This window comes from Talpa occidentalis, unplaced genomic scaffold, assembly GCF_014898055.3.
Source record: "Talpa occidentalis isolate TD23 unplaced genomic scaffold, MPIMG_talOcc4v2.1 talOcc4.7, whole genome shotgun sequence".
Lineage (NCBI taxonomy): Eukaryota > Metazoa > Chordata > Mammalia > Eulipotyphla > Talpidae > Talpa > Talpa occidentalis.
The window spans coordinates 122,082,525-122,351,116 of NW_023605083.1; the positions used below are offsets into that span (position 1 = coordinate 122,082,525).

Genomic DNA, 268,592 nt, shown 5'->3' on the forward strand with positions numbered 1-268,592 from the left:
GCAATGCCGAGAAGAAGCCAGGGCCCTCGCTCTTCTCCCTGAGGGCCTCTAGCCCCTGTGGCCCCAGGACAGCCAGTGGCCGGCCTCTCTCCCTTCCCCTTCCGGGCCATGAGCCCAGGTCTCCCCACTCCCTCCTGCCTTTGTGCCACGTGAAGACCTGCCTCTCCCTCCCAGACCCCTTCCCCTGGCAGCCCACAGACAGGCCAGCAGAGCTCTGGGCAACACAGCCCCCCTCACCTGGGGAAGGATGGCCCCCAGGATCTGAGCATTCTGAGTGTGCAGCCCCTGACCTTGCCCCCCAGCCAGCTGACCAGCTCCCCAGCTGCCCCGCAGCTCCTGGCCAGCTGTCAGCCCACCTGCCCTCAGCTGCTGGCCCGCAGACCCCAGGGGTACCTGGGGAGCGCCAGTCTACCTCTCTCCCCGACCTTGTGCCCGCCAGCGGGGAGACAGCTGCTCCCAGTGGTTCTGGGCCCCCCAGCCTCTCCCAGGGCCCTGCATTCCTGTCTCCTCACCCCAGCCCAGTGTGAACAGAGAACTGCTCTTGTGAGTCTCCCAGGGCCCACAGCTCTTCACAGGCCAGACAGTTCCAGGTGTTCAGGTACAGGTTCTACCTATGCATTGTGCTGCACACCCCAGCAGAGTGCCCGACACTGGAGATGCGGCACCCATGGCTTCCCCAAGAGCCGAGCAGGAGCCCCAGGCCCAGCCTTTCAAGTCGAGTGAATGGCTGTTGAGGCAGCTCCATAGAGCTGGGGTCCGCAGAGGCAGTGCTCCCACCCACTGGGTCTTTGGGTGGGACCCAGACTCTCTCCTATGCTGGCCTCCAGCCATGTCCCTTACCCAGCCGCACTCTAGGATGGCTGGAGCTGGGGCCAGCTGCCCCTAGCCAGGAGGCAGAGGGAGGAACCACAAAGAAGCCAGAGCAGCAAGAGCCTTGGCCTGGCTTCCAGGCTTCTGCAGGCACTTGCCTTTGCAGAGCCCAGAGGGTGCGCTGCCGCTGTTCCCCTTCCGAGCAAGCATGTGGCTCTCCTGCTTTCCTGAACGCCTGTGTCCCCTCCCCCAGCCCCCCACGCTGGTGCACACAGATCCTCAGGAACATATGAAGCAGAGGAGGGGCTTGGGCTGCAGCACTTAGAGCTCCCTCCCCACCGCACTTGCTGGGGCCCCAGCACTGACCTCTCCCCTGAGCCTAGGACGTGGCCACAGCCCCGTCTGAGGACACCCCCCCCGCCCCCCCTGCTCTTCTCTGCCTCCTCAGCCCTGGTGCTCACCTGGAGTTCTGTTCAGGGTCATGGCTCACCTGCCAACCTGTGCCTCTCCCTCCCTGAGCACCTCTCCCCCTGTCTCAGCCGCCATTGATCTGGAGACAGATGGGTTTGCTATCGATTCTTTGGCCACTTTTTTCTTTATTGTTACTACCTTCCATGCTGTGGTTCTCGTCCTGCTCGCCTGTGTGTTTGTCTCTTTAAATGCTGAAGCCACCAGAAGCCTGGTGCGATTCTCTGTCTCCTTTTGGAGGAAGAAAGGGGGGCCTGGCTGCGGGTGAGGACCTGAGTTGTCAGTTTGGAAATAGAGCAACTGTGTGTACAACCCTCGCAGAGGTCATATTTGGCCCTTTTATGCCATTCCTGTTAACTTTCACAGTCTTGGTTTAGGAAATGGAAATAAATTTCATAGCAAGGCAAAGAGAGGAGCTGGAGTGCAGCTCGTGGGGCCTGACCCACCCCCGCGTGACCCGAGGGCCCAGCAGAGGAAATAGGATGAGGGGAGCAGGAGCCACCCGCCCATCCAGCCCAGCTCTTCCAGTCGCTCTTGGGGCTCTGCTGCCCCCCCCCACCCCGGGGCTCAGGAAGCGCCTTTGCCCTAAGGGGCATTCTTCCTTCCTGCTCTGCCTTCCCCGGGTCTGGGGCTTCCCAGTGGGCCCTGCCCCTGCATCGCTCTGGCCGAAGCCTGGTCCTCTCCGCCTTTCCTGTGAGCCGCCCCTCTGGATGAGCAGTTTGCCTGCCACTTCTTTCTCAGGCCTCCCTGTACACCCTCATGTGCCGCTCACCCAAGGCCCGCTTCTGACACCCTCATTGCCAGCTGTCCAGGACCCATTCTCCCACCTCTCAGCCCACTGTGGCCTTCCCCTCCCGCCTCAGCCACTGTGACCTTGGGCACATCTCAGCCAGGCCTGGCCCCAAGGCTGCAGCACCGGACATTTTCCAGCTCCCAGCATGTAGATTTAGGGGGATCTCAGGGCCTTCCTGGTAGCCTAGCGGGTTAAGTCTCAGCACTATCATGCTTTCATCACTGTGGCCTGAGTTTGATCCCCGGCCAGGGAGCTACCCACATGGTGCAGCAGACCTCTCCTGTCTCCCCCGCTGCTCCCCTCAGCAGTGTATTTCAGTGGATCCTCCTGTTCTGCTCCCCATTCCCTCTGGTGAATCCTCTCACCCCCAACACCTCTGACCTACACCCCAGTTTTATGCATGACACCTGAGACACTCAGGACAGATGGGTGCAGCTTGACACTGACCTCACAGACCCCTCAAGCAGGCCCCTCAGTGAAGACTTCAAGCCTTCCATTCTCTCCCTCTTAGCTAATGACCTTGACAGCCGCAGCAGGCACTGCCACTTCCTGTTCTCAGTTCCCCTTCAACATCTATTTATCCCTCTTTCCAAGTTCCTTTTTCTCCCCAGCCTCTGTCCTTGAGATTTCCAGCCCACCCGGGTCCAGCCTGGGCAGTTTCCTCCTCTCGGCTTCACCATCTCTCCCCTCTGCCCAAAATCCATGGGACTCCATCCTGGAAAACACTTGCATTGATTCAGCAGCTTGAAGAAAGCTTCCTCCTGTTCTCTGGCAATTTCCTGCGGTCTAGAGCCGCTGCCTCCGTGTCTGCACCTCCTTCTTCCAAACCTCCGCGGTGCCCAGCCTGAAGCGCTCCGCTGGACTTGTCCATCCCAAGGTCACCAGCTAACCTGCCAATGACCAAAGTCAGGTTCCTTTTCTCCTTTTCCATCTTCTTGAAGCCTGGCTCCTCATCCCCAGTGACCCCACACAGCCAGCCCCTGCCCTCCCCAGACTCCCCTGCACATCCACTCACCCTCAGGCTTCAGGTGTGCACCCTGAGCACTGCGCCTCACTAGCCTTCCGGCCTCCTGCCTCCCCAACCTGGGACCTCTGTGCAAGGGGTGACTCCATCCAAACATTAACCATCACCTGTGCTGGGTGGGAAGGCAAGAGATCTAGCTGCACCCCAACTCACACTGGGGCTTCGGGAAAGTCCCTTAACCCCACTGGGCCTCCGTTTCCTCTATGGTATTTCTGAGACAGCATCACCTCCAACACAGCTCTTGAGTTCCTCTGTGCTGCCCGCACTTCCGACCCATGATCTAGAAACTCACCTCTCCAGCTAAGCCTGCCCCCCACCCCGCTTTGTCTTTGTGACTCTGGCATCCTCTCGCTCCTGCCCCTCAGCCAGCCAAGCAGTCTCCCTGCATCCTCCTGCCCCCTGAAGACCTCCCCCCTCAGCCCTGCCCTGCTTTCCTCCCCTGCCACCTCCTTCCTCCCAAGCTGGTGTGGTGGGCTGGACGGATGCACTTGGCTCTGACCACGAAATACATCCAACCCCTGATCTGGAATGTTCTTTGGCGACAAGTACACCCCCTTCTTCAAGGCACAGGATCCATATTCTCCACGAAGCCCATAGTGTGAGCCTTCCGGCCACACAGGCCTGAGTTCAAATCCAGGTCCTGCCACTTAACTCTGTGACCTTTGCCAAACTCCTGAATGTGTTTTCTTAATCTGAAAAATGGAGGTAGCAGTAGGAAGTCACAAGTATCCCGCCAGGTATGTCTGTGAGGCACTTAGCACGTTGTAATTCAGCAACTAACTTAACATACGTGCATGCGCCTGTGAAGCCTCCCTCCCTCTCAGACACTCGCAGAGTTTACTGTGATGACTCTGAGCGGCATCCCCATCTCCAGTGTAAATTGTGGATGAAGCTGCTAAGGGGTGCAGTGAAATAGCCCATCTCTGCTCCCCCTCCTTTTAAGGGTCAACTCTCCAGATGTCCAGGAGGATCTTTTGTGTGGGAGAAGAGGGCGGTGGATTGGGGGCATGACTACATTTGTGCACTAAAAATTTCAAGGATGGGTATCCCTGGGATTCTGGCACCTCAGCTCCCCCACCTCTTCCCTGAGGGAGGCCTCAGAGCTTTGGAGATTAATGGAGGGGGGTCACTCGACTTTGACAGCCCAAAGGAAGGGCATGTGGCTTCCTCAAGGGGCTATTTGGTGAGAGTGGACGTTTCCTGTTGAAAGGATAGGGGGCTGGGCTGGGCTGTGGCGGGAGAAGCAGGATGAACTTTCTGTCCCTCTGCTCCCCACCCCTCAGCATCGTATCACCAGGCAGAGTCTGGATAGAGTGTCCCAAGGCCCCCAAGTCATAAAAAAGCCCCTGGGGCTGGAAGCCCCAAGTTTTCTCCTTGGCATCCCAGGCGCATGGGCCTGGTAGTGCGGGCCTGGCGGGGAGTGCTCCAAGCACTGGGCCTTGTATTCACAGACCCGCGGCCAGCTACACTGAAGGAGGGCTTTTCCAACCCCCACTTCACAGATGAGGAAACCCAGGCTCAGGGAGGCGAGGGGACTTGCTCAAGGTCACACAGCTCTAAATTGGGATGGGGGCCCCTGCATCCTGCACTTTCCCCTGCGCCACCCTGCCCCCTCTCCTGGTGTGGTCTCTGCCGCAGGCCTGGCAGGCTAGGCTCAGTGCCTGATGGCATCTCTTGGCCGAAATTATCGCTCATCGTGCTGGCCCAAGGGGGCGTGAAGGAGACCAACACCCCTCCCTTACCTGCAGCTGCCTTGGCCCCACATCAGCCCAACTCGGCCCCCATGCAGGAGAATTTGAGGGAAGAATTGGCTGAAGGGAGAAGGAACTTCAGGGGGAAGGAGGCCCTAGATATCCTGAGTTGCAAGGGCTCCCCAGGGAGGCATTAAGACAGTGGCCACCAGCCCTTGATTTCCAGAGTGCCCAGGCTGCCTCCTGGGGAAAGCAAATGATGGGCAGAAGAGACCAAAGGAATCTGCTGTAGCAGATGGGTTGGGGGAGGATTCCTGAGAGACCCCCCACTCCTGCTTGAGGGAAAGACACAGGCCCTGCCCTCAGGAGCCCCAATTTAAGGAGAAAGCTATCCCTCTATCAGGATCCAGGTCTGAAGGAGGCCACGATCCCTGCCCACGTGAAGCCCCAGGCTGATGGGAGCCTCACTGCTGACAACCTCAGGGAGCTCAGCCTTTGAGGACAGCCCCCAAGCTCAGGAGGGTAGGTGGGCGAGGGCGTTGAAGCAAGCATCGTGTTCGTGCACAAGCAAACGCATGGGTAGCAGAGCCAACCTGGAGGACAAGCGGGTGGAGGGCTGGGGGAAAGCCTGGGGCTGTAGACCTGGGTGTGGCCAGAGGCGATTTGACTGGGCTTGCTCTGACTGACGGCCCCGGGAGATGGGGAGAAAGGAAGTCCTTGGAGCTAAGGGACCAGACAATTGAACCCCCACTGGAGTTGGCCCAGAATGCCATCAGAAAGGAGTCACGGTGGGGGGGTGGAGACAGGAAGAACCCCCAATAGGAAAGCCCAGGAACCAGGACCACAGAAGTGGTGGAAATGTGCCTCAGCTAGGAGGCCTGGGCCACAGGCTTGCTGTGTGGTCTTGGGCATGTTGGAGAAGGGGATCCAGGCTCGCCCAGGGCCCCCCTACCTGTCCTTTAAGAAGGCATACCTGCTCAGGGCTCACTCATGTGGCCCTAAAACATGGCACTGATGGGGCAAGAGGGACTCACCTTGCTGTGGGGCTGGGGGAGAAATGGACTAGAGGTATCTGACCTTGATATAAGTCGCCGATAGAAGGTGGAGGAGGGGACAGGGGTGCCCACCTAGAGTGTAAGATGCACCTCTCACTGACCCACAGCATGACTTGGAAAGATCACTGAGCCTCAGTTTCCCCACCTGAAAAATGAGCAGTCTCCCTCCGGGGTAATTGTGGGTTTCAGGGAATATCACATGTTAGGTCCTCATTCCCAGGTACCCCCCCACACGCACCTTTACCCCCTTTTCCAGATGTCTCTAGAATGAAGGAACAATTGGCTCAGCCTTGCTGAGCATCTGGGTCTGGAGTGGCAGGTGGTTGGAGGGGGAGGGGAGTCACCCCGTTCCCAGCATTGATGTCAGCGCCTCCCGGGAAATCGCCTTCTCACCTCTCCTGGGCCTAAAATAGAGCTGGGGGGGCCTGTCACGAGCCAGAGGCAGCTTCCCCATCCCTGGCAGAGGCCCTGGGTCCCCAGGGAGGCAGAACACCCAGGAAGGGGTTCCCTGCCTCCACTCCTGTTCCTCAGTGGCCTGCGGGCTCCGGGCATGGGTGTGAGGATGCTCTGGTCTTGGGGAAAGGTTAGGGTGGGGTCCTACTGCACCTCCCCCTTCTTGGGTCTCTGCCCGGTGGGCTCCTGGGCAGAGGTCAGAAATCCCAGCCCTCGGTGTGGAAATCCTTCTTGGCAGAAACCGAGGAGCGAGGCTGGGGGGCACAGCGGCGGAGCTAGGTCAGGAGGTTTGCATCCTAGGGAGAAGCTGGGGGCCTTCTGCGCCTCAAAGATCGGGGCTGTGAAGCAAGGGGCAGAAAGGCGTTACAACGTCTAACTTGCCTAGTTTAGGGTATCTGGGGGGAGAACGGGTGCCCTGCAGGAGGCCCTCAGCCCAGAAGCCCAGGCAGCCCCTCCTGGGGGCCCCGGTGACAGCCCTCCCTGCGGCCCTCCCGGGGCAGAGGCGTCCTTGGCGGGGAGAGGAGCCGGCAGGACGCCGCCGCGGGTGGGCGGGCTCGGAGGGGACCCGTCCCGCCGCAGGTGGGCGAGGGGTCCGGAGGCCGAGCGGGCGATGCGCCCAACAAGCCTCCGCGCCCCTCCCCAGCCGGGGGCTCAGGGCTGGGGCCGGCGGGCGCTGTCCTAGGTCCCCGCCCGAGGGGCGAACCCCGGAGGGCGGCCACGCCCCCGCACCTGGTCGCGCGGGTCCCCCGCCCAGCAGCCGCCAGGTCAGAGCCCGGGGGACACTCCGTCCCCGGCCGGCCTCCCCCTACACGTCGGAGCTCCCCAAGCCAGGGGTGCACCCGCAGGGCGCAGCGAGGGGCCGGGGCGCGCGCAGCCCGCACCTGCCGAGGGGCCGAGGCGGTGCCGGAAGGCCGGCCCCGGGGCGGCGCCTCTTTTGTCCTCCCGTCGCGGCGGCCCCGGCCCCGCCGGGTTGGGGGGGCCTGCGGGGGGCGGGGGCGGGCCCGGCGCTCACGTGCTCGCCGCTCGGCTCTTAACCCGGCCCGCGCCCCGCCGGGATGGCCGCGGCCGGAGCGCGCTGAGCCGGGCGCCCCCCCCCGCCGCGCCCCCAGCCCCGGCCCGCGCCCCCGCCCGCGCCCCCGCCCGCGCGCCCATCCCGGCGGCGCCTCCCCGCCCGCCCCGCCGCCCGCCGCCCGCCGCCCGCGCCGCCCGCAGCCGCAGCCCCGGACCCAGGATTATGAGCGAGCCATGAGGCGGCTGCGGCGCTGGGCGTTCGCGGCGCTGCTGCTGCTGCCGCTGCTGGCCCCGCCGGGTGAGTGACCCCGGCCCGGCGCCCCCTCCCTGCCCCCGCCCCGGCTTTGCGGCGGTTTTTGCTGCAGCCACATTTCCCTGCAGCGCTGGGGTGCCAGCCGGTCCGGGGCGCGGGAGGCGGGGGCCGCGGGAGGAGGAGGGAGGGTGCGCGCACCCACCTGTCCCCCGCCGGCCCGCCCCGCCGCGGCCACCCCCTGCCGCCGGCCGGCGCTGCGGGGCTCTGCGGGCTGGGGGGGCGGTCGTGACGGCCGGGCCGGCGTGAAGCCCGGGGCCCCCTCCCCACCGGCTTCTTCCCGCTGCAGGCAGCGCATCCTCCCACCCAGGTCGAGGGCTCAGGGGTCACACCGGAGCGGGGTGCGGTGCCTGCCCCATCCCCAAGTCTCCTGTCTCGCCGTGGGCATCTGCCTGCAGCTGTGGCCTTGTCTTCCCAGGTCTTGGGACCCGGGGTCCTGTCGGAGCTCTGCGCTGGGGGGTCTCACCCCAGTTAGGGGGCCAGGAAGCCCTTGAGGTCACAGAGCCCAGCCGTCTGGTGGGGGAGAGCTCCGGGGGAGAGGTTCGAAAGCAACAGCTGGACACCAGGGTCCGCCAGGAGCCGCCCCGGGGCCCGGTGAGTGGGACCAGCGGGCTGGAGCAGGCCTGAGAGCCCAAGGGTGGCCCTGGGCATTGGGTTTGGGCACCTCCCCAGGAGCTGGCTCCAGCAGCTCCCCCTTCTGCACAGTGGGTGTCAGGCCGGTGCTGGAGCCCGCTAGTAGGAGCACCCACCTGCTCTGCTTCAGGCCCCTTCCCGTCATCATGGGGATCCCTTGCCCTTGGTGGACCAAGGGGTGCCCAGGGCTCAGTCCAGCCTTGCTCACCCTTTCACCATCCCCACTTCCCTCCTGCCAAAGCAAGAGGTTTGCTCCAAATGGGGCTTGGCTAGGACTGGAGGGGGCAGGGAGAAGCGCTGAGCGCCGGGGCAGAGATGGGGACCCAGGTTTTCACCACAGCCACTGTCCCTGGGCTTTCTTAGAACAGTTTAGTGCTTGCTCTGCCTCAGTTTCCCCCCTGCACAGATAGGCTTAATGTTTTCCTTTCTGCCCTCACTGAGGGTGGGGACTTGGGAAAAAGATGGAGGCCCCAAGCTCACCCACAAATGGCAGCTCCACCCGCTCCCTGTCCCTTTTAGCTGCCAGGCCCCTCCTGCCTCCCAGAGGAAGGTTAGGAATGAAGGAGATTAATTGCAATTAATAATTAATTAATATCATGTGAATAATAATCACCCAGATGGAATATTCATTCAGCACGCCTTGGCTCTCCAGGAGCTGGAAGCTGAAAGTTAGCCAGGCCAGCGGGGGCGGGGAGGGCGGGTGGCGAGGCCTGGCAGAAACGGGAGGAGTAGAGGAGACTGAGGAGCGGACCACCGAGGCCTGGGAAGGTTTGGCAGCTGGAAATGGTGGGAGGTAAATTGGGCTGGGCCGAGGGAAGGAAGGAGGGAAACAGAGGCTAACATTACGGACATCTGTCAGACTGGCATCTGGCCTGCCTAATGTACTTGGTTAAAAGCCCTTAGGGGGGGTGGGGTGCAGGGGGGATACTCGGGAAATGGAATGGAGCAGGAAGGCAGCATGCATAATAGATGGGCCATCACTCAGGCGGTGCAGAGTGGGGAGAGGGGTGGTTAATGGTCTTGAGCTGGCGGCAGGGATGGGGGTGTGAGGGAGGGAAGGGGTGGAAGCTGCTTCAGGTCCTGCCCAGACTCCCTGGAAGGTGGTAGATAGAAGGTAGAATGGTCCCAGGGCCAGACATGGGGATGTCCTCGCTGGTTCACCCCTTAGTCTGGCTTTCTTCACTCATGTCCCTCCACCTGTGCACTCTGCACCCCAAGACTGTGGGAGTTGAGTGTCTGACCTGACTGTTGGACCTCCTGACTAGTGCTTCAGGGGGTGTCCAGATGGAGGATGGGGTGATGCCGAGGCAGGCCAGAGGACAGAGATAAGGGACAATATGGGACCAGTTTGAGAGAAAAATGTGGTGCTTCTTCAGCCCCCAGTCCTCCCTGGAGCGAGGTCATGGGGGGTTCCGGGTATGATGGTGCTGTGACTGTGTGTCCTTGAATGTTCTGCTGGTGAGTGGATGGCACGTGTGAGGTATGGGAGGGACCCAGCCTGAATGTGCCCCAGGGCACATCTGAGGGGGTGGGGAGGGGCAGGGGGTTCTGTGGATCTGGGGCAGCAGTCCCCTCCAGTGGGGTCTCTCTGGGGTAGAGCCTTCCCCGGGACCTCCTGCAGCCTCCCTAGGGGATTTACTCATAACTCTGCCTGAACTGTACCCCAGTGTCCCCTGAGGTCAGATTCCCACAACTCAGTAACATTTGTCTGTCCACTTTGCAGGGGACCAACCTGGGGCTCAGAGAGACTAAGTAACTGGCCCAAAGCCAGTCATCTTGTCATCTTAGGCAGCGATGCCATTTTCTCCAAGACCAGAGCACTCCCCACTGCACCATCCTGCCTCCAGGGTCTTGCACTTAGGCACAGGGGCACTGACCCCCCACCTCCCCCCCTGCACAAGGTGAAGGGAAACAAGGACACGGCCCCCTGACAGAGTGAACTTGTGGCCTCTACCTCCCACCCGCCTGCTTTCCTCCCGCAGCACTTCTGCCCTCCACACCCCAGGGCTGATGGTGGAGCCAGGTCCATGCTGAGCCCAGCAGCCCCACAGGAAGGCCCAGCAGCACTCTTGGGCTCCGTCCAGAGCTACTGCACAAGTTTGGGACCTTAGTTTGAGCAAGATGTTGGGTCAGCAGCAAGAGTTCCATCTGCTGTGGGTCAGGTGGGCGTTTGGGGGCCCAAGCCGGCCGACAGGGCCGAATATGGGCCCGGGGTGCTAACTTGGCCTGGCCTTGGACTAGTCATGTCGCCTTTCTGAGCCCTGCCTTCCCGACTCCAAAAATCTGGATAATGGTAACATTAATCCCGCCAGGAAGTGGTGAGGGGAAAGGATTCTGTGCTCTGAGGACTTCTGGCTTTTGCAAGGGGCAGGGAAGGTGGCCAGGAAGGAACTCTGAGCTAGAGAAATGACGATTTTCTGGGCCCTTCCTGGGGCAGGCACTCTTCTGCTTTTAAAGGTAAAACTGGATGCTCATTACAACCCCAGGAAGTGCGGCTGTGATCATGCCCATTGCACAGATGGAGAAACAGGCACAGAGAGGCGAAGTAGCTGCCCCAGGGCACACAGCGCTAAGCAGCAGAGGAAGTTGATGCTCAGAGTGGTTTTCAACTGGCCTGCGGCTGGCCTCTGGCTCAGGGTGTAGCGAAGAGCGGCCCGGGGGCTGTTTGCCTTCTTTCCATTGCTCTCACTATCTCACTCTGTCTAGTTTGGAAGCAGACTGGGCCGGAGGCCCCGCAGGTGCGGGAGGCTTCTGGAAGTGTGGAAAGCTGTGGCCACAGGGAGCCTGCGGCTGAGGGGTGAGGCCGGAGGACAGTACAATTAGGCTGTTTGTTCGCTTCCACAGAGCACGTGGGCAAGCGGGCTGAAGCGGTTGGTGGGCTCAGGAGGTCTCTGAGGAGACCCCTTTCTCTAAGCCACACAAAGCTGTTCTGTGGGCGGCGCCTGCCTCCCCCCAGCCCAGACCCCTTGGGAACCAAGGAAAGGGCGGCTGTGGGGAAGTGAGCGGGCAGCTGGGTAGGGCATGGAGGACCCGGGCCAGGAGACCTACCCTCTGAGCCAGCCAGGGAGGGGGCCTCAGTCACTGGACTCCCTGAGAGCCGCCCGGACTGGCATTTACAGGAAGTGCCACCCAGAAGCCCCAGCCAAGGGCATGGGCGGCACTCCTGTGTCTTTCTGCTGCAGAGGGCTGGGGGACAGCTGAGCCAGGCACGGTCCCAGCCCTTGCAAGGTGGAAGGCATAAGCAGGGGACCTCGGTCTGGGCAGCCAGAGCCGCAGCTCTGTCCTGGGAGCAGAGGCAGGAAGCCTGGGCCGGGAGCAGGCGGCCCAGCTGGCTTGAAAGGCTGCATTGTGTGGTGGCGGGTGGGGGGTAGAGGGGACAGCCACATTTCTCTCCACTGCTTCCAACAGAGTGACCTGGGCAAACCGCTGCACCCCATCTTCCTTATCCATAAAATGGGGCTTCTTGCCTTCTGCACTTTACCACAGCCGCTGTGAGGATTAGAGATGATGGACGGCAGGTGTCCTGCCTGCGATCTGACAAGAGCAGATGTTCAACATCTGTGAGCCTGTCCTCCCTCCTGAGTGTCGAGGCCGCTGTGCAGCTGGTCCCGGCCTGAGAGCTGGGTGTCAGAAACTGGGGCCAGGGCATGTGGGGGTTACCTATCAGTCTCTGGACAGTGTTGTAGTGGGCAGGTTCTTGGGTCCTTCCTGGCCACACACCAGGTCTGTGGGCCTGGCCTCACCTAAGCTCTGCTGCCCAAACCCCAGCTGCCCCGAGTCTGTCCCCACAGGGACTTATGACCCTGTAGGGAATAACTGTCTTTTTTTTTTTTTTTTAAAGATTTATTTATTTATTTATATAAGCACTGGGTACAGTCAGAAGCGCGGGAGGGTGAGAGAATTCACCAGAGCCAGAGCGGGTTGCAGAGCAGGCAGAAGGACCGAAGCACATTGCTGAGGGGAGCAGCGGGTGGCAGGAGAGGTCTGCGCGCCATGTGGGACCTTTCTCCGGTGGCCGGGGAGCAGCCGGGGATCGAACCGGCGCTGCAGAGGCTGCGGGCAGCTTCACAACCCAGTGCTCAACCGCTGCACCACCGGGGAGGCCCAACTGTCTTCTTTTTTTAAAAGATTTATTTTTATTTATTTATGCATACAAGTACTGGGGTATAGGCCAGAGATGGGGGTGAAAGGATTCACCAGAGACAGAGTAGGGAGCAGAACAGGTGGATCTACTGAAATACACTGCTGAGGGGAGCAGCGGGCGAGACAGAGGAGGTCTTTTGCGCCATGTGGGTAGCTCCTTGGCCAGAAATAGCTTGATCGCACTGAGACTTTAACCCCTGAGCCACCAGGAAGGCCTGTCCTCAAGTTTTGAGGTTCAATCCCGTTATTGTAAATTCAACCATGTTTCCTCCCACTAGAGCCTTGGCGCATCTTGGGGACCGATGGAGTACTTCAGGGAGCGATTTCCTCCTGGGTGGAGCCACTGCCTCTCTTCCTCCCTATCTGCATCCCCCAGGCCCCCCACTGCCCAGCCCATGCAGTTTTTTCAGTTCTTCAAAGCCCTGTTCAGCTGCAGCATTTATACTTCTTCTTTCTAATATTAGTAATTTTAACTTATTCTTGTGATAATGATTAAAAGGGCTTTTATTTTATCCTTACCATCACCCCATTTTACCAAGGGGGAAACTGAGTCTCAGAGAGGCTAAGCAGCTCCCTCAGGCCTCCTGGTGCCTGTCCATTCAGCCTGAATTGAGCCCCTGGGCAGGGGAAAAAGGTGGGTGTAGCCTGTGCTCTCGGGACTACAGGTTCCCCTGCCCTGGGGAGGATTGAGGCAGCTGTCAGGAACTCCTGGGCCAGAGCTGTGTACTTAAAGGCCCAGCAGGAGCCAGGGGCCAAGCCCTGTGGGTGGTGGGTGCAGGCTTGCTGGTGCGTTGGGGAGAGAAGGTGGAGGGCAGGGATGGAGGTTGAGGAGGAGGGAGGAGAGGTAACTGTGAGAGGCAGAGCCTGTACCTCTGGAATTTCTGGGGCTGTTGGAAAGCCCGAGACCTTTATCTTCCCCCTTCCCAAGACTGCTTCTTAGGTGGGGTTCAGCCTGGCATCAGTGCTTGCAACTCTGGGGCTTGGGCATCACCTTCCCCTGTACCCTGTACTTGGAGGGCCTGATGGGTGCAGAGAGGCTGGGGGAGGCCCAGTCTCTGAAGCAGGTGCCTGGGAAAGAGGTGGAGACAGGGAGGACCTGGGGAGGTGTGGTCACCCCAGCCAGGAGACCCCAGCTGCTCTGGTCAATATGGACTCCAGCTCCAGGGAGAGGCCTGACCCTGGACCGGTCCTCATGGCCCCGGGCCAGTCACCTCCAAGTGTCTCTTTCTGAGCCTCAGCCTGACGTTTGTAAAATGAGCACCAGACGGCGGGGCGGGATAAATGAGCAAATGAGCCGAGCATGTGAGACCGGATGGCCAGGAGCAAGAGGCTGGGGTCAAGGCCGGGCTGGTTGGGGTCACCAGCACCACTGAGCGGTGCCGGGGGAGGAGGGGGCCAGGCACCGGACGGAAGGGGCTCCCTTGGGAGGGGCCCAGGGATGATGGGGGAGGCCAGGGATAGGCCTGACACCTGAGGCAGTCAGCTGGGGAGCAGTCTGAGTGGGGTGTCTTAGGACTCCAGTGCCAGCAGGAGACTCCCCAAGTGCCTGGGGGCTGAGGTGGGTGTGCCTGCTCTTTCTCCTCCTTCAGATGGGCCATTCCCTGAGTCCCCCACATCCAGCCAGCACTCGAGTTCCTTCCCTCTTTCTCTACTGCCTTTTGGTGGCTTCCCAACCCTTCCCAGGCCTGCCTCTAGGGGGCCCAGACCCTGCCCTGAGGTTGCCAGGGCTTAATCTGGCCTGAATCCCATGTCCTGCTGGGGAGGGGGGCTGCCCACCTGCAGATAGGCCTCACCTATTGGGAAAGAGGATGAAGCCTCTGCAGGCTGTGAGAAGTGGGGGGACAGAGGACCTGTCTACTGCCCCATCAGTCCAGGATTTCCCTAGAATGGGGGTCAGTTTGGTCTGCAGAGATGGGGGAGGCCAGATGGGTTAGCCTGCTGACTTCCCAAGTGGGAGAGATACTGCATGTGCCAATGCTGACTCCCAGCCCAGGGCGAACGCTACCACACATGCCAATCTTACAGCCTTGAACCTGGATTTGGATACCATTCTCAGTAGGGACATCTGGGGCTCAGAGAGGTTGCTGGATCAGCTCTGAGGCTGCACAGGCTTAGAGAGTGGAGTCAGGACAATGGGTCTGGGAGGCCAGGACAGGGTCTTGTTAATGCGGGGGTGGGAGTGGGGAACAAGAACATTCGTGAGGACAGAGAAGGGCAGAGATGGTCCTGGCAGGGATGGGTGGGAAAGATAGACCAAGCTCAAGAGACAAGAGTAAGGACAGGGATGTCCAGGCTTTCGAGGTGAGGGAAGCAGTGACTCCTCTTCCTTGACTTTCTATTTTGAGTTTGATCAATGATTTAGGGCCTCAGGAAGAGCTTGGAGTCTTGGATAGGGTGAGTCTGTCCTTGGGGTTCAGAAGGCTGCCTAGCCAGGCTTTGACATTTTGCCCCACCTTATCCCCTCTCTCCCGGCCGCTAGTGGACCCATCTTGCCTCATCCTTGGGTCCCTGGAAACTGACTCCCTAGGCTGCAATTAGCTCCACCACTTCTTAGCTGCATGACCTTGGTTAGCCACTCTGTGCCTCAGTTTCTCCACCTGTCAGATCTATCCCATTGGGTTGTTGTGGAGATCAAATATGATAATGCAGGGCCTCCCTGGTGGTGCAAGGGGTTAAGCACCACACTATGAAGCAATCTGCAGCCTCTGCAGCACAAGTTCGATCCCCAGCTGGCCAGGGAGCAACCCACATGGCACAGCCGACCTCTCCAGTCTCACCCACTGCTCCCCTCAGCAGTGTATTTCAGTCAGTCTGCCTGTTCTGTTCCCCACTCTGTCTCTGGTGAACCCTCTCACCCCTCTCATCTCTGGCCTGTACCCCAGCTCTTGTACGCATAAATAAATCTTTATAAAAAAAACAAATATGATAATACAGTAAAATGTTTAAAACAGTACCTGGCATAAGTGCATAGAAAGATTAGAAATAACTGGGTAATTGAAAAGGAAGCCTAGGAGGTAGCAAGCTGTGCATTTGACAGTAGGCACCTCTCTACCCTGCACCTTGCTCCCATCAAAAGAAAGACAGCAAACAAATTTCTCACATACACATGGCCCAGGTGTGGGACCCTCCTCTGAGGTCTGGAATGCAGTCTTCTGGAATGGAAGAAGACTCCAGCCACTGGAGCCCCTTCAGGCCACTCCTGTGCTTCCAGATCTTTTGTAAGCACCTGAGGCTTGGGGTAGGGGTCCTGAGCCTCCAGGCATGTTGTCAGGGTTTTCAGGAGTCACAACCTCAAAAGGCTGACTCCACCCCAGCCCAGACTCCTGCTCCTCCTTCTCTTGGGGTCACTTTCCTTCCAGGCACACTTGCTTTGGGTCTGGAGTCCCCACCCCCACTGTAAGTAGGCAGGCACCCAGGCCTGGGAGGGCAGCCATCTTGCTCAGGCCTGGTACGTTGCCATGACAACCTGGAGCCTCCCAGCCCCACTGCAGAGGCCCCTCTGAAAAATTTATCAGGAAAACTTCCGTGTTTAAAAATTAACCATAGGATTGAAATATTAAAGATGAGTTGCTTTGGACAAGGTGGAGGGCAATAGACTTGGGGGAGAGAAGTCAAGTTCTTTCCTGCTGACCTGCTATTGCCCTGGCTTTCGGGGATCCTGTGATCAATTCTACCCCACTCCACCCCTGTAGAGTTTGAGGGGGACAGGAAGGGAAGCACCTGCGATGTGAGGGAACAGAACTTAGAGGAAGATGAACTTGTGGAAAGCACCTGCCCCCAAATCAGTGGTCCCCTCAACTGATGGGCTGGACCACCCTCCCCCTAGGGCAACTTTCTATTCTGGGTTTCCCCCATTCCCCAATTCCTACCTTCAGCCTCCACAGGTTGACTCCCCCTCTGCTCTCCCCTCCCCCCAGCCTGTCCACCTGGCCCAGGTGAGCTTTGTCATCCCAGCCTTCAACTCAAACTTCACTCTGGACCTGGAGCTAAACCAGTGAGTGTGGCCTGGCGCCTGGGAGGAAGGGCAAGGCAAGGCCTGGATTGGACTTGGCCGGTTATTGGGGAGTGGGGTGCTGGAGGGGTGGGGTCTGGGCTGCAGCAGGGAACCTGGCCCCGCAGTGACACCCTCCCTCTCTGGCCTGCTCCGTTCGTTCCAGCCACCTCCTCTCCTCTCAATACGTGGAGCGCCACTTCAGCCGGGAGGGGACCACCCAGCACAGTGCTGTGAGTGTTCTGGGGAGCGGTCAGGGGAGGTGGAATGTGGGGACGGGCGGCCGGTGGAAGTGGGGTCCAGGATATCCTGTACACTTGGGATGGGCCTGGCCCCTTGGGATCCTCCATCTCTCCCCACGTTGGAGGATCGGGGTCCTGGCATCTCCCCTCTCTGGGCTCGGGAGGTCCGAGTCGCAGCTTCTCTGCCTGGCTTGGGGGCACTTGAGGCCCCTCTCAGGCCCAGACTCAGCTGGGAGGGGTGGCTGGGGAAAGGCCCCTCTCCATCTGCACCAGGACCTGGGAGCTCCTGACCGCCTGGAGCACCAGGGTCCGGGCCCCAAGGCCCAGGGCCCCGGCTAAGATGAATGAGTGTCGCTAAATAGCTCCCCCGCCCCCAGCCTGCCGGTCACTGGAGCTCGAGTAAGTCTTCAGGAAGCCCAGGGGGTGGTGCTGGTCCCCTCCGCCCCACGTGCTCCCAGCCCCCAGCCCAGACCCCGGGCCCAGGGGCGGCCGCAGGGCCAGCGGGCCAGGCTTGTGTGTGGAATGGCGTGGGCTTTGCTGGCCGTGCGTGGCGTCCGGGTGGGCTCGTCTGCGGTGCCTGCTGGGACAGCGCCCGCGCTTAGTCGGTGCTCTGCGAAGGTTCGCCGCTCTCAGAGGAGTCTGCGATCCCCTCGGCCCCAGCCCGGGCTTAAGAACCGCTTCCTCGCTTCGGAGGCGCGGCGCCGGCCCAGAGGGCCAGGAACTTGCCCGGCCCGCACGGAGCCAGGCTGCAGACCCCAGGCGGACCCAGGGGCGGCACAGGGGCGGCTTCTACACTCCCGCCTGTCCTTCCTTTGGGGGGGGGCAAGGGCTGGGCCGCTCACAATTTTGCTGTTTCCCCAGGGGCCCCGAGACCACTGCTACTACCAGGGGAAGCTGCGGGGGAACCCGCAGTCCTTTGCCGCCCTCTCCACCTGCCAGGGGCTGCAGTGAGTACAGGGGGGAGGCGCCCTGGGGGGCTGGGAAAGGCCACCCGCTGGCCCTGGGAACTGTGGGGAGCTGCCCCTCTCTCTGCAGTGGGGTCTTCTCTGACGGAAACTTCACCTACATCGTGGAGCCGCGAGAGATGGCGGGGCCTCCAGAAGCCACCCAGGTAAGCCCCCCACGGTCCCCTCCAGCTCATTCTTCCCTGTGACTATCACCGCGCCGCCTCCTCCTCCCACGGTAACCTCAGCCTCACTGCCCTCCTCAGTGACCCCAGATCGGGTTCCCTCCTCCTGTGCCCCCAGCTCCAATGTCCCCTGTGCCCCCCAAGTAACCTCCCACCAGGCTCTAGTGTCCTTTGCCCCTATCTCTCAGAGCACCCCCAGGTCTTGACCCCGGAATCTGAGCATCTGGGAGATCAGATCCGACATGGGAGCTCTGGCCAGTTCTGGGTCACCCTAGGTGGGGGTGGGGGCAAGGCTGGGGCTGCTCCCCCAACTGGGCTCAGCAGACTTGCTCAGCCTGCCAAAAATGAATTCCCCCTCATTGCAGGGACCCCTTCCCCACCTCATTTACCGGACCCCTCTCCTCCCAGACCCCCTCAGATGCAGGGAACCAGGTAAGGGAGGGAAAGTGGGGGTGGGGAGGGGGTGGATGTGCCCCCCTCACCTGTCCCCTCCCCCAGGCTGCCTGTTTGCTGCCCCTGTTCATCTCGCTCCTCCAAACCGGTCGAGGCTGAGAAGGAAAAGGCAGGTACGGGGGCCCGCGCAGACCTCGGGCTGCAGAGACCTGGCGCTGCAGTCTGGAGCAGGACGCCACCCCATCCGTGGCAGGGGGCTCGGGCGCCGTCTCTGGAGGAAGCCTCCCACCCCATTTCCTCACCCCACTATTGACACACATCCCCGCCGTGGCCAACCAAGGCTGCCTGCCCTCCTGTCGAGGCTGAGGGTGATCGGAGCCCCACCAGTGGGGAGCTGCCATGGTCCCTGGCTAGAGTGCAGCCTCCCCATCAGTCCTTGGTGTGGCCAGGACATCAGGCATGGAGGGGACTGATTCCAAGTGCCCACCCACCCCCTAGGTCCGCCGGGGTCACCCTACAGTGCACAGCGAGACCAAGTACGTGGAGCTGATTGTGATCAACGACCATCAGCTGGTAAGTTCCCTGGAGGACTCCAGGAGAGGGGCGGGAGGAGCCTCGCCCTCTGCCTACTCTTCGCTCTCCTAGTTTGAGCAGATGCGACAGTCTGTGGTCCTTACCAGCAACTTTGCCAAGTCCGTGGTGAACCTGGCAGATGTGGTGAGCAGCACGCCCTCCCTTCCCTCGCCCTTTATGCCCCCCCATCCATCCTTGGGGTGAGTTCTGGAGGACACTATGAATCTCTGAGTCCGGTGTCCTGGAGGATAGACTAAGACCTTCCCGCCACCCTGTCCCCCCACTTTCCCCCGTCTAGCCCCCTCCTCATCTTCTCCCCTCCGGGCACAGATGTACAAGGAGCAGCTCAATACCCGCATTGTGCTGGTCGCCATGGAAACGTGGGCAGATGGGGACAAGATCCAGGTGCAGGATGACCTCCTGGAGACCCTGGCCCGGCTCATGGTCTACCGGCGGGAAGGCCTGCCTGAGCCCAGCGATGCCACCCACCTCTTCTCGTGAGTCCCCACGCCCTCCACCCTGCCAGCCTCCGCTGTCTGCTGCAGGGTGCAGGGCTACTGACAGCTGCCCTGGGCCAGGTGCTTGGCAGGATCTGGGTCCTGGGCTCACCTCCGCCTGCCCCCCGGCCACAAGCAACAGACTGGGCATCAATCCCCTCATCTTAAACACATGCCCCTCCCTGGCCCCTGGTGATCTGTCCCTCCCCACCCTCTTCATCCGTCTTTCCCTTCCAGACTGTCCCAACTCCCCTTCCTCAGGGACTCAGTGCCCTGGTGGGGGAAAAAAAAAGATGAAAAGATCTTATGATTTGACATGATTAATGGGAACCTCTCATTATTGGCTTATGGGCCTCCCCCAAAGAGGGCAAGGGGCTTGACAGGCTGAAGCGAGGGCAATGTTTACCCCCAGGGAGGGGCTGTGGTGAGGGAGATGCCCCATCACCCCTGGCAGCCCAGGGGAGCCACCACGGATGGGCAGGAGTCCTGACGACCCTCTCCTTTCCAGGGGCAGGACTTTCCAGAGCACCAGTAGCGGGGCTGCCTACGTGGGGGGAATCTGCTCACTGTCCAGGGGTGGGGGTGTGAACGAGGTGAGCCACGTGGGGGTATGGCCAGGCGGAGGGTTGGAGGGAGGGGACGGGCTTTGAAGGGCATGGGTGCTGTGCCTTTTGGAGAAATATGGACGTCTTTGTGCTGTTTCTTCATCCCAAGTATGACAACATGGGGGCCATGGCAGTGACCCTGGCTCAGACACTGGGACAGAACCTGGGCATGATGTGGAATAAGCACCGGAGTTCAGCAGGTATCAATAACAACCCCATGTGGCCCCACAACGAGCGCAGACCCACCCAGCAGCTCTAGAAGTGACGAGGGTGCCATGGGAGGGGTCCTCCACCACCCCTTATATCCACCTGGCTCACCTCCCAGGGGACTGCAAATGTCCGGACAACTGGCTGGGCTGCATCATGGAGGACACTGGGTGAGTTCTTGGGGACAAACTGGGGGAGGGCCTTGGGTCTGGGCCGGCCCCAGAGCAAGAACTGCGTGGCAGTCTGGACCCGGTGGCCTCCAGAGACCTAGCTTTCCCGACCAGGATTCCAAGAAGCCTAGTATTCTGCAGACTTTGCACAGGAGACCCAGATTTCCCTGCCGGACACCCAAACCAGACAGCCTGTAGTGCGCCCCGTCGCCACCGGGCGCCGCCAGTGCCTCGCTTGGCGTCTCCTTTGGCCTCCAACCTCCGAGCCCTGAGCGTCAGGGAAGGGGCAGGCGGACATTCCCCCCCCCCCGCCACTCGCGCTTGGTGTGTGGGGGGCGCTTCTTGCGCCGGGCACAGAGACCCTCAGCCTCCTCGAGGGGTGGCCGAGGCGCACGGGTCACCCCCTCCCTAATCTTGAGATGGGATGAGAAAGGGACAGGAGGGGAAGGCGCGGGCCGGGCCCCAGCAGCCCTGTCCCCTCGCCCCGGCCAGCTTCTACCTGCCCCGCAAGTTCTCGCGCTGCAGCATAGACGAGTACAGCCAGTTCCTGCAGGAGGGGGGCGGGAGCTGCCTCTTCAACAAGCCCCTCAAGGTACCAGCCCAGGGCGGGGAGCGGGGGAGCGGGGCTCGGGCAGGGGGGCGGCCGGACTCCGACACCCCTTCCCCTGCCGGCCCAGCTCCTGGACCCGCCCGAGTGCGGCAACGGCTTCGTGGAGGCGGGCGAGGAGTGCGACTGCGGCTCGGTGCAGGTGCGTGACCCGCCGGCGGGGCCGGGCGACGCGGGGGCGGGTCGAGCGGGGGTTCGGGTGGGGGGGTCGGGTCTCGTCCTCCCCCGCCTTCTCCCCGCGTCCTCAGGAGTGCAGCCGCGCGGGCGGGAACTGCTGCAAGAAATGCACCCTGACTCACGACGCCATGTGCAGCGACGGGCTCTGCTGTCGCCGCTGCAAGGTGAGCTGGACCGGCCGCCGGGGCGGGGATAAGCTGGGAGGGGCGGGGCTTAGAGGAGCCGCAGGAGGTCGGGCAAGCCTGGTGGGCGGGGCTTCACAAGAAAGCGCCAATGGGGAGGGAGAGGAGGGGCGTGGCCTGTTGTGCAGTGGTCGGGCGGGTAGGGCGGGGCTGGCTGGCTGGGGCGGGGCCAGATCTAGGGGCGGAGTCCGGGGCGGGGCCGGCGAGCTCTGGGTTCGCCGGGCGGCCTGAGCCCCCGGAACGCGTCCCTTCCCTAGTATGAGCCGCGAGGCGTGTCCTGTCGAGAGGCCGTGAACGAGTGCGACATCGCGGAGACCTGCACCGGGGACTCAAGCCAGGTCCGACCGGCCCGGCCGCCTGCGGAGCCCCTGGCCAGACAGCCCCTGGCCCTGCTGCTTTGGCTCTGGGGCTCGACTGCTTCCCACGCCCTCCTCCGCGCTGCTGCCCGCGTCCCCGCGGCGGAGCAGCCTCAGCTTCCTCACCCCCAGCATGAAGTGGTTCTTCATGGCCCCTGGTTTTGTCCCCTCAATGGTTGATGGTATTTATAGCCTGACTGGTGCTCTCAGCACCTGACGCAGTGTCTGGTGTGTGCTCGAGATCAGAGTGGATAATATGAGGCTTCCAATAAGTCCGTATTACATGCAGGCACTTCTCCCAGCCCTGTGAAGCAGGGAAGCTATGGGGAACCCTGTGGGCTGAGTTCTGAGCAAGATGGAGGAGTCCTGTCATGTCAATTCTCATGGGGGTGGGGGCTGTGCATGCCTGGAGTGTCCTCAGCGGCTCTGCTCAGTCCCAGCTGCTCTGCTCAGTCCAGCCCCTCTCTCCACAGTGTCCCCCTAATCTGCACAAGCTGGACGGGTACTACTGTGATCATGAACAGGTATGATAGGGTGGGGGCTGTTCTCCCTCAGTGCAGTACAGTGTCGTCTCTATTCGGACACTCAACATTTTTGTCCCTTGTCACCTATTTATCATTCCTCAGGGCCGCTGCTACGGGGGTCGCTGCAAAACCCGGGACCGGCAGTGCCAAGCCCTTTGGGGCCATGGTGAGCTCTTTGGTAGGGATAGGGGACCCTACCAAAAGACCCAGAATCGAGAGACTAGAGAGGGGCCAGATACCAGCTGAATATGCCTGCTACCAAATGTGTGACTCCCCAGGACCTCAGGGACCCCGCCACGCTGAAAGTCTTGGGTGGGTTCTGGAGAGGGTGGGGTGACAACTGGCATCATCTCCGTGTAGCGGCTGCTGATCGCTTCTGCTATGAGAAGTTGAACGTGGAGGGGACGGAGCGTGGGAACTGTGGGCGCAAGGGGTCAGGCTGGGTCCAGTGCAATAAACAGTGAGTAACCCATGCTCTTGGCTGGGCCTCTCCAGCTCTGGGATCGGGGAGGGTTTTTCCAGAGTTGGGGCAGCAGGTTTTCCTAGGACAAACCTGAGTCCTGATGGGATAGCCTGTGAAAAGTTGGGGTGGGGAAGAGGGCAGATTCAAATTGCGGTCAGACCTGGGGCTCACTGTCTCCACACTGCCCCAACAGGGACGTGCTCTGTGGCTTCCTCCTCTGTGTGAACATCTCTGGAGCTCCTCGGCTGGGAGACCTAGGGGGAGACATCAGCAGCGTCACCTTCTACCATCAGGGCAAGGAACTAGACTGCAGGTGTTGGCTGGGATCTCAGCTGGGAAAGGGAGGGTGTGGCTGTGATTGGGGGGTGGGAGGAGCAAGCACCTAGGCTGGCTGTGCTGCCTCCCCAGGGGTGGCCATGTGCAGCTGGCCGATGGCTCTGACCTGAGCTACGTGGAGGATGGCACAGCCTGTGGCCCCAACATGCTGTGCCTGGATCACCGTTGCCTGCCAGCCTCTGCCTTCAACTTCAGCAGCTGCCCTGGCAGCGGGGACCGCCGGATCTGCTCCCACCACGGGGTGGGTGCCTGGAGGCCAGGGGTGAATAGCGTGGCTTACAAGAGCGGGGACAGAGCCTGCTCAGCCATGCTGGCCCTCCCCCGTCTCCAGGTCTGCAGCAATGAAGGGAAGTGCATCTGTCAGCCGGACTGGACGGGCAAAGACTGCAGCATCCACAACCCCCTCCCCACGTCTCCGCCCACGGGGGAGACAGAGAGATATAAGGGTGAGGCTGCCGCCGGCCGGGGTGGGGGTTCCGCCTTGCCCTTTCTCCACGCCTGTCCTGCCAACCGAGCCCCGCCCTCCTCCCAGGTCCCAGCGGCACCAACATCATCATCGGCTCCATCGCCGGGGCTGTCCTCGTCGCAGCTATCGTCCTGGGCGGCACGGGCTGGGGATTTAAGTAAGACACACACGTCCCGACCCCTCCTGGCACCCCCTGGGTGATCAGAACCCCAGACTGCTGGAACTGAGGGGGCCCCCCTGAGAAGTTAGCTAGACCAGAGTTCATACTTTATGGTCCAAGCCAGCCACGGGATCGCAGTTCTTTTGAAAGCTGTGTTGCCCACATTTAAAAGCCAGGAGATTCTAGGCTAACTATCCTGATCTCCAACCTCTCTGCTGGAAAATAGGCAGCGCCCGACTGTACCTCAGTGCACCTCAGCGAGGCCTCAGAGGAGCTGAGCCGGGGCTGCCCCAGACAGGTCCGCATCCCCAGGCTCCGCCCAGCCTGCCGTGGCCCGTCGGTGGCTGCGCCTGTGGCCCTTGGGCTGGTCTCACCCACCCACCATGCAGGGAAGGGACCCGAGGCCCCAGGGTCAAGGGGGTGGGTGCAGAGTCAGGATTCAAACCCAGGACCCGACTCTGGCCGGTCTCCTCAGCACCTCCCTGGGCCCGTCATTAGCGTCCGGGCCCCAGGGACTGGCCGTCTCTGGAGCAGAGTCTCCCGAGGGCTGGGGCAAGTCACCACGTTTCTCTTCCCCTCCCTGCGCCTGTCCCCTCCGCGGCTCCCGAAGAAACATCCGCCGAGGAAGGTACGACCCGACCCAGCAGGGGGCAGTGTGACGCCGGCCACGTCATCCCTCCCGCTGTCCCTGTCTCCTCCATCTCATTCGTCACCTTGCCTTCTGTTGACGGGGAGCTGGGGGCCGCCCCGCCCCCGCTGTCACCGCAGGGGTGGGAGCACCCCCTCCAGGAAGACAGTCCTCAGCTTGCCCTGCCCTCCCACCCCGCCCATCGACTCCTGCCCTGCCTCTGTCCAGACCTCCCCGGCCAGGCGGATCCTGGGGCTCTGCCTCCCACCAGCCTGTGCCCTGGAAAGGGAGCCTACCTCTGCGTCCCATCTGTTTTGTCTTCCATGTCACCGCTGTCTGACCTCCCGCCAGACCCCTCCCTGGCCAGCCTGTGACTTGCTGCCTCCAGGGCCTGGCACTGCCCTCCCAGGGCCTGGCTCAGGGGCTCTCCCTCTGGGGCCTGCCTCATATCCTCCCTTCATGCCCCCTCTCCATTCCAGGTCTGGAGGGGCCTAAGTGCCACCCCCCTCCCTCCGAGGCTGGCACCCACCGTCTCCACCCTGAACTTCGAGGAGGCTGCCCCTGCCCAGCCACGGAGGGAGGCACCATGCAGATGTCTTCCGGGCCCAAGCCCTTCAACGCCCGGCCCCAGGGGTCTGGGTGGGAGGCTGTGACCCTGCCCTTCACACCACCAGGGTGGACCAGGCTGGGGGGCAGTTCCCTCGTGGTCCCCCACCGCACCCCATGTGGCTTTGGCCTTGCACACCAACTCTCCCTGTGTGAATGTAGCTTCCATCATCACGGATTGCCGCAGCTCAAGTCGTGAGGGAGGGGGGCCTGGGGGGAACCCCGGGGGGCAGGCAGCCACCAGGGGACATGGCCTGGGATGGCCCCTCCTCAAAACCAGGCAGCTGGGACCAGGTTTTTAGCTTTCTGGGACTTCGGGGGAGGGGGCCAATACCTACATTTTTAAAAACTGAAATCTCAACTGATGAATGTAACCTTGGGGGTGCTGGGGACAGGGCAGCTATGGAAATGCTTTGATGTTCTTGGGAGGGACCAGAGGGCCCGAGCCATGGCCGTCCCCCGGGATGATCACACTTGGAATCCTCTCACCGGACGCAGAACCCCGAGCCAGGCAGGGGCCGGGCCTCTCCGCTCGCCCCCTCCGCCCAGCCTGCTGAGCTTGGAGAGGGTATGAGTGCTGATTCAAACCAAAGCTGCCTGCTCTGTGCCCACGGCCTAGGTTATGGGTACGGAGACTACATGTCCCAGATTGTCTTCAATTCCAAAATAACTGTCCTGCTGCCCCTGCCAGGACACATGTATTTGGGGGTCTAGAAAAATACAGTCCCTGAAATAAAATGGCACCTTCCCCCCTTTCAAGAAAGGTGATTCTGGGGCTGACTCAGGGTTTAGGTGCCCCCTGGTATGGCCCAGGCTGGGCCATCTTCCCAGGGAAGACTCTCCTAAGTAGGGGTGGCCAAGGGTGGCCCAGTGCCTGGAGGGTTAGGAGCTCTGCCTGTGACGTGCAGGAGGAAGCAGGAAAAGGCAGGTCTCATGTATGATCCTCAGCTTCTAGAAAAATCCTCAAGGCCCTGTTAAACCCATTCCACTCCTTACCCCCACTCCAGGGCCAGTAGTAAGTTTACAGTTGTTCTCCCCATTATGTCCTCTGATCCCCGCTGCAGCCGAACCTGGGAAACAGGCTGAGGCCAGGCAGAATCCCTGTCAGTCTTCCTACAAACCACAGTTCCACCCATGGCCTTCCCTCGTGACCCTCACTTGGGACAGAGGAGCTCTGGCTCCTCAGCTGCTAAAAAACAGCGGGCAGGGGTAAGGCAAGGGTCAAACTACCTTATGGATGAAAGCCACAAGTGATTGGAGCCCCTCTCCCCAGGGATCCCCACCCAGACTCACAGGGGTTTCTGAACACCCCAGGGCCTTTGAACTGCTTGTTTCAGTCCCTGTTTCTGGGGCATCTTTGAGGAGGAATCATGGAGGAAGTGGCTCCCTGTTATCTGCACCACCCCTCAGGGGCAAACTGGGGACTGAGGCCCATTGACCCCCTTTTGGGTGGCTGGATGGGGTCCTCAACACTGAGCTCCAGCTGGCACTGCCCAAGCGAGTGGGGTGGGTGGGGTACCCCTCTGGCCAGTCCTGCTCCACCAGCCCCGCAGGCAGGTGCTGCAGGTTAAGGGCTGGGATTTGCACAACTGCTGTGGTGCCCACAGGCATCCCCTGGAAGCACACACGGGCACACAGGTGGCGGTGCAGCCGGCACAAGCATTCGGATCCACATCTCTGCATTAGTGTGAATGCCTCTGCACGCACTGGCATGTGTGTGTATATGTGTGTGCACGTGCACGCGAGGGTGGGCGTGGGGGCGTGGAGAATGAAGACTTCCTATGACCAGTCCACCTGGCTCCCAGCTGTCTGCATCCCCCTGGCCCGCCCTGAGCTCAGGGAGGAGTGGAGGCGGCTGGGCCTGGGCCTGGAACTGGCTCCATACAGCATCCTGTAAATATGTCATCTGGGGCTCAGGGGGTGGGGAGGCAGGGACAGGAACATCAATTAAAGATTATGTCCTGGGGCTTCCATGGACTCACACCAACCCGTGTCTCTCCTTTCTGTGGCCCGGGACCCTCCCCTGTCCTCAAGGGGTCGTAGTGACCAGGGCACTCAGGGGGGACGTGAGCACCCAGAACCAGCTGCAGGAAAGGGCCCTTAGTTTTCCATTCATAGCCCGGAAATAGGCACTGACTGGGTGGAGGGCCTTGCCCTTCCGCTTCCTTCCTCCGTCTCCCAACAAAGAAAACTGCTCCTCCTCTGGCCTCAGCCAAGCAGCAGGTGACTAGGAAAGCATTTTACTAAAAGGCAGGAAGCCCAGCTTTCCTTTTTTGGCTAGTCAGAGAAGTCTCTCCTTTCTCCCAAGAGATTCTAGAAAGCTGGATTGCCGCGGACCAGCACAGCAGTAGACGATGAGGCCACCTCGGGGTTGAGAGAAGCGTGCAGGTGGTCAGGGCGTCGGTGAAAGAAATGACAAACAGACACACTTCAAGAGTGAAATTCTGAGTGTAATTTTCTTTGAGTTTGTGACCAGTATATATATGTTTTCCAAAAGCACAGGGACAATGAATATCAATGAAATCAGCTTGCTCATGGGCTCAGCCTATCACCAACAGGGCGGTGATCTACATAACAAGCAATGACTTTTATAGAAGAAGGAAGTTTAGAAAGACAAATAAGGGATTAAAGTTTGTAGTTCTAGAAAGACGGGATAAGGTTTTTTAGCATTCTTGTAGTGGTTCCTGGTGGTCGTTATCTTTTGATAAGCTTCTGTCTTTTCAGGGAACTTCCGCTGTACTTCCTCTGCTTCTTCCTCTGCTTCAGGGTGTTTTGCTGTTTCTGCCCCCCCCCCCCCCCCCCCCCCCCCCGCGCGCGCGCTGGTTGCCCAGCCGGACCTAGGGACCGTGGCGAAAGCCATTCCTAAAGGTCACTGCAGGGGGAGGTGCAGCAGGTATGTCTTTAGGGGGTTTTGCTGTTCTCCCCCTGCGCGCTGGTCGCCCAGCCGGACCTAGGGAATGTTAACCCTAAAGGTCACTGCAGGGGGAGGTGCAGCAGGTCCCCCTTTGTTTTTAGAAGGGAGCTGGAAGGTGTACATATCTCGAAGACGATGGATGGACCTGTGAAGTAAGCGGGCACAGAGGGGAAGGAGTAAACAAAGGAGCAGGACGAGTAGGGAAAGAACAATAAAGGAGAGAACGCGGTGATACCAGTGCGTAGGAGTCAAAGATTGGAGAGTGGAAGCTAGAGAATGAGCAAAGGAGGAGAGTGAAGTGTGCAGATGAGACTTGCTGACAGCAGAAATTTCAGCTTGGAGAGACGAAAGGTCATGAGAAAGGTCATTGTCTTGCCAGATGCCCAGTAGGTGATGTTTGGTGAGATTCCAATGTAAGGAAGAGTTATAATGGAAAGGCGTAACACAAATGAAACGAAACTGAACATGGCAACGAGTAGACAGTTGTTGTTTGAGAAGTTGAACCAGCACTGGATGGCGCTGCTGGTGGGTCTGGTCCCAGGGGCACTGTGCCCTTAGGCCACAGAGAATTTGCTCTTTCCCACCTCTGCTCCCTGCTACCCTGGGGCAGCAGGGGACTGAACAAGGCCTAGGTAGAGAGCACCTCCCCTGCTGGAGACCCTGGTTGATCCAGGAGCCTTTTAAATGTCCGTCTTTCCCTGCAGAGAGCTTTGGGCCTGGAGGTATCTGGCTCCGGAAGTCCTGCTCCTCCGGGGAAAGATAAGATGAAAGAGGTGGGGGCAGGGAATGAAGGAAGAGAAGGATAGAGAGGAGATAATGGGGAAGAGAAAGAGCTGCCAGGCCCCAGGCGAGCAGAGCTAGGAGCGCCAAGGTCACAGCTCCAGCCCCAAATGGGCAGGACCCCCAGGATTCCTGGGTTCATGTGCGGAGAGTGGGGCAGCCCCAGCCTAGATTCCTGGTCCCCACTGTTACCGCACCTTCATCTACCCAGGACACCTGTAACATCGGCCTGGTCTCTCTGGTGGCTCATGGCCGGCTGCTGGGTTTACTGGACGGGCAGCCCGGCTAGAATCACCGTCAAGCCTGAGGCCCCCTGAAGCCAAGGCTTGCCTGGTCTTCTCTGCTCTGGGCTGGAGAGCCCCATCTTAAACCTTTTTTCTCTTCCCGCCTTAACTTTGTTATTTTGCCTCCGGACTCTTCCATGCCATGCTTACCTCTTCTGTTTCTGGTCTGTCAGACCTTCAACCCTGGTCTGACATGGCACACAGCTGACCTTCAGTGGCAATGTTATAGGACAGCCCCGATATTGAACGGGTTGCCTGGCTGTGGGTCCTCACCCGCGCGCTTACAAGGGACTTATGAATACTCCACTACAGGCACACACAAAAGGTTAGTAAAAGGTTTATTTACAAGGGAAAAGGAAACAAGGAAAATGTACAACTCAGGGAGAAAATGGGGAAATAAAGTCTTTAATGCGTCCTACCCGATCCGACGACCTGGAAACCCAAAGGCACTCTCCGAGCTGGCTGGACGCTGCGAGCTGGCGGAGAGCCAAAATGGGGGACCCCCCCCCAAAGCCCCTATGTCTGCCTTTATACCAACCTGGCTGCTTAACCCCACCCTCAGGTCCCAGCCACCTTCCCTTTGGTGGTGAGGGGATTTGAAGTTCCCAGTGTCTGGCTTTGGCCTGGGGTGGGGGTGGAGTCCACAAAGCCTGTATGGAATTAGCTTTAGGACAGCCTTTTCCCCCTAACAGCAAGAAGTGTGGTTTCCAGCAGACAAGCAGGAGAGGCATAGGGGAATTCGGCACCGTGGATTTAGAGGTCAGCCTCAGGCCCAGCCCGCAGCTCTACATGTTCCCTGTGTGGGCTGCAGAACAGAGCAGGTGCAAGTTGGCAGAGAATGTGTGGAGGTCTCCCAGGCCTCTGCCCACTGGGCTGCCCTCCAACCAGCAGGCGGGAATGGAAGATCAGATCCCACCCAAACAGAAAACCTGAAAAGCACTTTAGCTTCAGAACATGTTACAGGCAGCTCTGGCAGAGCGGTTCCTAGACAGCGAGTGCAGCACGGAGCAGGAATGTGAACTACGCAGTGAAGGCCGCCTACCGCAGGGAAGTGCCAGGTGTATATTTCCAAAAGTAGAAAATTCTTTGATAAAAGTATTACCCCAGGCTGTTTCTGAGCCTCTCTCTAAACCAGCGCTCACCTGTTGAGGAGTTTTGGTGGGATCATGGGAGCGGATTTCAATTCCGAGCTGTACTTGTTCAGGCTACTGTGTGCCCCGGGTGTCTCAGGAGTTGGGGGTGGAGAGCTGATCGCTAAGCCCTCTCTGCAAGTTGCAGGTCTGAGTCTACTTGTGGAGTTGGAGAGACGATGTCCAGTGTCTAGCACAGCACTGTCCCAGAGACTGGGATGTGGGCAGCTCTCCCGCCCCCCCAGGTCTAATAAGATGTAATAATAATAATAAAAAAGAATGTGTTGGGGCCTCCCTGCTGTTGCAAGGGGTTAAGATGCAGCACTGTGAAGCTGTCCGCAACCACTGCAGCGTGAGTTCCATGCCCGGCCAGGGAGCTACCCACATGGCGCAGCAGACCTCTCCTGACTCGCCCACTGCTCCCCTCGGCAGTGTATTTCAGTCATTCTGCCTGTTCTGTTCCCCACTCTGTCTCTGGTGAATCCTCTCACCCCCATACCTCTGGCCTGTACCCCAGTTCTTGTATGCATAAATCTTAGAAATGTGCGCCCCCCCTTCCCCGGGCCTCCCCGGTGGTGGCATAGCGGTTGAGCGATGGGTTGCGAAGCCGCCCGCAGCCTCTGCAGCAACGGTTCGATCCCCGGCCACTGGCAAGGGTCCCACATGGCGCGCAGACCTCTCCTGCCGCCCGCTGCTCCCCTCAGCAGTGTACTTCGGTCCTTCTGCCTGCTCTGCTCCCCGCTCTGGCTCTGGTGAATTCTCTCACCCTCCCGCGCTTCTGACTGTACCCAGTGCTTGCATAAATAAAATAAATCTTTAAAAAAAAAAGTTAAAAAAAAATGTGCCCCCCCCATGTATTAAATTTTCTAGCAGTCCCATTAAATTGTCAATATTGATAGATTTTATGAAGTCCAATATGCCCCAAATATTCTTTTTAACATGCAATCAGCACAAAAGAATCACTGAGATGTCACCTTTGTTGGGGGTTGTTTTTTTGTACCAAGTCTTTGAAATCAGGGGTGCATTTTGCACCTGCAGTTCAGCTTGAACTGGCCACATTTCAAGTGCTCAATAGCGCGCATGGCCTGTGGCGACTGTGTGGGGCAGCGCAGGTCCAGACCTAACGGATGCCATTCAGTAGCACTATCTAAAGCCCGAAACCTTGGCCTGAGGCCAGGACAGCAGAGAGGAAACAAACCCCAGCAGGAAAGCCTGGGGTCAGCCACAGCGAACTGGCCCTCATCAGAGGTCAGTGGGAACCTATGTTTACCTTTCCAGGAGGCAAGAGAGGGGCCAGGAGGACTTGGGCAGGGTCAGGGACTTTAACTTGACCCAGCTGTGAGGGCCCTCCTGGAGATCCAGATGAGGTCTCCTGTCCTGAAAGGGGCTCTGGTCCCCCAGAACCCGCTGTAGGTACAGTAAGATTTCTACCACTCTTGGGAAAGCAGGCAGGAGAGAGAAGCAGCTCTGGCCTGCGGGTTGGAGCTGAGGAAACCTCTTGTGCCACCATCCCAGGCCAGGCAGGTTCCTTGTTGATTATCACAAATGAAAAGAGGATTCTGGAGCCTTCGGTAGCATTTTACAGGCCTTTAGTGCTGAATCAGGGGACAGACCAGCAGGCAGGGAGGCAGCAACTGAGCCCACCAGCCTCAGAGTGACGCAGCCACTGGACAGCAGCGCTGAGGAGTCCCTTCACTCTCTGCTCCTTGGGCAGGTGTCCACATTGACACGTGTGCACGCCCTGTGCTCTGGGCCCACGTGTCCATAATCACAGGCGTGTGCCCCATGCCCGCCCCCCAGCCCCGGGCGTCCATACATCGGCGGGCAGGACCGCAGGTGCCAGGAAAAAGCCTGCTTTAATAGTGTTTCTCTTCACCTCCTGCTGAAAAGACTTCCTGAGCAAGAATGGTCAACTAGGTCCAAATTTTGGCCTTTGAAGATGGAGATCCAGTTTCATTTTTGGAGGAGCCACACTGTCAGGAGTAAGGGGTGCACACCCCCTGTGGAGGCCCCAAGAGCCTCGTGCCCACCTGCGCTCAGCCCAGCCCCCAATGGGGGCACAGTCAGGCCTTGTGCTGTTGAAAGCAAAGGTGGGAAAGAAAGCGCTGACTGGGCCAGGACCCAGGCTACTGCTACTGGGCCCTTTTGGTGACCTGGATATTATAGCCGGGACCCCGTTCCTGGGGCAGATGAGACATGCACTGGCAGCCCCCCACCCCCACCCTCCCGCAATGGAGCGCAGGTCTCAAGGAGGACCTGTTGTCATCTGGACTGCAGACACAGCTCCCCGCTTCCTGAGGTTGGTGAGGCCGAGCAGCCCTGGGGGATGCCTTCCATGCTGAGCACTGGCCAGAGTCTACCACTTGGCTGCACACCGAATTTCAGGGGCCCTCTGAGGGGGCAAAGCGCACCCCCAGATGCTGACAATTCTAATCCTGGGCTGCCCTTCACGGTAGCACAGAGCTATTCACATGTCCCCTCGGCCCACGAATCTAGACCAAGCCTGACGTGCCCCCGGGGGAAGGGCAACAGCGTGTTGTGCACTTGCTGGCTCTGTGCGCCCGGGGCTCAGCCCTTACCCCACACCTTCTCGGGCAGCAGTTCACCTGCTCCACCGTGGGAACTGCTGCTCCCCTCACCCATTCTTCCCACCCCACCCCTCGTACACAGCCCGGGCCCTCAGCCACCTGCACCCCTGCCCACTTGGCAGCCCACAGGCCTCCTCACAAGTGTCTAACCAGCTGCCCGTCTCTTCTCCCTGAGAGCCATCTATTTCTCCCTGGCAGCTGTGGTGCCCACTTGGGTTTAAAAATAAACCCTCGGGCCTCCCTGGTGGCACAAGGGGTTAAGCACTGCACTATGAAGCAATCCGCAGCCTCTGCAGCACGAGTTTTATCCCCAGCCGACATGGCGCAGCAGACCTCTCCTGTCTAGCCCGCTGCTCCCCTCAGCAGTGTGTTTCAGTCAGTCTGCCTGTTCTGTTTCCCACTCTGTCTCTGGTGAATCCTCTCACCCCCCCACATCTCTGGCCTGTACCCCAGTTCTTGTATGCATAAGTGAATAAATCTTTAAAAATAAAAAAGAAAAAATAAAAATAAGCCCTGTCTGCCTTTCTCCAGCCTGCCCTCAGGAACTTCTTCCAGGTTGAGCCTGATCCCAGCTGCCTTTGAAAACAAGGTGCCACCGTGTAGGGTAAGGGAAAATGTCAGGCTTTTCTGCCCTCCCGCCATCAGGATAGACAATGGATCCTTGAGGTGCTGAATGCATGCCTGATGGCGGGCACCTGGAGCAGGGTGTGGGCATAGGTAGATGGGATTCACCTGGGCTGAGACTGGGCTTTTAAGGGCGGCGTCACTGGGACTCCAGAAGAAGCCAAGAAGAAGCAAAGAACGAAAGGAAGCTGAGAGAAGAAGCAGAGAGAACGCCAGAAAGCCCAGATAGAGTGAGGATTTGCTGGGGGCTGGGAGGCCTGCCAGCCTCCGGGCCCCTCAGCACCCCTGCCTGCCATATGCCTGGTAAATCTAAATAAAAGACCTGCAAAGCCACTGAGGGCTCCAGGACTCTTTCCTCCTTTACCCCATCTGCTGGATCATGGCAAAGCTGCCCTGTGTCCTTCCTGCCCCTGCACACCAACATCCCAGAGGCCATGTGGGAAATATGTTTGTGTCCCCGCCTGAGGACAAGCCACATTCAGTTCACCCCAGGAAACTCCGCTTTGTACTGGGCAACTGTCACTTCTCTAGTCCAAGGTCCTCCTGACCTGAAGATTTAAGCACAGGGGTGGAGTGCTGGGGGCAGGGCTGATCCTGGGGAGAGCGATCCCCGATCCCCGGCCTGCTCAGGCTGACAGCGCTACAAATCAGCCTCAACCTCAGCCGAGCGCTCCCAGCCACACACAGGCTCGCCGCGTCCACCTGGCGCTGCTCCTCTCCCCACCTTGAATGTTACCTCCTTTGCCCTGGACAACACTCACGCTATCGACCCTTCTCAGCCCCGTAACCTCGCCCCTCCTCCACCACAATCTGAAACCCCACTGCCAAGGCTGTTAGTGCCCCGCTTGCACTTACCGGTTTTCATGGGTCCCTCCCGCCAAGGGTTAACCCGTCCCCCTTAATAAGCCGCAACCCCCCCACCTGCTCAGTGCTTCATCCTCCATTTACCAACCCTCAACCCTGATCTCTTTCTCCTTCCATAAGCCAAGGCCTCTTTCACCCTCAGAAATGAAAACAAAAACCACATCCCACTCCCCGGCCACAGTCCCGACTCCTCTCATCCCTTCACAGAATTGTCGCCTGCCCCCAGTGTCATTTCTTCACCATTCACCCTGTCTCCGGAGCAAACACCGGATGGGGCTGACCCCAAGCCCAGCTCCCCCTTGGCATCACCTGGATGCTGGCAGCTCCACCCCCGCCGCCCCTCCCCGCTTGCCCTCGCAGGTTGTGCTCCACAGCCCTGGCCACCCTGAAGCTCTGGCGTGTCTGTCCCCACCTGCCTCTCAGCTCATTTCAGACCTACCATCCCCCCTGGGCTCAGCCTTGGGGCGTCTTCTTAGGTGCTTGCCCTTAGAACTTGTTTTGCAACCATCCCAGGCTGGGGAGGTTTACCCTGTTTTAGCAATTTGAAAGAGAATTTTGGGGCCTCCCTGGTGGCCTAGGAGTTAAGTCTCAGCGTTATCACCCCTACTGCCTGAGTTGGATCCCCGGCCAGGGAGCTGACCCCCATGGCGCAGCAGACCTCTCCTGTCTCACCCGCTGCTCCCCTCAGCAGTGTATTTCAGTAGATCTCCCTGTTCTGCTCCCCACTCTGTCTCTAGTGAATCCTCTCACCCCCCACACCTCTGGCCTGTACCCCAGTTCTTCTACACAAAGAATTTTGAAGCCTTTGCATTATTTTCAGTTTCAACGGTGAGCAAGAGAAACAAGCCAGCTGAGAGACAGCAACCCGAGCCCCTCCCTGAGGGTCACGCTGCCCTTTTATCCCCTCCCTGCTAGGCACAGGTGTGCACCCTTGCACATGCGCACACACACCCATGCACAGGCGTCCATAGTCAGGCACCTGCGCCTCACACCCACGTGCCTTCTATGTTAACAACATCAAGGCTGCAGGTGATAGCCACAGAGGCTAATGGTGGAAAAAGCCTGATCAACTTCACTTACCCTACAGACCTTCCCATTCCTGAATTCATCTAATTTCTACTTGCCTTTTATTTTTTAAAATTTTTATTTATGCATATAAGAACTGGGGTGCAGGCCAAAGATACCTAAGTGAGAGGATTCACCAAAGACAGAGTGGGGAGCAGAACAGGCAGATCTACTGAAATACACTGCTGAGGGGAGCAGCGGGGGTGACCGGAGAGGTCTGCCGCGCCTTGGGGGTCAGCTCCGTGGCCGGCCTGGGGATCAAACTCAGGCGGCAGTGGTTTAGCCTGATAATGCTGAGACTTAACCCCTGTGCCACCTTTTATATGAGAAACATCATGTTTCATACTCATGTCACTTGCTACAGAAAACCAGCACGGGTTGTGTCTCCACATGCTCCCGGAGCACCCCTACTCTGACACCCTGGATCTGAGCACCCTGCACGCTGCCTCACGGTGGCCCATGTGCCCACAGAGCCTGTGCGCGGTGACGGCTGGGGCTGGGTCTGCCTGTGAGGGCCATAGTCCCTTATTCTGGTGCCCGCACATGGATGCTGCTTGAAAAATGTTTGACGAAAGAAAAGCGCCAAGGACTATGTAAAGCAAACTGAAAGGCTGTGCTTTGGGCTCAGAGGAAAAAGGCGAACATGATGGGGACGTGAAAATCCAAACTGGCTCACAGTTCTGTTTAATTGGAGTTGAGTGTGGAATTTGAGTGATCTCTGTGATGTGCAATCAAACCAGTTTCATTTCAGACATACCGCCTGGCACATGCTCACTGTGGAAATTCATTTACCAATACACAAGAAATAGCAGAGGGTGCAGTAAAGAAAGAATTGGGGGCCTCCCTGGTGGCATAGGGGCTAAAGTCTCAGCACGATCAGGCTATCACCAGCCACTGTGGCATGAATTCGATCCCCGGCCAGGGAGCAGCCCACATGGCGCAGCAGACCTCTCCTGTCTCGCCCGCTGCTCCCCTCAGCAGTGTGTTTCAGTCAGTCTGCCTGTTCTGCTCCCCGCTCTGTCTCTGGTGGATCTTCTCACCTCCTGCCCTTCTGGCCTACAGTTCTTGTATGGATAAATAAATAAAATAAATCTTAAAAAAAAAAAGATTTGGGATTATGTCTCCAGTCCCACACCTGCCCCTCAGCTAGCTTCCCTGTTAGCCTCTCTAGATGGATCAGTGGAAGCCTCACTCTTGCTGGCGTCAGGTACACGCCGCACCTGTGAAGGCTTGGCGCTCAAGCCCTGGCCACGGTGGGCTTAGCTTGGGCTCTCGCCCTCACCCCCACCCCCACCCCCATGGTGGGGCCGTTACCGCACCCACCAGGCTCACAGGTAGGGAGACCCAGGCTCCGAGGGTGTCCCCTCTGGAGCTCGCCTTTCCTTCACATAGAAGTCCTGTTTTCTGCAACTCTGTAAAGGGAGCTTCATTTTGTGTCTTTGCACCTTTCTCCGCCTTCCATAGGACCGCCTGCTCCCTCCACCCCCCACCCCCCACCGCCTGCTGCTGACTGTTGGCGGCACCTGTGCTTTCCAGGGCCCGGAGCCCAGACAGCGAGCTCTGCGGAAGGCTGGGCCTGCTGCTCAGACACCAGACCAACCTCCTCCTTCTAGGGACTTTTATGGGTTCTTCCTTTGTTTGAGTATTTCCTAAATGACCAGCTATTGTACTTCCCAAAATACTTGCTAAAAGAATTTTACTTTCTAAAATACCTGCCTAGCATCTGCAGACACTTCAGGGGAAAGAATAAAAGAGGTCAAGGAAATATCCTGATCACCGGCGCTGAAAAGGGAAAGACTAAAATCCTGGTCGTTCAGAAAGAGTTGCAGTTCTGAAGCTGAGCTCCTGAGAACACGAGCAAGGGCGAGCTCGGTGTTGCTCGCGGCCGGGAGAGCGGGCCCGAAACCACCCCAGTGGTGCCATCCGCGGAGGGTCATTCCACAATCAGGGAGGCCTCCAGGCAGGACGAAGGCACCCCCAGGTGTCCTAGGGGAGGAAGACCAGACTAGAGAGTCTCCAGAGTGACGCTGTATCTACAGGTGGCTGCGTGCTCGGGAACAAGGGTGGTGGGGGTCACAGAAAGTTGTAATTGGGAGGGAGAGAAACCAGTGGAAAAGGAATTGGTATTTTTTACCTATTTAACGCATGAAAGATTTTTTTTAAAAGGTTTATTTTTTTGTTGAAGAACTGGGGGTGTAGGGGTGAGGGGATTCACTGGAGACAGAGGCGTCAATCCGCCTGCTCTGCTCCCCACTCTGTCTTTGGTGAATCCTCTCACCTTCCCGCCTTCAATCTCCAGTGGCCTGAACTGCACCCTGAGAAAGGGCACATTTACTGTCTATAAATTGTGCCCCCATAAAGTTAATTTTTACAGGAGAGGTCTGCTGTGCCATGTGGGTAGCTCCCTGGTGGGCTGTGGATCGAACTCGTGCTGTAGAGGTTGCAGACAGCTTCAAAGTGCCATGCTTCACCCCTTGAGCCACCAGGGAGGCCCTACCTTTAATTTTAAACTATATTACAGTACATAAGTTATATTTATGGAAAGTTAAATTCATATACATTAGCAGATGTGTCTTTTAAAGTTCTAAGCACTCAAGGTTGTTCAATGTAATTAATTAAACTTGAGTAAGTTCTCTCATTTTCGTGCCAACAATTTTGGACTTGGGGTCTGGTGTAGTCTGCTATTCCTAAAGACAGCAATGATAATTCTGATGAATTATCATTCAAAAAACACATATGCTTGTATGTCTGGAAAGAAATGTTAAATGGACTTCCGCTGAGGAATGGGAATAGGAAAGAAAATGGAGACTTTCGCTTTTTTCAATATATCCTTTCGGAGCTATCAAAATTCTTTTGTCATTTCTAAGTTTCTTCTTTTTCATTTTTATTTTTTTTTTCTTCTTTTTCATTTTTAATGTGGTAAAAAAAACATGTCCTCTTCATGGTTTTCAAGTGTACAGCTGTGTATTTACATTGCTGGGTAACAGAGCTCTAGAACTTTTTCATCTTGCAAAGCTGAAACTATTTCTGACAACTCATTTCCCTGGCCCCTGGCAATCACTACCCTCCGCTCTGTTTCCACGATGCTGATTACTTTAAATGTACAAGTGGAATCACATGATATTAGTCCCACTGTGGCTGACTATATTTTATTTAGCATAAAGCCCTCAAACCTCATCCATGTGACAGGAATTTCCTCTTTTTTTTAAAAAAAAGATTTATTTATACAAGAACTAGGGTACAGGCCAGATGCGCGGGAGGGTGAGAGGATTCACCAGAGACAGAGCGGGGAGCAGAACAGGCAGACTGACCAAAGACACTGCTGAGAGGAGCAGCGGGAGAGACAGGAGAGCTCTGCCATGCCATGTGGGTTGCTCCCTGGCCAGCCGAGAATCGAACCGGCACTGCAGAGGCTGCAGGACAGCTTCACAGCGCGGCGCTCAACCTGCTGCACCACCAGTGAGGCCCAGGAATTTTCTTTTTTCAAGGCATCCCTGTGACAAGAACTTTCCTCTTTTTGATACCTGCCCAGAAGTGGGATTGGTGCTTTTTTTTCTAATAGCTGAAAAAAGCCTTTTCCATCCTTGCTCTTTCAATCCAGGCTCAGAACATATGTCTGAGTTAAATCAAAGGAGAGTTGCAAGTTTAGACAGTAAAAATATAGGATATTCACACATGCAATTTGCAGCAACATGGATGGCGCTGGAAGGGATCATGCTCAGTGAAATTAGCCAAAAAGAAAAAGAAAAATACCGGATGGTCTCACTCATAGCAGGAATCTAGAAAACTTAAATAAGGGACCAGGAAAATGAATATAAGAAAGTGAAAATCAAAATCAACAAAAAACTATGAACCAGAGACACTTTTTGGGGGGTGGGGGGCGGGAGGGGAGGGATTGGGGTCAGAATGGGGGGTTTGCAATTGTATGGGGGAATATAAAAATAAAATTTATTATTTAAAATAAAAAAAAATATAGGATAGTCAATTAAATCTGAACATTGGACAAATCATTTTTTAAGTTGAAGTATGCATGCAGTGCATTTAATTATTCACTGTCGATCTGAAATTCAAAGTGAACCAGGTAGCCCATATTTTACCTGATACCCCTAAATCAGGGGTGATGGGCTCCTGCTCAGGACACCTCATCACAACCTCTCCTGGCAGGATCTAGCTGCATTTTGGCATTTCAGGTGCCTCCTTGCTCGCAAGAACATTCCTCTCCTGCCCACCTCCCACGCCCCTTAGCATGTATCCATGCTGAATGCTCCACCTTCCTTCTCCCAGATCTCCCAGGAACACAAGGACAACTCAGAAGAGCTGGCTGGAGTGGCTGCTCGCTCACTCTCTAAGGACAAAGAATTAAATAAAAGGAAAAGGAGGGCCTCCCTGGTGGCCTGGGGGTTAATCCCGGCCAGGGAGCTACCCACATGGCGCAGCAGACCTCTCCTGTCTCGCCTGCTGCTCTCCTCAGCAGTGTATTTCAGTCCCTGCTGTGCTCCCCACTGTCTCTGGTGAATCCTCTCACCTCTGGGCTACACTCCAGTTCTTTTATACATAAATAGATCTTTAAATAAATAAAAATAAAAGGAAAAGCAGCCCCACCCTATACTGTCTCCTCTGAGGTCAACAAGCCCTCAAGGCAGACCATGAAAATAAACAGCATGGCTAGAAGCAGGTTTATAATCACAAGTGGTGCAAAGGCTGCAGACCCTTGTCCGCAAACACGTCCCCATCTGGATGTGGAGTGAACAGCCCTCTGACCACCTGCACTTACTTTTCCCAGGGCTTTGGCTGTTAAAAGCGTCTTAAGAAGCCCAGATCCTCGGGCCTCCCCGGTGGTGCAGCGGTTGAGCGCTGGGTTGCGAAGCAGCCCGCGGCCTCTGCAGCGCCGGTTCGATCCCCGGCTGCTCCGGCCACCGGAGGAGGGTCCCACATGGCGCGCAGACCTCTCCTGCCGCCCGCTGCTCCCCTCAGCAGTGTACTTCGGTCCTTCTGCCTGCTCTGCTCCCCACTCTGGCTCTGGTGAATTCTCTCGCCCTCCCACTCTTCTAACTGTACCCAGTGCTTGTATAAATAAATAAAGAAAAATTAAAAAAAAAAAAAAAAAGCCCAGATCCTCCTGCAGACTCCTCTGCAGTCGCGGCTCCCCGCTGCACCTGGTATAGCATCCAGCACCAGCATCTGCCCAGAGCCACAGCGACAATGTGCTGCCAGGAAAATGGGCCAGGCCAGAGATCCCTGTCAGTTTTTCAGTGTTCCCGGTGCAAAGATACAATTTCACTTTCATAGGACTGCACAGCCTAAAAATAAAATTGAAGAAAGCGATCTCGTTCTGGATCCCTCTTCCCCACGGCCAGGCCCCATTCAGGTCACTGGCTGCGCTCCGCCATCGGCTGTGAGCAGTTGCCTGGCTCTGCCTCGCCTGGAGTTGAAGGCTGCCAGCCAGCGTGCCCCGCGCGGCGCCCTGAGAGCACAGCAGACAAGGGCACTTGGCTGAGGGTGGACGGAATCTTGGTCAGCGTTTCCTCGAGGCACTCACAGCCGGCGCCCTCCGGTTTTCTTTCACAACCCCCAAATCTAGCTTCCAGTAGGCAGAGTGTCAAGGACAGGGCGAGGCGCGCCGTGCCATTTGCTCAGGAGCGGGCAGGAAAGCCGACAGTGAACGCTTGTCACCATGTCGTCTCTTTTCCCTTGTTTCCCAACCCTGAGTCACATCCCATTTCTAATTTCCTCAAAGATGCCATTAAACGCTGGGCGGGGAATTTCTAAGTAATGACACCGACTCTCACTTAACATAGTGGGCCGGTGGTTTTCACAGAGGCTCCTCAGTCATAAACCCGAGGGCTGAAACCACGCTGGGTGATGTTTTGAAAGCTTATGCCTAAACATCTGCTCATGGATGGCTCTTCCCAGCACCCTCGCCCCATCACTTACGGATTCAGCCCACCCCAGAAGTGAGTCCTGAGAGCCTCCATCCAGGCAGCCATCAGTCCCACTGAGCTGGCAGATGAGCTGACACCTGCCGCCGCCTCAGGTCTAAACCCCTTGAAACAGAGACCTTTCAAAGCAGCCCCTTGCTCCCTTTTATTCTGGCTGACACTTTTCCTCCAAAGATAAGTGGTTCTCAAAATCTTTTGCTTCTTCTAACCCTCTGATCACTTTGTTGGTCTGTTTCAGTTCTCAAAATCTTAATCTAAGAATACCCAGAGTTTTGGGCGGCGCAGCTCTTCTGTAACTTTGTGATTACTCGGCTATACGCACTTGTAACTATACAGTAAGATAGATGAATTTGATGGCATATAAATTATACATCAATAAAAGAATTTTTAAACCCCCCTCGGGAACTTACGCAGGCCTGAGATGGGTCCAAAGAATTTCCGTTTTAACAGGCATCCCCTCTTCAGACACAGGTGAGCCAATGGGCACATTTGAAAAAAACACTGTAGATACAGCAAGGCCCACCCAGTAGTGACCCAGTCCCCGTCTCCACTAGCTGCTGGGCCTGAGCCTACAGGAAGAGCAAAGGATACTGGATGGAGCCACTAAGCAGTCGGTGGGCAGGCCTGGACTCCATCTCCACATTCCTCATGCCCTCCCTGTGTGACCTGCATCCGATTTGAGATAACTGGAGGCAAACCCTAAAAAGCATCGTGTATTAACATATAACCTTAAAAACTTAGAAATATTGTTGAAAACTCTACATCGCATAGCAGACTGATTTTAACTTTGATGCCAATACCTCATCCAGGTATTAGTCTGTTTTGATGGCAATCTGCCCAAGAATCCACTTTTAAAACTAACAGAGTGACTTAACAGCTCCAACAGTTTTTAAACAGCTCACAAATTTATTACCAAATATGGCTGGCTGACCAGGCTGCAGCCTGTGCTGCTGACAGTGGGCTCTGCCAGTCAGCTATTCTGAGTCTGTGAGGGCAGAGGGCATCGCTATAATAACTGCTGCCCTCCCCTGGTCTCTGCCGTGCCCTTCCCTTCTCAGAAGGCACACCTCTCGGAGGCGAGGCCTGGAGAAGCAAAGGGGGCTAGAGACGGGTGCTGTTTGTGTTTAGACCTCAGCCTCCCCTTCCTCCTGCACAAGGCCACCCGTCTTTCCCAGATGATGATGCCAGAAATATGCCGATGCAGTTCGATACAGCAATCCTAGGAGTTCAACCCAGCTATGAAAAAGGTATTTTTTGAACCCAAATCTTCACCTGGTAATTTTCCGGCTTGTGCATTCCCACCGAGATCAGCTTACAGGTGAATGCATGAGAAAGGATTTTTGTATTAGGTTCTCAGTGCAAACCGTGAAGCTCTTGGTACTGTTTTGTACAAAGAATGGGGTAAAATCCTCAGCTTGACATTTCCTGGTAGCTGGCTTTTCAAGTTTTAGGAAAAGATGCACAGACCACAAATGAATCTTCTAAACTGTATTTGAAGCTGACAAAATCTTCCCAGAGACAAGGCCCCGGGCACAGAGTCTGTCCCCACCATAGTTTTACATTAATCGTACAGAACAAAATCAGCGACAAGTGATCTTTGGCACTAGAATGGGTAATCCCTTAGCTGTTGATACAATATCCAAACTGCACACCACATGACATTAGATTGCTGGTTAGGAGTCCTACCTAGCCATACCTAACACTTAGTGCCTGAGGTAGAGACTTTTTTTTTTTTAAAGAAAACATAATTGAATGCAATAAAAAAAATTTCCCCCCATTTTGGAAGCATGTAACTAAATGTCTTCTGCTGATTCAACAAGCCAACCCTCCAGTACAGAACTCTTCTGTTATTGCTGAAGAGATTTTGCACAGGAGGAAGACTTTCCTTTATTTGGACTCCTGGGGTTTGGAATACTATGGATTGCTTCTTTTAAAATGTTTATTAATGTGGAATGTGCATAAACCAAACTCACTTAACATCATTATTAAAAATGCAGCTACAGCAGAGACAACCAACCTTTTAAATTCTCCATGCTGTGTGGCCAGAATGAAAGCCAAGCATGCAATTCAACCCAATGATTCTAACATTTGATGGTGACTGTGAATTATTACAGATTATGACATTTAGATGAGTTAAAACTTTAATTCCAAACTCTGTACTGTGTAGGTGCAGGGGCTTTATCTTCAGGTGGTGAGACTGTCCATGAAATTACATGATTTTATAAAGATAATCTAATACCTGAAATCTTCCAATCAAAATGACCAGTCATTGTGTATTTTTTTGAGTTCAGGTACTTCTCTTCATAGCCAGAAAAAGACTTTTCATTAATAAAAAGGCATTTACTTTCTTTTTCCTTCATTTTTCTCTCTTTAAAAAGGCAATTCTTAATGCAGGTGCAAGTACACACACTTGCCTTTTACCAAAAGTTGACTAGCCAAAAATTTATCATAAACTATAGATGTTATTTTTAGAAGCGAACTGTCTCTTAAATGAGACAGAAAGCATAGAATACAGACATTTAGAAGCTCAACGGGTAAAGCATAGGTATGACTAATAGGAGTAACATTTAAGTCCATTCTTGGTATAACTGCTTAGGGCAAGCGTTTTAAACAATCACTGATTCCCATGATAAAACGCTGAGGGAGATTCTACTATCATTGCATGGTTCTTTCAATCATATTTTTAAGCTGAGATCTCAGATAAATAACCAAAAATAAGAGTTGGTGTCTTAATACTGTTTGCCAGAGACTCTAACTACCTCATGGTATTTCTAAGCAGTATAAGCCCCTAAAACTAAGAAATATAAAACAATCTGCCAACTTTATACCACGAAGAAATGACAGGGCAGGTTTCTGGAGGCTTCTGTTCTCTGCAAAGATATATCTAGAGCTTCTAAAAGACACTGGTATGAGGGAGTCCTGACCTACGAGAAGCACCTTACATGGCAAAGCTTATTGTCTCGAAAGTAATTCTACAGAGATTAGTCAAGGAAAATCACCAGGAAAAAAAAAAAAAAAAGCCACAAAATGAACAATTAACATTTCTTTAGGGAAAATGTTACCCGATTCTTCCCTTAAATATGAACTAAGGAGAAGGCCTGTTCATTTTACAAACCTAAATAATAGATTTTAACAAAGATGAGTAAGGGACATATCATATCGGTGTCAAGTATGCGAGAGACAACGCACTCAACTCCTGTTTAGAGAAGAGCATGTCTTATATGGCAAGTCAAAGGATTATGAACTTAACAGAAAAAAAAAAAAAAAACAAAAAACCTTGGTGACATGCTTTTTATACAAATAGCTTACAAGTTCCAGAGACGATCAGAATAAAATTTTTGTAGATTTAAAGTTGACCCAGATAATGGGTTACTAAGCTAGACATGGATGGTCCCATTTCCTTCATGCAGGTCCCTAACATGTCACTAGGGGAAATGGCTTTGGCATTTGAACTCATGCTCAAAGGCTGAAAGAAATGTACCAAGAAAGCAGTCAGTTGGGAAATTCATGTCGTTATGAAAATTTAGTGAGAACAAAAATAGATTTTTTAAAAAGCATGTGCACATGGGAAGTGACTGAGAATATCTGTCCATATACTTTAAGAAGTTGAAGAAATTCAGACACAAAAGACAACACTGTCATGAGAACAAGTCGAGTAAACACCAGGGGCACTGTATGGAGAAACTAAGTGATGCCTCCTGGTGCCAGACGCCTTATCCTGGCCCGTCTCTGGACTCCTTTCCATCACTCTCAATCCAACCTGCCCGCGGGCGGAGCCGCTCTGCTCTCCTCCAGGTTTTGACTAGACAGACATGAGCAGGCATGTATTTTCTGTCCTTCAGCTAAATATGCTGGAAGCTCCAATGACATAAGAATTAATCGATGGTTCTTTATGCTGGCTAAGCTGAGGTTTTCAAAATCTTGCCTATTTCTTAAGACTAATTGCACGACTTTTCTTAATGAACATTTGGCTTGGAGGAAAATGTGGATGTCTATGAGCTTTCCAGGACACGCACACACGTGCGTACCATTTCTGGAATTTCCTCTCAGTTTCACCTGAGTTTACTTTTTTGCTTAAGATGTTCAGAGATCCTGAGAAGCTTCTCTAGGCTGAACTTTATAGATTAAAAACAAGCAAAGTAAAGGTAAATGCATGGCTTGAGGATAAGCTTATATTTTCTACTGAGTTTCTTTTTTTGGTGGGGAAGAGGGAGAAATGCAGTGACAAAAAACGAGAAGAAAAACAGAAGAGAAAAACCTCACAAAGGCTGTTGTTAAGACGTCTCCTAAATAACGAAGAACCAGCATTTTAAAATTAAGACATAAAAAAACAGTATCTTTAGAATTTCAAAGTGAGAGGTGGCTTCTAACAGCTTTTAGAAAAGAGTGAGACATTCAAAAGGAAACACTCCCTAGCGGGTAAAAGGAACCTTCTTTAAATCTTTACCAAGCTCTTACTCAGAAGCTCACACACTAGAAGACAAACACCGTGAACATGGCAGGAGAGGAAAGTGCTCCAATGTAAGGTTGAAGATGGCAATAAAATACTGTAAGTTACGAGTGTGAAGTCAACACTGATGCTTGTCATTGATAAATAGATATGCCTTTAGGGAATAAATACGGATATCCTCTCCAGGTCTATTTACAGACAGAATCCCAGGTCTGACTGGCCTTCCAGGAAGAAACCTACATTGGCAGAAATAGGAAAATTATATAAGTTCCAGGTAAATTATTAAAAATAAGGAATTTGTATTTAAGTCTTCTGCCATATGCAGTACAAGCAGCTGTGAGTATTCTTAGCCACAAGGGAATATTTGTATTTTTAATGTTAACATGTAAAGAAAATATCTACCACTGGCTTCTTAAGAAACCAGAGAGAGGCAGGTTTCTGGATAGAGATTTAAGGCAAATCAAACGGGTGTACAACTAAGCACTCTATTAGGGCTCCTTTTCCAGGCGTGGCTTTGGGATGGGATGGAGGAACTTTAGTATCAGCTCCTCAGGGTCTCCACACCACCACCAGGTTGGGGACACCTTTTGTGAATCAATCTTTTTCTTGAAAGAACTTAAATTATATGCACACCATCATCAGAGCATCTACTGACAACGCTTGCTATTAAAGGAATTCTGCATTGAGTCGTTTATCTCCTTTGAGAATATAAATAGGTTTTCAAAGACTGAATACAAGTCTTGGCACATGAATGAGATTCAAAGATTTCTCAAGTAGAGAAGATCTCAACCTCCTTCTGATGTGGACTTTCTTTCCAAGACTGAAAAGCGATTCCTCCTTTGTCTTCTTACGTATCTGAAATCTTCCCTGCAACATGAGAGGCACTTCTGTTAAGTGTAGCATCTAAAAAACTTTAAACCCAGGCTGGAATTTGCTGAACACAGTAATAACACTAGCCTAATAGGCAATCCCTATAAGGATTTTTTCCCCCTTTAATATAAAAGTATAACTACAGTGGTCCAATGTACAAATACAAAAAAAAAAGTCTCATACTAAAAAAAAAAGTACCATAATACTGTACATACAAAAACTATTCAACAAGAATGATTTAAATATATCTGCTCTTTGCCAGATGTGGAAGGTACAGATGTAAAGTTCTGTGACTGCATTATTGCTGGAACGTGTGCCCAGGGACACTGTGTTTTCCTCTCTTCCCTGTCCCGGGCCCGCCTGCATAGTCCCCTGAGCTTGGGTCATGAGCCAACAGCATCCCTGAAGATAACCAGAGCCAAATGTTTACTCAATGGAAGTCATTACTCAGTGAGCTGCTGCTTACCATGAACTATGAAAAGCACAAGTTTTAAGCCCAGCCAAGATTAAATCCAGACGGAGGTCTTCCCGTCCCCTGATTTGCTACTAGCACTGCTTTTGTTGGACCCAGCTTTGGACCCCACTTTGGCTTTTTTTTCCCGGGGACCGTGGGGGTTGTTTTGGTGACTGTAGGCCTGGATTGCTAAATCCAAGCGTTCCTGAGCCATTCTGATCTCCCGCTGCAGAGTCTCCAGGTCGGCTGGGAGGGTCTCCTCATGGCTGCCGTACTGCTGCTCCTGGGCTATGTTGGCCTTGTTTTGTTTGTAGGCGATCTTAGCGTTGGACAGTTCAGTGTACTGGATTTGATCTGGTTTTACGGCGATGTTATAGCCAGGGGGAGCAGATGGTGTATTCCAAGTGAAAGGATAATTATAAGCACCCGGATCTTCAAGTTCCCTCCTTTTACTGTTTAGTGAGTCTCGAATGGTTCCAAATCCCAAATGAAGCATCTCCCAAATGTTAAGCAATAGGCAAAGACACGTAACACCATACATTATCAGAAGGAAAATGGTCTTTTCAGTGGGTCTAGAAATAAAGCAGTCTATCTTATGAGGGCAGGGAAGTCTGCTGCACACATAAAATGGGTGGACTTGGAAGCCATACAGAAAATACTGCCCTATCAGGAAACCCACCTCAAACACGGTCCTTGCCAGCAACTGCAGCACATAGATTTTCATGAGCCCATCTTCCCGAATCCGCTGTCGGCCATCATGCTTGGGTTTAGGGTGGCTCTGCTCTTTATTTTCCTTCTCACTTTCTAATTCCATTTCTGGATACATCATGGGATCTTCCTCATGGTCCTCTTCCGTTTCTTCTAGAGCCCGGTGCTGCTTCCAACGCATCGCATACGGCTTGCTCCGAGCTGCCTTCTTGTCTGTTTCACCATGCTCCATTTTGGCGATCTTATGAATGGCGTAGCCCAAGTACATCACTGAGGGGGTTGCCACCAGGATGATCTGGAACACCCAGAAGCGCACATGGGAGAGAGGTGCAAAGGCATCATAGCAGACATTCTCGCAGCCTGGCTGCTCTGTGTTGCACACGAATTTGCTCTGCTCGTCGTAATAGATGGACTCTCCTCCTACAGCTGTGAGGACAATCCGGAAGACAATCAGCACAGTAAGCCAGATCTTTCCCACAAATGTGGAGTGGTTGTGGATCTCTTCTAGCAGGCGAGTCAGGAAACTCCAACTCATGGTGACTGAACTGGTTTGTCCTAATAAAAACAGAAAAATGCCAAAGGAAAATCAAATACTAACGTCTGAATAATTTTTTATTAACAATATCTTTAGGAACTGCTTCTCTGGATAACTGAAATCTAACTTCAAGGCTCATACTAAAATGAGCACTCAAGCAAGAAGCATCTGACTTTCTACTACACTCAAGGAGTCTGAGCACTTGGTTGGGCCTACAAGGTCCTAGAAGTCTGTTTTGCTTTCATGTCTTCCCTAGTTTAAAAGATAATATTGTAGCTAGCACCTAGATACATTTCTCAGACACAGTATACTAGATTCTTTAAATATACTGCTAGCTCAGGACACAAGAATTTTGTGAGACAAAAGAAAGCAGCGGCCGTTTGGTCCACTGAAAGCCACATGACCACTGAACACACCAGGAGTGCTGAGGCTGAAGGAGGCAGCTCATCAGGACACTCAGACTTTGGATTCAGTGACAGAGTGTTAAAAAGAATGAAGGAAATGGTACAGCTGCAAATAACTGACAATAAAGAACTAAAACAAGACACCAAAGGAACTAGTGTTGCAACAGGAACTTTGCTGCTGCTTTGTGGCAGGAACTGATGAGGGTGAGGGACAAAGCAGTCGTGGAACAGGTTTGCAAGACAGGACTCTGCTGCTTGAGCAGAAGTTCTTGTGTCATTTATTGAAATCATACAGGATAGTAAAAGCGGATCATGTGACAAAGGCATGAGGAATAAAGTCTGGATGGAGGGTCGGATAAGAATGGGGGACAAAGTTTTACAAGGGAGAGGGAAGGGGACATCGTGACCATGCGTCGAGATATTTGCATCAGCAAAGTATGATGTTATCACAGAGAGAGTTATCCTGACACCGCCATGGAGATAGTCACATAACCAGGTCAACCGCGGCCTAGGTGTCCCTGGGCCTGCCTTGCCATACGAGCTCTACTCCGTAGGTAAGCAAGGACTGCTCTGCTGTGATCTGTAGATAGCATAGGTCACAGTTACCCATGAGTGGCCACTTCATAGGAACCCACAAACTAGGAAGACACACCCTAACTAGGCTGCAAAGCATAGCAGAATCCTCTAGGGTTCTGTGTTATGTTCCCATATTTTGTTTATGGTCGATGTTAATTAAATTGAGTTGTGATCACATTAACTTAATAGGCAAATCCATTTTAAAAAGCATTTTGAAGGATAGCTTTATTCTGAGTTGCTTAGAATCTATGTTCAGAATCCTGGTAAATACCAAAATGAGATAATACATGTAAAAAATCACTAATATACACACAACTCCTAAGCGCCCTGGCAGAAAGCACACTATCTTTCCTCCTCCTCCTCTTCTACCACTTTACTCCCGCAGATGATAGGTGATTATTAGCACCATCAAGGAAGTTCAATTAAATATATTTTACCTGTTATCCAGAACTTCTGTTATCCAAAATTTTCTTAGTGAATGTATGTTTTGCTTGTGACTTTTCCAGATTCCCTCTAGAAGGGATAAGAAAAGAGAAGGTCATTAAGTTTCCTCCCACAGAAAACAAAAATCACTAACATGCTATTTTCAGGAAGGAAGAGTTTTCTATGTGCTACAGAATTTAATTAGTAGATGGAAAAAGGCCTGAGTTTCAGAACCACTGCTCTCTCCTAATACAAGTGCTAGGATAAACTAGGTAACAGTGACCCAAAGATTCTGAAGTCATTGTAGTCTAAGACACTATGACAGGAAGACAAGCCATTTGTGAAAATCCAATGAAGATGAACTCTGGTACCTATAGGAAAAAGTCAAAGCAAAAAAAATCTCAGCAAATTTAAACCAGTCACCACAGGCCTAGTGAAGATCTTCACCCCGTGTGCTCTGTTCCCTGGAGCAGCCAATACCTCTCACTGAGACTTGAGCAGCCAACTTGGAGCAAGCTGTTCAGTGAAAACACCTAACAGCTGGCTCTCAGTCACTGGGACACCCGTATCCACAGGAGGTGATTTAGAGATTCAACTGCTCACAGAAAGGAAACACCTGTAACATCTTCATTGTGACTAAAAAAACCAAAAAAATCCAGGACAAATGATTGCTTATTATCAATTTCTGTCAACTGAGTAGCTACAGCAGAGTCATTCATGAGGTGTCAATTTTGTTCATTTATCTACATTTAATAAATAAAACAACCCTTGAGCGTTATGGGTTCAGAGTAAAAAGTTGGGTTAAGGCTTAGGAAAAAAAAAAAAAAAAAAAAAACCACTAAGGCATCTACATAACAAGCAAGTATCAAGATTTACACACAATATCTGACCACACCAAGATCTCACCATTGGGTTTCAAGTACAACCCCTGCTTCAGCCCTTAAGCCCAAAACAGCTCATACCACTGAACCCCCAAAGCTACAAAACCACAAAGCAAGTAAATAACACACAATCTTTGAACGGTGAATTAAGCCAGGTTTCCAACGTAGAACTCCATGATTCACATCCACAAGTTCAGACTCAGAATTTTGTCAAATGCCACATCGAAAACATTTCCTCTCCAAATTAGATTTGTTCCAATAAGCCAAAATCGTGAAAGTTCAATTATTAGTTAGAAAACTCGTTCTCCTCACCTCTATCCACAACCAAAGACAAATGGTATCTTTTTAACAGTTACTGCTATAAAATAATTTCTCAACAGTTCAGTACTTCATACAACAATCCAACTTTTTTTTTTTTTTGGGGGGGGAAAGAATTGGTGACAAGTCTGTCAAAATTTATGTCCAAGTTTTACAGCAGCAATTTAACACACGTTGTGTGCTGGTTAAGCGCTGGGCCTACAAAATGCTGAACCCTTACAGCCTGGTTTCCCAAGGGCATTTGTAAGAGTCTAGCACCCTAAACCCACACCTTTAGTATAAATGTGTTTAGAAACAACTCCAGCTGCCCATAAAATATTTTTACTGGAGAGTTGAGTAGGTGTTTTGTTTTGTTTTGTTTTTTTTAAAGATTTATTTATTTATGCATACAAGAGCTGGGGTACAGGCCAGAGATGCAGGGGGCGGGGAGGTGAGAGGATTCACCAGAGACAGAGTGAGGGAACAGGCAGAATGACTGAAATACACTGCTGAGGGGAGCAGTGGACGAGATAGGAGAGGTCTGCTGTGCACGCCATATGGGTTTCTCTCTGGCAGGCCGGGGATTGAACTTGTACTGCAGAGGCTGCAGATTGCTTTATAGTGTGGTGCCCAACCCCCTGTGCCACCAGGGAGGCCCCTCAAGTAGGTTTTTTGATATGCTTCTGTTTCTAAACCCTTTCCTTCCCTTCCAAGAAATAAGAAAATGACTTAGGAGGCCTCTGTCTCACTGTATTTCAGTCAGTCTGCCTGTTCTGTTCCCCACTCTGTCTCTGGTGAATCCCCTCACACCCCCGCCCCTCACATCTCTGGACTGTACCCTAGCTCTTGTATGCATAAATAAATATTAAAAAAAAAAAACAATAATGTATAATGAAACCAGGTCCTCAAATAACATTGTCTCATTCTTGGTCAGGATTCTTTTTTGTTTACCAGATGTTGTAAGGAAATGATACTGAATGAAGTGAACATATTCAAGGGCCTGCTGTATAAAAAAGAAGTCATTTAGTATTACTTGAATACAGGCTGTGGTAAGTTAAAGACAGATATAAGCCCTAAATCAACCACTAAAATAACAAAGCAATGTTATAGCTAATAAGTCAATAAACAATAAGAGGTAATATAGAATCATAAAAAAAGATAAGACAGAGAAAATAGAAAGATGATAGATTTAAACTCAACCATATCAATGACTGCATTAAATATAGAATCCAAACATTCTAATAGGCAGAGACTGTCCCATTTTGAGTAAAGTGACATTTAAAGTATAAAACCACAACTTATTTTTTTTTTTAAAAGATTTTGTTTATTTATTTATACAAGCACTGGGTACAGTCAGAAGCATGGGAGGGTGAGAGAATTCACCAGAGCCAGAGCGGGGAGCAGAACAGGCAGAAGGACCGAAGTACACTGCTGAGGGGAGCAGCGGGCGCAGGAGAGGTCTGCGCACCATGTGGGATCCTCGCCCAGCGGCCAGGGATTGAACCGGCGCTGCAGAGGCTGCGGGCAGCTTTGCAACCCAGCGCTCAACCGCTGCGCCACCAGGGGCGGCCCCACAACCTAATTTTTTTCACAGACACAGATAACATTTACAGAGATAGGCCATATTCTAGGTCATAATAAAAATTTCAATACATTTAAAATGATTCAAGTCAAAATATGTGCTTTGATCCCAATGGAATTTAGTAAGAAATCACTACAACTTGGGTGTCTTCCCCTTATTTTCTCTTATCATAAGTCAGACACACAAAAAGTCACATATTATATGATTCCACATGTGTAAGACATCCAAAACAGGCAAATCCACAGAGATAGAGATGAGTGGTTGGCATGGGCGGTGGGAAATGATACCTGACTATTAATGGGTGTGGGGTTTCTTTTTGGGATGATGAAAAAGCTCTGGGATTAGACCAGGGTGATGGCTACACTACCTTGTATATATACTAAAAACCACTGAACTGTATATATATATATTTTTTAATTTATACAAGAACCGGGGTACAGGCCAGATGCACAGGAGGGTGAGAGGATTCACCAGAGACAGAATGGGGAACAGAACAGGCAGACTGACTGCAATACACTGCTGAGGGGAGCAGCGGGTGAGACCAGAGAGGTCTGCCGTACCATGTGGTTATCTCTCCAGCCAGCTGGGATCGAGATGGCGCTGCAGAGGCTGCAGAAAGCATCACTGCACTGCACTCAATTGCCTGGGCCATCAGGGAGACCCTGTATTGTATACTTTTAAGGGTGAGTATTAAAGCATGTGAATTATCTGTCAATAATAAAACAACTAATTTGAGATACTATTCTTGTCTTATCACACTGGCAAAAATCCAAAAGTAGGGGAAGTTGGAGAAATTCTCACATGCTGTTGAAGGGAGTGGTGTAACCTCTGACAGCAATTTGGCAATATCTAACAAAATTACAAATGCAGCTACCCTTTGGCCCAATAATCTCACTTTTGGAAATAATCACTAGAAGCACTGTTTCTATAAACAATTCAAATGTCCACTGTCATGAGGCAGCTGGTTAAATGCACTCTGGTCTCTATATGACAGGACATTATGTGACGGTAAAAAGCAATGAAGGGGCCTCCCTGGTGGCACAATGGCTTAAGCACAGCACTATGAAGCTATCCACAGCCACTGCAGCAAGAGCTCGATCCCCAGCCAGGGAGGTGACCCACATGGCACAGCAGACCTCTCCCGTCTTGCCCACTGGCTCCCCTCAGCAGTGTATTTCAGTCAGTCTGCCTGTTCTGTTCCCCATTCTGTCTCTGGTGAATCCTCTCACATCCACCCCCCCACCCCAGTTCTTGTATGCATAAATAAATAAATCTTTTTTTAAAAAAAGGCAATGAAGATTACTCTCCTAATATAAAAAGACAGTCAAGATATTTAATAACTGAAAAAAGTAAGTATATGGTTATATAAGTAAGGTAGGTATTGCATATGCCTTTTATTTTTTTTATTTATTTTTAAAGATTTATTTTTATTTATTTATACAAGCACTGGGTACAGTCAGAAGCACAGGAGGGTGAGAGAATCCACCAGAGCCAGAGCAGGGAGCAGAACAGGCAGACTGATGAAATACACTGCTGAGGGGAGCAGCAGGCGGCAGGAGAGGTCTGCACGCCATGCGGGACCCTCCTCCAGTGGCCAGGGAGCAGCCGGGGTTTGAAGCGGTGCTGCAGAGGCTGCGGCAGCCTCGCAACCCAGCGCTCAACCGCTGCGCCACCGGGGAGGCCCGCATATGCCTTTTAAATAAGAGGAAATAATATACCTTTTTAACTTATATTTATATAAAGAAACACAGGCACATCAAAAAATAATATAAGGGCCTCCCTGGTGGCGCAGTGGTTGAGCGCTGGGTTGCGAGGCTGCCCGCAGCCTCTGCAGCGCCGGTTCCATCCCCGGCTGCTCCCTGGCCACCGGAGGAGGGTCCCACATGGCACCTGCTGCTCCCCTCAGCAGTGTACCTTGGTCCTTCTGCCTGCTCTGCTCCCCACTCTGGCTCTGGTGAATTCTCTCACCCTCCCGCGCTTCTGACTGTACCCAGTGCTTGTATAAATAAATAAATAAACCTCTAATAAATAAATAAATAAATAAATAAATAAATCTTTAAAAAAAAAAAATATGTTAGAGAGGAGACTAAGAAGGATGGGGTAGGATCCAGACTTTTGATTATGTATATTTTATATTGTTTTGTTCTTCAAACTAAATGAATATTTGCATTTTTAAAGAGAACACTGAAAAGGTACTCAAAGTCCTATAGATTAAAGTTGAAGAATAAAAATAATTTTTCAATAAATTTCAAAGGTGACAAAACTTATTTTTTAAAAATTGTTTCATAAAAAGTATTCATCTTGTTTTACTTAAAACTTAAGAACATATTTACATTTGACATCAATTTACACCATACATTTTCACATATGCATTTGTTTCCTCCATTGAACCCACTTTCTCTGGACACTAGCATGGTTTGCTGCCTCCCTTCTCTTGTGTTTCTTTTCAGATGTGGCCTTCCCAAGCTTCTATAACATCTCTCCTCTCTATAGCTAACCCTAACTTTTTCTTTCAAGCATTTAACACGACCTGACAGATCTTCAATTTGTTAATTTGTTCACTGTGAGAGAATTTAAGCACGGATTCTGAACTTGTCTCCCTGGCATGTAGAATGAGCACTCTCAGTAGGTGCTCAGCGACTATTCAATGAGTGATTTAACAAATTTTAATCTTCGCTCATTTTTCTTCCTTCACTTGAAGATGTCCTTTCACAATTTCCTGTTTTTTTATCCTTTTAAGTTCTAGATCAAAGGTCATTTCAATTCTTTTCAAGTAATCTCCCTCCACCCCCGCCCCAGAAAGCCCATAATTATTTCTTATTCCACTAATATCAGAACTTACTCTATTAAATCAAGATTAGGTACTGGTTTCTTTTGCTGGAATATGAATTCCTTAAGGGTAAAGTCCATGTTTTAAAAAATTCTCTGAGCTCCTAGTACCAAGTATGATGCCCAGGGCATAAAAGCACTCAATGAATGTGTCTGTACTAAAACAAAGATCTGAATGAATTTGTAGGAAGTAGAAACATAAAAGCCGTTTAGTAATACAACCATATTTTAAGACAAAAATATAATGAATGGTATAAAATAAAAATATTCAGAGAAGGGAAAGCATAAGCTGTCAATTATATCTCAATAAAGCTGGGGGGGGGGAAGCATAAGCTTACTGCAGAAGGCAAGTGGGTCTCTGAAGGGTGGGTATGGTTTCACCAGGCAGAGCTGGGGTGAGAAGCAGAGGCAAGGCAGATGGAGAAAATGATGTGAGTGAAAAGTTTCACAAGAAGGTTCTTAGACTGGAACATGGTAGAGGATGTTTGGGAAGTAGTTGTAGAGAAGGCTGAACAGACAAGTCAAAGACCAGTTTGCAGAGGGCTTTAGCACACCATGGAACCTGAAATTAAAGCACGTAAGTAATAATGAGTAAATGTTTCTCAAATGTGGTCCATAAACTACCTTCACAATTATCCACCGTGTACACTGATAGTGCCGATCTCCAATTTCTACTTACCCAACCCCAGGCGTACTCAATCTAGCCAATCTTTTTTTTTTTAAAAAATAGAGGCATGTTTTTATTTATTTATTTGTTTGTTTTGTTTATACAAGCACTGGGTACAGTCAGAAGCGCGGGAGAACCAGAGCCAGAGCGGGGAGCAGAGCAGGCAGAAGGACCGAAGTACACTGCTGAGGGGAGCAGCGGGCGGCAGGAGAGGTCTGCGCGCCATGCGGGACCCTCCTCTGGTGGCTGGGGAGCAGCTGGGGATTGAACCAGCGCTGCAGAGGCCGCGGGCAGCTTCGCAACCCAGCGCTCAACCGCTGCGCCACCGGGGAGGCCCTAGCCAACCTTTTATGGTTAGACATTTAAGTTGTTTCTAAAGGTTTGTCTTAACACTTGTAACTTTGTGCACATCTCTGATTACAAATTTGGGGTAAGTGTCTAAAAGAATTGCTGAGTCAACAGTTGTGTGGGCAGCTCTGGTCCCCAGGCTGCCTCCATCTACGCAGATGTCTCTTTTAACAAACCTTTCTCTTTTGAAGCAGCAGCAGCAGCAGCAGCTCTGCCCACCTGTGTCTATGAAGGTGCCTCTGTTTTCCTTTCCCTTTTCCCCAATAAACCCATTCTTTTAAAATGAAAAAACAACAATACTTTTGTGAAGTGTGTGTGTGTGGTGTGTGTGTTTGTGTTAGTTAATAAGATAAGATCTACTTTTTGTTCCACATTCCTCCAAAACTTCTCAAACTTTTGATATGTATTAAAAATTCACTCCTTAAAAGAGCTGGAATCTATTTTTATTTCCACTATCAGTGTATGAGAAAGCCCACCAATTATTTTATTTTATTTATTTTTTTTTTTTAGAGGCATGTTTTATTTATTTATTTGTTTGCTTGTTTGTTTATACATGCACTGGGTACAGTCAGAAGCACGGGAGGGTGAGAGAATTCACCAGAGTCAGAGCGGGGAGCAGAGCAGGCAGAAGGACCGAAGTACACTGCTGAGGGGAGCAGCGGGCGGCAGGAGAGGTCTGCGCGCCATGTGGGACCCTCCTCCAGTGGCCGGGGAGCAGCCGGGGATCGAACCGGCGCTGCAGAGGCTGCGGGCAGCTTCGCAACCCAGCGCTCAACTGCTGCGCCACCGGGGAGGCCCTCCACCAATTATTTTAACATACTTTAGAGAGACAAGAATTGCATCAGAGTTCAAACTATATGAACTTCTACACTATGACTAAAAACCACAATGAGATACCACTCCACACCCATCTAGATAACTATTATTAAAAAAGAAACTGTATACTGCTGACGAGAATATAAAATGTAGTCAGTACAGACAACAGTATGGTTATAAACTCCTCAAAATGTTAAATAACAGAATTACCACGTTACCCAGCAATTCTATGTCTGGACATATATCTAAGAAATGAAAGCAAGGCCATACCTACATTCATCACAGCATCATTCACAGCAGCCAAAGGTGAAAGCAACCCAAGTACCCACTGACAGATGAATAAACTAAATATGGTGAACGCACGTCTTATTCAGCCTTAAAAGGAAGGGAATTCTGACACTGTAACAACATGGATGTACCTTGACAGCATCAAGCTAAGTGAGAGCTGTCAGTCACAAAAGGACAAATATGACTGCACCGATGTGAGTCAAATTCACAGAGACAGAAAGTGGTACGGTGACTGCAGGAATTGGGGAAAATGGAGTTTGAGTGTTAAATGGGTGTGTTGGTGTTTAATAGTTTTAACTGGGAAAATAAAGTAATGGAGATGGATGGTGACAGATGGTTGCAAAATATGTAAATGTACTTACTGGCGCAGAATGTGTACACTTAAAAATGGTTAAAATGTAAGTTTTGTTATGTATATTTTATTGCAATAATAAAGTAAAAAAAAATTAGGTTAAAATTCTTTCATGCAATTAGTATCCACCTACCATGAAGAAGCTTGCAATCTAAGTTTACACAAAATTCATGAACACTTTTAAAAAACTTATTCAAGAGGTATTTAACATAATTATCTACATTATGCAGCAGAGGACTAGAGGAAGATAAACTGGAATCATCTGTTAAAGTTTAAACATATTTATAGTATAGTGACTCTACAGGGAAATGTTTTACTTAACAGTTTATGATTCATTTTTTCCATGACAATCTCTTTACTATTATGTTGGCCACAAAACACTATTAATCCAAAAATATTGCTTTTATATATAACTGTGGAAAAGTTTCCCTAATAGACTTTTATAAAAAAGTCCCCAAGAGTTTCAGATCAACAACTGAAAAAAAAACACTGTAACTTGTCCCTTGTCAAATTTTAATGCTTACTAAACTGTAAAAACCAGGAAATTAAATATTTTAAAAATAAGCAGTGCTGCTCTAAATGCTCTGCAAACGTAACAACCAAGTCCAAATGGATCAGAGCCAATTTTTAATCTCCTAATTAAAAAAAACAAAACCCACAAATAGATCATATTTTAAAATCCTTATTTCTTTTCTAAACAAAAACAAATTAATATGCTAGAAAAAGGATTCATAATCTTGAATTCTGTGAAATGGAAACAGCAAGTACTAAACTAGAACCAAGAGATTCTAAAAGGCACTTCAGGAACAAGTATTTCTATTTTTTTATTTGTAAAATAAGTGGAAAACATCAGATTAGATTCTAAAGTCTCTCTTATTAACATTTAACGAAAATCACCTCAGGCAGAGTAATAGTCATAAAACGAAGAAATTATGTACAACCTAGGGACAGGAAAGAGCAAAGTAACGGTAGTGAAATTAAACAATCACAAGACGCCAAGTTTTTGAACAGGCATTTCCCAAGCGGTCATCCCAGAAATTTTGTGGTTGGACTAACTTAAAATATTTCAACACTGACTCACCATAATTTTCTTAACTATCTAGGCATCTCAGCTCATGAGCTAAGAAATCCACTAAGAATCGTGCTAGTGACTCACACTTCTGAATAAGAGTGCTTTATGCACAGAGACAAGGAATCAATTAAAGCGTTTACAATGAAGTTTTGTTTAACTGGAACGTTTTAAGTGGAAGTTTATTCTGCATGAGTGATAATAGATGTTTAATAACTAGCTAGTGACAATTCCTAAGCAAGAGCATTATGGCAGCTAACTAGCAAACAGTAATCTATGTATTACCGACATGAAAACAACTTGTATTTCAAAAGAGCTCTTGGCTATGGAAAATATTTAAGAAACATAAAATATAATTTGTTGTGAATCAAATTATAAAACCTTATGGAGAGACCATAGCTTGAAATCTTGGCTCTAGCAAACCAACAAGAAAACAAAACACACCATTGTGGGTTGAAGTGTCAATCTGTGCTGGCAAAAAGCCATTCAATCTGAATGTAAGAACCTTCAGGAACCAGCTGGAGAAGTGCAGGGAACCTGGGATAATACATTCATTCACAGTGCATTCTAAGTGCTACTGTCTTCATGTAAAGACAGACAGTCTTGGCATACTTGTCCAAGCTTAAGTCTAATCAAGAGCCTGAAGAACAGTCAATCTAGAAAAATTAACATGTCTAAGATAAAATAAAAATAAAAGTGTGATATTTCCAAAATGACTAGTTTCACAACACAAAACACTCATACACTATAGCGAGGTTGGTATGGAAGGCATTATTTATCAGGAACTTTATAATGTCTATGTCCTTTGTCAGTAATTCCACATCTTTGTAATTTATCCTACTGTATATAAATGCCCAATGAAAGAATTTTACATCTTTTATGCTAGTACCTCTGTGATGAGACATTGTACAACTATAACAAACCTTATTTTATTATTATTTTTTTTAATTTTCTAGAGGCATGTCTTATTTATTTATCTGTTTGTTTGTTTGGTTGTTTGGTTTATACATGCACTGGGTACAGTCAGAAGCCGGGAGGGTGAGAGAATTCACCAGAGCCAGAGCAGGGCAGGCAGAAGGACCGAAGTACACTGCTGAGGGGAGCAGCGGGCAGCAGGAGAGGTCTGCGCGCCATGTGGGACCCTCCTTCGGTGGCCGGGGAGCAGCCGGGGATCGAACCGGCGCCGCAGAGGCCGCGGGCAGCTTCGCAACCCAGCGCTCAACCGCTGCGCCACCTGGGAGGCCCAACAAACCTTATTTTAGAGTAGACATACACAATTCAAACACTTAGAATTATATAGACAAAAAGTAGACCAGTGCTTACCTAGGTCTGAGAGAAGGGGGCAGGGGAACAGACAGTGACGGGGGATAGAGTGATTGCTCTTAGGTGTGGGGTTTCTTTTGGGGGAAATGAAAACATTCTAAAATCAGACTGTGGTGATAGTTACACAAGCCTGTGAATACAGAAATTAACTGTATACTTTAAATAGGTGGATTGTATGGTATATGAATTATCTCAAAGTTGTTTAAGATAGTCTTTAAATGTATAGATACCAGTGAAGTGATGCAAGTAACTGACAGAGGCCTGAAAGGGGAGAGGGACACGGAAGGCTAATTATTAGCTACAGCTGTGGGAGTTACCAAACTGTCTTATCTTTCAAAAGAATGCTTAAACTTGGATTTTTATGTGAGATCTGATTTTTTTCCTTGTAAAATTTTTATTGAAGTACAAAACTATTTATTGAAAGACAGAAAGGGACAAATAAGTACATAGCTCAATTTTCACAAACCGAACACATCCATATAACGAACACCAGAGTCAAGAACAAAACCAGGGGCCGCGCTGGTAGCCTAGGGGGTCGAGTCTCAGCGTTATCACTGCCTGGACCTGAGTTCAATCCCCAGCCAGGGAGCCAACCTACATGGCAAGCAGACCTCTCCTGTCTCACCTGCTTCTCCCCTTAGCAGTGTATTTCAGTAGTTCCTTTCCCCACTATGTCTCGGTAAATCCTCTCACCCCCCACCATATCTCTGGTATGCACCCCAGTTCTACACAAAATTAAAACAAAACAAAACAAACAAAAAAAAACAAAAAAACAGTACCCAGAGCCAAATCATGCCCCTTCTTACTCAAGAGAAGCAGCCATCCTCACCTCTAACCCAGGCCCAGCGTGAGCACTACTAATACTCGGAAAGATTCTTTGTCGGGAGAGACTGTCCTGTGCATTGTGGCAGTATGATTTGAAGCATATTGGCCTCTTCCAGTCGTGACAACCAAAGATGTCTTCAAACATTGCCAAATGCTTCTTAGGGAACAATGCTATACTCCATTGAGGACCTGTCCATGAATTTTACATAAATGGAATCATACAGAACAGACTCTCTTGCATGGAAATCATAAGAATATGCTTATTTGTGTCTGACTTCTTTCGTCCAGCATCTGTTGGGAGTCACCAATCTTGTTGTATTCAGCCCTCGTCTGCTCAGATTCTTTATTTACTATATTGCCATTGTGTGAATATATCACAATTTATCCGTTCTACTGTTGATGGGCATTTGAGCAGATTCCAATTTGGAGCCATTATGAATAATGCTGCTATGACCATTCTACAAATGTCTTATTTCTGCTGAACATCTAGACGCAAAATAGGTAGTCAGAGGGTATGTATGTATCAGCTTTAGAGATTAGAGAACTTTTCCAAAGAGGATTTTACAATTAATACGCCTATCTCCTTTTTTTTAATGTTGGGAATTAACAGAAAAAACATTTAAATATTGACTGAATGAAGTATGCCAATTTTGTGACTGTTTAAAAGAACATTATGCGGGAAAATGCTCATAAGTAGTAAAGAGACAAAAACAAACAAATAACGAAAAACCTCCAACAACATAATATGCCTGAGTGGAAACAGAGTAACAGTGGCCTATGGGAGGATTTCTCTTCTATTTGCTTTCCAGTATTTTTACAATAAACATGTAATAATGGAGCTGGCAAAGCTTTACTATGAAACAAAAGTTAAATTTAAAAAGTAGGTTGGGCACCAATTTCAAAATACTTACAAACCACTCATAAAGACCTAATAAAGCAATGGATATGTTACAGAAAAGCATCACTGTCTCATAGAACCCTTGGTATAGTTGCTACCCTCTTCGCATAAAAGGCCCAAGGCAGTACTTATGTAAAATTTCACTCCAGAGTAAAATAGTATAGGATGGTGGGTCTAGAGGATAATTTTTAATTTCTAAGGTTATACCAAAATATAGTAGTACTCTGACATAATGTCTTATATAGCAGTTTAATATAATGTTGCTCTTCCCATTCCTTTAGAGACTCACTATAAAATGGTCCAGAACAACACAGAAAATTACCACACCAATACACTCTTGAAATACATAGTTATTGTCGTTGCGATCTGCTGCTTATTTCTAACATTGAGTATTTGGAAGGAATTACCTTTGATTGGGAAGTTGATTATTAAAAACTTACCAGTTTTACCATCAAAAACTTACCAGTCTCCACTGAGTGAGTTCTATTAAATATTTACTTGATATGTGAAATGTTACAAAACTCATTTCCTGTACTAATCACTCTACTTCATTTTCTCTCCTTCATATCAAGGATTCTTCTATTGGAATAAGACTATGTCCATGAGGGCCTCCCCTGGTGGCACAGGCGGTTGAGCGCCACGCCGTGAAGCTGTCCGCAGCCTTTGCAGCATTGGTTTGATCCCCCGGCCGGCCAGCGAGGGTCCCACATGGCGCGGCAGACCTCTCCTGTCTGGCATGTTCCTCCCCTCAGCAGTGTTTCGTCAGTCTGCCTGTTCTGTTCCCCGCTCTGTCTCTGGTGAATCCTCTCGCCCTCCCGCGAATCTGGCTTGTATAAATAAATAAATAAATAAATAAAATCTTTAAAAAAAAAAAGACTATGTCCATGAGATTCAGTATACACCAAAGAGTTGTATCTACTTAGAGAAATACTAAATGTTAACATATTTTTAAACCAAAATAATGTTACTCCAAGGTTTTGAAGATCAGTTAATCAGGGAATCTAAAAAATATTATTCTGAGGCACTGATCTCACCTCAAGTAACTATGCTAAGCATTCTACCTGGGGTTCAAAATATTAAGGTTGCTTTAAATTTCTTACTGAATTGGTAACCATTTTTCTACCTGGATTTCTATCTCAAATCATAAACGTGTCTTTCAATCCTCTCCCTTTTTCAAGTTTAAACATAATAAGATACAAATAGCTTCAGATATAAAATTCAATAAAAGAATTGAGGCATTCCAGTTTCTATCAATAATAATTTTTTCGAACCTAGAAGACTTTCTTTTCCAAATGAATCAGGGTATACACATCTGCTTTAACTGTTCAACCTATAGTAAACACAAAGATTTCACTATGAATTAAATGAACACCCACTTCTGAATTGTAATGTGAGGTCAAAGTAAGCTATCTGAACTAGACAAATTTCATTTTAGAAAGTACCATATGGCCTCTCTCTCTTTAAAAATACTTTCGGGCCTCCCCGGTGGCGCAGCGGCTGAGCGCTGGGTTGCGAGGCTGCCCGCAGCCTCTGCAGCGCCGGTTCGATCCCCGGCTGCTCCCCGGCCACCAGAGGAGGGTCCCACATGGTGTGCAGACCTCTCCTGCCGCCCGCTGCTCCCCTCAGCAGTGTACTTCGGTCCTTCTGCCTGCTCTGCTCCCCGCTCTGGCTCTGGTGAATTCTCTCGCCCTCCCGTGCTTCTGACTGTGCCCAGTGCATGTATAAACAAAAAAAAAAAAAAACTTTCTAAATAGGCTGATCAATCAGGTCTTTTAAAAACAGATCCCAAGGGGCCTCCCCAGTGGCGCAGCGGTTGAGTGCTGGGCTGCAAAGCTGCCTGCAGCTTCTGCAGCGCTGGTTCGATCCCCGGCTGCTGGGCGAGGGTCCCACATGGCGCGCAGACCTCTCCTGCCGCCCGCTGCTCCCCTCAGCAGTGTACCTCAGCCCTTCTGCCTGTTCTGCTCCCTGCTCTGGCTCTGGTGAATTCTCTCACCCTCCCGCGCTTCTGACTGTATCCACTGCTTGTATAAATAAAAAAATAAATCTTAAAAAACAAACAAACAAACAAAAAGATCCCAAGAACTAACATATCTGACAATGTAAGCTTAAAAATTATCTTAAGAGAAAAATCCAAATACTTTTATTGCCCAAATCTTCCAATACACATTTCCAAACTTAGAGATTCACACACTCAATGGTAAAAGAAATGCAGGCAGATAAAAGAAACTACTCAATAGTTACACTAATAATACCCAACTTTTTGGGTCTGAGGACTTTTATGTAATTGCAAAAGATTTCCCAGAGCCCTATATAATAGTGCCTATACACTTTTTATGTGTCTTTGGAGAAAATACATAAAGATAAAAACCATATGATAAACTGGCAGTTTTTAAATAAATCTGTATTTTGGGCCTCCCCGGTGGCGCAGCGGTTGAGCGCTGGGTTGCAAAGCTGCCCGAAGCCTCCGCGGCACCAGTTCAATCCCCGGCTGCTCCCTGGCCACTGGAGGAGGGTCCCACATGGCGCGCAGTCCTCTCCTGCCGCCCGCTGCTCCCCTCAGCAGTGTACTTCGGTCCTTCTGCCTGCTCTGCTCCCCGCTCTGGCTCTGGTGAATTCTCTCACCCTCCTGCGCTTCTGACTGTACCCAGTGCTTGTATAAATAAATAAATAAATAAATAAATAAATAAATCCTTAAAAAAAAAAAAATCTGTATTTTACCTACCATAGTAACATCAATATACATGAAAAGTTCATATGTAATTGTTAAGACATTACTTATAGAGCTCGGAGACAGTACTTGCAAGGACTGTGAGGTTATTTTTCCATTACTCTGAGTGGTCCCTTTGACAAGACAGTGAGAGACTAATATCCTTAATTTTACTGACGAGGACACTAAAAATTATTATGACTTACTTAACATCACACAACTGATTAGTTGTAAAGCCCAAAATTCACAACTCAGGTTCTAATGATCTTTTTCACTACGCTATGTGGGTTTAGTGTTTAATTTTATCTTAATACCAAGCAGGAAGTCACTGAAAAGGCTGACAGTGATATAAACACAATATAAGTACAACTGCAAAAAAATCCTATTTAAAACAGATCAAGCAGTCCCGTGCTGTTCACCCATTCCTGCCTCAGCCTCCTGCACCAGATCCAGACCCGGGTCCACCTGCCCAAGTGCCACAAAGAAGTGTACTCTGCCCAGCAGTGACCTCCACCTTCCTGGAGAAGAACTGGCAGGCCCTATTTCACATGCAAGAAATGTGGCAAGAGGCTGACCTCCGGGGGCCAAGCCGAGCACGAAGGCAAGCCCACTGCATACCTCAGCTATGCTGTCATGTTCGGGCCTAAAGGATTTGGGGGGGTGGCGCTGAGAGTCACACTTTCAAGACCCCAGGTGTCCAAGAGCATGGTCCTGTGGGCTAATTCCAGGTCTGATCCCAGGCCCTCAGAGTCCCCATGCCCTCAGTAAACCCGTACTGGGGAAAAAAAACACAAACAGATCAAATACTTAGGAAGAAGCCTAAAAAGAAATATATAGGACTTTAAAGAACTCTTAAAAATACTACCAAGGGGGTCTCCCTGGTGGCACAGGCAGCCGAGTGCCGCACTGTGAAGCTGTCTGCAGCCTCTGCAGCACGGGTTCGATCCTGGCTGGCCAGCAAGGGTCCCACATGGCGTCACAGACCTCTCACGTAGCGCCCGCTGCTCCCCTCAGCGGTGTATTTCGTCAGTCTGCCTGTTCTGTTCCCGCTCTGTCTCTGGTGAATCCTCTCACCCTCCTGCACATCTGGCCTGTACCCTGGTTCTTGTATAAAAAATAAATCTATCTTTAAAAAAAAACCAAAACAAAAGAACAAAAATACTACCAAGGAACATAAGACTTAAACACTTAAAATGCTATAAGGACTTAAAGCATTCGATGTTCTTAGATACAAGTCATCATAAGGTATTAGTTCTCTCTAAATTAATCTAATGTGTAGCGTAATCCTGACTTGTAAAAATGTCCACAGGATTTCTCTGACTCCACAATTAATGTGAAAGAATAAATAGTTAAAGTGGTTTGGGAATTTCTGAAGGAGTGAGGAGAACAGCTCCTCTAGTTATTTATTATAAATAATAAATATTATAAATAATAAATATAATAAATAACAGCTCCTCTAGTTATTTATTTTTTTTAAGAGGCATGTTTATTTATTTGTTTGTTTGTTTGTTTTGTTTATACATGCACTGGGTACAGTCAGAAGTGCGGGAGGGTGAGAGAATTCACCAGAGCCAGAGCGGGGAGCAGAGCAGGCAGAAGGACGGAAGTACACTGCTGAGGGGAGCAGCGGGCGGCAGGAGAGGTCTGCGCGCCAAGTGGGACCCTCCTCTGGTGGCCGGGGAGCAGCCGGGGATCGAACCGGCGCCACAGAGGCCGCGGGCAGCTTCGCAACCCAGCGCTCAACGGCTGCGCCACCGGGGAGGCCCTCCTCTAGTTATTTATTATAAAGCTACGATCATTTTAAATGGTGGGATGGCAAAAAGATTAACAGATCAATGGAATGGTATAGAATACAAAGATCCAAATACATGTCGGAATTTAATATATGGTAAAGGTGGCATTTGAAGTCAATGAAGAAAAAAAAGATGGAATAGTCAATAAATGATCTTGAATTACCATGGGTAGCTTTCTGGAAAAAAAAATTAAAGTTGCATCTTCAAATTTCAGCTAGAACAAAAATTAAAGACAAACCTTTAAAAAACATGGACATGGACATATTTTTCCTTATAATCTGAGTAGAGAAAACTTCTAAAATCACACAAAAACTCTTTATTTTTAAAATACTTTATTTTTGTGTAGAACTTGGATGTAGGCCAGAGGTGTGTGTGTGGGGGGGGGGGGGTTGTTTGTGTGTGAAAGGATTCAACTGAGACAGAATGGGGGAGCATTTACTGAAAGGCACTGCTAAGGGGAGCAGTGGGAGAGAGAGGAGAGGTCTACTGTGCCATATGTGGGTCAGCTCCCTGGCTGGGGATCAAACTCAGGCTGGTGAAGCACTGAGCCTTAACCCCTAGGCCACCATGGAGGCCCTACACACAAAAACTCTTTAGAGGTCAAATGGAATGACAAATCGAATTACACAAAATATAAATTAAAAAAACCAAAGAGGGGCCTCCCCCATGGCGCAGCGGTTTAGTACTGGGCTGCGAAGCTGCCCACAGCCTCTGTAGCGCCGGTTCGATCCCCAGCCACCAGGCGAGGGTCCCCATGGCGTGCAGACCTTTCTTGCCGCCCGCTGCTCCCCTCAGCAGTGTATTTCATCAGTCTACCTGTTCTGCTCTCCACTCTGTCTCTGGTGAATTCTCTCACCATCTCGCGCTTCTGACTGTACCCAATGCTTGTGTAAATAAATAAATCTTTAAAAAAAAAATTAGATGACTCAAAGGATATCCTGAACACTTAAAATTGCTTGCAATTCTCAGAACTGAAAGGTTAATTTTTCTTATAGAGTGCTGCCAACAGATGAATAATAAAAAGACCACTCAATACAAAAATGTGCAAAGGATGAGAAAAAATAAATATAAACAAATATATCACTTATAATTAAAGATTTACAAATCAAAACACCAATACAGTACAATTCATTTATCCTATTAGAAAAAACTAGAAAATGAATAACATTGCTGTCAAAGAAGGGTGTATACACTATAAGGCGCTCTGTGAGGTAGTGGTGGTGGCAGGGTAAACTGGCACAGTTTATACATAAGACAACTGGGAAATATGCATCAAAACTGAAAATAGGTATTAACTTTTGAACCATAATTTTTTAAAAAAGATTTATTTATGCATACAGGCCAGAGGTGTGTGTGGGGGGGAGGTGTGTGTGTGAAAGGATTCACCAGAGACAGGTGGGGAACAGAACAGGCAGATTCACTGAAATACACTGCTCAGGGGAGCAGCGGGCGAGACAGGAGAGGTCTGCTGTGCCATGTGGGTCACCTCCTTGGCTGGGGAGGGAACTAGTGCTGCAGTAGCTGCAAACTGCTTCTTAATGTTGACACTTAACCCCTTGCACCACCAGGGAGGCCCTGAACCATAAATTTCAACTCTCAATATTTATCTAACAAATATGCTCACAGACATATCGAGTAATGTATAAGAACATCCACTGCAGCAGGTGGGGATGGGTTAGCACAATTTAAAAGTTTATAAGTAAGGGGCAGGGTAAACAAATTATGGCACATATAGTAGTCAAAAAGAATGAGATGGTTTTATTTGTAATGAGATGAAACAAACTAAGATGTATTAGTGAAAACTGCAGGTTTGGGGCCTTCCTGGTGGCGCAAGGGGTTAAGCAATCTGCAACCTTTGCAGCACGAGTTCAATCCCAAGCTGGCCAGGGAGCAATCCACATGGTGAAGCAGCGCTCTCCTGCCTGGCCTGCTGCTCGGTCTGCCTGCTCTGTTCCCCACTCTCTCTCTGGTGAGTCCTCTCACCCCTGCCCCCATCTCTGGCTTGTACCCCAGCTCTTGTATGCATAAATAAATCTTAAAAAAACCCCGGAGGTTTGAATTTTCAGGGAATAGAAAGAAATAAAAAAAAGATCAGCATGGCCAGACCACACAAAACAATACAAAGACATGATACTGGAGAACAGGCAAGGCCTGCTCACACCTTGTTAAATGAAGTTTGAAGGCTTTAAAGGCAAAACAGAAGTTTTCAGGTAAATGACTTGACTGTTATACAGATAATTCTGGTTGTTGGGAGAAAAGTAGATGAGGGTATAGTGCTTAGGTACGTACATATATGTAGCAGAAACATAAAGAAATGCAAGGGAATAATAAATGCAAGTTGGTGATCACCTCTGGTAAGGTAACCCACGTGGAGGTCGAGAGAAGGACACAATCAGGTCGGGAAACACAGAGGATGTAACAGTGCTCATGGTTTTATTTCTTATGTCAGTATTTGTTGTAGAATTACTTTATAAACATTTTCTGCCTTAAATATCTTATATTCATTTTTATTTTTTAAACAAGAGGGAACAAGGAAAGGCCATTTAGAGTATGTCTTAGGAAAGGATGGCCCAGATTAGGATGGGATGAGCGGTGAAGAAAAAGCTTGAATGAGTATAGCCTTAATATGTTGTAGACAGTCATTAAACAGGGTACAGGGCCTCCCTGGTGGCGCAGGGGTTAAAGTCTCAGCATTATCTAACTATAGCCAGCCACTGCTGCATGAGTTCAATCCACCACCAGGAAGCTAACCCACATGGCCCAGCAGACCTCTCCTGTCTTGCTGCCTGCTGCTCCCCACTCTGTCTGGTGAATCCTCTCATGCCCAGCAGCTGTGGCCTACACCCCACCTCTTATATGCAGAAAATAAATATAAATCTTAAAAAAAAAAAAGAAAAAAAGGAAGAGGGCCTCCCTGGTGGCACAAGGGGTTAAGCATCAGCACTATGAAGCTATCCACAGCCACTACAGCAAGAGTTCAATCACCAGCCAGGGAGCTGACCCACATGGCGCAGCAGACCTCTTCTGTCTTGCCCGCTGCTCCCCTCAGCAGCGTATTTTACTTAGTCTACCTGTTCTGCTCCCCACTCTCTCTGGCGAATCCTCTCACCCCCCACACCTCTGGCCTGTACCTCAGTTCTTGAATGAATAATTTTTTTTTTTTTTTTAAAAAGGATAGGTTAAAAAAAAAAGTACAGGTATAGGTTTGGAGTAAAGATTAAGAGCACAATCTGGGTAACTCAATTCAAAGTACCTCTAAGTATCTAACTGAAGACAGTGAACAGACAGCTAGGATCAGAAGAGGGGTCTGAGCAACAGAATAAAAACGGGGGAGCACTCAATATAGATGTGCATATCTCTCATTCTCTGAGCTTATCCACTCTGTGGCTTTCTAAAAAGCCACAGAGTGGATAAGCTCAGAGAGAGAAGGGGGTAATATTAAGGACCATGACTTGAGAAAGATGATCAATTAACGGTAGAAGGAAAGGGGTGGAGGGAGGGGAGCCTGAAGGAATAGCCAGAGCAAGAAGGAAAAATGAGAACCCAAAAGACAGGGTATTACGGGAAGGAAACGTCTGAATCCAAAGAAAAACACCCCGGATGGACAATTATAAATCCGAGATACGAGAATGAGTCAAAGGGAATTTACTAAAACCAGACAGAATCCAGATCCACTTTACTCTGAACATTCCCAAAAGGAATTCTATAACTCAGTCAAGGTAAATTATTTCCAATGAAAATAATCTTTATACCATTTGAGACCTGAATACAGTTTACAGAGATTAGAAAAATAGGGACATTTGAAATTTCCATTCCAATAGAGAAAAAAAAAATTACTATGAAATCCTATACATTTATTTTGTTTCTATGATTTTAAATAATTTTCAAATTGCTGAATCTTTTTAGTATGTTAAACTGTAAGCATTTTAAGAGCAAAACTCACATAGTATTCATCTTTGAATCTTCAGCATCTAGCTCAGTGTCCAACTTAAGTACTTCACCAAAAAAAATTCACTGCGTGACTGAGCACCAGAACTTTTGTCCTAATTGTGCTGGTGCTTCAGCAATGTAGCATCAAAGTAAAAGCTTTAACTGAGGGTTCTGCTTATTCCACTGAACATTTCTTTCAAAACAAAATGCTATCTACAGAGAAATGTCATCCTTGTCTAAGGAAAAAACACTTTAGGCAACACATTCCACAGGTCTGAGTGATAAAACCCAATTACTGTCAGACAAAGCAGTGTTTGCAAAATTCAAGACTGTACTACTTATGACAGTAGGTACTGCTGTCTGACCACTCATTCTTGAGAGCTGTGAAAAACAGCATTGCTCAGACTTAGAATAAGATACACAAAACATTTGAATGGGTCCTTACTTGCACACAAACTTAGTTGCACTTAGCTGATATTAACAGTTTGGAATCTTTTTCTATGTCTAAATTACAGGTTAATGATATTGGGTAAAATCTATCTTGTCATACCTATTCTCAAAGGAATGTTCTACAAAAGAGTAATCCCATCATTTCTTTGCCTAAATTTGGATAGAAGCCACACATTTCTATGCTACAAGAAAAGCATGCATTCAGAAACAAGTAATTTCAGTCCCAGTTGCATTTAACTATCCAGATTAACTTAATTAAAAAACAACAACAAAAGAACACAGCTCATTTATTCTGAAATGTGAACGAAATTCAAATTTTAAAAAACCCAGCTTTTTGGAACTTGTCACTTTGCACTGAATTGGGCTTGAAACTAGCACTAAACGCACACACTGTGTATGTTAAGAGAAGGATGCTCTGAATTTTAATTGCATCTTTGTATTCTAGTATTCCAATTATTGAACTGCTAGGTGAATCTGGAGTTGGAAGGAATCTTTGACTGAATTACATAAATACAAAGTAAAAATCAGTAATTGGGTAACATTACTGATAAGATTGTTATGTTGAAGATACTTTACTTAAATTCTTTGGATTAAAAGTTAAAATTCAATTCTACCTTCATGAACCGAATAGAAAGTTACTGAGTCCTTTTGCTCTTTGTTAGGAAAATTGTGGTGGCTACCTACACCACCAATGACAGCCACACCACCTAAAGGAAGCTTAAAGCACTGATTGTTGAAAAGCATGTTTAAAATGCTCTGGAAAAGTGCACAACGGTTTAAGACAGGGAGTGAATAATATTAAGTCAAATATTAAATATTAAAACATACAAATCAGGACAAATATTAACAGGGGGACTTCCATATAATTTCTATGGATTCTCTTCAAAACGTTCCTTGCCTTTAACACTCTTTTCACAAAGATCTGGCAAAAACTACGAACACAGATTTGTTTACCAGGGCTTTTTACCTTTTACCCATAAAGCTATTTTCATGTTCCTTTAATTCTGCCATTAAGCACTTGAGAAATCCAAAGCAACCCTATGCCGAACTCCAAAAATTATACAAACAACAACAAAAACCCAATCAGCAAACATAACCACGATTCACAGTATTTTTAGTTACGCATTCTCCAACTAAGTTTATTTCCCTGCATTCTTATTCTGAATAACACCTAAATGCTCCTTCCGAGGGAAAAGGATTATGATCCCTAAATTATTACTTCCTTTTCCTACACATACTATTTCCTACACATACTTTTTACTATTTAAAATCTCATTCGCTCCTACAGCTCGGCTTTACAGCACTTCCACATACACTCGCCGGGACGGACTCGGAACACGAACATAATCATTGCAGGTGCCCCAGAACAGACCACAACGAGGGGGCAGAACTTACTCTAACTTGATTTAAGTCGCTTCCACCGAGAACAGGCTCGAGGCCGCTAAAATAAAGCGCGGGCACGAGGAGCTCTGCACCCCGGCCGGCGCTCAGCGGACCAAAACGCCTTTAGAGGATAAAACCAAGATAAAACTCTCGCCTTTCGCCAAGAAAAAGTCCTCCTCGGCTCAGACACCACCGCGGAACAGCGCGGGGGGCCCGGTCTACACCTCACATTTAGGGTCAACCTTCCCATCCGAAGCCCCAAAGCCGCCCCCGCACCGCCGCCGCCCGCAGCGCCCGCTCCGAAGTCTGAGCCTGGAGACTGAGCGCGAAGGGGGGCGGGGGGAGAACCCACAAAACACCAGTCGCCCGAAGTTTCAAGAAGCGGGAAAAAAATGAGTTTAAACAAACAGGACGTCTCGCTGCAGCCGCGGCGGCCCCTCCCCCGCCCGCCTCCCTCAGCCGGGACCCCGCTCTCCCGCCACCCATTCCCGGGGCGGGGGCGTCGGCCGCGGGGCGTCGGGGGGCCCGGCCAACCGCCCGCGCGGGGGACGGCAGGGCCGGCGCGGAGACAAAGCCCAGCCCGCCGGGCGCCCCGGCGCCGGGGCCCGCCCTGCGCCCCTAACCGCCCGGGGGGGCGAGCACGGCCGGGGCGCCCCCGAAGTGCGCGCCCGGGCGCCGCGGGGCTCCCCGCTCGTCCGCTGAGGCCCGGGCCCCGCCGGCCGCTTCCCTCCCAATTCGGGACCCGCGCGCCCGAGGACAAAGCGGAGGGCGCGCCGAGGGCAGCGGCGGGTCGCGACGGCCCCGGGCGGGGCGGGAACCCCCGCGGCCCCCCGCCCGGGCCCCCGGCCCCCCGCGGGTTCCCGCCTCCCCGCGGGCCCCGCCCCCGCCCGCGGCGCCCCGCCGGCCCCTCGGCCGCCCCTCACCGGGCGGCGGGTTCCCCCGGAGCCGCCTCCGCCGCCGGGCCTCGGCCCGCCCCGCCGGCCGCCGCCTCATGGGCCCCGCGTCGCCATCCCGCCGCCGCGCCCTCGCCGCGCCGCCTCCCGCGCCGCCGCCGCCGCCGTCCCCGGCCGAGGCCGAAGCCGCTCCCGCCGCAGCCTCCCGCGCCCGCCGCCCGGCCCGGGAGGCGCCTGCGCACTGCGCGCCGCGTGGGGCGGGGGCGGCCCGGCCGGCCCCGGGGCGAGGGGGGCGGGGGGGGCGGGCGGCGGCACGTGGCGGGCGGGGGCGCCCGGGCGCGCGGGCGGGGGCGCGAGTGCCGGGCTCCCCGCGGTCGGTCCCGGGCGCTCGGGGCGCGGCGCGGTGGGGCTCACCCGCGCGGATCCGGCCGCGGGACGGGCGCCTCCAGCCCGAGTCTCGTCGCGGGGGGCGGCGCGGCGGGACCCGCCCTGCCTGGGTGTCCGGGGTCCCCCGAGAGCTGGGCGCGTCTCCGGCGCTCGGCCGCGGCCGTGGTCCGGCGGGAGCGCGACGCCGACGCGGGCCCAACTCCGGGGCTACCCGCCCGCGAGGAGCCGCGCGGCGCGAGCCATCCCGCCGCCCCCTGAATCCGGCCTTTTAGTCACGTTCTAGATACTTTTGAGGTCCCGGGCTGCTGGGATTAGCAAGACCCTAATTGGCCGTTTCCTCTTAACCCCTGACATCCCGTCAGGCTCCCTTTCAGAGGAACCGCCTAAAAAATGTGTGTGCAGAGGAGTCTCTCCTCTTAAACTGCCTTGTAGAAATCTGAGCACTCTGCAGGCGCTCGAAGTGGGAAGGCATGCCAAGGAAAGGGAGAAGACTTTATTTTGTGCTCCTGAATTGTCTCATTTAACCATCGCAGCACAAAAGGATAAACTTTTACTTTACCCTTTCGACCAGAGTGCACTTGAAGCTCTAACAAGTTAGGTGGCTTGCAGCAGATCAAACTCTCCCCACCCAGACAGCCCGGCCCCCAAAAGCTGCAAACTTGGAACTGGGCAGCAGGCCCACTGATAGTTATGTGTGGTCGGTATGCTGTGTTCCAAAAATATGAATTGTCCATTTAAAAAAAAAAAAAAAACCACTTCGATTTCTGACTTCTCTCTAAAAAATGAAAACAAACAAACAAACAAAAAAAAAAAAAAAACAAAAAACACCACCCAGCTCCTTTTAATCCTCTTATTTTCACCTGGAAGCTACTTCCCAGTAACTTTTGTTTATCCTGGGGAGGCACTTCTCCCCACTCAGCTGCTTAAATCATTTACATTACCTGCTTGACCTGTATTTAAGTTCCCCTTCAGTATCTGCTCCTCCAATCTTCCTTTCCTCCATTATCATGCTCCCTCTCTACAAATGCATTTAAAATGAGAAAGCTATAAAATGTGAAAGCTATAAATATATGAAAATCTGAAGAACATGTTAGCTAACATATATATACATGAGACAGCGTTGTAATGCCAATTAAATATGAAAGCCCACATATCCTGCTAGTGCAGGTCTAAATTGGTACAAACCACTTTGGAAAACTGGCAATACCTACTAAGGCTAATCCTATGAATACACTGTGACTCTATAGAATGGAAATGTGTGCAGATGTTTGCCAGAATACTTGTGGTAGAATATTTCTAGCAGCTGTATTCGTAAGTCAAAAAATTGGAAACTCCCCAAAGGCTCATCAACCTTGAGTGACTAGGATGAAAAGGTAAGTTTTGTTATATTCTCATAGCGGTGTACTATGCAACTATACATAACTGTTGTAGAGCAACCCCATCATTTCCGCCTAACATAACCACTAGATGAATGTCACAAAATTTTCCACTTATGTAAAGTTCAAAATCTGGCCAAATTTTGCTGATGATGTAAAGCTAGTGGTTACCGGCTGCAGAGGGGAGGAAAGTTACTAGAAGGAAGCATGAAGGGGATTCTGAGTGAGTCCTATTTTGTTCTTGAGCTGGATGGTGATAAAGAGCTGTTCTCTACTGGCGCATCTGGGCAGTACCCTTGCTAGTGTACTTTTCTGTGGCCTATTAAACTTCAATAGAAACCTTGAAAATGGTGTTGTCATTTGATTATGCATGTATCATGTATATATAAGTAAAAGCAAATATGTACTATATATAATCAAGTGTTTTATATATATAATAAAGTGATTATGTATAATATATATAAAATCAAGTGTTATATTGTTGTAGAGCAACCCCGATACAAAACGGGGTGCCTGACTGTGGGTCCTCACCCGCGTGCTTAAAAGGACTTATCAATGTTCTACTGCAGGCACACGTGAAAGGTTAATAAAAGGTTTATTTACAAGGGAAGAGGAAATGAGGAAATGTACAGCTCAGGGAGAACAGTGGGAGACAAAGTTTTAAATGAGTCCTACCCGATCCGCCGATCTGGAATCCCAAATGGCGCTCTGAGAGCTGGCTGCAAGCCGGGAGCCGTGAAGCCAGGAGGCGAGTGACAGCGAGCCCCCCAAGGCCCACGTGTTTGGTTTTTATATCCAACCTGGCTGCCCAACTCCACCCTCAGGTCCCAGCCACCCTCCCTTGGTGGTGATGGGATTTGTCTTTCCCAATGTCTTGATGGCTTTAGTCTGGAGTGGGGGTGGGGTCCACAAAGCCTGCATGGGATTAGCTCAGGACATCCTTTCCCCCTAACAAAATCACTTGATCATATATATAACTTATATTGTTATCCCATGCAACCTTTTATTAACCTTTCGCGTGTGCCTGCAGTAGAACATTGATAAGTCCTTTTAAGCGCGTGGGTGAGGACCCACAGTCAGGCACCCCGTTTTGTATCGGGGTTGCTCTACAATAATTTTATATATACATATATATATATAATCAAGTATTCATTTGGCATGATTTCCCTGCAATTCTCTCCTGCTTCGCCCGCTGATCCCCTCAGCAGTGTACTTCAGTCAGTCTACCTGTTCTGTCTCTGGTGAATCCTCTCATCCCCCACACCCCTGGCTTGTACCCCAGTTCTTGAATGCATATATATTTCTTAAAAGAATAAACCATTTGTCAAGTATCCCAGATAAATTTGAGGAAAAAAATGAGTTTTCTTGCAGGTACATTGCTCTATAAATGTCATTTAGTTCAAGTTTGTCAATCATGTTGCTCAGATCTTCTCTATCTTTTCTTTTTGCCTGATTGTTCTATCCAGAATGAGAAGGCATGTTAAAATCTCCCATTTATGTAGATTCCTCTATTTCTATGTTGAGTTGTATCAAATTTTATTCATTTACAGTAATGTCATATAAATTTTGAATTGTTACAACAAAAAAAAGAATAAACCAAAGTGTCCATTAGAATGTGAGCTCCCTGAAGGCAGGATCACTGCATTCCAGCTCCTGGAGCAGAGTCCAGCATAGTGGGTGTTCAGTGAGTCTCAGCAAAGTGAATGGGTGAGTGAAGGCTCACCCTTTCTAGCATGAAAAGACTACTGGAGGGAGGAAAAGTAGTCCAAACTTCAAATGGGGAAATGGGTCTGGGGAAATGGTCCTAGCCTCTGGCAGGAGCGGCAGAGCTAGGCGCTGTGAGAACCACATTACTTCTTATTCACAAGGGGCCAGGCAGGAAAGGATCAAAACCTAGTTTGAGAACTTGAGAGTCACCCTGGGGCTCTGTGGTTTGGGAACTGTAGGGTCAACTGAAGACTGCAATGTGTCACTATTTCCATTACACATTTTCCAGGGTCTCCACTTGGCTGGTAAACTCAGAGCAAATTCTTCTGCCCTGGAGGATGGGAGCAGAGGCCTGGAGATAGGTAGGATTTGAGAAAGTTCCCTGTCGGCCCGGGGAAGCCCTGCCTACTCCAGACTGACTGGATAATAAGGAAGAATTAAAGTTCTTGATTACTTCTGCTAATGGGAGGGGTGTATTAGTAGCGCCCCCTCTCCCCGACACCTCCCAGCAGTTTTAGTCATCTGTGGGACACAACCACTTCTCCCTGTCACAGGAATTGACTGAAGCAGATTCTTGTGTTGTCAACAGCTTTTTCTGAATAGCTAATGCAACAGTAAGATCCCCCCCGCCCCAACAGTTTTTCCCAAAGCCCTGTTAGTTTCTTTATATTAATGCTGGATTTTAAGTTAAGGTCAGTTTACTTACAAATGAGAAATGTGCAGGAGTTGGTGGGGGGAAAAGGGTATGGGAGCTGAAGACCTGCTGAGGGACCACCCATCAGGCAAGGACTTCTGCACACAGCCAGGACTGCCCTGCCTTGGGTGAGAAGGGGTGGGGTAGGTGCACATCCTTGAATGTCTGGAGCCCTGGGGTCAGAGGTCAGGTCAGGACTGCTCAGCTGTTTGCCCTCTTGTAATTTCTAAGATGGTGTGAGAATGAGATGATGTGATGAGATGTATAAGAAATCACATTATTGTTACATAACATTGTTGTTAATTTTTTCCCCCTTCTCCTTCAGGCCCAGAAGTTAAGAATGTTATATGTTTTCATTGTTAAGTGGTTCCTGGTGGTTGGATCATTACTTGCTGTGTGAGCTGAGTTCGTTACTTAACCTCCTGGCTTCCCATTCTGTAACATGGGATGAGATCTACCTGTTGCAGGCTGTCATGAGGATTAAATGAAATGTGTGCAAATGCCTAAATCTTAGCAAGACCCTAATTGGCGGTTTCCTCTTAACCCCTTAAATCCCATCAGGCTCCTTTTCAAAGACCTCCTAAAAAATGTGTGTGCAGAGGAATCTCTCCTCTTAAACTGCCTTGTAGAAATTTGAGCACTCTGCAGGCGCCCTAAGTGGTGGGAAGGCATGCTAAGGAAAGGGAGAATACTTTATTTTGTGCTCCTGAATTGTCTCATTTAACCATTGCAGTACAGGCTTTCAAGATATTAGTCCCTTCCCATAGTGTGCTTTAGACAAGCTGGGTAAGAAGCCCTCATTCAACACAAGGACCTTAGCTAGACATTTCAAATCTCTGAGACAGGGTTCCTAAGGTCTCTGTGGCAGCTCAGGATTTTTCCTTTTCACGATATGATTCCAGGTCGGCATCGATATACCTTGATTCACCATTGTCCACACTTTTAGAATCATTTAAATGTGAGCAGTATTCCCAGGAAGATTAGTGGGTACCACAAGAACTTTCCTGGGCCTGTGGCTTTTGGTGCTGTCCTTGGTCAAATGCTGCAAGGTCCTTGGAACCCAATGCCTACTTTCAGAAGGAGAGGGGGTTTCACACCCTCCCTACTCCAGGCACCTTCTAGAGGCTGCCTCAGTTTAGCCACATCATCTGGAAACTTCCACTGCCCCTGCCTGTTCTTGTAACCTAATTCTTTGCCCAAGTCTCTCCCCTGTGATTCACAAACCCTTCAGCCTGGGTCCTTCCCCTTCCAAGCCCAACTCAGAGCATCCTCTGTTCCTTGTCAAGTTCATTCCCTCACTCACAGCTCTCCTCAGCTCCAGGCAAAAGCTGCCCTACGTCCCTCCCTTCCTCCGTCTGGTCCCTCAGCTCCCTTGCGCTATATATAGCACAGCTGTGCCTTAGATTGTGCAGAGCTTCAAGTCTTTCTTTCTCCCCTACTCCAACACAATAGCTGAAGCGTCCAGTTGGGGCAGGGAAGCCCAACAAGCCAGGGTTTGGAGAGGGACAAAAAAGGCTGTGTTGAATTTAGGACCACCCAGAATAGGGTAACCTTCCATCTGTCCTCAGGGACTTCCCACTTGTCCCGTTCAGGAGGAATCATCTTATTTAACCCTTGCAGTGATCCTGTGGGCAGCTGCTGTCTCACTCGTAGAGGATGACATAGACTCAAAACCGCTGAAGGTTTTGGTGCACAGGGAAAAGACCCCCATCCCTCTGGGGTCGGATGAAAGAAACTAACATCTGACTGATTAGGAAAAAAGCCAAAATTTAGCTCTCCTGTTCACCTGTGATGATACAGGTGTTTTTCACAAAACTCTTCCTTTGGCAAACAGGAGCAGCAGCTTTCCTGCCCACCTGTGACTATGCAGGTGCCTCTTCCTGCTTTTTCCTAATAAATCTATCCTTTAAAAAAAAAAAAAAGCCAAAATTTAAAAACATACATATGGAGATTTAGTACATGTTATTTTTTTTTTTCTTATCAGTTTGTCTAATGTTTATTTGCCAGCCTAGAATGCGGAAGGGCATGGGAAGGTTCTCCTGCACCCTGACAGTGGCATCAGACCACGTGTATAGAGTGGTCGGTCAGTTAACTGACCCCACACGACTCCTTCCTACACTCAGGATCTACTAAATCTGTTTGCATCATCACTAGAATCAAAGAATTCTAATTCTCTAAATTAGAATTTCTATTAGCATTACCTGATCCAGAAGAAAGTAAGGTTTACTAAGCAAATTACTAATGTAGAAATGCTTAAATTGAAACTGCTATTAAAAACTTGGCATATTAACAAAAATGATGCTATCATTATTTTATCTTATGTTTACTTAAGCAGGACTCCACAGAAATCTGTTCCTTGAAGTTTTAGTTACTGTATGTTCTCAAAAGTTTTTGCAGTAAAACACAATTTATTTCTTCTTAGACTTTCCTTCTACTTTACATCCAGTCTCTCAAGTTAGCCCAGAGCAGTGAGATTTGATTTTATGAATGCTTAGAAATCTGGTCCTATTTTTTCTCTCACATACTGTGACCTTGGGCAAAACATGTAACTTAAGCCTCAGCTTTCATCTGTGAAATGGGAAGCATAACAGTGCCATTGTCAGGACTGAATAATCTACTTATAGCAGTTAGCAAACTTCTTGACCCATAGGCATGCAGTAATTCACAGCAGCTATTATTTTTTTCAGTTTTAGGCTGAGATGCTGTGAGAGCATGTACATAATCTTAGTAGGAGAAGTTGAACTTCCCTCTGATTTGGCCCGTCCTCCAAAGAAGGTGACCCTTTCTTGTCCTGTGTCATCCAGGCATTTCCATCCCTTTGCTTTTGGCCTTTATCATCCCTCTCTTGAGAATTTAGGCTGCTGCTGGGACAAGGAGCAGCAGCATGGGACAGTGTGTGTGAATGACTGGGAGGAGAGTTCCCATGGACGCTGGGGATATGTGAAGGCCCTGGGGAGCTGTTGTAACCTTGGGTCTCTTCTGAGCAGTGAGTGCTGGGGAGAGAGCCATCAGCTGCTGGACAAGCCAACTTAGGACAGACACGTGGGCTGAGAGTCATCTATGGCAGAAGCAAAGGCCTGGGGTGGAGTGGGACTCTCCAGAGCACCCCCAATCTCTCATTTGCTCAGCAAGAAGGTACTTTTTCTTCTCCTAATCTAGGGTAATACAGATTAATTAGCATCCCTAAGCCTCAGTATCAATCGCAGACCCCTGGGGAGTACACTAGGTGTACAAACTGAAGCGAGCCAGACCTGGGCACAGGTTATGAGAATGTCTAGGGGTGTGCCCTCACATGATTCACTTAGCCCCTCAGACGTTCATTTCCCTTGTCGATGAACAAAATACTACTTACCATTCAGAAGAGTTGTGTCCAAATGCCTTGGATAGATAGGTCACTGACTCAGGTCACGCATGTCTGTGTGACATGAGTGAGCATCGCCCCCAAGTATAAAGAGCTCTGAAGAATGCTCCAGTTGTTGCGAACTTCTGGACAAATCTCTTCAGTTCAGAAAGCATCCCTGAAGTGATCAAATTCAGAGAGCCTGCCTCCCACAGGCGGGGCATTTTCTACATTGTACATTGTTCATAACAGTATTTGAGACAGGGCCTCTCTGGTGGTGCAAGGGGTTAAGTCTCAGCACTATGAAGCTACCCGCAGCCACCGCAGTTCAATCCCCGGCCAGCCAGAGAGGTGACACACATGGCGCAGCAGACCTCTCCTGTCTTGCCCGCTGCTCCTCTCAGCAGTGTATTTCAGTAGATCTGCCTGTTCTGTCTCCACTCTGTCTCTGGTAAATCCTCTCACCCCTCTCATCGCCCACCTCTGGCCTATACCCCAGCTCTTGTATGCATAAATAAGATAAATCTTAAAAAAAAAAAAAAAAAGAGTATTTGAGCCAGTATAACTTAAAGGGGAACCCAGGATCTCGACCCATTCTTGCCTCTATATTCCCATCTCAGTTCTCCATATCCAGTCATCTCCGAGCCAGCCACTTGTCCTTGGGAAGCAAATGACTGAATGGAGTTACAGATTCTCCTCTGTCTGGTGTTACTTTCCAGGGCCTGGAGCTCTGGCCTGGAACTCAGCAGATGGGGGGTTAAGACTGATGCCCTACCCTATCTCCTCCCCTCTGTTCCTGACTTCAAAGCTTTCATAAAGCCTGTCACTGCTTCCCTGACCCTATAGTGGCAGCTCCACCATCAAATCTTGGCCAGTTCCTGGCTGGCTGCTGGTGCTCCACTGTGTAGCTGTCTCCTAGGGTAAGCAACGGCGTGGGCAGTGCCTGCTCCCCCAGGAGAGGAGCAGCAACTAAGAGTATAAGTTGCTGCAAATAGGGAGTTAGTCTCATGGTTGGATTTAGAAGGCACCCCACAGGGAGAACGCATGGTCTGAGGACTGACTTTGGGTCGCTGTCTAGTTGGTGATTAGGCCAGACATTTGCAGGTGTTTACAAGTAATAGGGGTCACCAGCCCAGGGGTGCAGGTAAGGGGTTGGTAATTGCAGAGAACTGGAGAGAGACGGACATGGAAACAGGAGCAGCTCAGGAACAAGACTTGTTACGTGAGTATTCATGTCCGAAACTTATGCTCAGTCACACAAGTCAATGTCCAAATATTTAAGCCTCTGGCGATTTGGTAATGAGTGTAATGCTGTCTGGGAAGGCTCTGGCTCCCTGGGGCCACATCCTGCTCTGTTGCTCCCCCAGGAGCAACCGTGACAGACTCAAGGCCAGTGGGGGCTTCAGAGCTCAAGGCCTCTTCCTCCCACCCTCATCTGTGGATTTTTCCAGCTGCTTTTCTTGGCCGAAGGATCACACCCATTGGGATGCAGATGGGGCAGGGGAAAGGAGAGAAAACTGAAGTCAGGAGGAGCTGGGGAGGAGACAGATGTTAGGAAGGAGATGGAGAAATGGCGTAGAGGTCCAGGCATCTGACAGTACAGGACACCTTTTCAAGTAGAGGCTGTGCTGAGCATGGTAAGAGGGCCGAAAGGCAACTCCTTCCTTCTGCCTGACTGAGGAAAACCGGAGTTCTTATTGTGCAGTGCCTTCTTCTAGGACTGGGCTGGAGCCTAGGAACCCCGCCTGTCAACACCTGGGACCAAGAGCATGTCTGCTAATAAAGGCTGGTGGGTGCCACCCGAGGGCGAAGACAGTGTGTCTGAGAAGTTCCTGAGGAAAACCAGGGAGTCTCCACTGGTGCCGATAGGTGAGTGGGAGAAGGGGAGGGGAGGGGCTTCGCCCTAGGCGTGAGCCAACACTGGAGGTGCCCAGGGACAGAGGGGGTCTTCCTTCCAACAAAACCAGAGTCTGGGTAGGTGGAGGAGGCAGTTCATAGAGTGCAAGGAATGTGGGGAATCTGGGGGCACCAATACCACCATCAGATGGGGAGGAGCAGTTTGGGGTCACCCAGGGCTGCCTTCCTCCAGGCCCTGGGAAAGGAGGAACATGGTAGTACCAAGATGCAGGAGCCATCGGTGCTTGGAGAAGGGCCCAGAGCAAAGCTACGGGGGCCAGGAGAGCCAGGATGGGTGCTGTGCCTGTGCGGGAGGGGTGTCACTGGAGGGAGGCCACCACTTTGACAATGCCATTGAGAGGACGAAAGTAAATATTCTAAGAGCACCCCTCCCCATTCCCAGTGAAGCAGCAGTTTATCCACACACCCAGCCAGTCTAGGGAGGCCTCTCAGGATAGTTGTGCCTGGTGGCTGAGCCTAGAGCACCTGTTCTCTGACGGCAGGTATAGGAGGTTGCCTGCTGGTGGCTGCCTACAGGATTTACCGGCTGAAGGCGCGGGGCTCCACCAAGATGTCCATACACCTGATTCACACCCGGGTGGCAGCGCAGGCTTGTGCCGTGGGTGCCATCATGTTAGGTGAGTAGCTAGGTGGGGTCACAGCAGACTGCAGGCAAAGCTGGCTGTGAGCCCAGGCAGTCCCTGTTCCCTACATGGGGTCTGCATCATGTCTTTGGTGAAGCCCCCATACTGAGACAGTCTCAGGGTTCCCTGTCTAACATCCTGTCCCAGCCCTGTGGGGAAGTGCGATCTGTTTCCTGAATTTGTCCTAGAGGTAAGGAAAAGCACATGATGGAACACACATTGGATCTCTCTGGATCAAAGGGCAGACAATTGCTTCCTGTGTATGGGTGGGCAGATTCCTTGCTCTGGGCCTCAGTGTCATGTGGTGATGACCACCTGATATGCTTACTGCACAGGGCGCTATGAAATTTCCCAGACAGGTAACATGTGACATTCCTCTGTGAACGCAAAGTTTTGTCACCCTAAGTTGTGGTCAGGTGCTTGCGGCAACTGTTGAGACCAGTGGGGAGAGGTGAGTGGGGAAGTTGGACTCTCAAAGGAACGGCAAGAGTTGGAACCGGGGCGCCACACCTGCACACCTGGGAGAGCTAGCACGTGCGCTCAGGCATCAGTGCCAAGGGGCATTCTTCCCTCTCCCAGGTGCTGTGTACACGATGTACAGAGACTACATCAAGAAAGCAGCGGAGGATGCCGGGGAGAAGTAGCACCCCCCAGGGTCTGCAGCAGTCAGATCCTCTTAAATTTACCCCTGCGATACTCCTAATAAAGTAGTTTTGAGGAAAGTCTACAGACTCTTCTTCCTATGGGGGAGAGCAGAGGATGGGGCTGGTAGTGGCTGATGGGAGGGTTAGAAATCAGAATTCTGGCTCCCAACTCCAGGGCTAGGGAGACTCTTAAGGGGTAGAGGAGGAGGAAGAATAGACTCTGAGCCCAGAATCCCAACAACTCCCAGGCCATCTCCGGTCCCACCTAGAAGCAGTGTGGTAGAGAGGCCTGAATGTGGAGTGGGAGCAGGAGGGTGGGCAGTGAAGAGGCCTCAGTGCTCATGGGAACACTGAATTATGAGGCAGGTGTTCCTCCCGCCACAGGCAGCTTCCCTGGGGACCCAGCAGGAAAAGGCTGCAGCTGGGAGCACAGACAGTGAAGCCTCACGGGAGACAACATATATCCAGAACCCAAGTGCCAGGACACAAGTATGCTGGAGGGAAGGGAGAGGAGGGACAGGGATGAAAGGAACAGATCAAGGCAGAGGTCAGAACATTCTGTTCACTTATAAATCATGTCTAAATTCAAACTTGTTGAAAAAAAAATTCCACGTAAATCCTGAAGACAAGGCCCCTTGGGGTTTAACCCCTTGGGGTTAAACACTTTGATCCCCTGGTCCTTCCCTGAGCCCAAGTTCCACTCTGTTCCCTGGGAATGGAGCCAGGCAGAGGCCACAGAAAGAACCAGGAGGTGAAATGCTCCTCCCTCTGCGGGGCTCTGGGCTGGAGGTTCCCCGGCGTTAAAGATGGCCCCGTCGGTTCCCAGATGATCTCTGACAACATGAAGTCCAAGCCACACCAGGTCCCCCTGCAAGTCCAAGCTGCAGCCCCTGCAGGGAGCAGGCGCTGCCTGCAGTCCTGGCACTCACATGGGGTAATTGAGCACGACGTCCTGCTTGGCAAGCTCCAGCAACATAGGATCGTCGAAGAACTTGCTGATGCTCACATCTTCACTCAGGCCCTGCAGGACGTGACACAAAGCCAAGAATGAGGCCAACGTGGCACTGACTGAGCTGGGGGTGTGTGGCAGACCTGAGTTTGAGTGGGAGGCTGGTCGGGGTGCAATGTCGGCCAGGCCTTTTCAGGAACCAGGCCTTCGGGGTATCATCGTGGGGAGGAGGCCTTCCTGCCGCCGGTCCCATCTGGTTGGCCTGTACACATGGGATCTTTCTACACTCCACAGTCATTCACTCTCAGTCTTTGGGAAAAGGGTCCAAAAGGAAGAAAAGAGAGATCGAACTCTTGCTGAGACCCCTGGGGCGGGCAATGGGCCTGAGGAATGCCTACCTTCCTACGACGGGTTTTGATCATGAATTCCCGGGCCAGGTGGGGAGCTGGCTGTGGCTCGAGGGGGCGGATGACAATGCTCTTGTCCAGAGGGTCACCAGGCACAATCTGAAAGGCAAAGGGATTTCAGATGGTCCAGGCAGACCTCCCAGAGCACAGAGGCATAGAAGAGGACTCTTCTCTAGGATGTTAGAAATCTGTTGAGAGAGGATTAGCCTTGTAGAGGCAGAAGGTCAAACTGGCCAGTCTGCACCATTTTCTCACCTGCCAATGGTGGAAGACAGACAGGGAAAAGGCCTGCCCCTGAGTGTGAGTCCGCAGATCAGTCTCAAAGCCAAAAGAGTCGATGGCTGGGATGAAAGCTTTGATGGTGTAGAGAGGGGAGCCTGGAATTGGTGCATCCTGAGTCACGTGCCCCCTAAGAGAGAGAAACAAAGGCTGAGCCCCCGGTTCTACAGAAGCCAAAAGCCAAGAAGCAATCTGCCCCCAAATGTACCCCAACTTTGAGCTGCCACCAGAAACAGAATAGCCACAAATACAAACAGAAGACAGGTAAGGCTGGGGCTCAACATAATTCCATATGGAAGTGAACTGGGCAGTGACTTCTGGGCAAAAGTGGGGACACTGACAGGACTAGGTCACAGACATTGCCACTGTTGACACGCTTCAGTGCTTTCCCCAGGAGTTCTCTGAGGAGAAGGAATCTCAAATTTGTGGTTAAGCTGGCCACTGCCTCAGTCTGGTTCCTACTTCCTTCTGGAAAATCAGTTCAGTAGGTTTCAGGAATGGAGAGGGGCAGGTGGGGAGGCTAATCTCCTTCCCCAAGGTAGGCAAGTTCCTTCTGCTCTGTTCTTGCTCTCCACATTCTTCCTGAGAGGCCTGGGCTGCTCACCTGCGTCTGGCCAGGACAGTATAAACAGCAGAGACGCAATCAGCAGGGGCCTGCACCTCTACAAAGTAGTAAGGCTCCATCAAACGAGGAGTAGCCTGTAACAGAGCAAGAAGAAAAGGCTCCTCAAGTTGGGGAAGGCTGGGGAACTGGGCCCCAGCTTGAGCCCTAGGCAGGACAGCCACACTCACTCACCATGAGGAAGGCTGAATAGACCACTCTCCTGGCTGTGGGGATGATCTGGCCTCCGCCCCGGTGCAGGGGTTCCTGGGCAACCACTGCATCCAGGATCTTAAACTTGACATTTCGAATCACTGAAAAGGAGAGAGGGGAGCTGACTTGGGAAGGTTATGGGACACATCAAGAGCCCATGGACAGAGCAGCAAGGAGTCTCTTGCTGCACTGAAGCCACCTTGCAGCCACAAAAGGTGGCAGAAAATCACCCTGCCGAGTAGGCATTATAACAATACACAGGCCTGTGACAAAGAGGTCCAGAGTTAAGTCTGCGTCCTCAGTGTTTGTTTTAGGCACTCAACATCCTAGAGCTCCCCTAGAAGCTTGTATGTTTATTTGGCAGGTGTTTATTTTTAGATGCACAAGTTCTAAGAATTGTACATCTGTTCCCACTAAGTCCGATTTTGGTCTGCAAATCACTCTGATCCCATCTTCCTCTTGATGCCCATTCCTTCTCTGGAATGAAGTACTAATGTCAGTCTACAATGACTTCATTTCCAGGCTGTACCAAGTGACAGCACCAGGATAGGAAGGGAGAATGAAGGAAGTTGGCTCAGGACATGCAATGGCCCTGTGGGCCCCAAGCTACTGCTGCCAGATCCCGCAGGTGCGTCGCTCCACCTCACAGACCCAGGTGCAAGGCCCCAGGTGGAGGGGCTCGCAGACTTACATTCATCACAGAGAGGCCCCTCTCTGGTGCCCCACTGGAAACCTTGAACAATGCTGTCCTTCACTGAGCCAAGGAGGGCCTTGTCCACCTGCATGGAACATGAGGGAGGACCCCTTAGCAGACATGCTGGAAACAGCCGAGAGTTCACAGGGAGAAGGGAGGCCCGCGGGTAAAGGGTTACTCTCCTTCACCAGCAGACAGAGAACATTTTCAGGAGAACACTTCCCCTCAAGAGCTCAGAGACTGCCACACTGGTAGCCAGCAGGCTGAGTACCTCAGAGGGGAGGGTATCATCCACCAGGATGTTGGGGCCAGTGGCATCAGGGCCAAAAGCCCAGATGGAACGGGCAGCCAGCAGATCCCAATCATACTTGGTCTGGAAGAACTCTCCCAGCTTCTTCCTGGGGAAGGAAGAGAAAAAGGAACACTCTGACAGCTCTGTGATTGCTGGCTGCTGGGGCCACAGAGCCTGCCTTTCTGTAGGTACCCACACAACGCCCAGACAATAGCAAAGGGGGAGACCAAATAAATCGCTCCCCACAAGGACATGTGGTACAAGACCCGGCAGGTGAGCTGGGAGCCTGTTTCCCTCCTGCCTGGGAATCAGAGCCATTGCCCCACCTGTTCCACGTGATCTGGACCACCTCGTTCTCTATGTCCTCTGCGAGGCCCTTCTCAAGAGGCTCAGCAATCATAGTGATCTTGTTCCTAGTCAGAAAGGACATGGGAAATGAGGGTTATGAGGACTAGGGGGACAGGAATTCCCAAGAAAAGGGTGACGAAGAGAACAGCCAAGACGGTGACATCAGCAAGAGTCACAGGGGCTGAGCAGAACAACAAGAGCTCATCTCTGCCTTTCTTCATTTGAACCTACTGTTTTTTAAACAAGGAAGGTTTGAGGCAGGTGTTTAAGATGGTCATATAATAGAGGAGATGCAGCCGTTAGGAAATTCCTGGTCATACCAAAGGCAGAGAATTCCATAGCAGTAAGTCCAAGGCATAAGGGATGAGAGGGCTGGGGTGAAACTCAAGTATCCCAGGCATCTCCATCCTGAGACTTAGGGGGTCTCTACTTCCCCAGCACCTGTAGCTGTGGGGAGACGGGACAAACACAGTGACACCTGCCCCCTCCCCAGCTTACTTCTTATTGGGTGTTTCAGCGAAGCATTTGAGGGAGGATGTCTCCACCACTGTCTCACAAAATGTGACAACAGGATCAGCCACCTGGGAAGCAAAATTAACCATCAAGCAAGGTCTAACTGTGTTGGAAGAACAACCTTTTACCAAAAGAATTTCTGAAATCCCCGACACTACCTTTGCAGGGAACCCTCTGTTTTACTTAGTGTAAGTGGCAAGTACAACAGCAGGTTAAGTCTGTACCATCACTTAAAAGTCTGAGAACACTTAGCGTAATGCAGAAATTATGCTCCTGAGCCATGAGTAAGTGGGGAATGCAATGAGAGCCTAAATTATAGCTCTTCGGGGTATCTATCAATACCCACTCAGCCATACCACTGCCACTCAATGAACAGCACCAGGAGATCTGCTGGAGTTGGCACTAGTGACTGACTGCTGAGGGCCTGGTCCATGCTCAGCATCTAATGTCTGGGTACCACAGCCCCTTCCTGATGCACACACATAGCTTATGCCCCAGAAGCCCAGTGTCTTCTCAGCACTAATCCTAGTGCATCATAGGAGAGTCAAAGAGAGGTATTTCAGAGGGCTCATTCCCACCCCTGGGAGACTGAGGTCATGTGATGGGCAGCTGAAGTAAGGGGCACTTGACAGTGAATCAGGGAGAGCCAGGCCCCACTTTCTCCTTGAAACCATCCCCCCGAGTCCCATTTGCACCACAGACCTTGTACATTTGTGAGCATCACATTGTACAATTATTTTCTTACAAAAGACCAAGAATAACTTTGGTTTGGGAACCTTAGCTTTAAGAGGATGACACTGAGAATGAATCCACAGAAAAGGGCAAAGCAGATCTCAAATACCTTCCTGTGTAGGAAGCAACTGCTCATGCGTTCCCCGAACACATCTCCCCTGTGTACCTCCCTTCCCTTGTTGAAAGCCAAGCACGTAGCCAGGCAGGCAGTAAAGAGAGGGGCTGCTGCTTTACCTTGATGTCTATCTCCGAGTACATCTTCCGCAAATCATGCATCACACAGTCCAGGTAGAGCTCCCCAGTACCCAGAATCACGTGCTCGCCAGACTCTTCCACCTGAAACACAGGTGGTCACAGCCTGGCTGCTTGGGCCAGCAACAGCAGATAGGAACGGAATCAAGGCCAGAACCCAGGGGGAGATACCCAAACCCATGATCCGAAAGTCACAGCTCAGTGCTGGTTCCCTCCTCTTCAAGAAGGACCAGTGGGAAGCACTGACCTAGGACTCAGTTCTCAAGACTTCTGGACCACTCAGCACAGTGCTGCTGGGTGTGAGGTCACTAATTTAATGCCGCATAGGGCAAACCCAGCCGCCTGTCTGTGGATGTAAGTCAACTCGTTAGCCCTGGCCAACCACTACTCAGCAAGTTATGACGGCAGGCTCATGTGTAGAAAGAGCGAGGAAGTCATTTCCCCTCTATTTTGTGAAAAATCAATTCAAAGTGTACTTTCCAAGGAACAGCTCCTTCATCTGTAAAGACACTCGCGGGATGGTGACTTGCACATGTGTGCGTACATCCGCCCCCACACTAACATGGTCTCTGTCTGCAAATGACAGCAGAGACAGGGACTTCTCCTGAGACAGGCTGCTGGAAGCAGAATGGAGAGGCCCGAGGGCTGGAGGCAGTGGCAGCACAGGCCACGTGGCGGGGCCGGCAGGGGCCGGCTGCAGCACCATACCTTGGTGGTGAGGGACGGGTAGCTCTTGTTGACCTTGCGCAGGCCGTCCAGCATCTTGGGCAGCTCTGAGGGGTTGACTGGCTCCACTGCGATCTTGATCACAGATGTGGTGTTGAACTTCAAGGGCCGGAAAATCTGAGCCTGAGATTCAAATTGCAGAGGAATGAGGCCACCTGGCCTGAGCAGGTACAGAAGGTACAGAGGTAAGAGAGGAGCTGATCCTCCTTTTCTAACTCAGAGCCATGCGCTGCGTGGAGGCAACCTGAGGGCCACTTATTCCCATGTGTGTGCAAAACAAAGGGAGGAGGAAAGACTACAAGGAACTCCTCCTGATTACCAGCACCAAATACAGGGAGACTCCACACGGCCAGATACAGAGGGCTGAGCCTGTGCCGAGGCCTGGAACCAGGAAATGGCAGGGACTCTGGGTTAGTCCCTGTGAGTTCTGCTGTGGTTCCTTCAGCTTAAGTCCATCAGCAGCTTAAGTCCATTCAGCTGTCTTTCAGAAACTCTACCTCTTCATTGCCTCGGGGTTCTGTTATGGTTGCTGTCTTCACAATTGGCTGATCAACGCCTTCGATCAGGACCCAGTTACCAGCAGGAACACGATTCACTTCAATGTGGTACCTGGAGAAACAGCCAACAAGCCTCAATGGAATTTGGGCAGAGTATCTGCCTACTGAGCACCTGCTACATGCCAGCCACAGAACCAAATGGATACATTCTAGCAGGAACACACCAGCCATCAGTCACATAGACACACAGAAATGGTTACAAATCAACATGGCTACAAACTGCTGCTATGAGAGAAAAATGCAGGCCGTGCAAGAGGACAAGAGGTAAACCTAACTCTAGGTGGATGCTGATGGTAAAGGAGCTGCTGCCCAGGGGGCAGAATGTAAGATATGCCAAAGCACCACAGAATAGATGACGACTCTCCTAGCTCTTCCATTTTCTCCTGCCTTCTAGAAGATGGGATGGGTATGGAGAAAGAATAGGGCTGTTGGTAAGACATAGCAGCAACCTCAGAATAGCACTGCCTCAGTGTTTCTCCCTGGCTGAGATGCCGGACTTAACACTTGTCAGCAAGCAGCCCAGAGGCACAAGCTAAGTTTGATATGTAGACTGAATGGATACAAGGGATCCAGAAATGACTTCTATCTTGGTCAAGTAGAATTTAGGAAACAATTTCTCTTGGGAAGACTCTCGAAGATAACGATTTAAGGAAGGCAGAAGAGAGGATTATGATAGGTGAACACAGAAATCCCGCAGTGAAAGTTTGCACAAGCCATTCAAAATGTAAAGGCAAAGCTCTCGGCATCATCCTAGGAGTAGCTGCCATTTGGCCCTAGCCACCTCGGTAGGGAGCTAGGTAATTACTGAGTTTCCAGGGAGGACCACCCCTTCCAGGTCCTGAGGACAATTCCCGTATGGAGGCCCTCTAGCCCTGGATGGCAGTACCTGGCCACGGAGATCCAAAGGCGGCCCACGGTGCATATCTGGGAGTCCTCCTCATCCTCCAAGGTGTAGTTCTCCCCCAGCACTTTTACAGGCTGCCCAGCATGGATGGTGCCACTGAGCACCCGGCCAAAAGCATGAAATTGAACTCCATCGTCTGTGCTGTACATCTTGGTGGTGTGGCACATCAGGGGGCCCTGGCAGTGTGGACAGAGCGCAGCCTCAGCCACACAGGCTCTCTGGGGAAGCACCACTGTCTCCACTTATGGGGACAGCAAAGGCCCAAGCCCTGTGAGGCAGCCAGATCTAAAGGACGTGGCGAGCTCCAGGGAAAACGCCAAGCCAAATACCGCATATGCTGTGTTATTATCCTTATTTTACAGACCAAGACTCAGAGAGGGGAAAGCTAGAGAACTGGGGTGGGGGGAGATGTTGACACATTTTCTTACATCAGGGTCGCAGTCACTCATGGCCTCGCCGAGGTCGGAGTCCACACCGCCAGTATAGGTATGCTCGATCTTGGGCTTGGCACCCACCTTTGGAGAGGGGATGTGCTGCACACACATGTCCACAAAGCCTGGGAAGGGAGAGAGAAGGCCTCACAAACTCTCACAGGGGGAAGCGGATAGTCAGTGCTACCCACTCCCGAAAGCCGGCAAGCTAAAGGGGAGGGCACTAACCCTTAGGTCTAAAGGCAATGGTATCATGATTCTAGGGGAACGGAAACCCTGTTTTCTAGGAGTAAGCAGCTGAAGACCTGGAGTCACACTGATGCCAGGGTAGAGCAAGACACTGGTCTCAAATCTGGTGTTACCCAGAGCTTAGCTGACAAAAGTTTTAAAGTTCCTACACCAACCCATGGACTTCTACTAAGTATAAGCACTTACTGAGCACTTACTCTGAGCTAAGTAATGTGCCATCTCTTCTTTCTACATCTACTTAGAATACTCCCTGAATTGACTCTTCACCTTAGAGAAACGCTGCATGTGTTTCAGTTCAGTAAGTTATGCTGTTTTCCTAAAAGCCACCAATACGCCATACAAGAAAGCTTCCCTCAGCACACCGGGGCCGGCTTGCTTTTAGTTGACATCTCATGTGTGAGACTGATAGCCAGGTCAGGATGAACAAGTGAAATTACACACTTTGGGAATTCAGACACTCACTTCCCACCAGACGTAGCATGAGAGATTGTTGACAGGGGGCCCTGAGTCACCACTTATCCCACCTCTCTTTCTTCGCAGTTGAAGAATTAGTCGCAGAAGGGTCACAGAATGGCAGAAGCAGGGCAAGAGCAGAATCAAGACTGTTTTTTTCTCAACTGGTCTCAGGCTTTCTACATTACCACCCGCCTTCTGGGGAAAGGAGTTCAGAGGAGCCGGAGCAATTTCAGTCTCCAACCTGAGTCTCCGAGTGCAGGCCTGCTCCTTCCCCACTGTCACCCCACCTGTAAGTCTACCTTCTTGACCACATCCTGGCAAATATACCACAACTTGGGAACCTGCTTCCTCGTCAACTTTACTTCAAAGCTCTGCTTGGAAGGCAAATGTAATTGCCTTTGTTTCCTAAGACAGAATCCTTAGATTCCATCCACAGACTCCATCCACACAGGAAAGAAGCTCGGGAATCAGGGGCTCTGCATCCCAAACTGAAGTTCACTAAAAAGTGTCTCAGATTGGGCCTCCCTGGTGGCGCAAGGGTTAAGATGCAACCTATGAAGCTGTCCGCAACCACTGCAGCATGAGTTCGATCCCCGGCCAGGGACCTGCCCGCACGGTGCAGCAGACCTCTCCTGACTCACCTGCTGCTCCCCTCAGCAGTGTACTTTGGTCGATCTGCCTGTTTTGTTCCCTACTCTGTCTGTGGTGAATCCTCTTACTCCCCCCACACCTCTGGCCTGTACCCCAGCTCTTGTGTGCATAAATAAATAAATCTTAAAAAAAAAAAAAAAAAACAAAACCCAAAAAAAACAGGTGTCTCAGATCTCTGAGCACCAGTCTGTGGTAAGAAAAAGTTCCCACGATAGCGTGGCAGAACACAATGATGGCAATATCAGGGGACCACGAGCTCTTTATCACCTGTAAACTCGCCGAAGAACTTTTTGCACACGAGCCTGAGCAGGGGGCGGATGTTCAGCTTCAGCTCCTCCTTGGTCAGGTGGATGCCAAGCTCGTCCAGGGTCCTTGGGAGGCTGGTGTCCACATCACCCACAACCTGTGATGGTACCGGACACCATGTCAGCTATAGCAATAGCCCCAGTGGGGTGCTGCAATCAGGGACCAGGGGAGGCCAAAGGGCAACGTCAAGGGGGTCACTGCACTAAGTTCTCTTCTAAGAAGAGCTACTGGCAATGACAAGTCTGGTTTCAGGGGAGTCTTTGGTACCTACCATTGAAGCCAACCCTGGGTGAAGCAGGCCTAGTTAAATGCCTATGCCAACTAATAAACGAGGCACTGGATTGTTATCAGTGCTGCCCTCTGCTGCCAGAAAAGCAGCACCTCATCCCACTCACGAAGTTTCCTTACCCTTTCCTATATAAAGACTTCTCAGAATAAGAGGATGACTGCACCCGTAGGAATCAAAAAAGGTCACTGAGCAGTCTATCCCCTGTCAGGCCAGGGCCAAGCTAAATCATCCTCAGCAGACTTAAGGTCCCTACTGAGACACATTCTATAAATTTCTTTTACTAATCCATTCCAGTCTGATACGATACTATCTTTCAGCAGAAATAAATTTTAACCACGTTATTTTGTGTTACTGCTATGTCTTGCTATTTTGTCGACTGGCATGACCACGCATTTTGCCTATGTGTGTTTGCTTATAAAATACTGTACACTTTATAACTGGGAGAGAGGTCTGCATGAACATTCCTATGCCCTTTACAGCCCCCATGCCTCTTAAGTAGCACAAATGCATATCAGTGCAATGTTATACTCTCATCTACATCCTAGCCACAGACTGATGCACCTTTTTCAACCTGACCAGCCCCAAACATATACATGTCCAGAACAGTCATTAAAATCAAGTGCAAAAGAGTTCATTTTATGCGATGTACCATAATTCATTATGGTACAGTCATTCTCATTGACAACATTTTATTCCCAGTTTTTTTCTTTTCCTGCTGTTATAAAAAATGCTATGACAAGCATACATATATATATATATATATATATATAAATATATGTAAATAAAGAAACACCCCAGAGGACTTTCACAATTATATTATACCTGCAAGTTAAATCCCCATAACTGAAAGCCTTAGTTCTCGAGTGTCAGATTCTTCTGACTAGTCAAAATCTTTGCACAAAATTCCTCCAGGTTGTGTCTTCTTTTCATTCAGACCGCCCATCTTTACTCGGACTTTAGTACCACTTTGTGTACTGCAGTGCTCTGGATGCAGACCAACCATCCTCATACTTAGTGACACAAAACCGAGATGATTTCGGAACAGGAAGAAGTCTGAGCTCACCTCTTTTCTACCTTGTGCTTATTAGAAGGGCAGACCTGGGGCCTCCCTGGTGGCGCAAGGGTTAAAGTCTTAGCACTATCAGGCTATCGCCAGCCACTGTGGCACAAGTTCGATCCCTCGCTAGGGAGCTAACCCATATGGTGCAGCAGAACTCTCCTCTCCTCAACAGTGTATTTCAGTAGATCCACCTGTTCTGCTCCCCACTCTGTCTCTGATAAATCCTCTCACCATCCTGACACCTCTGGCCCACACTCCAATACTTGTATGCATAAATAAATAAAAATAAATCTTTAAAAATAAGGGGCAGACCTGAACCAGGTGGCCCACACACTCACCTGAGCAAGGATCTTATAAAGAGGCTCCAAGATAAATTCCACAAAGCTCCTCTGGGAGCTGCTGGTTGGGGCCTTTTTGGTGAACTTTCGCCTAAAGAGAAGAAGATGCAGTGAAGATCCAGGAGGGAGAAGGCAGTGTCACCAACCCCGTGGTTATTTCCTATGCTCTGAATCTAAGGGCGAAGGGGAAAGGAAGGCCTGTGTGATCATAGCATTTTCAAAGAGAGATCCTCAGAGGGCTTATGGGATGACTTACTTCCCTGCCCAAGCCCAGTTGTGAAGATCTCAAGAGAAACAGAGGCTCAACCCCATTAAGAGCTTAGGCAGCTCACCCAGTTTCCACTCAGAGGAGAAGATGGCTGTCTACATCTATGACAAAAGTAGGTTTTAACCTTAGGGACTCTTTCTCTGTCTGCCCTCACAAGCTGGGAAAATGGATCACCCCCCTGAAGAGTCCCAGTCCACCCTCTACTTACGTCTTGGGGTTGAAGTAGATGTCACCCCATAGTCTTTTAGCAAATTCCTGGTAGTTAATGTCACCTATATGAGAAGTCATACAATTATAATCTACCTGGTAAAAAATTGTTCAAAATTATGTTTCAGGTAGCACAAGTGGGGCCTCCCCGGTGGCGCAGTGGTTGAGCGCTGGGTTGCAAAGCTGCCCGCGGCCTCTGCAGCGCCGGTTTGATGCTGCTCCCCGGCCACCAGAGGAGGGTCCCACATTCTCCTGCTTCAGGTAGCAGTGTACTTGGTTCTGCCTGCTCTGCTCTGAATCTCTGAAACCCTCCCGCGCTTCTGACTGTACCCAGTGCATGTATCAAACAAATAAATCTCTCTTAAATTATGTTTCAGGTAGCACAAGTGGTTTGCAGCTGAGGAATCCTAACACCTTCTTTTCCAAGGTCAAACTTCTCCTTAAAATCAGACAGGCAGACAAGGACATTGAGGCACAAAGGACAGGACTGGCCCAAAGCTGACTGGGTTGTGCAGGAGCCAATGAGCACCAGGGGTCTCCCTGTCCAGCAGGCACTAAGGCTGAGCTGTGGACAAGGGTCTGGATTACATTCTTTCCTTTCAAGAACAGGCTCCATGGCCTGTAAGCTGTACTCCTAAGCCCCGCCCCTTCTGCAAGTGGTCCTGAATGTGCCTGCATTCTTGCTGCGGTGCAGCAGCGTTCCTCTGCAGCCAGTGTGGGCAACCTCCCAGCTTTGGAGTCGCCCAAAGGCTCTGAGAGTGGACAGCTCGCCCTCTGGAGAGAAAATAACAAAGCTAACCGTTGTCTCTTCTTTACCCATAATTTCATTTTGACCACAGTCACTAATCCTGGTCAGAGTGAACCAAGCAATTGTGGCTTTTAAAAGTCAAGTCAAGCGTGCCTGAAACATTCAATTAGCTCACTAACACCACCAACTACCTCCTGGTAGTGCACCCAGATGTTAAAACTATTCCCACTCACTACAGATGGCACAGAGAGAATTATTCACCTTTTTCCTAAGCCACATTTTCCTTTCTCATAGCGAGGCTACCACTGGCACTTTATCCAAGTTCACAATCTTTTTCTTTCCCCACTTTGTATGTAAAAAATTCTTCCTTTCTTTCCCACATTGGTAGTTACCAAAACTTTCCCTTCTCTATGACCAACCATGTTGTTTACACACATCACTGGCCTGAGCTTCATGAGTACTCTGACAGGTCCTGGGCCAGAGCTAACAGGCTTACTGTACGCTGACAGGAAACAGAATGAGTGAACATCCTCCCTTCCTTATCCTCCTTTTTAATCCCACAGATAACAGTAATCCAACATTCTCAATCCTGTATCTTAACACGGGCAACAAAGTCTACATGGGTGTCCTGTCCTGCACCCTCTCACATATCACCCCATTCCGATTCTAAATAGTTCCCAACATCCTACAGAACAAAATCTAAATTCCTTAACCTGGTGTTCCAAATCCTCCTCAATGTGGCCCCAACCCAGCCTGCCAGTAGCTTTACTTTAACACTTCTGATAAAGAGCCCACTATCACTGAACAGGCCACAGGCCAAGACCACCCGCCCACACACCTCCTCTATCAACCCAGGGTGCCTGGAATTCCTATTCCCTTCTTACCACCTGTCCCATCTCCTCCACGCAGCCTTGCCTGACCTCTCTGCTGCTGAAGCTGAGAGGTTCTCCTCTTACTTCCCTCAGCTAGAACCTGCTGACGGCAGCTCTCTGGCTCTGCCCCCAGGCCTGTACTACCTCACACTGCCATTTGTCACTCTGTAGGATTCTGTCTACCCACTAGAGGAAGTTCCTAGAAGTTGGAGAGAATGTTTCTCAGGCCTGGTTGTATTCTTTGCAAGAGGACATGGTATGGGTTTTGGCGGTAATGGTGTGATGGAAAAAGCAAAGCGGATTCTATTCCCAACCCCATGGATAGCTTCTGTGAATGTGGGCGGAGTGTTTCCAAATATAAACTGAAGGGGAAGGATTCAATCATCTCTGAAACTCCTTCCCACTGACTTTCTGTACGTCTACACATGGGTTTTCATGGTAATGATGCTGGAACCCACAGCTGACTCCTGCATAATCTAACACTGGATTCTAAGGATGAGTGATGCTCTCTCCTGAGGCTTGGGGCCATATACAATCAGAAATTCAATCATCTCTACATTATAATTACAGAAAAGGTCTTGGGCTTTTCTTTACATGTTGATACAAAGAACATTCAGAAACACAAAATCTATTGAAACCCTGTTTAGAAGAATTTTGTTTATTGTCCATCTATCCGTATTTATAAAGAGCTGCTCAGAAACATTGTCATTAAACATTATTCTGTCTAATGACAAGAAAATGGCTAAATTACACATAATCTAGCCATACAGTAGATACATAAAATAATTTATACATTTTAATAAGCAAATTCTCATGAGCCAATACTGAGTGAAAACAACACAGAGTAAGTTGATATTTACCCTGTGTTTTTATTTCATATTATGGATATACATGATCTATAAGAGAAACATCTTATATGTAAGATAGGATGATCTGTGTAATTGAAACAATGAACAGAGAAGGAATGAAAACATAATGTTTGCAATGGTTATGGTAATGAGATTATAGGTGATTTGTGCTTTCCTGACTAGATTGTACTTTTTTCCACTCTCTCTGAGGATGCATAAATATGGAAATATTTTTTAAATGCCAAGTTTCAATCCTGCATTTTTTTTCCACCAAAGTAAATGTACTCACATGGTAAGGCAGGACAAAGATAGAAACTCTGGGACTCCAGCCTTCTCAGCTGTGAGACCTCTCATGGAGCCTGTTGCCCCAGCTCTAAAAACGGGGTGCTAATGACCCCTTCAAAAGAAACAGTGTCCCACTAAGCATGCGACACACATGCCACTAGGATGCGGTTCCTACTGGAATCTGGAGGTAGTCAGGGAGGCACCGAGATGCAGAGTGTGGAGCCTCTTGAGTTGGGAAGCCAGTCCTAGGGCTCTGGTGTCAGGGGCCCAGAGACCTATGAAATCTCTGGGCACCCAGCAGAGGCTCCTTCATGCAGATGGCAAGTCCAGCAGGAGTTCTCAATCAGGCCTACAACACTCCCATGTGACTAGCTAGAAGCACTACTAGCAAGACAGAGTCCATCACCAAGGAAGAGGTTGGAAGGGCCTCTGTGGGCATGGGTAATTCTTTTTAACAAAATCTGTTTCATTCTGTAAGAGATTTTTACTCCTAAAATGAGCTCCTGCTTCTCCCATTTCTTCCCATTCACCTTAATTTTTCTATTGTTTAGAAACCTGTTAGCCTGGAGAAAGAGTCTAGAGGCCAAAACAGCCCCAAATGTGACAACAACAGTTGATTAAGTGCTCCCCACAACAGGGAACTCTGGCATGAAGCCAACTGCTAAACCATTCAGCAGGAAAGGCACACAGGACGCTGGGGAAGCTGGCAAGACCCTCTGCCAGCCAGAGCTTACCAAAGGTGTCAGCATAGATCTTGGCGAAGGAGCCCAGTGTGAAGCAGATGCTGTACTGGGAGCTGGAGAAGCAGACGTTGCCCAGGAGAGGAGAGAGGATCAGGTTCTCATCAGTGGAATACATGCTGGAACAGAGACCATGGTGAGCACAGTGCCAGGCTGGGCGAGACGCAGGACCCACTGTCACAGCCTCTTTCCACCCTCGCCCTGAGAGGGATGACACAATATTCAGCTTTGCACCACGCTCGTTCAAGAGAGTGACATGAAGGAACAGTCGCTAACTCCCAGTAACAAGCTAATTTTCCAGAGTTGGGAACATTCTCTGGGCAAATGTGGAGGACAGAGAGAAAGACCTTGGATCATAGGAAATTAGTATGACCAGAGAGGAATACACAAGAGAAATCTCCATTTCACAAATAAACACCAGTACTAATGAATGAATTAAAAAAAAAAAAAAAAAAAACACTTCGCTCCCCCATTCCCACCCCCCTCTTCTTCATTCTGTTTTATTTGGCTTTGTTCTACAAACTGGTATTAAAACGGAGTCTTAAAAGCCATATAGAAGCCACATTATCCCAAGTCACTAACACGGAAAAGAAAACCAGTGATACACAGGGGTCAAACCCACAACCCTGCCTTATTAACATTGTTTTTGGGGGAATTTCTTAATTTAGAAAAAGAAGTATTAACTTTCAAAGAGTTGTCCCCTACTTTACTCTACCTCTCTCCCACCATACACTCCCCAGGGTCAACCTTTTTCAACAAATTTAAAGCTGCTTTTAGAGCACATACCTTCATGTGTCTAAATAATTGCTATGCCATAGCTCTTTGAAGAGGTTGAGACGTGCCTTTCAGACTTCCTATTTTGGTCAGGATTTGGCCTTATCCCTCCTCTTGTCTCTTCTAGAGTTTATCATTTCATTTTTTGGATTCCAAATATTATTTAAGCTGTGGTCATTCCCAACTCTTCCAGAGACAGGAAGAAGAAAACCCTGTTGAGAATCAGTGCTCCCCACTGTGGAGGTTCCTGAAAGTAAATCCATCTCTGGCATGGAGATTCTGTTCCCAGCACTCAATCGGAGCGTGTTCTCTCTAGCATAGCCTCCTCCTGGGCCCTCTGAGGAGTTGCCCTGTACGTCCTTCAACCTGTAGTCCCTGAGAGTTAGGAGCCTTCAAAGCCATGCTGATGTACATTCTAAGGTCTCCCAAACATCGCTCAAACTTATTGAAGTAAGCCTGGACTCCACCTCGTTGAGAAGCAGCTATGTCCACAGAAACCACTCATTTACTGATCTATGCTAATAAGGTAATAGTAGTTAACATTATTCACCAATCAATTACTGTATGCTAAGTACTGTGCCAAATCTGTTACCTCAAATATCTAACTTCTTATGACATTCCAATTAGGTTGCTAACATTATTATTATTATTATTCCCTTTTCAGAGAAGAAATTGAAGTTCTACAAACTTAAGTAATTTGCCCAACTTTACAATGGTTGGCATGAGGTGAAGATAAGAGTAATCCTAAAGCCTAAGATACTGGTCACAAGACTGAACTGAAGATGTGCATTGAGTTGCCTAACTGGTAAAGGTGCAGAATGAAGTCAAAGCTGTGGAGTCTCCCTGTAGATCAGAATGTGCCCACAGTCCTGTCCCTCAAGCTCATCAGCACAGGCCAAGAAATCAGAGCTGCCCCCAGAGGTATTTAAGGCTCAGATTTATATAAAACAGAGTCCCTGAGTACGGGAAATCCTCTGTCAGGGCTTATACCTTATCAATCCGTTGACTTCATCTACAATGTGGCGCAGCTTGTAATATGCATCTGTGGGAGGCAGCTTCAGCTCCAGGATGAGCCGGTCAATCTTGTTGATACACACGGTGACCGCCAGCCTCTCCTGCACTGCGTGCTTGATCAACCGCTCTGTGTTCAGCATCACCTGAGAGACACAAGCTTGGAAGGTGACAATAAGAACAAAGAGGACAGAGAGTTCAGGGCAGAGCCCAGACAGTACAATTTTAAAACACAAAGCATGAGAGGAAAAGGACCTGGGGAAATAGATTGTTGGGCAGAACCAGAAGGAATCTCGCCCAGAAGGAGATGCAGAAACTCTAAGCGGGCCTCTCGCAGGACTGAGGAATGAATGAACACACGATGATGCTGGGTGCCAGGTTTCTTGGTGCGTGAGAAGGAAGGCTAGCAAGCACTGTGGTGCTGGAGTGGAGCTAGGGAGACTAGGATCAACAATGACTTTCAATATATGTAGGTGTAAAGACAGAGATATGCATGGGTGTGTTAGCTGCATTCAGTGTCCAGTAGCAGTGCAAGCCCAGTCCCCACTCTGAGGAGCAAGAATTCCTTAGAGAAATGGCTGATTTCAGGATTGAAGCAAGAAAATTACTAGAAGAGTCTAAAACATTTTTTGTGCTTGAAAGTCAGGAAGCACTCAGAAGAGGGGCCAAAGGATAAAGCAGCCAGCCTGCAGGAGCTCCCACTGGCCAAGGCAGGGACAGCTGGGGCACTAAAAGATGTGTAAGGATGGTGATGCGCTGTAGCCCACTGAGTAAAATGAAAATCCACACATCCACTATTATTAAGTGAACCAAGGAGGGAGAAGGGAAAGCTTTTCCTTAAATGAGAATTCTACCAACAACTACAGAAGGAATGTCAAGAGTTAGAAAATCACCACCTGCAACCATCATAGAAGTAACCCAGGCAGGACCAATGGATGATAAAACTAGGTTAAAGTTTGATAAGGAACAGAATGTATATGTAGACTCAAGGCATCTCCCCACAAAAATCATTTATTGCTGAATGGAATTTTATACCACAGAAACCTTAACCAAATCACCAAACGTCACCAGTCACAGGCTAAAGTGATATTGTAGACCTCCTGATGGAATGGGCTGATGAGAATACAACTTTACTTATGTAGTGTGCTCATGACAAGAAACCCTGAATCTAACATCTAACCATGAGGAAACATTAGCCAAACTGAGATATTCTACAAAATAAATCACTTATACTCTTTAAAAGTGTCAATATCATAAAAGACCAAGAAAGGCTAATGAACAGTTCCAATTAGACAAGACTAAAAAGACATTAAGAATAAATGCTACAGGGCCTCCCTGGTGGCGCAGCGGTTGAGCCCTGGGTTGTGAAGCTGCCTGCAGCCTCTGCAGCGCCGGTTCGATCCCTGGCTGCTCCCCGGCCACCGGAGGAGGGTCCCACATGGTGCGCAGGCCTCTCCTGCCGCCCTCTGCTCCCCTCAGCAGTATACTTCGGTCCTTCTGCCTGCTCTGCTCCCTGCTCTGACTCTGGTGAATTCTCTCACCCTCCCGCGTTTCTGACAGTACCCAGTGCTTGTATAAATAAATAAATAAATAAATAAATCTTTAAAAAAAAAAAAAAAAAAAAGAATAAATGCTACAGGGCCTCCCTGGTGGCGCAGCGGTTGAGCTCTGGGTTGCGAAGCTACCCGCAGCCTCTGCAGCACCAGTTTGATCCCCGGCCGCTGGGCAAGGGTCCCATATGGCGCGCAGACCTCTCCTGCCGCCTGCTGCTCCCCTCAGCAGTGTACTTCGGTCCTTCTGCCTGCTCTGCTCCCTGCTCTGGCTCTGGTGAATTCTCTCACCCTCCCGCGCTTCTGACTGTACCCAGTGCTTGTATGTATAAATAAATAAATCTTTGGGGAAAAAAAAAAAAGAATAAATGCTACAATGATCCCGAATAAAAGTACTATAAAGGATGATATTGTGACAATTAGTGAAACTGAACATAGTCTGTAGAAGAACTGTACAACAGTAATGTGCCAATGTTAAAATCCTTGATTTTGATAACTGCTATAGTTATTTAAGTGAATGTCCGTGTTTGTAAGAAATATATTCTGAAGTACTTTACTTTCAAATAGTTCAAGGAGAACACACACACACAGAATTACAAAGCAAACGAGGGTGACTTCTTTGTACTGTTATTGCAACTTTTGCCTAGGTTTGAAATTATTCCAAAATGAAGTCCATTTTTAAAAGGCAACTCTGGCTCCCTCTGCTGACAAGCTCACCAAGGACATGGTTATTTGATCTTTCAATTCAGAAATAATAAGACACGTTGGGCCTTTTAGCTCCAATCTCTAGTTTAGAAAAACTCATTAATATTTAAAATCCATTTATATGAATATACTCTCCTCCCTCCCTTTCATTTACATTTATTATTTTATTTTTGTGTTTCCTGAATGACAATGGGTCTTGAAATTCTAAACTTCACTGGGCAAGGAGACAGGGACCCATTTTGAGAGCTAATTTTGAGTTCTGTTTGCTGCCCTAATTTTGGAGCAAATGTAAGCCTCAATCTCACAGACTTTCAATTTCTCTGGCTCCCAGCTTGCTTGGTACTCTTGGCACTGAGGGGCAAATTTAATGGGAGAGGTGGCGGGGGGTGGGGGGCATCTTAAGAGAACAGAGTCAGACTCACGCCCTCAGCAGCATCGATGAAAAGGACCACTCCATCTGAGATGCGCAAGCCAGCTGTGACCTCATCAGAAAAGTTAACGTGTCCTGAAAAGCAAATACCAAGTTAGCCATCACATGCGCGGTGGCAGGATGAGGCACAATTAGCTTGTAGGAGGTCTGAAGGGCACTCAAAGCAAATGAACTCCCATGTATCCCCTGCCTGTCTCCCCACACCTGGCTGTAGTGTCTAAAATTCCACCATTAGAGCCTCATCCTTGGATTAAGCTTTCATACAGGAAGCCCCCAAGCATAAGAAAGAAGTGTTTGAGCTGCAAGGACGCAACACCCTCACATTTACACACCAGCTTAGTCTAAGCAGCAGAAAGCATAGTTCTGTGGGACAAAACTCAATTGGAGGCAGGGCAAAGGCGGGCCTGGGACAAAGAAGATAGTTCCTGGTGCTGCTGGAAGAGTGGGAGGCAGGGTTGAGAAGTGTGAGGGAACTGGGCATATGATGGACAAAAAGACCAAGCCATCAAAATCCAAATCTCCCCATTGACAGCTCTGCCCTGAGATGGTCCTCTCCTTAAGAGTCAGTCAGGGCTTCCCCTGGTGGTGCAGCGGTTGAGCGCTGGGCTGTGAAGCTGCCCGCAGCCTCTGCAGCACCAGTTCCATCCCTGGCAGCCGGGCGAGGGTCCCACATGGTGCGATAGACCTTTCCTGCCACGCCCACCGCTCCCCTCAGCAGTGTATTTCGTCAGTCTGCCTGTTCTGTTCCCCACTCTGGCTCTGGTTAATTCTCTTACCCTCCCGCGCTTCTGACTATACCCAGTGCTTGTATTAAAAAAAAAAAAGTCAGTCAAAGGGCAAGGCCTACTGCTCCCTGCATGTCCACCAGCAGCTGGAGTGTCACCCCAAAGTCTCCTTCAACAGACTGATTCTGAAGCCAGGGGCCACGCCTGAGTCACCATTGTTTCCCAGCAACCAGGATTTGGCTGACACGATGGACATGAACAAGATTCTCCAGAATTTAAATATTCTACAGCAGAGTAAAGAAAGGAGCAAAATAGAAGGTCTTGAGCACAGTACTTGCTAATTAACTAGCCAGAAGCAAAGGAGATAGTTAAATACGAAAATGGTCTCAACGAAGGTGGAGGGAATGTAAAAACAAACCAGTACCACTCTGTTCTGTTATGGAAAGTGCAAGAACCGAACAAGATCAAACAATGTCCTACCTGGTGTGTCCATGATATTGAAGAGGTAAGATTTCCCTTTGGTGTCTGGCAGGACCACTGTCACAGGGGTGCTTTTGATACCAACACCTCTCTGTAAATCACAAAGAGAGAGGTTGAGGTTGCCTCCTATGCAAGAGGGGTTCGCCAGTTGCTAGTATTTTATGCTGATTTCTCTCTTGTCATGGTGTGATTTTTGTCTAGATCTCCAATCAGAATGAATTTGAAGGTGAACTATATTAATAGCATTTGGGGTGTGGTTCAGTTCAAATGCAAAAGAGTGAAATAAAGTCAACAGGCAAGTGAAGCAATATTAAATCCTAACAGGGAAGCCAGGGCCCTAAAATCTTATCCTCATCATATACTGGAAACAAAAATACTAACTAAGCATCATATAAGGAAACAACAAAACAGAATAACAACAACAACAAAAAAAAACCAATATGGTGATTTTAGTTTTTTAAAAATATAAAGCTACAACTGGAAGTATTTTAAAAGCTCTGGACAAACAAATATACATATATATTAAGAACAGCAATAGCTAACATTTGTTGATTATCATATGCCAGCACTGTTCAAAGTTCATTTAGTTAACCAGATTTATGTACTTGAGCTCTCCCTGTGGTCACTGAAGAAAGAGAAATAAAGCAGGGAAAGAGAAGGGCTTGAGGACCGGGATAAAGATTCAGATGGAAACAAAGAACAATCAGTTGGGCTGGGATGGACAGACACATGCTCACTCTGTTATGCAGATTTAGAGCAAAGACCAGAGAACCCATTAGCAAAGAAAAGCTACTCTTAGGAAGAGATCACATGGATGGAGTTAGCTCATAGGTCTTAATGATGATGTCATCCTTAAAAAATCATGTTGGGGGCCTCCCTGGTGGCGCAAGGGGTAAATCACCACACTATGAAGCAATCCGAAGCCTCTGCAGCATGAGTTCAATCCCCGGCCGGCCAGGGAGCAACCCACATGGCGCAGCAGACCTCTCCTGTCTCACCTACTGTTCCCCTCAGCAGTGTATTTCACTCAGTCTGCCTGTTCTGTTCCCCACTCTGTCTCTGGTGAATCCTCTCACCCCCCACATCTCTGGCCTGTACCCCAGCTCTTGTATGCATAAATAAATAAATCTTAAAAAAAAAAATCATGTTGGGCATCTGCAAACTTACAGCATAAATACACATATCATGTCTTGGTATTTGTCCCATTAGGCCAAATTAAATCCAGCCCAAAATAGGAGGGTTCCCTACAATCTGCCTACTCAGCTGTCCTTCAAATTATAGATCATGGGTGGGGAGATAAGGTGAGAGTATTTGGCCTCATTCACAGGCATTTACATTTACCATGAAAACAACAAGATCCAACTGTGTCATATTTCTAGAATGGGAGTGAGAGAAGGTGCTACATGGATTAAATTACTATCAGAGTCTCTCCTACATTTCCTATAAAACTACTACGGGGGGTCTGGTGTGAGCAATCAGGTTTCCCCAGGTACACTTACCTCTTGCTCCGTGAAGAGGATGTCTGTGTAGCACAGCTGGAAAGAAGGAACTATCATTACCACGTGAATCTAGCTTCCTCCCACACACATACCACCAGACACTTCCCTTGCCATCCCCCAGCTCAAGGGTTTCTGCTTCAGGAGGATAATAGATTTAAGACAGTTGGGTGTCCCTACAGAACTTCCAGACAATGAGATCTGGGCCCTCCCATATAGAAAAATGGATGTTTTTGAGGGGTAGGGTGGTCCCCAAAGACCAGGTATGGCTGGAGAGCTAAATTATATCAAATGCTCTGAATTCTTAAGAGTAGCAAAGGGAGACACATAAGCCTCCATGGAACCCCCACAGGTCAAAACAGTCAATCTGACAGAGATTGAACATTTATTGCACCGAGACTCACAGCTACACTTGGCCTCATTCACAGGTATTTAAATTTATCATGAAAACAACAAGGTCCAATTGTATCATATTTCTAGAATAGTCTATTAATACTAAGACAAGAATAGGCTGTAAAAGCCAGGATACATCAGAACAGAGACGGGATCCCAAGTGCAGAACAGATCATCCCAAAATACTGCAGGTTCATATTCTCGATGCTCCTGTGAAAGTTGAAATTATTTTCCCAAAGGTTATTAATAGAGATTACAATTATAAAGCAGCACTTGTAGACATCATTATTTACAATGAGTGGGAAGGTTGAAGGAAGGAGGAGAGACACCCCTGTAATATTCTGGATGGTTTGTCCCAAGCCCTCAGAGGAATTTCTACTTACATCTTGGTCATAACGCTTTCTGATTTCTGGGTGAGTCTGCTCTATTAAACAATCTACAAAACACGTCTGAAAGGGAAGAGAAGGTTAAGTCTTGCTAAACAGGAAAATCTTCCCACAATTCCCAATACACCATGTAATTTAGGGATAAGGAGAGGAAGAGGAGAACAAGGTGGATTATGGGACAGCAAAGGATAAACACCAAAGCCACAGGATTTATTTTCAAATGAAAGATGAAATCGTTCTTGGACAAGCATCTCCCAGGAAATGAAAACTTATAAAATAAGAGTGAGGCTCAAGTCTCCATCTTCTGTCCAGATGTAGACACAAAGTGCAGGCATGCAAATGGCTTAGCAGGCTACAGTCAATGCTCAGGAAAAAACAGAATTTCACCGTGTGGTTTCCAGCAGGCATGGAGGCCCCTTAGAGTCAGGAGGTCCAGCCTCAAATCTCAACCTGAGACTAAAGACTGAAAAAATGAGTAGGAATGAAGATAAACCCTGTTCCAAGTAGCAAAAGTTCTCTTACCTTGCCATGGTGGAGATGGCCACAAAGGGTCACATTTCTGATGAGCTCGGAATTATCCATCAGATCTGCCAAGAAACTGAAGGGGGAAAGGGAAAGAGAGAAGGGATGTTGGCAAGCATTTCCAAGTGGTGAGTGGTGAAAGGTGGTTGGGTACTTTAGGCCAGGAACAACTTTCAGATCAACAGGAGAATGTTGATAGAACCATGTTCTATAGCTACATGGTTTGGATTTTAGAAATGGAACAGAACTCATCTAGGAGGTAATACAACCTGTGAAATGTCATGGGGATTTCCACAATAAAATAATGAGAATTAAAAGGCAAGAAGACACACAAAACCAGATGCCAGAACAAAAACAATACAGGAGTACTGTCTGACTAGTTGCTATATCCATTTATTCCACTGATGACAAAGGGACTTAAAATGATCTTGGGAGCTTTGCTTTTGAAATTTGGTCATCAGAGCTAGTAAAGAAAGTTTTCAAGAAAACCCCACCTCGTTAATGATGCTGAGCAGAAGGCTTCCAGTTCAATCAAAACCAGAGCAATTTTTTTCTTCCTTATCACCCATCATTATTTATGGTGAGTAATATTCAGATGACTGTCTCTTCAGAAAATCAAGTCCACTTTCAAAGACTGAGATTTTTAAAAAATCATGATTGAGAACATAGAGGAAAATGGAGCAAGTTCTGGAGACATTTGAAAGCTACTTCAAAAGTGTCTGAATGATGGCAGGTGAGCTAACCATTTCAGAAAGGACCCCACTCCTTTGTTGCTACAAGCTTTCAACATATTTTAAGAGAAGCACTACCTAATAAAGACTCACAAGCACTTCAATATGTGAGGGTGTTACGAGTGCCATTTTATCAATCAAAATATTTTCAAAATCTGTTTGCAGTAAGAAGAACTTAAATTATTCTGTCTCTGCCTACCTACTTGTGTCCTTTCCAAAACAGAGTCGTAATATGCTCTCAAACACTTAATAATCTTACAGAATCAAAAAGGCTCAGTGGCTCCAACAGTGATAATTATAATATCCATCTCTGTCTCAAAGGCTGGCCTCTAATACCAAGCTGGCCTGTAATACCAAGGTTTGGAGGGAGGGAACAGTGAGATCTGGCTGATAGTGAAGAGAAAAAAGTTAAGATTGAGCCTAAGGGCCTCCCTGGTAGTGCAAGGGGTTGTCTCAGCACTATGAAGCTATCCACAGCCACTGCAGTGCGAGTTCGATCCCCAGCCAGGGAGCTAACCCACATGGTGCAGCAGACCTCTCCTGTCTCGCCCGCTGCTCCCCTCAGTAGTGTATTTCAGTAGATCCGCCTGTTCTGTTTCCTACTCTGTCTCTGGTGAGTCCTCTCACCCTCCAACACCTCTGGCCTACACCCCAGCTCTTGTATGCACAAATAAATAAATATTTAAAACAAAAAACTTAATCTATTAAAAAAAAAAAAGATTGAGCCTAAATATTCCAGCAGCCAGATAAGCTATAGGAAAATTTCAGCAAATTGCAGGGAGAGGTTTCTGCTTCATAATTCACTGGCTACTTCAACCACAAGCCACCCCCTACCTCCATGAAAAATGACCCTACACTGTTCATGTAGAGAGGCTGAGCGACCTTATAACTTACTCCATTTCATACACTGTGACAGGTAATGTCTGCTCCATCAGAGTGAATTTCTTGGTTTTCACTGGCTTAATAATGGGTTCTAGGAAAAAAAATGATAGTGATGGTCAGGTAGACATAAAACATAAAAATACAGGGCCCCATTCCATTAAACTGAGCTTTCAGAATGTAAGATATATGACATCAATTTATGTTATCCTCAAGGCTCACTCATGTTGAGAAATTTCTGGGAATGCTGTTTGGCCAAGACAGTGAAAGATCTTGAATTGTGGACTGAAGTTTGTACTTCATTTTGTGGGAGGAAGGGAGAAGAGCTGAATTTAGGTTGAGGTCAATGTCAACTCAAAATTTCTCCTTTCATTTATAAAAGCAACAGAAGATTGATGAAAATTATTAAAGTGGAAAGTAAGTTCCATGAGAACTAGTTAAAGAGTCTGGGATTATTTGGATGGAAACACTTCGCAGCCCGGTGGGAGGACTTACAGTCTTCAAACACCTAAACAAATGTATTAGATAAATAAATAAATAACTAAATTGCTTAGTAACAAGCTACAAGTTTTAGTATATATTTAACTGAATCTCAATCCAGAAATAGTACCTGAAAGCAATAAAGGAAAACTAATCCACTCACTGAACTTTCAAGATCGCTGACGGATACTAACTGAAGCTTTTGACTTCAACTTCACCTCTCACAATCCAGTGCCTCCTACCTTACCTGTGAGAGGCTGGGTGTCTTCCTCTTGAACTATGGTCTCCACCTCAGGACCATACACCTCCTCAGCGGTGGGGTAGTACTTCTTGTCCTCGTGCAGTACCACCTCCATCCCAGGGTGATCTTCATCGTGATCTCCTACGTCATCGTCGTCGTCGTCATCATCCATCTAACCGTGAGAGAGGGAAGGAAGGAGTGTGAGGCACGTCCTCTCCTGCTCATGATTGACGACATCACATGAGTTAAGTGCATGCCTTGAGTTACACATGCTGGACAGCTTCTTAGTTTGAGTTCTGTGCTAAAAGTCAGTGAGTGGGGTAGCCCTTGTCGTGCAGGATTCTTCCTAAGACTGTGAGCTATTGCTGTGAACAGCCCTCCTGACTGACACCAGTCCCTTCCTATTATTAATGTGGGCACTGCTCACAAGAGGATCAAGACTGGAGAAAATAAATGGCTTATCACAACACACCCTTCGAAGGGAAAAGAGAACTTCCTCCAAGGGCAGAAAGCCAGGAACCACAGATAGAAACTGGGAGCAAGCCCATACCTTAAAAACACTGACTTAGATTCACAGAAATGCTTTTGAGAAACACCTTTGTAGCACATAAATAACAGGTGTTGGAGAGGATTTGCTGTGCTTTCACAGAAAAAAGGAACCCTCATACACTGCTGGTGAATGTAAAATGGTGCAGCTACTTAGGAAAACAGTTTGATAAACACCAAGTTACCACATGACCCCGTGACTCCATTCCTAGATGTGTGTCAAATGTTCACACAAAAGCATAAACAAAAATGCTCAAAATGGCAATCCTCATAATAGTCAAAAAGTGGAAACTACCAAAATATCCACCAACTGATGAATGGATAAATGTGTTATATTCATATGTGGAATATTTGGCAATAAAGAAATACTTCTACCTGCTACAACAAGATCAACCTTGAAAACAGACACAAAAGACCTTGTATTATATGATGCTTTTATAGGAAATGTCCAGAATGGGCAAATCTATAGAAACAGAAAGCAGACAGGTGATTGCCTAGGGCTGGTGGGGACAGGAGAATTGGGGGTGATGGTTGAGGGATACAAGGTTTCTCTCTGGGATGATAAAAACAATCTAAAATTGCCACTATGGTTATATAACTCTGTGAATATCCTAAAAGTCAGTGAAATATACATGGTTAATGGGTAAAGTATACGACATGTGAATTATATCTCAATAAAATTGTTTAAAAATAACTTCGTAGTCTTTTTTCTAATACACAGTTAACTAGGAAACAGACAAGCAAAAAAAAAAAAAAAAATCCACAGTTTATGTATATTACCCCTTATACTTCCTGATGGCTGTGTGGTCTAACACAGACTACAACTTATTTAACCAATCCTCTATTTCCAAACCTAGGGGTGGCTTCTGATTTCTAGCACCATAAACATCATTACAATAAACCTTTTCATCTGCCCACCTTTGTCAACAATATCTTTATTTCTTTAAGATAAATTCCAGAAGGAAAAGTGTCAGACCAAAGGGTATGCAGACTTCATATGTCTAGCCTACAGAAATGCCTCAGCAATGCACTCACGTGAGCAGAGCATGAAAGCACAGCAAATTCTGCAGCTGGACAAGAGGTCATGTGGCCTGTCAATAATATTTAAGGAGCCCCTACCATGTGCCAGGCACTTCTGGACACCATCCTCCCACTCCTCATGTTAGGAACACATCCGACGCGAGTTCTTCAGGTGCTATTAGTTTTTGTGTCCTAGGTGTGCAGTGACTGTCACACTGCAGACCTGGTGGAATAAATGAATTCATTCCCTGGTCATTCATTCCCTGTCATTTCCAATGACAGGGTACTCCCTTACAAGGCAGCCCATTTCCCTGCTAGAATGCCAGTCTCTGTAAAAGCCAGTCTCTTTACATCTACCTCATAAATCAACCCCTGATCAGAAGCAACATCTCCTGCTGAAAAAGGTCTTTCAAATTATTCAAAGAGGCTACTATGTCACACTAATGGTCCCAAACATCTCGGTTGACTCATTTACTTAGCAATACTTACTGGGCACTCACTAGGTACTATGCACCAGGCACTGTTCTAGGTACTGGTGATGATACTTGAGCAAATATCTGGAGGAAGAAGAGAGAATAAGCTCTACAAATAGCTGGGGAAGAGCATGGTGGTTACAGGGAAATAGCAAATGCAGAGGCTCCAAGCCAAGAGCATGCTGACAAGTTTGGAGCTTAGCAAGGTAGCCAGTATGGTGAGAATGATGGGAAGAAAGTATTAGCTGAGCTCAGTAGGAAGTGATCTTAGGGAATCTTCTGGATTGTTCTAAGTAATTTGACTTTACTTTTACACTAGGGCAGTGGATCTCAACTAGGGGCAATTTTGCACCCCCCAAACCAGTCCCCCAGAATATTTGGCAATGTGCTAAATATCCTGCAAAGTCCAGGACAGGTCCACAACAAAGAATCATCTGGCCCCAAAGTTGAGAAACCCTGCTTCAGGAGTTCTGAGCAGGAGTGAAATGATCACTTTTGTTTTCAAAGAATCACAATGGTTTCCAAACTGAGACTATACCAGGAGGAAGATTAATTAGCAGTCTACTGCATTATTTCAGAAGAGAGGTGACAATTGTGGCGGCCTGGACCAGAGTGTGCTGTGAAAGTGGTGAGGAGAGGCTGGATCCTGAATATATTTTGAAGGTAGAGTTTTCTACAAGTTGGAAGTAGGTGTGAAAAACAGAAAAGAATAACTGCAGAATGGCCCTGTCTTGACTGAGATGAGAGAGACTATAAGAACAGGTTGGGGGCCTCCCTGGTGGCACAAGGGGTTAAGATGCAACCTATGAAGCTATCTGCAGCCTCCACAGCATGAGTTTGATCCCCGGCCAGGGAGCTACACACTTGGCACAGATGACCTCTCCTGACTAGCCCGCTGCTCCCCTCAGCAGTGTTTCAGCATACAGACTTAGCAATCTGCCTGTTCTGTTCCCCATGCTGTCTCTGGTGAATCCTCTCATTCCCTGCACCACTGGCCTGTACCCCAGTTCGTGCATGCATAAATAAATAAATCTTAAAAAAAAAAAAAAAAAAAGGAACAGGCTGGTGTGGGGATGTGTAGGAGGCAGGCAGTGTTTAGGTTTTAAATATGCTAAGTATGAGGTGCCCTATTAGACATCAAGTAGAGATGCCAAGCAGGAAGTTAACATACAAACCTGAGGTTTAATAGAAAGTCACAGATTGGAGAAGAAATACATTTGAGAGCCTCAGTGAATAGAAGGTATCTGACATTCTGGCGATTACCAGTGAGTGTAGATAGAGACTGGAGGTCAGGGAGATGAGGAGAAGCCAGTAGAAAGACAGAGGAACAGCGAGGAAGGAGGAAAGCACCAAGCGGTTCCCTGGAATCCAAGGCACGAGGGTAAATTAAGTAAGGAGTCATTAGCTGGGTCAGCTGTTGCAGGCAGATGAGGACTGGGCCTGGGGCAGAGGTCACTAGTGATCTTGACTGGAGCAGTCTTTGTGGAACAGGAGAAGCAGAAGGACAGAACTGGGTTTGAGAGAAAATGGGAGGAGATGATCTGGGGGCAGGAAGTATCAACAACTCCTGCGAGATGAGCTGCAGGGGAAGCAGGGAAACGGGAGGGAACTGAAGGAGGATATGAGGTCAAGGTATGATTTTAGGAAGAAACAACAGCTTGTCTATATGCTGACAGAAGGGGAACTGGTGACGACTCAGCAGAGAAGGGCAGACCTGCTGGGATAGACATCTGGAATAGGTGAGAAGCGATGGGTTTCCAGTAGACAGAAACAGAAGCAAATCATCCATAAGACCAGGAGCGAAGGCGTGTGGCACAGATGCAGGGAGGTGGGTAGATGCAGGCCTGAGAGCTTGTTTTCCTTCACACTAATTTCAGTATGTCAACTTCTTCCCTAACACATACACAAACCCTCCGGTGGTGAGCTGACAGGCCACCTCCTACCATCTTTATACTCCACTTCCATGAATACGGCCTAAGATTACATTGGCTTACTTGGCAGCCATACACAGCCTACTGGTGGTAGCTCCAAAATAGCTATCCAGCTAGTCTCTGGACTAGACACACATGGAGTAGCAGAGAGGGATCCGAAAATGCATCAGTCCTTACAGTGCCGAGTGGCAAGATTAAGATACATGACGATGCAGGTAACACAGTGTCATTTACTTAAATTCATATGCATTCAGGTACACAACAACTTTATACATTTTGCAACTCATACAAAAGAAACAAGACATTTACTGTAGTATGAATATAAGATTAAAAGGAATTAATTAGTCAACTAAAAGCAGAACTTTGCACACAGAATAATACTGAGCAGCATGAATTAGTCTGATAACTCTCTGTACTGAGGTAAAAACATTCACATAATCCCCTAAGTAGTCTCTCTTTCTTGGTTTGGTTTTTTTTTGTTTTGTTTTGTTTTAAGATTTATTTTTTATGCATACAAGAGCTGGGGTACAGACCAGAGGTGCAGTGGTAGTGAGAGGATTCACCAGAGACAGAGTGGGGAACAGAACATGCAGATTGACTGAAATATACTGCTGAGGGGAGCAGCGGGTGAGTCAGGAGAGGTCTGCTGTGCCATGTGGGTTGCTCCCGGCCGGGGATTGAACTCGTGCTGCAGTGGCTGCAGTCAGCTTCATAGGTTGCGTCCCAAACCCTTGCGCCACCAGGAGGCCCTCTCTTGTTTTGTTTTTTGCTCACAGCTTCATTGAGATATAATTCACATTGACACAATTCACCCATTAAAAATGCACAATCCAATGGTTTTTAGTACTTTCAGAACTGCCTGACCAATCAACTTTGGATCTATCACTCCGAAAAGAAAGTTGTACTTAGGCCGTCACTCCCCAGTGTCATGCCCTCAACCTAAGGCAACCAATAACCAGTCTACTTTCTGTCTCCACAGACAGCTACCCACTCCTCCGGCCCACTCTGAATATCATTTCTGCACATACATTTTTTGGTCACCCGGCCAGGAGTGATCCAGGCACTAAGTTAACATCCCTTAAATGGCACTTGCCCTTCTCTGCTTCATATGACAAAGATATATACTGTCTGCACTTCATCTCTGCTGATACGCAGGCAGTTCCTGGAGGACAGGGAGAGGGCCTTGGCTCTCTGCATCATGATTCCTTGCAAATAAGTACTCCATAAATACTTAATGAATTAATTCTTGGGCTTTATTTAGCATGGAATTCAAGCTTGTTAAGATCACTCTGAATTTAGATTCCATTATCCAATATATTTGCGTCATGTGCAAATTTTATAAACCTCCCTTTTCTGTCTTCACATAAGTCACTGATTAAAAAGGTTGGAAAGGACAGGGCTAGGGATGAAGCCTGGGGCATGTCACAGAACTCTGGTGGTGACCCATTAATCGACAGTCTTTGGGTCCCATTGTTCAATAAGGTGTGATCTCTCCTAATTGAGTCAGGACCTGACCTATATTCTTTCCACAAGGACATCATGATTGAAAATGTTTATCTTGGGCCTCCCTGGTGGCACAAGGGGTTAAGCACCACACTATGAAGCAATCCACAGCCTCTGCAGCATGAGTTTGATCCCCAGCTGGCCAGGGAGAAACCCACATGGCAAGGCAGACCTCTCCTGTCTCGCCTGCTGCTCCCCTCAGCAGTGTATTTCAGTCTGCTGTTCTGCTCCCCACTCTGTCTCTGGTGGATCCTCTCACCCCCTGCACCGTGGCCTGTACCCCAGCTCTTGTCTGCATAAAAAAATAAATCTTAAAAAAAAAGTGTTTATCTTGACAAGGGGAGTGACGAGGAATGAGGGCCAAGGAGAAGAGTTTTCAATCTACAGGGTTGGTATGAGAGTATATTTATAAATTAGGTGTTTAAATTATGTGTATAAGAAAAAAAAAGCCTTTAAAATATTTTTGAAAAGAAAAACACCGGTTTATTAAATATAAACAAAGACTTCAAATGCCTTGCCCAAGTCAAGATACAGCATGTCCACTGCAGACCCGAGAGATATATCTCAATCTAGTAATTGTATCAAGAGAAAATTATTCTTTTTAAGATTTATTTATCTACATATACAAGAGCTGGGGTGTAGGCCATAGGTGAGGGGGGTGAGAGGATTCACCAGAGACAGAGTGGGGAGCAGAACAGCCAGAATGACTGAAATACACCCATGAGGGGAGCAGTGGGCGAGACAGGAGAGGTCTGCACTATACGGGTCAGCTCCCTGGCCAGGGATCGAACTTATGCTGCAATGGTTGCTGATTGTTTCATAGTGCTGAGACTTAACCTCTTGTACCACCACTAGTCCATAGTTTCTACAATGCCTTACCTCTACCTTTGATAAGGTGGATTCACTTTCTGGTCACCCCCCCCTTTCTTACAGATGACCACAGTGGTGCTCAGTTTACCTCTTTAATCCTTCCCCACCACCCAACCCAGGGTAGTTTTCATCTGGGCTTGGAGATTAGTACACACCTAAAGCTGCAAGACACTCTCTTTTCACCTTGCCAAAACAATTTCAATGTTCTTTTTCCAGTGTTATTTCTATTTTTTCTAGTTCGAAGACATTTTCCCTGAAGGAAGAAGACAGGTGGCTGCCAAGGGCTTCTGTTCTGCGTTCCAGTTGCCCCACTAATATCATACTTCCACTGATAAGTAGTGGGCCTTCTGATGTCTTGTTCTGAACAATGCTAAGACATCAAAGCCACTTCTGGTGTCTTTCTCAGCCTCAAACCATTTTGGCCGTCATCCTGCACAGCTCTTCTGGAAGGAAGTCAGAGGAACCTGCTCCTTCCCTTTCTATTGCTTTTATACAGCTTTCAAAGGCTGAGCTGGAATTATTTATTATGTTCAAAAGGCACTTTGGGCAAATGGAAGAAGAGCCACGACCAGATAACTAGAGACCACCAAGGAGACTACCTTATATTCTCCTTAGGAACTTCACCAGCTAAGCTTTCTTAGGGGCAGTATAAGACCCCAATGAGTCATTCTATAGAAAGGGCAAGGTTAGAGATGTACACAGGGTATTATGGAAACAAAGACGATGCAGTACCTTATTGCCTCTTACAAAAGAGATGAAAAAAGGAATACATTTGTTTTACCTCATCAAGATCTTTAGTCTCTCTGCCCAATTCATCATCATCTTCATCAGAATCCAGTTCTGGCCCAATATAATTCCCAAACTCATCATACAAGTCAGTATCCATGATGCTAAAATTCAAGAAGAGAAGTGTTAGACTCTGGCAAGGTAGTCAAGGCCTACATGACATGACCCCAACTTTCCAGCCTTATAGTTGACAAGATCCCACAGTCTCCTCTCCAATTACATCAGCCTGTGGACTGCTCACCCTCAAGTTCTGTACTTTCCACTCCTCTATTCTACTCACTATCTGTTTATAGACTCTTCTCTCATTTCTTTTTTAATACTAAACAAATTTTTTTTAAAGATTTATTTATGCACAAGAGCTGGGGTGTGGGCCAGAGGTGCGGGAGGGGCAAGGGTGGTGGTGAGAGGAGTGGGGAACAGAACAGGCAGATAAACTAAAACATACTGCTGAGGGGAGCAGCGGGCAAAACAGGAGAGGTCTGCTGCACCATGTGGGTCAGCTCCCCTGCCAGGGATCGAACTCGTGCTCCAGTGGCTGCCGATAGCTTCATAGTACTGAGACTTAACCCCTTGCACCACTAGGGAAGCCCCAATACTAAAATAATTTTAATTTTAAAAGTTTAATGCAGAAAGTTGTAAAAGCAGTACACATAATTCTCTTTTCCCTAAACTAAAGAGTAAGTCACTGAGAAAATGCCTCAATACCCCGTGATACTTTAGTACAGGAATTGGCAGACTGGTCACTAGTCTGTTTTCACTCAGCCCCAAGCTGAGAATACCTTATACATTTTTAAATAGTTGAAAAAAAAAATCAAAATAGCAATTTATGATACATAAAAAATATAAAATTCAAATTCCTGTGTCTGTGAAAACAACTTTATTGAAATACAGCCAAGCTTATTCATTTATATATTCAGTGGCTGTTAGCTCACCATAACACTAACAGCAGAGTTGAGCTATTGCAACTGAGACCATAAGGCCCACAAAGCCTAAAATAGTTACTAAAATAGAAAAAGTCTGCCAACCTGTGCTTTAGTGTGTGTGAGTCCTCCAAATAAGGACATTCTCTTAGATAACCACAATAAAATCATCAAAATGATGATACTGATACAGTATGACCAGCTAATCCAGACTCCCACTCAAGTCTCACAAACTGTTTCAATGATGTCCTGCACTGCAAAGGATCCAATCCAGGATCATATTTGCATTCAGTTGTCATGTCTGTGGTCACTTTCAATCTAGAACAGATCCTTACTCTTTCCTTGGCTTTTATGAAATGACACTCTTGAAGTTTAAAGGCTAGTAAGTTTGCAGAATGTACCTTAATTTGGGTTTGTTTAATGTTTCTCATTATTAGATTCAGGTGACACATTTTTGGTGGGATTATCACAAAAGTGATGCTGAGTTCTTTTTAGTGCATCCCTTATCAGGCGGTACATGATTTTAATTTATTCCATTAGTGGTGATGTTAACTCAACCATTTCATTATAGCAGTGTCTACTAGGCTTTTCCATTGTAAAGTTACCTGTGTCTTTTTTTTAATTTACAACCCATAAAAGTAATTTTATGGGTTTCACCACTTCCATTATTGAAACTCTATTCAAAACTAGCTCAGGGCCTCCCTGGTGGTGCAGGGGTTAGGACGCAACCTATGAAGCAGTCCGCAGCCACTGCACCATGAGTTTGATTACCGGCTGGCCAGGGAGAAACCCAATTGGCGGGACAGACCTCTCCTGTCTCGCCCACTGCTCCCCTTAGCAGTGTACTTCCGTCTGTCTGCCTGTTCTGTTCCCTGCTCTGTCTCTGGTTGGTCCTCTCACCCCCCGCATCTCTGGCCTGTACCCCAATTCTTGTATAAAAATAAATCTTAAAAAAAAAAGAGCTCAAATGCCACATTCTTTAAGCTTGCCTAGACTTTTATTTCCTCACTCTCTATTCTTCTAGAGCCTTTTGTACCTTTATCACATTTATTTGTCTTGAATGGCAGTTAACTATACCAATTACCCTCACCAACAACTCTACACTTTACAAGTAATAAACAAAAGGCCAGAGAATGGGTTAAGGGCTTGGGTTCTGGAGTTGGAAGAACTAGATTTGAATGCTAACTTTGTCACTTAATAACTACAGAACTTCAGGTAAGTTATTTCATCTCTTCAAACCTGTTTCATTTTTTTCCCCACAACTGTTTTAAAATCTTTATTTTAAAATTACTTAATATGCAACCCAAAAAAAGTTAAAATAACTTCAATTTTTATATTTTTACAATAATATCAAAAGAGCCCATGCCTTTGATTCGCACAGCGTCACAAATCAGTTATCTCAATTTTAATAAAAAGCACATATTCATTTGTAGAATATGAAATATGGAAAAGTATTAAACCTGTTTCCTAACAGAAAAAAAATGGAGTGAATAATCCTCAATGCATAAAAGGTCATGGAAGCAAAATTGTCTGTGTAAAGAGCTTATCACAGCTTATAAATGTTAGCAGGCATCATTTGGGGGGACATTTTTGAATACAGATACCCTATGTTCCTTGTGCTCACCTGCCAGTGTCAGAATCTTGCAACAGAAGGAACTGGATAAATGCTAAATTAATAGAATAGTTCATTTGGGGATACTGATATTTCTTGCATTAGGCACCTTCCACATCCCACAGTGAGACTTGTTGAGTGCTGATTGTAAATAAATAGTGAATTGAGCATTCTGAGGACTAGTAATTTAATGCAAATTACTACAGAAATTTTCATATGCATGCTTCTTTTTTTTACTTCCAAAGAGCTATCACATCTGTGCTCACTTCATTACCCCAAGACCCCATAAAGGGACTGCAGAAATTTGTAGAAGGCTGTTTGAGGAACATGCCTCTTTTCTGCTTCCGGGCCATTGCACTTGTTAATTCTTTCCTGAAATACACTTTCCTTTGGCTATTTATACCGTGTTCCTTCATTTCACTCAGGTCTTTACTAAAAATGTGTCACTTTCTCTGAGAAGGGTTCCTGCCCCTCTACAAAAGGCCCCCATCACATACACGTTCTCCAGTCACCACAGTTCAATGTTTTATTATCACTAACATTTATCACCAGTGGACATGCAACTATTCACATGTTTACTGTGCTCTCCCCAACAATTTCAGAAAAGACTTTGTTTACTTAGGACAGCGCCTGGCACAAAACTGGATCTCAACCAGCATTTTCTGAATGGACGACTCTAACAAGACACAGAGAGGAGAAGTCGACTTGCACAGCTGCACACAGCTACTGATTTTCAGGAACATACCTCCCTGCAGCTTACCGCTGTAGCGCAGGCTTTCAAAGGCAGGCAGGATAAGGACAGAGGGAGCTTGGCAGGAAAGAGGTGGAGGTGGCATAGATAGAAGAGGCATGAGAGAGGGAAATGGACTGTTAGAGCACGATCCCTGTCCAGGGAAGGGATTTTATGAATGGACAATATCGAGGGGACCCGGAAACTGAGGCGTGTTGGTGGGGGGGGGGGGCTTTCATTCCAGCTCCCGCTCCACGTATAGTTTCTTCCAAAGGAAAATTTACTTAATTTTCCACACCAACCGAAGCACCCTTCCCAAGCCGCAGGCCCGCGCCAGCTCACCTCCCGCCTGCTCACTCAAAAGCTGCAAGTCCGCCGCTGAAGACCGCGTTTCCGCTCCACGCCGAGACTCCGTCTGCGCCCGCCGGTCTGGAAGGACCCCGCGGACGCCGCGGTCGCGTTTCTGCCCGGAGGACAGCCCTCTGCCTGAGTACCAGATGGGGGAAACGAGGACCGCGGACTCAGGAACCGACAAAGTGAGTCCCTAAACTTAGGCGTGGGCTGCCCCAAAGAGAGCGAGGCCTGAGAAGGCAAGAATTTGATCAGGCGCCTCGGACACCTAGAAAGGGGCCTTCAGTCCGATCACGTGATGTGCTGTTGGCGCAGTTGCTAGGCAACCACAGCTGTTTGGGGACGTCTGTTCTGGCTTTTTAAGGGCTCCCCAAAGAAAACAAGGGAACCGAGGTCTGGGCTGATGGGATGAAGGTCAGGGGTGAAGGTCGTGGGGCGGAAGGGTTAATTGTTCTATTTATTCAGTGCCTGGGGAGGGCTCGGGATTGGACTGAACCCAGGACACTTGAGTTCAAGTTCTTGAACTTTCCTTCTTGGTATTTAGTTTTCCCACGTCGGGGTAGAAGGGACGGGTCTTGGGATTGGTTGCAGATCTCTTACTTGCCTTAGGGCTGTTGATGATGACTCCACCACAAGATCTAGCTCAATGCAGGAGTCCTCAAAGAGATCTCAGCAAGTAAATATAAGAACCAAATCTAGAACTCATACAGATGATCCCACTGCAAAAAAGTCCGATTAACCTCAGCTATGAGGAGCAACAGTTGTTGCCCAAGTACTTAGGTTCCTGTGCACCAGCCCTGGACTGGACAGAGGAATTTAGGGACAGAGATCGTTGAGCCCTTTCCTCTGCCACTTCTGCTTGATTTCCTGCTCAGTCATTGAATCTGATTTGGGTAAAAACTATGGTTTCCTGTTAAAAACATTTAATAATGGGTGAAATTTTGCCCTTGGACTTATAAGTAGCTAACAATAGTTCAGCTTTTGTGTGAGATCCCCTATCACAACAACCTGTTATAGAGTGAACCCATGTGGAAGAGTGAAGAGACTGAATTCTGAGAATCAAATGCCTCCTCACCCAAAGCACAAAAATAAAAATATTTTCAGAGGCAGAGAACAAAATTAAGACAGGGATCCATACCAAAAGTAGGATTCTATTCTATTTTCAGTGACAACTCTTAAGCAAGTTCTTGCTTTGCAATTCAGCTTCCCTTCATAGAAAACCAGATTTTTCTAAGAACCCCCCACCCCACCCCCCTGCCAAGAGTGCTTTGGGCTTCTTTTGTGGGCTGGCAAAGAATCCAGATGGGCCCTCCTCCTTGATATGAACCATTCAGCTGATGTCCCATTCCTTGCCTTCCCAGACTCAGACCATGGAAAGGAACAACATCATTGACTTCAAGGCTTTAGAGAAAGAGCTGCAGGCTGCACTCGCTGCTGATGAGAAGTACAAACGGGAGAATGCTGCCAAGTTACGGGCAGTGGAACAGAGGGTGGCTTCCTATGAGGAGTTCAGGTTGACTTAATGCCGTTTTTCTCAGTCCCTCCTGATATGGTGCACTATAGTGGATAAGAGCATGTGCTTTGAAGTTAGACAATTCTGGCATCAGTCCTGGCCCTACCCTCGCTATCTGTGTGCTCTTAAAAAAAAAAAAAAGATTTATTTATGTATGCATACAAGAGCTGGGGTACAGGCCAGCAGTGTGGGGAGGTGAGAGGATTCACCAGAGACAGAGTGGGGAACAGAATAGGCGGATCTGCTGAAATACACTGCTGAGGGGAGCAGCGGGCAAGACAGGAGAGGTCTGCTGTGCCATGTGGGTTGCTCCCTGGCTGACCAGGGATCAAACTTGTGTTGCAGAGTCTGCGGATTGCTTCATAGTGCAGTGCTTAACCCCTTGCACCGCCAGGGAGGCCCTATTATATTGTCCTGAGAAAAGTTTCAGTCTATAAAATGCAAAGTCCAGTCACCTTGAACCCACAGACAACATTAACCCCATTCTCCAATCTGTGTTTTGCCCACAGGGGAATTGTCCTTGCATCACATCTGAAGCCACTGGAGCGGAAGGACAAGATAGGAGCAACAATGACTGTGCCCTGGAATTGTCACAGTACTCAGGGAAAGACCTCCCAGGATGAGATCCCTGAAATCTCCCAGGTAGGTGAATTTCAGCCTTTTCAGCCCAGCAGAACTTTCTGCTCTAAACCTCCAATCCTGACTTCTTACAACACATACTTCTTCCTTACTTCTCACATTAAGCGCAATCCCAGAAAGAAAAAAAAAAGCAGCTGATGGTGAGGCTGAGTTGAACTGGATAGAACAAGTCAGAAAAGTGGGCGAGGCAGATCCCCTTCAGTCAGTCCAGGTCATATTTGGGGTTTTTTTTTGCCTCCAGGTTATACGGAATGATGCTGTGACAATGTTGGGAGGGAGACAAGGCTGTCATACCTTGAACACTCACCTTGGCTTCCTTTCTCTCTTCCTGAGGTTTCTAATCATCCCCTTCACCCTGCTCAGAGTTAAATCTGACTTACCTTTGTAGCACAAGGTTGTGTCCACCTTCAAAAGAAGGAAAATCCTGGGCCTCCCCTGGTGGTGCAGCGGTTGAGCGCTGGGTTGCGAAGCTGCCCGCAGCCTCTGCAGCGCCGGTTCGATCCCCGGCTGCTCCCCGGCCCCCGGAGGAGGGTCCCGCATGGCGCGCAGACCTCTCCTGCCGCCCGCTGCTCCCCTCAGCAGTGTCCTTCGGTCCTTCTGCCTGCTCTGCTCCCAGTTCTGGCTCTGGTGAATTCTCTCGCCCTCCCGCGCTTCTGACTGTACCCAGTGCTTGTATAAATAAATAAATAAATGTTTTAAAAAAAAAAAAAAAAAAACAAAAGAAGGAAAATCCTGGTATAACTGAGAATCTCAAATCATGGCCAGAGTTCCTCGGGACCCTCTCTCCCTGTCCCACCCCTAGGTCCCTCATCTAAAAATGAGGCCCAGAGGGATCGTTGCCTTCCCAGTCCTTAGAGAGCAGTACATAGCTGAGATCTTCTCCCCTCAATCTGAACTCCCTCTCCTTCCCTGTGATCCAGGAGAAAACCCTCCTCCAGCCTGACACCTCGGCAGAGTTCTACCGTGACTGGCGGCGACATTTGCAGAGTGGACCAGAGCGCTACCAGGCCCTGGTACAACTTGGGGGTCCAAAGCTGGGCCACCTCTTCCAGACAGATGTGGGGTTTGGACTTCTAGGGGAGCTGCTGATGGCCCTGGCAGATCATGTGAAGCCGGCAGACCGATCTGTGGTGCTGGGCATCCTGGACAGTCTGACCACCACGGGGCGCTTCACCCTCAACCTGAGCCTGCTGAGCCACATGGAGAGACAGAGCTGCAGAGACTTGTTTCAGAAGCTGCAGGCCATGAGTGACCCCAGACCTCAGCAAGAGGGGCTCAGTCAGGAGCAGCCTGGTGGACTCCAGGAGGAGGAGAGCCTATTGCAACAGCTGCAAGGGCTATACCAAGTGGATTGACAGGACCAGCTACCTTCAGAGGCCCCCATAGTCACAGGAAGCTTTTTTGGTAGTCTTCTTGGGGCTCTGCAAAACTGTAATGACATACCCATACCTCACTCCCTTCTCAGCCTGAAATTTTCAGAGCCAAAGCAGGAATCAAATCCACCCCCACCCCACTCCAGTTCTGATCTGTGTGGTTCCATGGGGTGGTCAAGAACCCAAGAAGTTGAAAAAGTTTTGCTCCCACCTTTCATCTGCCAGTCCTTTAGCCCACAGCCTGAGCCACGTGTTCTCCCCCACCCCAACACTGGCCATCCCAGTTACAGCGCCGCTCCAAAAAATGAAAAAGCACATTGTTAGTCTTCTATGGTAGACAAATACTGATCTCTGTCGCTCTTAATAAGAGTACTTTTTGAAAAAAGAATATTTATAACCCCCAAACAATGAATGGACATGCAACTGACAAATGTTTGAATGCTACCTTGTTTGAGGTGCACTATTTTCCCCCAGGGGTTGAGCTCCTAGGCAGGTTGGGCCTAAGAAAGCCCCAGGCCATCAGCTCAAGTCCAGTCAACCACCAAGTCTTCTTCAGATGTGCAGGTGCAGATGTCATTCCTTCCCTGGTACTCTCAACGGGAAGAACTTTCCACTGTGCTGGTGAGGCAGGGCCTGCAGCAGGGAGGCAGAGTTCCCTCTCTGAGCACCTGGGCCCTTGCTTCTCATATGGATATCCTGTGAACCATTCTTGGGCAAGTGCCAGTGTTCTAGAAAGGGGAGAGAGAGCCAAGTTCTAGAATGGTTATCCCTCTAGGAACCATAGGTCACATCTGGAACATTAGAAGGGCAGCTTGTACATCAGCTGGGAATAAATTGCTGAACGTTTGACTGTTTGCTACAGGCTGTTGCCTCTTTTCCTGCCTTCTTAATTCCTCCCTCATATAGATGGCTCCTCCTGGCAGTGGTTTCTAGAAGTCCATAGACCCCTAGTTACCTTTCCCTCTTGCCATCATGAACCTGGCCCATACCACCGTGCTCCTGTGGATGTTGGGGACCCTCCAGGCCTTTGAACTCGTGGAGAAGGAGAACATTTTTCAGAGGACGCCCTGCCCGGCTTTCCTGATGTTTGACAATGCAGCCTACCTGGCCGACATGAGCTTCGAGCTTCCCTGCCACTGCAAGCCAGAGGAGGTGCCTGCCGTTGTCTGGTACTACCAAAAGCATGTGGGCAGCAGCCACACCAAAGTGCTGACAGACTTTGATGGGCGGGTGCTGACAGAGGCAACCCAGGTGCGTGTGGGCAGCGACATGCTGGTTCGCTTCAGCATCCGCATGTTCAGCCTCTTGGTCTTCCAGGCCCAGCCTGAGGACTCGGGCTTATATTTTTGCGGCTCCAGGAAGGGGGACTACTTTTATGCCTATGATGTGGACATCCAGAGCAGTGAGAGAATGGTGGCCACCTTTAGAGACCAGGGCCAGGAGCCCTTTGAAGATGAGTACCATGGGAAACTCCACATCTTCACCACCTTCTGGGAGTGGACCCCCTGTGACCGCTGTGGGGTACGTGGGGAGCAGTGGCGCATTGGCCTCTGCTATCTGCAGAGCCCAGGCCTCTCCCCCCGCTTCCGTAACACTCTGCCTGAGGTGGTGTCCTGTGGTTCTCGGGCTGTGCCAAGCAAGCTTCAGGCCAAGGTCAAGGACCATCCACCCGAGTTACTGGTTCGGAGCTGCATGGTGCCCTGTGAGAAGACGGAGAAGTTCCAGAAGGGCATAGTGGCTATCTTGAACTATGTGTCCAAAGAGGGCAGCCGGCCCTGGGTGCCGCAGGTACCCATTCAGTTCCACAAACAGGTGCTGGGCCATGGACTCATAATCTCCTGTCCCGGGGCCCGGCCGGAGCACGCCGTGGCCTGGGACAAGGACCAGCAGTACCTCTATCGCACACAGTACCTGAAGGGGGTCAACAGGTCCATGAGGGTGTTCATCGACCATGGCAACCATCTTCACATCCGCTTCGCCCAGCTGACTGACCGGGGCATCTACTATTGCTGGCGGCAGGGGGTGAAGATCGCTGGGTTCCGACTGGGCATGACATCGCGAAGGCGCCACCGAATCTCTCTCTCGGACCCTGAAACTCGCTCTGCCTTGACTCTCACCCTGATAGGCTACCTGGTCATCACGGCTATCTTTGTCACCATCCACCTCTGCCGTTGCGGCTGTTACTTATTTCCCTCTTGTTCTGGCTTTCTCCCTAGGATTTCTCTCCCCTGGCTCTGAACACCGGTTGTACTTGAATGTGTTTGTTAAATGATACCCAGGATGCCAGGCTGGGATATGTGGCAATGGGTGTGGACAAGTCTGTTAGTTATCACCTACTTCCCATTTTCATGCACATGTCAGGGATGTGACCGTGGAGGTGGAGGAGGCCTGAGGCACATGGGAGGTGGGGAACAGAGGCTGGGATAGACATCCCCATGTGCTCGTGTGTTCTGACCGCTCAGATAGGGGAAGACCTGAACCTCTTCTGTGTTGAATGGCCTGTGTTTGAGATGCTTTATTTTCTTGCCTTTGAGGGTGGGCAAGTAGGTGCTGGTTGAATTGGGGGTATCAGTGAGAAGAAGAAAATCATGGAGGAAGCTTAGGTAAATGTCCTCTTTGTCTTCCCCCGCAGCTTCATCCTGGCACTGCCAGGTAGAAATCACAGGTTTGGGAGTAAATGTAAAGATGAGACTAGGGGAAATGGCTGGAAAGTGGAAATCATATCGGATTTGGGGCTTTCCTGAGAGATTGCACCCAGGTGAGACTAGGGGTGAGAAGAGGGGGTAAGGTGCAAAGGCCGGTAGGTGGAGGGGTGCCAGGGCTGCCTGGGCAGGTGGGCTCCCAAGGTGATCAATCAGAAGCAGGAAGTTGGGTCTTGTTCAAGGCCACTTTCCACTCTCTTCCCCTGCCCCAGCCTCCCCTGAACAGATCAGAGTCCACTCTAGGGAAGGTTCCAGCAGGTGGCTTTATTTTTCCTCAGTGCCTAAAGGCAGTAACTGTATCCTGCAGGCTAGCAGTGGTGGGTGCAGGCAGGAGTGGGAAAGGTACCAAGTCTTGAAAAGAGGGAAGAGCTCTCACTTTCCCTTCCCTCTGGCCTTAGTGGGGAGAGGGAGACCCTGAATGGGCCCTCTCAGCCCACTCTGGGCACATAACCTAATGCTCCCCAGTCATCCCTGGAAAGCAGAGCAGGCGCTCCCCCACCTCCAAGCTGCAGGAACACAACCCAGGGTCTTCACTTGGCTCCTGCCTCAGTTTCCTAAATTAGAAAATAGGGTGCTCCCTAAAACATGGGGGTGCACTTCATGATTCAGTTAGAAGGGATCCTAGGGGCCCTGGTTTAGGGAAAAGCCGTGGGTCACCTCGGGTTGGAGAGGGTCGGCTGCATGGCAGTGGCTTTACCCAGCGGTACTTGCTGGATTTGGGTGGGGGGAGCAGCAGCTGCTGGGGCTCAGAGGCCTGGGTAAACAGGGATGATGCCATGAGGAAGGGACCTTGAGAACTGTGACAATTGTACCCTGAGCCGTGGACGGCAGCCCTTTCTCTCCTGTTTCAGCATCTTCAAGACGATAAATCACTGTCTTGATTCCCATGACCCAGAGACCAGTGTGTCACCCACACCCCCAGCTCTATGTCCAGGGAGTCACCCCAACTGCCTCCTTTACCCTCTCTCCTTGCCCCACCCCTTCAGTCTGTATGGGGGAGTCCCCCTTGGCTTGACCTCTCTGTGCCCACACCTAGGAGCCATGGCGGTCCCCTTCTCCCTCCCCTTCCCTCTCCACTTACACTACAGCTTCCCCTAAGTGCTGAGCATCAAGCTCCCACATGCCCACCGCATGCCCACAACATGCCCACAGCATGCCACATGGCAGCTCTGTGAGGCTGAGATGCACGAATTATCACGCAGGAGGCTCTTCAGGGATCTGAGCAGGCCAGGAGCTCCGTCTGGTGACTAGCTGGCAGAGTACCCCCACCCACCCACTCTCTGGGCAGGGCAGTCCAGAGCCAGCCTCTGGCCAGGGCTACACTGCTTTCCCCTTCCTGTCTCAGAATCTCAGTTTTCCTCCAGCAGCCTGAGGAAGCTCCAAGGCGCAGTTTCTCCAGATGCCCCCAGAGACCCCCAACTCTGGCAACAGTTGCCATGACAACAGGGATTAGGGCACAAGAGGGTGGTTTATTAGATCCCCTTGCCTCTCCAACTTCTCTCCCCACTCCCAATTCTAACCCAAGCTGCTGGCCACGCACCTCCAGACCATCCCTTTGGGGAGAGTGTCCTACTAGTTGGAGTTTCCGGGTGCAGTGTGGATACTGTCTGACAGGCCTGATGATGGAACCCGGAACAGAGCTGGCACAGAGATGGAGCAGGAGAGCAGGCAAGGGGAGGGGATGCAGGGATTAGCTATCAGAGAGGAACAACTATCCTAGCTCCTGCTGCAGGGCCCTCCAGCTGTGGGGCAGGGGCCACTAGGTGGGCCCCCCTCACATCATGTCCTTGTGCTCCTGCTTGGACTCCTTAATGACCTGTAGGGGACAGAGAAGGTGCACAGAGCAACAGCTAAGCATGCACAGTGACCTGGCCCACCACTGCTAGGCTATGTGATGCTGGGTAAGTCCCCAGCCTGGGTCTGTCTTTTCTATAACAATATCAGGAAACACACCGCCCCACCCCATCCCACCCGCCAATGTATCAATCAGAGGGGAAGATGCCACTTGTAAATGCCCAAGATGGGTGAACTGATGGTGTATGATGAGCTAGCACTGTGGCCTGATAGGGGAGGGGTAAGACTGAGTCCCCTCTTTCCAGTCCTCTGGCACATTCCTTTGGTCAAACTGGAAGTTGAAAGTTGGGAATGGAAACTGCTAACTTTGATTCTCTTTTTTGCTCTCCAAGTCTGGCATTGGGGGAACCTCAATCTGAGCATGAGAAAAGGGAAAGCCCCAGTCAGGACCCCAACCAGGCGCTTAGACACCCAGACTCCCCTTAGAACTGCCGGTGGAGGGGCTGGTGCCTGGTTTCCTTTCCTCTTCCTGAGTCTCCCTGGGGAGCATTTGTGAGTTGTGGGGACCATCTATGTCTATGTGCCAGCGCCTGGTTTCTTCCAGAGTCTGGTAGAAACTGGGGACAGCCAGAACCCAACAGGACCAGAATTCCAGGCCTACCCTCCTCACCTCTCCATCCCGCATCTCCACGGTCTTCACCACGATGTTCCTCTTAAGGTGGCCTTCTGACATGGTCTTGGTGTCCAGGCTGGTTTCTGCAGGCATGAAGAGAGGTGGGCTCCTGTGGGCTCTCAGGCCCTAGACATCCACTCCCACCCCAGCTTCCCTATCAACCACACACCCCAATCATGAGTAAGAAAGGGCTGGAAAGATGCCTGCCCCAAGTGCCCACAGTGCTGGGCAAGCCCTGGCTGCTATGTCCAGTGCCACACCCACTCTCCTGGCCTGGCTGCCTCCCAGCCCCTCCACAAGCTCTTGCCTGGCACCTTTTTGACAGCCCAGCCCCAGGCTCTGAAATCAGGCAGGCCAGAAGTGGAGTCTAGGCCAGTCACTAATCAGCCACATGACTCAGTTTCCTCATCTGCAAAATGGCGGTGATGCTGCCACTTCTCTGGGCCCGACTCTCCCTCTGCTGTGTGGCACTTGACAATAGTACCTCTACCTGGTCCTCCTGATAACCCTTTTTATGCTGAACTGAGCCCTGGAAAAGCACATCTGCTGTTCCTAAATTTTCTAGCCCAGAAGAATTTTTTTCCTTAGCAAAGAATCACTTAATACATACAAGTAAGAAGGGATTTAGTACCCCCGCCACAGAGAAGAATATAACATGCCACACCCACTAATATTTAAAATCAAGAGAAGGGAGCATAAAACTTTATTCACTGCAAGAGCAGCAGTCCAGATGAAAGTAATCCCCTGGGCTGAATCAGCACTGAGCCAAGCAGTGGAGCGTTGCGGGTGGAGAATCAAGCAGTGAGCCTGGCGCTGGGGCTCTCTCAGTGACATGGACGAGGAGAGGCCGGGGCTGGCATTTTCTTGGAGGCCCCAGAGCACCTCATCTGAGCACCCAAGGACACTTGAGCACTCTGTCAGTTTGACCTACATTTACCCTGTGCCAGGTCCTGAAGGGGGCCCTGAGGGCCTGGGAAAACAACACACTGTTGGCCCTTTAGGGGAAACGTGGGAGGAGGGAGCCCTGGAGGGCAGGGAAATGGGCCTGGTGAGGCAGACTCCCTGTGAGGCTGAGAAAAGCGCTGTGTTTTTGTTTGAGAGGCAGCCGCTAACCCGAGAGAGCCAGAGCCGGAGGGGCTCCATTTACAATCTGGTGAGCCTGTATTGGTATAACTTGTATTGTGAAGCTTTTGAGATGTCTTGTGACCTTGTGACCTTCCCCTTCTTTGGTGCTTTTGCCCCCTGTAGTGACAAGGAGTTAAAAAAGACAATACATAAAACACTCAGATGGCAGAGATGGCTCCAGGATCTTGGGCTGTGGGCAGGACAGAGGTTGAGACCCTCACCGGGTTCTACAGTGAACAGGGTGCAGGATAGGGGGACACAGGGCGCGGAAGGGCAGGAATGACTGCTATCCCCACTTGGAGGCCCTGGACTGGTGTGTTCTGACTGGAAGCTCTGCCATGGGCCACAAAGGCCCCCAAGGAGAGCCCGAATCCCTTTGCTTTGGCCCCTGCCCCAGGTCTGAGGGAGGGGGGCAGGGAACCACCACCTTGAGCACCAGGCCCAGCTCCACTGACCTCGGATCTGCAGATTGGAGAAGGTCTGCACAGGAATGGTGATGCTGAAAGACAGCAGAGGCAAAGGGTGACCTGCTGTCCGAGGGTGTCCGGACGCCAAGCTCTGGTTCCGTGTGTTATGGTGACAGCCTCCGGTGCTCTTCCTTGCCAGGAAAAGCCAGCCCCACGGCCTCGCTTTCCCCAGCAACCAACATGCTCCCTGGAGTGCCAGGCGTCCACAAGGGACTTGGGTGTTACCTACGAGGGGCCACCTCTGTTCCAAGGAGAGCAGAGGCTTGGGGGACAGCAGAGGGGAGAAAGGTGGTGAAGGAAGTTCCCAGGAGAGCGAAGACATCAGGGGAAAAGAAGGGCAACCTTGGTTGGAAATGGGGAGTGACCCTCTTAGTTCAGGGTGCGGTGTGATGCAAGTCCTTGAAGGTGGGACCTAATCAACATCGGTTAAATCCATTCATTCATCAAATATTTATTGACGGCCGACTGTGCTGCGCAAGCACCATGCTGGGCGATGGCGTGGGAAGGGTCTGGACACCCCGGGAAGATGCAGCCAGGGAAGGGAGGAGGCAGCCGGGCAGGGCAAGCAGGGAGGTTCCCTAGAGCGGTGGTCAGGACTCACCGGTTCTCCTCGCCCTCCAGCAGTTTCCTGTAGGTGGCGATCTCCATGTCCAGGGCCAGCTTGACGTTGAGTAGGTCCTGGTACTCCTGCAGGTGGCGGGCCATGTCGTCCTTGAGGGTCTGCCCCTCCTCCTCCAGCCGTGTCAGCGCCTCCTGGTAACTCGCAACTTCCCGAGCATGTCGCTCCTCCTGCTCGCGCATCTGCCTTTCCAAGGACTCGTTCTGTGGGGTGGAGCCCGCGGTTCCCCCAGCACTGTCAAGCGCCCCACTCCCACTGAGAGAGACTTTGAAGTGTCTTCCTCTCCGCTCCCCGCCCCCCCTCCCCGCCATTGCCGCCTTCTGCCTCTTCCTCTTCCTCTGTACTCCCCATTTCCCCCCAAGCTCTCCCCCACCCCTCCTCTAATTCTGCCCCGTCTTCCTGAGAAAGTTTCCAGAGCCCGGCCCCCAGTCCTGGTCTCTACCCCGGCCCTTTTCCTCTTGCATCTTCCTGGGGTGGCAGGTCAGCTCCCTGACTCCCTGGGTTCACCAACCTCCCTGATCTACCCATCCCCCAGCCTCCAGCCTCCAATTCTCCCATGCTCACTGTGCCACGCAGGGACTCGAGGTCACAGGTCAAGGCCTGCAGCTGGCGCCTGTAGTCGTTGGCCTCGTGCTTGGCCTGGCGGAGCAGGTCGGCATTACGGGCAGCAGCGTCAGTCAGGTCTGCAAACTAGATGGGAAGAGAGTGCTATGCTAAGGGGGCAACTGTGGCTGCATGTGGGGATCACTGTGGGTCCCTGGGAAGGCAGGGCCCTGGGAAATCAGGTTGCTGTCCAGGTGACTCCCAGGACATTGGCCCTGTGTGGGATTGTCCCCTGTGGCCCACGGACGGGGGCACAGAGCCATTGCTATGTCTCTAACACCCAGTACAGCTCTGGGTCAGTACGTGAATGAGTGAACAGTGTTTGCCCCAGAATCCAGAGCCTCCTGCACTGGCAGCTCCATCTTTAGGACTGAACCCTCTTACCCGCCCCCCCTCCCCACAGACAGTGTGCTCTGGCCAGCAGAGCCCTGGTTCTCAGGGCTGTCTCTCCCCCAACTTGCAGTGTGGTCCCCAGTAGCTCCATCAGGACAAAACCATGCTCAGGGCCATGACTGGCTTCTGCCAATCACACTCTCAGTTCCAAGACCTGGGCAGCCACAGCCTGCCAGTTTGGCCAAGCCCAAATGCCCTTCCTTCCAAGATCTCCTCCTGGTGGTCCTTACACTGCATATAAATTCTGCCCCTCAGTGTTCTCTAGGGGTGCCATGTTTGGGTGCACATCCTATCTCCCTCTGTATCCCAGCAGCACCTGGCACACTCTATATTGAGTACAGATACTCAATAACCCAGGACACAGACCACAGAGGCTTCCAGAACGCAGGCCCCCAAGTGAGCTGGCCAGGGCTAGAAATCTAGCATTAGTATTTAGGAGCCATGTGACTTGGGGCAAGTTAGTTAACCTTTTCTGGACTTCAGGTCTCTCGTGTAAGAATAGAACTGACTTGGGCCTCCCTGGTGGCACAAGGGGTTAAGCAACGCACTGTGAAGCAATCCGGAGCCTCTGCAGCATGAGTTAGATCCCCTGCTGGCCAGGGAGAAACCCACATGGCAGAGCAGACCTCTCCTGACTTGCTCACTGCTCCTCTCAGCAGTGTACTTCGGTCAATCTGCCTGTTCTGTTCCCCACTGTCTCTGGTGAGTCCTCTTTCACACACACACCCACATCTCTGGCCTGTACCCCACCTCTTGTATGCATAAAAAAATCTTAAAAAAAAAAAAAAAAGAATAGTACTGACTTCAGAGTAAGAGAATCCATGCAAAGTACAGCACCTAGTAAACAACAATGGTGGCTAACAATAAGAGTAGCAGTAGCAGTAATAATAAGTACTTATTGGAAGTGAGTGCCCATGTGACCCTGGAGCAAGTTGCTCCACTTCTCACCCAAAGATTATGTTCTCCCAGCTTCCCCCACCCTCCTTCCAAAATTCTTTTATATAGAGCCAGGAGGGCTGCCTGGAAGAGGAAGACTGGCCCACACTTAGGGCTACCTTAGATCGGTACCACTCCTCTGTCTCATGCATGTTGCTGGAGGCCACTGCCTCATACTGCATGCGGATCTCTCTCAGGGCCGCTGTGAGGTCTGGCTTGGCCACATCCAGCTCCACATGGACCTGCTGCCGAGTCAGCTGCTCCTGGAGCTCCTGCATCTCCTGGCCAAGGTGAGAGAAGGGTACCAGGGCTCAGGACCCAGGCTGCCAGTGGGGTTTCCCTGCAGCATCACGCCTCTCCTGCCTGTTCCTCGGACATGGATGTTGGGTAAGGGAAATGGGCAGTTCTTGTTGGAGGAAGTGGTGTGGCGCAGGCAGGGCAGGTAAGCGGGGTAGTTGGAGGCCTCCTGGTGTCTAACTCCCAAGCCCAAACAGGAGCCTGTTCTCAGGGGAGAGTGACTGAGTCTCTGCGGTGGTGTCCCTGTGGCTCCGGTTCCGTGGGGTCATTGATTCTGAATCCATCATCTGAGGTCAGAGTTCAGTGCGATCTTTCTTAAAAGAATGACACTCATTTAAATGAAGACAGGTGATGCGGGTGGGGGTTGAGGTCAGAGGGACTTAACTGTGTGACCTCAGCAAGTCCTATAACCTCTCTGGGCCTCAGTGTCCTGTGAAAAGGAGATTAGACTGAAGGTCACTGCTATCACCCGGGTCTGTAGTGAAGACAGAAAGCCCGAGGCAACAAGGCCTGTTGTCATCCCCACAAGTGTGTGTGTGTGTGTGTGTGTGTGTGTGTGTGCGTGCACGCACCTGCACAATTTACCAGGTGGGAACTGGGGAAGCTCTCTTGCCTGTCTCCATCTTTGTCTCTGTCTCTTTTGCTGTCTCTGTCAGGCTCTGTTTCTTTCTCTTTGTCTCTGAGTATCTCTCAGTGTCAGTATCTCAGTTTCTGTCGCTCTCTCTTGCAGTCCCGATCTCTATGTTGTCCTTTTCTTTCTCTGCCCCGACCTTACCTCCTCGTGAACCTTCCTCAAGAACTGGATCTCTTCCCCCAGGGACTCAGCCTTCCGCTCCAGATCCAGACGTGCCAGAGTGGCTTCATCCGCCTCCTGGAAAAGGGGCAGGTTGGGGGTGGGGGAGCAAAGGGCCACTCTGACCCCAGGCTCCTCCTCCCCATTCCCCAGCTTTGCCTTACCCTTCCTTCTGGAATTGTGGGGAGCAGTAATCTGCTTTGGGGGACTGGGCTTGGGGGCTGTGTTTGGATGTGCTGCCCACAACCCTCTCCTCCCCCTGCCCCTCTCCTCCATTGCCCGGACCTGTCGGTAGGCGGCCAGATTGTTCTCAGCCTCCAGCCTCAGGTTGGTTTCTTCCTGGAGCCTGGAATGGGGGACAAATTCCTGGGTGGAGGTTCTTCCGAGGGCTCTTGGATCCCTGCTCCAGTGTTCCTGGAGGTGGCAGCTAGAATGATCCCCTCCCTCACACCCTCCTCCCCCCGTGAATTGTAGCGTGGCAGGAGAGGATCACGGGCGTTCTAGACAGAGGCCTTGCCTAGAGGGTGAGCAGACAAGGGACTTTGGTTTAACTCATTACTGAGGGGTCTTATCAGGGTTGGTGCACCTGCTTCTGCCCGCACAGGCGCGACCCGATGTGCACTCGCTGCAGCGTGTACAAGCACGCAGGCCCTCCTGCGCTTGAGGGCACATGCACGTGCCCTGCCAGCTCAGCTCAGTGCCATGCCCCTGGGTTGCCTCTGACCTTTGGAAATGGGTTTTATAAAGATCCCTGCTTCAAAGCTGTGCAGTTGAAGTGCCTTTGCTAGGGTCACATGCTGGTGATAGGCAAGTCCCCTCTGTTCTGGAGCCCGGCCTGCCTGATCGCTCCCCTACTTCCTTACCCAGAGTTTTGTCCTCATGCATGCCAACCTTCTCTCCATTCCTCACCATAGAGCCCAGGGCTCAGAATAGGTGAGTGCCCTCCCTGTAGTGTGATGAAGCACACAGACCCTGCCTGCTGGGGTCCCTGCTGGGGAGGTGGTGAGAGCACCCAGGCTTCCTGGCAGAGGTTTTTGGGAATGAGATTTCTGAGGCTCTGGGCTTGTGGGTCTGTTCCCTCCCATCATTTGGGGCGCAAACACCACTCTCTTCTCCCAGAACTGGGGAAACTGAGGAACAGGGAGGCAGAGCCTCCTGCCTGAGACCCTGCAGACCTGCAGGCACTTTCTCTCGGGGGCTCAGTCCTCCCTGCTCATGAGGCCCCTCTCCCCTGGCCCTCTCCTCACTTCTGCTTCAGCACTCCCAGGTCCAGCGCCAGGTTGTCCCTCTCCACCTCCAGCCGGGCATTGGTGGCTGTGAGTTGATCGAGCCGCAGCCGCAGCTCCCGCAGCTCAGCCTGGTAGACGTCAGCCAGCTTGGTGGGCTCCTTGGCCCGCAGCTGGTTCAGCTCAGCCGCCAGCACCTTGTTCTGCTGCTCCAGGAAGCGCACCTTCTCGATGTAGCTGGCAAAGCGGTCATTGAGCTCCATCATCTCCGCCCGCTCGCTGGCCCACGTCTCCTTGAAGCCGGCATTGAGTGCCCCAGCCAGGGAGAAGTCTACCCGGGCCGGGAGTGGAGGTGGCGTTCGGGCCAGGGAGAGGCGGGTGGCGGGCCCCAGGCGGCGGCCAGCCGGGCCCCCCACCACCATCTCAGAGGAGATGTAGGAACGACGAGTGGCTGAGGTGACCCGTCTCCTCTCCATCCTGGCCTGGCTCTGCTGGCTCCGGGCGTGTGCAGGCTTTATGGAGGAGTGGGCCAGTCAGATGCTGCCTGGGCTGCCCTGGCAACACCCGCTGGCATAGCCTGAGGGGGTGGGGCTGGGCCGCAGTCCACCCTCGGGCAAACCCGCTCACCCCTCCCGGGTCACTGTGCCCAGAGGCAGGGTCAGCACAGAGGGACAAACAGGCAGGGCCTGGTGCCAGGTGCTTGTTCTGGGGCCCTAACCACTGGGCAAGGAAACCCTTTCTCTCGGAAGGTGGGTCAAGAAAGGGCTAGAACAGATGACCTATGACCTGCCTTCCCACTCTTAGAGACCCTAACCCCGTCGTCGCTCACCAGCAGTCCTTCAAGTGCCTGCTAGATGTTGGTCATTTGGCAAACAACAAACCTCCTGCATCCCCTCAAGGAGCAGCCCATACTACAGTTTCATTCCCACCTGACTCCTGGTGGCCTCCCCTTGGGTCACAGATACCCCGCATTCCTGCTTTCTTCCCATTCCTGCACTTCTGGAATTGGCCCCAGCCCCTTGTCTGGAGGGCCAGCCGAGGCCTCTGTCCAGGGGGAGAGGAGAGAGGGAAGGTGGGCAAGAGGAGGAAGACCCACTTCCTGGGCCACTCACACCCCCACTTCCGTCCCACCAGGCTCCCCCCTTCCTTGCTCAGCCTCACTGCACCCCCTCCCGGAGCTGGCGCCTTGACAGCTCCACAAAGCAGTTACGAATGAGCTGGCTGCCCCAGCACCCATCTTTGTCCTGCAATGCCCTGTTTCCCTGGTCACCCCTCACCTCACTCACTCTGGAGATTTCTCTTTTGAGTTCCCACACATTGGGCTGAGAAGATGGGAAAGGCCTCCAGGGTCCGTGGATTTGGGAACCCGGAGTCACCGGGTCCAAACAGGAGCCTGGGTTCTGTTGCCCCTCAAGGCTTCAGATGCGCCCACCCGACCTACAGGTCCAAGCCCGAGCCAGGCCCCTCCTCCTTCTGTGTCCTTGAACTTCTGGGAAAGAGGCTGCCTCCTCTCCCGCCCCCATGCCCGCTCCCTGTGCTGGGCACTTGCTGAATGGAGCCTTGTTCTCCACTGCCAGTGAGGGCGCCACACTTGAGGCAGCCCACAGAGGGCTGTGCCTTTTCTATCCTAAGATGTCAGCCTATTACGCGGGGTACGGCCCCAGCCCCCTGCTCAAAGAGCTTCTCGGAAAGCATCTGAGGAGGGCTGGGGGGCAGTGGGGAGCAGGCTCTGTGCCCACCTCTGACCATTGTGTCTGTGCCAAGGTGAGTCATCCAGTGGGCATGAGGGGAAAGCCCTGGGGTGGCCAGCCCAGCCCCACCGGGTTGGTCTCTAGTGCCCAGACAAGGCCTGGCTGCTCCCCCTTCCCCAGCTCTCAGGGCTCCTGTTTGGGTAGTGCCAGGTTGTGGAGATGCTGTCTCCTTGGGTGTGTCACGGGCTGCTCACCAAGGTTTCTGCTGTGAGTCCCAGCACAGAGAGGAGGGACCCACATCTCTAGCCACGTCTGACCCCTGGAGCCTGAGCCATGGGTTCTCCTTGGGCAAGGGAATCTTGAGGAAGGGATACCCAGTGACTTTTGATCCTGCTATGGGTTGGGGAAGGACAGGGGACATTAAAAGGAGAGCAGGACTGAGGACAAGTCTCAGTTGTCCCAACTCTCACCTGCGGCTGGGAGCGGCCTGCTTGGCAAGCAGCAGTGTCCTCTTTCTGTCCAGTTGAAATGGATGCAAAGCAGTTCTGAGGGGAGAGACGCATCAAGGTTGGGGAGGGCTTGTGTAGGGGCTGGAAGGGCCAGTGCGGGTTCTCTGTGATCCTATGTAGACTGGTAAAGGAGAGTCCTGGAGCCCTCAGTGGCTTTTCAGGCTTTTATTGACATTTTACTAGGTACATGGCAGGCAGGGGTGCCGGGGCGGGGGTGGGGGCAGGAGGCTGGCAGGTCTCCTAGCCCCCTGCAAATCTTCATTCTTTCTGGGCTCTCCGGTGTTCTCTCGCGGTCTCATTCTCTCTCTTCTGCTTGTTCTCCTGGCATCCTCGTGACGCCGCCCTTATAGGTCCAGTTTCAGCCCAGGTGTACCCACTTACGTATGCCCACACCCCACCCCAGGTGCCCGCCATCAGGCATGCATTCAGGACTGCAGGGATCCATCATTAATCCTAATGGCGGAAGGGCAGAAAAGCCCGACAATCATTTACCCTACAGCTTGTCAGAGAGGCCCAGAGACTTCCACCCATGTATGTGAGACAAGGCTGGCTTCAGCAGCAGATGGAGAACCCCCGCCCAGCCTTCATCCACCTCCTTAGGCCCCTTGCTCCACCTTCACCCCCACTCTGACTTCAGACCCATCCCCACGCTCAGCCCCTAGCCACATAAAGATGTCCAAGGAGAACCAAAGAAGTAGACACATTCGATATCGTGGTTGTTTGCCAAACTTTCATTATTTTTTATTACACATTGATTGTTGAAAAATCAGCAAATGCAGATAAGTAAAACAACAAAAAAATTTAATTAGCCATAATTTTGCCACCTGGAGATAAATACTACCAGATTTTTCCACGCATACAAATTCATTTTTTGGAGAGTGGGCTTATGCTGTACAAATTATTTTGTAATTTGCTTTTTTTCACTCAATATGTTGTGAACATCTTTCCATATCAATGTTTATCAACATCATCATTTTAACAGCTGCATGGTTTTCCACTATAGGCATTAATTTAATCAAGGCCTATAATGGGCTGTTATATATCCTCTCTCCTAGATTGTTCTATGATGCACATCTGCCCCAATAGACACAGCTCCCAACCTCCACTACCACCCGCACCCTCCAGGCCTGGCTGAAGACCCGTGCAATGGGATGCCTCCTCTCCTTCCCCTATCTGAGGGGCTCAACATCAGAAGCCTCTGGCCAACCCTGAGACTGATGCCTGGACTAGCCGGCAGAGGCTGAGGGCCATGGGGAGAGAATGCCTGGATGCTCCTCCACAGGGCTCTCAGCCAGGCCTCACCCCTGCTTCAAGCTGAGGTAGGAACAAGATGCCTTCCCAACCACCTGCCCCTCCCCAAGCATTAGAATTTGCTAGGATGCCCTCCTGCCTGTGGCACTGTAGGGGAAGGAATGGACACGGTGCAGGTTTTCTAGGATCCAGTAGACTGGGTAAAGGAGTTCTGGAGTCCTCAGTGGTTTTTTGCAGGTCTTTTATTGGGATTTACCAGGTACACAGCAGGCAGAGGTGCTGGGGGGCCGGGAGGCTGGCAGTCCTCCCAGCCCCCAGCAAGTCTTCATTCTATCTGGGCTCTCCGGCCTTCTCTCAGCTTCTGCTTCTCTTGCTTCTCTCTCGGCTTCTGCTGGCGTCCCTATGACGCCGCCCTTAAAAGCACAGTCTTAGCCCAGGTGAATCCCATCTACCTATGCCCACACCCCACTCCAGGTGCCTGCCATCAGGCATGCATTCAGGACCTCAAGGATCCATCATCTATCCTGATGGCGGGAGGGCAGAAAAGCCTGACATTTTCTTCACCCTACAGACACCCAAATGCCTCCTGGGACAGACCATCACATACCTGGCCTCAACCCACACTCAAGGTGCCCAGAGTTTTCTGAACTTGCTAGTCTCTAAGACTCGATTCTGTTTCTTGACTGCTGCTTGAACCCCTGCCCCTCTCCTAGTGCATGGCACCATGGTGGTCCCCAAGCTTGGGTGGGATCAGGAGAATGTAGGTCTCTGGCGGCCACCTGCTGGTGATCTCTGCGTGAGTCCATCCATTTTCCGCCCAGCCCTGAGCAAGGGAGCTGGGTCCTTGTGGCCACTAGATGGCAGTGCTCGGCCACCCAGGTCCCAGCGGCCTGCCGGCCACCGCAGTTCAACTCCGGGAGAAAGCTGTTCTCACAGCTGTAAACTTTCTTAAATGCAAATTCATATCACCTGAGGGGTCACTCCTTTTTGCTCTAAGTTGCCCCTGTCTGCTCTTGTAGTGAGCTCTAGGGGAGAGGACAAGACCCAGGCCCCTCAGTACCCATGCGATCTTCGATGACCTCAGGAACATTCTAGTCTCCATTTTCACATCTGCAAAAGGGGGACTCACCATACTTCCAGGGCAGTTGTGAGAATAAAATCAATGAAAGCTGGACATATTGGATGCTTGGCAATCATAGCTTCCATTTAACCACCGCAGCCAGGTGTTAGCACCTCTCTACCTGCTAGCATGTGACGCTGGGGCTGAAGGGGTGGCAGCCAGGTCTTCCAGAAGGCTTCGATGGGGGTGGGGCAGGGCAGTGTGTGGGCCATCTCTCCTCTTAAGGGCAGCTACCTGGCGTGTGAATGGGACCCAGGGGGCAGCAGCCAGGGATGAGGGGGTGGGAGACAGGACCATTTGTCCCCAGATCACCAGTCGTTGGTGGCCTTGGACAGGCCAGGGGCCACATGAGCGTTGTCTCTGGCTGCCCCTAGCACACTCAGAGTAGCTGTTTTCCAGCCGGTTTTCCCTCCCCAACTCCCTGAGTAGGTGCTGCTTCCTCCATCCTGACCTGCCCCAACCCTGGACCGGAGACCTACAGGGCCTTCTGGCTTGAGACACCCTTGGTGGGTCAACTTCTCCCATGGGTGTGCGTGTCTTCTGCCTCTCAGCCTAAAAGGGACTTATTGATACGGGTCTTCTTCCCATTCGAATGGCTTCTCCCTAAGGGTAGGGTCAGACTAAGGCACCCACAGGACAGAAGCCATCCTCTCCCCTTGCATGGGAACTTCCCGAAGGAGGACCCATGGTTTAGTGTCTGAGAGCAGTTCCTTGAGGACAGGAGTTTCTACCCTGGCAGTTAGAAGTGGCTGCCACAGGCCAGGGCAGTTGTTTCCCCACTCGCAGCCTGTACCCAGCCAGGCTCTGCTGGTTAGAGCCTCCTTCTGTACTCTGAGAGGGTACAGAAATGTTCCCGGCTGAACCCCCAGACTCCTACCTTTCCTCTTCCCTCTCATGCTGACCCCTCTCAGCATGTCAGTGGAGGCATCAACTCACTCACCTTCATGGACCCAGGGGTCAGGCTGCTGCACTAGGGTTAATAAGCTCAGGCCCTTTCTCTCCCTTCTCCCCTGCAAAGCCAGGGCCCACTCTAGCCAGTGCCACCTTCCAGCCTCCAACCCCGAGATCGGTTCTTTAATTGCTTTCCCCCAATCTCCTCTGCTCCCTACCGTCTCCCTTCCTGCTTGTGTCCCTCTGGAAGGGTGAGTGGTGGGGACAAGATGTGTCCCTTGTGGGAGCAGAGAGCTGGTGGGCAGCCAGTTGTCTTCAACCCAGTGGTCCTTCAAATGGACAGTATGATCTGGGGAGTGGGGGTGGGAAGGCTGCAGGTGAACTGAGGGCAGCCCTCGGGGTTATCAGAAAACAAAGCTGTGGTCTCCAGGCCTCTGACAGTGACTTCAGTCCCTTATACCCCCAAAAACTCCATCCCAAGCCCTCTGAGCCATAAGCCAGATTCTCTCTCGGAACCAGGATCCCCCAACTTTGCTAAAAGCCAAAGGGACATTTCCAGGGAAACCTGGGGACAGATGAACAGGGGCCTGAGAGGCAGGACCTCTGAGTTAGTAGTCACCAAGGAGGCTTCCCACATAGTGATGAAGTCCCCTGAGAGGGATCAAGCTGATGGCAGGGTATAGGGGGACCCAAAGGGGAAAGCCCAGTCCCCTGCCTTGATCAATACTAACACTGATGGAGATTTAGGTCTGCACTCAGGTGATAGGGACAGATGCCATTCTGATTTCCGGCATGAAGGGACCATGTATTATTCTATGTTTGCACCTCCTGGCACTGAGTCTGGCAGGAATTTATACTCCAGGATGGGTTCAGACCTGAGCTGCAGGCCTGAGGTGGGAAAGGAGGAGGTGTAAAGGGTGGGTGGAAGGGAGTACTTCTAAACTCCCAGAAGTGGAATGAGGGCCCCCAAGGTGGAAGGGCAGGGCGAAGCAGGAAGTGGGGCCTTACATCAGGCTGGGCCTGCAGTGGACAGGGAGCCATTGATCTCTTTATTTAGGAACAATCCAATCTCAGAGGCTTAGTGGCCCCCCCCCAGAGGTCAGCTGGGAGCTGGCTGTCAGCTCTCTGACCCCCTGCAGCCCCTGCCAGCTCCCTGCCAAGCTGGGACCAGCCAAGTGGCCTCCTGGCGAGCAGGATACCAGGCAGCCGGCACTCTCTGCCTGACCTCTCCTGATTGAGGGCAGAGCCACACGTGCTTAACTCCATCGGCAGAGTCTGTGCATTTAACGGGTCACCTGAGAGCACATTTTGCACCACAGAGTCACAAATGTTTGCTGAGCAAATGGCCAGCTGCAACACATCCTTGTCAAGAGTGACCTCTTCCACTTGCAAGCTGCCCCCAGCCCGGGCACATTCCGCCCGGTGCCAGGGACCCTGTTGTGTGAAGCTTGCCCTCCTGGCCCTAGTTACCAGCCGCCTTACCGGGTGCTTGCTACCTCTGCCCTTGCAGGGGTGAGGTGGACAATCAAATGAGATAATATATGGGAGGGCCCCAGGAAAGGGGGAATTTATTCAATTTGAATCCACCCAGCACTCAGAGAGGCCTCATGAGGTCAAGGTGCCACGCCAGGCCGCTGGAGGCTACAGATGTGAAGCTGTGCCTGCCGCTGTGGGAATCCTGGCCCACAGGGGAACAGAAACTCATTAAGACTAATTGGAGAGGAGGGAACCCCAGGCACTCGGAAAGAAACGATGCCGGTTTGCTTCTAAAGGGAAGCAGGTTGGTGCAAGGCACACATCCAGACCCTGATTTGAATCCTGGTGCTGCCACTTGCTGGTAACTGGGCACGCTTTGCCAGTCTTCCGGGAGACTATGTCCTCATGACACCTCCTAAGGTTGTGCAGTTTTACGAAGCTGCCTGCAGCCGGGAGGTGCTCCTCTGTGTATTCTCCAAAAAAACAAGTCAGATCTGGATGGGGTGGGGTTGGAGGAGGGGAAGGCTGCTCCCCCAGAACTAGGGACTCAGTTTGAAATTAGCAGCATTATTTACACACTATTCACAATGTGCTAAATACCATTAACATGTTTGTTTTCAGAAACAAGTTAAACAGACTCTGGTAATTTTGTTTACACTATTAATTCATCCAGTCAGCCATGTCTTCCTGGAGAGACAGAGGTAAATCTGTGTTAAACTGTCACAATCCAAAGGAGTGGAGGAAATCATATACAGTGTTGGAAACCAGAGTTACCTTAATTAAAGAAAAAACAAAAAACCCAAACCAATCTGACCAAGAAACAAATGGAGAGGAAAGCCAGGAACAGGGGAGGGGAGCCTTTCCGGCCCTGGGAGGAAGATTGCTCTGTGTTCTAGCCAATTGGAACTTGGCCTGGAGACCCCCTAACATCTGGGGACCACTAAGATGTTCCCCCTAACAGGGATCCTATCAATCCCCATCCAAGGTTATATGTGGACAGAACAGGCCTCCAGGAGAAACTGCCTCCTCACCGCTCAGGAGCAGAGGTCCTGCGGGAGGACAGGGCTTCAGGGGAAGGGGCTGGAGGTCCAGAGCTAAGAAGGCAGGAGCCAGGACGAGAAAGTTCTCTAGACTAAAAGTTCCTTGAGATCTTGAAGAATGGGAAGAAGAGAAAGGGGAGGTGTTGCTATCCTACCAAGGTAAAAGACACACACCAAGGTTGGAGAAGGTTGATTCATTATTGTAATAAAAATATTATCTCTATATCTACATATATAGATGCATATATGTACACACGCAGAGAGGCCAGCAGTCTATCAGTCCAGGTATCAACAGCTCATATCTAGAGGTTAGCATTAAGGAGGAATTTCCAGTTCTTCTCTACACTGCTTTTTGCACTGAGTGTATCCTGTTTTAAACAGTGAAATCAAGAAAGCTACCTTCGTTTAGAAATCAGGGCACCACCACGTCTGTGTCACCACCAGGACAGAGGCCGGGGGCTGGGGCTCCTACTCTAGGCTGGACATATTCCTTTCCCTGAAGCAAGAAGGGCCACACCAGGGCTCCCCACCTCAGCCCCATAGCCTCCTCAGCTGAGCATTGGCTGTGACTGCACAGGGTCCTGTGTTAGACTGGAAGGTGGGTTTGGGGACCAAAACCCCCAAGTCACCTGCCTCGAGAGGGTGTCTTATAAACTTGGGGAGGTGATGGCAGCGCCCTTTAAAATGGCAACATGTTAACCATCGCAAATGAACACATACACTCCCAGAAGTGAGTATAACAAGAGACTACTAGGGAGAATAGCAGAATGAAAGATTGGGGGTGCTGTGGTAATAATGGAGGGTGTTGGCAATTGCTCAGAGTGAGCAGGTCAGGCCTCCTGGTGCAGGGGCCTCCAGGATCCAGGAGGGACTGGCTGGTCAGGACGCCTTGACAATGCAGTTCCCAGCTGCCAGTGCTCCTCCAACCCCCATCAGTTCCTTCTGGCTCCTCTGGTTGCCTGGGCAGTGGGGACTGGAGGATCCTGGCCAGTTGGATGCGGGAGGCAGGGAGGAAGGAGAAAAGTGAGGCTCTGGCCCACTGTCTCCCCTTCCCACCCCATGGCCTACCTCTTTCAACAGGTTCATCTCAGCACTGCTGAGCTGCTTGGAAAACCCCAGCCCCTCCTCCTCTTTAGCTCTATCTGCTGCTGTGGCTAAACCACCCCTATCCCCAGTGCTGGTCACCTGGGATTGTCAGGAGCCCAGTGGGCTTCTTCAAGGTGCTGCTGGGGAGGCGCGCAATGCGGCTGTGGCCTCGGCCTCGGCCTCGGCCCTGGGTGATGCCCAGTGAACGGGAGACTGAGGAGCTAAGGGAGGGGAGGAAGGAAGGAAGGTCACAGTGAGGCCTCAGGATTACGATGGGGGAAGGAGGGTATGACAGAGCTAGACACTAAGACTTAAGGGCAGGGGGAGGCTGAGAACCAACATCAGCTTCCAAGGCCAGATCTGGGGGCAGGAGAGGCAGTGGGGGAAGGAAAGCTAAGTGGGGTTTGGGAGGGCAGCGGAGATGGGCAGTGGGCGGTCCAGCCTCTGGATTAACCAGGGAGTGCTGACTATCCCCTATGCAGAAAGGGGCCAGGGCTGTAACCAAGAAGGGCGATCCCCTTCACCTCTAGTATAATGCTGCGAGAGCAGGGGTCCAGGGGTGCCTGGTAAGAGAACCAGGTGCCAGCTCTTCTCAGACTCTGAGACTGGCTCCCAGGGGCCCAGCTTCACAGCTGGGGTCTGTGGTTGGCTCAGGTGTCCACTGCCCTGGGGAAAGCATTGTCACCCCCTCAGCCTCACCTTACAACACGCCTCTTCTTGCGGGCAGACATCCCAGGGTAGGAAGACGTTGGTTTGGGCCCCTTCGTGGTGAACAGGGGCATGGGTCCGCTGAGGGACGGAGGAGAGTGAAAGGAGGCAGATCAGGAGGGAACCAGAAAATGGTGCCAGCCCCCTCTCCTTCCAGCCCCGGCTGGGGTGGAGGGAGGTTAGACACGATGACCTCTGAGGTTTTTTCCTTCTAAGAGGTGGATTCCACTCCCCACCTCACTCGGCCTGGACTGACAGCTGAGTGACAGGCCTGCTCTGGGAGAACATCCAGATGTCAGTTTCTGGCACGTCCGGGGAATTGGAGTTCAAACAATTTCACCCTTCCACCTGCCCAGCTCTGAGCTGGCTCCTGAGGGGTGGTCTGGGCTGTGGGAAGGGCTGGGATGCAGTGGGCAGCCTGCTGTCAGGTCAGTCGCCACTTGTTCTTGGCCTTGGACTGTCCTGAACTGGTTGCTACTACTCTACCCTGTCATGTGGGCAGAAGATGGGGGTGAGAACTTCCTCTTCTTGCTGAAAAATTGCTGAACAAAGTTTTTCAAGCTCCCTTCCCAGTTCCAGATGCTGGGCTGGAGAGTAAAGTCCAGGGGTAGAAGTGGCAGAAAAGGCATTTCTCAGAGGGACATGGAACTCAGCCCAGGTCAAAGGGCCCAAGCAAGGAATAGAGAGGGCTGGGCTCCCCTCTTTAATCCTGCTCCCTGCTGGCCCTCTCAGTTGGGGTCCTGTCAGCTACCAGCACAGAGCTGGCAGCTTGGAAGTGCAGGTGGCAGGCCACCTGAGGGAAGAAAGGCCTTCACGGAAACCTTATTTTCTGCCCTCTGAGACTTGGGGAACACAGCTGATCACATCGAAGGGAAAGAAGGGGAACAGCAAGCATCCTTATCTAAGAGTTGGGGTGTCTTCCACTCCTCTTGGAAGCACCACTGCCCCTTGCTGACCCCTAACCTCCTCCTGAGAGGGCTGCTAAAAAGGTGACCCACCTGGGGATGAAGGGCTGATCCAGCCTGTTCAGCTCCTGGGGGACATTCTCCCAGCCCACGCAGTCATGGAAATCCAGCTTTGAGGAGGGTGCCTCAGAAAGATCAAAGGTGGTGTTGAGGTCCCGAGCAGGCAGGGTCAGAGGGGTGGAGCAGTTCTGCATAGCAGAGGGGCCCAGGGGCACCCGGCTTTTAATGACTGTGGCTGGGCAGAAGCGAGGGGAGTGGCAGGGGGAAGAGGCCCTTCTCCCTTTGGGGGTAGTGGGTCCAGATGGAGGCTGAGCCTCAGGCAGGGACCCCCTCCTCAGGCAGGGCAGAAAGGACTGGCGCTGGCGCTTGGTCCCTGGCTTTGGTGCAAGGTGGCTGTCTGACTCCAAGGGGCTCGGTCCCCTCCTCCTCTTCTTCTCCATGGGTCTCGGGGATGTCTGTGCTGGGGTCCGATCAGGCTCAGGTAGGATCCCTAGAGTGTGCATGCGGCCATTCAGTTGCCTTGCCATGGTCCGGGTCACAGGGCCGGAGTATCCTGCAGACTCTAGGCACAGTGAAGGGGGTGCAGAGGGGAGATCAGGGCCTGGCCAGATGGAAGGAGAATTTGTAGAATTTGGGCATCCACTGGAGACATGCAGAAGCCCCTACGTCCTCAGGACTGTGTGTGTGTAAAAGTCCATGGTCCCAGGGGCCCCGCCTCCTACTGAAGCATAACCCAGCGCCAGAGGCCCTGGCCACTCAGAGCCACCAGCAGGACCAGGCACCAGGGCAGAGGCAGCCAGGGCTAAGACTCACTTGACTCTGAACACAGCTCCTGAGCTGGAAGCGCCCCTCTGGCTGGGCTTGGCATCCTCGAGGCCTCCACTCCGGGCTCTGCTTTTTCTGATTGCACGAGCTGCTGCAGGGTCTCAAACTCTGCGATCATGTCGGGAGTGAGGAGGTTGGCCGCTTGGAGCAGGGAGTACTGCCGCTCGGCCAGGCACAGCACCCTCAGTGCTAACCTGGAACAGAGGGACGGGATTGCCGCCTCAACTCAGACCTGGCCCAACCGGGGTCCTCCTGCAGTGCACCTGTCCCCATCTCTCCAGGTGTGGTGAGGACCTGGTCTCCTGGGTTCCGCCTGCCTTGTCCCAGACTGGCTGGCCTCATTGCCCCCCCAAGCCTCGGCTCCTGCTCTGCCACATCCCAGGGCTGGCGAGATGGCCACAAGTAATGGTGGAGGTTTCACCCACTAACCAAGCCTCAAAACAAAGAAAGTGATCCCAAAACAGGGAAAGAGTGCTAAGTGACCTTGGACTCAGTTCTGCCACCTCCCAGCGCTGTGACTTTGAGTCCATTTACCAGAAGGACAAAGTAAGGTAGACTCAAGCCAGACTGCCAGCTCAGTCCCTGCCCTTGTGCTTCCCCGCTGTATGATGCTGGGTGTATGGCTTAACCGCAGTCTCCGTATCCTTAAAATGGGAATAACAAACGTGCCCACCTCGTGGGGTTGTTGAAATTAAATGAGTACCTAGGGTGCACTGTAAGGATGCTGACCATTGCTTCTGTAAAGTGGCAAACACAGCATCACTGAGTTAGGCTTGGATTAGACAAGATAGGCTATGTGGATCTTGGTTCCAAGAAGCCCCTCAAAAAATGCATTTGGTAGTATGGTTGCGATTGTGAGAGCATGTATGAAGGGACGCGTGCTCTACACGCACAGGGGGCGACTGACAGGAAATTATAAGGGTAATGGGATTACTGGTGCTGTGAATTTAGATTCTAATAAAGCAAATTTTCTTTCTCTAAGGCAACCTATGAGAATAGAATAAACACAATTATCTCGGTGGGGAATATTCACGGCAAATAATTTATCCTCAGGTAGCACTACCTGCCTGGACATCTCTGAGGCCATTCCTCTGCCCTCGGTGCGCTCTCAAATTCATTTTATAAAGCAGCCTCAAGGTCTTTTTGAAAGGAGGCAGGATAGAAATTAAAGAAGACACAGCAGAAACTCATTCTATATCCGCTTGAGTCACACGTTATAGGAAGATTGGATGACTGAGAAAAGTGGGTGTCTGGGAGAAATGCCTTGGGTGGGATGTAGGATCCTGGGCTGTGTCAGAAGGCCCTCTTGTTGTGTGGCCCCAGGCAAATTGCCTCTGTACCCCATCTGGCAAATGGGGAGTTGGTCTATGTCAGGGTCTATTTCAAGGACCCCATCAGAGGATGGAGCAGCTCTGCTTTATTTATCTGATCTGCATAGCCGACTTCAGCGGTAGATTCCATTTGAAGAAAGGATTTTGCAGCTGAGGGAAATTCTGAAAAACCACCGAACTGGAAAATCTAAGATCTTACTCAGTGGCCTGGTGGTCTCAGATTCCATATTCTAAAGTCAAAGAGAAATTATTTTCGATTATCTGGTTGTTAGGGTGTTTCCAAGTATGGAAATGATCTAGAATGTTCTGCAACCCTTAATACTTGGAGTTTTGTCACATTTTAGTAGCGCTTCAGCTCTAAGAGGTAGGGAAAATAAGGGCTGGTATTTCCAAATTATAGCCAAGGTTGAAGTGACTTGTCAGAGGCCACAAAGCCAGAGGCACAGCAGAAACGAGAACCCTGATGCCCTCTGTCCTCACAATGGGGGACACCAGGCAGAAAGACCCTGAGTCATCAGTGGCTGTTCCCTGGGGGCCGAGGGGACATTCCACTAGTGCATCCCTGCCCTCCCAGGGCCCCAGGGAGTCGGCAGCAGGAGACAGATAATGAGCCGCTGATTATTCAGGCTGCAGCATTTTTGCTGAGTCGGGAACAGACACTCCCCAACAAGAAACAAAATTAAACAGGCCCTTCTGTCCGGAAGCTTTAAATACACTGCCTAGCGTGAAGCATGCTGGGGAGGGAAGAATGGGGTTGGCAGCAGCATGGCTAAGTGGCAGGGGATTTATGTTCTGGGGGCCAAAGGAAAAACACACCAGCGGTGCTCTACAAACAAAGAATGGCCCCCAGTGTCTCCTTGGCTTAGGGTGGGGCTGTGTTCACTCCTGAGAAGAAATTGCCACCGTGCATGGATGGAGATACCCGATAAACACCTGACTCGGGGAGGCTGCCCCCCCTCAGCCTCAAGCCCAGCCTCTCCTGGCTGTTCAGTCCCTGCTTGCTGCGGGCGGGTAGCTGGGCCTGCAGACTGGAAAGCGGAGCTCTCACCCAGCAGCCCTGCCCTCGCTCGAGGCTTGCCAGCTGTCTGGATGGATTTCAGGGTTTTGCTTCCCCTTCTGTTGAGCTGCCAGTTACTTGGGGGAATAAATAGCTGATGATAAGTAAACAGAATAGGTGATAACATCAAGTTGTTGAAAACAGACCAGGGCAATGTTGGTGAAAAAAGACTTGACTCTTAACTGGAGCAGAACCAGAGCTTCTGGGACATACTTAATGCTAACGCTCAACCCAGGAGGCTGGAACTCATCGCATCCCACCCTGAACCCCAGAGAAGAGCAGGAAGACACCTACTGCTTAGAGCGGTCCCCATCCAGGTTCTGTGGGGAGAGGTGGCCCACGATGGTCCTGGGCTGTGGGGTCTGACCAGGGGACCCTGCCAGCGGGTGTCTGAGGGTCTGCTCCGGCTCCTGGGTTGGAACCTAAGGAAAAGGGCAGTCAGGAAGAGGGCGCGGGGTGGCCTCCTCCCTTCCAGAGTGGTATCTAAAGCCTTTCCCTCCTCCGAGCAGGGAAGACAGCTCCTGGAACAACCAGGTCCTGGCAGAAGCTTTCTCTCACCCAGGCCCCCCTCCCTGCTACTAACACACATGCTCCACACTTGCAGACACCCAGCGGCTGACAGGGTAGTTCTTCCCGCCCAGGCCTTGTAATGACTAAGATGTAAGGCACCCAGGTGAGAGCCCAGGGGCTGCCAGTGGGGAGGGCCCCACCTCCCAATGCTCCACAAGCTCCCAGTCATACCTCCTGGACGGGGCTTTCGTCCTTGTTCTCTGGGGGCTGCTCCAGGTCTGATGAGTTTCCGCCCGTGGCCCTCTCCTCCTGGGTCTCTGGCCCCTGGGTCTCTGGCCCCAGGCTCTCCTGTTGAAGGACTGTAGACCTTGGGTGGAGCTCTGGACAACAGGGCTGGCTAGGAAGGCAGGATGGTGAGGGGGACCTGGGAAGACTAAGGGGGAAATAAGGGATTTGAGAGGCAGGAGAGGGGCAGGCAGAGAAAGCAGGGAGAGGGTAAGGTCTCGTGGCACCAGGTAGTATAGTGCCCAGAGGGTGGCTGCCGCTGAGGGTGGGAGGAGGACTCAGGAATTTCTGGTTTAGGAAACAATGGTACCCATCCCTCACCTGCACCCTATTTGAATAGCAGAGACTGCTTTTGTGGGCAGGGATGTCATTTACTTATTTAACACAGAGCATTCTAGATGCTAATCGGGGCGCTGGGTGGGAACCCCTAGCCCTGGGTATCAGAACAGAAGGAGCCCTAGCCCTCCAGAGGCTGGAGGAGGGGGACCTTCACTGTTGAGCTGAAAGCTAGGGGGGTCGGGGATGGCGGTATGAGAACTCACAGTTGTTGTGAAGGACCTGATTTGGGGGGTTGCTGGGGGGCGAGGGCTCCTGCCTCATACACGCGGAGCTTCTCCTTCAGGGTGGCCACCTGGAACAGAAGCACCCCAGCCCCTCAGTCCCATGTGAGCACAGGCCATGAGGGGCGGGCACAGAACCCTGGCCACACCCCAGTGCTCCTGTTTCTTGCGCTCCTGCTCAGGAGGGTGGCCTCCCTGCCGAGCTCCCGGGGCAGCTCCTCACCTCAGCCTGGAGCTGCTGGCAGATGGTGGCGTACTGGCTGATGTGACAGTCCAGACTGATCACATTGCTTTTCAGCTGAGATGGGGGCATAGGAGAGAGATTTGGGTGTTTATTTAAAGCAACGTTAGCAATTATTTCCATAGCCAGGCACTGTGCTAGGCACCTCATATTCCCTGCCTCGCCCTCACGATGGGGTAAACAGAGCAGGCGAGGTCCTGGCTTGGCTGAGATGGCATTAAGAGAGAGAGGTTGCCTTTGAATCCCAGCCCCTGACTTCCTGGACCAACACTCTTACCAGGCCAGGGGCTTTTCAGCAGCAGCTGTAGGAGCGCCAGGGCTCCCTGGAGGAGGCAGGGGAAACCGGAGCAACAGCTTTAATCTGGGCTGCATATCGGTAACTATGCTGTCTGGCTGAAAACAGGGCCCTGCTGCCACAAACAAGTCACTGGCTGACACTCGTTTTGGAGACCACCCTGCCTTCCCCAACTGGAGTCTCCCAAGGACCAGGACTGTGTCATTTCTATTACAAAGGATTTCCCTGAAGACTGAAGCTGGGGAGCTCCTTCCCTCTGCCTTGTGGGAATACTTGCTCCAGGGCATCCTGCCCCTGTCCCCTCCCGGGCTGGGGGCTCCCCCATGCCCAGATTGGCTCTTCTGGGTGGGCACACACCGAGAGTTTGATCTCCTTGGCCCGGTCGGCATACTTGAGGGTGTTGTAAGTGTCCTCGTAGGTCAGGCTGGAGGGGCTGACAGCAGCGATCATCACGGTACGGCAGTTGCCCCCGATGGAGTCCTTGAGCAGGCGGGTCAGCTTGCTGTCCCGGTAGGGCACGTGAGACTTGCGGCCCTGGGGGCAGCGAGTGGGTGGGGGTGAGGAAGCTGTACTAGGTAGACCTGGGACTGGAGGAAGTGAGGGGCCCTGGGATCCTGGGCTTCAGGCACCGGGGTCACTATCCTGGGAGCTCGTGGGGCTGTGCAGCTTTACCTTGGCATCAGCCAGGGCGTTGAGGACATTGATGAGGGCCAGTAGAGAGCGGTTGATGTTGGCACCCTCCCGCAGGCGCTCCCCCTTGGCGTGGGTACTGGATGCCCGCTCTGAGCCAGCCAGGTCAATCAGGCTCATTTTGGCCACTTGAAGGGCTTGGGTCAGGCCTGGAACCCGGTCCTGCTGCTTCACAAAGATCTGGGGACAAACAGCAGGGCTTGAGGGGGCTCTGGGTATCTGGAGGTCCGGCTTCTGCTTGGCTCCGGGACCCATCTCACCTGGAAGATGGCGTGGGAGCGGGAGGAAGTAGCATTGGCATCAGTGGGGTGCTGTGTACGGTTGCGGTTTCCCCTGGTCAGCATCTCCAGCAGCTGCTCAGCTGAGGCTGGCTGCAGAGGGAAGGTCCAGGAAGGGGGCTATAGTCTCCCCAGCTAGAACCTGTCCCCCTGATAGGAAGACTACTTCCTTGCTATGACATCACCACAAGATACAGGACATCCCCACACTGCCTGGGGAGGGAACCCCAGAAGTTGCTCATCCCCCCCAAGCCCGGTTCCACACCTGGTGGAAGGAAAGTCCTTGCACCACTACCCCCTTGTCGGGGTCTTCACGGATGGCCAGAGGCCCCTTGGGCTCCAGGAGGTCATGGATCTGTTCATTGTACACCTGAGGAGAAAGGAAGTGAGGGAGAGGCCTGAGCGACATGGCTGGTCTGGAAGCCTCTCCCCTGCAGGCTAGAGAGGACGGAGGCGCTGGGCAGGGGTGCTGGGCACTTTGCAGGACAATGATCATTGACCAGAACTGGAGGGCAGGCCCAGTTTGCAAGCAGTCTCTCCCTGAGCTGCGGCTATACCAGCTGGACCTTAACTGGACCCAATCTGCCCACGTCCTAACACCCTCTCTCCCATCTGATCGCCCCACTCCCCTCTTTTCAGGTTCCTGTGACAGAGGGATCGGGAGGGAGCAGCAGCCCTACCTCCTGATAGCTGATGAGCACCTCGAATTGCTTCTCCTCCCGGTGGGCCTCCAGACGCCTATACAGCTCCATGGTGGTCAGGTACATGATGCCGGGGTCGCCCTCTCTTCCCAGCATGGTGTGTGTCTTCCCAGCCCCAGTGGCTCCATAAGCAAACACTGCAGGGTAGGGAGTAGGGTGGCGGCAGGGCCAGATTTGCCCTCACTAGGAGCTCCCCAGTGCACTTCCATCCACTCGACACCCCATCTCCCCAAGTCCCTTGCCTTTGGGTCTACAGTTCCTCTGCTCCTACCACTCACATCCCCTGTTCACACTGCAGCTTTTGAGTTCTCCCCATCTACATCCTGGCTCCCATGCAGGGAGCCAGGGCAGAGGCCTCCACAGACGCTCCACAGAGGCTCCGCAGAGGTGGGGGCTGCTCCCTTCCTTAGGACTGGCTTCTCCAGGCTAGGAAGATTCCTCTGTGGAAGGCCCACAAATCTGTCCCTCCTATCACTTCTCTCAGCTTAAAACACACACTGTGGGCGTGATTTTGTGATTAGCGTCTTCCCCCCACCCCACCCCCCTGTAAATACCAAGAGGACAGGAACCATGTCTATCTAAGTTGCTATTTGTACCCAGGGCCCAGTAGAGAATGCAAAGGGCAGAGCCCTCAACAAGTGCCCACTGCAGGCACTGCCAGAAGACCTGGGAAACCCTTAGGAGGAAGCAGGGAGGAAGGCTGTCCCATGAGGGCTCTATCTCCCTGCTGCCCAAGTCCTCACCAGAGCAGTTGTAGCCCTGGAGGAAGCTGTCCAGGATGCTGAGGGTGGTGTGCTGGAACACGTCCTGCTGGGTGGCCTCCTCACCAAAGACCCGGTCGAAGACAAACGTCAGATCTTTGCCCTTCTTCTTGGGGCCATCGTGGGTGCTGCCCCATTTCAGGCCAAGGAACCCCCCATCAGACTCCTCTGGGTCAAACACCAGCACCCGCTCATCCACCACTTGAACCACAGGCCGCCGCTGGCTCTCCAGCTCCCGTGGGGTGGGAGGCCGCAGCCGCACAACCACCCGTACCATGCTGTCCTCCACCGCCATCACCATGGCAACACCTGGGGAGAAACAGGATGCAGATGAGACTGGTCCCATCCTAGGTGACCAGGTGCATTCTCAGTCTTGTTTCCAAGGGGTCCTCCCCACCTCCCCTGCCAACATCTGACTTCCACTTCATACCTCAAGAGAATAAGAATACTAGGGCCACCACCAATATTAGTAAATACCTCCTTCTCACTTGTAATACCACCTTTGTCATATCCAAATGACTGCATTATTTCAGAAGTCTATTTCTGGGCTTCCTATTGGCCTCCACTGTCTGCTCCTGTGCCAATACCACACTGCTTCCATTCTGTTCCATCCTGTTCCATTCCTTTCCATTCCATTCCATTCCAGCATGCTTCCATCTAGTACTGCAAACCTACCCGACTGGTCTTTCTTTTTCATAAACTTCTTGGCTTCTTTTAGGCATTTATGCTCTCTTTGATTTTAAGAAAAATCAATCAATTTCATGTCCAATCCACAACTCACCAACAACCCCCAAAACCCTACTAGTATTACACTTGGAATTGTATTAAACTTACTTATTTATTTTATATTAAACCTTCAAGCAAGAACGTGGCTATTGCCCATTTGTTCAGATATTTTTTTATGTCCCTTAATAAGATTTCATAGATCGTCAGAGAGGTTCTGCAATAGTCCTTTCCACATAATTCTCAAGTGATTTATGGACTTAATTGTTCTTATAAATGGGACACCTTTTACCATCCCCATTTCCAGGTGGCAATTGCTAGTATGGAGAAATAGGATTGATTTTTACACATTTGCCTTATATCCACTGCCCTCAAATTCTCTTCTTAATTCTAATTTAATTTTTTTTATTTTTAAAGATTTATTTATTTATACAAGCACTGGGTACAGTCAGAAGCGTGGGAGAGTGAGAGAATTCACCAGAGCCAGAGCGGGGAGCAGAACAGGCAGACTGATGAAGTACACTGCTGAGGGGAGCAGCGGGCATGGCAGGAGAGGTCTGTCGTGCCATGTGGGACCCTCGCCTGTCGGCCGGGGATCGAACCAGCGCTGCAGAGGCTGCAGGCAGCTTCGCAGCCCAGTGCTCAACCGCTGTGCCACCAGGATAGGCCCTTAATTCTAATTTTAAAGGGCTTATTGCTATTTTTCTGAATATACAACTATATATTAGAAAACAATTTTTTTACCTTTTCTTCTCCACATTTATACCAAAGATTTAATTTCCCATCTATTGCATTCTCTAGAACTTCCAAAACAGCATTGAATAATAATGATAATGGGCATCACTGTCTTGCTCTTGATTTTAAAGAAAATGGCTTTAGCCCTTTACTATTTTGTTTTGGACAAATAGTCATCAGAGTATCAATTTATTCTATTTTTTTTAAATATTTATTTATTTATTATTTATACCAGCACTGGGTACAGTCAGAAGCGCAGGAGGGTGAGAGAATTCACCAGAGCCAGAGCAGGGAGCAGAGCAGGCAGAAGGACTGAAGTACACTGCTGAGTACACTGTGGCCGGCAGGAGAGGTCTGCGCGCCATGTGGGACCCTCCTCCAGTGGCCGGGGAGCAGCCGGGGATCGAACCTGTACTGCAGAGGCAGCGGGAAGCTTCGCAACCCAGTGCTCAACCGCTGCGCCACCAGGGAGGCCCTCTATTCTTTTTTTTAAAGATTTATTTATTTATGCATACAAGAGCTGGGGTACAGGCCAGATTCAAGGGTGAGAGGTTTCACCAGAGACAGAGTGGGGAACAGAACAGGCAGATTGACCGATGTACACTGCTGAGGGGAGCAGCGGACGAGTCAGGAGAGGTCTGCTGTGCCATGTGGGTTGCTCCCTGGCCAGCGGGGGATCGAACTCATGCTGCAGAAGCTGCGGATTGCTTCACAGTGTTGTGCTTAACCTCTTGCGCCACCAGGGAGGCCCCTATTCTATTCTTATTTTACTTAGAGCTGTTAATAGGACCAGCTAGACTTTTTATTTAATGCTATTTTAGCATTTCCTAATATATTTATATACTTATTCTCCTTTATTTTGTGGAAGTAATAAATTATTTGATATTATTCCTGGTATCAAACCAACCATGCATTCTTGGAAAAAATTTCACCCTGGCCAGAGTGAAATTTCAATTTCTAAACAGTCAAATATGTCTTTTATGTTTTTTATGTCATATTTAAGAAGACATTCCTTCCCCCAAGGTAATATGCACTTTTCTTATTTGTACAGGTAATATTTTTTCTTTCTTGCATTTAGGTCATTACCCAAATAGAATTTAATTTTTGTGTGAATGATGTGAGGTTTCTAAAGTACCTTTTATTTCTGAATGATAAACAATGATCTCAAGATCATTTATTTATTAAATAGTGCATTCTTTCTCCATTAATTTGAAATATCATTTAGCATAACTGAATTCTTATATAATCATCACTTTGTTCTGGACTCCCAATTCTGTTCTAATGATGTCTATTCCTTTTCCAGTAACTCAGTTTTATAATCATATAACATATTACCTTGCTGTTCTTTTTCTTAGCTATTCTTGGGCACCTTGTCTATGATTAAAGAATTAACTTTAAAAGTTATATGAAAAATCCTGCTAAGATTTTAATTGGAATTATTTTGAATTTATAGAGTAATATGAGAAGTGGGCTCTTTACAATAATCAAGTCTTCCCATGTAGGAACACAGTATCTCTTCATTATTCACAACTTTATAATCTTCAGTAAAATTTTATAGTTTTCCTCACATGGGGTTTATATATGTGTTGATAGGTTTATTACTAAAAATTGCATAATCTTCATTATAGTGTGAATAGACTGTTTTTAAAATTATATTTTCTAACTCATTTTTGCCAGAATATTTGTAAAAAAGTTACTGCATTTTGTATGCAGATTTTGTATCTGGTCACGTTGCTGAACTCCTTTTATTAGTTCTAATAGACTGTCATTGGTTCCCTTAGATTTTTCAATTAAATGGTGGTATAGTTTGCAAATAACAACAGCTACTTTCTATTTTTAGCTTTTCTATATTTAGTTCCCCACCCTCTATCCCATTAGGAGTGGGTATAGAATTTTAGCAAATGCTTCTTGGCACTTGCTGAGATGATCACAAGTGTTTCTTCTTCATTCTGTTAATGCAGAAGGTGACATGTCAGACTTCTTAAACACTTATTTGCCTCTTTCCTCTTGTATTCCCCTCAGATCACTCTTGTTATGTTTTTTGTTTGTTTTTTAATTTCTTCTTCATGCCAGCCTACCAAGTTAGGTAAAGATGGAATTTTTGGAATGCAGGACTCACAGATACCCTGGAAAAGTTCAGCCCAATTCTAGGGATATATTAACAGGGGCTGTTCCTGGGGGTGTGCATAGATGAATGCTTTCCCAGTAAAGACTAGGTCCTGCTGATAGGTCACAATTACCAGTCATTCAGCAAAGACAAGTGGGATTACTACCAGATCTCTAGCAAATGACTCATGTTTTTCCTTAGGAATGAGACAGAATTGAAGTCATTGGAAATTCCTATTCCTTACTCCCAAATTTCTTACCCACACAAAACAGGGGAACAAATGTAAAAAACAAACAAACAAACAAAACAACCAACCAAAAAACTTCTATGTATGTATACTCTGCTCCCGTCTCAGCATCCACTGTCATCATACTAAACACAATAACCAAGTGCTAACTGTATCGGGAATGGTTTTAAGCATCTTACTTGCATCATCTCGTTTGCACCACACTCTCACAAGATAGATACTATTATATTCACTTCTCAATGAGAAAATTGAGTGGGGATGGGTAAGGAACTTCCCTAAGGTCCCAATACCAGGTAAATGATGGAGTCTGCTTCCAGCCTAGCAGCCAGACTGCAGAGCCAGCCATGCGGCCTCATAACGACATTATATATTATGCTCCCTTGAAAAGGATGTTGCAATAGTCTCCCTTGTTTATTTAATAACTATAGTTCCTTTAGGTAATCAGTATTCTGTAAGCACCTTCAGATATATGGGCTGCACCTAATTTTAAACACTCAGTTCTTTGTCTCATCCTTGCATTTCCACTCCCAGGGAGCCCCACTCTAGCACCCAGGGAAATGAGGGCAGAGGGTGCCTGGCCCTACTGTCTGGGGTTGCTGATGGTTGCCTTAATGGCAGTCTCAGCTTCCCATGGGGAGGGTTTTATTGAGGAGGAGCCACAGAGCAGCCTAACATTCTAAGCAGGAAATTAAAAAGGGCACTGGCAACAGAGTGTCCATAACCTTTACAGTTCTCTCCTCTCTGCCTCCTGAGGGCCAGTGAGGCCGACTGTTTGCCTAATGAGATGTTTTCCTTCTTCCTGAGATAGTGCTGCGAGCTCAGGTTGGGAGGGTGGCAGTGACACCTGGCATGGCCATAGCTCAGATACCTAGGTCTTAGGCTCTGCATCTGACCAGTAGGGAGATCTTTCCACCAGCCACATACCCGAAGTCACATCAGCTTCCCGCTTTGAGAGCCAGAAAGAACAGCTACCAATCTGCTCCTGCCCCAGAGGGATGGGGAGATTAATGAGAGAACGTTTGTCAAGTTTGCTTTGATCCTCGGTTGGAAAGAGCATTTCAGCCCAAAAGTACAAGGGAGATGATTCTTTAATAAGATCTTCAGGCTTCTGAGCCAGCCACAGTCACGTCCTGTTTCTAACCCAGAGCAGCTCATTAAAACCCAGAGGCCAGTTCACTGTGGAGCTGAGGCTGGGACCTGGAAGCAAAGATTCAGTTGTTTTCAGGGGAGTTTCTCTGCTCACCTTCACAGGGACAGGCAGAATAAGCCAGAGCTCCTTAGAAGCCCCTGGAGAAGAATATTTAAGGATTTGAGGGGATCCGCCTGCAGATACTGGGAACTAGGGAGGTAGAGAAAGTACCTAGTCCCAAATGTTCTATTTTTATAGGAGCTGTGGTAGTGCCCCTCTTCTCTCCTTTATAACTCACACACTTGTGTTTTTTATCCTTAAACTTCAAGTGAGCATGACCCGCCTTTTGATACAGCCTGTGCAGACCCAGCAAGCAATAGACACTGAATAATATCTATCCTATAAATGAATAAAGGCCAGAGAAGATCAGAGTCTGAATCCAAGTATAAACACTATTATTAACTAGCTAACATTTACTGAGCACTTACTATGTATCAGGCACTATCCTAAGTCCTTTACAAATGGAGTCATTTAGCTTTCACAACAATCTCATTCTGTAATTGTTGATACAATTGTTAAGCCCCTACTCTACAAAGGAAGCAGGCGCAGGAAGGAACTCGTCACCAGCACGGTAGCAAGGCCAGGACTTGGGTCTTGTTCTGTCACCAGAGGCACATTCCTCCCCTATCCTGCCCTACAACTGGGTATTTGCAGCTCCTACAGCCCCTCACCTTAGTATCCATAGAACAAAGATAACCGGTCTTTCTTGGGGTGGTCCTGCAGAGGAAGGAGCTGTGTACTTTGTTCTTTAAGACAACCAGGAGCTGAGCGGCCTCCCTGGTGGCACAAGGGGTTGGGATGCAACCTATGAAGCTGACCGCAGCTTCTGCAGCATGAGTTCTATCCCCGGCCAGGGAGCTACCCACATGGCGCAGCAGACCTCTCCTGGCTCGCCAGCTGCTCCCCTCAGCAATGTATTTCAGTCAGTCTGCCTGTTCTGTTTCCCGCTCTGTCTCTGGTAAATCCTCTCGCCCCCCAAAACTCTGGCTTGTACCCTAGTTCTTGTATGCATAAATAAATATTAAAAAAAAAAAGACAACCAGGAGCTGTAATTGATGATAGTTTTGTTTATTCCTTTCTAATCATATCATCTTATATATTTATTTTTTTGGTCTAGCAATTCTGGCTACGACTTCCAGTACAATAGTGAATAGAGGCAGCAAGAGTGAGCAATCTTATCTTTTTCCTGACTTTATAGGGAATGCTCCCATTACTCCATTTTTTTATTGGCATAAGGAAATTTGCCTCTCTCTTTTTTTTTTTAAGATTTATTTATTCATGTATACAAGAACTGGGGCAGAGGCCAGAGGTGCGGGGGTGGGGGTGTGTGAGAGGATTCACCAGAGACAGAGTAGGGAACAGAACAGGCAGATCTACTGAAATACACTGCTGAGGGGAGCAGCAGGCGAGACAGGAGAGATCTGCTGCACCATGTGGGTAGCTCCCTGACTGGCCAGGGATCGAACTCGTGCTGTAGAGGCTGCGGATAGTTTCATAGTGCTGTGCTTAACCCCTTGCGCCACCAGGGAGGCCTATGAAGGTAGATTTTTAATGAATTCAATTTCTTCACTGATGCTAGGTTTGTTCAAATTTTTATAATTTCCTGAGTCAGTTTTGGTAAGTTATTTTTTCACTGAAAATTGTCCAAAGGGGTGTTCCATTAAAGTTTCTCTCTTTTAATCTCTCAGCAACTGAAGTCATGTCCCTCTTTTCATTCCTAAGATAATTTTTTCATGTCTCTTTTATTTTTTAATTATATTGCCAGAAGTCTGGCTCTTTTATTAGTCTGTTGAAAGTTATAGCTTTTGGCTATGTTAATCCTCTAGTGTAAGGTAAGAGTCTAGGTAATTAATTTTTCCTCTTAACTTCTATGCAATTCTTCTGTTGTCTTATTCTATCTTATTAATTTGGATATTTGCCTCACTAACTTCAGCTTAAACAAGTTTGAATGTAAGAATTTAAGACTATAAATTACCTGCTAAGCATTGTTTTTACTGCATCCCACAAGTTTCATAAATAGGATTATCACTGTTCCATGGTAATTATCTTTAATTACAAATGTGATATCCTATTTGACTGAGTTATATAAGTGTTTTTAAAACCCAAACATGAGTTTGTTTTCATTTCTTTTTCTTTTGTATTTTTAGATTAATTACTTGTAGAAAGAGGATATAGTTTGTAGTCTGATAACTGTTCAACTTTGCTTGTGGCCAGATAGAGACAATTTTTATAAGTGCCTCTAAAAACATGTTGCCTGTACACTTTGCTTAAACAGGTACAAATGGAGTTGGTTTGGATAATACAAAGAAAGATCAACAAATTAAGACATCTGAAAATCGGGCCTCCCCTGGTGGGAAAGCCGTTGAGTGCTGGGCTACGAAGCTGCCTGCAGCCTCTGCAGCCCCGGTTCGATCCCAGCTGCCTGCGAGGGTCCTACATGGCGTTTCAAACGTCTCCTGCCGCCTGCTGCTCCCCTCAGCAATGTATTTTGTCAGTCTGCCTGTTCCGCTCCCCGCTCAGGCTCTGGTGAATTCTCTCACCTCCTACGCTTCTGACTGTACCCAGTGCTTGTATAAATAAATCTTTAAAATAAATAAATTAATTAATCAATAAAAGACATCTTAAAATCACCTCTTCTGAAGGGGGTGGAATTTAATCATGAAATAAGCAGAAAAGGGCTGGATATAGTTGGCAGCTTTTGAGATGGGAGAAGAAACAGAATAGGGAGGAGATGGGGAAAAGTAATAAAACATTGAAAGGAAGCTCATTAAAAAAAAATTGTAGACATTCACCTCTGAGCTACCTGTAAATGTAAAAAAATAAGCTTCTAGCCCATAGGTTTGTTATGAACACTAAATGAGTTAAGTCAAAGCTGTGCTCAACAAATGTTAGTATTATCAGAATTGATATGACATACAACAATTTCCCGTGAAGCCAGAACAGCCAATGTCTTCAGTAAAATTCCCCGCGCTTCCCCTGGCACAGATCAGGTTTTACCTTTTTCATGCCACTTTCGGAGCCTTAAAGGGTCAGAGCTAAGAGGAGAGGCATCCGAGGAGCAAAAGCAGAAGGCCTGGTGTTCTGTCATACATGTGCTTTCAAAATTCCCTCCTTTATTAAGATATTTACTGAGTGTCCCAGTACTAAGTTACGATGGCTGGCACAGCTCTGCAATCAGGTCTTCTGTAACAGATGTGCAGAGGCGGTCCCCGCTACTCCACACCCACGCTCCGGGGGTGGCAGGCTCCGGGGGTGGCGGGCTTCGGGGGTGCCGGGCTCCGGGGGTGCCGGGCTCCGGGGCCCGCGGCAGAAGGGCCCGCACCGCCTCGCGCACCGGCGGGAGTCGAGAGGGAGTCCGGGACCAGGTCTAGGTCCCGGCCAGCGCAGGTCCGGCACAAACGGGCGGGGGTGTCGGGTCTCCGCTCCCCGCACCCCCACCACGCTCGGGTCAGACGCGACCGCGCCAGACCCGCGGGTCTCCAGGCCGCACCTTCCCGTTCCGCGCAAAAGAGGCCAGAGCAGCGGGGCCCGCGCTTACCCGTCGGCGGATCCAGCTGCTGGCGTCGCCACGTGCCCCCCGATCTCTCCGCCACGCACAAGGGCCCGGGACCCCAGGCGCGCGCAGCCCACACCCTCCCCGCCGCCGGCCCACCCGCGCCCCGCGCCGCGCGTTCAAATGAGCCGGTGGCCTCGTCCGCGCTTCCCATTGGCCGCCGCGCGGGCCGCTGATTGGTTGTTTCCTAAGTAACTAAGCACCGCGCCCAAGTGGCGGGCGCTGGCGGCAGTGCGCGTGCGCACTGCCCCTTCCGGCCGGCGGAGGTCGGCGGCCGAGGCTCCCAGCTGGACCGCCCCGACCGCCCGGCAGGAGCGAGTTCGCGGTCGGGGTGCGGGTAGAGGGCCGCGGCCCTTCTCAGTCCCTGGAACTGGGTTCATCACCAGTTGTAGCAACCACACGTCAAACATGTTTTCAAGCATGTCGCTTCTGAGAGCAAAATTGGCTTATTCACTGAAGGGATTTTTAGCTGCTGTCCAGGGCCTCTTCTCGCTCCGCAACCACCTCAAGAATGAACTTCAGGGGCCTCCCTGGTGGTGCAAGGTGTTAAGCACCGCACTATGAAGCTATCTGCAGCTATCCCAGCTGGCCAGGGAGCAACCCACATGGCGCAGCAGACCTCTCCTGACTCGCCTGCTGCTCCCCTCAGCAGTGTGTTTCAGTCAGTCTGCCTGTTCTGCTCCCCACTCTGTCTCTGGTGGATCCTCTCAACCCACGCATCTCTGGCCTATACCCCAGCTCTTGTATGCATAAATAAATCTTAAAAACAAAAAACAAAAAACGAACTTCAAGAGCAACTTTGATATAGAAAAGCCGCGGAAGCCCAGAATATTCCACCCTATTGGCTTTGACAGTGAATTCATGGCTGAATGTGACAGTCTACCCATGAGACCCTGCTGGGCAGCACTGACTTCATTCCCCTCAGTGGACTGGATTCTCGTGGACCCATGTCACGCTGACCCCCAACACCGAGGCTGTGGAGGTGGAAGAGACAACAGACAACCTTGCACTAGAAGGGAGACTTGATTCCAATCACTAGGGACTTAATCACTAATTAGTGCTGAGACTGAGGAAATCACTTCTGCTCCCTGCGTCAGTTTCCTCAGCTATAAGGTGAGGTGAAAGTACCACCCTTCCTTCTCACTTAGGAGAGTATGGATCTGAAACCCCCAGCATAGGTAAGATGAGCACTTTTGATGACTTTGATTGGGACGAATAGGTGATAGCTGCCAGGAGCCAATTGCTCTCACAACTTTCACTAAGTGGGTCCATCCCTACACAGACTGTGAGCAGATCTGGGCATGCAAGGAAACAGGAGGCAAAATTACCTTGCCAGACCTGCCATCAAGATGGGAGACTTGGCCCAAACACTTTATTCACTTGCCTGAGCCTAAATTGCCATTTAAACTAGCAGTGGCACTACTGGTTTAGTGAGGCTAAAACAAGAAAATGTGCCATTATTGTAAAGCTGCAAGAAAACCATAAAAATGGCTATTCTTGCCATAAAAATGGCTTCTAGCTCAGGGGTGTTCTTCTGTCACACAGGGATGTGCATTTTAACAGATATCTGGGGTGTAGTAGAGAGCTTGGAGTCTCTAGGAGCCACCAGGGAAGCAGGTGCTCCTTGTGTCTAGCAAGTCATGTCTTTCTTGCCCTGGTCCTATTCTGGTTTGCACACTTACCTGGAGAAAGTGAAGTGAGCCAGGGTGAGGCAAGGAGCAGAGACCAGCCCTGCTGTGGACAGTGGGAGTGGTACATTTACTTGCTTGAAATTTGGGGGCAAGCCACTAGCCTCTCAGAGGCTCCATTTTTGCAGTTATAAAATAGAGGATGAAATAATTGTTTGTTACAAAGATTTAAAATAATGTAGGCAAAGCACCTTGCAGACCTTCAATGAAATAGTAATGGGTGCTCTTGTATTCAGTCAATAAGTATTTATAATATGAGACAGGTGAACTCAGAAGACAGGGTGGTGAATGATAAACACCCATCTCCTACCTTCATGGAGCTTTCAGTCTATGGGAGAAATTTCACCATTAAACAAGTATTGACCATGGTATTAGATCTGGGCCTTGGTAAGAATTTGGGGGGAGTCAGAGGGAAGTGGCATGCAAGCTGAGTCTGAAGGAAGAGTGGAGAAGTTTGGCAAAGGTTGCTGTTCCTTGGATCTCAAAAGCCAATGGAAAAGAATTTTGCAGGTGAGAAGACCAACCAAGCCCAGGCTGCTGAGAGGCCTTGGAAGTGTTCAGCCAGGTCCACCTTAGTTGACACAAATGGAAAACCCCTGGGCCCTACACTACAGATGCTGACAAGGGGAGATTGGCCTGGCATTGACCTAAGAATTTCATGGTCTGGAATTCAGATGGGAGGGCTGGATGCAGAATTTTTGCTTTGTAGGGTAGCAGAAAATTTTTCTGAGCTGGATGTGAAAGGCAGTGAGCGAGCTCTGTCTTCTTCTTGGTGGCAAGACCAACTCCAGGTGCTCAAGAAGGCAAAGGGGGGCACATCCCGTTACTTGTACTACATGGTCTTTGCACTTAGCTGCTTCAGCTATAGATCAATTTGAAAACATCCCCAAACCAAGTCCAAGACATCAGTCTTGCCATCCTTAAGCTCCAGCTAGACTTTAGGGCTTAACACAGAGGCTAAGCACAGTGATGACTGAAAATTATCCACTCAGTTTATGAACAAGGAAGTCATAGGCAACCTTGGCAGGAGCCAGCACCGATAAGATCAGAGTGGGAGGTGAGAAAGTAGTAGCAACTCTTTTAAGGCAATTGCCTGTCAAGGGTTACCAAGAAAGGAGGTAGTAGCTAGAGGGGAGAAGTGAGGTCCAGGAAGGATTTTTAAGGATAGGAGAGATTTAAATGATAATGGGAAGAAGTTGATATAGAGTGAGCAGCTGAAGATTGATAGAGAGGTATGATTATTAAGTAGGTGAAGTGCCCAAGAAGGTGGAAGGAACTGCAATCAACCATCCCAGTTTGCCTGGTTGAGACCAAGGGGATTTAACAGAATGTGGTTTTAAATCCAGGGCACTCCTGGACAAACAAGGAGAGACTGGTCATCCTGTTAGAAGGGCATGGGATGCAGTGCCCAGGTAGTGGCTGGCAGGACAGCTCGTCCATTGGAACAGAAAGGAGGAAGGGGTGGGGGTGTAGATGCTAGGAAATTTGTGCATTTCATGGTAGAAACTGATGGAGTCTTCTTCTTCTTTGACTTCTGACTTCTTTGGGAGGTAGGAGTCCTGATCACCTGTCAGATTCCTTCTCCATCTCCTGCCCTTTGCTACCAGGCAGACTGGACACATAACAGGTACTCAGTAAGACCCAGTGAAGGAATTAGCAAATGAATGATACCTAGCATAGGTGTGGCTAGTTGTGTGCTTTTCCAAGGGACTGAGTTGGAGATCTCAGCATGCAGGAAGTTTATTGAGGAATGCTCTTGGAATTAACTCCTGTGGGACAGAAGGGAAGGAAGGATTGGGCAAAAAGAGAAATTGAGCTTTGAGTGCTAAAGCTGGGAAGAGTGTTTCTGAGAGTAAGCCCAGTGTTGATCTGTCATTGGAAACAGACTGCCCTGGGAAGGAGGCAGTCCACTAGGCGAGACAGCTTACATGAGAAGGGGCAATCCCCCAAGGGGGCTGGTAGCTGAGAACCATCTGCTGGCAGCCACAGGGGAAGAGATCCCTCAGTATTAAAGGTGACCCAGGCAGTGCATCACAGCATCATCAGGAGAGGCAGATGTTTAAGGGCGTGAGAGCAGTTTGTAATAGCTACTATTATGGCAGAATGGTAACTATGTGGCAGACCTGACATCAGGCAATGAATGGGCCATTGTCCTACTTGGGAGATGCTCTCAGTATAACCTTCAAGGCAGGCAAGCCAGTGCCAGGGAAGTCCAATCTGGGAAGGCTTCATGGAAGAGCAGGCAGTGAACCTGGGCTTTGACATGAGCAAGTGTTCTGCAGGTGGCTGAAGTAGCCCAAAACATAGCTGACCCACCGCTGGCTCTAGGTAGGTAGGGAGAGGCCTGTAACTCTTCTGGCCTAGGCCAGGTTGTCCTAATTTAGGCTGGGGTTCCTCACTCAGGGAGCAAAAGGGCCTGTGCCCTGGGGGCCTGAGGAGCCCTTGAGTTTGCTCTTCATGCTTGGTAACCGATTATTTTATTTACCACTCAGAGCTGGAGCTGCCCAGAGAATCAATCCTGGGCTAGCAGAAAAAGTCAGGAGCCTTGCCCCTGCATGAGCTGCCCAGGCTGTAGGCATTGTGGGAAGGGGGCGTCTGGTGACTTTGGGAAGAAGAGATTGCTCTGGCTGGAAGGGAGACTCAATTCTCCAGTCCAGGGAATGGTTAATCAAGAGGGCCCAAAGGGTAAGCAAGATAATTCACCTCTTGGTGCCTTATTTTTCTCATCCCCAAAACAAGTGTGTAATAGTAACTTCCTTGTGGGGTCATTGTGAGGTTTAAATGAAAGAATTTATACAAAAACCTAGGAACAGTGCAGGGCACACAAGCTACTATTATAACTTAACAGAGCTGAGAGGCCAGAGGTGTGTGTGCGTGTGTGAGAGGATTCACCAGAGACAGAGTGGGGAGCCGAACAGGCAGACTGACTGAAATACACTGCTGAGGGGAGCAGCGGGCGCAACAGGAGAGGTCTGCTGCGCCATGTGGGTCACTTCCCTGGCAGGGCATTGAACTCATGTTGTAGTGGCTGGCGATAGCTTGATAGCACTGTGTCTTTAACCCCTGCACTACCAGGGAGGCCCTATCCAGATCATTTTATAGATGGAAAGACTGAGGCTCAGAGAGGTAAAGTGTTTTCTGAAATACTGATCATGGCCAGGAAGTGAGCCCCGTTCTTCTGTTTTCACTTGCTCTGCGTCTACGGGGTCCTGTTGTCTGTGCTCCCAGCTGTACCCTCAGCCAACCCTAGCCACCTTGGCTTCCACTCTGGGTCTGTTTTTCCATCTGTGTCACGGGAGTTGCCCATTCTGTGCCTTTGATTCTTAATTTTGGTGGATGGGGCAAATGGGGAGCATGTGGCCAGCATGGGGCGGGGGGTGGTAGATAGCTCCCCGGTTTCCTTTCCCTCCAGCTCCCAGTTGCCACCTCATGGTAACCCTTCCACCCCCTCCCATTTCCAACATGTGTAGACTTTTCACTTCCACTTTATTATCACTTCATTTGTAGCATTTTAAGGTTTGTTACCTGGAAGGGAACGAAGAGCTCACACCTCCAGTTCCGCTTTTCAGATTTACCTTTATCACGTGTGAAAATAACCTTATTAACAGCATCTAACCTGCTACAGCATATGGAGGCACCCAGAAAAATAAATGCAGAAGGAACCAGGGCAGGGAAAACAGCGCAGCCAGCTGGAGTAGTGTAGCCTCTGGACCCTGGGATTTTCTCCCAGCCCTTGGGGGTTCTGGAGCTCTTGTCAAGATCAGCAGAGCTAGGCCCACAATAGCCTTAAGCAACTGGCCATCTTCCATGGTTCCTGGCCTCCTCCCTCCTCCTCTGAAGCACAGAGATGCCCCAGGAAACAGGTCCTGTGCCTCCCCAGCAGCCTTGTCTTCTGGATGCTTGTCCAGGATTGATTCTCTGGGCAGCTCCTGCGCCAAGCAGTAAATGAAATATTGGTTACCAGGAGTGTGGCAGGAGGCAATTAACCCCTGGACCTCACTGTGGCAGATGTGTTTGTAGCACATGAAGCTGAGAGCCGAGCACACCTGCCTGGCCTTCCTGCAAAGTCATCCAATTAGGACAACCCCCAATGGTGGGCTTCCACTGTCCCCTCTGGTACCCATGACCCTAGAAACCAGGGCAGCACCAGCCCCTAGGGCTGGCATTTGCCTGGGCACAGGCTGGCCTGTCACTCCTTGTGTGGGTGAGCTCCAGGGGCACCTCCATCCTCACACACCCTCTCTCCCCCCCCACCAGCAGGGACATTATTTGTTAATTAATCACACATCTTCCTAAAGGAGAGACAGCCTGCGGAGGATTCTTCCTTCCTTCCTCCAGAATGGAACCATCACCAGGCCCTGCCCCATAGAATATTCCTGTGCCGAAAAACCCCTGACTGGGGAATAGGGGAAACATGCTCTGCTTTTGGGGACCCCCCAGTGGATGAGGAGACAGGGATGGTTGCCCTCCACTCACTCAAAACCCTGTCTTTGAGGATCCCCAGTCTGATGGAGCAGACACAGGTCTTGCCTTCGGGAAACTTCCTGTGCTGATAGTGGAGACACAGTCCTCACCCTGGGGTGTCCCGCTCTGAGGGGGGAAAAGAGACTTTGCCATGGGTGCCCCTGTCTGATGGGGGAGACCTTTCCCCCAACAGGTTCCCTGCAGTTGGGATGCTGCCTGAGTGACAAGCAGCTGGCCCTGCAGGACAGCCCCATGCAACAGAAGAAAAAGTCCTGGGCTTCAGTCCAGGCCCAGTTGTGCCACAAACTTGCTGCAGGACCATGGGTGAGTCACAAATTCTCTTCAGACTATGATTTCCTGAACTGCAAAAATGGGGATTTCAGGCCCATCTCTCAAAATGACAGGAGGATCTTCCGGTCACCAGATAGAAAAGAATGCAAACCAGCCAGGCAGGCACTTCTTACAGGAATGATTAACATGCCTTTTGTCATAGCAGAGGCCCCAGACCAGTCCCTGTGATTGCTGAGGAGGGGTAGAGAGTCCCCTCAGGAATGGTGCCCATTAAAAATGTTACAGGGGGGCTGTGGGTGGTACTGAGGGTAGGGAGGGGAGAGGGAGTATCAGCTAATCTAATCACTCTTCCCAAGGAGCTCTCATTCCAGCCAGACCTGCCAGGGGTTTTATTGGGTTTGTGGGGACCCGCAGATTTCAATCTTCAGACCCCACAGGGAAGGAACAAGCATTAAGCTAATTTTATTAAATGGCCACAGCTGGCAGTAGGGGGAAGTCGGGGAGAGAAGGGAGGACAAAGAAAGTCATTCAGGTTTGCCAACCATGACAAGGGTCCATACATGGGGCCTGCCTTGGAGGGAGGCCACCCTCCTTCCTGTCTCTCCAGCTGAGCCAGCCTGGGGAGGGGAGGCCAGATGGGACCTTTCCTCAGTGTAGAGCCTTGGGATTCTCCAAGAGCTACCCCAAGGCTGCTGCCCAGGGCAGATGCTTGTAAATCCGTGAAGCCTTTGCAGGGTGGGGGTGGGAGAGCAGGAGTGGAAGGGCTGGTCTCAGATGGGAAGGAGGCTTAGCTCCCTAATGCCATCAATCCTCATTTCTGCTTTGGTGATCCCAAATCTTTATGAAATATGGTATGCTGGCTAAGAGCACGGTCTTTGCTTCAAATAATGGCATTTGCCTCTCATAGCTCTGTGGCCTTAGCAAATTTATTTTAACCTCTCTGAGCCTCAGTTTCCTCATCTACAATGGATAAAGTAATAGCAGCCAAGTTGAAGGGCATGTGAGCATCTCCTGCCAACCCAACCCCGTCCCACTCGTAGATCCATGAGCTAATATTTGTAAAGTTCTTACATGGCATCTCACCCAGAGTGGATGCCCTCTAAATATTAGCCATTATGATTTAGGAGTGCCCTAACCATGTGATAGTCAGGGGAGAGATCAGTGGCAGGATAGGAAGACGGTGTGCCGTCTCCAAGGACCCAGAGCTTCTGGGATGCAAGTGTAATCGCAGAACTTAGGGACTATGTCATTTTTAAAAAGTGGTTTAAGCTCCCAGGAAGAAGAATAAAATCAACTCATCCAATCTCCCAGGGCTCTTGGGAGACTTGAGTGAGATGAAATATCTGAAAGCATTTTATGAACTTTAAAGTGATATATAAATAATAAAAGCTGTGTTTATTGAGCATATACATTATACATCTTTAATCCTCAGTTGGATGAGGTAGTCTCATCACCTGCATCTTATAGATGAGAAAAGTGAGGCCCAGAAGTGAAGTGGTTGGCTCAAGGTCAACCAGCTTTTAGCTAGAAGTTTATTCCTCTCACTGCTGTCAATAAGTAAAAATTGAGTCAGAAAGGAGTGACTTGCCCAAGGGACACCAGATCAGGACCCAGGGTCTCCCAGTTTAAACCTTGTTATGCTTTTGAGATACTGATGTCACTTTCAAGAACCAAAAAAAAAAAAAAAAAGTTTCCACCAAGGAAGATGAAGATGTAACTGAGTTGCTTCCCACTGCAGATGCCCAGGCCCACTTGGGTGATGGTGGGCACCTCCACCTGGAATAGCTCTGACTCTGGCTTTCCCCCATATCTAGGGGTGGCTTCCTGCAAATCCTTCTGCAGCTTGGAGGAAGCAGGGTTCATGGTGCCCCTCCTGCAACTCCTCTCCAGGGCATAGACTGAAAGCCGGCAGGGTGAACTGTTTTTATTGTAGCTTTGGTCAGACTGGGGCAGGAGCTTTAGGGGGTGCTGGGAAGCTATCCCAGCCCACCCCCCACCCTCCCCCCAGGCGGTGCCACCCGGGAGCAGGAGGACAGCGCTTCCGAGCTCGGGACTGGGACCGTCCCGGCTGAGATCTGTCCCAAGGCTAGGGCTGGCGAGCGGAGGAGGGCAGTCAACAGTCCTATTGTACAAACATACAGCGCGGGCCGGGGCAGGGGCGGTCAGCATTGCCTCCCCGGGTCTGCACGCAGCGCGCTGGGCCCAGCTCTGCGGCGAGTCAGCGCGAGGACCTAACTGCAGCCGGGCGCGTGGAGAGGGGGGCCTGGGGCGTCATAGCCGGGAGGACTGGCAGCTGGGGATGGGCGGGAGACGGATCCTCCTCTGCTCCCCCTTCCCCCCCTCAAGGGGGATCCTGGGGATGGGGTGGAGGCGTGGAGGGGGACGCGGGATGCTCAGTCCGAGTAGATGATGAAGCCGGAGAACGTGCTGTATTTGTTGCTGTTGCCGCCGTGCGCTTTGCCTCCGTCGAGCTTGATGAAGACCTCGTCGCCCGCGTCCAGGTGCAGGATCACGCTGTTGCTGGCGTAATCGTAGTTTTGATCTGCGTCCTGGGCGATGGCGCTGGCCCGAACCTGCGGGGGAGGCATAGGGGAGAGCAGGTGTGCGTGAGAGGGCAGGGAGGCGGTGGGGAGAGGCGGGGTGGGGAGAGAGGGGTGTCAGAGGTAAGGCAGCCACTCCCGCAGAATCTGGAGGCCCTAAAAGCCCAGCCTGCAGCCCCCCCCCCAGACTCAGCCCTCCTTCTCTCTGCATCCTCCCCCTCCCTTGCCAACTGCAACCTGTGTGTTTGGGAGGCGGTTGTGGAGGAGACTGGGTGATCTCGGTGTGAACTCGGAGTCAGGGTGAACTCTGCCTCTATAACCGCCGGAGGTCTTACTGTCTGCTCTTCTGAGGCCTCAACAATGCCTCCAGGAAGTCCTGGACTGGAACTCTGTCTTTGCAGAGAGGAGTTTTCTGGACATTTCTTCCTCTCTGCTTTAATTGTAATAATGATGCCTTACCTTTCAGCCACCTCCACCAGTTCTTATGTCTGTGGATGGACATGAGGGTACACCTTGGTCAGGGGGTTGGACCAATGTCAGCCTGCTACAAAGCAGGCACCCTAGTACCAGGACCCCATTTTTGACTCCATCCATGCTGCAGTATTTCACATGAAAGTAGTGAGCTGGAAGGCCTAGTAGTTAATTCCACTCCCAAGCTCAGACTGGGTCTGCAGGCTGGCCCCCAAAGATCTATAGCTATACCTGTGTTAATTATCCCACTCCAAGGGGGTAGGTGAAAGGAAGTGGGTGAAAGGAAGGGAATCCAGGCCCTCCATCCCTCTGTGACCTTGTCTCATATCCTTGCTGGTCCTTGTTTTGATGGGGGAGGGAAGAATCAGGCAGGAGAGTGGGACAAGGGAGGCTACTAGAGTGACTCTTGTGGGTTCTCACTAATAGTAAAATATCAAGGATATTTGGTAGTGGACAAATTCATTCCTGGCTTTTCTGTTTCAACAGATGAGGCAATGCAAGGTCTGAGCCTTAGGATCTGGGGCCTCTCCAGGACATCCTGAGTGCAGAATGGGGAGAAAGGAAACTTCTCCAAGGTTCTGGCTTGTGTTGGGGTGGTGTGGAGGGGTAAGCATTGAGTAGGGTTTCCTCAGCCAGGCTCCTCAACATCCCTATCCCTTCAGTGATGGCAGCTCCCCCAAGGGCAGCTGACTGGGGGCCAGACCAAGTCAAATGAGGGGAGGGGCCCATCCTCTCTCCTGGGTGGGAGGCTGAACTGCAGGTCAGCCAGGTCAAAGCTGCTGACTCAGCAGCAGCTCCTCCCGGGAGGACCCAACAGATTTGCATGCAGTCTTCCATCAAAAGCCCAGATCCTTCCAGCTCCTACTATCCCTTCAACCTCTTCTTCCCCAGCTTGGGAAGGAACTGTTTAATTTTTTTTTTTAATGTTTAAATTTCCCAACATTTAGCTGGGAAAATTAAAGGTGGCCCAGCTAAAGGTTGGAGGAAATGAAATGAGGGGAGACTTTGTCAAGGGGTTCAGTTCCTGTTTAGAAAATAGATGAAAAGATCCTGCTTCACCCACTGCCACTTTTGTACAAGCCTTTTGATGGTAAAGAAAAAAATTGTAATCTTGATGGGGCTGAGTTGCTAGGAAAGAGCTGAAAGCAAGCAGCCAACTTCTATATTGTTCCCTGGGCCCCAATCCCAGTAGTATTTATTATTACACATGCATTTCATTATCTTTGCTAATAAATTACTACTAATAACAATTATTTTTATTACCCAGATTAATTTAGCTTTAACTCATTAAAACAGTGTGCTGCTTAATAGCTAAATCCATTAGAATACAGTCATCTGTCATCAGGAATCTCCTGGTGATGTGACAGGCATCAGAACAGTTATGCTTATGTTTATTATTTATTCATCACCATGATTGTTGCTGTGATTATCCTAATTATCCATGGAGGTAGGGAGAACGTATGCTCTTCCATCCCGAGACAGTGGGGAATCCAGTAACAGAACCCAGGGGTCCTGAGTCTAGGCCCAGGACAGGAACTGGCTGAGGCATCCAACTCCTCCTGGGGGCCAAAAGGAAGTTTGGGGATTTAAGGTTGCCTTGGAAGCAGGAAAGCAAGCCTGGGGCTTGTCACGAGGGGGCGCTGGAGAATCACCTCTTCAGGGGTTGCCAGGAAGGGAAACCGAGGCAGCCATCTGACCAGGGGCCTGGAAAGGAGGGTGAGGGCAGAATTTGGGAAAAGTACCTCTGTCCCCAGATCTGTGCTGGGGTCTTAGATGAGCAGGTGTGATTGCAACAGTCAGCCAGCCTGGTCCACAGGGGACACTAGGGTGTTCCCACATTTATGGGGTCCCTGGACAGTGCCAGGGACTGTGCTCTGTGCTATGAAAGGTATTATAGGCCAGAGAGGCTGCTGGGGGCCCCTCTTCCACCATCAGGAGAAAGATCCATCTGCAGTTAGGTTTTTATACCCTCAGTGTATACCCCCATCACCCTTACCTCACTCAGACTCTGCTGTCCAAGCCCCTGACATCTGTAGCACCTTTCCACTGCCCTCTTCCCTGAAGGAGGGAGCTAAGGGCACCCTGGCTACAAGCCCTGGCCCATCCCCGCACAGCCTCTTCTCTCTTAGCCCAGTTTATGAATTCCATATCCTCCCAGACCCATCTGAACTATGGACCTTAGAGGCAGCTGCAGGGAACTCACCTCACCCAGGGTAGTTCCCCCAACTTAGAGTCCCTTCCTCAGCCTTCTGAGGTTCTCGTATGCTGATGACAGGGCTTAGTGCCATTAGGCTGCTTAGCATCAAAGCCACCCCCAGGGAGCAGGGCTGGTGGGCCTCACACAGGGCAGAAAGGGGACCTCATCACCAGGCAGGAAGATGTGACTCCTTCCATGCCCAGTCTTGCCCACGGAAGGCCAGGGCCGACGCTCTGCTCTGCCTTCCTGATAAAATTCTGGAAACATCTTTACAGGCAGGAAGCCAGGAAGGAAAAGCACAGAGCCCAGGGTTGCCCATGGTCTTGAAGGCAGGGGAGGAGCAAGCGCCTCTTCCATCCACTGTGCAGCCCATCGTTTTTTTCTCTGCTCACTTGAATGTCCTCTTCCACCTCTAAGCCAGTCTTTCCCTACACTTGACCTTTTTTATTTTCTCCCTAGAAGGGTGGCTCCTCACTCAGGCACCTCGGTTCAACATCCTCTCCCCCAACCAGGTTGGTCTGAGCGGGGGCAGGTCCCACTGAATCACTCTTTCCAGACAATACTTTGTGGAGCAGAAGTTGCCACTTGGGACCCCAGTCCTTCTCTAATACAGGGATTTCTGGGGGTGTATTATGGGGCAGTTACTACCACACAACAGTAGCTACCCTGCACACACCACCAGGTCCAGGAGAGCAAGATGTCTGAGCCCCTGGTACCAAGCCCCAAATCTAACTCCTAGTAGGGGCTCAAAAGTAACATGTGGATGGTGAGCGGGATTCAACGAGTCTCTTGAGCAATCTGGAAGGAGAAGTCATAAAGGATTGGGGGTAGGCACTGTTTCTCTTGTCTGTTTTAGAGGTGGGACAAGGGAATGGTGGGAACAATTGTTAAAATGGCAGGTCTTGGAAAGCCTAGTTAAAGCCACATCCTCTTTTTTCTACTAGCCAGTTCCTCTTCGAGTGAGCACCTTCTTGCCAGGCTCTGCCAATGCGCTGCCCTGATGGAGGAAGAGTCTTTTGAGGAAGTTTCACTCCCATGGACTGAAGCAAGTGCCCCTTCCTCAAGCACACACCATCTTTGGACCTCCTCTCTGAGGTGCTGAGGTGGTGAGGGTTGAGGACCCACAGGTGCCCTGGTGACTGCCTCCCTGGCCAGCCAGGTCTTCAGCCTCCTGAAACCTCAGCTTGGGGCCAGTCCAAACTTTTTTTGGGAAAGGAAGACATTCCACGGGTGAAGGTGACATTGCTGCCTCCCTTATTGGTGATTAATAAGAGGAATCGTGGGACTGTCTGCAGAGTGAGTCCTGGCTGGATAGTGGGGCCTCGCCTTAGGTCGGGAACCAAGGACAAAAGGGAGACACAAGAGAGAGACACTCCAGGGATGGAGAAGATGGTATTAAACTCAAGAGGGTTAGTGGGTGGGGTGGGGTGGGGAGATAAATAGATAGAAAGAGAGGGGGGTACAGGAAGGGGTAGAAATCAGAGAGAGAACAGAGAGAAGCAGGTAGGGGAGAGAGAACAGGGCACAGGCTTAAACCATCTGGTAGAGTTTTTGCTGGCTCCCCACGCTGGTGCTTGCTTCCACCCCAAAGCCAGGGTCTACTTTAGGGCAGTGCTGCAGTGGGAGGGGTTCCCACAGGGTCTTAGTCTCAGGGGATTCCTTCTCAACTCCCACTAATCTAGCTTTAGATCTAACTCAGGGAAGGTCCCCGTCTTCCCCAAGAATGAGGGCCCAGAGGGGAGTGGGGTGAAGGGTGCCGCTGGGCCAGTCCTCTGGAAACACTGGAAAAGGAAGCAGTAACAAAAGGCGAGGGAGCTGCGCAAAACTGGCCCTGGGGCAGGGTTAGGTCCACTTGGCCCCGGCAGCAATTTCAGGGAGAGCCGGTGCCCTGGGACGGGGTGTTAGAGACGCCCCTCTTGGCGGCCTCGGGCTCTGGTCTCTAGGATGGGGGTGAGGAGGGAAGGGAAAGGGGCCTTCCACACTCCCGGAGTCTGGAGTTGCCGCTGGGAAACACAGAGGAGGGGAGTTTCCACCTCTTTGCCCCGCCTCGGGAGGAAAAACTTTTCCCCCCAGGCCGCCTGTAGGTGCAGGCTGCTCTGACACCAAGGAAAGCGGCCGCGCGGACCCGGGTCTCTCCTAGTGTCCGAGAGGCCGAGTGGTCCCTTCCCAAGGGCGGGTGATGGATTGCAGCGATGGCTGTGCGGCTTTGCGCGCCGGGCTCCCTTTGCCTTTGTGCCCAAAACATCTCCCGCGGCTCGCTGTCTCCGATTGCGCGCAAAGCCCTGCGCCCCGGCACCCGCGGGCGCGCCGGCTGCCTTTCCGCAGAGCCCGTTCTCACCCTCCCCTTGGCACCCGCTGTTATGAACCAGAATCCCGGCTCTCACACGCCACTTCCAAAGGGCCAAGCCCCCAGAGCCAGTCCGCACGCCTGGAAGCGCTGCGCTCTGATTTGGATTTGTCTCCTGGATTTCCATGCCACGCGCCCCGGCAGCTGAGGAGCAAGGGAGGACCGCCGGCCCCGACCATCTCTGCATGCGCTGCCTAAGGGGGGCCGCGGTAGGCTCCCCACCTGCACCCGCCGACTCGCACCGATTACCCATAAGCCCCGGGCCCCCTGGGGGCCCTGCTCCCGGGACAGCCCCCCGCCCCGCCGGGCCCACCTGGCCGTTCTTGCAGAGGTCGGCCCACATGCTGGTGCCGTCGCCGCCGCGCATGAGGACGTGGTAGGTGAAAAAGTAGGTGCCGGGAATGTTGCACGTAAACTTGCCGCTGGTCGCGTCGTAGTTGTTGCCTAGGTTGGTGACCACGTCGTCGAACTTGAGCACCTCATAACCCTCGTGCGGGTTCTTGAGGCCGGCATAAAAGGCCACGCGTGGCACCGTGGTGTAGGTGGCCGTGCTGATGGCGCCGCTGCCCCCCGCGCCAGGCAGCCCGGGAGGGCCGGTCTTGCCCGGCTCCCCCTTCTCCCCGGGTGGCCCCACAGGGCCGGGAGGGCCCGGGTCCCCGGGGGGCCCCGGGGGTCCGGGTTTGCCGGTACGGCCCGGCTTCCCCTGGGGGCCCTGCACCAGCGTGGAGGGCGGGGGCGCGCCACTCTGCTCGCTCAGGGCGTCGCCGCCGTCGGGCCGCGCGCCGGCGCCGGGGCCCCGCGCGGGGTAAGGGTCGCACACCATGCGGCAGGTGCCCAGCATCTCGTAGTGGCCGTCCGGGCCGCCCGAGCTCACCAGCACGGGGATCAGCACCACCAGCACCAGCAGCATCACCACGCCCGCGGCGGCCGCCAGCAGTGTTTTCCGGCCGGCGCGGAACCTCGGGAGCGCCGGGCCGCCCGGCCGCGCCGTCGGGGCAATGGTGCCGGAGGGCCGGGGCGCGGGCGAGGCGCCCGCGCTCAGGAGCGGTCCGGCGGGGCTGCGGGCATGGGGCCGGGCACGGGGCGCCGCGCTGCGCAGGATGCGCTGCCGAGCCCAGTCGCCCGCTCCTGCCTCGCGCCTCCCTCCCGCGGCGCTGCCGGACTGAGCGCTGCGGCCGCGCCTCCCGCCTCGCTCCTCCCGCTCCCCGCGCTGGGGCCGCCGCCCCCTTCGCCCCGCCCCGCCCCCCCGCGCCGCGCGCCCCGGCGCCCTGAGGGGGTGGGGTTGTGGGCGGGGCCTGCTCCTCATTGGGCCACAGGCGGCGGGGCTCCGCCCACACCGCGAGGGGCGGGGTCGCGGGGTGGGGCCTCGGAGACCCCGGCCAGAGCCGGGGGACCGAGGAAACTAAGGGAGCCAGACGCAGACACAGACTCGGGAATGGGGCGGGGGCTGGAGTCTGAGAAAAGGGAGAGGTTCCCACAAGAGTAGGGACCAAAGAGCGAACGGAAGAGGGTCACAGGGGAGCAAGAGAATGCCGAGGGGCATTGGGAGGGGAGCAATCCCTCCCCATGGGAGGAGGGTCCCTTTGGAGAAAAGCGGAGAGGGATAGTGAGGTGCCAGGGGCCAGGAGTGGGGCGTGATCAGGGCGACAGGAGACAGTGTTTGAGGGCAGGATGCAGCAGGGAACACGGAGGGCTTGGAAGAGGGTTATGACGGGGAAGGCAGAAGGAGGCCGAGAAGGCCATCAAGTACTTAGACCTTGCAGGCCACTGTCCTGGGTCATTAGACTGTCAGGGTTCCCAACCAGATCCCCAGTACTGGGAGCAGCCGCCCACTTCTCTTCTGGCTCCTGGGTGTTCGGGGGACCTGGCTTCCCCTGGAGCAGCAGGGTCTCCTAACCACACCTGTTCCTTCAAGAGCTCCAGACCAAACCAGGCTGCTTTTTCCTGGGAAGGAGGACCTTCCTCCATCTTCCTCTGATCACGCCCCTATCTCTGCTTCTAGACAAGGGAGAAATGAGGATTCCCCCCACACACACACCTATAATATGTCTCCATTTTTACGTGTGCAAATATGTCCATCGGTGGTGCTGTGCCCCCCCCCCCCCCCCCCCCCCCCGCCTTTGGTCTCCAAGAGGCTTTGATCTTGCCCAACTCCTTTGCTTCTCCTCCCTGGTCTCCTCAGCAGCCCCCTTTATTCTTTTCTCTATCAGGTCCTATGAGGCAACCCTCTTCTTCAAGTGCAGGAAAATGTTTAGGTAGCATAAACTGAAATGTGTCTGCTTCCATCAAAATAGTTGTCACATTGAGGCCCAGCTCGTGCTGCTCCATTGCTCTTCTTCACCCTGCTTTGTCCAGCGCACCAGGGAGGGTCTGTCATGGGGCGGATGACCCTCTAGCCTCTTTTCTCCATAGAGTCCCCTCCCAACTCACACAAACCCCCTGGTCCTTACGATTCTCTGGCTTTCCCTGCCCAAGGTTGAGATTGAGGCTCCTCCCAGGATTGGGAGGAGAGAAGCTATCAAGTGGGAGACTGTGCGAGAGCACCTGCCTGGCACTGACTGCTGTGGCCTGGTGAGAGTGACCACCCCCCCCCACGACCCCCCCACCCCGGCCAAGAGGGAGCTGAAAAAATTCCCTAAATAGCATTTATCCAGGGTTTTCCATGTGCCAGGCTCTGTGTTGAATGCTTTACAGACCCGATCACACTTGATCTTCTCACTCATCCATGGCGCTTTAAAGTGCATCATTATTCTCATTTTACACATAGAGAACTGAGAGACGCTGCAACTTAGGAGATTTGCCCAAAGTCATACAACCACAACTAACAAATGGTAGCGCCAGGATTCAAACGGATAGCCTGACTCCCGGCCCTTTCAACCTAGACGTAATGGGGTCTCTCAGTGCTATTAGCTGCGCAGAGGGTGTTAAACGCAGGCATCTGGGGGTTGCAGGTTGCAAAGACCTCCCCAGACTCAGGAAGAGCGGTTCCTGCGGCTGTCAGTCCAGCCTCCTGTCCCCACGCAATCTCTCCCAGGAGGACTCCCCCCAAGAGCGACTGTGCATGACCCGAGGGACGAACTCGCGGTCACTCGTGCAGGGGAGGCTCCCCGCCCCGCCCCGCCTCGCCCCCCGTCCTCGCGCGCGGGGCTCTCCGCTGGCTGCTGGGGCTTGTCCGCCGCTCGCATCCCTGCCAGAGCCGCGGAGGATGGCGCGCCGGCCGCGGAGGCCGAGAAGGGGGCGGGAGCACCCCCGCACCCCCACCCCGGTGCTCGCCCGGCAGCCGAAAGGCGCGCTCAGCGGGCAAGGCGCCCCGCCCCCCGCCCCCAAAGAGCGCCCGCTCCCCCGGCGCGGCGTGGCGTCTCTGTCAGCCCAGCCGGATTCTCCCCGCTTCGCTGGAGTGGAAAATAACGGCTTCAAACTTTGCGGAGAGGAGCTGGTGCCAGCACTTTAATTAACAGCCATCTTGGCCTGTGAGCCGGGGCCACCCGCTCAGCGTCTCCCCCAGGCTCGCCAGGCCCCGCCCTGGCCCCCAAGGAAGAGGCCCCCCTCCTCCCTTCCCCGCCGCTGCGCTCCCGGCCCCTTCACCCCTTCACCACTTCCACGCACCTGAAAGCCTGCCTGACGTGGGGGGCTGGTGCTGCCCCAGGAGGAGGCTTCCCAGCTTAATACCGGAAGACCCCCAGCCCTCCCGGACACCCCAAATTCTTTAAGGCCTGGCGCCGGAAGATTCTGGAATGAGGGATTTGCCTGCCAATCTCTGCTAGTGCTTTGGGGCTAGTCGCCTGATCTGCAAGGCCTCAGTATCCTCTTCTGTAAAGCGGGTTGTTGTGAGGATTGGATGACATGGACTGCATGTAGAGCCCTGGGCTTGGTGTCTGGCCCTTATTATGCACCCTGTAAACAGTGGCTAATCTAGTGAAGCCCCTTCCAATACCCCAGGCCTTGGGTCTCCTCCTCCTTCCTCCTATGGAGTGCAGTGCTTGCCACTAGCAGACAGTGGGCCTCGGCTTCCAGGGTTTTCGGAGCCTGAAGTAGGTAAATGAAGACGGAACCTTGGAGTCCCAGCCCCCAGGCCTCTTCTTCAACCACCTGCCAAGACCAGGAACCCAGGTTTTCAGAAGGGGAAAAGGGGACCCCCTGGGAGTGAGAGGGAGGGCAGCACCACCTAGCTGAGCTGCCTCAGGTGCTGGGGGCTGAAGGTCTGGCTTAGCTTTCCCTCCTAAGTGGGAGCGCTTTATTCCAGGGGTGGGGAGCGGGTGTGGGGCCCTGGGGGCATGTGAGGAGGGTGCAAGAAGGTAGGTACAGAAATTTATTTATGTATGACTAACTTGAGGAAACTGCATGGCTGGTTGGTGGTATTTTGGGGTTCTTTGAATGAAAGTGAGTGGGAGTGAATATATACGAGACTGTGTGTCAGTGTGTGTCTAGGTTTGTGAGTGATGAAAGCAGGTGCCTTGCCCTGACTCACCAGCTGGCAAATCTGCCATTATTTGTTCATTTATTCATTCCATAAACATTTACTGAAAACATCTAGCTTGGCATTGCCAGGTGGCAGCACTCGTGTGTCCAAAACCAAGTGGGACTTAAGCAATACCCCTGAAAAGCTCACTGTGTAGCTGGACACCACCATAGGAAGAAATGATAAATGCTATGATAATTATTTAGTTAACATGTTTTAAGCACTAAGTGTAGACATGTAGATTAGCTCACTTAAATTTAACAACCTATCATCATGGATTTAACACTATATCATGGGTTATATCATTCAATAACAATAGCTCCATGAGGTAGATACTATTTTTTTTTCAAGATTTATCTATTTATGCATACAAGAGCTGGGGTACAGGCCAGAGGTGCAGGGGTGGGGTGGGGTGAGAGGATTCACCAGAGACAGAGTGGGGAACAGAACAGGCAGATTGGCCAAAGTACACTGCTGAGGGGAGCAGCGGGCAAGACAGGAGAGGTCTGCTGTACTGTGTGGGTTGCTCCCTGGCCGGCCCAGGGATAGAACTCATGCTACAGAGACTGTGGACAGCTTCATAGGTTGCGTCCTAACCCCTTGTGCCACCAGAGAGGCCCAGATACTATTATTTTCCATATTTTGTAGCTGAGAAAATGACAACTTGGGTAGAGGTTAGTACGAGGTGTTATGAAGTTCAGATGAAGAGGACTCCAGGAAGGCTTCACAGAGGGGGTGTCACTTTTCATTCCATCTATCCAGTCACTCATCCATTCTCCATCCTCTGTCCATTCTATATACCTGTATCAACTGACACGCCACCACATCTATTAATATTACAGATCACAGTGCTGAGCATGAAAAGGCTCTGATTTCATATAGTTCACAGTAACCTGGATATATCAGGAACCTGGACAATTAAACAAGCAACTGCTATCTACGATAGTTTGACATGTAAGCTGCCTGGGACTGGTGTGGGAGGTGCTATAGGAACACATGGTAGTGGCACCTAATTGTATCTGGTGGCAGGGAATCATGGGAAGCTTCCTGGAAGAAGTGAAGTTGGTAAGGTGAAGAGGCTGACCCTAGAGATGGAGGACAAAGAGAAGGGGGAGGGAAGGAAGGGTATTTCAGGTAGTGGGAACAGCATGTGCTAAGACCCATTTGCAGGGCCTTGTGGGCTGTGATTAAGAGTATATCATTTATGGGCCTCCCCGGTGGCGCAGCGGTTGAGCGCTGGGTTGTGAAGCTGCCCGCGGCCTCTGCGGCGCCGGTTCGATCCCCAGCTGCTCCCCGGCCACCGGAGGAGGATCCCACATGGCGCGCAGACCTCTCCTGCCGCCCGCTGCTCCCCTCAGCAGTGTACTTCAGCCCTTCTGCCTGCTCTGCTCCCCGCTCTGGCTCTGGTGAATTCTCTCACCCTCCCGCGCTTCTGACTGTACCCAGTGCATGTATAAACAAAACAAACAAATATAATAAATAAATAAATAAAAACATGCCTCTATTTAAAAAAAAAAAAAAAAAACTCTTTAAAAAAAAAAAAAAAGAGTATATCATTTATTCTAAGAGCAATTAGAAACTACTAATGGGAGTTAAGTGAGTGATATAGATTGTCCAGATTAGAATGACTCTTGGGCTACGGTCACGGGGGCTGAAAATTGAATAAGAGTGTCATCGGGAGATTGGGCAGGAGGCAGTTGCCTGGTCCAGATGAGAGCTGACAGCTACTTGGGAAGGCAGGGGGCAGAATTAGCTGAATTGATGACAGATTGGATGGGGTGGAAGGATGGGATTGGGAGGTGGGAGTAGGAGACTTCCAGGTTTGTGAAAGGATCTTGACATGTTTATAAAATGAATGAAGGCTTTCATCTGAGTACCCGGTACTTTACATGCTCATTTCATTTAATCCTCACTGCATTATGCTTACAGAATGATTATGTTTAAGGAATAAGCATTAGCATCTCCAGGTTGGAGATCAGGATGCTGAGGCTCAGAGAGGTTAAGTGATGTACCTGGCTAAGAGGGAGAGTCAGGAGTAGAACTCAGGTCTATTGACCTCCAGGAGGGGCAGGAAGGGGGCTCTTGACCCCCTGGCCCAGCAGGCACATACTGGTAAGGAAGGCAAGAAGAGGCCCTTTAGGAAAAAAGAACAACTTGGGTCAAGGTGCAGAAGTATAAAAGGGGTGTGTGTGTGTGTATATATAGTGTATAAAAGGTGTATATATATATATATATATTTTTTTTTTATAGCAATCACTGGTCTATAGCAGGAGGGGGGGCAGCATGGGGAGCTGGGCACCAAAAGGCAGAGAAGAACTTTATAGGTCCAGTTAGGTTTCCAACTTGCCATGTGTGTTTGGGGTGATTGCATCATACTTTAGGGCTTTCATTTCTTTCTCTGGGTTGGACAATTGTCCAGGGAAGCTCCAAGAGGTAGCGGTTCTCATGTTAAAGGAAACTCCCCATTGGCACCCATTAAAATATTTTAAATCCCTTCATGACATTTTTTTTTTTATTTTATTTTTTTTTATAGAGGCATGTTTTCTTTCTTTCTTTCTTTCTTTCTTTGTTTATACATGCACTGGGTACAGTCAGAAGCGCGGGAGGGTGAGAGAATTCACCAGAGCCAGAGCGGGGAGCAGAGCAGGCAGAAGGACCGAAGGACACTGCTGAGGGGAGCAGCGGGCGGCAGGAGAGGTCTGCGCGCCATGTGGGACCCTCCTCTGGTGGCCAGGGAGCAGCCGGGGATCGAACCTGCGCAGCAGAGGCCGCAGGCAGCTTCGCAACCCAGCGCTCAACCGCTGCACCACCGGGGAGGCCCCTTCATGACATTTTAACCCAGATAATTCTAGATCCTTTAGGGAGGAGGCATTGGTGAGAAAGTGTGAGAGTGGAAGCTGAGTTGTGGTTCGGGGTGTGGGGTGCAGGATATAGCTCTATGGGTTGAACCTGGCTTGCGCTTAGAACCCCTGAGTCTGACTGGATCTCAGAAGCAGGTGAGGGATGTCCTTCAGGGGCCCAGCCCCAGCCCCTTATTCGGAGGCGAGAGCAGGATTAAGAGGGCAGAGCCCAAGCAGCCAGGTCACAGGCAGGTTTTCCCATGTTCTCTCACCAGAGAGCCATGACCTTGTGGTTGGGGGTTCCAGGTAGCTGCGCAGCCCTGGGCCTCCCCTTCTCTGACCAGCGGCCGGCCATCTGCATCCAACCCATCCAGCTCCAGAGAGGTAGCTCAGAAAAGGCTCCAGCTGAGGGAGGGGAGACAAAATCGGAGGGGCCATCTCCCCTCAGCCCAGCTGCATCTCTCAGCTGCATGTATAAGTAATGAGGCTGTGCAGCCCCAACAGGAACCAATATAATGGCGGGTGCGCAGGGTCAGCCTGAGAGACAGATAGCAGGACGCAGGAGTGACAGGCAGTGCAATTATGCTGAGCCTCCTGCAAAGGCAGCAGAGAGAAGGGCCTGCGTGGCCAGCGTGGTCCACATGCTCTGCCTGCTCCCCACCCCCTCCCACAGGCCTCATTTTCCAGCCCCACAAGCCCCTGGTCCCAGGTGGAGGGATGCAGGGGGAGGTGTAGTGGGGAGATGATAGCAGAGGAGGTGGTGCTGGTGGGCAGCAGCTGGTTTTCCTGTGTCCTGGGGAAGACAATCCAGGTTCTGAGGATGGGGCATCAGAGAGAGAGCCTCCTGTTCTCTAGAATAACTGGGAAAGGGAGGCTTTTTCCAAGGAAGCCCTGATCCTTCTAGGAAAAACCTTCCTTGCATCCCCACTCCAGAAGGCCTGGAACTTTAGGCCTGGAAGGATCCTGGAGACTTCCCTTTTGATAAAACAGGGAAACTGAGGCTCAAGGGGGGAAATAGCAGACCCAAGGTCGTAGGGCCAATTTGAGGCAGAGCCAGATGGGAGCCTGGGGCTCCTTTTCAGGTGGGAGTTCAAGGGCAAAGTGAGGAGGGGCTGATTGCTGACCTCCACATTAGAAGATCGCCACAGACCCCCCGCAGGGTAGTAGAGAGTGGGGCTCAGAGACCTCTGACAACCGGATGTGGGCTTGGAGCTATGATGTAGCAGTATCCTTGGAAAGCCCAAATCCTCCAAGGGGGGTGGCCCCATGCCCCGGCCATTTTCAGAGAGGGGCTTAAAGCCTTCATCTCCACACATTTAAGGACAGGGGTGGCTGAGAGGGGGCGTCTGAGTGGCAGAACCAGTAGAACAGTGGGTATTTAGTAAATGTCCATTAAACCAAACTCCCCAACAGGGCCCGTTTCATGGACACGCACACTGTGCAGAGGCAAAGGCCACACATTCAGAAGGGACCTGCGCTTGGTTTCATGCTCTGTTGTCACTGCCTTGAAATTCTTGACAAGGGGCTCCACATTTTCATTTCACCCTGGGCCCCATAAATTATGTAGCCAGTGTTGCCCCTGAAACAGAGATGTGGTTTGTTCTGGGAGGGGCTTCCCAGATCCCTTCCTGAGCCAACCTGCCTCTAAGAAGCCCCAGAGGAGGGGAGCACAGAAACAGAAGAGGCTGGCGTTTGCTGGGCTTCCTGGGTGTCCCCTCTGCAATTGCTGGCCATGTGTGTTTGGGGTGGGAGAACTTGGCTGCTCTGGCTTCTGGCCTCTGTCTCGTCCACAGCCTGCTTTTTGCCTGTCTGTCCATCTGTGTGCCCATCACTGACCCAGGCCAGGGGTGTGCACAGAGGGGATGCTGGGTCACAGGGTCCTGGTACCAGCTGGAGTTCCCTGTCACCTGGGGAGACATGGCTCCTCTGCTTCCTCCCCCCTGCCCCCACCACCCTGCTAGGGCAGGAGGGACTGGAAATGGGTAGGGGGAGGCTTAATTAGCAGCCTGAGCCAGGCAGCAGGCGGTGGGCTCAGAGCAGGCTGACTTTTCCTGCTATAGATCTGCTCTCCAGGAGAGGCACTAGCCGGCTGGCTTAGGCTCTGGCTGGGCTATTTTAGGAATATTCTTAACTCTTCCTGTGCCACTGCCATCACTGGACCTCTCTGGCTGAGCACTTGCCTGCTCCAAGCTGTCCTCCTCTTGCTCCCTCTTCCCCAGTCCCTGCTCTTCACCTCTGGCAGATGAGAACACTGCACTTTTCCCTGGGGAGTGGGGCCAGTTGACTTTGGCCAAGGAAAGCTCCCATCTCTGACCTTTAAGCCCAATTTTTTGTCCTGTGTCTTCCCCCCTCCACCGCATCACAGCTCTGGCCTAAGGAGATTGGCAGATCTCAGCACCACCCAGCCTTTTCTTCTCATCTTATGAAACTAGGGGAGTTGGGCTCCCCACCCTCATGAAAAGAGTCGATGGGAGAAAGATGGGAAGCCACAGTCCTGGCATCTGGCAAAACGGCAGTCCCAGGCCAGCCTGACTCTGGTAGTGCCTTGGGGCCAGGCTTCCAAGTGGGTGTCCTAGATAAGCAGACAGAGCCCCACCTGTCATGGGGTTCATGCGCCCTATCTTCTCCCACTCCTGTGTCTGATTTCTTGCCTAGGCCAGGATCTAGGCAATACCCAGTCAAGGCCAAGGTGGGGGTTCCCCTAGGGCCTGGTAGGATCCAGCATGAGTAAATCTGAAATTCCAGCTAAGTCAGGGAAGAGATCTCAGCCAACTCAAATGTCAAGGGCTTTCGTGTCTGTGCTGGGGCTGCCCGAGTCTGGGACACTCTGGAGCGGGGGCCATCCCTCAGGCACATGCCTCTGGGACTAGAAGTTGGAAGCTGCCACCAAGTGCTGTTGGGTAAACTTGACTTGGAAATCTATGACACCACACAGGTGCCCTAGGGGTACAGAGGATAATCAGTCTCTGCCTGGGAAGGGATACTGTCTTGGGCCAGGGACAATATCACAGGGTGTCTGACCAGTCTAGACCACAGGTGTTGAAGAGCCAGGGCAAGTGAGCCGTCCCCACAGGGCCCCCTAAATCCCCCTCCTCCAGGCTCCCAGCACCAGCCCTGCTCCAGAAGTGACTGGGGCTGGGTGATGGAGCCAGGTGAAATGCTTTAGGCTCCCAAGGGGCTGTAGAAGGAGCTCTTGCATGGGGTCACTGAGCTACAAGCCTTCCAACCTCCAATTTAGAAAGGTCCAGATAGACTTATCAAACTGTCCTGGGGAAAATTTTGAGTTCAGAGGGACAGTACCCTCCAGGGAATCAGAGAGATTTACTTTCAAAAAGTAGGAAGACCCCTCCCATTACCCCTAATTGAGAGAGAACAGGAGGTCGGAGGTTGGCTGTACAGGGGGTTGGGCTGACCCCCCACCCTCAGGTAGGGGTGGTGCAGACTTCCTGAGACAGAGGCATGGAGATGTCTGGCTCCTGTTGAAGGGTCCTGCTGAGGACACACTGGGGCACACAGGCCAACCTTTGCCAAAACTAGCAGCTGAACCCCAGAATTCTGGCCATGGCCTCTCCATTGCTCCTGCCTTTCCCTCCCCCGTGTCCCCTCCCATCAGCTTCCAGGCTGGGAGCCCCAGCTGGCGGAGGATGTCTTGCTCCTCAGCAGCTGGGATTTGTAAATATTTATAGGAACATGGAACAGATCAGTGGCTGACAGGCCCAAGGAGCAGGCACGGGCCCTGCCTGGAGCCCAGCAGCTTTACTCCCTCTTCCCCACACCCTGACCTGATTTGAGGGAGCCCAAGATGACAGAGATGGGGGTGATTAAGCAAGGCGAGGGGCTCACAGCCTCCACAGGCAGAAGCACAGGCTCAGAGGCTGCACGTGCCCGTCTGCCTGGGTTCTGCTGCATCTTCAATGCTTGCCTCCTCCTCCCCTCACCCAACCCACACCACACACACCCACCGCCACACCAACCCCACCTCACACATGTTCTTCCAACACTCATACATCCGCGCTCACACTCACGTGAGTACACACATGCTTTCCGACCCCCACACCCTTGCCAGTGCCCACGCTCATGCACACACCAGTTACACTCACACAGCCTCTGGAGTCCCAGATCGCAGCCCCTCCCCGTTGGTTTTAATCACAGGTCCTGAGAGGGAACCACCTTCTGTCTGAGGTGGTGTGTGTGTGTGTGTGTGTGTGTGTGCTTTTTTGCACAGGGAGCAAGAGAGAATAGGCTCTGAAATCAGGGGGTGAGGAAGAGGGAGGATGAATTGGATAGAGGTGTGGGCCAAGATCAATTTAGAGCTGATGTCAACCCTGAACAGAAGCAAGACAGAGAAAGCCAAGGAAATGGGGACTGACAAGGGCCAAGGCACTGGGGGCAGAGATGGGGACAGAGGCCCTCTCCCATGAGAAGCTGTCACGTTGCTGCTCCAGTGGCCTGTGAGACCAGCACCACCACCCCAGCTGGAGCCTCTCCCCTCTGGATCTTGTCACTGTGGCTTTGCTTAGCTGGTTGGGCAGCCGGGAGTGGTGATGAGCAGGGAAGACAGTGCCCAGGGCAGCCGGCTGTGCCACTCCAGCCCGGCTGCCAACTCACCCATCAGTGCCCATCTTATCACCCACAGCATCTCAGATGAGACCAGTGACTGGTCCAGCTGCCCTGACTTCCTGGGGCCACAGTGGGGGAAGAAGGTAACTGGACCCCCTCCCCCAAAGGTGGGCAGTGCCAACCAGACCTTACCACTGAAGCAGGGCTTGGGATCATGGTGGGTCCCCAGGACCCACCAGCCAGAGACTGGAACCTTTGCAGGAGGCTGGGGCTTGAGGAGGGAGTCAGAGAAGAAAGCCGTTCTGAGGAAGCACCCACGTTTTGGGCTTACACTTTTTGTTACATTTGCTTGACCACGCATGAGAATGGTCTCCCCACCCCCTGTATCCTTGGGTGCGGGTGCTAAATAACTGTCCTTCCCACCTCCAGTCTGTCTCAGTCAGTTTGCTCTGCAATCTGGGAATAACCATTCCTATAAAATTAGAAGGCAAAAATAAAATGAAAAGCAAGGGAAGCTGCATTGACTGCTGCTTCCCTGTTTTGAATCATCAGTGCAGCTTTCTACCTCGGTTTTGACGTCCTGATTGATTCATGCTTTCCCAGGTTCATTCATGTAGTCACTCAACCACCATTACTCATCCAGGTGCTGGGCTCTGGGCTGCATCCTGGGAACCAGGCAAAAGCCAAAGAGGGGTCTTGCTTGCATGGTGTTTAGAGACAGAGGACGACCCCAAACAGATGTGCAATGGGTGTCCAGCCTGGGGACTCAGGTGACCTGCTCGTCCAGCTGAAAACTTGAGAGAATGACCCAGAATTTCCAGGATTAGCATCTCCTCAGCCCTCTCTTATCTTGGCAGACCTGCCCGCACAGGCAGCCAGGCCCTCTGAGAATGGTGGAAAGAATGTATAAGTGTGAGACTGAATCTCAGTTTGGACACTCAGTGGCTGGATGACCTCAGGCAAATCATTCATCTCTCTGAGCTGTGGTTTCCTTCTTTGTTCAACCCCAGTAACTGATACCCATCACAGGGGTGCCACCAGCCGCAAATGAGATAAGTATGTAAAGCACCAAAGTTGGTGTCTTCACAGCTGCCCCCATGCTGGCCCTTCCCTTGCCCCTTTGCCAGTGCATTACTCCTCACTGGCCAGGGAGAGGGGAAGCTTACGGGGGCTTGGGGGTGGAGGAGGACCCAGCAGTCCATGCCCCAGGATCTATGCTTTGTGCCATCCTCTCAGGAAGTCTGGTCTGCTTGAGGGGAGCCTCTCATTTGGGGTCAGGGGGTGGAGAGGCCAGGCTTTGCCTCCTGGACCATCTGGGTTAGGATGGTCTTTTTTCACCCCATTTTCCCTCTCTCTGGTTCTCAAGTGTAAAAAAGCATGATGGTGCGTGTGCTGGTGGATGTGGTGATGGTGCTGGAGTGGGGGAGGTGGTAGCTCCTTTCAGAGTCCTGTATTTAGATTGGAGGGCGAGAAGAGAGCGGAATTCCTGCTAATCCATGGAGGGCCTACTATGTGCCTGGCTGAGTGGCTCACTTCATTTTCATGACCACGCATGGAAACTGCTGTCTCCTTTTGCAGATAAGGGTACTGAGACCGAGACTGACATAACAGGTGACTGGGCAAAGCCACCCAGCTAAGACATAGGAGGTATTTAAACCTGGGGTTCTTTGACTCCCAGCCTCCTTTCTTCCCCATACCATTGGGACACCATCCCCCATTTTACAGGTGGGGAAATAGAGATCCAGGGAGCTTCATTGATTTGTCTAGGTCTTGCAGCAGTTAGAAGCAGAACTTCTAGGTCTCAGCAGCCTTCTCCTGGCTGGGGTCCAGGGTCTGGCTGAGGGGGACCAGCATATTCCCCTCATGGCCTTGACAGAGTCCCAGAGCCCAGACCGCCTCAGGCCCCGGGGCAGGCTCTGCATCTTCTGTCCTTCCCGCGCACTGTCTGGTCTCCATGTCAGAGCCACAGGCGCCCAGCTGCTGCCTGACCCCTTACACTTGACACCCCACCCCCAAATGTGGCTTGGGCCTCCTTTGTCTGGGCACCGTGTTGCAGCAGCTCTGACTGGCACTGAGATGGAGGGACGGGGACTGGCACCCCTCTACCCTCACATCTATCCCAGGCCAGAGTCTTGACCCCGTTCTCTAGTCTGCCTCCTGGCCAGCGCTCTGTACATAGAAGAGTGCGGTGGGTGGGTGGTGGGTGGTGGGTGGGGTGGTTCCACGGCAGGATTTGGGGGGCCAGGTGGTGCTATTCTATCTTCCTACTTCACCTGCCTCAGGAGCGCTGACAATGGAGGTGGTGATCATGGACACAGGGGAGGGCTGGGTTGTACCAGCTGGTGGCCACAGAATTGGCACACGGCGGGACTTTGCTTGGCTTCTGCCAGACAGCTCACTCCAGCGTCTGGCTAGGGCTCCTGCCCTCGGCCTCGGAGCTCCATCCTGCTGGTCTCCCTCCCTCCCAGGATCTCATTATATCCCTAAGAGAAACTGACAGCCTCAATATCTTACTTTGCAAATATAGTTTATTCCTTCAATAAAGCCGCCTGCGCAGGGGAATGTTTAAGCCCGCTCTCCCCAGAGAGCTTCATTTGAATTTCTAAAGTCTTTAGCTCCTCCAATGGGGCAGCTGGGTAATGAAAACGCAGTCGCTTAGAGGGGATTCATTTCCTGTCCGGTCTGGACAGGACCAATGGAGGAGCTGACCTGACCAAAGGGAGGACAGTTGGCTACTTGGATGTTGGGGGGCAGAGCAGGGAGGACTTGGCGTGGGCCTGATCACCCAGAGACCCTCTACAGGGACTGTAGACCCAGGGACCCCCAAAAGCATCTCTTAGGCTAGGGTGCCCCAGTCCCCAGGCACAGCCTATGGGCCTCTGGGGATGAGGCCACCTCACTGGTTAGACCCCTTACTTGGGGCAGCCCCAACCCCAGGCCCCCAGGGGAGTCTCTAATTAAAGGACCGGCACGCCCCTCGGGGGCTCATTAGGCCCGCTGTGCAGAGAACATTTAATCATTGCTCAGAGCATCGATTGGAAAATCAATTTCTTTGTCTCTCTGCACGCAGAGCTGGAGAAGTGTGGGGGAGCGCTGACCTCCTTCTGCTGCCATGTAAAGTGCTGCACATTTAATCAGGGAACAGAAATCAATTAGCCACTTACGAGGTTGGCTTTAGTTACCGAATCGGCAGGGCCTGTGCCACAGCTCAGCGCTGACAGAGGCGAATCTGGCCTCTCCCATGCGTCCCGCCAGCTCTCCCGGGTCCCCTTCTCACGCTGGGTACCTGTCATCTAGGAAAATCCCCAAAGAAGTTCTGGGAAGCCTCCCCTGACCTCCAGCCCAAGCCGCAGCCTCCCTCACTGACCACTAACCCCGACCCCACAGACCCTACCGCACTAGGCAGAGGCGCATTCACAGCCCTTCCGCGGGCTGCTGTGGCATCAGGGAAGTTTCTCAACCCCTCTGAGTCTCAGCTGCCTCCCGAGCATTTTACTCATGAAAGAAATAATAATAGTCCCTCACCAGACTGAAAACTCACTGAGACCATGAGGAGCACCTACCAGAGAGTTGTAGCTCGAGGGAGACACCTGTGCTCCTGCATTGGTGGGGCAGTGTCCCAGCAGCCAGGTCAGACAAGGCTCGGTGGGCATGAGTTGGGGGCCTCTGGCCACAGCTCCCCTTCCCTTCCGGACAAGGCAGGTGGCCCCGTGGCCCCCATCCCCGTCCCATTTCCCCTTGACTGCTGGGGGCTGGACTCCGAATCCCCCAGCACATTCTCCCACTCCTACGCGTGCACCCCTCTCAGCCACACATCCTGGCTGCTCCGGTACCTGTGATGGCGTGCCCTGCCTCCCCAACCCCCGTGCCCAGCCCACCGCCCTGGGAACCAGCTTTCCAGCGATGTCTCACGCACCCAGAGTTACACACACCCAATTACACAGAGTGTACACGGTGCGCACGCCCCATTACACACAGCTCTGCCACTGTCTCCCAGTTACAGTCCCAGGGCGCCGACCTCGCTTGAGGTTGCCCACACAGCCACCCCCTGCTGCTCACACCCACAGCACCCTCGCCCTGTCACACACACAGGGCCTCACCGGCACCCCAACCTGCAGAGTTGCACACCCATGGCACTCAGGCTCGCACACACACGTGCGTGCTCACACGCGCTCCATAATAATATTAGACATGCCATTTCTTTTGCATGACAGTTCCAGTGGAGATGCTCAGAGCTGTCACTTGGATGAAAAATAATGCATAATCCTCGTCTTCCTTCCTTCCCTTCCCTTTCTTTCTTCCCTGTTTAATGAGCTCCTAAAAATATTCCTTGCTGTCTCGCCGAGGCTGTGGGCTAAGTGTGAGTCAAGCCTCCCTACCCCCTCCCCATCCCCTGTTCCCTCAGCCTCCCACGGACTGGAGGATGGAGGGTCGTGGCCAGTCTCAGTGCCTGGTCACTTCGACGTCAGACGGAAGGGCTCCCTCCCAGGCCTCCGCAGACCTCTGACTCCCCCAGCGTGCCCACCTGACTTGGGGAAGAGAGAGGTGGGTGAAAGGAGAGTGGGAGCAGGGAGAAAAGCAGAAGCCCCCCTCTGGTATGTGATCCCCCCAGCAGCCCTCTGTAGTCCCCAACCAGTCTCACAGCCACCACCTACACTTCATCCCTCCTGCCTCAGGGGGAACAGGGCTGCGTGTAATCAGGTTTCCTTCCCTTCCTACCTCCTCACACCCCTGCTTCATTCTCATTCCAAAAACTCAAGAGGAGAAAGGAGGAAGCACTTCCCTGGGCCCCCAGCTTCTGCCGGTACCTGAGTCTGGCTCTGCTGGGAAAAGTGCAATTGTCACAGCTTCCTCCAATTCATCCTTCAAGCCCCAGATCAAAGTCACCTCCTCCCTGAAGCCTTCCTGACTCATGCAGAGGAGCTATGTATTCACTGTACATACTGACACTTTGAAAATAATGTATTTACTGAGAAGCAATTGCCTGCTGTGCCGCTGGGAACTTGTCTCTCTGTGGGACTCTCTCCAGGCTGCCTTTTGTATCCTCCTGTACATGTGTTGCTCCCCCCATGTCTGAGCTCCTTCAGATTGGGGACCTGGCTTGTCAGCTTGGATGGTGGATGAATGGAAGATGGAGGGGCAGAGGGGGGCGCGTGTGGGCTGATGGACGGGTGAGTGGGTGATGGGTGCGAGGTGATATAGAGGGAAGAGCTCAGAGTCCCAGGGCAGGTGCCCGCATTTCACCCCGCTCCTGTGGACATTCCCTGCGTCCTCGGGAAAGGAAAAGCCTCTTTGGGCCTCTGCTTCCCATCTGTAAAGTGGGAGAGCTGGGGTCTCTTGCGGCTCTGCCCATCCTCATTCCTCTCGTCTCACAGAGTGAGATGTCGGGTGACGTGAGCCTGTGGCTTTAACAGCCCACCCTCTTGTGCCCCCGCCTCCTGGGCTGCTGAGATGAAGCAGCAGCAGCTCTCGCAGCACGGGTCTCTGGGACCTTCTCTTCCCGCCTTCCCTCTGCCTTCCCCTCTGCCAGGCCAATTTCTTTGTGCCAATCTCTGGATTCCACTTCCGTGGCTGCTTTTCATTCTCTGTCCTTTTCCTTTTCCTTGCCTCGTCTGGGCCTCTGCCCTACCCATGAGCAGCTCGGAGCAAGGCCCCCTTCCCACTTCCCCTCCTCTGTCTTCCCTCCCCCAGTCTCACCTGCTTTAGAGCCCCTCCCCCCCCAGCGGTCCCAACAGCTCCAGTCCCGAAAGGTTAAGCTAATAGCAGCTCCTTTCCCATCAGCTGCTCTTGTTTGCTCTACATAATTGCAGGAGAGGGGGCTGGAGGGGCCCTCTGAGTTGTGGCTGGTGTACAGGGAGGGGCCGTGCAGCCTCGTCCCAGGGAAGAGGGGTGGAGGGAGGTGGCCCAGGCAGAAGTGGACAGAAGGCTGGGTGCGAGCCCGCTGTGTGGGACAGGAATGGGCAGAGGGCCCCGCTGAGGCAGAGCTGCCTGGAGAGAGGGCCTGGGGTCAAGAAGGGCTGCCAAGGCAAGGTCCTTCCAACTCTGGGAGGGAAATCACGACGCAGTTGCCGTAAGTGGCGTGTATCGGGCATGTATGTCGTGGGCACTGTGCTCAATTTTTACAACTCCAGGAAGCAGGTTTAGCTCTCATGCCCATTTTTTTCCCTTGTACCTATTTTGCAGAAAATTGAGGCTCCAGTGAAATCCTTGCCTGTGGCCTCATGGTGCTAAGTGCTCGAGCCTTTAGCAGACGCTGCTCTTCATCGTTCCTCCTGCTCAGGGTCAGGGCGTGCAGGGGCCTGGGAGACCATTAAGTCCAACCCACTCTTTGTCCAGAGGGACAGAGGAATTGGGGTGTGCCCAAGAGCACATTGCTGCCACAACTGGCCTGAGGGTTCAGATCTGCCACGGAGGAGGTGGCTCCCCTCTGGGCCTGAGGCCCCTTGGAGACTTCCTGTGGATGGGGTGCTTGGGTGAGGGGTGACGAGGCAGACAGGCAGGCCTCCCTGGAGCAGGGAGCTGGAGCGGCGGTGGTGGGAGGCTCATCTGGAGAAGGCCCCTCTGTCAGGGAGCAGCAGCCCTGGCTTCCTGCTGGCTTGAGTATCATCAATAATTCACCAGGGACAGAGTGGAGCCGGAACAGCGAGCAGAAGATGGGGAGGGGGTGTCACAGCCAGTGGCGGTAGAAAGTTGGAGACAGGAAGTCAGCATGGCTGGGTCGTGGGCCCAAGCCTTCCCAGAGCACACTTCCAGCCAGGCAGGCCTCCACATTCCTGCCCATCCGCCCCCACCTGCCTCTTGTCCCACAAGGCATGAATACTTCAGGGCAGGTACTGTCTCCCACTTTGGACTTAGGTGTCCCCAAAGCAGAGACTGCTTCTCTCTCTCTCATCACCCTGGGATCCAGGGCAGGAACTAAGTCTCCGCCATCAGACGACATTCACCGAAGCGGGAGAGTGTGTCCCCCCTCTTCCGTCACTTCTTCCTCCGCCTCCCACCCCTCCCACGCCTATTTCCTTGCCCTCCTCTGTGAGCTGATGGTCCCAGCGGTGCTAGCATTAGCTCCATCCTGTCCCTGCCCCCAGCCCAACGCACAGCAGGAGTTATCCTGTCCCTTCCTGGCTTCTGTCTGGGTCCCTGCAAGACAGATGGATGTAGCTCTGAACAAGTTGGCACCTTCCTTCTGCCCAGCCCCTTAGCGATGGTCACGTAGCAAGCACCCCTTTCACCCTGTGGTAAGCATCCCTGTGCCCTTGGCTGGTCATGGCCCCTTCCCGCCATTCATGCCACTAAAGGGACCCCTCAAGGCATATGGGGGCAGGGTTGGGGGGGACTCAGAGGCCATCTTTCTTGAGAGGGGGTTTTCCAAACTCTGCTTGGACACTTCCAGCCCAGGGCCCACATGGCCTCTAGAAAGAGGGACACTCTCTTGTGGAGAAACATCTGCTCTCTGGGGAAGCTGTCCTCACTGGAAGCCAAAATCCGCCTCCTCGGGGCTGCCCCATGCACACCCTATGCGCCCTGCGTGTCTGCCTGCACGTCTAGCTCGCCCAGAGCCGGGGAGCGCCAGGCAAGATCTCCAGCCCACTGTCTCCCTGGGGCCCCCCCATGCCCACCACTGCAGCGCGTCGCCTGCCAGCGTGCACACCCCGGCTTTTCCTCAACTGTGGGGGGCAGCTGTGAAGGACCAGGTGAGCACATGGGCTCATTCGTATTCTGAGTGGCCAGGATTTCTCTGTGAGAACCCCATGGCTCCCCCAGCTCCATCTTTCGAAATATCTCCAAGCAGCATCAGTAATGGGAATCAATTCGTCAATGAGCATCCTAGCCTTGAGGCCCGCAGCCCGTGGAGCTTTGCTGCATCCCTAAGCACCTGAGCTCCCTGCCCACTCCATCCCATGCCCCTTGCGTCCCTTCCAGGGACCTGGCTCTGCCCACCCGTCTGCCCAAGAGACCAAGCCCCACCTCAGCTCCAGGCCAGCTTTGCCTTGACTGAGACAGGCATGCAGTCTGTGGCTAGAGAGCCCTGGGCCAGGGACCAGGCTGGGCTCGGTGCAGCTGGAGTCTCATCAGGCACTATGCAGAGTATGAGAAGGGGGTACTATGCCTTCGGTGTGTGGGAACCACTTTATCCCAGCCTCCAAATACTGAGTACTAAACGTTCACCTCTTAACACTGACTCGCCACGCAGCCATCTCTGGCAGGACTGACCACCCTCACCCAGCCCTACCTGCCAACTCTGGGGGGCCGTGCCCCACCCACTACCTAGTGTCTGCCAGTCATCACTGACCAGTGACTCCTGATGCACAAAACCAAGGTGATAACACATCCGCTTAACGCCGGCCACCCATCGCCAACACCTCACCACAGCATCCGCGCAAATACAGACCCCAGCTCAGGTCTCCCCAAATTGACCACTGCAAATTAATCACCCAAACCACTTGCCATCTGAGCATCTACCCAACAAAGACCCCTGGCTCCGGTCACCGACGATCACCAGACTCTGTGTTTCTGCCGGACTCTCTGCTTTAACCCACCACTCCCCAGAGGTCTGCTGGACATGGCTGGACGGCCCTGACCTGACTGGACACTCATCTGACCTTTCCCCAGTTCCAGGGGCCTGTTCATCAGCCAGTGGCAGAACTATGGGGTCCCTAGGCGTGTCCCTTTCCATCAGAAGGGATTGGAGAGGCCCTGGTGACTCCTCCCGGATACTCGTCAGCTGTAGTGAGTGTGACTTGGAAGAGCTTTTCCTGCTGTTGCGAGGCTGCCCTCAGAGAATGCTGCCTGCCACTTGCTGGTGTCACCAGTGTCCCTGCCCACCTCCTAGTTGTTCGAAGTGAGCCTGGGGTGGGTCATGACTCGGGGCTGGGCTGATCTCAGGGGGAAAGCCCCAAGATTGCTGCTCATGATGGGAGCTGTAGGTGGAAGGAGGCATCTCTCTCTTCCCGCTCTCCTCCCAGAGCCGGGTGAGGGGTGAGGGTGTGGGTTTATGGAGGAGTGCGGAGGGGGAGCTGAGGACAGGGTGGGCTGGAGGTGAGAGAGGAAGTGGAGGAGACCAGTCTGGGCAGGGGACCTGGACAAGGAGCAGAGAGAAAGGAGGGTGAGGGTGGGGTGCAGTCCCTGCCTGGCGGCCCTACCTGCTCCGGACACTCCTGGCTGCCCCTGCTTAATGGAAAGCTCCAGGGAGGCTCATGCAGAGCGACTGCCTGTGATCCCCCTTCATCAAGGAATCGGAACCAGGGCTATTAATTAGATGAGGGAGCAGCTGCTCTGGGCCCAGGGGCCGAGTGACAGGAAATCACTCTGTCCCTGGAAGCTCTGGCCCAGCGCTGGTCTCGGGATTGGGAGGCTGTCTGTCACCGTCATCCTCTGTGAGGCCCATCCAGGCACCTGCATGTGCCAACTGCTCCCCTGCCTGCTGCCAGCGGTGGAGGCAGGGCCCAGGAGCCCCAACCCCCAGGAGAGAAACTGGCTCCTGGATTTGACTCTGCCATGTAAAGCCGCGGTCACATCCTGCGCCTCCCCAGACCTCTGTTTCCCCTGGCTCCGCGAGGAGGCTGCTGCTCCTGGGAGGAATGCTGCTGGCCGGCAGGAGCTGGCTCCTCGCCTTGCTCTCCTGGGCCCTGCCATGGGCAGTAGCTTGTCTGGAGCTGAAACAAACCCGAGCCCCTTGGGAATTTCTCCTGGCTCCTGGATCCTTTTTCGGCACACTAGCCCCACCTTGGGGATCAGAGTCGCGTCACTGGAGGGTGGGAGGCCCCTCACGCCACAGGGGGCCAAGGGAGGGAGGCTCAGGAGCTGGAAAGCTGCCCTGGGCCCACTGATCCCGACAGAGGGCGATCCCATGAACCAAAAGGGAATTTGGGAACAGAAGGAACTGGAGAGTGAGGAGAAGGAAGGCGGACCAGAAGCCACCCCTTCTACCTGGCACTGCCAGGGGATGGGGCAGAAAGGTCTAGAGAGATGCAAGTAATGCCCTCACACTAGAGCTTTCCGAGCAGGTGGGAAGGAGTCACGATGCCACTATGGTTCCTTCTAGCTGCAGGAGCGTGCCAAGCTGTGAACGTCAGGCTGGCCAGGCAGAACGGAGCACTGTGCTGTGCTGTCTGCCATGGGGGTGCGGACGATGGCCGGGCCCTGACCGCCCAGTGGAGGAGATGGGACTCTTGCCCAAGAAAGCACACGAGTGCTGCGTTCACTGAGCCCCATGTGTAGATGTGCACACACGTACCCTGTCAAAGGAGATGGCAGGTGCAGGGTAAGGGGAAAAGTATCAGGCTTTTCTGCCCTCCCGCCATTAGGATTGATGATGATCCTTGCGGTCCTGAATGCATGCCCGATGGCGGGCACCTGGAGTAGGGTGTGGCGTGCATAAGTGGGTACACCTGGGCTGAGAGACTGGGTTTGTAAGGGCGGCGTCACGGGGACGCCAGGAGAACCACGGGAGGAGGAGCAGAGAACAAGGCCACGAGAGAACACTGGAGAGCCCAGAGTGAAGATTTGCTGGGGGCTGGGAGGCCCCAGAGAAGGCCTTCCAGCAGAGGGAACAGCCTGTGCAAAGACATGACGGGACTGGTGGGGGGAGGGGAAATGGAACCCACCCCCAAGGAGTCTGAGAGCAGACAGGATGGGGAAGAAGCTGAGCCAGGGCCTAGGGGGGCATCTTACATGTCCTTCCAAAGCATGAAGTTTATTTTCTGACCCCGGGATCTGAGCACTGGGTGTGACTGGTTGTGTGTGCTTATGTCCCCAATGGGGCAGGGTGTTTGAAACATGGGTCATCCTGGAAAAGCCGTTATTTTTGGCAGTGGAACCTTCTTGTGTGTTTTCCTCATTCCCTCCGCAGTTGCAGGTCATATAGTTAGATTCTGGGGCTACCCCAGGGGTAGATGGAGGTGGGGGTGCCACTTCCCGGGACCACAGCCAAGGCTCTGGTGCCTCTGAGGTATAGGGGCCCTGCTCTGCTGCCTCCTGACTCTCCCACCTGCCCTAAGCTAGCTGCCCTTTCTACTTCTGTAGTTGAAACCCAATCCCACTCCTGCTGGTCCCAGGGCTCCCCCCAGCAGGACAGAAATCAATGAACAATTTGCTGCTATTTGTAGAGCTCCTCTCCCTGCTGGCCCCCAACCCCAGCTGGTCTGGACCAAGTTCGGCCCTGCCTCCTCTTCAGTCTGAGGAACCGGTGCTGCACCCAGCCTGTGCCCAGCGCCTGGGGGATCCATAACCCTGAGGTCTCTGCAGGGGGCAGGCTGATCCTTTTCCCTGGTAAACATGTGAGAATCTAGAGGAAAATAAAGACACATCAAAGTGTGGATCCAGGAAGGGGAACCTGTATTTTAAAAAACACTCCAAGAGATTCAAATGAGGCTGGTGCCAGTCTTGCTGGGAAATGAACCACCCCTGCTAGCTGGCCTTACCTGCTCTGTCTCTGCATTCTCATCTGCAAAATGAGCGCAATGGTAGCTTCTAGTTCCTAGGGTTGTCCAGAGCATTCAAAGAGAAATGCAGGCACGGGGTTTAACTCCAAATCTAGCACTTAATAGGCGCTCAATAAATGGTGGAAAATAATAGCAAGTGGGACGGAGGGCTCTGAGCGCCGGCCCTACCCCTGCCCTGCACTGGACCTGGCACCAGTTCCCTGGGTAGGTGGGGGAGTGGGAGGCCTCTCAGGGCCATGAGCAGGGGTAAGCTGGACCCCCTAGGTTCCTGACCGCCCCCCATCAGTTTGAGGAAGCTGTGAGATGCCTCCTGTTGGAGGAGTTAGGGAAGGAGCCTAAGGGGAGTCCAGACACCCCCAGAGAGCCAGTTCCCTCAGCATCCTGGTGGGGGCAAGCAGTTTTAGAACCACAGCTCTTCCTCTTCCTCCAAGGGGCTCCAGGTGCCCACTTCTCGCCTGCCAGAGACACAGGCCCTAATAGTTACAGGTGCGGACTTAAGCTCAGTTTACCTTGCTTCCTTTTTTCGACTTTATTGAAGTATAATTTACATACATAAAATGCACGTATTTTTCCAAGTTTAATGTGATGACATTTGACAAATTTATATGCACATGTGACCACCACTACAATCAGGACAGAGAACATTTTCATCATCCCTAAAATCTCCTTCGAGCCCCTTCCCAGTCCATCCCCCCCAGCCCCAGGCAACCGCTCATCTGCTTTCTGTCACTATAGATTAGATTGGTTTTTCCGGCATTTCATATAAATGGAATTATGTAATATGTACTCTTGGTGTCTGACTGCTTTTCACTTTTCATAATGTTTATGAGATTTATCTGTTGTTGCTCTGTCGCCAGTTTACAGTGCCTGTGGCAGAGCAGGGTCGGGCGCATGAAGGCATGGCTGCTGTGGGGGAGCTGGCGTGGCTGCTGTGCGGGAGCTGGCGTGGCTGCTGTGGGGGAGCTGGCGTGGCTGCTGTGGGTGGAGTTGCATGCACATGGGTGTGCAAAGGTCTTTGCGTGAACATGGGTTTTCATTCTTCTTGGGTAAAAACCGGGCGCTGTGGTTATTATATGTTTAACTTTTGCAGAAACTGACACTTTTCATACGTAGCTGCACCATCCTGTGTTTCTACTGTCAGTGTGCGAGCGTCCAAGCTACCCCATAGCTTCAGCTACGCTTAGCTCACCCGGTCTTCTCATGGGGTGTGGGAGTATCTCATTGTGGTTTTTTTTTTAAAGACTTATTTATTTACACATACAAGAACTGGGGTGCAGACCAGAGGTGCAGGGGGTGAGAGGATTCACCAGAGACAGAGTGGGGAGCAGAAGAGGCAGATCTGTAGAAATACACTGCTGTGGGGAGCAGTGGGCGAGTCAGGAGAGGTCTGCTGCACCAAGTGGGCTGCTCCTGGCTGGCGGGGGATTGAACACGCAGTGGCTGGGTGCTGCAGTGGTTGGCAGGAGCTTGATAGTGCTGTCTTGAACCCCTGCGCCACCAGGGAGGCTCCTCATTGTGGTTTTGACTGGCATTTCTCCCCATAACGAATGTCAAATATCCCTTTCATGTGCCTATTGGACATTGTCTATCTTCTTAAGTTAGATCGTCTTCTTATTGTTGAGTTGTAAGAGTTCCCTGGATATGAGCCCCTTGTTAGATATAGGCATTGCAAATATTTTCTCCTGTTATTTTTGAGTGGTCTAAATCTTGATCTCCTGGTTCCATGCATGCAAATGTTCAATCCTGAGCACGTTACTTGGTATTTCTGATCCTTAGTTTCTTCATCCGCAAAATAGAAAAAAATAATATGAACTGCACAGAGGTGCTGGAATTTTATTTAATGTTTATTTATTTATTTTGTAGATGAACTGGGGAGTAGGCCAGAGGTAGGCGGTGGGAGGATCCATCAGAGACAGAGTGGGGAGCAGAACAGGCAGATCTGCTGAAATACACTGCTGAGGGGAGCAGCAAGCGAGACAGGAGAGGGCTGCTGCCCTATATGTGGGTCAGCTCCCTGGCCGGGGATTGATTTCAGGCCTTACCAGTGAAAGCACAGAGAGCTAACCCCTAGGCCACCCCGGGATTTTTAAAATCAGTTCATGTATGGAAAGTGCCTGAAGCCAGAGAAGGTCCTTTATTCAAAGTCACCATTACTGCTGTTATTCTCAGGACTTAATGGCCTCACCTATTCTGGATCTGTTCTAATGGGGTAATAGCTCTTCTAGTCCACCTGGCCTCTGAGGAACCCACAGGCAGGGGCAGAACAGGAGCAGGATGTGGCATTACCTGCATGAAGCTGGGCCTCCCAGTCATTCAGGCTCTTGGCCAGACACACAAATTGGGCACCACAGAGTACTGGGCCCAGTGGCCTACCATCCTGGAGCTTCAGAGACAAAAAAAATATCTTTGGTACCCATGGGCCCATATTGTTTATTCACACTCGCAATCCTTTAGTCACATAATTACACAAGCACATGCACGTGAGCCCATCACGTTCCACCCGGCACCTGCACGAACTCAAACACCTCTACTAAAACCACTGATCAGGAGCCGCGGACTCCCTGGCCAGACCATGTATAATTCAGGGGTTTGGCCTGAAATAATTCTATTCAGTCTCCGCTCTTGGGAGGGTGGGAGGGGAAGCAGGAACAGCCAAGGAGTGGAGATATGCCCTCTCCCCTGGAGAAAACTCTGGAGTTTGCCTTCCATCCTGCTTCCGGGGCAGAGCCTGAGGGAAAGGGAGATTTTAAAGAGCTGCCTTCAGGACTCCCTTCCCAAATTGAGAGGCCCTTTCCCGCCCCCCCACTCACATCCCAAATCCTCCAACCTGGGAGACAAGATTCCCCCAGGGGAGAACACATGGGCTGCACTGCCCCCTTGGGGTCATTCATACCTGCTGGGGCCTGGAGTCTGCACCTGCCTGTCACCAGCTGCCTGACAACCACCACCCCCCCCCCCTCCCCGCAGGGTGAGAGGGACACTGCTCCGTGCTCCGTGCTCGGGCGTCTTTGTCCCAGGCCTCCTGTCTTCACCTCACCAATCAATCAGTTGATAAGTCCACAAATATTTGCTGAGCCCTCGCTTGGGCGAGACTGGGTCCTAGGACATCAGAGGGCGCCCGGCTGAGCACGGAGAAGCTCACAATTGCAGAGAAGGCAGGAATTTTAAAGAAAGGACAAGGACCAGGTCAGGGAGGGCCAGGGGACTGGAAACCTCCCAACGGAAGTTCAGACTGGAATGAGGCCTGCCCGGAGGTCGCAGGACTGGGGAGATGGAAAGGCTGGAGGAAGTAGTGGGAGCTGGATGAGGGCGCTGTGAGGAACAGACTGTCTGGATGTCAAGACCGGCCGATGGAACTGGGGTGCTGTAAGAAGTTGCGGGGCTGGCCTGGTGTGGCCTCCTTCACCCTCACATAGTGCAGTAGGAGACTGCTCCCCGTACACTCCCCTGGGGCTTCCGCCAAGATTCTGTCAACGTGATATTAAGCACTTTGCTTTGGGGTCAGCCCACTTGGGTTCAAATCCCAACATGGCTACCTCTTTGCTCCATGACCTTGGGCAGGTGACTTAACTGCACTGTTTCCTCACCTTTTACGCAGGTGTAATGCTAATCCCCATCTCATGGCCTGTTGGATAAATGAGAAATGCATGCGTGGCGTGTCTCCTCGCAGCCATCCTGCCTTGTGCCTCGTTCTCCTCGCCTGAGCAGAGTTCAGGCCCCAGTGCTGTGCTGACCAGGACAGGGAGAGGGGAGGGAGATGGTGCAGCTGGAGAGAAAGCAGGAGGGCTTCCGGACAGAGGAGGCCTCCAGCTGTGACTTGAGACCTGACTCCAGAACACCTATAGGTCAAGGAGACTGGGGCACAGAGTTACAGGGGTGTAGGGAAAAATTGAATGGTGTAGGGAAAAATTGAATTAAATGAGGCTTTCCCGCATCCTCTGCACCACCACCCCCTCCCCCACCACCACCACCACCACCACCGCCCTCCTGCGGCCAGCCTCTACAGCCACCACTACCTGCAGCCTTGCTCACCTCCCGGGTTGCATTACCTGCACGAGATACCACCACGCTGATGCAGAAAGCGCTTGGGAGCTGGAGCATGGGCACGCGCTCCCTTGACTGGTGTAGGGGCAGGAATGGACACAGTGCAGGTTTTCTGATCCCATGCAGACCGGGTAAAGGAGTCAGAGTCCTTAGTGGGTTTTTGCAGGTCTTTTATTGGGGTTCACCAGGCATATGGCAGGCAGGGGTGCTGGCTGGGAGGCTGGCAGGCCTCCCAGCCCCCAGCAAGTCTTCACTCTATCTGGGCTCTCTGGAGTTGGTTCTGCTGCTTCTCGGCTTCTCTTTCGGCTTCGGCTTCGGCTTCTATTGCTGCTACTGGTGTCCCCGTGACGCCGCCCTTAAAAAGCACAGTCTTAGCTCAGCTGAATCCCATCTACCTATGCCCACACCCTATTCCTGGTGCCCGCCATCAGGCATGCATTCAGGACAAGGATCCATCATCTATCCTGATGGTGGAAGGGCAGAAAAGCCTGACATTTTCTTTACCCTACAACTGGGGACACTCGGGCTGAGGGCAGGGCATGTGCATATGAAAATACGGACACCTGGGCCAGGAGTAAGGCGCAGCGGATAAAGGGGAGATTCCCAGTGGGCCAGGTTGCTGCCTGCCTGCCTCCCTGCTGGTCTGCCTCTGAGTCCAGCCCCCGCACCCCCCCCCACACCCCAGATTCAGCACTAAGGGATATGTTAGCAATACCTGAGGCTTCAAAATTCTCTTTTGTCTTCCCGAATCAGCAATGAACCTGCCTGGTCTGGAATGGTGGCACAACGGGTTATGTACCCCTGGGACCCCACACTTCCTGTGACACCATGGGAGAGCACTGGGCCTTCGGGTTTGGCTTGGCTGTGTTCTCCCCCTCGACAAAGTCATCTTGGGGTTAAATGAGGCTTCTTTGCCCGGCCTTCTCTGCAAGTTGTGAGCTTCTCCATGCTCAGCCGGGCGCCCTCTGATGTCCTAGGACCCAGTCTCGCCCAATAGGGCTCATTTAACCCCAAATGGGGTTTCTTTGTCCCTGGGTTCTCAAGTTTCCTCCTTCCCTCCTCAGTCTCCATCTACCTGTGCGGCCTCTGGTTTGGCCCGTCCACCACTCTCCACCCCCACCTTGGTATTGTTGTCTTTTCCTGAGTCTCAGCCTCTCCTTTGTTCCAAGTTCTTCCCCAGGCTCTGAGTCCATCTTCCCTACCTCTGCTTCGCTCTCTGGTTTCTCCAGGGACCTCCCTCAAACGCCGCACTCTTTCTGGGACTGAAGGCAGCTGGGGAGTGGGAAGGGGGTCCCCACCTCTGAGGGGCTCACCCAAGGCACAACCCTATCGATTAGGACTTTCTTTGAGACATCAATGACTGCTACAAGCCTCGCCAGCGCTGCTAATATTAGCCCAGGAAGGCAGCTCACTGATGGATTAGGAGAAATTAAGAATTCAAATTCTGTAATTTGAATTGGAGGGCCGCTGCTTGCTGACAGCTAATACTTCCCCTGAAATTAATGAGTGAAGGAGGATGGCAGCGCTGGTTTTCCTCTTTGACAATATAATTTTCCCCTGTGATCTGCGCCTTTGAAACCCCCATCCCCAAGCAGCCGCTCCCCTGGAGGGCTGGGTCCTATTGTCATGGATCTTATTCCCAGGATCCTTGTGGAGTCCATAAGTTCAATGGTCTCCTAATTCCCAACAGAGTCCTGGGCTTCTGTCCACTGGCATTCCCAGCAAAGGCCAGGCTGGGGGGCACAGAGAGGCCTTGCTTTCACTCCTGGTGGATGTGGCTCCGGCAAGTGTCTGAATTTCAGGACTTAGTCTGTAAAATGAACATTAATAATTGTCCCTTCTAGGGGTTGGGGTGGGTTGTGAGCCCCAAGATACAAACGTCTTCCTTCTCTCTTCCTCTCTGCCTCTTCTCCCTGTGCATGTGAGCTATGCGGTCCTGCAGAATGCCCACCAACACCCACCTCCCACCTCTGCCCCACCATCAAACTGCACCCATACCTCCTTCCTATACGAAGCCCTTCTGGCTTCATCCTATTGAGACAATAGTTCATGTGGACTCAGACCCCATTCTTTTCTGCCAAGTCTCCAAAGTCTCAGGTTATTCTGGGAAGGGGGTTTCTGTGTCCCTGACCAAATCACCAGCTTCCGGGAGTTGGCACTGACCCTGTGCCTGGCAACTAACAGGTGCCCAAGAACCCGATGAATGAATTTAACTTTCTAGTCCCTTTATCCCTGGCTCACTGTCCCTCTACCCAAGCCCACCAAATGTCCAGTAAATGCTTGCTGATGATGGCCAGATGCAGGGGTCTGCCAGGGCCTGGCCAGTCCTCCCTCAGCCCCAGAGCCCGTGTCTTGGTGGGGTATGGGTAGCTCCCTAGAACAGGTTCTCCAAAATGACAGCTTTTAAGCAGCTTTTTAAAAGGATGTTGACGTGGTGTTTGCTAAGGTGATGGAGAAAAGCAGTTAGAGGAAGCCCCAGTCCCAGGCTAACTCTCTCCACCTGACACCTGGCTGAGCTCAGGTGTGGGGAAGAACATCCTTACCTGCCAGAGCAGACAGATCCTGCTTGGAGCCTACAGGTTCCCCATGGGATTGGCCCCTAGAGAATTGGGCCTGCACTGCTCCAGCCCCTTGGAGAATGGCGACACCTGCAGACTCAGCCAGCACCGCTTCCTTCTGAGCTGTGAGGGGCCTTAGGGTCCCCTAGGAACAGCTTCCTCTTTGACAGACGGGGAAACTGAGGCTTAGTCTGTGGTTAAATTCCAATTATCTGTTCAATAGGGAGAAAGCTAAAGGGCGATCCCCAGTGCAGAAATCTCAATTCCCTGTAGAGAGCTCTGTTCTATTCAATTGTTCTTTCCCTCCAGCTAGTATTTGAGCAAAAGTTTACTCCCCAAGGTGGCTGGGGCTGGAGGCAGAGAAGGGAGATATGTGTAAAAGCAGTTTTCTAAGTGGCTAATGGCTGTTTGGGGGAGGAAACAGGGCTGCTGGAATGCTGTCTCCGCCCCCCACACACACTGCCACCCCACGAAGCCTCTCTTTCCAACCTGCTTGCCTGGAAAGCACCCACTACTACCACCACCAAATTTCTCTCTTCTGCTGAGACTCAGGCGCGATCCAGGATTGAAAATCAGGGACAGGGTAGGTGTCTGGAGGAAGTAGCTTAGAAGAATAAAGTCCCTCAAAGCTCAGAGGCTGCCAGCTCCCGCCTGACATTCCCAGGCCGCTCCTGCCCCCGCAAGGCCCCTCAAAGCCCAAATCGCCTTTTCCCAGATCCAATTAAAATGGTGTTTGGAGCAAGATTGAAATAATCACATAATCATTTTCTCCAGTAAAGTTACTGGCTGGAGTCCGATTTGAAAGTCAAGTTGGTAATTGAATCTGAGGGATGGCAATGGGGGGTGGGGGGAGAATGATGGGGTGCTTCATGGGGATCAGAGGCTCCGGCTGTGATTGCCCCTCCCACCGCAGGCAGCAGGGGTTTTCCAAAGCCCACTCCTCTGTCCATCGCCGTCTCTCTGGTCACAGATGTCTCTTGGGGCCGCAGGGCTCCAGGCTACCAGAGGATAATAGGCCAGGGCTCATGTCATCAGACTTTCTCAATTCACAGGTCAGACGGCAGAGGCCACACACCCAGAGTCACCCAGGGGCGCTGGGCAAAACCAGGAGTCCAGCTGTTCCAGAGCCTCTGGTCCTTCTTTATGTTATTGTGTTAAACTGGCCCTTGTTTATTACCTCCCTGCTGTTGAAACTTAACTGGGATGTGCTTCCCCTAAGGCTGGAGGAGAATGGGGCCAGGAGAGACCAGGTGAAGCCCCTGCGGGTGTGTAAAGGTCCTGATATCCTGCTTCCAAAACCTGGACCAGACTGCCCCTGCTACCCACCCTGGCGATCAAACCACAAAATCAGGACCTCTCCCCCCCACCCCCACCCCTACCCCCACCACTTTGCTCTTAACTCAGGCAGCTGGCTCAGAACACACATGCAGGAATCCTGCACACCCAGGGCTGAAAGGCCCACCTGGGCTGCCTGGCCCTGGGCCTCAAAGCGTCCCTCCTCCAGTGCTAGAATGGGGATCAGAAAACCTGCCACTTGCGGTGGTATATTCATTTCTTCCTTCCTGGCTTCAGCGAATATTCGTTATGTCCCTACCAAGCGAGAGGGCTTGAGCAGGATACCAGGGATGAACAAGGAAGAAATGGCAGCTGTCCTCATGGCCCAGTGGCAGCTCTGAGCAAATTAACAAGTGCAGCACCATAGGAGACCCTTACTGCTGCTGGGGAGAAGGGGCTGCCAGGCTGAAGTGACCTCTAAGCTGAGGAGGAGGTTTGTTTTCCCGAGAAGATTGCTAAGACTGGGAAGTAGGGGGGAGAAAACAGGTGTTCATCTTGGGCAAGTTGAGGCCTCAGTTTCCTCTTCTCCAGAGTGGACTCTGCCTCTCAGGACCCTGGAGAAGAGTGGATAGGAACATACCCCAGACACCACGGAAAATTGCGTTGAGCTGATTATGCGGTTAATAGAAGGCATTTGCCCCTCCCCCAGGCCAGGGACAGCATCTGGGGGAGGGGTGAGTCAATGGTCAGGGCTGGTGGGGAAAGCGTGGAGCTTAGGACTTGCTCTGCAGAGCCCTTGTGGTTACTGGGGTTGGGAGTCAGGGAAGTGCTTGACCCCGAGGATGGGAGTTTCAGGGCTGGCGAAGCTTTGGAGCTGGTGCTGCTGCAGGGCTGAGCCTGGCCTCCACAGTCAGTGCCCGGTTCCACATGGCCAGTACTTCTGGGCCTTTGGCCCTCCAGGCCCAGGGCAGCAAGGTGAAAGTTTCTAGGAGCATCTAATAACCTCCTTGTCCCTCTCAGCTGCTCAATAGCTGCCTTCAGCAGGGTTCGTGCAAGACGTGCCATTCTGGAACTGGCTGGGGGGCCAAGGGAGTGACCCCACAGAACCTCTGCCCTCACGAAGGTGCTAGAAGAGACCAAGCCATGGGTGAGCCTTGTGCTTCCCTCATCAGCTGACCAGCCCCTGAGTTCTCTGCCCTGTGGGCCCTCCTAAGCATGTGCCTATGGCCCCAGTGCCCTTCCTGGCACGGTTGGCCTCCTGGTCAGCTGCTGCAGGGGTGAGTCACAGCTCTCATTAGAGCTTAATTAATCAATTGAGTTAATCAGACAGCTGGGATGTGCTGTGGTTGCAGATGGGGCCAGACAAGAGAAAGAGCCAGAGCACGAAGGGCCGGTCAGGTGAGCTGGGGCTGGCAGCGGAGCCTGGCAGGTTCCAAGGGAGGGGGGCGCTGGCCAAGCCTGCACCTGAGGTCCCCGAGAAGAAGGATGAATAGGCTCAGCAAAGGCCCATGATGGGCCGCGCTGAAAGGTGCCCTTTGCTGGTGCCAGAGACAGAGCCTGGGGAAGGAGAATGGAGGGCCTCTCCCACCCCTGGCTTCCACTCTCATTTTTTATCTTGTCACGTGTGTCTCTGAAAGCTGTTTGAAATCCTTGTTTGAATAAAATGGGGACGGGAACAAAAGAAAGAATTTAAAAAGGTTGGTCCTCTCATCCTCTGATCCCCGCCTGATGGGGGAGACCAGAGTCTACTGGGGACACAGACAGAGACCCAGACTCAGAGATAAAGAGACACAACATTAGTTGAGCCGCTCAGGCTCTGGACATCTGGACTGGGGGGGGGTGAGAAGGGACCGCGGGGACCAGAGCCAAGGGCGGGCAGGAGTCCAGGAAGAATTCGGGAGTGGAGTTTACATTGTGATTTGTAAAATGTTGTTTCATCTATTTTTTCTCATCCGACCTTGGTATTACCTTGGAGGGTGGGGTGGGGAGCAGGACAAAGTATGAAGATGAGAAATGATTTCAAAGAGATCTTCGAACAGCCCGACAGACCCCGGCTTCTAGGGGTGTAGAGTTTCCATGGGGCCAATGGGCTGAGGGCAGTGTCCAGGGGCCAGAGTCTGAGACTGGGAGAGGCCAGAGTCCAAGGCCTGGGGACAGGTAAGGGACAATGGGAGATGGATTTGAGGGGGGCAGGCACGGGTGGGACTGCAGTGAGCAGGAGAGTGGAGAGGCCTGAGGTTGCAGGAGGGGAAAACTGCCCCCCCCCCCCAACAAAGACAGGGAGTCTGGTCACAGGGGCTGGATTGGTTAGTCCTGCAAGGGGCCTGGGAATGGGGTTCCTGAATGCCAGAAAGAAAGGGTTTGATGCTCGAGGGTTCCAGAATGACAAACCACGGAGTTTGAAACTGAGTTTGGTAAGCACTGGGAATCACTGGAAGCCTCAAACTGGGGAGAACAGACTTAAAGCAATTTTGGAGAAAGCGAGTCTCGTGTGTGTGTGTGTGTGTGTGTGTGTGTGTGTGTGCACATGTGTGAGCGTGTCTAGAGCAGTGGTTCTTACTCTTTTTCATGAGTCAGAAGGTGCCTCTAAGTCTTGACAAAGCTTCGCCGCTCACCTTAGGAGACGCCCATACTCACAAGGTTTCGCCTTCAACGACAAGGACGAGGGCCGGGAGGCAGATCCACAGACCTCTGGAAGCCCATTTACTGGACCGCCCAGGGCTTAGATCTCCTGGAACCCCTAAAATCTGCTCCCCATTAACTGTAGAGTCTGTGAAAGATATAATTGTAACCTAGGGCCCCCCAAGGCTCTTGAACCCTGCGGGTTTGCCAGGCTTCTTGGCAGCCTGGTGCCTCTCCCACACCTTCCCCCCGCGGGATTCTTTTTTTTTTTTTTTTAAAGATTTATTTATTTATACAAGCACTGGGTACAGTCAGAAGCGCGGGAGGGTGAGAGAATTCACCAGAGCCAGAGCAGGGAACAGAACAGGCAGACTAATGAAATACACTGCTGAGGGTAGCGGGCACGGCAGGAGAGGTCTGTCGTGCCATGTGGGACCCTCGCTGGTGGCCGGGGATTGAACTGGTGCTGCAGAGGCTGCGGGCAGCTTTGCAGCCCAGCGCTCAATCTCTGAGCCACCACGGGAGGCCCTTTTTTTTTTTTTTTTTTTTTAAAGATTTATTTATACAAGAACCAGGGTACAGGCCAGATGTGCGGGAGGGTGAGAGGATTCACCAGAGACAGAGCGGGGAACAGAACAGGTAAACTGACGAAATACACTGCTGAGAGGAGCAGCGGGCAAGACAGGAGAGGTCTGCAGCGCCATGTGGACCCTCGCCATCCGGGCTGGTTCGACCCAGCGCTGCAGAGGCTGCAGACAGCTTCACAGCGTGGTGCTCAACCGCCTGCGCCACCAGGGGCCGCCCACCCCCACGGGATTCTATAGCCAGGGCAGGGAGGACTGGTAGGCAAGTGGGGCTGAGGGCACTTGGGCACAGGCTAGGTGGCCTGGGTGTGAGTGCTCCAGGCTACCAGGCCCCATTCCTGGCTCCCGACATCAGCAGAAAATGTCAGGCTAGACCCAGGAGGGCTGCCTCCCTGCCAGCGCTTAGTGCCCTTTGCATTGCCCAGAAGCAGCCTCGCTCACTCCTCCCCGCACACGCTAGCGCTGAGAGCAGCAGAGAAGAGGGACTCTGAGTCCTGGCTCCAAGTCCCGAGCTCCAGTGAAAACGTTTCTGGGTTTGCTGTGTGACTCCTGGGAATCATAAACTTCCTGGGGCTCCTCTCCTGCCTATTTCCTGCTAGCTGGGACACCCGCACCCCCCCACCCCCCAGCAGGGTGGCCCCTGTAGGACCTGCCCAGCAATGGCGGCCTTGGAGGAGGCTCCCCCTCTCCCTCCTCACTTTCTCTTTTCCTTGCATTTGCTCACAACTCCCCAAACATGTAAACTTTGTAAAAACTCAGGGCCTCCCTGGTGGCGCAGGCAGTTGAGCGCAGCGCTGTGAAGCTGTCTGCAGCCTCTGCAGTGCCAGTTCAATCCTGGCCGGCTGGGGAGATACCCACATGGCACTGCAGACCTCTCCTGTCTCGCCCGCTGCTCCCCTCAGCAGTGTATTTCCGTCCTTCTGCCTGTTCTGCTCCCTGCTCTGTCTCTGGTGAATTCTCTCACCCTCCCCCGCCTCTGGCCTGTACCCAGTGCTTGTAAAAATAAATAAAAGAAATCTTAAAAAAAAATAAAATAAGATTTAAATTAATTTTGCCTGTTTCTTTGTGCTTTGTCAATGTGGCCACTGGAACACTGAAATGCACAGAAGTGGTTTGCGGGTGATTTTTACAGCTCAGAGCAGCTCCAGGTAGCCTCCCCCCTCATCCCTATGCAGGGCTTGGAATAATCTCACTAAAAACTCTGTGAGATGAGAGGAGTATGGGGGTCACCTACCTCCAGGCTGCAGATCAGGAGGGTGAGAATTTGAGGTCAAATGACAAGGTCAAGATCACATAGCCAGGAGAGGTGTGGCCAGAGAGGAGCCCAGGTTTTCCTGACTGTAGAAGGGAGGCCCACTTTCCAGAACCATCCAGAAATATGCCCCTTTCTCCCTGTTGCTGCTAACCCACCCTGGACAGCTCCCACCTCCCCATCCCTGCTGAAGCTGCTCTCCCCTCTCCAGCGGGAACTTCCTGCTAGAGGCAGCCTCCTGACAACCCCTCAGAACTAATGTCCCAGGCGCACATTGAAGACAGAGTCTGATCTCACATTAGACAGCATGGCCTATGTCCCTCCCCCCATCAAAGGGGTGCCATTGCCCTGACACCAGAGCCCTGGCTCCTTCATCCCCGTGGCCATTCATGTAGTGTCCCCAGGGCTGGAGACGCAATGGCCACCACACCCACTTTCCCCCCACCGCGACCCCCCTCCCGGGAGAGGAGCACAGTCAACAGCAAGGGGACTGTTTCTTTAATTTCCCCCCTGTCTGTCCGTCCCTGGAACGTGATAAAAATACCCAGCATTGATCTTTTTTTCTTCCCCTTCTGCCAGGATAATGTTTACCCAGGTGTCAATCAGGAGAAGAATTTGGCTTCCTAATTTCTCTTCTCCTCCCTGGGGGCCTCGCATCTCCCCGCCTCACATGGACACCGAGCTGGAATCAAGGTTGCTAATAATCCCCCAGCACACACAGACACCGAGAGCACATATATTAAAGTCACATATTGATTTATATTTTCGGGTCCCTCTGCCTTTCTGCCCAGTCTCAGCCTTTCTCTCTGCCAAGGAGAAAAAAGAATTACACAGCTATATTTATCGCCAAGATGTTTAGTGTAAAGAGCATTGCGTCCGAAGGCAATTCCCACCCCCCACTCTCTTTGGGGTTATTTTTTAAAAATAGTGTGACACCGCCTGTCCATAAGTATTCATCTTTTGTTGTTCATTCTTTAACTTTCCCCTGAAGGAAGTAGTGAGAGATTTAAGGTAGACTGCCAGAAGGACTTCCTGCCTTGACAAATGGTGGCTGCCATCCCGGAGGGAGCTGGTGAGGTTGTCTTGGCAACAGACCATCCTTATGCACGTGGGGTAGGGGAGGGAAGGAATCTGTGTAGAAGGTGGAGCAATGGACTTAGCAACTTGGAGAGGTCACCCCCCCCCTGTCCAAAGAGCACCTCCTAACTAGTGACTCCCCATCTACAGTTCTAGTCCACGGTTGGGAAACCAAGAGGCTGAGGCTGAGTTTACTTCCTACTGTGTGGCCTAGACCAAGTCCTCCAGGCAGTTGACTCCTGCCCTGGGACAGGAGGCAGGTTCTGGCTGTGGGGAGGTGCAGGTGGAAGCGAGGAGGAGGAAGACGGTGTGCAGATTCGCCCAGCGATGAAACAGGGAAGGAAGGGTCAGTCCCTAGACACAAAGCCGGGACCCTCAGCCTTCCCCGACGCCCGACATCGCTCCTCCCACACAGAATGCCTGTCTCTCTGGCCTAGCAGCCATTTTAAAAATTCCTATTTGGCTCCAGTTCCCTCAAGGAACTCTGGAAGCTGCGCTGGGCCTGGGAACACTCACACAGTCTCAGCACCATCTTCCTAATGCCTGTGGGTGTGCTGTCCCTCTCACACGCCTGCTCTCCTTTTTCCTTTACACACCCTCTGGGGGACCTCCCTGGTGGTGCAGGGGTTAAAGACAGCATTATCAAGCTATTCCCAGCCACTGCAGCATGAGTTCGATCCTCTGGCCAGGGCGCTGACCCACATGGCACAGCAGACCTCTCCTGCCTGCCCGCTGCTCCCCTCAGCAGTGTATTTCAGTAGATCCACCTGTTCTGCTGCCCACTCTGTCTGGTGAATTCTCTCAACACCCCCCACCTCTGGCTTACACCCCACTTCTTGTATGCATAAATAAATAAATAAATCTTTAAAAAACAATGCTCTGGGAGGCTGAGGGTGACTGCCCTGTTTGACATAGGGGAAAACAAGTTAAATAACTTGCCCACACTGCGCACCCAGGAGGCGGCCAGCCGCCACAACAGCCCAGCTTCCTGATTCAAGGGCACGCCTCCCCCCTGCCTGGGCATAGCCCCAGGTACTCAGGCTCTGGTGACCTTCAGAACCCTCCAGCCCCCTCCTTGCCTTGGGGTCAAGGCTCTCTTTGCTCACCCCCAGGCCCAGCTAAGTCTCCATCCTCAGCGCTGAGAAGCAGCCGCTCTTCTGGTGTTGCCCAGATGCGCCTGGGCTGGGAGGCAAAACTTTCTCAGAAGGAGGCTGACCTGCGCCCCTATCTGCCTGGCTTCTACCAGGGACTCTGGGGGGGGCCGGCTGCCCCCTGTTTTCCCCTTGGATTTTCCGGTAACTTGTGTTCATGCCACCCCACTGTCCCTTATTTCATTCCTGAGCCTATTTACCCCGAGGGCAAATATCTAGGCGGAGCCAGTGCGGACCTGGCCAGGGCAGGGCGCTGCGCCTCTGCCCTGTGGACGCCCACAGCAACCTTGCCAGGTGGCGATGGACCCCCACCTTACAGACGTGGGTGGGGGCTGAGGCTCAGGGAGCTTCTGCTCAGCTCAGCTTTTACTCAGAGGGTCAGAAGGTTCCTGGAGTCGGGTCAAGTCCGGGTGACCCAAAGTCCTTGCTTGGGAGCTCAGCGTAGCGCACCCCGAGGCCGTCGCGGCCTGGCGAGCGCGGGCAGCGCCAGACAGCGCAGGGCGCAGCGGGAATCCGCAACGACGACCCTCCCGGGGAACTTTCCCCATTGAAAATCTGCTCCCCTCGCGGACACGGGTGATGTATGGCTGGAGCTGATGAGAAACGTGCGGCGGGAGGAGGCGGGCGGCGCGGGCGGCCCGGGCGGGGGCGGCGCGGCATTGAGATTCCGCGGGGCGCGGGGGCGGCGCGGCCCTGACACGGGCCGGGTAATTGATCTGGAGGTGCCAATTTGCAGCAACTAAATATTTGGTTTCTGCCTCTGCCCGCTCCGCTCTCTGCTCAAACAAACTTCAATTAAAAGCGAAAAGCGGGGGGTGGGGGGAGCGGGGCGGGGGGAGGCGCCCAGGTCCCCGCGGCCGGATCGATGCTGGGGAGCAGCCGCGCGAGCGCCGCGCCTCGGGCTGGGGACCCAGAGGACGCGGCGGGGCGGGCGCCCCCTTCCGCGTCGCTGAGCGCCGGGCCGAGGAGGGGTGGGGGGGCGCCCTCCAGCCCGCGGCCTAGGCTCCAGCTCCCTGCTCATGGGAGTGGAGGGCGCCCACGATGTGCCAAGCGGCAGACTCAAATAGGGCCGGCCCGGGCACCCCCATACCGACGTCCAGGCCTGTGTACTTGGGGGCAGGGACCCCGGGAAGGAGAGGCCGCGGGCCCCACTCCCCACTCCCACTCAGGCTCGCCTGAGTGCGGCTCACAAGCCCAGCTCCTGTCCCCTCTGGCCGTCTGCCCGCACTTGAGTTGGCCAAAGGGCTAAGGGGGAGCCAACCCAGGCCCTGGGGCGGGTTGGCCACAGCCTGGAGCGGGAGAGGGGAGCACAGCGCTGCCTTTGAGGAGGTCAAGACTGTAATCACTCACTGTGCAGACGCCAGTTCCTGCCCCTCAAGGATCTCCCAGGACTTGCAGAGACCTCAAGGCTGGGAGGGGGAGCTGCGCATTGGCGGCAGGAAGCAGGTCCCCAGAGTGGGCCGGCCTGGAGGGGAGGGCTTTAAGGCCACTCTGGAATGGCCGTGAGGAAGCATGGGGGTAAGCGTGGGAAGAGGAGAATCGGGGTTATTTCATCTGAGGTGGAAGGCAGGCAGGAGTGCTGGGAAGGAGCCCCTTCCCCTCCCACATTTCTGTGCCCCACGCCCTGGGGTAAAAGATTGGCCTGGCGACTTCCCTGGTTCACCAGTGAGGCTGCTGCGGGTCCATTCAAGCTGCAGCCTTTTTCTCCCTTCCTTTCCTTTCCTTTCCCTCTCCCTGGCCCCCCAGGAATCCTGGGGTGGGGGGTGGCAAACACAGGCCCCGCCTCATGAGCCCCAGCTTACGGGCCCTCAGATGGCCCTGCAGGGCTCCTGAGTCAGGGAGGCCTGGGTGCCTCCCCGTTTCCAAACCTCCTCAATGCCTGGGCTCTGGGAGAGACTGGTCTCCCCCCTCTGTCCCTCTTCTACTCCAAGCAGATGCTCCTGGACCCCTGCATCGGCTCTTAGCACACCCAGTTCTCTCTTTGTGGCTCGGGGCACAGAGCTCATCACAGAGGAGTTGGATCCAGAGCTCTGTGAAGCTGAGGAGGAATCCCGTTGGGCCCCCCCCCCAGAAGCCTCCCATTCTCCCCCACTTTCCCACCCCAGCTCCTCTCAGGGACTATAGAATTCCTGCCTGAAGCAAAAGCCCCAAGCCCCTTTCCAGCCTGCAAGCCGGTTGCCTGCTCCCTCCCATGCCCCCCTCCCTCCCTCCTCGCTCTCCCTGGGCGCTGAGCTGTGGAGCAGAATGATTTCCTGTAATTGGCCAGCAATCCGGCTGCCCGACTTGTTCTATCGACATGCTGGTTAGCTGGAAATTGTATTGGAATCTGAGCGACAGGGAGGGGAGAGCGGGGAGCCCGGAGAGGAGCTCTTTGGGTCCCAGCTGGGTGCACCTCCGCCCTGCAGGCGAGGTAGAGGAGCCACCTGCTACCCTTCCCAGACGGCGCTGGAAGGCAACCAGCCCATGCACCTCACCTCCGGCCTCACTTGACTCCCCCCTGCCCACCTCTATGTACCCCCATGGCCTTGGGTCAACGATGCACCCTATTCCCTCTCTGCCCCCCACTCCTTCCTCCTGACCCAAAGTGCCTTTGTGTCTCTCCCTCTCCCACCCCAGCCGGCCTGTCCCACACCTCCCCCTGGCCCTCCCCCAAGGAGAGGGGGATTGAACGCCTGAAGAAGAGTTGACTCAGCTCCCAGGGAGCAAAGGTGTGGGGCGGTGCAGGGAGCGGGCGGGGCACTGAGCTGGGATTCTGGAAGCCTGGGGATCCCGTCTGTTGGCTACCTGGATCCCCTGAGCCTCTGTCAAATTCTAGCCCTGCCACCTTCACGCCTGCGCACCTGAGAAGCTGCGAGGGGGTAACTTCACGGTTGTGCTCCCCAAGCTCTGAGGGTTATCCCAGGGCCAGCCCCAGTCTGGATAGGCGGTTAGGGCCGCGGGGTCGCTGCGCCGGTGTCTTCCCGGCTCTGCGCGGGATGGCCGGGCCCAAGTGGGGATGGAGCGCAGGGCGCCCGCGCGGGGTGGGAGTCCAGGGTGGGTGCGCGCTGTCCTCGAGGGCGTGGACGTGTCCATTGCTGCGCCCGTCCCGTCCCGCCCCGTCCCGAGCCGTCCCGAGCGCCCGCGGCTGCAGCCCAGGGGACGCGGAGCACAGCTCTTCCACTAGCTTCCACCGCGGCCGTTTGGCGGGGGTCCTGAGACCGTCCTCCGCCTCGGGGGGCGGCGGGGAGGCGAGAACGCGACCGAGAGAAAGTTAGAAACCGCGGCTGAGGCCCGACCCCTGCCTGGGCGAGTGCTGCCACCTGCCGGCCAGAGGGGAGGCCGCGCCGCGAGCACCGGCTGAGGCTCGGTGACGCCCTGCAGCTCTGGAGGGCACAGCCCCAGCAGCCGAGCCATGAAGGCCCGCTGGGAGAACGTGGGCCTGCTGAGGCCGTCTCTGGCCACCAAGCCTGGGGAAGGAGCCTGTGAGGATCGGCATGAGCAGTGGGAATAATCGATGTGATTTTCCCCCCGGGGTGTCTCTACCAGCATGGCCAGCAAACCACAGGCCCCCAAGAGGGCTTTACTGTCTGATGGGGGGGGGGTAACAGCACTGTGAGGGGTCCGTGCTTTTCCTCCTTTCCCCCTCCTACCAGGCACCCCCAGAAGGCAGCTGCCTTCTGCCAGCCCCAGGCTGCCCTGGCCCCACCTTGCATCTTGCTGCCTCCTCGTCCAGCCTTGCTTTGCCTGTTGGGGTTTGCAGTGAATTACTGAGCTGGTCCCTGAGGTAGAAGCAGCTCTGGGAAAGGGGGGGGCTCTAAATATGACCACCACAGCATTCACATTTGTCACGCTCATTTCTGGCCTTAATAGGCTGCTGGCCGCAGGAGCAACACATCAGCGGGCCTGCTGGCTTTGGCAAGGGGAAGCTCATGTCTACGCTGGCCTAATTTGCACGGGGAGGAAGATGGAGGAAGTGGGTGTGTGGAACATCTGGGCCTGGCTGCATCCCGATGCTCTGGGGGAAGTTAGAGAGCTTCTATGCCTTCTGGGGTCTGGCAAAGCAGCGTAACCCCAAATGCTGCCAACCACATCTGGGAACCTTGGTTGGCAGGGGTGCTGGGGGAGAGCGACAGCGCAGCACATTCCAGATCCACACACTTTATTAAGCACCGCTGGGGGAGGATCACAGAGATAGTAAGACACAGCCCCTGCCTCAGAGGGCTTACAGTCTAGGAGGGGAGACCAGCTAGCTTTTGGCTGATCACTACACTACAGATTAAGGTAGATGCGGCAGGGTGGTATCCCAGAGCGCCTAACTCAGTTTCAGGCTCCAGGTGGTGCCTATACTGGGAGCTGGCCAGCTGTAGAGGAAAAGGTATTCCAGGTAGGGAAGCAGCATGGACAGGCAAAGGCAGAGAGTCCAGAAATAGCCAGGGGCTTGTGGACCACCCAGAATTCAGGGCTAGGGGAGCATGGAGCGGGAGGGCGGGGGTGGGAGGTGAAAAGCATGGTGTGGGGAATGCTGGAGAGTATCAAGGCAGGATGGTGGGTCATTCCAGAAGAGACCCACCTCAGGCTGGCTACAGCATTTCCTCCAGGGAGCTCTCACTGCATCCTGGTCCCGGGTTTCACCCAGGGAGGTCCTGTTTGAAGGTGGCAGTGTCTGGTCCAAGCTGATATTCCATGGTCCACGAGGAGGTTTTGGCCATGACAGGGCATGTGCTTGGGGAGTTCAAGGAAGCTCCCAGCTTTCAACACTGGTCAGGCCACAGACAGCACCCACCCCAAGAAACAGGTCTCTCATGGCTGCTTTCACACCCCGTCATGGACACTGTTCTGTTGGCTCCTGGGAAGGGAGGGCAGGAGGTCTACTGACAGATACTGTTCTTTGCCTTGGATGGACTCCAGAGAGTGGTGGGCCGACTCCATAGAGTATGTGTGTTGAAGGTTGGCCTGGGCCTTCCTGCCTGGGAAGCCCAGCTAGAGAGAAGGCAGGAGGTAGCGGATGAGGAGGTAGAGGAGACTGGCAATGCCGGCCAGACCCGTGAGGACGCTGAGCCTCAGTGGCAGGTACTCCAGGGAGCGCTCCAGCTCGGCGTGCAGGAGGATGACCTGGCGTCTGGTGAGGCTCCACTCGCCCGAGTTGTCCAGTACGTGACGGGCCATTCGGACTTTGTCCTTCAGGGGCAGCTGGGCGTTGATTCGGGCCTCTGCATCCTGGCGGTTCAGGTTGTTCCGCTGCATCAGCCGTGCCAGCTGCGTGTCCCGGTCACTAAGGACAGAGCAAGAGGGGCCTGGCGTTGGCAGGCCCAGCCTCCTCCCACTGGCGAGCTACAGGGATGGGGGCAGTCCCTTGCCTTGAATCTACCTGGGGTTGCATAGCCAAGATGGAGGCCTGGCACTGGCTTCCCCCACCCACCCCATGCTTTGCGAGGACCCCCGAAATACTATGGGCTCCCTAAGCCCCTTAATAGAAACGAGGAGGAGAAAGGACTGTGGCAGCTGTTTCTGCCCCTGGGGGTTCTGACTCTGCCATTAGGCCTGAGACTCTCCAGTTTTAAGATGGAAGGATTTGATCACTTGTAATCAGCCTCAGCCTGTGTTCCGGGATGAGTGACCTTTATTGAAAGGCCTGTCTTGCAGCTGGTCACACACTCTGCCCCCCACCCCCACCCCTCAGCCTCTGCGCCAGAAACAGCTTCCCGGGCTGCCACAGGGACCCTTCCTTGGCTTCCCGCCCCCCATGTTTAGACCAAAAGGACGGCACTGAGCTGGTGGCTGCTGTGCTGATGTCACTGAGAAAGAGTGACAGGCAGCCCTGAGGGGTTTCTAATGGGAGCAAGGGCTGGAGAATTGGACCCTCAGCCTTGAGGCGGGACTAAACGTTACAGTCAAGCCCAGGACACCCGGACTCCCAGAAGAATTCGAAGACTACCCCTTGCCCACCATGACATACCATCTGGGTCCTTCCCCAGGAAACTCCCTGTCCTCCCTTCGGCTATGCAGCAACTACTGGGCTGTCCTCTGGAATGGGGTCACGTCCAACACCCCTCCAGCCCCAGGCAGGGAGATGGGCTGCAGAGGCTGTTTTCTGTTACCTGGTCTCTCTGCTTTACCACTAGGCCTCCTTTTTCCCAGTTATAAAACAGGAGGAGCATTATCCCCACACTGAGGAGGCCGAGACTGGAGGCAGCACCTCCCACGGCCCCTCCTGGAGCTGAGAAGCATCTCAGATGGGGAGCTGAAGAACCGATCATGCTATTTTGTGACAATGGGCTTTTCACCCGAACACTTACTCCACAACTGGCAAACTCCTTAAAAATGTGAATGACCACATTCTGGTAAATGCCCCATATTATTTCAAGTATGCCAGGGGCCGTTTGCCAGTTAAAGGAATTCACCGGGATATCCCTATTTCTATAAAGTATAGGTCCCTTTTATGAAAAGCAAACCATTGCTCGTTCCCATCCCTTGGCATCTCTCGAGTCGTACGCCCCCATGTGCAGAAGTGGGGTGTGAAGGGCACCAAGGGCTCCTGTGCTGGTGAGTGGGGCTGGAGGGCCCCCTGGGAAGCAGTCAGAATCTATAAAGCCCCACTTGGCTGTCACAAGCCACAGCTGCCTCTGTTCTCAGCCAACACACTGGCCTCAAAGGGAGCCCAGGGAGGGGCCGGGCAGGGGCAGTGGAGATGTAACCAGCCCCGTTCTGCTTCCTCACCTACGCTCTCCAATCTTTTTTTTTTTTAAGCCCTTGGTACAAAGTTCTAATTATGTTAGACTCCAAGGCAGAGAATTGCAAGTGTTCATGAAGTTTGGCCTCAGCTGATAGTTTTTCACAAACAGGGAACAGAGAACCCAGACAGGTCGCAGATTTGTATGGGGCGACACGGGTCATTGGGGGAGCTAAGAGGGTGTGTGAGCTCCATGCCAGGCTCACAGGATTCAGACTGGGCTTTAAAGGAGTGGGGTGGGGTGGGGTGAGGCTGAGGGCGCTGAGCACTCCAGGCCCCACCCCCAGTGTGCTAGGCGCTTCCCACACGTTAGTCTCTTGAGAACCACTCTGTTCCCAAAATACCCACAAAGCCAAGTGCCCACTTCTGTGTCTGCCGTACTGGTGGGCGGCATCCAGGAAGTCTCTGGGAGGCAGAGACACCCTCACTGACTCTCTCACCCCTCTGGGACTGACTCATTTTCTCTGACAGTTTGATCCTCCTCCTGTTGCCAAGCCTGCATTCTAGTTTGCTTCCTGTCCCGGGGGACTCTGAGAACAAATCCTCAGCTGGGCTCTGAAGGCCCCCTCCCTGCAACTCTCTGTTCATCGGTGTTGCCAGTGGGTGACCCTGGACAAATCCTCTAACTCCCCCCTTGAGTTTTCTGTTCTCTAACTCAGAAGTATCCTGTCTGGTTACCTCATGGTGAAAGGTGAACCGAACAAAGTAATAAATGTGGGAGCTGTTTGGAAAGTTGAAAAGTGCTACAGAAGAGAACTGGGATCCAGTGAGGAACAACATGGTAGCCTAGGCAAAGGCCTGGCATCTGGGCCAAAGTGTCTCAAGAGCCAGCAGGGGGAGCCCTTCCCAAGCACTAGAGAAAAGAGAGAGAGAGAGATGGGGGCGGGGGGGGGGGGTGGTGGTGGTGGTGGTGGTGGAGAGTGTGTGTGTGTGTGTGTGTGTGTTTTATCTTTTCTCTCTCTTCCCACACCCATCTCCAGGCACATCGGGGTCAGGCACAGAAGTTAGGCACAGAGGTTGGTGTCTACAGGCTCTGGGTACTGCTGCCAACCCGCTGTGCTTCCTGGCTGTCCCACGGGGAAAGGGTAAAGTGATGTGTGTCATTCCTTAGGTACATGTCTTCCCCCAAGGATGCTCCTTTCTAGCCTGTCTGCTGGGCCACGCCACACACTTACCAGTAGACCACGACTGTATGCTTCAGGTACTTGAGCAACTTCTTGGTCTCAAACAGCAGGGGGATATCCAGAATCACATAGCGGTATCCTGGGGAGAGGCCAGGAAGCCCACGAGCTCAGTTCTGCAAGCATGCACTGAGGATTGGCTGTGTGCCAGATGTGGGAACAGAGCTGAGGCCTCTGTCCCCTGTGGTGAGGAGTCCCCCAACAGAGAGGGAGACCTTCTGAGGAGAGGACTAACCTGAACTAGTCAGTTCCAGTGCCACGCAGAACAGAATGCTGCAGAAAGTCATTTCTAGCTGGCTAATCTGGGAAGAGCTCCTAGAAAGGATGCATTTGTACTGGCCTTGAAAATCAGGTAGGGCTTCCCAAATTTGAAAGTGAGCAGATGGGGTGGCGGACTCAAGGACAGCAGAAAAGCAAAGCACTAGGAGCAACAAGTTCTACTGCCCTGGCTGAGCCAGAGGACTCGGCAGCTGGTGAGGAGTAGCAGGTGAGGTGGCAGGGAAGGCACACAGGGCTCGGTCCACCTCGGTCTTGAACCCAAACAATTGTTATTTGTGACACAGCCAGAGTTATAGAACCCAGGGTAGTTTCCAGGAGTGATGGGGTCCTTTTTGCCTCTACTTCATCCAACCTTTGCTAAAAAAACTCTTCCCCAAGAGCCAGGCCCAAGCCTGGCCCCCCACTGAAGAGCCCCACCTGAATCTCTCCACCAGCTCTCCATATGGAAGTGGCAGCAGCCCCCAAAGGAAGCAGCAGCTTCCAGGCATCAGAGGCCGACCTCCAGCCAGGGATTACCAGACTTGGCTGGAGTGAGCTGGTGGTTATGACTAGCACTGCGTAACCAACGCCAGTGGGCAAAGGTGCTGGCTGATCCTCTCTCTGGGCGACTACAAGCCAAGGCTAGTATAGGGTGGCGCCCTCACACACTGAAAGGACATGTCCCTGGGCAGCCAACTCAGAAACACCCTCCTGGGCCTCCCTGGGGGCTCCAGGGGTTATATCTAAGCACTGTGAAGCTAGTGGCAGCCACTGCAGCATGAGTTCGATGCTTGAGTTTAATCCCCGGCCATGGAGCTGACCCACGTGGTGCAGCAGCCCTCTCCTGTCTCGCCCGCTGCTCCCCTCAGGAGTGTGTTTCAGTATATCTGCCTGTTCTGCTCCCCACTCTGTCTCTGGTGAATCCTTTCATCTCCCCGCACCTCTGGCCTACACCCCAGCTCTTGCATGCATAAATACATAAATCTTAAAAAAAAAAAAAAGAAACACACTCCTGGTTCACTTTATGCCTGTGACCCTGTGCGTATGTGAAAAAGTTAGCTGGGGTCCAGGAGCAGTGAGGGGAAAGGACAGGCTCCGCTTCTGCCCAGAGCCCAACACGCAGCCTGGGGAGTCCTGTTCCCCAGGACCTGCTGCTCAGGAAGCCCAAGGGGAACCTCAGGTGAAAGAGGGGATTAAACCACTCGGCACCTACCCTGCACCTCCACAGGCCCTCATCAAGTGCTCCAGGGATGAGGGTTATGACAACGATCGATCGATAGGTCCTGGAGGAGGGAGGCCAGCTCCCGTGCCCCTCCCATCTCCGAGCAGAAGCCAAGGCCAGGTCCTCTTATCTCCCTCTCCTGCCGCTCCCTTCGCCTCTGCTCCCCTCACTGTCCTTTCTCCTCGGCCCCTCTCGGGAGCCTTAGGGCAGCTTTTTTGGTTCACCGGCAAAGGGCTGAAGAGCTGTCACAGCCCTCCTGCTTGATAAGCTCTGCAAACTATCCCGACTCTATTAAGACATCCGTCTGCCTACACAGAGACCTCCCCAACAGCTGGTGATCTTATCTGACGTTTGATTATACCAACTTTGACAGTTGTATTTGTTATACTCATCAGGGAAAAACTGGGACTGTGGAAGCCACAGCTGTCGTCCCCATTTTTCACCTTATCGAGCTGAAAAGAGCTTTCTGGCTTTTATTTAAGTGGTGGTGGCTGGGGGGGGGGGCGGGTGGATGACACAGTGCGCCAACTTTGGAGCCGGTGACATTATCCGATGCTTCATTTCAGAAGGAGAGAGCCGCGGCCGCCTCAGAGCCCTGCAGATGTACTGCAGCCGGCCTGGGAGCCAGCGAAAGGGCAGGCGCGAGAGGCAGAGGCTTCGCTCCTGCGGGAGGGGGCTGGCATGGACAAAAGGCAGGACAAAGGCAGGGAGTCCAGAGACTCTCCTTGGAGGAGGAGGAAGGGAAGGAGGCCTGCAGCGAGGTACTGAGATGCAGCAAGAGCCAAAGCTGGCGGCAGGGCGATGCCTAGCACCAGCTCCCCCCAGGAGGGGAGGGGGCGGGAGGGTCCATAGCGTGATGTCTGACAAGTCATCCTTTCCAGAGGGGAAGCGGGGGTGGGAGGGCACTCAGTGCATGCAGACTGGACACGTGAGAGAATAAAGGGTCTGGCACTGTGAGAGCCAGGACTTTACTCAGGCCTCATGACTCCATTTTCATCTGCTATTATTATTCCCACCCCCACTAGAAAAATCAACTTACTTCTTAGGGATCATGACTCAAAAGTCTCAAGTGTCTCTTCTCATTAAATTGTCAATCTCCTTAAGAGCTGAGGGACATGTGCCTCTTTCCTCTGGGGCTGGTACAGGGCTCTGCCTGGGGGGTGGGTGCCAATAAATAGCTTGAACTCAATAGCCTGGGTACCCAGTTCCCCCCACCCTGGCCAACCTTTCCCCAGAGAAGGGCCCCACCCCAGGCCTAGGCCTTACCCCGGAGGAAGTACTTGAAAGTCTCCTTCATCATTTCCTTTTGGATCTCAGGGTGGGTGATGGTGTTGAGCAGATGCCGCCGGTCGGGCTGGTTAAAGATCAGGTCTCCCAGGACCTTGCGATCGATGTCGCCATTCTCCAGCAAGACCTCGGTGCCAAAGGCCTCCACGATGCGCCGGTGGGCGGGGCATCCCGGCTGGACCACTGTGCCATGAAGAGGAGGCTGGGTCACCCTGCCAGCCTCCAGGCCAACCAGGGGACCCCAAGGGACTGGAGGCAAAATGATGGGGGAGCCCAGGGGTGCTTCCTTCAGTTGGAGCAAAAACAAAACGAGGGCAGGGAAAGCAGTTAAGGAAGAGAGTAGGCGCTCTTGCTCTTCCTAAGTGAAGGGGAAAGAAGACAACAGAACAGCAGAGAAGGCAAGCATGGGGCAGGGAGCAGGAATCAGGACAGGGCCGACAGGAAAGCCTTCCTCCCTTGAGGCCTGGAGAGCACTTTTAGAAGGAAGGGAGCCAGGGGTGCTGTTGCAGACGATCCTGCAACCAGGCCCTCCACTCACCCTGGCGGGCAATGACGTCAACATCGATCACCGCACACCCCAGCTGCTGGAACACCTGGATCACCGAGCTCTTGCCCGAGGCAATGCCTCCAGTCAGGCCTACCAGGAACATCTTCCCAGGGAACAGGGAGTCAGAGAGGCTGCAGAACGGGGAGCCCGGGAGTCACGGAGCAGGGCAGGTCCAGCCAAGTGGGATGGTCCAGGAAGGCCAGAAGAAACTGTCTGTTGGACAAAGCAGGCCTGGTCAGTGTTGGGAGGGGACAGAGGGAAGGAAGGAAGGCACAACCCGGCTGGGCAGTCAAGCCTGAGCTTGGCGAGCCCTGAGTCCTTTGAGGGACAGAAAACTCTTTTAGGAAAGGACTTTGGAATTCTTTAAAAATACTCGTGAAGAAGGCAAGCTCACGGTATAAATTTAGCAATTAAAATGCTGAGTAGGCAGAGCAAGGTCAGGAGCTGCTAAGCAGAGAGTGCTTTCTGGAGGCAAACTTCCCACAGGCAGGGGGTCACCTGCCTCTCTGGTGAACCCCAGGTACTTTCCAGAGACCCACAGATACCCCCAACTCTGCTCCCGCCTCCATTTTCTAGTCTGGGACACAGGCTCACAGAGACATGGGCTGCCAGCCTGCGGGCCCCAGCACCAGGACCGCCTGGGTGGCTGGTGGACTGAGGAATAATCCCTCCTCCTTGACCAAGGAGTGGTCCAGGTGGGGAACTCAGCACCTGCTAAGCCTGAGGTTTAGAGAAGTATGCATCCTGCCAAGAAGGAATGTAAGGGAAGAAAGGCAGGCTGGGGGGAATGCCCGAGCCTGGTGTGGGGGCTGAGAGGCCTGTGGGACTAAGCAGCAGCAGCACAGCATGGAGGCCAAGAGCTCAAAGCTCCTCAAACCCACCTTTTCCACTCACACGATTTGCAACTCCGGGCAAGTCACTTGCCTTTCTGAACCTTCATAAAATGGGGTTACCAGAAGCTGCCTGCTAAGGCTGCCGTGCAGTGACAATCCCTCGTGCCTGGTACAATGCCTGGTGTGGAGCAAATGCCCAGTGAACAAAATGGGCCTGAGGTGCAGGGGGTGATGGGGGGGGAGGTTAGTCATATTGCAAGTCACAGAATGGAAAACAAGACTTTCATGAAGTTTATATCCATGCAACCTTGGGCTATCTCGCAGTAGATTTTTGTTAAAAAGTCACTGTTGCATTTTCTGGAGTAAACAGGGTTACCACATCTTGAGTATTGTTCCCAGGCTGGAAGAGATCCAATTGAAGGCCAGCTCTCACCTATCTTCCCACAGCCTCAAATCACTTTTCCAGGACCTTGAAATCTGTCATAGGACTTTTTTTTTTTTGGTTAAACAGCAGATCTGCTGTCCTAATTACACTTTGTGCTTGTAATGAAATGAGTCTGTCTCCCTTGAGGACACATCAAATGACGGGGGGAGGCAGTCACTCAGAGGTGGGCTGTGTGGGTGGGTGGCTTGGGGCGACAGTGGCCCAACCTAGCAGTTTAACTCTACCCTGGCTCATTCTCACCAGGGAAACCAGGGGTGGAGTGAGTGTTTCTCCTCCATTTCTAGGATCGGAGTTACCCCCCAGGTGACCTCCCTCCAGCTTACAAGAAAGGAAGTTAAAGACAGGGTTCATCTGTCAAAAAAAAAATAAAGTTGAAAGCTTTGAAACAGAAAATCTAGCCATGGTATTTTGAATCCCAACCCTGTCCTGTTCTCTCTAAAGCAACAAGTTGGTTTCTCGTGTGCCAAAGACCAACCTGGAGAAATGGAAGTGTGGCTTGAGAAGAGGGCATGGGCGAGAGCAGCTCTCCACAGGGGCCCAATCCCACATCGGTGACAAGCCAGGGTCACCTGGTCACCCAACTTTGCCAGACTGGGCTGAAGGGTCCTGGAAGCGCCCCCCCCCCCCGACATCCGCAGGACCGGGACGCCTTCTGAGAGCTCCTGAGCCCGCTCTCTGCGGTGGCAGTGCCCGGCAGGTGCGCTATGCAGCACCGCTTGGGACCAACTGTCGCTCTTCATTTGTTGTGGCAGACTAAGGACTAGAGAGAGGAAAGGACTGACCCAGGGCCGAGGGTATTAGCAGAGCCTGGATGGAGTTCTGGACCCCTGCCTTAATGTCCTCAGGAAATGAGAAATGAATTTACCATTGGGCCAAGTGAGATGAAATAAAGGCAGCGAATCTGACGACCAGCAAACAGACTCAATCAAAGAAAAATGATTTATTGATGCTCACACTGGTGTTTGTGCGCCGCAGAATTAGGGGTGGGCTCTGAGGGACAGCAACCAGGGCACAGCTCTGTAGCCGGCTCCCGCAGTAACCTTGTGAATACCATCCCTTCTCGGTGCCATAGGTGACCCTTTGTGGAAACAGACCAACAGCTGCTTGGCCTCTGTCAGGAAGGCCGAGGGGACGGAGGAGCATGTGTCCAGGAGCCCCTGCCTGAACAAGTAGCAGCCGTGGCCACCCAGGAAGCCCCTCATAACTCACTCCTTCACCAAGGCAGCCGAGCTCCTCTCCAGGAACCAGCGGGCAACCAATGGAAAACGCAGGGCTTGCCCTCAACTGGACAGACAGACAAAAATGGATCCTGCAGGAACACAGCAGAAGGAAAGCAGGAGTCTGAGCTACTCTGCCTGGCCAGGTCTGTGAGAACCTGGTGTTCACAGCTCTGCTGGTAGATCTCCTGAAGGGCAAAAGCCCAGCCTCCCTTGAGGCTCAAGAGGAGGTGCGAAGCTGCCTGCAAGTCCTGTCCAGGCAGGTCCCCTCAGGCTCCCCTGGGGAAGCAGCCACCTGGGCTCAGAAGCCACCCCAGCCTCACCTCATTCCACTGCTGTTTCCCCGGACCCTCGCAGCACCTCTTAACTCAGCAGTGAGCTGAAAGCCCTGATGCTTAAGAAACTGGCACAGAACCCAGGCTCCGCCCAGCCCAGAGTCCCACCTAGGCCAGGACCCTGTGCCCCAGCCAGTTGACACCAGAACCACTGCTAAGCAGGAAGCTGTGGACTGGAAGCTGAGGCCTGGGTCTTGGCCTCTAAACCCCGCCCAGACACGGGGTGTGACTACAACAGCTGCCCAGGGTGGCCCCAGTTCTACTGAAGTGGGGGCATGTGACATGCTAAGCTCACAATCTGTATAGTGGCACTAGGTGGGGGAGCATATCAAGGGCAATGGGGGTGGTTGCTTTAAATGAGGGGCCTGGAAGGTTTCCCTGAAGTGCACCTGACAGCAGTGAGGGGGCAGGTCTCACAGTTCCTCTCAGAGCTTCCTCACCAAGCCAGGCCCCGACACCCACTGCTCCCTCCTTCCCTGTACCTCCATGCTTTCACTTTTCTTTACTTGAGTGACTATTTTCCATGCATTAGAGAAAATAAGCTCCATGAAGCCATGAGACAGGTGGTTTTTATTTAGCCTTTTGTCTCCAGCATCAGGCAGTGTCCCACATTGGTCTGAGACGTTACCCATTCTTCAACTCAAGTTGAGGTGAAGAGTAAATGAGCTCATAAATGTAGTGTTTAGAATAAAGCCTGGCTGGTACAAAGCAATAACCAATGTTTCCCATTGCTTTTTAGTTACAGTTGCTGCCCTAGAACTATCTATGGAATGAATGACTGAATGACTCTATGAACAGAAAGGAGGGGGTATACTGGGGGTCACGTTCTCCAGTCAGTGCAAAGGGAGGCTGGAAACGACCTCCCAGTCTGCTCCTTTTAGCCATCAGAACAAGCTGCTTGTTGCTAGTAAATCCCTCCTAGAAAGAAATGGAAATTAAAAAAAAAAAATACCCAATGGGTTAAGAAGAATAAGGAACTAATATGGCTGCCCTTGAATGGACACTCTTCTTCTGTGGGCGAGCTCAGGACATAAGTGGAAGCAAGTTCTATTGCTTCGCCATCGCCCAATCAACAGCCCCAAAGGGGCTTGTGCTGGAGCCAGCCCCTGGTTCCCTCATTAGCTTGCAGCTTTGTTCCTTTCTCCTCTTGCAATCTCACAGAATTTCACACTGGGCATGCCTGACCAGCTAGAAGCTTCTCCTTTGAATTGCTTTCCAAAGGGGATGTATCCATTTTGCTCCAATGATCAATATAATCATTCATGAAAACGAGTCATTCCCTGCCTTGGGACCCAATTATTTTCTCGTGGAACCAGTGGTTGCAAAAATATATTGTTTTCCAGTTAACTAGTAAGTGCTATTTTTATCTGTGGTTTTCTCACTCCTAATCTTTCATTATTGGTGAGGGTTGCTGTTTAAACCAAAGTCCAAGCCCTTTTCTCTGCCTGGCTATTAAGTCACCACCTCCTCCAGGCTGCCAATTACCTGGAGGGAGCTACAGAGAAGGTGCCCAGGGTCAGTCTCCCTCTCCCTCCTCCCGCTGCCAACACTAGGGAAGGGAGGGAACGAGCCTCTCGTTCCAGCACTCTCCAGGCAAACAACTATCACCCCTAAGGGGGCTTATGGATGGGCAGGAGTTTGTTTGAACAGGACTACTATTCAGCATTTATGCTGAAATAGGATCATGGGGAGAGCCGACTCTCGGGGGCTTCGGGGTGACAGGAGCCTGAGCTGGGATCTCGCTTGCCCCCTTAACCGGCCATGTGATCTTGGGCAACTGACTACAGCATGGCTTGTTGCTTTGCATATAAAATGAAATTAATGATGACTGTTCACAGGGTTTTGTCAGGATTAAATGAGGTGACATATATCACCGTCACCATATCTTCCCCAACTCTGGGATACACTCCAGTCCCCAGAACGGCACCTCTGTCCTTTCTGTGCTCAGGCCAACCTCGGAGTCCTGCTGGTCCCTCACAGTCTACATCCAGCCCACCAGCGCCCCCTACCAGCTCTCCTCCACCTTCACCAACCATGTAGATATACACATATATAAATATATATATAAATAAACTTATATATATTGTACCAACTAATTAATTATATATCATATACACACACGTCATCGGGTCCTGATGGCTGCAGTAGGCTCTGAGGGTGACCTCCTTGTTCGCTCCCCAACTGTCTACTTGTAACACAGCAGCCAGATGAGTCATAAAAATGCAAGTCCCATCATGTCACCCCTCTGGTCAAAACCCTCGACACTTGCCAGCCCACTCAGAGTACAAGTCCTTACAGGGCTTGTGACAGACCCAGGCTATGCCTGCTCTTTGTCCTGCCACTCTGCCTGGAGCACATCCTCCAGACACACGGGCTGCCTCGCTGCCCACACAGCACACACTCCTACCTGGATATGCTGCTCCCTCTGGCCCGAAAGCTCTTCACCCCCTCTCTGCCCAACTGTCACCCTTATCAGAGACAATGCTAAATACACAAAATAGCACCCACCAATTCACTATTCTCCTTACAGTTCTACTTTCCTGCGACTTATCACCGCCCAACACATTATATAGCTGTGTTTACTTAGCATACGTAGCATAATCTGCCTCCATTTGTAGAATCTGGATACACCTCATAGCCAAAGTGATTAAAACAAGCCTGACAAGTAGAAGGCCCTTAAAAAATATCTGTTGAAGAGGACTGGATCAAGAAGATGTGCTGTATACACACAATGGAGTACTATTTAGCAATCCAAAAAAACTTCATGCCATTTGCAGCAACAAGGATAGAGCTGGAAGGGATTATGCTCAGTGAAAGAAATCAAAAGGAACAAGAAAAATATCAGATGGTTTCACTTATAGTAGGAACATAGAGAAAATGAACAAGGGATCAGGAAAAAAAAAGACAAACTAGCAGGTAAACTATAAATCAGAGACAGTTAGCTGGGGAGGTGAGGGGGGACACACCAAAACATGGGAGGGGAGAGCACAAGAGACTATGGTGACAGTTCATGGAGGAGAATGAAAAATGTAAAAGTGTGTGTATGTATATATACACACACACACAAACATATATATATATATATATATATATATATATATAAATCTGAGTGAACACAAAAATCATACAGCAAAAAGTCTAGCTCATGGGTAAGCAGGAACCCAACATTTACCATTTTAACATAAGAACTTATCTGTCCCAAGGTGCCTCCCTGGTGACCTAGGGGTTAAGTCTCAGCCCTATCACTGCTGCAGCATGAGTTTGATCCCCAGCCAGGGAGCTAACCCACATGGCAGCAGACCTCTCCTCTTTGGCCCACTGCTCCCCTCAGCTGTATATTTCAGTAAAATCTGCCTGTTCTGCTCCCCACTCTGTCTCTGGTGACTCCTCTCACCCCCTGCACGTCTGGCCTGTACCCCAGTTCTTCTACTAAATAAATGTTTGGGGGGCAGTTAGAACTTATCTGTCCCAGAAACCCCACCATGAGAATCACAAAATCTTTTTCCACATCCCTTCTGACCCCCACATTCCTGGGCTGACAAGGTCTAGGGCTCCCAGATGAGGCAGGTATAGGGTGGCAAGCGTGCCTTGATCCCATGTGATCAGCACAACCACCCAGGAATTCAGGTCTTTGATTTATTCCCATTGCAATGGTGAGGAAATGGAAGTCAAACAAAGTCAGGTGTGTATATGATAGTTCTAGAGGGTCTTCACACTGGGGAATGAGAACCCCTAAGGGATGTGGACGATTATCCAAGGGACACAAAGTCACAGTTTAAGTGGAATGAATGTCCAAGTCAATTTCCACAGCGTCTACCTTTGGGAACTGATCAGCCTGGGAACCAGTTGCAGCGTCGCCTCCCCCAAGGCTCCATTCACTCACCCATCTTCCATGTTTCAAGGAAAGGCTAACCACCTGTCCTTGCCAGATCTCACTAAGGTGCACATCCCACAATGCAATGCTCCCCTGGCACCACAAGGGGGCAATTAAAATGATATTCAGGCTGACACTGACATTCAGGCCTAGAGTGACTAACAAATCCTCCTGCTGAGACTGATGGTCTCCACCCTCTTTGTCTTCAATAAAGTGAGAGGATCTAAAAGAACTGTTGGCTTACAGGTCATTAATAATTGAGTCCAATGATTGATCACTGTGATTTTTTTTAGTCTATAATTCACAAAGTGTTCAAAGAATTCAGTAATGTTGCCACAACAAATACCTTCAACTCCTGTGTATTTATTTAGATGAACCAACTCTTTCAGTGCTTACATACAGCCCTTAAAACAAAAACCTAAAAGCTCTGCTCATTCTAACAAACATATATCAAAACTAGTGATATATTTGGTCTTTTAATCATGTATTTTATGACTGTTATGACTCAGTCCAAAAAAAATGCTTAATATTATGACAATATTTTCAAAAATGTTTTAACTTTATTTTGTGGCAGAGAAGTAGGATGACAAATGAAAGGCCTTCAAGCATAAACTGTATAATTATACTAGAAAAAAATCTGGGGGGAGAATGAAATGGAAATTCAAGGAGGGAAAAGGACAATGTGAAACTTCAACTGTAAAACAAAAACTGGCTCAGGTTGTTTTTCAAAGGATGAGGGAAAGCAAATCATTATGATATTTAGAGTCCACTGCACAGATTTAAAGCCCTGATGTTAACAGTGCTATTTTTAAAAATGTCAATATTTCCAATTAACCAGAAATCATAATCCTTTGCAACTACTGAAACTTTCAGAGAAAAATTTTAACTACCTAAAAAGGTGCCAGTGGGTAGTTTTTGAAACAAAGCTAAACTCAGGGCTGGCCTGTGTTCAGTACCAGCCCTAATCTTTTGTCCTTAAGGCACAGACACCAAGAGAGTTCTGACCCTCTGAAACATTATCCAGAAGGACAGATTCAGCCCTTCCTCAAGATTGGAGATCTATCAGGTGGGAATTCAGGGCCCAGCAAAAAAAAAAAAAAAAAAAATACAACATCCCAACTGGCCTGTTCACTTTCTGTTATTCACCAGCCACGGGAACTTACTGTGAACTTCTGGGACCCCCCCCCCAACACACACACACCCTCCCCCACACCTTCCTGGTCTAGCAGGCAAAGGAGCAAAGTCATCTGCATGGGTTCAAAGTCAGATGTTTCACCCAGTTCTGTAAAGTAGCCCCAAGCAGGAATCTGGTGCCTGTGGGAGAGCCAGCCTTTCACCCTCACTGAAAATCAAGGAGCTACTAAAGCTTTAAACGATGGATACCTAGCCTTTGTCTCTCCGCAGTGCATTCTGCAGAAGTCAGGAAATGATTAAACACCAGCATTTGCCCTCCTCTCAGCATAGACGGAGTCCACATTTCTTTAGGTCAAGGTAACTTTAGGTCAAGAAAGATCTAAACCTGCAGATGAAAACCAGAAACCCCCTGTCAAGAATAATTATTTTTAAAGTCTTGGGCCTCCCCGGTGGCGCAGCGGTTGAGCGCTGGGTTGCGAAGCTGCCCGCAGCCTCTGCAGCGCCGGTTCGATCCCCGGCTGCTCCCCGGCCACCGGAGGAGGATCCCACATGGCGCGCAGACCTCTCCTGCCGCCCGCTGCTCCCCTCAGCAGTGTCCTTCGGTCCTTCTGCCTGCTCTGCTCCCCGCTCTGGCTCTGGTGAATTCTCTCACCCTCCCACGCTTCTGACTGTACCCAGTGCTTGTACAAATAAATAAATAAATAATAAATCTTAAAAAAAAAAAAAATAAATAAAGTCAATGACTCCCTGTTCCCTTCTATTTTCTGCAGGTAGGCTACTCTGTAACAAGGGATATAAACGTAACTCAACTTGTTGGAGCAGTTCAGTCGTTAGAGCAGTTCTCAGAGTAAAATCTGTCACACTGTTTCCAAGTTGGAATCCTCACTTCTGTTATCTAATAACCTCGATCACTGAGATTTTTATCTCAGGCAACAGCTACATCTCTCTGTAGCATTTCACCTATTTCCCCAGGTTTCTGTCTGCACCGTGCACCCACCTCCCTCATATTCAAAAGCTTCCATTTCCTCGACTTGAAATTACATCCCACTGGTAATTTCCTCTAACTAAAGGGGAGAGAGAAATCTTCGAAAACTTCATAAGCAAACTCCACGCCGAAGGTGTCCTGGCTTCCATTTGGAAAGCTGAAAGGCCGCCCTCTGCAGATTAATGCGTGGGAACGCCGCCGTGCGGCGCGCTCTTCCAGGGGGCGGGGCGGGGGTGACGGTCTTCGCTAAAACTTACAACCCTAGGGAAGAGGGAAGCCAGGTCTAAAAAGCAGAGATCGGTCACTCAGCTACCCTGCAAGGCACCTTCCATCCACCCTATGCGATAGAGCTCATTCTTCACAGATGTGCAAACTGCGAGTCGGGAAGGCACCCGGGGTCACACAACCGCAGTGGCGGACTGGATTCAAAAGCCCAGTTCTGCAGCGTGTTGGCCTTGGACAGTCTCCAGGTTTGAATCCAATTTCCGCCGCTTTCTAGGTGGAAACCTTTCTCCAACTCACAGCTGTCAACCAGGACAGTAACACCTGGCGTAGCAGGGGGCGGTCAAGACAAAGGCCAAGAGCTCAAAGCATCTGACCCAGAATCAGAAGTTTGTGTTCGATAAATTGTGATCGAGGAAGGGAAAAAAGGCGCGCGCTCTGCCGCCCACCCTGAGCACGACCGGCGCACCCCAGCGCGGCCGGACAGCGGACCAGCCCGCCGGACCGGGCGCCCCAGCCGCCTCGGGGCCCGGGCGGCACCGGAGCGCCGCCGCCCGACCCGCTCCCTCCCCGGCCGGCGGCTCTGCCGCCCGCGTGCCGCGCTACGTACCGGGCCTCTGACCCGACCGGGGCCGCCTCTGCTCGCCCAATCTCAGAGGCGCTTACTGGGCGGCTGCGGGCGGCCAGGCGGGGCCTCCGGATCGCGCGCACGCGGACCCGACGCCCAGTCAGCGGAAGAGGCGGGGGCCCGGGGCGAGGGGGGCGGGCCCGGGGCGAGGGGGGCGGGCCCGGGGCGAGGGGGGCGGGCCCGGGGCGAGGGGGGTTGGGTTCATCAGAACCCGAGCCTTCCTATGCTGGCGGGGGTGGGGGGAGTGGGGGTGCGGAAACCACAGGGACCCCTAGCTTCAAACTCAGACCTGACCATCACTAGCTGTGCAGCCTCTGGCAATAGACATGCTGGCTAGCTCCGGCAGTTAACTGAGCGATTGCATGCCCAGCTCCCAAGAGCACTCTAGAGGCATTATCTCATTGAATCTTCAGTCCTTGAGGTGGATACAGTCACCATGCCCATTTTACACAAGAGGAAACTGATGTTTAGAGGTTAATCAATTTGCCCTCTTTTAGAAAGTCAATTAGCGGCAGCGCCCTATTTCTGTTCTACAAGCCTAGCAAGTAACTTAGCCTCTCATCCTGTCTTCCCATTCAAGCGCCACTTGTTGAAAGAATTGGAAATAGATAAAAGCGTGTAATGATGCCACACATATAGGAGGTGGTCCTTCATTAACTCCTACCCTGTCTCCTTTCCCTCTCTCTCTAGACTGTATCTCTGCTTCCTTTATGGCAGAAATCTTGTTTATCTTCCCGACTAACATACCCAGTTACTTACAACAGTGTCCAGCAGACTAGGGATCCATTACATCAAAGAATGAAGTAATCTGACATCTTTCGCTGATCACTCTGAAACCTTTCTCCTGAACATCAACGGTACTGTGGATAAACAGGATTTCCCTTCTTGACCAAAAGGACCATTTGGTCCAAGCACCCTTCCAGTGCTTGAATCTCCTCTACATCACCACTGTCTACACCTGGCCATGGCTAGTCCAGGAAACTCTGTGGCTTTTGAGACAGTTTCCAGTCATGGCAAATTCTTCCTTAGAAAATATCTCTCTGGTTCTAATTCATTGTAGAAGTAATTCTTATTTCACAGAGTCAGATCTCATGTTCCAGACCCTTCATGACCTGAACAAATTACAGATAACTTAGGTTTGTGGCTCTTAGCCTTTCCCTACTCCTGATACACCAGAGAGATGCCCAGAATCTCATCAGTTCCCTGGCCAAGGCAGAGTCAGGAATAGGAAAATGCCTGTACCTCCCCCGTATTATCAGGTTGTTTCTAGAATAAATGGGGCCTTGCCTTCTAGGTAGGCTTTCTTGTGGCCCAACCTGCTAAGAGCAGCTGCATCACCGCTCCAGGACAAGCCCAGAGAAAAAGCTTAAGGGGCTTCAATGAAGGCACCTCCTCAGAATTAAAGCTTGAGCTTTGCGGTGTTAAGAGGGTTTTAAGCTCAAACACACATTCTCCATTATTCAGGAAGGCAGTCACAAACTTTGAGTATGCTCTAGCAGCTTACATAATCTCACTTCACCCTGACAATGATCTGCATCTCAATCACCTCTGTGTCTTCCGCACCTAGCATGCCACCTGGGTTATAGTGCTGCTTCAAGTTGTCTTTGAGAAACCACCCTCTGAGTCCAACAGACGACTCCTTTGACTCCTGGGTCTTTTACTCTAGGTTCTTAAAATTAAACTTATTTTGCGTATGTTTATTTAAAATAAATATTAATATGCAATTAAATTCATACCATACTTCACAAATACCATTAATATTTATCCTTTATTATAGAGCTCAAGGAAAAAAAAAAGCCACCTCCCATAGGTTGACATCAAACTCCTAAGAAGCCCAAACTCCTAAGCCTGACACTTAAGGACTTCTGTGACTTGCCCCTTGATCACCGCTCCAGACACATGTCTCACCATATGCTCCTCCCGGAAGAGGCAAAGGAATAAGGTAATTTTGTTATTACACCAGACGCTATTAAAACACCAGGTTCAAGTCTGAACTCATATTCAATAGTTGTGAAACTTTGAACAAATCATTGAACCTTTTGTTTTCTCATAGTAAAACAGGACTAACACCTGCCTTCTTTTTTTTTTTTAAAGATTTATTTATTTATGCATACAAGAGCTGGGGCACAGGCCAGAGATGCGGGGGTGAGAGGATTCTCCAGAGACAGAATGAGGAACAGAACAGGCAGACTGACCGAAATACACTGCTGAGGGCAGAAGTGGACAAGACAGGAGGGTTACTGTGGGTTACTCCCATGTGGGTTACTCCCTAGCCAGCAGGGGGAATTCTTGTTGCAGAGGCTGAGGATTGCTTCATAGTGTGGTGCTTAACCCTTTGCGCCACCAGGGATGCCCCACACCTGCCTTCTTCATTGCAGAGTGAAACAAGGCAGTTGATGGTGGGGATGGTGGGGATCAAACGAGATAGTGTGTTAGTGCATCTGTGAGCACTTTAGTAGCACCTGCTAAAGTTGGAAAGCTAGAGAAGATTGACATGGCCCCTGTCAAGACGAAGTGAGCAGTAGCACCACTGGTGCTACTGCTAGGCAGAGGATGCCAGGCACACCTTCTTAACCCCCACAGCACCAAGCAGAAGGCTGAGCCCCCTGTGCTCCAAACCCATGTGTCAAAGGGCTGTCTTAAGAAGGAAGGGTACCTGTCCTGTGAAAGTGAGCTCTAGGGGAGATAGGAAGCTGCTTAAGGGCATCCCCTTTCCTGTACATCACAATTCAACCCACCAGCCCTGTTCTTCAGAGAAAAATTCTCCCCTAGACCAGTCAGGCTGCTGGTTGTATCTTTCTCCAAAATCTGGATGCGTTGTCTCATCTTACAGATGAGACTCAGAGGCTCACAGAGGTTCAGTGACTTGGGTAAGATCACTCACTGTCAGAGGCAGGATTTAGAACCTAGAAGAATGACTCTGGAGTCTGTTTGCTTAACTACTTAACCACAATATCCTACTGTCTCCAGGAACACCTGTGGAAGGATAATGCGGGTACCTACACTAGAAGCGAATTCTGGAATCTGCAGAGCTTCACAGGCTCATCCCTGAGCCACCATCTGGGACTTGCTGTACTGTACTTTCTGCCAAAATGGGTGGTTAGGAAAAGCCAGAAGGGCTAAATGGGAGAATCCTGTAATTCCAGTGTGATGAGGCACTCAGAAAGCTGCGAATGTTCACCTTGTAAAAAAGAATTTCAGGAAACCACATATTAATTGTAGAACATGTAACAACTTCCACAAAATTTTAATTTAACAATAGAAATCATGGATCCATGGGAAATCACGGATCCTAGAAAATCTAAGGACAGTAACTTGGAAAAGCCTGAGAGAGAGAATAAGTGCTTTTCAGGTCCCTTTTGACCTGAAATGCTCAGATACACTGGATTCCAGAACTTTGGACTCGTACATACATTCTGAACTTGGTTGGGACAGTGACATTGCCTGCCTACCTTCCAAAAAGACACTCCGCTAAGCAAAACTGTTCAGTTTGCAGTAAAATACAAAGCAGAGAATCTTACTTAAGCTTTGACCTGCAAGAAGGCAGAGTCCCTTCATTTCCTATAATCACTCTTCTTCAGTCATGTTTTATTAGCTTTATCCAGCCTCTGCATATCCGTGAGAAAAGAAAATACAGTATTGGGAATTAGCATACCACATGTGGTTTCCCTCAAGCTCTGCAACTATGTGTCAAGGTGATGTTTTTTTCCCAAGCACAATTTTCTTCAAGTCCCCTTCCCAACCTACTTCACAAGGTCACATGTACTACAATAGGTGTAGAAAAGTTAAATTCCTCTAACATATGTAAGACTTCGTTATTAACATATCTGACTTCCTCCCCTTGTCCTAAAGCTGTATTTATATACATGGCAGTGTGTTCACAGCAGTCTTGACCCTGGAGAGAGGAGTGTGGGTGACAGCCCTCAGCTTGAGTTTGGCTTTGACTCCCTTCCAAAGTCAAATATAAATGGTTGGGAATTATCTGCTGTTTGGAATATTTACTTCTGTTCTTGGCAATGATATAAAATGGAAGAGTTGACTATAGTTAGCTTTGTTTTGCTGTTTTCGTAAGTCAGATGGGAAGTGTTTTTTCCTCATCTCAAGTTGAGAGTTTCCCTTTTTGGACATGGAGGATTCCCATTATAAGAATTTGTCCTTCCAGACCTCCCCGGTGGCGCAGTGGTTGAGCACTGGGCTGTGAAGCTGCCTGCGGCCTCGGCAGCGCCGGTTTGATCCCCATGTGCCCACGAGGGTCCCACATGGCACGCAGACCTCTCCTGCCGCCCGCTGCTCCCCTCAGCAGTGTATTTCGTCGGTCTGCCTGTTCTGTTCCCCACTCTGGCTCTGGTGGATTCTCCCACCCTCCCGCGCTTCTGACTGTGCCCAGTGCTTGCATAAATAAATAAATAAACATCTTAAAAAAAAAAAAAAAGAATTTGTCCTTCCCTCACCAACCACCAGTACCAAATGGAATGGGAAATCTTTAAGAATGGGAACCAGGTCTTGAGGCACTCTCTCAAGACTAAGGCGAGATTACCCAAAAACAGAGATGTGACCCAAGGTGTTGAAGCATTCAGGCAAGGCTAAAAATTGATTTAAGATACCCCCATTACTTTCTAATCACTGATTCCCTTGCGTAGATGTATCAGACAATGGGGCTTTGATAGCTGTACAACGATTTTGCCACTTATCAGCTACGGGACTTGCAATTTACTAACCTACCTGGGCCACATGTCTCATCTGTGAAAAAAAAACCACCTACAGGCTGAGAGGATTAAATGAGATGTGTGAGAAGCCTTACCACAGCGCCTGGCATATAAATACTTATTGAAAAGTAGTTGTGGAGGGTTTCTGTGGAGAATGAGAGGGCAATGTGCGCAGAAGAGCTTAGTGGAGACTAGTATTGGGGGGCGGGGGGAGAGGGGGCAATTAGTGGCAAGGCCTGATCTAGCAGTGAGGTCTCCTGGTGCAAGATAAGAGCTCTGCACACCACGATCTACCGCTTCTTTTGAGGCCTCGAACTACCAACGAGCAGGAGTCGCCCAGAGTTCCAAGTAAGGAAGGCGGTCAGGAGTTAATCTAACTTCTGGCAGGAAGAATCCCTCCGAGAAGGCCCGACGCATTCAGGCCCCCGGTGGGTCGCACCGGCGGGCCTCAAGGCCCTCTTACTCACCCGGGAGTGGTAACGGTCCTTAACGGCAGCCAGTAACGGCTCACCTGCGGGCCCGGGCACTCATAAGGGCAGGCTGAAATTAAACCTTGGATTTTGGACTCCCCACGTCCGAAAGCCTAAACCAGCCCGAACTACAATTCCCAACATGCCATGCGGCCGCCCGGGCCTTAGAGGGTCGGCCGGACCAACCTTGCGGTCCTTCTTTAACCAAAGCGCTGCCGAACCGCCCAGGTCTTCCGGGTAGTGCTGGCTCCCGCCCAGGACAGCCTCCTCTCATGATTTCTGGGTATTGTAGTCCATTTGTTCCAATTTCCCGGGAAGGAGCCTCTCCTAGTTACGGCTCCTTTAGCCATAAAAACTACGAAACCCAGAATATAGCGCAAGCTTCCCTCGTCCAATGGGAAGCCCCCATGTAGCGAGGCGCGGAGGCCGGCTCTCGCAACTCAAGATGGCGGACGAGAGTGAGACAGCAGTGAAGCCGCTGGCACCTCCGCTGCCACAGATGATGGAAGGGAACGGAAACGGCCATGAGCACTGCAGCGACTGCGAGAACGAGGCGGACAACAGCTACAACCGGGGGTAACGATGTCCTCGGAGTCCATTTCCCGTTCAGTCTCCCACAACCTGGGTCTTTGGGGTGCGGGGAAGTCACCGGGAGCTCAGTGTGACCCCACCCCCGTACTCTTATTGGCTGAGACATTGGGATCCTGCCTGTCGATTGGTTGCTGTCTTTGTCTTTTAGCCGGGGTGGGTGCTCAGTGTATTAATGGCCGGAGACATTCAATACTTTTATTATATAAAAGTTCTTCTGTGTAATATTTCACCCGTGTGCTTCAGGCGCGTCCGAGGAGACGATGGTTTTAGATGGCACCACACGAGTCAATTGATAGCAGTACAGCTCAAAGGGGATGTTACTTGTAGAAGAGTGTGGACATCGTGATTAGCAATAAACGAATAATCGCTGCAGTTCGTCTTCAACAAGTTAATCAAGCTACAGAAACCATAATTATGTTGTAAAATATCACTACCAAAGAATCCCAAAATGTAAACTCACCTTATAAACCCCACGTAATTGCTGTATGATGGATGTTTTGATGTATATCGTGTACATCATTTCCGTTGCTCCACATAATCCATAAGTTCCCCGAACATGTAATTAGATCTTCCATCATCTTTGCTTTGTTAACTTTGCTAAGTCGCCTCAAGCTTCAAGTAGTTGAGTAGTGGTTATTGGATAGTGTTTGGAGGTGGGATTAATACTGCAACTCCTGTATTCACTACTGGGACTCATTTAGAGTCTTGATACTAGTAGCTATTTGTTTCTCTGGAAGAAGAAATGCATCAGGTGATTGAGTGTTGAGTTCTTTTCCCAAGTAACTTTTTACTCTTCTTTTTTTTTTTTTTAATTTTTCTAGAGGCATGTCTTATTTATTTATTTATTTATTATTTGTTTGTTTGTTTGGTTTATACATGCACTGGGTACAGTCAGAAGCGTGGGAGGGTGAGAGAATTCACCAGAGCCAGAGCGGGGAGCAGAGCAGGCAGAAGGACCGAAGTACACTGCTGAGGGGAGCAGCGGGCGGCAGGAGAGGTCTGCACGCCATGTGGGACCCTCCTCCGATGGCCGGGGAGCAGCCGGGGATCGAACCGGCTGCAGAGGCTGCAGGCAGCTTCGCAACCCAGCGCTCAACCACTGCGCCACCGGGGAGGCCCGTAACTTTTTACTCTTCTAAGCCACACTCTATCATTCCTCTTTCTTCACCTTGTTACAATAACTGGAACTGAAATTTACTCTCCCTGCCTATCTATATTTACATATATGTTTTCAATGGAAAGTCTTGAGAGATATTTTAGATGAGTCTGTGGTTGCCTGATTTTCATAGCCATCCTCTCATTTGCAGTGTTGGCAGGAGTCCTGGAAGTAAGGGTTGAAGGTTGAAGTTGTTGGATAAGCCTTTTTTTTTTAAATTCTGGTATCTTGTAGAAATGAGAGAACAAAGCATGACTTCAGTAGTTTCTTACTCTGCTTGTGATGATTCCTTCTGTTAAAAGTTCTAATCTTTAAGTTCTTCCACCAGCATTGAAAATAACAGAGGAATATAGAAGAAAAGAAAGTAAGCCCGATTTTATTTTGCACACAGTTCTAGTGTAGTGAACACCTTATCTTGGTTTGAGATTCCTAAGAATACAGGAGCTGAGAAAGAGGAAATAGGAACAGCAAGAAGGGAAAGCACAGCCTTTCTAAGTAGAGCTCCCCATCATAGATAAGAACTGTGCAATTCGAAAGTCATTTCAGAAGTGAAAACACAGCTTTTTCTTTGCTTTGTGTGGTTGCTTTTCTTTCAGTCTGCTCAACTGTTCCCTGACTACTGTCTGTAGCTCTTAATTGGTTTTCTTCCCCATAATCTCTGAATCACTTTGCAAAACAGTTTGGCAGCAAGCTCTCTGTTTTAGCTATAGGAAAACCCAAAAACTTTGGAGGTGTCTTCTTGTTGTTTTTGTAAATGGCTATGATCTGGATGAACAAATGAAGTTTATTAACATCCTGAATCTAGAAGTTTGTATAAATGAGTTTGAAGGTGAAAAGTAAAGGACCTAGCCTAGAGGACAGAATCTAGTTCTGTCACTTAGAATCTCTGCTGCAATCAACATTTGCCAATTAATTGTCAAAGGAAACAGCTTTGGGGAGAGCATGTGTGTCACAGTGGGTAAAAAGTAGACTTTGGAGTCATTCATAGCTGGATTCAAAGCCTAGTTCTGATACATATTAGTCCTGTGATTTGGGGAAAGTTATTTAATCTCTACTTGTAGGAATTAAATGAGGTAACATCTAGAATGCACCCTTCATCCTTCCTCTTTTTTCAAGTCTTCCCTGTCCTTGCCCTCCCCACTCTTATCACATACTATATATTTTGTAATTTTTATCATGATAAGAACTTTTGTGTCTAGTCTCTGCCTTACCTGCCTGGGGCTTGGTGGTTGCTGAATGAGTGAATGGCAAATGTCAAAGTTCATAGCACAATGTTAGTGGAATTTAATTTCTCTTCGCTTTAGGGGAAGGATGTCCGATTTTTTTCACATACACACTTCCCTCTCTCCCAAGTAAGTCTCATTGTAATTACAATTATTACGAAATGCCCACAGAAGTAGAAGAAGGGGGGGCCTCCCTGGTGGCACAGCGGTTAAAGTCTCAGCACTATCAAGCTATCAGCAGCCATTGCGGCACGAGTTTGATTCCCCAGCCCACATGACGCAGCAGACCTCTCCTTTCTCACCCACTGCTCCCCTTAGCAGTGTATATCAGTAGATCTGCCTGTTCTACTTCCCACCCTGTCTCGGGTGAATCCTCTCACACACCCCCACCCCTTCCTCCTTTTTTCAAGTCTTTCCTGTAAAACTATAGACAGATACACATATAATACACACATACATTAGACACACGTGTGCACAAGTGTGTTTATATGTATATGTGAAGTTTATGCTCACTAATACTATGGAAGAAACCTCTGGTCTACACTCCAGTTCTTTTATGCATAAATAAATAAAATAAATCTTTTTAAAAGAAAAAGACGTAGAAGAATCCTTTAGTTGTGGATGCTTACCACTATTTTTTTGGCTTCTTGAGATTTTTCTTGTCTTAATATTATTTAAAATGTTTTCAGAAGTGGTAGAAGAACTGAAGTAGATCATCCACTAATGCTATTGATGCTGTAATACACAACAGCAGTTAATATGGTTCAGGCTAAACTGAATATAGTCTCTTAAGCCTTTCATTCAGGATGGGCTCATCGTGCGTTATAGCAGTGAAATGAGCCACATTCATGCGCTGAAGTAATAGAAAATGCAGTTGTGCTAATTTCTTTTTTTTTTTTTTTAAAGATTTATTTATTTATTCATACAAGCACTGGGTACAGTCAGAAGCGTGGAAGGGTGAGAGAATTCACCAGAGCCAGAGTGGGGAACAGAACAGGCAGACTGACGAAATACACTGCTGAGGGGAGCAGTGAGCGCGGCAGGAGAGGTCTGCATGCCATGTGGGACCCTCGCCGGTGGCCGGGGATCGAACCGGCGCTGCAGAGGCTGCGGGCAGCTTCACAGCCCAGCGCTCAACCGCTGCGCCACCAGGGGAGGCCCAATTGTGCTAATTTCTTACATCCTTTGTGTGTAATTTCAGTTCTTGACTTCTCTAGTCATGTGTTTCTTCCATAGTATTAGTGAGCATAAACTTCATATATACATATAAACACACATGTGCACACGTGTGTTTAATGTGTGTGTATATTATGTGTGCATCTGTCTATAGTTTTACTGTCAGCTCTTTTTAAAAAAAAGTCCACTCAATGGAGGAAAAGAGGCAGCAGTTTCCCCCCAGTTACTTTTCTAACATGATACCCTGAGCAACTGTCAGATTAAGACCATCTTTATGCTGCTTCCCCCTGCACTTCATGATTCATCTATGGTTTAATATGCTTCTTTGCTTTTAGTAAAAAACTTTCCAGCAAGTACTAAAGAATGAACCTTATCAGCTGGCAGTAGATTTTAATTTGGGGTTAATGTACTAATAAAGTTTGTTGGGTGTTTGAGAACAGAAAAGAACTTTTTTTTTTTTTTTTTTGGTGGGACCCTCGCCAGCGGCCGGGGAACGAACCCGCTCTGCAGAGGCTGCGGGCAGCCTCGCAGCCCAGCGCTCAACCGCTGCACCACCAGGGGAAGCCCCAGAAAAGAACTTTTAAGACTATTTTGTTTCCAGGATTCTTTTGGAATTTATTTTGCGGTGTCATCAATGCCATTGAGATGCTGGTAAACCTCTTATCAAGGACCTTTAAGAATGGTCCCTCCTGCTGTGCTTCCCCCCCCCAACTCCCTTACTTTCTGGGGACAGGTTAAGATGGATTCTTATGTTTGCTTCACTGCCTAATCATGAGATATTCGCCCTTATGAAGAAACTTAAGAGAAAAGAAAGGGCTTTTTGAACAAAAATTCCATAAAGCCTATCCTTACTAGCTTTTGTTTTATTCTTCAGATTCGCCAAGAGTAGTTCCACATTTAATGGCTTATAACTGCATCTAGCTCTTGGAGAGAAGAAATCTTTTTGGCCCTTTTTTCCTAATTTCCCCCTTCAGCTTTTGGCTTTTCAAAACTAGATCAAACAAGAAATGAGAAGAGTAACCTCATCACTGATATCAAATAAGTGTTCTAATTTTATTTCCCAATTAAGTGGCAATTAAAAAGAAACTAATCAAGAGCTGCTTCAAAGAGAAGAGACTAGAAAGCAGAAGAAATGAAAAGTAAATGAGCCTATTTCAGGGAGACTTCTGCTATAGCAAACCAGTTTTGCTGATTTTTCACATTGTTTAACTAATGTGCTCACTCTAAAATTTCCCAGCTTTACTTAGTCTGCAGTTAACCCTTTCCTTGCATGTCCATAGATATTTGAACCATAGAATTAGTAAGTTTGGAGGATGCTTCTTTGGCCCTTTTTCTGACCTTGTATCTGAACTTTCTATCCTATATACTTCCCTTCGAATTTCTCAAAGAAAGTACACATATGATTGTTGCATGTAAGACACACAAAACATAGGATTCTCTCCTGAGAGCGCCAGAAAGGAGAGGCAGCTGAGAACGTGCTGTTACCTGTTGCTTTTGATGCTGTGTGCTGGGCACTGTGCACAACCCTCTACAAGCTGCTGAGTTAGCTTTGCAGAGAGATTTGGGGTTTGTATTTCTACCTCTCCCTTGACACCCCAGAGGATCCACCTGAACTTGCTGCATTTCCTTCCCCTGCAGCATTGACTTCTGCATTCCAAATGCAGCAGTGTGAGTCCTGTTTTCAGATCCATTCAGTAACCCGTGAACTTGCCCAAACAATGGAACCAGTTGCTGATAGAGATGACTGGCCCCTTTAAACTCTCCTTGACAGACCAGTATCTTTTGCAGAGATCATTCTAGTGGGTGAAATTGCAGCCAGCATTGAGTCATTGCGCAGAAAATTACTGAAAATGGTCTCTGTACAGCATTTGACTTGACCTTGGAGTTGCCAGGTTACAGTCTAGCTTACCAAACCAACCCAGAGGATGTGGAATTTACATTTCTGTCTCATTCCCAATTTAAACCATTTATCAGACCTCTTGCGGCCCCTGAAAAAAAACCAAAAAACCAGTTATCCTTGACAGGAGGATTGTTTACCCTCAGAATTCTGGCTGACTCTCCTAGGGAGGTCAGTGGGTGGCAGCCAACGCAATTTTTGGTAACCTCTTCCCACAACCTGCTGTTCCTTTCACAGGCCTCCTAGGTTACCTTGATGGCAGCGCTGACATGTTTTTATTTTTCCTATCACTTGGGATTCACAAGCAATTTTATGTATAAATAACTGGTTGGTGAGAGTTTTCGGGGCTTGGGGTGCTGCATTAGGTGACCCTTCTGTCACAGCAGTGCAGAGATAGACAGCTGCTTCGTGCCATGTGGTTTCCACCTGGCTGTTTTGTAAATGCCACTTCATTCACTCTCTGGGCTTTCTGAGCACTAATAGGATTACCGGTGAGCACGTCATACCTCGTGAGTAACTGATTTGCTGAAGGATTTCCTAATATCTGGAAGTGGAATCAAAAAGGATATTAAAAGCTAGGGTTTATTTAGTTTCTTTGGAAAAATTTGAATTTTTTAAATATTTATTTATGCATACAAGAACTGGGGTACAGACCAGAAGTGTGGGAGTGAGAGGATTTACCAGAGACAGAGCAGGGAACAGAACAGGCAGATTGAGTGAAATACACTGCTGAGGGGAGCAGCGGGCGAGACAGGATAGGGTCTGCTGCGCCATGTGGGTCGCTCCCTGGCCAGGGATTGAACTCAAGCTGCAGTGACTGCAGATAGCTTCATAGGTTGCGTCTTAACCCCTTGCACCACCGGGGGGGGGGGGCCCAAAATTTGAATTTTTTAGCTGAAATAATTAACTTCCAGTTTTGAGGGGTAGAAAACAAGTGACTGAATTACTTTCTCAATTTTTCTTTTGTTCTCCTTATCCAAACTAAACCTGTAGTCTGTGTTTAAGACATTGAAACCATTTGAAATAGTTACAGTGAAGCTTTTGTTTTAACTCCTGTGTGAATAGGGCAGGCCCTAAGGAGAGAGAAGACAAGCAATAAGAAAGGATAATTTCTTGATAATTGAAAATCTCAACCTCTGGTCCAAAAGAGCACAGCATCTCCATTGCTTTTACAGAATATTAACACAGCCACCCCGGGGAAATGTTTTAAAGATGTTTTGCTGACTCTCTGATGGGCTCTAGCTTTTCAAGGTTTTATTTTAGTACTTTCTGCCTGGAAAGTGTCAGTGAGGCCCACATTTGGTGAACTCTGACTGTGTGCTCAGCGTGTGCAGCAGTGCTGTGGTGTTCAGCTGGATGAGGTGTGGTTCCTCTGCTCAGGACATTTTTTTATCTCATTGGGAAGCCAGGAAGCAACACATTACTGTATACAAAGTATTAAGTTGCTGGGAAGATCATAATGTTAAAAGCTGAGAGGCTGAGAGCCAGAGTAGTAGGAGGAGGCTTTCCGGAGAAAACAAGGCCCGCTCTCCTCTGCTTCTCTGGTGCCCAAAAACCTTGTGATAAAGCAGTGTTCTGTTGGCTTTGGCGGTTTCTCAGATAAATTCTCTTCAGGATCTCTGTAGAGTTTGGGGAGAAATGGTCCAAGCCTCTAGAGACTAGACTGGCTGCTTGTCCCTGGGTACTGGTGGCTGGTTGATGACCAGTCTGCCTCAGGGTCTCTGGGCCTTGGTGTCCTCTTCTTTAAACAGCACGTTCAGCCAGATGGCCCGAAGGTGCCTTCAGTGTTGGTGGCCTAGCTCATACTTCCCACAAGAATAGCTTTCTGTTCCTCAGCCGCACACCTTTGAGATTTTTCACCCAGTGGGACTGAGAGGAGGCCTGTGTAATAGACCCTCACTACATGTGGTTTTGTCTGGAGGGTCTCTGCTCATGCTGCTCATCTGTCAACTTGCCCTTCTCTCCTGCCCACTCATACACCCTGGCACTGCATTCATGTTCTAGAAATAAGTAGTGAGGTTCATTTTCCAACTCCTCCCCCAGCCCTGACTTTGTACCAGAACATCCATAGGATTTTTTATATGTTTGAACTAAGAAATTTTAGCCTTCATTAAAAAATGGCATTTTTTTATTGCTTTTCTTCTCTCTTCTTGGAGCTGTCATTCTGCTGATTCACTCCACATTCACTAAGCTGGTCATTAATGAACTGAGTTGATCAGCTTTACTTTAGAATGTAAATTTCAAAATTTTATGTGCGCTCCCATCTCCCTTTCATTGCAGGTACACTTTCCCTACCACCCCCCCCCAAAAAAAAAGCACATTTCATGAATTATTTACTCGTTATATTGTAATCTAATGAATCAAAGTTGGCCTTTGATGTGCTGTATTCCAAGGTTCTAGCCAGTCTCTTTGGGATATATTAAGGTGACTGGTAGACTTGAGAGATTGCTCTTTCTTTTTTTTTTTTTTTTTTTTTTTAATTTTTTTTTTTTTTATAGAGGCATGTTTATTTATTTATTTATCTGTTTGTTTGTTTGTTTTTGTTTATACATGCACTGGGTACAGTCAGAAGCGCGGGAGGGTGAGAGAATTCACCAGAGCCAGAGCTGGGAGCAGAGCAGGCAGAAGGACCGAAGTACACTGCTGAGGGGAGCAGCGGGCGGCAGGAGAGGTCTGCGCGCCATGCGGGACCCTCCTCCGGTGGCCGGGGAGCAGCTGGGGATCGAACCGGCGCCGCAGAGGCCGCGGGCAGGTTCGCAACCCAGCGCTCAACCGCTGCGCCACCGGGGAGGCCCGAGAGATTGCTCTTTCAATGTGCAGAAGCCCAGCATGTGTTGGGATATTCCTCAGTGATTGTGGACTTTGGGTCCTTTTGAAAACAGTGCTGAATTCTCAGAGGAAAACTGGCATGGCTTCGCCAGGGTCCTCTGGTTTGGTTCTTCCCAAATCCAAATTAAGGCCATTTTTCTGTGACATGGTTTTGGCTTCCTGGAATACTACTTGAAGACCTACTCTCGGGGCCTCTGAACTTGATTTATTGATAATTAAGATTGTCATCGTCACCTTGAAAGCTAACCCTATGGGCTCCTTGGAAGTCTGTCCTCTGAGTCAGTCGTCTTCCTTTTTGGGGTGTAGACAGTAAGACCAGGGTGAGCTCATAATGTGTTCTCATGGATGTGGTTTGATACCTGGCAGCTCAGTGAAAAATTTTTTTTACTTCCCTTTGTTTTTCAGCTGTCTGTGCTTGATGTACAAGTTAAAACAGGATTGTTGCTCAGTAGCTTTATGTGCAAATTTAAAACAATACAAAGAAAAATTAGCTCTCTGGTTTTAGTTTAGATTTTGGAGCTTGCCAGGCCCTTGTATTTTTAATGTATAAAATAGAACAAGCATTCAGGCCAAGGTCCTTGCACAAAAATGGGATCTCTGAGGCAATAGCTCCATGGAAATCTCCACTAAATAGTAAGAGCCAAGGCAGAATGGTAGTATTACAGTGACTGTACACCGAAGTTGGGGGCAAGTAATTTCTTCTGTTTTCCCTATGTAAAGTTGGGTTTAGTAAGTATTCAATTGGTTAATATGCAGCAATTCTTCACGTTCATCTCTTTTTTGCTTCTTTTTTCCATGAGATTATAAAAAACGATTCTTAGGGACATTGATATACAGGAACCAGATGATCCATCCATAAGCTGAATTTACAAGTTGTATCAACAATGGGGTGCTGCACTGTCTCCCGCCTACTGTTTTTTAAGCCATATAATGCTGTATCTATTGATAATTCTGAGGCTGAAGGGAGACTATCTCTGGAATATGAAAATCACATAAATTTCTCATAGATGCAAATGGACCTGTGTGTGATAACAAAATTGAGTCACTAAGAGGAAATATTATCTTCTGGCCATAAGTAACTTTATGGTTCCTGTTTTTTACCATGACCTTGGGAGTTGAGCTGAGTATCTGGTTTTAAGGCATTTACTTCCCTCGGACATTTATTGGTCTCCCTTCCATGTATGTCGTCTGTGTCCCATTAATGTAGTTCCTAGGAAGTACACTTGCTGCAGAGCTGATGACCTTCCACTTGGACTGAGGTAACCTCCAACTTTTACTGAATCTTGCTGACTTCACAGTTTTTCTGCATCAGGGGCCGGATGAGGGGTCTGGCCAAATGCAGACACAGTTATTGCAGGCACGGAGTTAAAGGTGGATGAGCTAGAGGGAGCCGGCCTGGGGAAAGTCTGGGCTTGGTACCTTCCAAGTTAAGAAGCTGCTCTCACTATGGACTTTCAAGCTCGGAAGGGACACACTTGGAAAGCCTTTTTGCAGAGGTGAATCCCACAACTGTTTTAGAGGTTATTAGCTGGGTGTGGAAAGATTGTAAAGTCACAGGGATAAAGTAAACACGGAGGTCACTTTAATCCAAGTGTAAGGTCATAAAGTCTGAATGTGAGCACAGGAACAGGAAGAGATAAGTCTGAAGACATTCTAGACAGGAAATGGCACCACATGGTTAGAGTACCTTTACCTTACAGAGTGTGACTTGCTATGAGAGGGTAATATTCACAATAACCCTAAGACATTTTAAGACTTTGAGGGCTTGCTTTCTGAATTAGAAATCTTAAATGGCATTTACCATAATGGCATGGAGAAAGGTATTTCACACTATTTTAATTCTTTGAAAGTTGGTTATCTAGAATATACAATACCCTGTGCTCAGCTGATCTGCAGAATAGAATTCACTGTATTCTCAGGCTGGACTCCTAACTGTAGCTTTCCAGGAAAGGGAAAATGGCAGAGGGACTTCAGGTATTGCGCCCGGATTGACGACGTCAAAATCAGTTTAGATGTGGCAGAAGCCACCCACAATGGCCATTAAGAAAGCAAGCTACAAGGTAAACCTTAAAATTCAAAACTGTTACCCTAAAATTAACATGAATCCAGAGAAAACACTTGGTAGCAAATGAATGAAAAATGTCAAACACGTGTATGATTTGTGCTTCAGTTAAGCTATTGAGAGAGGATACAGAAAATACCCATTAAACTCTTGAGTGGTGCAGTGGATGTGTCCTACAGTGGGAAGGTGATGTGAGCATGTACATTCCTGTTAACACCTTCACACCTTCCTGCGTTTCACGTGATCTCTTCATTGCAGGAGTTGTTTCCCATGCGCCTGAGGGCTTTGCCTGGGTTCAGTCTGTAGTGATCACCAGCCTGAGCCTGCAGACTGCTGTTCTCCATCCTGCAGGACTGATTTAACCATTTCTTAGGATTGTTTGACTGGCTGGACACAGACTGCAACACTGCCTTTTTCCTTATCTTGCTTCCCTTTCCACTACTGTCATCAGGAGGGTGGGAGTTGGGGTGTGGAAGGTTTTCTTAAAAGATCGTTTTTGGCTGTCATCCTTTAAAATTCAGGACTTGGGCCTCCCCGGTGGCGCAGCGGTTGAGCACTGCGTTGCGAAGCTGCCCGCCGCCTCTGCAGCGCCGGTTCGATCCCCGGCTGCTCCCCGGCCACCGGAGGAGGGTCCCACATGGTGTGCAGACCTCCCCTGCCACCCGCTGCTCCCCTCAGCAGTGTACTTCAGTCCTTCTGCCTGCTCTGCTCCCCGCTCTGTCTCTGGTGAATTCTCTCACCCTCCCGCGCTTCTGACTGTACCCAGTGCTTGTATAAATAAATAAATCTTAAAAAAAAAAAATAAAAATAAAATTCAGGACTCTAAGCAGACACTGGTGATATGAACGTCCTGTTAAACATCATTTGGCTTTGGTGCCAGCAAACTGGCAATCTAAAGAAATAGGCATATAAAATAAAAGCAGAACAAAAAAGTTCTTTTCAAACAAACAGGGCATTCCTCGCACAGCATCCCTTCCTGGGGGCTGGTGACAGTGAGGAGGAGAGTAGTGTTGGTGTCCTCCAAGTGCCCCTTCTGGGACCTGGATCCTCAAGTCTACTTCTGAAGCCAAAGGCTTGACTAAGGAAGAGTTTGTCTCCACAGAGACCTCTTTGTCAGTGTGGCTCAAAACAGATGGTTTTTCATCTTTTTCCCTTTTCTCTCTTCCCCTTCACTTCCCAAAACTCAGCGCCTGGATGATTTTTTAAAAACCCTTCATCACTCTTTACTTTGTCTTCTAGTGGTTTGAGTCCAGCCAATGACACTGGAGCCAAAAAGAAGAAAAAGAAACAAAAGAAGAAGAAAGAGAAAGGCAACGAGATGGATTCAGCCCAGGACCAGCCTGTGAAGGTAACAAGGAGCCTCTGTTTTCTTGTGACTGAGAGTGACTTTTTCAGATGAGAAAGTTTTGGGGTAAATGTATAGGAACAATTTAGATTGACAATCTCCACTGGTATTACTTCAAGATGGAGGAGTTGGAGCCCACTGCTGCCCTCTGCTGCCCTAGACCTAGGTGATGAAACTGCTATCCTACCTTAAAAGACACAGCAGGTTAGCCATTGACTCCCACGCATGGCCCCTCAGAGTTGACAGGTGCCTAACTGCATGTGGTGCTGTGCCAGGGGCCGCTGTGATGGCCCTGCTGCCTAGAGCAGTGGTTCTCAGCCTTCACATCTCCAGCCCACTGCTGTGGGTATGAAGGCCTGTCCTTTTCTACGCAGACCTTTATATATTCCTAGCGTTTTCTCAATGCCATCGCCTTTCTGACGAAAACCGGGAGTCCCACAGAGTCCTTTTCTAAGTTCCACCAGTTGAGAACCACTGGCCTAGAGCTCGCAACCTCAGACTGACACACTCATGAGACCCAGAGGTCTGGGGAGGATGGTTTTGTCTCTTTAATCAAACAAAGAAAATCTTTCATTTCAGGTAAGTGCTGTCCTCTTCAAAGTAGGCCATAGGGGAGGCTCAAAATATGGCCGTTCCTCCTCTAAATTTGTGCCCCTGAAACAATTTACAGGCCTCACAAGAGATCTGCTCTCGTTGCAGTATACCCACACTTTGCTTTACGCAGCACACAGTGCGCTCCAACTTGAGTCTCTTGCCTTACTGAGACGTGGCTTCAAGTAATTTATTTGCTATTATCAATATCAAATCCACTGTTAAAAAAACCACTATCACTGACCACCATGCTGGCTAGGATCTTGCCAGACACTTCATTTAAATTAACCCCAAACCTTCTTTAAGGTAGGTGTATTGGGGGTGGGGATGCTTCCCATTTTAAGGAGGAGAGGGGTGACTTACCCAAGTCTTTCAGTCAGGAACTCTAGCCCTAGCCTGTGCCTTGGCTTTGGGGGGTTTTGTTTGTTTGTTTGTTTGTTTGTTTGTTTGTCTGTCTGGAGGGTGTTTGGATGACTCCAAAGGAATTTGAGCTCAAGCCCCTAACAAAATGGTTCACTTTGTGTTTACATAGCCCTGTTTTCCTCTTTGTGAGAATAATGTAGCTCATTAGAGAGAATTTAGAGTAAGGAAAAAAAAGAGGAAAACTGAAATGATATATAGTCTTACTCCCTGGGAGTGACGGTTAAACCTGTTGATTTATAGTCTTCCTTTCCTTCACAATTTAAATTGGAGGAGAAAAGAAATAGTAAAGTTAATATAAGAAATCCTGGTTATTTCTATAATCTTAAACCCGACATAAGACTCAGAAGCCATAAAGAAACATTCACAATTTTAAAACTTCTCTGTGAATGTTAAGATAAGTAAACTAGTGAAAAGATATTTGTAATACTTGAATCAGTCAATTTAAAATAATGAAGTGTGCATGCAATTCACAAAGAAAATATAAAAAAAATGTCCAGTGTATGAAAAGATGGTTAACCTGACAAGGAAAGACATGAAAATTGAAGCAATATCTTTTTTCTCCTTGATTGGCAAAGATTAAGATTTGAAAAGTGTGATGATGACAGTCTGGAGAAACACATGACATTGTTCATCGTGTTATTAATTAAATTCTCTTTTTGGAGAGCAGGTTGATATTACATATTATAATTTTAAATATGCACATCCTTTGACCCAGCAAGCCTCTTTCCAAGAGTTTATCCTGCAGAAATATATTTGTCAGTGAACAAGGTAGACATACAAGAAAGTTCATTACTGCGTTTATAAAACTGAGGAACGAAACCACCAAGACACTCACGGTGGGGCTTGACTACACTGTAGTCCATGCACACAACTGGCTCAGCTGTTTCGCTGGACAGGTCTGTGTGTCCCCACGGAAAGGTCTCTAAGACATAACATTTAAGGAAGAGCAGTTTGTGGAATACTCTGTGATCCAACTTTAGTTTTTGAAAAGCGTGTGTGTGTTTGGAACTTGCATGCAAAAATCTGAAGTTACATTTGCCTCCTCTTCTCACCCTTCTCACCCTCTTCTACCTCCCAAATTAAGACTGTTGATGACAAGGATTATATTTGAGGGGTGGGATTGTTGGGATTTTACTTTCTATATGTATCATCCCTTTCTGCATTGTTTGAAATTGTACCTTGAGCATGTATTACTTTGCCATCAAACATCACAAGACTAAGCCCTGTAGGAAGCTCCCACTCATCCTGCAGCTTATCGTCACCCCGATCCCCAGTTGTCATACAACACATGACCTATGGGGTTAGGACAGAGGACATTCCTTCTTTGAGTTGTACCCCTTCATTCCCAAACTTCTAATTAACCTAAAGTGCTTATTAACATAATGGGCCTTTTTCTCCCCGACTTTGTCTTGTCCAGATGAACTCTTTGCCAGCAGAGAGGATCCAGGAAATACAGAAAGCCATCGAGCTGTTCTCCGTGGGTCAAGGACCTGCCAAAACCATGGAGGAGGCGAGCAAGCGAAGCTACCAGTTCTGGGACACGCAGCCCGTTCCCAAGCTGGGTATGTCAGCTCTTTCTTCCCTAGTTGAGGGTGAGAGGCTTGTTCCATGCTGAATTGGTGAGGGAAGACAGTAGAGTCCTAGAGTGACTTGGTGGTTATTTTTAAAGGGTAGTCTTTAAAATGCAGTGTTTAAAAAAAAAAGGCTGTTATTCAGGGGACCTCATCATTTCACGGTAGCACACATGGAGAACAAATGGTTCTTTTAGCCCCTCATCCTCCAGTGTAGATCTACAACGAAAACAGTCACTGTCACACGATGAGTTGGGGGTGTGCTCAGGGGTCTTTCTTTCTGCACAGATTGTATAGAGAACATTAAACAGCTCTGGGCAGCTGTTAATCGGGAATGGGTCGAGTCCCCAGCCTCTTCACCCTTGTCTCTCAGCCAGTGCATGCTTATTAGATGGAAAGTAATTTGACACTTTGCTCACCAGTGGTGGTTTGACATCTGGAACAGCATGTGCAGGTTTGGTTAGCACCTCTTTTTTTTTTTTTTTTTTAAAGATTTATTTATTTACGCATACAAGAGCTGGGGTACAGGTCAGAGATGCGGGGGGGTGAGAGGATTCACCAGAGACAGAGTGGGGAACAGAACAGGCAGACTGATTGAAATACACTGCTGAGGGGAGCAACAGGTGAGTCAGGAGAGGTCTGCTGTGCCATGTGGGTAGCAACCTGGCCGGGGATCGAACTCATGCAGCAGTGGCTGCGAACAGCTTCATAGGTTGCATCTTAACTCCTTGTACCACCAGGGAGGCCCAGATACCATGCATTTTGGCCCAGTTTTCAGATGGGGGTTTGGTTTGATTTGATTTTGCATTGGGAATTTGCACAGAATGGGCCTGATGAAGAGACAAATTGGCGTTAATGAGCTCTGTCAGACCTGTCATGCTGTTTGCTTCCTTTCTCCACTTGTAAATGTACAAAGTATCCAGTTTTCTTCTCAGGAAGTTCAGGAGAAAGCACAGTGCTGCTTGTAGGGCCCAGGAGGGAGGAGACCCAGTTCTGTCCCTCTGGACAGCGAGTGGCTGGGGCTCTGTACATCTGACTGGTCTGCCTTTCGGGTCCACGGTCAGTGGGCCCACATGAAGCCTCCCTTTGTTTTCCAGAGTCAGCCTGTGGGACATGCCCAATCACAGGTTTCACTTGGTCTTCGTGGCTGGGGTGTCCCCTTAGTTCTTCCTTGGAATATCCTTGGGGTTGTGTGATTTACAGCTTCTTACCTTATTTTTTTCCACTTTAATAGGACTAACAGTTGTAAAACTTGTGCATATCAAGTGAACTGTGAACTGTGTTTATAGCATCCCCCCCTTGTTGATAATTAGATTGTATTCTAAAGGGACCTAGAATTCTTTAGAAGTTTTAAAAGCTCACCATCAAAAGGCCTTCTAAGCAGTGTTTTAGACTGTGTAACAATTCTGTGTTCCAAATAAACTTTTGGTCCCTTTTCATGTCATTCCCTTTTTATAAGTCACCATTTTCCTAGTCTAGTTGAGGGGAACAGAATCCTTTTTTGGCCTTACTTCAGTGGGCCAGACTCTAACCGCTTTTAGATGAGTGAAAAGGGGAGCATTGCACTTGGTTGCTCTGGGCTCTCAGAAAACTACCCCCGCCCCCCTCCAGTTCTGCTCCCTTGGTTCAAAGTCTCCCAAATATCAGATGTTCTTTTTGCCCTAGACCCTCACAGTTGCACCTCACTGCTTAGTTTTGGATCTCAGATGGCAGAGAGAATTTGGGAGAAGAATGAATGTATAGAAAGAAACCCATTGAAAGTCCAGGATTTACTTTTGCAGCCCAGTGTCCTTGGTTGTTTACTGGCCGAGGTGGCCTGGAAGTAATTAGCTGCTTCCTGCACCTGCTCAGCAGGAGGTGCTGGGAAGCCACTAGGCGGCGGGGGACAGGCCCTCCCCACAGACCAGGACAGCCTGACCCCATGTGGGGCGTTGTAGGAGACTGTGCAGGGGCCTTGGGCGGCTTCTCACCTCCAGTGACACCCCAGCCTGCAAGTCTACAAAGTACCGTCTGCTTTCTCAGTGTTTTCTCTAACTGCTTCCTCAACCTGGAGATAACCTATGAGAACTCGTTTGTTAAAAAGTAGATAAAGACTATGAATCTCTAGAAAAGTTCACTCAATAATGTCACTTGATAGATACTTAACTATTGAATGCTCTTTTCAGAATGTGAGTCTAAAGATATCTCTCCTCCTCCCCTGCCCCTTTAGAGCCTGCAGAGGATCTGATCTAGCCTTGAGGGTCAAACCCAGCCTCTGGTCGCTCATAGAGCGCTCCAGCATCCCCAGGCCTTGACCCAGACGCCTCCTCAGATAGGGGTTTGGTTTGATTTGATTTTACATTGGGAATTTGCACAGAATGGGCCTGATGAAGGGCACACCCCCTCCCTGGCCTGTGCCCCCACCCACCTTACATACTTCCCCTGCCCCTGAAGGGCCCTCGCACCCCTACTCACTCCAGTGGCTCTGGGGCATGCTGGGGGGCAGGTGCCTGCTACTTACCTGTTTGCCTCCATCCATTTCATTCCCACTCCTGCCACAGAACGGGTGCCTTCCATGGGGTGAAGGAGTAAATCTAAATGTTCGTTGCATGCAGAATCTTGTAATCAGCCTCCATGGAAAGATTGGGCCTTGATTATTATAATACCATGAGAAAGATCACCAGTGCCTAGTCAGTGGAAAGCAGTTAGGAAAAAAATAATTTTTAAACAGGATCTGAAGTTAAATGTATTTTGGAAAACTAAATTCAGTACAAGATGGGGAAAATTAACCATCACCTAGACAAGAACCAAGTAGAAATTCTTGGTGCGTTCCAAGGGTCTTGGCCCTTGGCTTTGTAGGCTCAAAAAAAATTTTTTTAAATACATGGTGGTAAACTGGAAGTGGATTAATTTATATTAAGCTAATTAATAAAGGCTAATTTATGAAAAAAAATCAAAAGGCCAATTTCTAAACTAGGGACAAAAACTATAACCTCTCCCCAAGCGGACCTGTTGGGGAGCCAGATGCTTCCTGCCACGTGTCCCTAATGTTTGTTCCCTGTGCTCTCCAGTTTGTGATTTTTCAGCATCTTGGGGTATCGTCTTATTCCTTGGATATCTCCCCAGATGCTAATATTTCTTGTGGCAAGAGGGCATGCCTTTCCCCGTGTTCCTGTGCACAGTGCCTTGTGCGGGTTGGCATCCAGGGAACGTGAAGGAGGTGGTCCATCCAGACAGCACTGTCCTTGGCTATGGGTCAACGACCCTGCCACCGACCCTGTCCGTGGCTGGGAGGGTTGAGAGCTGCCAGTCACACATTGGACAATGTATTGGGCCGAGAGTCTGAAAGTCAGGAGAAATACAAATTAAGTGCTTGGTGTGTACAGAGCAGTAGACTGAGTGAGTCTCTTTTGAAGACTTGATTTTCAAGCATAACGCACATTGCATTCTTCCAAGCGTGAGCATGACTAAGCTTTGAATTGTAGAAACTAATTCCAAGGGCCAAAACTAAGTGATTGATTTGCCCAAGTTTATCAGATAAACAATTTGGTGGCGGGTGGGAACTGGAGCCCTGTCTTCTGACCTCCCCTCGCACTCCCACACCCTCCACAGACGTGGTGTCTGTCCAGGGTGGGCGTGTGGTGCCCGAGGATGGCTCGGTGGCAGCATCATGGGGATGCAGTGATTCAGCTTAACGACGCTCGCAGGACTTCTTTTTATTTTTTTTTTATATTTATTTATTTACTTATACAAGCACTGGGCACAGTCAGAAGTGCAGGAAGGTGAGAGAATTCACCAGAGCGGGAAATAGAACAGGCAGAGTGACGAAATACACTGCTGAGGGGAGCAGTGGGTGCAGCAGGAGAGGTCTGCGTGCCATGTGGGACCCTCGCCGGCGGCCAGGGATCGAACCAGCACTGCAGAGACTGCCAGCAGCTTCGCAGCCCAGCGCTCAACTGCTCCGCCACTGCGGAAGCCCTCGTAGGACTTCTTAAACAAGGGCCTGCATTGGTTGCAGCCCTTAATTGGCCCGTGCTGTTGAAAGCCAGGGCTGGCAGGGCCAGGATTTAGCCTGGCGCCTAGATGCCATCATCTGGGTCATGAATGGCCCGGGACATTGTTGCCAGTGATACAAAAGCAGCTTTGTTGTGACTCCTGCTAAATCCAGCCAGGTCAATGCCCTTGGCCTGGGCCATGACAGTATTCTCTACACCAGCCAGGAGGCAGGAAGCCAAATTAGTCAAGATAAATGTTTGTCATTCAGTAACCAAAGGGAAATTTAAAAAGAGCTCTAAAAAAAACCAACCACCTTAGATTCCCAGCGATTGTTCTAAAGTTTGGCCGTGAATTGGTCCTCAGGGGTCATGGGTAGCTGGAGCAATAGATGATCTCAGTTGCCAAGCACAGAGTGTTCTTCAGATGGGCGCTCCAAGGGACAGGGTGACTTAGCTTGGGTCCGTTTCTGAGCAGAGCCTCTTCCCTCCCCCAGCAGGCAGAGGGCAAGGCTCATGGCTGTGCTCTTCTTCCAGGAGAAGTGGTGAACACCCACGGTCCCGTGGAGCCTGACAAAGACAACATCCGCCAGGAGCCCTACACCCTGCCCCAGGACTTCACCTGGGATGCCTTGGACCTGGGGGACCGTGGTGTGGTGAGTAGATATGGGCAGCTTGCTTCGTGAACTCCGCAGTCTTCAGGACACCTGCTACTCAGGCCTTCCTTGAGGACTCTCTTGAGAGCTGAGCCAGGCAGGTCTGAGCAGACCCCGCCCTAGGCCCAGCTCAGGCTCCACCTCAGTAGTACTGGCAGGCTAGCTGGCAGCTTGACAGTCAACCTCTGTAGCCTTCCCAGGTGGTACCCCTTTTTTCATGCTTTTTTTTTTTTTAATTCCACTTTTTTAAAAAAGATTTATTTATGAATACAAGAACTGGGGTGTAGGCCAGAGGTACAGTAGGTGGGGGAAGGATTCACCAGGGACATAGCAGGCGGATCTACTGAAAAACACTGCTGAGGGGAGCAGCGGGTGAGACAGGAGAGGTCTGCTGCGCCATGTGGGTCAGCTCTCTGGCCAGGGATCGAACTCAGGCCACTGGTGACGGCTTGATAGCGCTGAGACTTTAACCCCTGCACCACCAGGGAGGCCCCATGCTTCATTCTTGTTCATCCATTCGTTCATTCCCATGTCCAAGCTGCAGTGGCAGGTTAGCGGATGGCAATCTTGGCCTGCCACTTTATGTACTTAGATCTGTCTCTCTGCCCTGTGGTGGCTCGTTCTCCAATTACAACTAGGGTGCTTGTTTCAAAATACTCCCTGCCGTGCTTGCAACGAAACGGTTTGTGAGATTAAATGTAGTTTTTGGTAGTTTGCCTTGTTCTTCTGAAAAGCTTGGAGTGGCCCCCTGGATTTTGGAGTTGGTCCCCCATCTGGTAGAATACCTCTAAGCCAACCCCTTATTTCTCCACAGCTGAAAGAACTGTACACCCTCCTGAATGAGAATTATGTGGAAGATGATGACAACATGTTCCGATTTGATTATTCCCCAGAATTTCTGTTATGGTGAGTTGTGAAGGCTTTCTCATGGTTAACGGGACAAGGCACTGAGCAGGACTATCACCAGGCATCCCTGCTACTAGCCAACCTTTGAACGAGTAAATTATTGTATAACTTTTGAGTTCCTGCAGCTGAAGGGGACTTGCTTCCTTGGAGCTTAGAATTGAAACTTTGCTTAAGACAGAATGACTGTGAGGGAGACCTGTGTGGAACTGGTACCTGGAAGACAAGACCACCTGTTGTATGGTGCCCTTATATAAGAAGAGAGGGAGGGACAGGACCTCCTGTGAGAGTGCCAGCAGGGAGCTGGAGACCAGAGCTCCAGGGGCTCCTTGGTCAACTCCCAACCATGGGACCCACTGGACTTGCAGCCAGAGAGGCCAGTCCTCTGCTTCAGCCATCAGAATGCATGAGCGCAAAGAAATTGGATCAGATGGGAAGTCCTCAGTATGGTAGCCTTGGATTGAGGGAGTAAGTAGGCCAAGGGGGCTAAGGGCCAGAAAGGTCTGTGGTCCCATGCCCAGGAGGACTTGACAGTCAACCTCTGTTGAAGTCTAGCTGTTAACCCCAGGGAGGTATCTCACGAGTTTAGAACCTGATGGGACTGTGCAGCCCAAAGAGACCCAAAGGCCCACTGGCAAGCAGCACCAGCCGCAGCCCCTGTCTCTCTTGCAGGGCTCTCCGGCCACCTGGCTGGCTCCCCCAGTGGCACTGTGGGGTTCGAGTGGTCTCAAGTCGGAAACTGGTCGGGTTCATCAGTGCCATCCCAGCAAACATCCACATCTATGACACGTAAGCCCCAGGGCCACCCCCGCAACTTCCCATTGTGCTTGGTCTGGGAGGGAGGGGAGAAAAAGCAGTAATACACTTACCTTCTACAAAAGAAAGAGGGCAGGTCCTGGGAATAGAAGTTCATAATAGGAACTGTCTGTTTTGCTCTGAATTGTGGCTGGGTCCCTTGTCTGTGAGCAGGCTGGAAGGGCCGCCCACCCCTCGGGCATGCTCTGGCTGCACTGGAGCTCTGTGCTTGCACTTGCACCTGCCACATGGTGGTACACTCAAGCAGCTTGGGAAACAGGAGCCACTGGGCTTCCCATCCTCGTAGTCACTGGGCCTTGAGCTCTGCTTTCACTTGCCCTGGGGATCAACCACCTGCCTGTCTTCTGGGCTTTTAGGCCGGGAATGCCTATGGGAGTCTTTGAAAAAATACTTTACTTACTCTGTGTTCCTGCCTGCTAAAAGGCAGACTCCTCTGCCCTGCTATTAAGGATTCAGCAGGGACATGCTGGTGGTGTCTTCAAAGAAAAGGGTTTGCTCAAGTCCCCCATACCGGGGCAGAAGGCAGGCCTGTGTGGAAGGCCAGGCCTTGCAGGGGTGGGTCCATGTGTGTAAGAGAGTTTCCTGCCCTGATAAAGGCCTTGTCACTGGGCTTTTTCTTCCCTTTCCAGAGAGAAAAAGATGGTGGAGATCAACTTCCTCTGTGTCCACAAGAAACTGCGCTCCAAGAGGGTAGCTCCAGTCCTGATCCGAGAGATAACCCGGCGGGTTCACCTGGAGGGCATTTTCCAAGCTGTTTACACTGCCGGGGTGGTGTTACCAAAGCCTGTTGGCACCTGCAGGTAAACATCTCTTCTCCTGAGGTCTTAGAGTGGCGTGGCCACCATAGTTCAGCTCTCAGGCCACCCTGAGAGCTGCGCCTTGGCCCCTTGGCTTGGTGTGTCCCAGGGCATCTGGCTTCTCCAGGGCCTGATAAGATGGTGGTAGGTGCCCACTGGAGCCAGGAAGGCAGCATGGAGGGAGCGCTATAGGAAGAGCAGGCGGCAAGTGCATGCCCTGTCTGAAGGGGTTAGCTCCCCTGACTCCTGCCATTTGGAAAGGTGGGGTCAGTCAGCTGGGGTTTTTAGTTGTAAAGGGTGAGCCCAAGTCCGGATTTTTATGGTCAAGTTCCTAAAGTTTTAAATGGTTGGCTCAGTTTGCTTTGAGTATTGTGGGGGCCAGAGGGAGCATATCTGACTCCTGTGTCACCCAGGGACCCCTGCTGCCTGATAAAGTAGTTTGAAACAAGTGAACAGTCTGTCTCGAGCACGAGCACGGAAGCTCCAGGAGACGCAGAAGAGGGAGGAGGGTAAACACTCAGAGAACTATGGATCTTTTCCATTAACTTGATTCCAGGAGGGAGGGTTGCTTTTCCCGGAATTTCTGTAACAAAGGAATGGCTTTTGAAATTGAGAAGGAAAGATAGAGAGAACAAAAATAGGAAGGGCTGTGGCAGCTAGCATTCAGTGGGGGAGGTTAGAGACCAGGGAGGCCTGATGTGTGTCTCGCGCCACCTGCTGGCTGTCTGGAGACCTCCATACCATTGTCTGGACTTGGCAGAATGCTCTGAGGACAGGACATTTGTGTCCCCACAGGTACTGGCATCGGTCCCTAAACCCACGGAAGCTGATTGAAGTGAAGTTTTCCCACCTGAGCAGAAATATGACCATGCAGCGTACCATGAAGCTCTACCGACTGCCAGAGGCCAGTGCTCCAGGGTGATGGGCAGGGGAGAGAGAGGCCAGGAGAGCCTGGCCCTGAGCAGGAAAGAGCAAGGCTTCCGGTGCAGGACAGGACGGGGAGCTGGGTCAGAAGAGTAACCCAACACAATTTCCAGATTCCGAGACTTTCCATTTCTGTTCTGTTATCTATAGCAAGGGTTGTCTGTATTTTAGTTCGGCTTTCTCAGTTCTTCTGAGCCTGCTCCTGGGCTAGCTTCCCTGCCATCTGTTCCTGAGCTGAGAGCACCTATTCTCCAAGTTTAGCATGAGCAAAGCTAGGAGGATGCACGCACTCACTGAAGTCCTAAACTCCCCAGAACAAGGAGCCAGAGAGTGTCTGTTGCCCCTCTGGCCAAGGCTGAGCTTGCAAGGGAAGCCCAGATTTCTAATCCCAACCCCCCATCCAGATTCTGCCACTGAAGGGCTAAGCAGCCTGGAGTGAACTGGTTTTCTGGTTTTGGTCTTGATTTGCCTAGTTTCCCCAAGAAACAACTGCTCTTTGTGTCCCAGTTGTGTCTGGCTTTGGATCCTGGTGGGTCTTAAAATAGCTTTTCTTCCCTCAGGGCTCGTCCAGCCAGTGCTTGCACAGCTCCTGCGGCCAACGCGCTACCTGCCGAGATTCATCAGCCACCAAACTGGATTAATCACCCTGGGAGTGGGCTAACCCACCTTGGGGTTGGGACCATTGGTGTCCCATTTTGATAGCCACTTCCCCAAAAAGACTAGGCATGGGGGCCATGATGGGTGTCTTCTTTCTCTTATTTGCCAGATGTGCCCTGTGTCTCGGCAGGCAGAGAGTGTTCTTAAATTGGTCAGTGCCAGAAAGGGTATTGCTGGTTCTCCCCCCACGCCATGGTTGAGAATCCCAGCATGGCTTCTTTTTCAGAACAGGGATTGAGGTGTCATTGTGGGCGCTGGCTTGTAAAAGTAAGGTCCCTAAGTGTTCCCTGGAGACAGCAGGCATAACAAGGAATTTTGGCAGCAAAGGGCCTGGAAGGGCACTTTTAAAAGCAGTTCCTCTACTGGGAAGCAGCTGCATCAGCCATGACTGAGGTATATAAACTCTAATTCCACTGTTTTCAGATTTGACTGGCCCCACCTTTGTGTATTTAAGCCTTTGGAGGTTTTATCAGCCCCCGAATTTGCTTCAGGGCATCACTTAGCTTTATTCCAGTGAAGCAGTTTCTAAGAAAATGGGGTGGGATTCTGGTTTGAGGTTAAATCCCAGGAGCTTGGTGCTTTTCTTCTGATTTAACTTGCAGCAATGTGCTACTAGGGCACTGCTGAGGACAGGCAGGGTGCATTTCCTCTGTAGACACTGCTGGGCCTGGGAGTTCCATGTGCCTGCACCTAGGAGCCTGTCTGGAGGGTAGATACCAGCACAGGAAGAGATGTGTTCCAGCTCAGTGGGAGGAGGTGTGGGGACTTTGAGGAGGGGATCCAGGAGAGGCTTCGTGGAGTAATGCTGGGCTGGGCCTACTTCAGCACTTCTATGTGGCCTTCAGGGTGCTCTCGGTCGCTGACATTTTGGGCTTTAGGGACCTTTATTGAGGGACTGACTTAAGTACTGTAGGGTATTGAGTAGCATCCCAGGCTTCTACCAGGGTGCCACTAGCTTCCTCTCCTGAGTTGCGACAACCAAAAATATCTCTGAGTATTGTCAAATGGCCCACACTGAAGAATACTGGGTGGGAGGGACAGAAGACACAGCCAGAGCAGCCAGCTGGTCCAGAGGGTAGTGTGTCCTGAGCTACGTATTAGGGAATTTGGAAAAGAGAGGGCCTGATGGGTAGTATTTTGTGGGGCGTGTGGGTAAGAGGTTGAAGCCATGTCCTTAACCAGGGGCAAGAATAACAGCTTTAATGAGGAGGGGAAAGGCCAACAGATGCCAGGGAGGTAGGACATGTGCCCAACTGGATATGGACAGTGGGTGAGAGGCAGTAGCCCAGGATTCTCTCCTGAGGGTCTGGGTGGATAGACCCTGCGTTGGGGAGGAAGGGAGACAACATGACATTTGTGGTGTTTTAAGGGCTTGTGAGGGACCAGGATGCTCATAGTCAGCATGTCTGATGCTGAGTCTTCGGTCTTCCTTGTAGACTCCCAAGACAGCTGGACTGCGACCAATGGAAAAAAAGGACATTCCAGTAGTGCACCAGCTCCTCACTAGGTACCTGAAGCAGTTCCACCTCACCCCGGTCATGAGCCAGGAGGAGGTGGAGCACTGGTTCTACCCCCAGGAGAACATCATCGACACATTTGTGGTGGAGGTGAGTGGGGAGCAGTGTTCTGGGGTTCTGACCCATTCGCAGAGAGGTGTCCCCTTCAGTTCCTGGGGTGCCCAGGCTTGGTGACTGAGGAGCCATTTGACGGGAATGTTACCATCCTAGTCTTCCTTGACCATTCGTGCTTGGTCCTCCCTAAGACAGATGGGTGTGGCTTGCTCGCCCCACACCTGGTGACCCAGTGGCGAGAGAACTGACCCCTCTTAGTCAGGTAAGCCTCGATTCCCTGCCTGTCTCAGCTCAAGCTAGTGCCAGACACACCTGGGGACACAGCCTGGGGAATGTGAAACATCAGAAGAGGTCACTGGTGACATGCAGGCAGGCGCCACAGGTTCCACCCACGGTCCAGCATGGATCTGCCTCCTGCTCTGTCTTCAGGTGCCTTTGGCCAGTACATTTTTCCCTCCTTGCATATCCCGTTTCAGTTTCCACCCATCCCTTGGGAGGGCAGTGCTGCTTGAGGGGGTGTGTGAGAGCGTGGCTGAAGTTGCCATTACTGTCTTCCTTCAGAATGCCAGCGGAGAGGTGACAGACTTCCTGAGCTTTTATACACTTCCCTCCACCATCATGAACCATCCAACCCACAAGAGTCTAAAAGCTGCTTATTCTTTCTACAACGTTCACACCCAGACCCCTCTCTTAGACCTCATGAGCGACGCCCTTGTGCTTGCCAAAACGGTGAGGAGCCGCCAGGAGGTCTGGAGCTCTGGGGAAGGGGCAGTGGTGAGCTGCCCACGCCGGGGGTGGGCCTTCCTTACCTGCCTGCTCTGCTTAGGGAGGGCTCGGTAGTTGTATGCCAGTAGCTCAAAACTAGGAGGGAGTGGGAACATCCACATGAGATGAAGGCCTTGAACTCCTCCTGATTTATTTCAGTGAGTTTCATTCTCACAGGAGGCACTGCCAAGGAGCCTGAATAGCCAGGCCTGCTCGAGGAGTAAAGGGGTTCTCCTCATGACTTCCCTAGCATGGGAATGGGGAGATTAGTCTCTGTCGTGGTGAGTCATTGGAGTGGCTGACAGCAGAGCACAGGGGTTGGGGCCTAGGGTTGTCAAAACATCAGCCCTTAATCGGGGGTTCTGCCTGCACCAGGCCCAGCCACTGTGAGCCTGCCGAGCTATGGGCAGTCTGGCTCGCTGCCCTATGAGGACTTCTGGCCTATTTGGGGAGAATTAGGAGGTGGCTTCGGGATGTCCAGGGACTGAAGGAGCAGGGCAAATGGTCAGTCACTGATAGGAGCCAGTTTCTCAGAGCAAGGGGTTCGGGGCTTGGTCACCAGAGAGGGCCATGGAAGTTCCTGGAGTTTGAGGGAGGTGTAACAGAATAATGGGAGCAGCAGCTTGGACTCTGAGTACATGGTGTGTGCCTAGTGGGACACTGAGGAGAGGCCAGGTGGGGCAACGCTGAGTGTTGTGAGAGCCCCACTGGAGAGCGGGGTACTGGCTGGAGTTTGGATTCAACAAGGACACAGCCACAGCTTCTGTCAGCCACCTAGGGGTGGGGATGTGATGGAACAGGTCGGACAGGTGAGGCGGCTTTCACCTATGTTCACCTGTTCCCATTCCCCCCTGTGCCGTGCAGAAAGGGTTCGACGTGTTCAATGCACTGGATCTCATGGAGAACAAAACCTTCCTGGAGAAGCTTAAATTTGGCATAGGGGACGGCAACCTGCAGTATTATCTCTACAATTGGAAGTGCCCCAGCATGGGGGCAGAGAAGGTACGTCTGTGCTATGTGCAGCCTCCTGCCAAGGCCCCAGCTGGAGGGTGGCCGGCCCTGGTCAGGGAGTTGGTGTCTCCAGCAGAAACTGGGCCATGGGTCTGGGATCCAGCATCAGTTTGGGTCCCTGAAAGGTCTCCTCCCTCTGAAGCCAGGCTTGCAGCTGGTGTGAGGGTGGTGGAGGGCCGGGCCCTTAGCCCTTCCTCTCCCAGCTCCACAGGGCAGCCTACGGCTGTGGGTTTCATCAGCATTTACAGAATAACAGATGGATGACCTGTGTTCCTCTTGCTCTCTGAGAAGGATCATGGCTGTGTAAGGCCTGGCGTGGTGGTTGAGTGAGGCTGCCCCACTGCACAGCGGCGCTCTGGGGCTCCGTCACTGGGAGCATGAGGACTGGGTGGGAAGCGGGTCTTGGGACAGCTGTCAACTCAACCCCACCTCTTCCCGCTGGCTCTCCTAGGTTGGGCTGGTGTTACAGTAACCAGTCGCCAGTGAAATTCTGGATAAAGCCACTGAGAATTCAAACCAGGAAACGGAACCCCACCACTTGTTGGTCCAATTTTCACAAACGTGAGAATCCTTGGCAAAGGGAGCAGAATTGAACCGGCTTTACCAAACCGCCAATGAACTTGACGATTGCATTGCAATGGCGTAGGCTGCGTGACGTCACCTCTGGCCGTGTCTCTGGTCTCCCTGTTTTCCAATTAATTACATCCTTTTGCAGCCGTGATCAAGGGAATGTAACTGCTGAAAACTAGCTCGTGATTGGTATACTATGGAGTTAACGGGTGAATAATAAAAGTATATATATTATATATATATATAAATATTTTAAATATCTTTCATGTTCCAAATGTGCAAGGATGTCTGGTCTCTGATGAAAAACTGAATCCAGATCATTCCTCAGAATTAGAATCCAAGGACAGTGCAGACAAACACATTGGTACAGTGGATTGTTTGCTTCTGAAGCAGGCTTGACTATTCTTGGGAGAGCAGGAAGAAGAAGTCTCCTGCAGTGGGGAGTCTTCTCCAGTTCCTCTTCTGAATCGACTAGAGTGATTGGCTTCGAGAAGGCAGGGTGAGGTGGAGGGCTGACCCAAGGCAGAGGCTTTCCCCGAAGGGGCCAGGCCTTTTCCGCATCCTGGAACGGGGCGGCAGAGATGATGCTTGGAAGCAGATTTCGTTCATTGAGCCCCTCCTTCCGCCCTCCTGGCCTGCTTCCTCTAGGAAGTCACCCTGCCACCTGGCTTGAAAGGGCTCTTTAGCCAGCTGTTGTCAACCTTATAAGGACAAGTTCCCTGTGCAATTGTGTTTCTCTGCTGCCTGGGATGACTGGCAGTGTGAAGGGGACCCGGGACCTCCTTGTAGCATCTGGGACCTGTGGAGACCCCATCAGTGCAAGCCCTGCTTGGCTCATATTAGAGCAAAGAGCCAGTGTCCTGCCACCCCCAGGGTGGCTGGGCAAGTGTGGCGTGGGGTTGATAACTAGACCTCTTCAGCCAGCAGCCCCTGGCCTGTGCCTTCCAACCTGTTAGCCGTCCTTTTGCGCTCCTGTCAAAGACAGAGCCCACGAGGACTGGTGGCTAGATCCGATCTCGACTTGGCAACTGAGATGATTTCAGGTCGCCATTGTCTGAGTCTGATTTTCGCTGATGATGTTTTGTGGACTTCTGTGATGGTGGTG

General features: G+C 51.1%; 12 protein-coding genes across 27 annotated transcripts in view; 6 read left to right on the top strand and 6 right to left on the bottom strand.

Annotated features, from left to right (window-relative positions):
- The window catches only part of DBF4B (DBF4 zinc finger B), a 20,783-nt gene extending 19,105 nt beyond the window's left edge, over positions 1–1,678 (top strand). Inside the window, 2 exon segments of the mRNA XM_054689090.1 lie at positions 1–438; positions 441–1,678. The exon segment at positions 1–438 is cut by the window's left edge and continues 383 nt beyond it. Coding sequence (XP_054545065.1) covers positions 1–438; positions 441–547 — 545 coding nt within the window. The 3' untranslated portion in view covers positions 548–1,678.
- A 5,861-nt stretch (positions 1,679–7,539) lies between these two features.
- Positions 7,540–24,139, top strand: ADAM11 (ADAM metallopeptidase domain 11). Of its 2 annotated transcripts, XM_054689240.1 has the most exons (26): positions 7,540–7,603; positions 8,034–8,209; positions 16,309–16,385; positions 16,549–16,615; positions 17,486–17,571; positions 17,660–17,735; positions 18,119–18,185; positions 18,252–18,319; positions 18,645–18,719; positions 18,792–18,863; positions 19,050–19,216; positions 19,725–19,809; positions 19,931–20,021; positions 20,147–20,198; positions 20,691–20,790; positions 20,876–20,947; positions 21,054–21,146; positions 21,422–21,502; positions 21,994–22,044; positions 22,147–22,210; positions 22,405–22,504; positions 22,701–22,820; positions 22,916–23,084; positions 23,175–23,289; positions 23,376–23,466; positions 24,080–24,139. In XM_054689240.1, exons 1-26 carry the CDS (start codon positions 7,540–7,542, stop codon positions 24,126–24,128), a joined length of 2,328 nt encoding a protein of 775 aa, XP_054545215.1. In that variant the 3' UTR covers positions 24,129–24,139. The 2 variants fall into 2 exon arrangements, with proteins under 2 accessions (XP_054545215.1, XP_037349850.1); XM_037493953.2 differs by lacking the exons at positions 7,540–7,603; positions 8,034–8,209; positions 16,309–16,385; ... (1 more) ...; positions 17,486–17,571; positions 17,660–17,735 and having other exon boundaries at positions 18,125–18,185; positions 18,252–18,315.
- A 17,591-nt stretch (positions 24,140–41,730) lies between these two features.
- On the bottom strand, positions 41,731–73,101 carry GJC1 (gap junction protein gamma 1). 4 transcript variants are annotated; one of them, XM_037492135.2, is made up of 3 exons: positions 73,057–73,101; positions 49,326–49,401; positions 41,731–47,928 (listed from the first exon to the last, which is right to left on the bottom strand). In XM_037492135.2, exon 3 carries the CDS (start codon positions 47,906–47,908, stop codon positions 46,718–46,720), a length of 1,191 nt encoding a protein of 396 aa, XP_037348032.1. In that variant the 5' UTR covers positions 47,909–47,928; positions 49,326–49,401; positions 73,057–73,101; the 3' UTR covers positions 41,731–46,717. The 4 variants fall into 4 exon arrangements, with proteins under 4 accessions (XP_037348032.1, XP_037348031.1, XP_037348033.1 ...); XM_037492134.2 differs by lacking the exon at positions 73,057–73,101 and adding an exon at positions 72,673–72,720; XM_037492136.2 differs by lacking the exon at positions 73,057–73,101 and adding an exon at positions 71,762–72,016.
- A 7,879-nt stretch (positions 73,102–80,980) lies between these two features.
- HIGD1B (HIG1 hypoxia inducible domain family member 1B) lies at positions 80,981–83,461 on the top strand. 4 transcript variants are annotated; one of them, XM_054689516.1, is made up of 4 exons: positions 80,981–81,066; positions 81,865–82,015; positions 82,546–82,680; positions 83,266–83,461. In XM_054689516.1, the coding sequence occupies exons 2-4, from the start codon at positions 81,916–81,918 to the stop codon at positions 83,328–83,330; spliced, it is 300 nt and encodes a 99-aa protein (XP_054545491.1). In that variant the 5' UTR covers positions 80,981–81,066; positions 81,865–81,915; the 3' UTR covers positions 83,331–83,461. The 4 variants fall into 4 exon arrangements, with proteins under 4 accessions (XP_054545491.1, XP_054545490.1, XP_054545492.1 ...); XM_054689515.1 differs by having other exon boundaries at positions 81,051–81,066; positions 81,852–82,015; positions 83,266–83,460; XM_054689517.1 differs by lacking the exon at positions 80,981–81,066 and adding an exon at positions 81,073–81,368.
- Positions 83,462–83,874: 413 nt separating this feature from the next.
- On the bottom strand, positions 83,875–120,185 carry EFTUD2 (elongation factor Tu GTP binding domain containing 2). The gene is made up of 28 exons (XM_037495190.1): positions 120,082–120,185; positions 116,473–116,581; positions 109,355–109,520; positions 108,643–108,721; positions 107,018–107,093; positions 106,493–106,558; positions 105,720–105,755; positions 104,221–104,311; positions 103,008–103,090; positions 100,310–100,476; positions 98,540–98,664; positions 95,054–95,117; positions 94,578–94,668; positions 92,852–92,987; positions 91,226–91,353; positions 90,780–90,973; positions 89,834–89,945; positions 89,319–89,459; positions 88,593–88,694; positions 87,612–87,694; positions 87,092–87,178; positions 86,745–86,871; positions 86,471–86,558; positions 85,762–85,880; positions 85,570–85,664; positions 84,942–85,095; positions 84,678–84,785; positions 83,875–84,351 (listed from the first exon to the last, which is right to left on the bottom strand). Exons 2-28 carry the CDS (start codon positions 116,575–116,577, stop codon positions 84,256–84,258), a joined length of 2,919 nt encoding a protein of 972 aa, XP_037351087.1. The 5' UTR covers positions 116,578–116,581; positions 120,082–120,185; the 3' UTR covers positions 83,875–84,255.
- A 205-nt stretch (positions 120,186–120,390) lies between these two features.
- CCDC103 (coiled-coil domain containing 103) lies at positions 120,391–124,579 on the top strand. Of its 2 annotated transcripts, none has more exons than XM_037495198.2 (4): positions 120,391–120,504; positions 121,452–121,603; positions 122,113–122,245; positions 123,163–124,579. In XM_037495198.2, exons 1-4 carry the CDS (start codon positions 120,499–120,501, stop codon positions 123,595–123,597), a joined length of 726 nt encoding a protein of 241 aa, XP_037351095.1. In that variant the 5' UTR covers positions 120,391–120,498; the 3' UTR covers positions 123,598–124,579. The 2 variants fall into 2 exon arrangements, with proteins under 2 accessions (XP_037351095.1, XP_037351096.1); XM_037495199.2 differs by having other exon boundaries at positions 120,391–120,483.
- Positions 124,580–124,582: 3 nt separating this feature from the next.
- Positions 124,583–126,118, top strand: FAM187A (family with sequence similarity 187 member A). Its single transcript, XM_037495197.2, has one exon. It carries the CDS (start codon positions 124,588–124,590, stop codon positions 125,851–125,853), a length of 1,266 nt encoding a protein of 421 aa, XP_037351094.1. The 5' UTR covers positions 124,583–124,587; the 3' UTR covers positions 125,854–126,118.
- Positions 126,119–127,411: 1,293 nt separating this feature from the next.
- GFAP (glial fibrillary acidic protein) lies at positions 127,412–136,698 on the bottom strand. 3 transcript variants are annotated; one of them, XM_037494292.2, is made up of 11 exons: positions 136,521–136,698; positions 135,265–135,755; positions 134,303–134,363; positions 134,000–134,095; positions 133,047–133,208; positions 131,560–131,685; positions 130,978–131,198; positions 130,365–130,408; positions 129,898–130,026; positions 128,782–128,867; positions 127,412–128,133 (listed from the first exon to the last, which is right to left on the bottom strand). In XM_037494292.2, exons 2-11 carry the CDS (start codon positions 135,717–135,719, stop codon positions 128,092–128,094), a joined length of 1,422 nt encoding a protein of 473 aa, XP_037350189.1. In that variant the 5' UTR covers positions 135,720–135,755; positions 136,521–136,698; the 3' UTR covers positions 127,412–128,091. The 3 variants fall into 3 exon arrangements, with proteins under 3 accessions (XP_037350189.1, XP_037350188.1, XP_037350187.1); XM_037494291.2 differs by lacking the exon at positions 129,898–130,026; XM_037494290.2 differs by lacking the exons at positions 127,412–128,133; positions 128,782–128,867 and having other exon boundaries at positions 129,776–130,026; positions 136,530–136,698.
- A 1,463-nt stretch (positions 136,699–138,161) lies between these two features.
- KIF18B (kinesin family member 18B) lies at positions 138,162–162,141 on the bottom strand. Its single transcript, XM_037492490.2, has 16 exons — positions 162,054–162,141; positions 153,497–153,823; positions 152,733–152,890; positions 152,318–152,422; positions 152,035–152,145; positions 151,757–151,954; positions 151,442–151,618; positions 150,772–150,846; positions 150,531–150,619; positions 149,935–150,136; positions 149,488–149,615; positions 146,794–146,999; positions 146,014–146,542; positions 145,007–145,096; positions 144,407–144,528; positions 138,162–144,204 (listed from the first exon to the last, which is right to left on the bottom strand). The coding sequence occupies exons 2-16, from the start codon at positions 153,813–153,815 to the stop codon at positions 144,101–144,103; spliced, it is 2,613 nt and encodes an 870-aa protein (XP_037348387.1). The 5' UTR covers positions 153,816–153,823; positions 162,054–162,141; the 3' UTR covers positions 138,162–144,100.
- An 8,278-nt stretch (positions 162,142–170,419) lies between these two features.
- C1QL1 (complement C1q like 1) lies at positions 170,420–177,230 on the bottom strand. Of its 3 annotated transcripts, none has more exons than XR_005122100.2 (3): positions 176,380–176,416; positions 171,289–171,539; positions 171,046–171,084 (listed from the first exon to the last, which is right to left on the bottom strand). XR_005122100.2 is itself a non-coding variant. In XM_037494473.2 (2 exons), the coding sequence occupies exons 1-2, from the start codon at positions 176,974–176,976 to the stop codon at positions 170,905–170,907; spliced, it is 777 nt and encodes a 258-aa protein (XP_037350370.1). In that variant the 5' UTR covers positions 176,977–177,230; the 3' UTR covers positions 170,420–170,904. The 3 variants fall into 3 exon arrangements, 1 of the variants encoding a protein (XP_037350370.1); XR_008549681.1 differs by lacking the exons at positions 171,046–171,084; positions 171,289–171,539 and adding exons at positions 172,871–173,081; positions 173,175–173,226 and having other exon boundaries at positions 176,380–176,413; XM_037494473.2 differs by lacking the exon at positions 171,289–171,539 and having other exon boundaries at positions 170,420–171,084; positions 176,380–177,230.
- Positions 177,231–218,031: 40,801 nt separating this feature from the next.
- On the bottom strand, positions 218,032–240,557 carry DCAKD (dephospho-CoA kinase domain containing). Of its 4 annotated transcripts, XM_054689779.1 has the most exons (6): positions 240,169–240,557; positions 235,566–235,666; positions 225,125–225,346; positions 224,566–224,769; positions 221,814–221,901; positions 218,032–219,180 (listed from the first exon to the last, which is right to left on the bottom strand). In XM_054689779.1, exons 3-6 carry the CDS (start codon positions 225,234–225,236, stop codon positions 218,889–218,891), a joined length of 696 nt encoding a protein of 231 aa, XP_054545754.1. In that variant the 5' UTR covers positions 225,237–225,346; positions 235,566–235,666; positions 240,169–240,557; the 3' UTR covers positions 218,032–218,888. The 4 variants fall into 4 exon arrangements, with proteins under 4 accessions (XP_054545754.1, XP_037350787.1, XP_037350785.1 ...); XM_037494890.2 differs by lacking the exon at positions 235,566–235,666; XM_037494888.2 differs by lacking the exon at positions 235,566–235,666 and having other exon boundaries at positions 239,980–240,557.
- Positions 239,991–267,731, top strand: NMT1 (N-myristoyltransferase 1). Its single transcript, XM_037494887.2, has 12 exons — positions 239,991–240,558; positions 252,156–252,264; positions 254,693–254,837; positions 259,355–259,473; positions 260,288–260,379; positions 261,049–261,165; positions 261,822–261,992; positions 262,785–262,893; positions 265,007–265,177; positions 265,703–265,870; positions 266,771–266,908; positions 267,369–267,731. Exons 1-12 carry the CDS (start codon positions 240,377–240,379, stop codon positions 267,387–267,389), a joined length of 1,542 nt encoding a protein of 513 aa, XP_037350784.1. The 5' UTR covers positions 239,991–240,376; the 3' UTR covers positions 267,390–267,731.
- Positions 267,732–268,592: the final 861 nt, after the last annotated feature.

Bases quoted from the DNA above. Each gene is read 5' to 3' on its own strand.
- ADAM11 (XM_054689240.1), top strand. From the start codon at position 7,540: ATGAGGCGGCTGCGGCGCTGGGCGTTCGCGGCGCTGCTGCTGCTGCCG. The intron at 21,147-21,421 runs GTGAGCTGGACC...TCCCTTCCCTAG, and splicing joins TCTGCTGTCGCCGCTGCAAG to TATGAGCCGCGAGGCGTGTC. The intron at 22,505-22,700 runs GTGAGTAACCCA...CTGCCCCAACAG, and splicing joins TGGGTCCAGTGCAATAAACA to GGACGTGCTCTGTGGCTTCC.
- GFAP (XM_037494292.2), bottom strand. From the start codon at position 135,719: ATGGAGAGGAGACGGGTCACCTCAGCCACTCGTCGTTCCTACATCTCC. The intron at 134,096-134,302 runs GTCCGGGCAATG...CCCCTTTTCCAG, and splicing joins ATCTGGCCGCCTACCGACAG to GAGGCGGATGAAGCCACTCT. The intron at 130,027-130,364 runs GTCAGTGGAGCT...TTGTCACTACAG, and splicing joins CTCCAATCTGCAGATCCGAG to GGGGCAAAAGCACCAAAGAA.
- FAM187A (XM_037495197.2), top strand. From the start codon at position 124,588: ATGAACCTGGCCCATACCACCGTGCTCCTGTGGATGTTGGGGACCCTC.
- GJC1 (XM_037492135.2), bottom strand. From the start codon at position 47,908: ATGAGTTGGAGTTTCCTGACTCGCCTGCTAGAAGAGATCCACAACCAC.
- EFTUD2 (XM_037495190.1), bottom strand. From the start codon at position 116,577: ATGGATACTGACTTGTATGATGAGTTTGGGAATTATATTGGGCCAGAA. The intron at 92,988-94,577 runs GTGAGTGTGTGG...GTACCATCACAG, and splicing joins TTTATAAGATCCTTGCTCAG to GTTGTGGGTGATGTGGACAC. The intron at 86,559-86,744 runs GTACTCAGCCTG...TGTTCCATGCAG, and splicing joins ATGATACCCTCCCCTCTGAG to GTGGACAAGGCCCTCCTTGG.
- CCDC103 (XM_037495198.2), top strand. The intron at 121,604-122,112 runs GTTGACTTAATG...TTTTGCCCACAG, and splicing joins GCTTCCTATGAGGAGTTCAG to GGGAATTGTCCTTGCATCAC. The intron at 122,246-123,162 runs GTAGGTGAATTT...CCTGTGATCCAG, and splicing joins AGATCCCTGAAATCTCCCAG to GAGAAAACCCTCCTCCAGCC.
- NMT1 (XM_037494887.2), top strand. From the start codon at position 240,377: ATGGGAAGCCCCCATGTAGCGAGGCGCGGAGGCCGGCTCTCGCAACTC. The intron at 259,474-260,287 runs GTGAGTAGATAT...ATTTCTCCACAG, and splicing joins ACCTGGGGGACCGTGGTGTG to CTGAAAGAACTGTACACCCT. The intron at 265,871-266,770 runs GTGAGGAGCCGC...TGTGCCGTGCAG, and splicing joins CCCTTGTGCTTGCCAAAACG to AAAGGGTTCGACGTGTTCAA.
- HIGD1B (XM_054689516.1), top strand. From the start codon at position 81,916: ATGTCTGCTAATAAAGGCTGGTGGGTGCCACCCGAGGGCGAAGACAGT. The intron at 82,016-82,545 runs GTGAGTGGGAGA...CTCTGACGGCAG, and splicing joins GTCTCCACTGGTGCCGATAG to GTATAGGAGGTTGCCTGCTG. The intron at 82,681-83,265 runs GTGAGTAGCTAG...TCCCTCTCCCAG, and splicing joins CGTGGGTGCCATCATGTTAG to GTGCTGTGTACACGATGTAC.
- KIF18B (XM_037492490.2), bottom strand. From the start codon at position 153,815: ATGGTGATGGCGGTGGAGGACAGCATGGTACGGGTGGTTGTGCGGCTG. The intron at 150,620-150,771 runs GTGAGGAGCTGC...CTTCTGTTCCAG, and splicing joins GCCAGCAGCTCCAGGCTGAG to GTGGCCACCCTGAAGGAGAA. The intron at 149,616-149,934 runs GTATGACTGGGA...CCTTTTCCTTAG, and splicing joins ACGAAAGCCCCGTCCAGGAG to GTTCCAACCCAGGAGCCGGA.
- DCAKD (XM_037494890.2), bottom strand. From the start codon at position 225,236: ATGTTCCTGGTAGGCCTGACTGGAGGCATTGCCTCGGGCAAGAGCTCG. The intron at 221,902-224,565 runs GTAAGGCCTAGG...GCCTCTCCCCAG, and splicing joins TTTCAAGTACTTCCTCCGGG to GATACCGCTATGTGATTCTG. The intron at 219,181-221,813 runs GTAAGTGTGTGG...CTCTGTCCTTAG, and splicing joins CATACAGTCGTGGTCTACTG to TGACCGGGACACGCAGCTGG.
- C1QL1 (XM_037494473.2), bottom strand. From the start codon at position 176,976: ATGCTGCTGGTGCTGGTGGTGCTGATCCCCGTGCTGGTGAGCTCGGGC. The intron at 171,085-176,379 runs GTGGGCCCGGCG...CCTCCCCCGCAG, and splicing joins ACCTCTGCAAGAACGGCCAG to GTTCGGGCCAGCGCCATCGC.